This window comes from Schistocerca cancellata, chromosome 8 (genome assembly GCF_023864275.1).
Source record: "Schistocerca cancellata isolate TAMUIC-IGC-003103 chromosome 8, iqSchCanc2.1, whole genome shotgun sequence".
NCBI lineage: Eukaryota > Metazoa > Arthropoda > Insecta > Orthoptera > Acrididae > Schistocerca > Schistocerca cancellata.
Genome location: NC_064633.1, coordinates 371,891,453 through 372,179,810, shown reverse-complemented (window position 1 = coordinate 372,179,810; position 288,358 = coordinate 371,891,453). Strand labels below are relative to the sequence as shown.

The 288,358-nt window shown below is 43.2% G+C and overlaps 1 protein-coding gene and 1 pseudogene across 1 annotated transcript; one reads left to right on the top strand and one right to left on the bottom strand.

Moving 5' to 3' along the window:
- Positions 1-65,623: 65,623 nt before the first annotated feature.
- Positions 65,624-65,741, bottom strand: LOC126095876 (5S ribosomal RNA; annotated as a pseudogene).
- A 14,394-nt stretch (positions 65,742-80,135) lies between these two features.
- Positions 80,136-279,526, top strand: LOC126095586 (leucine-rich repeat-containing protein 24-like). The gene is made up of 7 exons (XM_049910360.1): positions 80,136-80,474; positions 127,002-127,292; positions 138,146-138,352; positions 147,094-147,366; positions 194,950-195,282; positions 239,430-239,627; positions 272,511-279,526. The coding sequence occupies exons 1-7, from the start codon at positions 80,136-80,138 to the stop codon at positions 272,982-272,984; spliced, it is 2,115 nt and encodes a 704-aa protein (XP_049766317.1). The 3' UTR covers positions 272,985-279,526.
- Positions 279,527-288,358: the final 8,832 nt, after the last annotated feature.

The following is a 288,358-nucleotide window of genomic DNA, read 5'->3' as shown; positions in this document are numbered from 1 at the left end:
GCACATAGACACAGGCAACAGAGCATGCACAATGTCGGCACTAGTACAGTGTATATCCACCTTTCGCAGCAATGCAGGCTGCTATTCTCCCATGGAGACGATCGTAGAGATGCTGGATGTAGTCCTGTGGAACGGCTTGCCATGCCATTTCCACCTGGCGCCTCAGTTGGACCAGCGTTCGTGCTGGATGTGCAGACCGCGTGAGACGACGCTTCATCCAGTCCTAAACATGCTCAATGGGGGACAGATCCGGAGATCTTGCTGGCCAGGGTAGTTGACTAACACCTTCTAGAGCACGTTGGGTGGCACGGGATACATGCGGACGTGCATTGTCCTGTTGGAACAGCAAGTTCCCTTGCCGGTCTAGGAATGGTAGAACGATGGGTTCGATGACGGTTTGGATGTACCGTGCACTATTCCGTGTCCCCTCGACGATCACCAGTGGTGTACGGCCAGTGTAGGAGATCGCTCCCCACACCATGATGCCGGGTGTTGGCCCTGTGTGCCTCGGTCGTATGCAGTCCTGATTGTGGCGCTCACCTGCACGGCGCCAAACACGCATACGACCATCATTGGCACCAAGGCAGAAGCGACTCTCATCGCTGAAGACGACACGTCTCCATTCGTCCCTCCATTCACGCCTGTCGCGACACCACTGGAGGCGGGCTGCACGATGTTGGGGCGTGAGCGGAAGACGGCCTAACGGTGTGCGGGACCGTAGCCCAGCTTCATGGAGACGGTTGCGAATGGTCCTCGCCGATACCCCAGGAGCAACAGTGTCCCTAATTTGCTGGGAAGTGGCGGTGCGGTCCCCTACGACACTGCGTAGGATCCTACGGCCTTGGCGTGCATCCGTGCGTCGCTGCGGTCCGGTCCCAGGTCGACGGGCACGTGCACCTTCCGCCGACCACTGGCGACAACATCGATGTACTGTGGAGACCTCACGCCCCACTTGTTGAGCAATTCGGCGGCACGTCCACCCGGCCTCCCGCATGCCCACTATACGCCCTCGCTCAAAGTCCGTCAACTGCACATACGGTTCACGTCCACGCTGTCGCGGCATGCTACCAGTGTTAAAGACTGCGATGTAGCTCCGTATGCCACGGCAAACTGGCTGACACTGACGGCGGCGGTGCACAAATGCTGCGCAGCTAGCGCCATTCGACGGCCAACACCGCGGTTCCTGGTGTGTCCGCTGTGCCGTGCGTGTGATCATTGCTTGTACAGCCCTCTCGCAGTGTCCGGAGCAAGTATGGTGGGTCTGACACACCGGTGTCAATGTGTTCTTTTTTCCATTTCCAGGAGTGTATTATTCTAGTCGGCAAACTGGATGCATGAACTGTTAAGCTGATTCTGGGATGACTTTCGCTATTATCCGCTCTTGGTATCTTCGCATTGCGTGGAAGATATGCTTAGGTAAGTCTAATGGTGTATCGCCAATCTGATACATTCCATTCGCCAACGTCGGTAATCATTTTGTGGCCACTTCTCCCCATGATTTTAGAAACTCTGGTAGAATGTTATCTATCACTTCTGCCTTGTTTGATCTTAAGTTGTCCAGAACGGTTTGATTCTAATATTGGATCTCCTATCTCTTTCCTGACGACTCCTGTTTATCATCTACCACGTCTTCACGGACGAGTCCTCCCTCTCACAGTGTCCTTCAGTGCCCTCTTTCCACTTACCTGCGCTGTCCTCTCCATTTAACAGTGGAATTCCCGTTGCACTCTTAATATTACCGCCCTTGCTTCTCATTTCGCCGAAGGGTTTTTGAGTTTTCTGTATGCTGAATCAGTCCTTCCGACAATCATTTCTTTTTCTCTATGTTCACATTTTTCATGCAGCCATTTTCCTTTAGCTTTCCGGCACTTCCTACTTATTTGATTTGTAAGTTACTTGTATTTCTGCATTTCCCTGAATATTTTTGTACTTCCTTCTTTCGTCGATCAGTTGGAGGATTTCTCCTGTTAAATTCTGCTGTTACCCATGGTTTCTTCGTAGTCATCTTCCTTGTACTACGTTTCTCTATCCAACTTCTCTGACTGCCCTTTTCAGAGATGTCCATTCCTCTTCAGTTGAACTGCCTACTGCGCTTTTCATTATCGTAGTATCTATAGCCTCAGAGAATGTCAAGCGTGTGTCTTTATGCCTTAGTAGTCCCATATCATACTTCGTATCTCATTTACTTGCGCTTTGACTCCTCCTCACTATCCCTTAACCCTTTCAGACCTGAAGACGCAAGATTTAAACACATATATGCACCAGTTTCCAAAATATACTTTGTACACTTGTCTTAGTTTTATGGACTAAAGTAATATATTCTATTGTAATAAATAGTACAATGAGAATTCAACAATTACAATGCAAAATAACCATAACATATTTTCACGGCGTCTCGTAACCTCGGAACTGCGAGGGTGACCTGGAGGGAACTGGAACAGATACTGTACGTCAGCGGTCTGGGTCACGTTTTAGCTCATTGAACCAGTAGCGCGCTTGAAGCACGCCAGAACACAACAGCTGGTTAATTGCACCCCGCAGTGGGAGCAGACAGCCGATGCTAATTAGCGTGGTACCGCCGACGTAGAACGACGCACTTGGAGCGGAATGTCTTTCGTTTGCAGAGAGTCCTCTGTGATTGAAACAGGCCTCTTGAAACAGCTAGCAATAGAAACTATGCCATGACGGGTGAAAACAGAGTACGATTCAAATCATCGTTATATATTTCGTTGCACCGAGTAGCCTACTCTTGAATTTTCGAAACCTTTTTGTCTACAGCTACAAGCATGGTTCCACAGCAATAATTCTAATTTTGTAGGACTTTGATGGAAGAAGTCTTTTTTAAACCTATTGTGTCGGTCGCAGTCTGTAACACCATGTTTGTGTCCAACACCGGATTATTACCAGGATGGCAGTTTCAAAAAAATCAAAATGCGATGTGAAGTCAATGAAAAACGCTGTCGAAGGAGTATTTTCTGGAAAATTCATTGTCAGGGAAGCACCTGGGCGGTTTTCTGTCCCTAAGAACCAATGAGAAACAAAAGTGGCTGCTCTTTAAAAAGAAGGAGGTACAACCATAACTTCTTGGAGCAAATTGAAAAACACTTTAAGACTAATTGAAAGCTGAGATAATGGAACATTTTGAACATTTCTGCAACTGTTTTTGTCCCCAAACAAAACAGAATTTTTAAAATTTGTTTATGATTTTTCGGTACATTTCTAGCTCTCCCAGCATTTCAACAATAACAAGAAAACTGCAGGCAATAAAGTTTTTCAGGGTTTCGTGAAGTGTCAATCCGAGTTTTTCCATATGGTCTGCTCAAGCCTTCAGAGAAAGCAACAATAACAACACTGATTTTACTGTTGTGCTTAACTTAATTTTTTTCAAATGGTTCAAATGGCTCTGAGCACTATGCGACTTAACTTCTGAGGTCATCAGTCACCTAGAACTTAGAACTAATTAAACCTAACTAACCTAAGGACATCACACACATCCATGCCCGAGGCAGGATTAGAACCTGCGACCGTAGTGGTCGCTCGGTTCCAGACTGGAGCGCCTAGAACCGCACGGCCACTCCGGCCGGCTTATTTTTTTTTCACATCTGCAATGTTTTGTCTCTCAAACATTGTATCCGGAATTGGGAACAGTTACTTGAAGCTTGTCGTTAGTAACCATGTATTGATGATGATGATGATGATGATGATGATGATGATGATGATGATGATGAAGTCCCATACCCTTTGACAGAGTCTAGGGGAACGATGCGGGAAACCCGCACTGCCGTACAAGACAAGAGCGTAGTGGAGGTGGTTTGCCATTGCCCTCCTCCGATCGCAATGGTGATGAATGAGAATGATAAAGACGATACAACAAGCTCTAGTCATCCTGAGGCAGGTGAAAATCCTTGACACCACCGGGAATCGAACCCTGGGCTCTGTGCTTGGGAAGCGAGAACGCTACCGTGAGACCACGAGCTGTGGACAACAATGTATTACAATTTACTTAATGTTGTTGGAATCCACATACAGGTTATTTATTTTTTGTGATTTTTTATATTAATGTGGCATATTTTCACCATTAAACAGTTTTGTCTCAGTTCGTTCATACAATTCATATTAATGTGCAAAATGTCTTAATGTCTACTACTGAGACGACTCCTGAAAGTAGGTTTCCCATTCTCAGATCATGGAGCTTTTAATCGACGTTTTAATTGTTTCGTTGAACATACCAGAAGAAGGCCCAATATTTCTATGAAGATTACCTGAGTAGTACTAGCAACAATGGGTCAATGAACAAGGGATTTCTCACAACCGACATGGACAAAACGAAATTAGCATGAGAAACAACATGCAGAGTTATTCCTCTACATCTGTATAACAGTAATATTCTAGTTCCAGCACGCAAATGTGTAAATCAAACCCGTCCGACGATGGGGCAGCCTACCTTACACGCTCCTTACATTATGTCGCACGCTCCTTACATTATGTCGCTGTCGTACACATTTATTATCCATTAAATTCGAGCTAAGATTATCCTTCGTCCATTTATCATTCATTCGACTTGCGACTTGCTAGCCTACCACCTTCCAGTCATTCCATTAAGTTTTCACCGTCATCTAAGTAATACCGACCGCTATAGTGTGTTCCTTCATCTGTTAATTTGTCCCTGTATTTCTCAGCAATTTCCAATCAGCATCTCCCCATCATTGGCAGAGAACTCATCAGTTTAGGAATGGTTTTCACATTAAAACTACATGTCCCACAGCCACAATTAAAACCTGATGATAGACGTTTATTGTAAACTTCCTGTTTGAGATATATCGCAAGCATAGTTCGAAAATTCTCCTTAGTTTGTCAAGAACACTCCAATACATTTGTATATGATTTAGTAATCTGTTTATACATTATTGTGGTCACGGACATGACCTACAATGAGAAATATGTATATTAGGTAAAATTTGTGCAGAGTAGCAATTGGCAATTTCAGAAAAGAATAAAAATTCAAAGGCTTTTGAAGGGAAACAACCTGTGCAGAAAAAAATTTATAATGAATAACACCGGTAGTTGAACAGGTTGAACATTTCAACTATTTAGGATGTGACGTCAGATATGAGTATGACAAAGTCAAAAGAATTACCAATATTTAGAAACACATGTGAAATAATAAAAATATATCTACGACATAAAACGAAGAAAGATTGAAACTTTGTTTAAGTAGGTGAATCGCAGATAGTAAATAAATGCCAAGAAAGTTATGTGCACAAGAGCTGATATTTCGAAATTTTGAAATTAGCGAAGAATTGAATATATTTAACATCCTCTATAGAATAAAAAAAAAAGGAGAAACTATAACGAACATCTCGAAAGTGGAGAAAGACTAAATTTCCAGGAAATTAATCTTAAGCGGCTTCAAAGAAACATCGAAGAAGCGATGGTTACCATAGCAAAAGAAAGATCTTTAACGCTTGAACTGAGGATGGTGATGATGATTATTATTGTAGTCCCATTGTAATTCATTCCTAAGACTACTTTGAAATATACTCTTCTTAAGCTCATGCATTTCCTATTGAAGTTTATTGGTACTAGAAATAAATAGATTCATTTGATTATCGAAACTTTCAGATTAAGATGTTCTAATAACATGAATTAAATCCTCATTTCCTACGTTTAGGTGTCATATTCCATTAGGACCTAAGAAAATAGTGAGGTATTAATAAATTCTTTGCATGTGTTCTCATTCAACTCATTTTCTGCCATGATTAACAGGCATTGTGGCAATCATGCATATATTTCACAGTAGTCACATATGTTTAATCAATGCCCTTTTTTAAAAAAAGAAAAAGAAACATGGTTGAAAAGATTTCGTTGAAACAGAGACGCTTACGGAATGTCATTGGAAAACTTTGGAACAGAGGTGATATCGACCTCGAGAAACCGTTTGATTTAGGGTGTGGATTTTACACGAGACATCTTTTCGTTTTAAGTGAATTCTGATATAGCGGGGCAAGGTCAAATTGCATCTGGTGTCATAGATTGCATTGGAAGTAATAGCCCTGCAGTAATATTCCTGGGAAAACAACCTTCAGAGTGCAAATACAAGTATCACGGCTGGCATCCCCCCATGAAACCTTCTCTAAGAAGCCGTTGAGGCACATCAGTAACAGTATTAAGACTTCACTCGAAGAGATATCGTGGATACGGCGTCGAGCTCACGCCGCTAATCCAATAAAGAACTCGCAGAGCAAGAAGTTCTGCCTGCGTGGCTATCATCACACTCTCCCGGGGTGGCCATTTCACGCTCCGTCACGAATTACTGAAAGTCGCTTCCTCCAGTCGGAAGGCGCCCACATGACGGACGAAAGAAATCGAAGACATTCGTGTAAAAGCCTCATGCCTGGATTTTATTTTGCGGCATATCACTGGAGGTCTTATAAGGCCCCAGTACGTCTGTGAACCTTACGGTATTATCCTGTGTGACATGGTTGACAACAATCTGTACGGAGAGGAAAAATAAACATGTTAGGACCTTTTGGTAATATTCGAGAAGAAGAGCCACATGCCCGTACTGTTTTCAACCTCACGTGTCCTGTCCTTTCACCGTTGGAACATGGCGATACCATCCGGCTGCAATCCCAAAACCTCCTGGAAGCGCCGGCCTGGGTGGCCGAGCGGTTCTAGGCGCTACAGTCTGAAACCGCGCGACCGCTACGGTCGTAGGTTCGATGCTGCTCGGGCTTGGGTGTGTGTGATGTCCTTAGGTTAGTTAGGTTTAAGTAGTTCTAAGTTCTAGGGGACTGATGACCTCAGAAGTTAAGTCCCATAGCGCTCAGAGCCATTTGAACCACTTGAACCTCCTGGAAGCGATGGGCGACTGACTGTATGATGCTGTAGGCACCATAGGCAGAATATGAAAAGTTTCCTGCAGTACTGCCACAGCAAGATTTCGTAAGGACGTCATCACATCCATTGGAAAGATTTCGAGATAAGTAACATAATCGTCTCTGTTTCAACGAAATCTGTTCGAACAGTGCAGGAAGAACCAAAGTACTGTTACAACTTACGTGAGTACTCAAGAAGGTATACACGTTCCAGTCCACAATATGACCACCTTCTATGTTCGAAGTCAACGTGGAATCTCCAAGAACGGACCTCAGGTGACACCACTAGCAGTGTAGGGTAAATAGTGGCACACGGATGTGGTAGATGGTGCAGTCGTCATTGGAACGCGGAAACCGAGCGATTTGTCTGACGTGCATAAGAAGATGATGATCGGCTTTCGGTGCAGAGACTGAAGTATCTCCGGAACGGTTAAGTTTCTAGTCTGGTGGCTTGCCGCCATGATTAAAGTATACCGCGCTTGGCATAATGGCGCTATCCAAAACCGGCACCGAGTCACTGTGGTATACCAAGGGCCAACAATGACGGGGGTGAACGACGGCTGCGAACATGTGTACGGGCGAATAAACGTGCAACTCTTGAGCAATTGACGGCCCAGATGAACGAAGAGGCTACCAACAGCGAGGGGGCCCCGCAGCAGGCGCTTGGTTCATGCACCCCAGTCTGCTATCCATCGGCAGCGAAGGCCTGAATTTGCACACCAATAAAGCAACTGGACGTCTACCGAGTGGCGACAGTTGACCTTCTCAGATGACTCAATTTTTATGCTCAGTCGGACAGATGGCCGTTGGCGTTCATCCAAGAGGAATCATTATGGTCTGCGGAATGTTTTCATGGAATTCCGTAGGCGATCTGCTCGTTATGGAAGGCACATTGGTTTAACACATGAATTCATCAATTCTTGGGAATCGTATGCACCTCTACACTTGGTTTATTTCTCCACGGCACGAGCCGCGCGTAGTGGCCGCGTGGTTTGAGACGCTATGTCACGGATTGCGCGGTCCCTCTCGCCGGAGGTTCGATTCCTCTCTCGAGCATGGGGGTGTGTGTTGTTCTTAGCATAAGTTAGTTTGAGTAGTGTGTAAGTCTAGGGACCGATGACCTCAGTAGTTTGGTCCCGTAGGAATACATATACATTTTTTTCTTTCCTCGGCACGATGGCATCTATCAGCAGAACAGTGCAAAGTGTCACACAACTCTTGATGTGCAAGGGCGGTCTGAAAACGGCATGATGAGTCTACCGTACCCACCTGAGCTCCAAACTCCCCGGATATCAACCCGGTCCAGAGTCTGTGTGACCAGCGCGATTGGACTGCTCGCGCCACGGTTCGTCAATCGAGAAACGAAGAGCAGTTAGCCACGGCAGTGGGGTTGGCACAGCTTCACATCCCTGTCGGTACCTTCCAGACTCTCACTCAGTCTCATCCTGCACTAGGTGGTTATTTAGGCTTTTGACAGGTGGTCACATTAATGCAACTCGACAGTGTACAAGAATGTCACCACACCCTTTAAAAGCGTCACAAAAATTTCAAACTGACTGACAAATAGAGCAACAAGATTCCACAGCAGCAAAACTATTTCCTGGAACCCTAGTGGAACTGAGAAAACGAAGAGGTAATACTTGTTCTTAGCTCATATGCTAATGATGTACTTTTTGTTTATCGAATGATTCTGTTCGCTTCTCTGGCAAAAAAGCTTCAGCAAGAAATATTAAATTCTATATAGTAAATTTCGAAGAAGTCTTAAAAATGAGTTACACCGAGACTAAATTAGAGATAAACAAATTAATAAACATGTAGAAAATCATTGGAACCTTCTTGGTAAACTAAGTAGAGATTGCAAAACAAAGGTTGAAATGTATCTCAGACAGTAAGCCTGAAATAGGTATCTATCACGAGTTGGCTATGGGATAAGAAGGTTTAAAGCGAAAACCAAATTCATTTATAACAAAGAAGCAACAGCGCGGTACTGAAGGCTGACCACCGTCTCTCTTACGAGACAGTCGCGCTCTTGACACACCACAACAAACTGTCCTGGCAAAATTCCGTGCATTTTGAGACAGCTTGTTGGAGACGCAATGACGTAAACTCCTAAAGATAGCTACTGGAATGTTTCGCAAATGAACCAGTTCAGGCGGAAGAAATAATTATTATGATCATCCATCTTCGCACTGATGAGCCTGGACGCTATGACTACAGTCGACAGCAAGCTGATATTATCATCACTTGAAGCGGTGAAGAGACGAATGAGGAATCATTGTAGCTACAGTAGGGGTCGCAAATGGGGACGTACACTGACATAAATGACTTCGGTATGACCCGACGCCTAGGAACCATCATCTCGGAAACGGCATCTGTGGGGTATCCATACAGGGCCCGCACTGGGGACGGGAAGCTCGACATTTTTCCTGGGCGCCAAAAATTAGGGGAGGTGGGGGGGGGGGCATTTGGCTGTAAGTGTGAGAAAAATATTGAAGTGTTAAATATTCAGTAACAGAAAAATACTATTGCCTGCAAACATAACATGTAAGCCGTAATCATATGAGTGGTGAATTTTTGGAAATTTGTGGTAAGGTGTTATGGGACAAAACTGCTGAGATCATCGGTCCCTAAGCTTACACACTACTTAATCTAACTTAAACTAACTTATGCTAAGGACAACACACACACGCATGCCCGAGGGAGCACTTGAACCCCCGACGGGACGAGCCGCGCGGACCGTGACAAGACGCCTGAGACCACGCGGCTACTCCGTGCGGCGTAAGAGTGGTTTCCGTCGAGTCGGTTACCTAACTTTTGATTATGATGATGTGTTCCGCTACGCGGCCTGTTGCTAAGCGATCTAGATCGTGTGTTTGATCGTCGCCCCTCTCTGAGGTGCCGAAAGTTATGTGCCAGATCCGAGACACCGTTGGAACGGTTGTGTGACCTATTGTTACGTCGCTGACGGTATGGCTAGCGGCAGCAGTGCGTCATTCCTTTAAGAATTCGCCGTAAGAATAACAAGGAAGTTCTCACACGAAGCACCAAACCTGAAAGAAAAATACAAAATATTTATTTTCAAATTTTACTTTCAGTCAAGCAATAAATGCAATAGATGTTACATCTGAACAACTCAGTAAACATAGAAACTGTTTTCAGCTTTTATGTAATGTAATTGTATTATTTAAGGATTATACCCAAAGAAATGCTGCTAAAACACTAAAAACATTTAGAACGTACACTATGTGATCAAAAGAATCCGTACACCCCCAAAAACATACGTTTTTCATATTATGCGCATTGTGCTGCCACCGACTGCCAGGTACTCCATATCAGCGACATCAGTAGTCATTAGACATCGTGAGAGAGCAGAATACAGCGCTCCGCGGAACTCACGGACTTCGAACGTGGTAAGTTGGTTGGGTGTTATCTGTGTCATACATCTGAATGTGAGATTTCATCAAACCTAAACATCCCTAGGTCCACTGTTTCCGATGTGATAGTGAAGTGGAATCGTGAAGGGACACGTACAGCACAAAACCGTACAGGCCGACTTCATCTGTTGACCGACAGAGACCGTCGACAGTTGAAGAGGGTCGTAATATGTAATAGGCAGACATCTGTCCAGACTATCACACAGGAATTCCAAACTGCATCAGAATCCACTGCAAGTACTATGACACTAGGCGGGAGCTGAGAATACTTGGACTTCATGGTCGACCGGCTGCTCATAAGCCACACATCACGCGAGTAAATGCCAAAAGACGCGTCACTTGGTGTAAGGAGCGTAAACATTGGACGATTGAACGGTGGAAAACGTTGTGTGGAGTGACGAATCACGGTACACAATATGGCTACCGGATGGGAGGGTGTGGGTATGGCGAATGACCGGTGAACGTCATCTGCCAGCGTGTGTAGTGCCAACAGTAAAATTCGGAGCAGGTGGTGTTACGGTGTGGTCGTGTTTTTCATAAAGGGGGCTCGCAGCCCTTCTTGTTCTTCGAGACACTATCACAGCACAGGGCTACATTGACGTTTTAAGCACCTTCTTGCTTCCCACTGTTGAAGAGCTATTCAGGGATGGCGATTGCATCTTTCAACACGATCAAGCACCTTGTTAACAACGCACGGCCTGTGGCGGAGTGGTTACACGACAATAACATCCCTGTAATGGATTGGCCTGCAGAGAGTCCTGACCTGAATCCTATAGAGCACCTTTGAGATGTTTTGCAACGCCGACTTCGTACCACGCTTCACCGACCGACATCGATACCACTCCTCAGTGCAGCACTCCGTGAAGAATGGGCTGCCATTCCCTAAGAAACCTTCCAGCACCTGATTAAATTTATGCCTGCCAGAGTGCTAACAGTCATAAAGGCTAAGGATGGGGAAACACCATACTGAAATCCAGCATTACCGATGGAGGGCACCACGAACTTGTAAGTAATTTTGAGCAAGATGTCCGGATACTTTTGGTCACATAGTGTATTTTAACTAATGGTGGTTCAGTAGACATAGGTGGGATGACGTAGCGGAGGAAATCAGTGTCAGCGCATTTGCGCTGAAAAGAAAGTTTAAGTAATGCACCGAGTTAAATTACAAAACTATATTTTACCCAATCTTACTAGTGCTTTAAAAACATTGGTAACAACACAAATAACTGTTACAAGTGGCGTTATGTTTTTCTGTAAGTTGAACCTAATAAAAAACCTTTTACTTTGAGTACAGAAATTCGACTTGAGGTTTGACCATTTAGGCAAATTGGGCAATTGAGCATGAAACTGCTGATGAAATAATTTTAAAGTATGTAGTAAGGAGGTTAACAGAACTGAAAGTGTGTCACCGCCAGACACCACACTTGCTAGGTGGTAGCCTTTACATGGCCGCGGTCCGTTAGTATACGTCGGACCCGCGTGTCGCCACTATCAGTGATTGCAGACCGAGTGCCGCCACACGGCAGGTCTAGAGAGACTTCCTAGCACTCGCCCCAGTTGTACAGCCGACTTTGCTAGCGATGGTTCACTGACAAATCGCTCTCATTTGCCGAGACGATAGTTAGCATAGCCTTCAGCTACGTCATTTGCTACGACCTAGCAAGGCGCCATTACGTTACTACTGATGCTGTAAAACATGTCAAGAGCGATGTTCACCAATTATGGATTGAAGTTAAGTATTCCAGCAGCTACGTACGTTTTTTGCTAGTCTCATTTCCAGACCTCACGCCAGCCTGCGTCAGCTAAAACGCGTGCCTTTCGGCTTCCTCTCATAGTGGGTTGGCTGTCTTGCCAATCCACAACAGAAAGTAAGGAAAATACGTCATTTATGAATTTAGTGTAATTGATGTTGCCTTCTTTTATTTTCAAATTAATGGCATTTGAAAATGTAAATATTATATGGTTAACAATTTGCGGGTAGGTGCAGATATTCCTTAACTAATTTCTATTGATACTGATTGATTGTAAGTGTTATCATATTTTATATATTCCTTTCTGAAAACATACTTTTATTAAAATTTTAACGTAAAATTATTTGATTTTAATTGGAAATTGTCTACATAGGAGAGGCAATTTGTCTATTTGTCCGGAGCGAAGTAACCACTACAGCGAGCTCTGCATCTATGCCGAAACCTTCAATAAATGACAAGGAGTTGGACGTCCCGCCCTCATCACAGAAAGTGGACTTCTGTAGCTTTCCTGCTCTGTAATGCTGAATAGACGACAGTCTGAGGCAGTTCTGATGGAAGAGTACAACACTGGTGGATGCCCAAGTGTTCCGGAGCACATTGTCGAGGATGTTGTTGATCATGGGACTCTGCACCGGATGACCTATACCTAGTCCTATGCGGGTCCAATCTCATCGTCACTTACGATTATGTTGGACACGGGATCAACGAAATTGGAGCGTGGAGTAGTGGAAACGTGTCACCTGATCTGATGAATCAAGTATATTGTTACAACAGGTCGATGATGGTGTCCAGGTACGTCGTTCCCCAGGCGAACGGCCTCTCGAAACGTGCACCGCGCCAAGGGCGGAACTGGTCAGGACAGTAGAATGGTATGGACGTCATTCACCTCGGCAACTGTTAGCGCTTTTTTGTCAAGCACGGTGTACTTTAACCACGGCGGCACGCGCACAATGTACAGACTTAACCGTTTCGAAAATGCTTCCAGCCTTGGGTCGAAAACCAGTGACCTTGCCCTTTTGGAAGTTAGATAAAGCGCTCTGTTTCCACATTATGACAACGACTGCACTGTTATCCGTATCCCCCTGGAGAAGCTTTATACTCGTATAACGTCAACTATTAGTAATATCACATTTCAAGATCTTGTGCAGAAACTGATATCTGCTATCTTCAGAGTATGAATAATCCGGACTGTCTCTGAAACTAACAGAGGAAGGATTGTGCGCTCTACTTACTTTTGTTTTACCCACTACGACGTATTTTGAGGCAGCCCTGCGAGCTCATCGAGAAAATTATTGGGTCAGACAAGAGTCGTTGGAACGTTCGATTGATCTGCGGTGTCACTTCTCGAACTTCTTGTGGCCGTTTTCCGGTCTCCTGGAATTTTAGCTCTGCCATCACTGTACATGTTTGTTGTTCAGGAAAACCTAACATTTAATCAGTGAACAATAGACGGAAAAATATTATTTAGTTGGATAACACTTCCTTAAGCGTTGTACAGAAAGATATACCCTGTTTAGCAGCTTTCATTTTCAGTCGGCTTCCAGCTCCACTAAAAAGCTGAGTGATTAACTCGCAAGTATTTAAACCCAGGTTGACAGGTGTCCTCGTGGCACGTCTCTACTCTACAGGATTTCTCAAATCTTTTGCGTCAAATTGAAATACGTGATAATGGCACCACAGTCTGTTATACTGAGATAGGAAGCAATGGTCGGAAATGCGTATATGGCTATCTCTCCCTCCCCCCCCCCCCTCTCTCTCTCTCTCTCTCTCTCTCTCTCTCTCTCTCTCTCTCTTTCTCTCTGTCTCAAGGATCCCTGGTGTCTGCCGTACCAGGAGGCAGGCATTTTGGACTCTAGCAAGCAGGTTCTAGTCCGTTACTATGGGGGTTTGATACGTCAACATCTTGACGTAACCCTAGGCGAAAAAGTCTAGAGATGTCAGACCCGGCGAAGGCGCTGGCCGTAGGACAGGATCTCGCCTTCCAATCCAATGATGAGGCTACGTGTTGTTCAGGTGGTCGCGGACTTTAACATGGAAGCGGGCTGGTGCACCGTCGTGTTGAAACCGAATCGTTTCACGGGCAAATGGGGTACAGTCTTTAGGAAACGTGTCAGTACATCTCGCAGTAACATGGTGTAACGTGGATCATTCGAACGGGGAGGCTGCAAATAAAATCCTACAGGGTGATTTTGGACAAATGCCCGTCCATACGTTGACAGCTCATCGTTGCTGATGGCCACAAATGTCAATATCGTGGGGATTGTTCTCCCTCTAGACATGACTTGCTGCTACTGGAAACACTATTACTGGTAAATAGGCATCATCTGTGAACAATACAAACAGTACGAAGCTCGGCACTACAGCACTGAGGTGGCTAAGCCACAGACAGAAGTGAACGCGGGGCTCAGAATACGTTGACTGCACAAGCCACTTATGATGAGGGTGTAATACCTGTTCCACCAGTACTCTCCACATTGTATCCTTAGAAGTGTGCGTTTCACGGACAGGATGGTGGGTGCTTATTTCTGGGTGGTCGGCCACACGATCCATCTAAAAGTCAAGTATTCGGACGTATCAGGAACAGTGGCCGGCTCTCTGTGGCTTGTACGACTCCGTTTCTAGTAAACTGCTTTTTATGGAGATGAGCTTCTTCCAATTAGGATGAGGCCTGCCGGGAAAGCGGCAACACGTCCTGCCGCACGGTACATTGAATACACATCTGCCAATTTTCGTGGTGAGTAACGTTCGAGCTTTGACTACGCGTTACGCCCTGTACACAGTAATACGTCTCACCATGGACGTATCACAAGCTGTCTGATGCAATGGACAGCTGACACCAGGGATTATGATGTGAGTGCGGTGTAGGAGTGAACCACTGTGATACATAGGGTCGTCACATGACACACGTGACGTCACTATGAGTTAATAAGTTGTGCGTAATGTGTCTGTTTGGTGGTCAGGGGTAATCGCTGTTTATCTCCCGCTGCCTGTTCTGTGTACAACAGACACCTGCGATCTTCGCGAGAGTGCGGCAGAACTGCATGCGCCGTTGCAATACATCCACTGAGACAGACGATGGTCGCGTTGAACAGTTATATGAGTTATGTTGTTACGCAGTGTGCGCTGAGTGTGTCCATAACACAATAAATATGCAATGTGATCATTGGTTTCCTATTTCAATGTAATAAGCTGGGAACCCAAATATCAACTTTTCCAATTTCACCTCAAACGGTTTGAGGTTCCTCGCAGTAGTATACGAGTCGCGTTCTTTCTCGCCATTTCTGTCTTGTTTCATTGATTCCATAATTCTTCTGTTTATAAATATTGTAATCATCATTCTGTACAGTATAAACTGTCTCGTTCTATGACCATGTGCCTTTTTCCCGCATGGTGCTACGGAACCTAGTAAACAAACCAATAAATAGAAGTGCTGTTGTTTTTCATATCTGTGTACTCCTGTCAGTACAGCTACAACTGTTTGTTGCGAGAATGTGTTGGTGGTGTGTATTCCTGTGGCCTTTGATAAAAAGGTCAGAATGAAGATCAAACACTGGCAGCTGTGCTTTGGCCGCGTGCAGCGCCAGCGGCGTCAGAGTACTGAACCGCGGAGCTGTTACTTAATTACCGCGATAGACCTGTTGTTAGCGTTTATAGATTTAAACCCCACTCGTCGGTCACTGATGGGCGAATAGTGTTAGAGGCGACGTGTCACATAAACCGAGCGAGTGGTCTAGAATATCTTATCACGGGTTCGGTAATGTGATTTGCTAACATCACTCCTACTACAATGGAGTTGCGCAGCGCAGCGATGCAGACGCGTTATGCAACAAGCCACGTGGCCCGCATTTGAATCAACAGTTCTGCGAGCGAATAGAGTACCGGCTGGAGAGTGTGTGTAGAGTACACAGCTACAGCTCGTCATTTGTCCCATCTCATACGGCTTTTTTTTATCACAAATTCGTTAAGCATTTTAGTTCCTTTTCTTTTATTAGTTTTGTTTTGCATTAATTTCAAGTGTGGTTATACCGATCCAAGTGTAAAATATTTAGCGACAACCAATAACATGAAAACTGCGTCAGTGAGTGCCTAAGGAGGGAGATGCAGCTAGTCAACATTATCGTTTAACTTGTATGTCGACCGAACAAGATGGGAACAAAGAACTAACGGAAGTTGTGAAAGAATTGTCGTAACTACTAAGTAAAATTATGCAGGGTAACCGAACTAAGGAAGATATCAAATGTCAGTGGTACAGGGGGCAAAGCCATCTTCAATAAAAGGGGTCTACTGGAATCAGATATTGATATGGAAATTATTACATGTCTTTTCTTTCACTCACCAACTCAAATACAAATCAGTTTATCCATCTAGGAAGCTGCGAAGCAGTCGATTCTGTGTCATTAGATCTGTTTCCTGCCTGTAACACTGTAAAGGCTTAAATCTTTAAATGTGAACCACATAGTTCTCAAAAACATAAATATTTTGCATACGCTGCCTTTATTATCCGTAATTTCCTCACAATTAATTGATTATATAGGACTCGCTGTGACAAAGATGGTGATGGTAATTCAAAAAATGCGACTTAACACAGTTCTATACGATAGATCTCCGTCTCCTTGCGATTCCGTTATCTTTATATTTTCCATAGCTTTACGCTTGAAACTGAAATCTGTGACATTGATTGCTACACAAACGAGGTTCCTGAAGTACTGAATAAAAGAAAAAGCGGCTCCTCCAGTCGGAGGTTCGAGTCTTCACTCGGACATGAAAGAGTGTGTGTGTTGTACTTGGTGTAGGGTACTTTAAGTTAAATTTAGTAGTTTGTAAGCTTAGGGACCAATGGTCTCAACATTCAGAAAGAGGAACCAGCGCTAATTCTTGTTAATTAAACAATGCCCTTTTGACAAAATTTAGCGATAGACACGGTTGGGAGACGCGCGAATCTGTTTCAAACTGTGGCTCCATTTAGTAGGAGCCATTTTTAAATCCCGATCGTTTTAATACTATCGGAATTAACTTTTTCTTAAATGAATCAGAAAACAAAATTCAAGGCAAATTCAACATAACCTGCCCAGACCAAATGCTGGGAACAATGAAGAACAAAATGAGTGTGTGTGTGTGTGTGTGTGTGGACGGGAGGGGCGGGGGGGAGGGAGTCGCTAACGCACGGTACTGCGGTGACGCTCCACTCGGCCACTCGGCGGTAGCCCAATTTGAATCCGGAGGGAAGGTATTGGCGTAAGGTTCCTGATCACCAGTCTATGCGCCATTGTCCTGGATTCAATTCCAAACCTATCTGCAGTGTCTCATTAAGTGACGTCATGCGACACTGTTGATGATGATCTGTCCGCCGGATGGGGACGTTAAGGTAGGCGTCCCCCCTTGCTGCCATTCGCGAGGTGTTGGCTATGAGTAGGTTTCGCTAGACAAACCCACCACTACACTGTTCACAATACTGATCACAGTTATGCTCACGACGCAGATACACACTTAACTCTGCATACGAGATCGGAGGAAAGCAAATGCAACCCCTTCCTCCTCCCCCTCCCCACCTCCCCGTCCCGCCGTAGAACGTTCCCATGAGTGGCGTTTTAGGGTTCCTGCATCTGCTCCCCTATGCACATATCCTGAGTATGGGACTTCTAGGTTGCACAGAAAAATATAAGAAATGCCATACTGCATTTATTAGTTTTGTGACTGTCGAGAGAATGAAGATATGATACATTTACTTAATTAAAATATTTATAACATGTAATAATGGAAGAAATAAAAATTTGTAGTGTTCTGTAATTATAGCTGTAGTGCTACGCTATCATGAAATACCTAATTTGTCACGGTCGTATGCATTGTTGTATAATTTCCAGTTATTTTTGTAAGTTCATTGATCTCCTAACTTCTATAGTTCTTGCGGTTATTGTAATGTTAGCAGCTTAATAAACGCACCTAAGTGCCGCAGGTATGTAGATATGATTGGAGTGCTATTGAATTATAAGGTATTTCAAATGATCCATTTCTGCTCTGTTGGGAATGCACTGACGCACCAGACCAAGTATGCTGCCGACCTGCGGTTACCGCAACTCCTACTTTCTCTGGAATTACTGAAACAGGCTATTCCCTTCAAACTCTGAGGAACTTACATATGCCTTACACCACAAATTGAGTTCCAAACGGGATAGCTAAATTTGTTTATCTATGCTAACCGATACGATGATTTGACAGTCGTTTCGACTGTAAAGGTACGAATAATTTTTGAAAAGTTATGTTTCTAATGAAAGGGGTGCAAACCTTTCTTATTAAAGTCCTATTTATTTATGTATTTATTTCACCCTCTGATATTTAGGTATTCAGGCTGTCTCTTACATCCTGAGAGTTGACACTGTGGTTAGTACATGAACTGTTCGTAATTATAATAACTCTAATACTTATAGTAGTGAATATAGATATTACAATAATGTTTGTCCTATTAGCATTGTGATAACTAGTTTTCCCATATTATTAAGCTCCTGTCGAACGGAATAGGCGACATTCGAACAGAAATGTAATTCAGTAGTACTACTGTATAACGTAATTTGTGTAGGGAAGAGCGAGAATTTTGAATTGATCCTTGATTAAGACTTCTAGTTGATGGACGTTTCTAAATGTACTCCGTGCAATGAAAATTCTCTCTATGAGTATGGTGACATAATAAGTGTTTGCCCGGATCATGTTTAGTGTAACAATTGGTGTGAAAACAGATAGTAGTGAAGCGTGTAGAAAACAATGTACACAATCGCAATAGAAAAAGAAAATCCACCAGAGATAGAAAACGGGCGAAACACATGACAAGTTATAAAAAGGATAAAAAGAGATACAAATAAGTCGTTTACGTAAGTAAAGTAATTTTAGAAATAAATCGAGACCCACAGAAGATGACACATAGTTGTCGGAACACTTTTGGGTAACTAGCAGAAGAAATACATCGTGCTCTGCGTAAGGTGGAGTTTAAAACAAACCATAACACGGAGACCACGAACTTGCAACCCGAGCAAAATAATTGACGGATGTAAATGTTTCTGGTGATGTGTGGAGATACCTGCGAAAAGCGTTGAATTGTTGTTTTATGAATAAGAATGCTTTTTCTTGCTGCAAACAAATATTTCTGTACTTGCTGCGGAGGATTGGCACGCAAACAAACTTCTTAAATCATTGATTGGGCATTTTGTGTAGCTGAGGTTTCATTTTAATTTAGAAGTTTTCTAGAGCGAGAAATAATGAAGGTAGCACATGAGGCGGATGAAAATAACGGGAAATAATATGGATGAAAAAAAACAGAAAATTTTGACATTGTGACGAAAGCAGCGGTTTGCATTTGGTCAGAAGAAAGACACGTTGCAATAAACTGAGAGGGAAGCCACACCAGTGGCAACAATTAAAACTACATTATCCTCTTGCAAGAAGCGCGGTTTTAAATAACTCGGAGTTTACTGGCTCCTTTGTTCGTCCGTCGTATGATTGAACGAAGAAGGCTGTGCAGAAAGAGTCAGTGTTACGCTCTGGTACAGTTAACAAAGTGCTAGGCGTATCAGGTGTCATATTGCAGTTATGGAATGATGATAGGTACTTGATGTACGAGAATAGGTACTGAGGGTAATACAAAATAAGAAATCTGTCAAGAAAATAGCGTGAGAAAATCACATCCCCTCCCCCATCGCATCCACCCAGACCTTAAGAAGAACTGATAGGATGAAGTATATATCTTAGTATATCATTCACGTTTAGCTCGAATAATCTAGAGTTTTCCTGTTTGTGCCTTACCCAACAACGTCACAGTACTACAGACTCTTTAGTACCAATGAATGGGCTAGCTTTTGTCTTACTTTAAGCGGAAATATTTTTCTATATTTTTGTAAGAAATGTAGACTACTGAGACGAAACTTCAACTTTGTTTGTAGAATGTACGTTTCAGTTATTTATTGAAATCAAACGTAATATTAAAAGAAGCGGGGAAAGAGATTTTTACCTAAATTTTCAAGCGTGGTGTTATTTATCAGACTGAGGGACCTGAGGTAACAGTTGATGTTCAGTCCGGATGCAACGTTCGTTAACTTCCAGGAACTGTTGCTCTTCTCGAACAGCGCTACGAGATTCGGCGCCTGTGAATTACACTCGGTAAGGGGGCTGCTGTCAGACGCAGGAGCCCTACCGCCGTTTCCAGCGGGGTGGAAGAACAAATACTCGGCCGTCGCAGAATTGAGTCAGGTTCAAAGTTCGAAATTGTGTGAAATGCCTGTTGTGGGCGCCAAGCGCATTTGTGACGACGGCGAATTCGGACTCGCTTCCTGTCTGATTAGCGGTTTCCTGCCACCTACAAAGGACTCCGTTGCCGCATATACTGTTCCCTACCATCTGGCGAATACTCGTATATCTTGTAGCTTATGTTTGGAAGCTGAGTATATTCGCTTTAATTCCTCTCTACCGACAAACTGCAGTCTATTACCCGCATACTGGTTTGTAAACGCATGGAATGGCTTCGTCACCTTATCAGTCTGATGGCTCGTGATGTTGGGAGGCACGATGGAAAACGAGACTGAAAGATAATCGAACTGGTAATCCTTCTGACTTACAAATAATCTTTAATATACAGGGTGAGTCAGGAGGAAAAATACGTGCTTTGAGGGGTTATAGTTTCAGTGATTCTGAACAAAAACTTAATTTGACATACTCCTTATTCCGAATGGTTTCCGAGCAAAAAAAAAAAAATCTTTAATATCACTTTTGCACGTTTTTCATGAATAACTAAACGCCCCAGCGAAAACGTGTCACTAAAAAACTAAACAACATTAAATTTCGTACAAAAGAGATCCTGTCATTTTTTCGCGAAGAGAGCGCGAGAATACAAAAAAATACGCACGACGTGCATGCGCGTTAGTATAGGTACACTACTGGCCATTAAAACTGCTACACCACGAAGACGATGTGCTACAGACGCGAAATTTAACCGACAGGAAGAAGATGCTGTGATATGCATATGATTAGCTTTTCAGAGCATTCACACAAGGTTGAAGCCGGTGGTGACACCTACAACGTGCTGACATGAGGAAAGTTTACAACCGATTTCTCATAAAGAAACAGCAGTTGACCGGCGTTGCCTGGTGAAACGTTGTTGTGATGCCTCGTGTAAGGAGAAGAAATCCGTACCATCACGTTTCCGACTTTGATAAAGGTCGGATTGTAGCCTATCGCGATTGCGGTTTATCGTATCGCGACTTTGCTACTCACGTTGGTCGAGATCCAATGATTGTTAGCAGAATACGGAATCGGTGGGTTCAGGAGCGTAATACGGAACGCCGTACTGGATCCCAACGGCATGGTATCACTAGCACTCGACATGATAGGCATCTTATCCACGTGACTGTAAAGGATCGTGCAGCCATGTCTCGATTCCTGAGTTAACAGATAGAGACGTTTGCAAGACAACAACCATCTGCACGAACAGTTCGACGACGTTTGCAGCAGCATGGACTATCAGCTCGGAGACAATGGCTGCGGTTACCCTTGACGCTGCATCCAAGGCGGAGCGCCTGCGATGGTGTACTCAACGACGAACCTGGGTGCACGAATCACAAAAGGTCATTTTTTCGGATGAATCCAAGTTTTGTTTACAGCATCATGATGGTCGCATCCGTGTTTGGCGACATCGCGGTGAAAGCACATTCGAAGCGTGTATTCGTCATCGCCATACTGGTGTATCACCAACACCGACTCAAAGGAAGGCCTCGGCGCTTGGTCGTGACGTCACGTCAGCTAGGCACGGCCAACGCCAGGTCTGTTGCAGGCATACTCATAATGGTGGTGTCTCCCTCTCTGACACAGGAAAATATGAAACTATTGGCAGTAGCTGACCAACACACATTGTTCTGAGAGATTTCTGCAATCAGTTGAAACGTCCCCTTAGAACAATTTATACACGACTGTGCTTAAACTGACACAATATTTTTAGCGCAACGCAATCTGACTGTCAAAAATCCCTACAAAAGAATGGCCCAGACGAACATTAAACTATACCTTTCACAAATCACTTACCTCACCAACAATCTTCGTTACTCGAACTACTGCAATACAGCGAGCGCCACTACTGCCAGCTAAATAAAAGATTCAAACTACGGAAGTCACTAACTACTGATAGGGATAGTTAGCAAATGAAAGATTTTAATAGAAAACAAACAATGTATTTACCTTAATAGTCATAATATATATAGCAGTTCATAATATCCAGTATAACAAATTTCAAAACTCCGCCATCTCTCTCCCCACATCCACCACTGCTGGCGGCTCACCTCCAACTGCGCGACGCTACGCGCTGTTCACATCCAGCTGCCGCTGCCCAACACTACAATGGCAGACAACAATGCAAACTAGCCACAGACTGCACACAGCAAAGCCAGTGATTTTCATACAGAGCGCTGCGTAACGTTGCCAATAAGAAAACATAAACAGCCTACTTACACAGTTAATTGTGCATTCATTACACTTCTAAACAAATAGTGTAGTCCTGAACTTCAATTTCCACCTGTTTTAAGGAGTGACATACGAAACAACTTCATGGTCCAGCAGCAACAGAATTCGTGCTTCTTTACCTTATTTGTAAATCTGAGGAAGTTACGTTTGTACTGGGTTGCTTTTACAAGAAACTGTGAACATATTAGTGCTCTTCTTTAGGTATCCTGGTTGACTATGGGGTGAAGAGCACTGAATGTTAATGAAATATCTTGCGATTATACAGGTTTGGGGATGGGGTGGGGGACAGAAAGTGAGGCAATAGAGAGATACTTGTTTCAAAAAATAAATTTTTTTTATCGTATAAAGTTTCTCCTTTCAGTTGCAAGAGGGGAATATTTATCTCTTCTAATGTGCATGTTTAAAACAGTTTAAGCTCAGCAGTATTTTCGATGTATGAAGCTATTTTGTTTCCTGTTTAGAATTCCTTTCGTTGAAAACGACTGTAATCTAATAACTGGCAACAGATGGACATTTACACATGAAAATTAGCTCACATTTCCAGTGGCGATGTCAAACGAAAATAAATAAATAAATAAAAGAAACTAGTTCATTGTAAGGGGGTTGCGGTAAGTTTCGATAACAAAATGGATCAAGTAAATATAGTTACTTTAATGTAAAATTTCCGATGCTTGCGATGGGGCAAAGCATCTTCTCATATTGATCTACGTTTGTTTCGACAGTAATACAGAACTATGATCTTCATTTGTAGCTTTACGATAGTAAGAAAATCTTTCATTTTAATAAAACTGCAGTATCCAAAACAATACCAAACATTTTGTCCAAAAATAAGAGATTTATAGTGATAAGCGCGCCCAGGCGTTTCTGCCTGCAACAGACCTGGCGTTGGCCGTGCCTAGCAGACGTGACGACACCAACAAGCGCCGAGGCCTTCCTTTGAGTCGGTGTTGGTATCACCCGGCGTGAAGGTATGGGGTGCCATTGGTTGCACGTCTCGGTCACCTCTAGTTCACATTGACGGCACTTTGAACAGTGGACGTTACATTTCAGATGTGTTACGACCCGTGGCTCTACCCTTCATTCGATCCCTGCGAAACCCTACATTTCAGCAGGATAATGGACGAACGCATGTTGTAGGTCCTCTACGGGCCTTTCTGGATACAGAAAATGTTCGACTGCTGCCCTGGCCAGCACATTCTCCTGATCTCTCACCAACTGAAAACATCTGGTCAATGGTGGCCGAGCAACTGGCTCGTCACAATACGCCAGTCACTACTCTTGATGAACCGTGGCATCGTGTTGAAGCTGCATGGGCAGCTGTACCTGTACACGCCATCCAAGCTCTGTTTGACTCAATGCCCAGGCGTATCAAGGCCGTTATTACGACCAGAGGTGGTTATTGTAGGTACTGATTTCTCAGGATCTATGCACCCAAATTGCGTGAAAATGTAATCACATGTCAGTTCTAGTATAACATATTTGTCCAATGAATACCCGTTTATCATCTGCATTTCTTCTTAGTGTTGCAATTTTAATGGCCAGTAGTGTAGTTTTTGAAACCAATTTGAAGTAATTTCCTGACTTGATAGACGACAAGTGTCCTGTATCAAACACTTCGTCTCATCTTCCTCTACGCTATTGTGGTACGTTGTAAACAATGATAGTGTTTATAATACAGGAAATAAATTACAGTGTACATAAAAAGTTTTCTTTCTTGGAAATCATTCGAAATAGGGCGTATGTCCATAAGTAGCTTTTTGTTCAGAATCACTGATGCTATCGGTTCTCGAAGCATCTACCTTTCCCCCTGAGACACCCTGTTTTCTACGCGCTTTGGGGTTGGTATTGGTAAGCATCGCAAGAAGTCTGCGAAGCAGCATCGTAGCAAAAAGCCAACCACAGTACCTTGCAAATACGACTTAGACATTATACACTGTCCAACGACATTAGTAAGACCACCCGTCAAAACTCCTAACAGCCACCTTTTGCAGTGTTGACCATTGTGAGAAGTGCAGGGAGGAAGTTAGTGAGGTTCTGGGAGGTACCTACAGGGATGTGGAGCCATGGGACACAAGCGCCGTGAAACGTTTCTCGCTTGAGGAGCCATGGCATGTACAGCCCGATGAAGGTGGTCCCACAGAATCTCGATTCGACTTAAATCTGGGAAGTTTGGTGACCAGAGGAGTACTGTAAACTCATTCTGCTGCTCTTCGAACGATGGACATACACTGCGAACTGCGTGACGCGTTGCATTGTCCTCCGGTTAGATGCCATCGTGCCGATGGGAAACTAACTGCTTGTAGTGACGGAAATGGTCCCCAAGGATAGATGCATACTTTCGTTGGTACATTGTGCCTTCCGTATTGACGAGAGCACCCAGGCAGTGCCACGAAAACACTCCTCAGACCATAACGCTCTCTCCTCCAGTCTTCATCCTTCCGATGATTGTCGCAGAGAGTTTCCTTTCAGACAAATCACAGTACACGGCAAAGGCCGTCTGTCCGATGGGGCATAAAACGTGATCCATCTGAAAAGGACACCAGTCGAAACTCAGTGGATGTCTAGCTGCGGTAATGGCGTGCAAATTCCAGCCTTCGTCGCCGAAGAACACCAGTCAGCATATGTGCATGAATCAGACGCCTGCTGCGGAGACCTATAAGAAGCAAGGTTACTGAGCGGTCGTTCAAGAGACACTCTTGGTTGCCACTTGGCTCATCTGGGCTGTCAGTCTCAACAGTTGCACATCTATTCGCTCGTAGACGTCTTCCCAGCTGTCGTTCACCGCTATCGTCTATGGCCCGTGGTGGACTATCGTTGCCCACGGTTTTGGATAGTGCCGTTTTGCTATGCAGGATATATTTAAACCAAGGCGGCACATGAAGTGTTTACAAACGTTGCCGTTTTGGGAATGCTTCCACCCCTGGCCCGAAAGCCAATGGTCGTGCTCTTTCGGGCGTCAGATAATTCGCTCCGTTTCCGCATTACGACAACGGCTCTACTGTTTTTCTCCGTCCACTCGACACGCTTTATACACCCTCTACTACTAGCACTGCCACCTTTAGTCTGTGAGTGCTTATTGCACGTTGACGTCGAACATAGCCGTCCCCACACTAATGTGACTGGACATTGTGCAATGCTAAGAATTAATGCCTTCATAATTCCTGTGGGAAAACACTTAATCCAAGGATCGAAACGCATAAATGCAACGTGGAATAATGAAGCAATTCAACTCTCAGTGCTGTTATACATTTGGTGTCGTTCAGAAGCAAGTGACTAATTTAATAAGTGGCCATAATAGCAGTAATATGAAATGGAAAATGCAGAATAATTGCGAAATATATTTCCTACAAGGGCAATGATGGCAGTCGTCGCTAGTATCAAACAATTTTTAATGAGTAAGAAATTCCTGAGTATGTACACCTGGGGCTCAGATGTGTGCACGGGAGTGGTAAAACCATAGAATAGCGTACATCGCTGACGTCAATTTGTTGTAGAATTTTGAAGTTTTTACATGCTCACATAGTGTGACGTTTTTGAAGAATGAATATCTACTGCTTAAGAGTCAGTATGGGTTCCGCAAATATAGATCTCTCCAAAGCTCGCTTCGTTCATCCATGAGATTCAGAGCGCTGTACGCAAATGCTCTTACATTCAAGTCGTATTTCTTGACCATCGGATCACATTAGATAGAGCTCCGGAATGACATTTAATAAACAAAATTCGAGATTACCGAATATCGGACCAGATTCGTGATTGTGTAGAGGACTTCCCTGCTCACTGAACGTAACTCGTCGTCTTAACGGGATAAAATCGATAATTGTAAAAGTAATTTTGGAAGCATCCCAAATGAGTGATATCGGCCTGCTGCTACTTACGATATTTATATTAATGATCTACTGCAGAGAAACACAGACCGCAGCCCCTGGGTCGCACGCGGCGCGGCATTGATCCAATGGCGCTTCGTCCCTCAATATCTGTTGTAATTTTTTGGTTTTTAGAGTTCCATACCTCAGTCAGCAAAAAAAGGTTCAAATGGCTCTGAGCACTATGGGACTTAACATCTATGGTCATCAGTCCCCTAGAACTTAGAACTACTTAAACCTAACTAACTCAAGGACAGCACACAACACCCAGTCATCACGAGGCAGAGAAAATCCCTGACCCCGCCGGGAATCGAACCCGGGAACCCTGGCGTGGGAAGTGAGAACGCTACCGCACGACCACGAGCTGCGGACAGCAAAAAAGGAACCTTTGTTGTCCGCCTACCTGTCTTTCTGTCGGATTGTGAAAAACCTTTGTCCTCAAGAACAGGCAGACGTATTAGGTTGAAACTTAGGTAACACATAAGGTCTACGGCCCTTTTGCATTGTACAAAAGTGAGGCTATTAAGTCAATACAGTGAAAATATGCCGTCATTTATATCACGTATTTTGATTCTCGGAAATTTGCGACATTAGAATCTACAGAGTACTTCCCGCTGGACTAGAATCATGAAATTTGGGAACAAGTAATGTTTAACTGTACGAGCAAAAAATTTCGAAAATTCTCAATAATATCACAAGGAAAAAAATGTGTTTATTTTATCACCGCCTGTCTGTCCGTCCTTCTATTAAGTCTGCCTTTGTACTCAGGAATGTGAAGACCTATCAAGCTGCAATTTACGTCACGTACTAAAGTCCACGGTCCCTTAGCGGTATAATAAATGTTAGCTTCTGAGTAAATGTTAGATTCTAATTCAGCGCCATCAAAAGATACGGCTATCTATGTCACATATGTTGATACATGCAAACTGACTAATTAAAACCTGTTTGATACTTCCCGCTGCTCTAGGATCAGCAAACTTGACAATAAGAAAGCTTTCACAATAAAAGTAAAGGTGAAAATCGTAAAATTGTTACTCACTAATTAAAATCTGTAGGGCGCTTTCCGCTGGTCTAGGATTAGAAAACTTGACAGTGAGAAATCTTTCACTATAAAAGAAAAGGAGAAAATCAGATAACTGTTAATTTGTAGTTATATCACACGAAAAACGTATTTTTCCTGTCGTTTGTTAGCGACTTCAGACTTCGAACTAAAACTTTCTCGAAAGTCTCCAAATCCGTGGGACCGATATCTCGACAGTATCAATGTCGACAAGAGGCAAAAATCGTCGAGATTCTCGATTTCTGGAGTGGGTGAGCTGTCGATACACGTAATTCAGTTTGTGCGGAACCGTCAGCACCTTAGTCCTATTCCTAGCTGGTCATTTTTTTTAAATTTTTTAACCATCTTAGGGGAAAAGAGTACACTTAAGGGCTGTACGAGGCAGAAAACATGTTTCATAACGTGATAGAAGAAGAATCAGGATTCGACAGGGAAGAGATGGGAACTCCAGTATTAGAATCAGAATTGAAAAGAGCTTTGAGTGACGTAAGATCAAATAAGACAGAAGAGATACATAACATTCCTTTGGAATTTCTAAAATTATTAGGCGAAGTGGCAAAGAAACAACTATTCGCGTTCGTGCATAGAATGTATGAGACTGACGACGTATCATTAGACTTTCGGAATAACAGCATCCACACAATTCTGGAGACAGCAAAAGCCCATAGGTGCGAGAATCGTCCCACAGTCATCATGACAGCTCATTTATCCAAGTTGCTGATAAGAATAATATGTAGAAGAATGGAAAAGAAAATTGAGGTTGTGTTATACGACGATCAGTTTGGCTTCCGGAAAGATAAAGGCACCAGAGGGGCACTTCCGACGTTGCTGTTGATAATGAAAGCAAGACATGTCCATAGGATGCGTTCGACCAAATTAAATGGTGCAACATGCTCGAAGTTCTGAGAAAAATATGGGTAAGCTATAGGAAAAGATAGGTTATCTACAATATGTACAAAAACTAGTAGGGTTCAATAACAGTGGAGGATCAAGAACTAAGAATTCTGACGAAAGAGGGTGGAAAGGAGGTGTGTAGTCATTCGCCCCTACTGTTCAATATATAAATGGTAGAAGCAATGACAGAAATAAAGGAAAGATTCTAGAGTGATTTAAAATTCAAGATGAAAGGATATCAGTGTGAAGATTCGCTGATGATATTGCTATTCTTAGTGAAAGTGAAGAATTACAGAATGTGATGAATTAAAAGTCAGATGAGTACAGACTATGGACGGAGAGTAAATCGAAGAAGAAAAGGAAGTAATGAGAAGTAGCAGAAATGAGAATATTGAGAAACTTCACATCATAATTGGGAATCACGAATTAGAGGAAAATTACCAATGACGGACCGATCAAGGAGGAGATAGAAAGCAGACTAGCACTGACAAAAAGGGAATTCTTGCCAAGAGCAGTCTGCTAGGTCTTAATATGAGAAAGCAAATGTCTGAGAATGTACTTTGGAGCACAGCATTGTATGGTAGCGAAACATGGACTGTGGGAAAACCGGAAAAGAAGAGAATCAAAGCATTTGAGATGTGTTGCTACAGAAGAATGTTGAAAATTAAGAGAACTGATAAGGCAAGGAATTAGGAAGTTATCCGCAGAATCGGTGAGAAAGAGGGATACATGGAAAACACTGATAAGAGGAAGGGACAGGTCGGTTGGATATCTGTCAAGACATCGCGAAATAACTTCCATGGTACTATAGGGAGCTTTAGAGGTTAAAGATTGTAGAGGAAGACAGAGATTCGAATACATCCAGCAAATAATTGAGGACAAGTTGTAAGTGCTACTCTGAGATGAAGATGATGGCACAGGATAGGAATTCGTGGCGGGCCCATCAAACCCAGTCAGAAGGAAAAAGAAAAGAAAAAAAAAAAGAGAGAGAGAAAGTCACCATATAAGCATAGTTTCTGTGTGATTAGAAGTAGCAGGTACTGGTCTCATTGGACAACAAATTCTTCCAAGAAAACTTGATGAAGAGGCTAGTGTTGAGGTCGGTGGTACTAACTAGCACGTATGTTCATCCCTGAGCCAGTGGATATTGTTTGAGGCTCCGTGAGACTATTCATGGACGATGCTATTGTCTGTAAGAGGGCTGTAACGGCTGAAGACTATAACAACACGCAGATTCGATGATTAGTTGCGGAGATTAGACGTTGACCCTGGACGCAAACAATATACCGTACTGCGCATTAACAGGCGGTTTACTGTCGTTAGAATACACTATCGGCAACAAATCCTTGGAAACAGAACACACAAGACTAATAGTGATACAGGGTAGCCTCCACCACGCACCGTACGGTGGTTTGCTTAATATATATGTAGATTTAGGTGTAAAGAACCTTAAGGAAATGTAATGCTTCCACGATTGAAGTGACTGACAAAATCGACAGGTTATTATATACGATTAACAGAGAATATTCTACGAAGGTGGGCGAATTTCGTTATTGGTTTGTTTATTTGGTGCGAGAGTGTTACGGGAATGCTCAACAAATTTTATTGGAAGCCGGTGCTCGGGATCTGTTGTGCGTCACAGATACCTGTATTGTAGAAATTTAGAATGCGCATGGTCGTAGAACAGTCTGACAACATACCGCTTCCTCCCAGATACGCCCCATGAAATGATCACGTCAAGAATATCACAGAAACTAGATGTTATACCGAACCTGGTCGACAGTGCCATTCAGAATGGAACAGTAAATGAAGGACACGGTGTGGTACTGAAAATATCCTACATCACAATCTCCATAAGGTAGCTTGCGGAGGACGTCGATTTAGATATAGGAGCAACTTCAGTTGTACAGGTGACTGGAGCGTCAGACTTTAAATTAAAGAAATGAAATGTGCTCCGAAAGTATTTGAGAAAAGTCTACGTTTTCCAAATATCATAATACTAGTCTTGATATTTCCAAAATTTAATTTTCTTTTGATTAAGATAACAAAAAACGTAAGAAAACGTTTGGTAGACTGCCTTGCAGTACATTAGATAGCCAAAGGCAGGTAGCACAACTAGAACGACCTGTAACTGCAGCTGAAAGAAGACTTAAAGAACTTCATATTTACTTTTATCAGAAGGATTCAGTTTACTTTCCATTGTAGACCTTTATTTTCCATGGTATACCAAAAGCTAAAATGCTGACTTCGTTTTGATGCGGCCCTGATCGTGCCATCGACACGAAGTGTTCACGAGTTCTCCCAAAGAGATAAGTTTAGCGCCACGACAAACGTTCGTGCTTCGTAAGAGGTAGGAAACTGGGCTTATACTGTATCATGACTAGAACTGGTAATTCATTAGTCTGATGATGTAGGATTAGTGTTGGAAATTGCAGCCGCTAGAGAGATTAGTTATGTAGTAGGCTATAAGCGCTAGGAAACCGTTGTAAAGCGAGCCGCTTATGTTCCACATGCTGCTGCACTATATCACAAATATGATGGCCCTGTTTGGAGCACAAAGAACGGCAATTCTGTTCTGATAAAAGTATGTTTATACAAATATATATCAAAAATAATTGTCAGTTTCATTTTTATGTGTATTCCATATAATGCACACGTTCTCCCATTACACAAAATTAGAGATAAACGCAAGAAAATTGAACGGTGCAGAAAAGCATACAGCGATCGGAGCTGCAATATCTTAACAACAGTGCATAGATTCGTAGAGACGATGCTGATACGAAGAAAGTGCAGGAGATCAATTGTTAACATTCAAGTCTGACAAACTGTTATTGAGAGAGTTGAATAAAAAAATTCAAGGCGTACTCGACCCAAGTGTAATTAATAAGCTCATCAAATATGGAGGATTGAAACTAAACCTACGGTTACTACATCTGCAGTAACTTCTTCTGAGAAAAGGAAAAATACTCAGAAAAGTCGTAAGTAGGAATCTTCAATACTTTTCATAAAACGTGAAACACAAAATACGTAACATATTCATCAACAAGAAACTGCAACGAATTTTTGCTAGAATTTATTTCGATGAGCAGTTGCGTGTTTCGAGAGACAGACAGAAAATATACGATGATATCATTCTCCGAACGTTAACTTAAAATAGGTCAGTTTAATTTAGGGACATATTTCACATTTACTCGCTATTAACAAATGCTTCAGATAAAATTATCAGATATTTGTCCTTAAAAATAAAAAGTAAAATAGAATCCAAAATTTTCCACAGAACGAAAAGATTGGGTAGGTCGATTAAAGAATGAAACTGAGGACGTACTGACAATTTTAGAGATTCCTGCATTTATATTTATGCGTACATTTAAAGTAAAGCTAATAAAAATTATAAAACAAAATTATTAAGAAGACATGATATGCAAGTATGGGAATATTGTAACGTTCTTAAAAAGTGAAATAATAAACTTTACGATTACGTTATAGAATGTCTGATCTGTGGAATGAGTACTGAACTCGAATTGTCGTGTTGCGTGTTGTAAGTGCAATTGGTGTGCTCACTCTGTGATATTGTTAGCAAAATTTTACACTAATTTATTGGGCAATGCAACTCCCAATACCAATAAACAAATACAGTCGCTGCAAAATACATTCAGACTCTTAGCACTGAATCATCTGGCCCTGTTGAAAACTGATAACTTTGGTCCCTGTGTACATAACAAATAAATTAAGATGTCTTACCTCTAAAGCAGCAACGGAGTTAGGTGATATATTCTGGTCTCTCATAAAATAGAATATGAATGATACTGGCTGAGCAGTGTGCAATGCTGGCCGTAATACATGAAATTCTTTTGGCTGATAAATGAGAATATTTAAGAAAATCCAACTTCTTTAAACAATACATGAATTGGACAGGGAGGCGTTACTGATTATGGTGAATTACTGACACTGAGTTTTCTTTCAGCAAAATTATATTTCAAGTTAAGTTTGGCTTTCCAGAAACACCTCACAACTGAAGTTACATTACACACAGTTGATTCACAAACAATGAGATTTAAGCAGCAAGTATTATCTAAACTCATTAAACAAGTATAAATGCAAATCATCAAATTACGTATAGCTCTGTTACCAAATCTTGGAAACATTACAAAAGTGAAATATCTAACTAGCCTTTTTACCAAGACAGTTTAAATACATTCTTCGGTTACTTAACAATTACAAATTATCAGCTAACTCATGTATACTAACGTGCTGGCAAAAACAAAAATCATAATTATTTAACAACTTTACCTTGCTTGCATGAAGACTTCTGCTTCCAAGTTCAACAGTATTGACGTACCTAAATTAATCTAACAGTTTGTGGCTTCACACAGCGTACCACAGAAACTGCCTACCACATCGTCTTTCCCACACGGACAGCTACGTACTACTGTGCGCACAGCGCTCTCTTCCTCCAATACTACAGTCTCAGACCGGAAGCAGTACCTTTGGCTCTGCGGTCGCGCACAGTCAGCGATTCGCTTTATCGAGCCTATCAGAGACATTCACCGTTTATAGAACGCTAGTTTCATTTCAGTTTATTAATATTCTTATCTTATTCTGATGCCACATACAAGTGTGCCCAATAGGCTCTTTTCAGTATTGGAAAATTTTAAAATTTCATTTAGTGTAAAAACAGTATATTGTAGTCTGCTTTTGAGCGTTATTTCTTTGCGCATTTTTCCCACCTGAAATACACCGACTGTCTATCACAACCTCTAGAAAATTACGATTTGTAAACCAAATTGAACGTAAGTTCATCACGCGAATAAGTATGACACCCTTTTTAGGTATCTCCTTTCTAAAATTCACGTTCACGCCATTGTGTTCCCATATCGTGGCGGTAACGTAGTGCATATTGTACCCCCTAAATACTCGAAAAAGACTAAAAAAACAAACTAGATTTGCAACGAAGAAGTAGTTCAAGTAAATAAAGGCTAAGCCGAGAACTTCCATCCTCATTTAGTGTAAACACCAGCTTACCATTCTGAAATATGAACAATTATTGATACTGGTAAAAAGATAATTCGAAAAACTAAAATAAAATTGAGCAAGATCAGCAAAAAACGTAGTTTCGCAGATCACATCCCAAACAAGGATATAAGACACACATTTTAAGTGAAACGAGTGCTAAAATGGATCCACGAAAATGAGTCACGGTGACTATAAAGTATCGAAGAAGGCAGTTTAAATTAAGAACAACATACCGAGCCAATACGAAAAGAAATGTGGGGAGATTGCACAAGACCCATGGTGCTGGAATCGACTGCAAGCCGGATGAAATATGATGATAATGGTGGCAGAAAGAGTAACAAATATTGTGTGATATTCGTCTTGAGGCTGGATATTCTTGTTAGACAACGTAAACCCATACATTGACAGATTTATAGTGCTTACCTTGCTGTCTCAGGATTGTATGACTGCTGTTACGATGATGTTTTCGTGAAGAAATATGAGTGACAGAGCAAGAAGATAATGACTAGTTTACGTAGAAAACGCGAACGCCACACACGAGAGCAAAACACTTTTGTGAGAAGATTGATGCACTTGTGCGCTGCGACAGTCGTTCGTTACTACCGTGAAACTAAATAGCACGGAGCTGGCCAGCTAAGCGTGGTATTAGGATCTCATCCATGAAATTGTTCCGACATAGGCGACGTAAAATGGATTGAGAGCTCAATCTAGAGCATTAAATGGCAACAAGTGCCTCCGAAGTTGCTGCTACATTAGGTCTCCTGAGATTAACAGAGGTGAGTGCCTTGGTTTTTGTGGCTAGACATCGTCAGTCGGGAATAGAGTGCATCTGTGCTCTGCCAGCCACCTAACGGTGTGTGGCAGAGAGTGCTTGCGGCACCACTATCGTTTCCCCCGTTGCCTTGTTACATCCGTGAATGGTGTATACGAAGAACGACTGACGATAAAACCTAGGTGCCGACTCTAATTTCTCTGATTTTCTTGTCGTGGTCAACATAAAGAGAGGTGTATGGCAGCAAGTTATAACTTGTCCGATCTCTTTGTATCGTGCGCTCTCGGTGTTTCAACACAGAATATGTCAGTGATTCACAAGGCCTCTGTTGTATGTCTCTCCCAATACAAAATGCGCCGCTCTTCTCGTTTTCTATTATTCCATCTGATAAAGTTCGAAAACTGATGTTCGTCACTCAAGAATTAGCATTAGAAGTTTTCAATTATTTACGGTCAACGGAGTAGTCGAATGATAAAGACTATACAGAGAAGATAAAATAGATACGACAGAGTCTGGCTTTCGCTGTTTAGGGCTTGTAGTGCGACAATGGGTATTACGAATAAGAGAAGTGTCTTATTAGAACTCGTATTGGACATCTACTGCCGTATTCTGACTAGTGACGTGTGTGATTATCCTTATTTAGTAAATATTGGCGTTGGAAGTTTAACAACAAAGATTCAGAGACGTACTGAAGGAGCCGAAACATCGTAACATGGCTGTTAAAGACAAAATATCCTTCTTCGATGTTGGAAAAATAATTAAGAAATTCGTTACCACAGTAAATTATTTTTTGATCATTTAAATAAATCTTTTTCTAAATGTAACTTATAGCGACATGAGTGCAGTGGTTAAAGGAGGAGAAATAGCATTTCGAAGAAAATGTCTTTCATCCTGCTGCTCAATTTACTAGCAAAAAATTCTATAGAAAAGACTTACAAACTGCGTGAGTTGCTATCTGCTGTAAAAAGAGTGGCTGTAATATGGTTTTAACAAAACGCAGTTGCAGTGTCAGATCTCAAAATAATTCATGAACTACTTATTAGACGGAATTCAGCATTTTAAGTGATAGAAATGTTCTCTGTAGGAACTAACATGGGCTCCAGAAATCACGATCGTGTAAATCCCAACCAGCTCTGTTCGTCCTCGAGACCCAGAAAATCGTGGATACAGGAGTCAAGGTATTGGCCGTCTTCCTTGACTGCCGGAAGGCGTTCGATACAGCTCCGCACGTCCGTCTAATGAACTAAGTAGAAACGTACGGAATATCGGAGTAACTGTGTGACTGGATTGCAGAGTGCCTTGCCAACAGAACAGAGCATATCGCTCTCAGTGGAAACGTCTCCACTGTAGACGTAACTTCGGGCAAACCTTGGTGGAGTGTTATAGGCCGATTATTTTTCGTAATACATATAAGTGACACAGTTGACAACACCTTAAGCTCAACAAGTGTTTCGCGGATGATACTGCTGTATACAGAGAAGTAGCAATGCTAGAAAATTGTGGGGAAATGTAGGAATATCCGCAGAAGATCGTGACCATTGATCCTCAGTATAAAGGAATGTGACATATTGGAATACAAAGACAGAAAGACCCAGTAGTGTATGATTGCAAGATTACAGAAAGCCGGCCGGAGTGGCCGTGCGTTTCTAGGCGCTACAGTCTGGAACCGCGTGACCGCTACGGTCGCAGGTTCGAATCCTGCCTCGGGCATGGATGTGTGTGATGTCCTTAGGTTAGTTAGGTTTAAGTAGTTCTAAGTTCTAGGGGACTGATGACCACAGCAGTTAAGTCCCACAGTGCTCAGAGCCATTTGATTACAGAAAAACCGCTGGAGAAAGTTGGTTCCGTAAATATGTAGGAGAATTCGTACGGAGCGATTTAAAGTGGAACGACCACATAAAACTAATCGCAGGAAAGGCAGATGTCAGAATAAGATTTATTAGAGGAATCCTCAGGGAACGTAGTCGGCAAACAATGGAGGTATCTTTCAAAATCCTCGTTCAGCCATACTTTTGTATTTGCCGTCAATATGTAATCTGAATCAGACAGGACTGATAGAGAAAACAGAAAAGACCCAAAGAAGAGCAGTGCATTTCATTCCAGGTCCGTATAGTAGGCGTGAAGGCATTAAGGGACGATAAAATAAATTCAGTTGCAGACACTGCAGAACAGGTGTTCTGCATCGCGGTGTGGTTTATTGTTAAAGTTCCAAGAGCATGTGTTCCTAGAAGGGTCGACAAATATATTGCTTGCTCCCAGCATATCCCGCGAAAAGACCTTGTAGGCCAGAGATATTAGAGTCCACAAGGCGGCTTATCGGCAATCGTTATTCCCGCGAACTGCTCGCGGCTGAAATAGGAAAGGGGGGCGGGGGTGGGAAGTGATACTGGTACACAAGGGGGCCTCCACCACATACAGCAAGGTGGCTTGTGAAATAGACATGCAGATTCAATTGCAGAAACTTTTTGCGTCTGCTTCCAGTGCTTAATATCGCCTGTAACTGCCCTGCTGCTGGAGCACCACCCATGCTAACAGCTCCAAGTATGAAAGATCTCGCAGATTGTTTTGGCATTCTGCGCTCGACAGAAGTGGCTACTCGATCATTTGCAGAGAAAAGCACACTTAAAGGTTTATAGTAATCCCAGTAAATAGTACGTTGACTATCAACATCTACATGATTACTCTGCTATTCACAATAGAGTGCCTGGCAGAGGGTTCAATGAACCACCTTGAAGCTGCCTCTAGCGTTCATTTCTCGATTGGGCGCGCGGGGAAAACGAGCACTTAAATTTTCTGAATTCTCTTTTTTTATTGTGATGTTCATTTCTCCCTATATATCTGGGAGCCAACAGAATGTTTCGCAATTGGAGGAGAAATCTGGTGTTGAAATTGCATGAGAAGATCCCGTCACAACGAAAACCGCCTTTGTTCTAATGATTGCCACCCCAATCCACATATCATGTCTGTGGCAGTATCTCCCCTATTTCGCGATAATACTTCAGGCCGCCATTCTTTGAACTTTTTTGTTGTCATACGACAGTCCCACCTGATGCGGATCCCACACCGCACAGCAATACTCCAGAATATGGCGAACAAGTGTAGTGTAAGCAAATTCCTTAGTAGATCTGTGGCTCCTTCTAAGTGTTCTGAACATGAATCGCAGTCTTTTGTTTGCTCTACCCGCAACAGTATCTATCTGATCGTTCCAGTTTAGGTTATTTGTAATTGTAATCGCTAGTTATATACTTGAAATTACAGTCTTCAGATTTGTGTGACTTATCGCGTAATCGAAATTTAGCGGATTTATTTTAGTACTCATGTGAATAACTCCACACTTTATTCATTCAGTGTCAACTGCCACTGCTCACACCATACAGATATCGAAATAATTTTGCAATCTGTTTTGATCATCTGATGACTTTACAAGACGGTAAATGACAGCATCATCTAAGAGGGCTACTCAGCTTGTCTCCTACATTGTTAATATAGATCACGAATAATAGAGGGCCTGTAACACTTCCTTGGGGAAAGCTGGATATTAATCGTGTTTTACTCGATAACTTCCTGTCTATTACTACGAACTGTGACCTTTCTGACAGAAAATCACGCATCCAGTCGCACAATTGAGGTGGTATTCCATGGGCATGCAGTTTAGTTAGAAGATGCTTGTGACGAACGGTGTCAAAAGCCTTCTGGAAATCTAAAAATATGGAATCAATTTGACATCCCCTTTCGATAGCACTCATTACTTCATGTGTATAATGAGCTGGTTGTATTTCGCAAGAACGATATTTTTTGAATCTGTGCTGACTGTGTCAATAAATCGTTTCCTTCAAGGTACTTTATAATGTTCGAATACAGTGTATGTTCCAAAACCGCACTGAAAATCGACGTTAGTGATATGGGCCTGTAATTCAGCGGATTACTTCTTCTTCAAAAATGGTTGAAATGGCTCTGAGCACTATGGGACTTGACATCTGAGGTCATCAGTCCCCTAGGACTCCGAACTACTTAAACCTAACTAACCTAAGGACATCACACACAACCATGCCCGAGACAGGATTCGAACCTGCGACCGTAGCGGTCACGCGGTTCCAGACTGAAGTGCCTAGAACCGCTCGGCCACAACTGCCGGCCACTTCTTCTTCCTTTTTTTGGTATTGGTGTGGCTTGAGAAATTTTCTAGTCTGTAGGTAAGGATCTTTTTGTGAGTTAGCGGTTGCATATAATTGCTAAATATGGAGCTATTGTATCAGCATACTCTGAGAGGAACCTGACAGGTATACAATCTGGACAGGAGGCCTTGCCTTTATTAAGTGATTTAAGATGCTTTGCTACACTGAGAATACCTACTTCTACGTTTCTCATGTTGGCAGTTATTCCTGATTGGAATTCAGGAATATATACTTCGTCTTCTTTGGTGAAGGAGTTTCGGCAAACCCTGTTCAATGACTCTGCTTTAGTGGCACTGTCATCAGTGACTTCACCGTTGTTATCGCTCAGTGAAAGTTTTGATTGCGTCTTGCCACTGGTGTGCTTTATATATGAGCAGAATCTCTTTGGATTTCCTGCCAGATTCCGAGACAGAGTTCCGTTGTGGAAATTATTTAAAGCAATTCGCATTGAAGCACTCACTATATTTCGAACTTCTGCAACACTTTGTCAAACTTGGGCATTTAGCGTTCTTTTAAATTTGGTATGCTTTTTTCAATGCTTCTGCAACAGCGATCTTACCCGTTTTGTGTACTATGGGGGATCAGTACCAACACTTATTAATTTATGTGGTATATATCTCTCAACTGCCCTCGATACTGTTTTTTTTAAAATCATTCCACATCTTTTCTACGTTTACGTGATCAGATCGGAAGGAGTGGAGACTGTCTCTTAAAAAGGCGTTAAGAGCACTTTTACAAGCTTTTTTTAATTGATGTACTTTGGGTATCTTTTTGATGGTTGTGGGTGTGACTGTATTCAGTCTAGCAGCAACTGCCTTGTAGTCGCTAATCCCTGTATTCGTCATGATACTCCCCATTTGTCCAGGATTATTTATTGCTAAGAGGTCATGTATGCTTTCGCAAACATTTACGCCTCGAGTGGGCTAATGAACTAATTGTTCAAAATAATTTTCTGAGAAAGCATTCAGTACAATCAAAATACCTGAAATGAAAGCGAGGGAAACTTCTGTAGAGAGAATCTGAAAAGTAACATCATACCAGATGTCAATCAGCAAATGCTATGAATTGAACACCTTAACATATTAGCCACATCGATCGTTGATGACTTCGCTGTTTAGCGTCCTACTGCGGTAATGACATCACATAATTACCAAATCAACATTTATTCCCCCAACACATTTATACAGAGAAATCAAATTTAATTATGGAGTGAACGTTATGAAATATCACAAGAAAAGAATAACTGGCCAACTGTAACAGGAACTGCCCTACAATAGGAGTTCGCTTATTATCTAAAAAGGGCTCCCTAGATCTTTAACAATATACATTAGAAATATGGAATCACATCATCGGTATTATGTACCCTAAACTACAAAAAATTGCTCATACATGTTTGAGGTGTTCACCCACATCGGCAACTTCAGAAAGAGTGTTCCGAGAAGCAGTGTATGCTCTCTGTCAACAATGTAACAAACTTGGACGGAATTTTTCGTAAGAAAATGTTATTTTTACAGTCTGTGGACAAAAAGTTGTGGAATTTATAATGTCAATTATTGCTTAGTTTTTGATTTTTAAATATGAGACTAGATGTGTTTACATGTTGCTTTTTACACCTTCCGGTAAATTCACCGTTTAATATCGATGATTTATACATCCATAATTAAGGTCGTTGTTATCAGCCCTCGATGTGTAGACGTCGATGATGAAATCAACGGTAATGATTATTCAGTCCTAATTACGACCAGTCAAGGCTTAAACGGAGCACGAGCACAACCATTCACACACGCGCAAAGTAATACCTACCGAGATAGTTGTCGCTGTGATACGATGTCTGATCACATCGTCATCGGATGAAGGTAAAGACTACTGTTCATTTGACTTTCCTTTCAAAATTATTATGTTTTTGCATTATCTACTGGAATTTCCTTGCAACAGCACCAGAGGTTAACAGTACAACGCTGTTGACAAAGCGAAGATGATATATACACTGACCAGCCAGAACGTTACCACCACTGCCCACCATCACGTTGGATGCTGCCTGGTAGCAAAAGCACGTGAGCGGTGCAGACGCTGACGGGAGATCACCCTAGCGAAGATATTGGCTGCAAATGAGGAAATCCATTGAGATAAGCGATTATAACCAAGGGCAGATTATTTTTACTTAGAGCCTGTGAGCGAGTATCTCGAAAACGGCGAAGCTGGTCGAATGTTGACGTGCTACTGTCGTGATCTGCTAGAGAAAGAGATAGGGCAGTGAAACTACCACTAGGTGCTAAACGTTTGGACGTCCGCAACTCTTCTCAAAACGTGGTACTCCGTAAAATGATGATGATGATGATGATGATGATGATGATGATGATGATGATGATGTTTGGTTGGTGAGGCGATCAACTGCACGGTCATTAGTTCCCGTACAAAATCCCAATTTTGCCACAGCCCAATCTAGACACTGTAACGAATCATTATGATTATGATGATGATGATGAAATTATGAGAACAACACAAACATTCAGTCCCCGGGCAGAGAAAATCACCAACCCGGCAGGAAATCGAACCTGGGACCACGTGATCCAGTGGCAGCAACGCTAGCCACTTTTTTTTGTTGATCTCATTTTGTTCGTTATTGTTCGTTCCGGCCGAACATCCCACGACTCCCGTGTAAGTTCATCGTTGACCATTCCCTCAGTTCTTTTTTCTAATTATAGAGGGCAGTTAACGAACACGCTGAGGTACCGTACCGGAATAGTAGGGGAGGTAGTGATCAGTGGCATCTCTGCTGGAAGAGCACAATGCTGGTGCAAGTAATAGTGTTTTGGAGCACACCGTTCATCGTACATTGTTCAACATGAAGCTCCGCAGCAGACCATCTCTACGTGTTGACATGTTAGCCAAACGGCATAGTCAGTTACTAATGCAGTGATCGGGATTCGACAGTCGATCTTTGGAAACGTGTCGGCTCTTCGGTGAGTCACATTTTTGCTATAGTCGCTGCTCGTCTCTACAAACGCCATCACCGAGGTCAACGGTGGCTCGAAACGTGCAGCGCCAAGGACGCAGGCTGGTGCGGGCAGTAATACGCTGTGGGAGACATTCTCCTGCCCTTGCGTTGGACTTGTGTTAGTAATCGGAGACACGCTGACAGCTGCAAACCACCTGCATCCCTTCACGCTTATCATCTTCCCCAAACAGCGACATCATTCAGCAGTACAATTGTCTATGTATCGGAGCCAGAACTGTGCTGCAGTTATTTGAGGAGCATTATAGTCAACTCAAGTTGTCTCGGCGACCAAATTCGCCTGATGTAAATCCTATGGAACCCATCTGGGTTGCCACATCGCGCCATCGCCGCGTACGCTAATCAGCGGCCCGTTATTTACGCGAATTACATGAGCTGTGCGTAGACTTCTAATGCCGCATACTTCCATAAACCTACCAAGAAACTGTACGACCCCTTATACGCAGAATCAGTGATGTATTTCGTTCAAAAGACGGACAAGCAAGCTATAAAGCAGGTGGTCACAATGTTATGTCTGATCAGTATGGCTAACTATACAATGTTACTGGGGAAGAGAATACAGACGGTTATATACACTCCTGGAAATTGAAATAAGAACACCGTGAATTCATTGTCCCAGGAAGAGGAAACTTTATTGACACATTCCTGGGGTCAGATACATCACATGATCACACTGACAGAACCACAGGCACATAGACACAGGCAACAGAGCATGCACAATGTCGGCACTAGTACAGTGTATATCCACCTTTCGCAGCAATGCAGGCTGCTATTCTCCCATGGAGACGATCGTAGAGATGCTGGATGTAGTCCTGTGGAACGGCTTGTCATGCCATTTCCACCTGGCGCCTCAGTTGGATCAGCGTTCGTGCTGGACGTGCAGACCGCGTGAGACGACGCTTCATCCAGTCCCAAACATGCTCAATAGGGGACAGATCCGGAGATCTTGCTGGCCAGGGTAGTTGACTTACACCTTCTAGAGCACGTTGGGTGGCACGGGATACATGCGGACGTGCATTGTCCTGTTGGAACAGCAAGTTCCCTTGCCGGTCTAGGAATGGTAGAACGATGGGTTCGATGACGGTTTGGATGTACCGTGCACTATTCAGTGTCCCCTCGACGATCACCAGTGGTGTACGGCCAGTGTAGGAGATCGCTCCCCACACCATGATGCCGGGTGTTTGCCCTGTGTGCCTCGGTCGTATGCAGTCCTGATTGTGGCGCTCACCTGCACGGCGCCAAACACGCACACGACCATCATTGGCACCAAGGCAGAAGCGACTCTCATCGCTGAAGACGACACGTCTCCATTCGTCCCTCCATTCACGCCTGTCGCGACACCACTGGAGGCGGGCTGCACGATGTTGGGGCGTGAGCGGAAGACGGCCTAACGGTGTGCGGGACCGTAGCCCAGCTTCATGGAGACGGTTGCGAATGGTCCTCGCCGATACCCCAGGAGCAACAGTGTCCCTAATTTGCTGGGAAGTGGCGGTGCGGTCCCCTACGGCACTGCGTAGGATCCTACGGTCTTGGCGTGCATCCGTGCATCGCTGCGGTCCGGTCCCAGGTCGACGGGCACGTGCACCTTACGCCGACCACTGGCGACAACATCGATGTACTGTGGAGACCTCACGCCCCACGTGTTGAGCAATTCGGCGGTACGTCCACCCGGCCTCCCGCATGCCCACTATACGCCCTCGCTCAAAGTCCGTCAACTGCACATACGGTTCACGTCCACGCTGTCGCGGCATGCTACCAGTGTTAAAGACTGCGATGGAGCTCCGTATGCCACGGCAAACTGGCTGACACTGACGGCGGCGGTGCACAAATGCTGCGCAGCTCGCGCCATTCGACGGCCAACACCGCGGTTCCTGGTGTGTCCGCTGTGCCGTGCGTGTGATCATTGCTTGTACAGCCCTCTCGCAGTGTCCGGAGCAAGTATGGTGGGTCTGACACACCGGTGTCAATGTGTTCTTTTTTCCATTTCCAGGAGTGTATTTTCGGTAACATCGGTATCCAGTATAAGTTTGCGAAGACAGCCTACAGAGTTAACTGGGCGACATCGAATCACTTTCCCTGTCTGAATTTTAAATTTCTTACCATCCATCCTGATGAAGTCTTCGCTGTGACATTCTTCAGCATACTGACACAGATTGAATCAACGCTGATGGTAGGTGGTTTGTGAAAGCTGAGTCAAAAGATTTCTGAAAACCTGTAAATGGCAGAAAATTTGTAATTTAGCTTCATTGCTTCGTGACTTAATTTACTTCCGACTTACGAATGGTTCATCATTCTGTATCCACTTCTACAGATATTTTGTTCACCTGTCTGATAGAAATTTTTTTTTTGTTTTTGACTATTCATGACACGCACCAGATTCTAATCAGCAAAATGAACTAGCTGGCATAAAAACAGATAGGTGTGTGGAGGTGAAGGGAACCAACTACAAGCCGATCAGTGACTCGTACACAAAACAAGTCCTGAAAGTTACTGTCGTTAGTGGTGAAGGCCATATGGCCGTGTTGCCATCGCGTGTCATAACACTGGAATATAGAACACTGCATCATATACATTTTTATCACATTATTATTAGCTTGCTGTCTTGTCTGTTTGTTTGGTACATCTTTTGTAGATGATTTAAAAATAGCATCCCCATGAGCTAGAGCCGAAATTCTTTAACATAGCTCCGAACTGTATCACAATGTAATATTAACTAGCTTCCTTGACTGTCCACTGGGTAGGGGTGAGGATATGGGTTTAAAAGGCTGGTAACACCTGAGATCTTGGATGCTCTTTAATTTTCACAATATTGGGGTACATTGATACACTGTATCAATTTGCACCAGTTACGCGTATCAACTTTCCCCATTGAATAAGTGGCTCTTAAGTCAAACTTAAGTCTCTAAAATATAAAGTCTAGAAAGATGAAACTATCATGAAATTCTTACCAAGAAACAGGCGTTTAACTGTGCCAGCAGTGAACTTCCTGAAGAATATCTTCTTGCTGGTACGCCATCTCAAACACGCTAGCCAACAACTACTTTCTACTCATGAAAACACAGTTTCAACAATAAAAACGCGTAGAGTACTCTGTTGACAGCTGGACGCCGTGTGGTACTGCGTCGCGGTAAACAACAGCCTCTACTCACTCATGTCCGCCCTGCGCATGCGTGTTAGCTCAGAGTCCCATCTGTATCAACTTGCCCCACTCTCCCCTATGTTGTGTGGGTAATATTGGGTTGTGTTCCGGACGGTATGCATGCGGATGGGCACAGCTGTGGTGCGAGAGGTGGGAAGCAGGAATGGATATCGTTTTCTTGTTTGTTTGGTATATATTTTGCAATCTTCCCAACGGGCGAACTAGTAATCTTAGACATGGCTCAGAAGTGCACGAAAATTCAATATTGACTCGCCTTCTTGTCTTACGTGTGCCAGAGGATAATTCTCTCTCTCTCTCTCTCTCTCTTTTTTTTTTTTTTTTTTTTTTTTTCTGTTACCCTTTCCTGATGACCTAGGGACTGGAAATTTTCAACACAGCTTATAACTGGATGACAATGAAATATTAATTCGCTTTATTGTCTGGTGTGTGGCGGAGGGTACTTTTTGTATCACAGCCATTTCCCCCTTTATCTGTTCCAGTTGCAAGTGGTTTGGGAGAAATATGATTGACGACAAGCCTCTGTGAAACGCAGGCACATGTAGAACATAACTGATGCATCAATAGTTCACCTCCTTATTGTTACACTATTTACTAACTGTTGCATTAATAGTTCTTTGCATGTACACCACGGTTAGCATTTTGCTCTTACAACCATTTTCATAGCTTTTAAAAATTGAAAATCACAAATTTTCTGGATAGTTAGGTATCTGTAGGGGCTGGGAGAAATTATTTTATACTTTTTAGTCGAATTTAAAAACATGGTATACTAAAAAATTAATTTTTATGTGAAATAGTTATTAATACTGTAAGCCTTCACCCTTAGTTACGTACTACATTTCATGGATATTATCGGTCAGAAGTTTCGTTCACAGAATCGTAATTTATTTAGCTGTGACAGAACTTGTTTAACGGTATACACGCAAATGTTAAGAGCTGAAGCAACGTGCCATATGCCCGTCACGTTTCGTGTTCGATTTAAATACAATTTGATAGTTATTCATCATCAATCTTAATACACCTAAAGTAAAAGAAAAATGGTGTACATTATATAATAAAGAGTAAGCCATATACAAAACTCGACCAACGTTTTCATCTCAATACTTCAAGTTCGTGTAAGTAAATATTTTTCGGGTACCAGCTCCACTACAGTTAGTATAGTTGAGAGTTCTCCCCTTTCGCAATTCGCAAGAAATTAGTTTAAACATCATATATGCCATTATCGTTTCCTTATGAATCGCAGGAGCTCGGTAAGTTTGACAAATTGAGCCACTTTTAACCAGAATATTACATCTACAACATTTTAGACCAGAAGTCGTTGAGGGGATTTTCGACCTTGTTGGCGCTAATGATTACACACTAATCTTGGTCGCAAAAATTTTCTCTTTATTTAACTGCTCATAACGCGTTTTTGGTCACCACATCACCAGATCTGTGGCATAAGAATACAATGTCAGACCAGACTGAGGTAGTTACGTTACAATAAAGGTGTGAAGCCGAATAAGATACAATTAACATCGATTCGCACCTTTTTAGAGTTCTATCAGGTTTACGAATAATTAGAAAAAGTTTTAACAGTTGGGTGTGGTTCAAACAACAAATGGCTTTTATGTAAGCTGTTCTGCACAATTTTAAGGATACTTTGGGAACATTAGTTTCATAGCTGAAAATAAAATCAGTAACGTGTAATGATGGAAAAGCTATTCCCAGAAGAATAATTTTTTCCTGTCTCTTATCATGGCCATCAGTCTCACATTTTTAATGTACAGGTAAACAAACATAGCTTGCAAATTATTGTTTTATTACTAGTTTTGTCCTTTAGACGATGCGGCTTCAGATAATCACTGCCCCTGATGAGAACTGCAAGATCTGAAGCTCCTTTCGGCACTATCCTCAACCCAAAGAGCTGTCTGATGTGAATCGATAATATTACTGCTCCTTTCGCGGTAGCGGTCTTGGAGACCGCATCTGGGACTTTGCATTACGGATTCAGCAGCCATTTCTTCGTCAACTTTTCGTGTTACATACCCTGACTGTAAAGATACTGTTTTAAAATGGTTTGATGCCATTTTAGGAAGCGATGTTTGTTCAGTTAATGACAACGAAATTGAATGCTAACGTGATTCAGAATCGCAACAGAGCGAAAATAAGGAAGAAATTGTTTTCCTACCTGTAAATTAACACTTAACATTCCAGATGCGGCCTCACAGACTGATAGCGTTTATTGATACTCTGTTGCTAATGCATATGGGGGCGGGGGTTGGACATTACGACGTTGTCTAGTTGTTCTTTCCCAAAGCTGCCGTGGTTTTTCTTTCGTCAGTAGTCACTTGAGCGTCATATGAACCAATAATATTACTGCTTCTTTCGTGGTAGCGGCTGTCGAGTCCTCACCCTGGACTTTGCGTTATGGATTCAGCACCCAGCTCTTCGTCTACCGGTCGTGTTACATACCCTTACTGTAAAGATACTGTTATAAAATGGTTTGAGGTCAGTTTAGGAAGTGAAGTTTGGTCAGACAGTGACAACGAAATTGAAAGTAAACATAATTCAGAATTGGAACAGAGCGAAAATAAAGAAGAAATTGTTTCGATACCTGTAATTTCTTGAAGGAAATAAGTGGTCAAAGTGACGAAGACAGCAGTGTAGATACTGAATATTTAACTAAACTTTCTGTTAGAAGAATATTTGGTCGAAACAAATATCGCTTGTCGTCGAAGCCTCTTCTCAAGCAGTTTGGTGTTCAGCAGCATAACATCATTCGTGCGCCAACAGTGCGACTACCTTGTCAAGTATTACATACTCCGGATCCTGCTACATTTTGTAATCTGCTTGTGACTGACGATATTTTGGGTATCATACTGAAATGGACCAATGGTTCAACTGGCTCTGAGCACTATGGGACTTAACTTCTGTGGTCATCAGTCCCCTATAACTTAGAACTATTTAAACCTAACTAACCTAAGTACATCACACACATCCATGCCCGAGGCAGGATTCGAACCTGCGACCGTAGCGGTCGCGCGGTTCCAGACTGTAGCGCCTAGAACCGCACGGCCACACCGGCCGGCAAAATGGACCAATGTAAAAATAAACAAAGGACAGTATGAGAATGATCGAAATGTTTGGTATAAAGTTGATTTAAGTACATCCATTCGCAGTGCATTGGGTGTGGCAGGAACAAGAGCAGAAGTCGTTATAGAACGATTGTAAAAACGCAAAATATACTCTACCTGTGATCCAAAAAACAAGACGACTAAGCCCTATGTTTTTCATTGTTGCAAGAAGCGAATCTGCCTTGACTACTCTAGCCGCGCGGGATTAGCCGCGCGGTCTGAGGCGTTGCAGTCACGGACTGTGCGGCTGGTCCCGGAGGAGGTTCGAGTCCTCCCTCGGGCATAGGTGTGTGTGTTTGTCCTTACGATAATTTAGGTTAAGTAGTGTGTAGGCTTAGGGACTGATGACCTTAGCAGTTAAGTCCCATAAGATTCCACACACATTTGAATACTCCACAAAAATTTGCAGTGAGTGCAAAGAAATCGCCTGAGAAGGAAAATAAAACCAAATCAATAATAGCGTACTCTTCATTTTTTGAATAATTTATTGGAATTTCTTATGCTTTTATTATTACATGTATAATAAACAATAAGAATATAGCAAAAAGCAAAATGTAGAGCGCAGGTTATTGGAATTATTATCATGTAATGTTAAGTTTGTGAAGTTTTCTGTTTAAATGTAGTTTTTTATGAAAATAATTTCTGAAATTTATTTTAATGTATTTTTTGTGGGGTATCAATGTAATATTTTATATTAAAAACTAAACTGTGAAAGTGAAACTGGTGAATACAATGTTTATGTTTATTTTAGCGGTATGTCAGACCGCACCTAGGACAGTGTGTGACAAAAAAAAGGAAAAAAAAACAGATCTGGGAAGCCAAAGGTTAACTTCCTTCCATATTTTACTCGTATATAGATATTAGCCTTGATTGAAAGGAAAGATCAGCTCCTTTACGAGGTGGGATTATAACTGAAATGGGCAGTATCTTTTGCTCACTGACTTTCCCATTTTGTGACAGTTGTTTGGGGGAACCAATAGATATATCAGACGGCCCACTCCCTGCAATGACTTCCCCTTTCCTTTTGATATCGTCTTTATTTGTGAACGTTGCTCTCGAAACTTATGAGATTTGTTATTTTTCCTCTTTGAGAGCAGTCTGCCGCGTGGCGGGTATAAACGAGTGGGAAATGGAATTGGCCGGCTCCCTGTGTCTTCCGGCCGGCAGGGATTCTCGCGATAAGGACGCCCAAATGAGCTGAGCCTCACCCCCTTCCCACTAACCCCCCCCCCTCTTCATCCTCCCCTGTCCGCATTCCGCCCAGGGACGCCTCATTACGCGATCCGCAGCCACAGCCGAGCGAGCGTTTATTTGCGATTCCCGCCAGCCGGTAACAAACTGCGCCGGCGATCATAGCCGGGGAATCAAACCAATTGCGAGCACATAAAATATCTCTCTGCGGAGAAGCATCTCCTGCACTGAAAAGTCAACTCATTTGTTTCAGCCGATCTGGTGTCAAACCGCAGTGCGATTTGTTACTTGAAGCTAATCAATCAGTGGAGAACGTCTTTATTAAATGATATTGGCCTCTCTTGTTTGAAAATTTCCGATGAAGTCAAATGTGCCTGATCTTTCACCGTAGCCATTCTTTATCGACTCAATTACGCGTAATTCTGTGACTGTAAACGGCTCAAGGATTTTCTTTCAAATCCAATATTACAGTCACAAATTGAGCCACATGTGATTCTCTCTTAATAAAGCCGATCCACCCTGCCAAGTTTACATTCCACGGCGAGTCTTTTAGTTTTACAAGACGTAAATTGCATATTAATGAATACTGATATTTAGCGGACACTTATAATTTTAGAACCCCTTGAATCGAACTATTGAAGAACAACAGGATTAATTCGCTGCGTCATTAGGCGTTCTGTTTGTCTGAATAACAAGGTAGCTACAGACAAAAAATAGAACGAATAAATACAGAAAATCTCTACCTAGAAGGTAGACGAGGTCGCGGAGGCACATGAAGTCATTATTCTTTAACCGTCCATCACATAATAGCAAACCGAATTAATCGTAGGCTTTTAAGTTACAATGAACCTTGTTTCGTAAGTTTTATGTGATTTGATATCTGATAATGATAACAGCTGAAACAACTCAATAATAATTAATAAATTTGTGAATTGATCATGACGTTTTTTTCACAGAATATCCACAGTGATCACGGACTCTCACACCCAGTATGTTTCCTTTATTAATTTTCTGAGGGTATTTGTCTGGAGTGTATTCTTCCAAGGATTTGAAACGTGAATGATAAACGGTTCAGACTAAATATGATTAGATACTTTTGAAGTATGGTGCTATAGAATAACGCTTGAGATTAGATGAGCAAATAGAATATCTTATGAGGAGGCACTGAATCTAATTAGGGAAAAAAGAAATTCGTGTCGCAATCATACTAAACTTCCCCCCATTAACCATGGACCTTGCCATTGGTAGGAAGGCTTGCGTGCCTCAGCGATACAGATAGCCGTACCGTAGGTGCAACCACAACGGAGGGGTATCTGTTGAGAGGCCAGACAAACGTGTGGTTCCTGAAGAGGGGCAGCAGGCTTCTCAGTAGTTGCAGGGGCAACAGTCCGGATGATTGATTGATCTGGCCTTGTAACAATAACCAAAACGGCCTTGCTGTGCTGGTACTGCGAACGTCTGAAAGCAAGGGAAAACTACGGCCGTAATTTTTCCCGAGGGTAAAATATTCTGGAGATAAAATAGTCCCCCATTCGGATCTCCGGGCGGGGACTACTCAAGAGGATGTCGTTATCAGGAGAAAGAAAACTGTCGTTCTACGGATCGGAGCGTGGAATGTCAGATCCCTTAATCGGGCAGGTAGGTTAGAAAATTTAAAAAGGGAAATGGATAGGTTAAAGTTAGATATAGTGGGAATTAGTGAAGTGCGGTGGCAGGAGGAACAAGACTTCTGGTCATGTGACTACAGGGTTATAAACACAAAATCAAATAGGGGTAATGCAGGAGTAGGTTTAATAATGAATAGGAAAATAGGAATGCGGGTAAGCTACTACAAACAGCATAGTGAACGCATTATTGTGGCCAAGATAGATACGAAGCCCACACCTACTACAGTAGTACAAGTTTATATGCCAACTATCTCTGCAGATGAAGAAATTGAAGAAATGTATGATGGAATAAAAGAAATTATTCAGATAGTTAAGGGTGACGAAAATTTAATTGTCATGGGTGACTGGAATTCGGTAGTAGGAAAAGGGAGAGAAGGAAACGTAGTAGGTGAATATGGATTGGGGCTAAGAAATGAAAGAGGTAGCCGCCTGGTAGAATTTTGCACAGAGCACAACTGAATCATAGCTAACACTTGGTTCAAGAATCATAAAAGAAGGCTGTATACATGGAAGAAGCCTGGAGATACTGAAAGGTTTCAGATAGATTATATAATGGTAAGACAGAGATTTAGAAGCCATGTTTTAAATTGTAAGACATTTCCAGGGGCAGATGTGGACTCTGACCACAATCTATTGGTTATAACCTGTAGTTTAAAATTGAATAGACTGCAAAAAGGTGGGAATTTAAGGAGATGGGACCTGGATAAACTGACTAAACCAGAGTTTGTACAGAGTTTCAGGGAGAGCGTAAGGGAACAATTGACAGGAATGGGAGAAAGAAATACAGTAGAAGAAGAATGGGTAGCTTTGAGGGATGAAGTAGTGAAGGCAGCAGAGGATCAAGTAGGTAAAACGACGAGGGCTAGTAGATATCCTTGGATAACAGAAGAAATATTGAATTTAATTGATGAAAGGAGAAAATATAAAAATGCAGTAAATGAAGCAGGCAAAAAGGAATGCAAACGTCTTAAATATGAGATCGACAGGAAGTGCAAAATGTCTAAGCAGGGATGGCTAGATGACAAATGTAAGGATGTAGAGGCTGCTCTCACTAGGGGTAAGATAGATACTGCCTACAGGAAAATTAAAGAGACCTTTGGAGATAAGAGAACCACTTGTATGAACATCAAGAGGTCAGATGGAAACCCAGTTCTAAGCAAAGAAGGGCAAGCAGGAAGGTGGAAGGAGTATATAGAGGGTTTATACAAGGGCGATGTACTTGAGGACAATATTATGGAAATGGAAGAGGATGTAGATGAAGATGAAATGGGAGATACGATACTGCGTGAAGAGTTTGACAGACCACTGAAAGACCCGAGTCGAAACAAGCCCCCCGGAGTAGACAACATGCCACTAGAACTACTGGCGGCCTTGGGAGAGCCAGTCCTGACAAAACACTACCATCTGGTGAGCAAGATGCATGAAACAGGCGAAATACCCTCAGACCTCAAGAAGAATATAATAATTCCAATCCCAAAGAAAGCAGGTGTTGACAGATGTGAAAATTACCGAACTATCAGTTTAATAAGTCACAGCTGCAAAATACCAACGCCAATTCTCTACAGACGAATGGAAAAACTAGTAGAAGCCGACCTCGGGGAAGATCAGTTTTGATTCCGTAGAAATGCTGGAACACGTGACGCAATACTGACCCTATGACTTATCTTAGAAGCTAGATTAAGGAAGGGCAAACCTACATTTCTAGCATTTGTAGACTTAGAGAAAGCTTTTGACAATGTTGACTGGAATACTGTCTTTCAAATTCTGAAGGTGGCAGGGGTAAAATACAGGGAGCGAAAGGCTATTTACAATTTGTACAGAAACCAGATGGCCGTTATAAGAGTCTAGTGGCATGAAAGTGGTTGGGAAGGGAGTGAGACAGGGTTGTAGTCTCTCCCCGATGTTATTCAATCTGTATATTGAGCAAGCAGTGAAGGAAACAAAAGAAAAATTCGGAGTAGGTATTGAAATCCATGGAGAAGAAATAAAATCTTTGAGGTTCACCGATGACATTGTAATTCTGTCAGAGACAGCAAAAGACTTGGAAGAGCAGCTGAACGGAATGGATTGTGTCTTGAAAGGAGGATATAGGATGAACATCAACAAAAGCAAAACGAGAATAATGGAATGTAGTCGAATTAAGTCGAATGATGCTAAGGGAATTAGATTAGGAAATGAGACACTTAAAGTAGTAAAGGAGTTTTGCTATTTGGGGAGCAAAATAACTGATGATGGTCGAAGCAGAGAGGATATAAAATGTAGACTGGCAATGGCAAGGAAAGTGTTTCTGAAGAAGAGAAATTTGTTAACATAGAGTATAGATTTAAGTGTCAGGAAGTCATTTCTGAAAGTATTTGTATGGAGTGTAGCCATGTATGGAAGTGAAACATGGACGGTAAATAGTTTGGACAAGAAGGGAATAGAAGCTTTTGAAATGTGGTGCTACAGAAGAGTGCTAAAGATTAGATGGGTAGATCACATAACTAATGAGGAAGTATTCAATAGAATTGGGGAGAAGAGGAGTTTGTGGCACAACTTGACTAGAAGAAGGGATTGGTTGGTAGGATATGTTCTGAGGCATCAAGGGATCACCAATTTAGTATTGGAGGGCAGCGTGGAGGGTAAAAATCGTAGCGGGAGATCAAGAGATGAGTACACTAAGCAGATTCAGAAGGATGTAGGTTGCAGTAGTTACTGGGAGATGAAGAAGCTTGCACAGGATAGAGTAACATGGAGAGCTGCATCAAACCAGTCTCAGGACTGAAGACCACAACAACAACAACGACACCATACTAAAGGAAGGGATCGGTTGATAGGCTGCATTCTGAGGTATAAAGATACCGTCAGTTTGGTAATGGAGGTAAGTGTGTGTATGATTGTGTGTGGGGGGGGGGGGATTGGGGGAGGGATGAAATTGTAGAGGGAGCCCAAATTGGCGACAGTGAACATGTTGCTAAGAGTTTGATTACCGCATTATTATACCAAAACCAAATATTTCTATGATGGATACGTAACATTTTCTGTCGTAAATTGAGTTTAATAAGACACGGCATCATTATCTGAAAAATTTTAGTCGATCCAACGTATGTCGGTAATTTTAAATGATCTTTTGAGGCCGAGGTTTTGTATACTAGGAGGTGACCGAAAGATTGTGACAAGAAGTTGTCAATAAACCACCATTTCTCCCAAAGTTACATGAAACAATGGAAACTCCGGGGCCGGCCGCTGTGGTCGAGCGGTTCTAGGTCCTTCAGTCCGGAACCATGCGGCTGCTACGATCACAGGTTCGAATCCTGCCTCGGGCATGGATGTGTGAGATGTCCTTAGGTTAGTTAGGTTTAAGTAGTTCTAAGTGTATGGGAATAATGACCTCAGATGTTAAGTCGAATAGTCCTTAGGGCCATTTCTGAAAAGCCGGGAAAATTTTAAATCTGTTGAAAAACTGTGTAAAGTGATCTATCCTAGGAGACCTCAGTTGTCACCTCACATTTTTATTTATAGAAAGATCATTCAAATTCTTTTTATGTACATGAATACCTCAATTTTCCCCTGAATTCAGGGCCACTTTGATGCTGTCGTTTGATTAAAAAAGTGCCATAAAGAAAAGAAATTGTCCATAAGATTATTATTTTCCTCTGACGACCTAATGAAGGATGCACTGTTTTCTTGCTGTTAACCTCTGAGGGGTGTTCACGGTATGCAAGTGACCACTCCCGAGGCAAGCGACGCCAACTCTGCATGCGTCGGACACTATCAGTGAAGGGGCAGGCCTGGAACTGTGCACTAAGAGACTGATGAAATTAACGTTTGGGACAGAATATCGAGGGTATAAGTAAGACGCAAGTATTGGCACCATTATATACGACAAACTACCTGAGATGATTACCCAAAGTGGTGTAAACGGTGCTAACCTTTTGTATTAACAGTTGCTACCGATAAACAAAGTGATATAAAATAATTTGCAACTAAATACGAAGAAGTACCGCCTTTTAATTTAATTTAATTACTACTAAACGTCATCGTGCAACCAGGAATGACGGACTCAACCAAGGCTCGCCGCCATCTTGAATGTAAACCAGAGAACATTACTGTCATGTCACGGAAATATGTGTTCCATCACAAAGCACTTTTAACATAAGGGTATGGGAGACCGTGCTCAAGTATAAACATAGCATGTCACAGATTTTTTTCACTAACGTTTCCTTTTGCAGTCAAATTAGATCTATATGTATACTAACAATACAAACGTAAAACAGTAGTATCAGGCTGTCTGTTTGAACACACCAATCTCCAAAACTACTACAGGAATTTTCATATGGTTTTCACAGGTAACGTGAGGGTAGCTTGGGGCAAATCGGATCCTAAATCGGATCGCAGGAGAAGAAGATACTATAATTTAAATTTTAATCTGTACTAATATTATAACTGCGAAAGTAACTCAACCTGTTACGTCTTCACAACTAAACCGCTGCACAGAGTTTTATGAAATTTTTGTATAGAGATACCTTGAACCCATAATAAGAACGTGGCTATCTTGAAATTTTTAAAAAAGTCGATCGCTAAGAGGGTAAAGTGCGGAATGGAAAGTCTTTTTTTGCGTCAGTCCACATAAATCATGTTAAATATTTAAATTTGTTGCACAATGTACAAGCTGTATGACATATAGCTATGTCAGTAGCACGATGCATAGATGTATGCTCCTGCACCTCTGTAAGCCTCGCATGGCAGTGACGCTGCGCATGTTGCCACATCTTGATTTGGGATAGGCTGAGAGAAGCAAGGCAGGATGCACTTCACCAGGCGTGCTTACCTGAACAGATAGGCACGTGAGGGCAGCTGCCACAAGAATAGCTGGCTAAAAAATGGCTCTGAGCACTATGGGACTCAACATCTTAGGTCATAAGTCCCCTAGAATTTAGAACTACTTAAACCTAACTAACCTAAGGACATCACACACACACCCATGCCCGAGGCAGGATTCGAACCTGCGACCGTATCAGTCCCACGGTTCCGGACTGCAGCGCCAGAACCGCTAGACCACCGCGACCGGCAACAATAGCTGGTTTACACACATTCAGTCATCATAACAAAGCTACTGGTATATGAACACATCCACAGGTAACAGCTAGTCATATGTAGACTTAAACTATTGCATAAATAAAAGTAGAAATTTACATTTGCATGGTAATAAACATTAAAGAACAGTCCTTACACACTAGAAAAAAAAACATTCAAAAGTGGTGCAATTAATTAACTATACAATGACTGCCAAATATGCATGAGATTCATGCAGTAGGAGCATAAACTACATTTCTCCCTCTGCTAGCTAACCACACAACAGCTGTTTTAAAATTTAACAGTGCTACACAGCTACACATCTCACAGTATCTGACAGCATACGATATCAAACCTGTATAACAAAGATATCCAGGGTTCAGTCCAACATTAAAACCAGATAACTTCTGAACTTCATCCCTGACACACATTACGGCAATGTAATTAAGACTATTGTAACAACAATGGTGCAATGTTAAAAGTCAGACATAGGATGCATCAAAACCAAATCCTGTAGTAAGACTAACGAATAATATGATTGTTTTCATATTATGAGTGTAAAACGTTAATGCATCCTAATCCTTAAATTGGATCACTCTTGAGTCATCAACAACAGCAAAAATTTATATGAACTCTGAGAGCAGAATTCATGATCAAAACAAAATATTTATATCACCTAAGAAAGAAGCAATACATGAAGTAGCCTTACTCTCTCTGTAATTAACAGAGGAATTACAACTTACCGTATTCATTTCAAGTTATCCGTGCTAACACAACTAGAAAGAAACTAATTATTGACAAAGCAAACCAAGATACACAAAACATTGTAATCTGAAGTAATGTGTACGAACAACTAGAGGAAAATGTAGTCAGTGTGCGACCGCTCATACGTTTTAAATGTTCAAAAGTGTGTGAATTCCTAAGGGACGAAACTGCTGAGGTCATCGGTCACTAGATTTACACACTACTTTAACTTTAACTTATGCTATGAACAACACACACTCTCATGCCCGAGGGAGGACTCGAACCTCCGGCAGGACGGGCCATGCAATCCGTGACGTGGCGCCTCAAACCACGCGGCCACCTAGCGTTTTCAGGAAGTATTGCAGTTCATAAGAAATACACTCGTGGAAATTGAAATAAGAACACCGTGAATTCATTGTCCCAGGAAGGGGAAACTTTATTGACACATTCCTGGGGTCAGATACATCACATGATCACACTGACAGAACCACAGGCACATAGACACAGGCAACAGAGCATGCACAATGTCGGCACTAGTACAGTGTATATCCACCTTTCGCAGCAATGCAGGCTGCTATTCTCCCATGGAGACGATCGTAGAGATGCTGGATGTAGTCCTGTGGAACGGCTTGCCATGCCATTTCCACCTGGCGCCTCAGTTGGACCAGCGTTCGTGCTGGACGTGCAGACCGCGTGAGACGACGCTTCATCCAGTCCCAAACATGCTCAATGGGGGACAGATCCGGAGATCTTGCTGGCCAGGGTAGTTGACTTACACCTTCTAGAGCACGTTGGGTGGCACGGGATACATGCGGACGTGCATTGTCCTGTTGGAACAGCAAGTTTCCTTGCCGGTCTAGGAATGGTAGAACGATGGGTTCGATGACGGTTTGGATGTACCGTGCACTATTCAGTGTCCCCTCGACGACCACCAGTGGTGTACGGCCAGTGTAGGAGATCGCTCCCCACACCATGATGCCGGGTGTTTGCCCTGTGTGCCTCGGTCGTATGCAGTCCTGATTGTGGCGCTCACCTGCACGGCGCCAAACACGCATACGACCATCATTGGCACCAAGGCAGAAGCGAATCTCATCGCTGAAGACGACACGTCTCCATTCGTCCCTCCATTCACGCCTGTCGCGACACCACTGGAGGCGGGCTGCACGATGTTGGGGCGTGAGCGGAAGACGGCCTAACGGTGTGCGGGACCGTAGCCCAGCTTCATGGAGACGGTTGCGAATGGTCCTCGCCGATACCCCAGGAGCAACAGTGTCCCTAATTTGCTGGGAAGTGGCGGTGCGGTCCCCTACGGCACTGCGTAGGATCCTACGGTCTTGGCGTGCATCCGTGCGTCGCTGCGGTCCGGCCCCAGGTCGATGGGCACGTGCACCTTCCGCCGACCACTGGCGACAACATCGATGTACTGTGGAGACCTCACGCCCCACGTGTTGAGCAATTCGGCGGTACGTCCACCCGGCCTCCCGCATGCCCACTATACGCCCTCGCTCAAAGTCCGTCAACTGCACATACGGTTCACGTCCACGCTGTCGCGTCATGCTACCAGTGTTAAAGACTGCGATGGAGCTCCGTATGTCACGGCAAACTGGCTGAGACTGACGGCGGCGGTGCACAAATGCTGCGCAGCTAGCGCCATTCGACGGCCAACACCGCGGTTCCTGGTGTGTCCGCTGTGCCGTGCGTGTGATCATTGCTTGTACAGCCCTCTCGCAGTGTCCGGAGCAAGTATGGTGGGTCTGACACACCGGTGTCAATGTGTTCTTTTTTCCATTTCCAGGAGCGTACATATGTATTTAACACCAAAAATGTAGTAGGTAATCCAGCTGTCTTAGAGTGCCAGTTCTTTACACAGCTTTAATACATAACTTATGTGTTGAACTCATAAATGAATAGTTTCTTTTTGTGTCTGCAGTACTCAAAAGATTGAGATCTACGGTTTTTAATCGAAACTGGTATCTTTAGACAGTTTTAATATGTATATTATGTATTGAACTCAAAAATGTAAGAATTTTTGTGTCTTCATTTCTCCAAAGGGTAAGAAGTATCGCTTTTCATCGAAACTGGTATCAAAACGAAATTATCTTTACTAAAATTTGTCGTTGTTTCCAGAATTATGTTGCTTTATGGTACCGCTATTGACCTGTATCTCGATGACTGGATGGGCATTCTCTCCATACCATTGACGAAAGAGCACTTCATAACCAATGGAGGTCATCTCTCCCGAATGCTGATGTTTATAGCTTTCATGTGTTTCCGATGGGCAGGAACAGTTGTCGTACGTCGTGGACTGTTGTCCGATCACAAATTTAGATTTAAAATATATCATGTGTGTTGTGAGTCCGTCCAACAACTCCCCCATATGACATCACTGCGCTACCACTCTACCTATATTGCTGAATGACTATAACCCAATTCAAGGTACACGGTGCGCAGTCACATTTGCACGGTTCCTGTATAACGACTTCCACGGTTAACAGAAATTTGATTTTCAGTATTTCATACAACTGTTGACCGAATTAAAAAAATTAAAATGCTGATTAATAGGTAAAAACTCACTTTATTGGCTTAAACCCATACTCAGAAGCGACGTGTTTCTCATTACAAAACATGCCAGGAGTGGTATCTGTTGCGGTTGCAGCACGCGCTGAAACGACCTGCTACATCTAACGGAACGCGCTCCTCATCGCGATTTGCTATCACAGCGCTCTCCAGCCGCATTTCTCGGATGCGTATGCTACGTAAAACACACAGTTTCTCGACGAAAACGGGCGTGCATAAAATGGCTGCCCTAGCTCTATCTACCGATTTTCAAAGTACGCCGGAAGAAACCGCAGAGATTTTAGTTCTTGACTTGTCAAGGGTTTGCACAACGAACTGCTGGTAGAGGAACACTACTGAATGCTGTTCACCGAAATGATGTACAGAACTACCTGCAGATGTTATTCGTTACCTCAGTTGAATCTGATTTAATTTTCGTTTTAATTAGAATGTAGTTAAATTGTCTAAAGTCAGTTTGCGCAGAACATCCACATTCTTGATGTTGTACCGAATGCTATCACTCTGAAGGTACGTACTTCATCGCATAGACTTGAAGATACTACTTTGTTTCGTAATTTAATTTGAACAGAAGTAGATATTTTTTTCAAGCTTCTCACCTTCAATGAAAAAGGTATTTCCCAGCAAGGTACAAGAATGACACAGTCCATAAAACCAAGAGATAGGTAAGTGTATACATTTTACACGAAGTTGCGCAAAAGCAAACACTTTCAGTCTCTAACTTGTGTTTACTTTCTGACATAGAATAGTAGTCAAAAAAATGGTTCAAATGGCTCCGAGCACTATGGGACCTAACATCTGATGTCATTAGTCCCCTAGAACTTAGAACTACTTAAACCTAACTAACCTAAAGACATCACACACATCCATGCCCGAGGCAGGATTCGAACCTGCGACCGTAGCAGTCGCACGGTTCCATGCTGAAGCGCCTGGAAACACTCGGCCACCGTGGCTGGCAGAATCACAGGCACAGTAAGATTTCTGGCCACTGGGAGAACATTCCAGTCACTGGTATATACTGCATGAATTGCTACAAATACATTATTTATAATATACGGGGTGAGTCACTAACTAATGCCACCTAGAATAACTATGAAAGTATGATAGTAGCTGAAAAGTTTGTGGGACAAAAGTTGCATGGGACAGTGAGGGCTATAATATGATTTTGCTTTTTTGTTGCTCGTAGGGGTCGCTTCAGAGATATGAAGGTCAACTTTCTTTTTTTTTAATGGGATGCTTTAGTTTGGTGCTTATTTTCTGATAGTGCCTATTGAGATGAATCCAATGATGTGTAACAGTAAGGTCTTTGAGGGTCAACGAAGGTAAAAAAAAAAAGTGGCATGAACATCCATCTACATCTACATGACTACTCTGCAATTCACATTTAAGTGCTTGGCAGAGGTTTCATCGAACCACACTCATACTATCTCTCTACCATTCCACTCGCGAACAGCGAGCGGGAAAAACGAACACCTAAACCTTTCTGTTCGAGCTCTGATTTCTATTATTTTATTTTGATGATCATTCCTACCTATGTAGGTTGGGCTCAACAAAATATTTTCGCATTCGGAAGAGAAAGTTGGTGACTGAAAGTTCGTAAATAGATCTCGCCGCGACGAAAAACGTCTTTGCTTTAATGACTTCCACCCCGACTCGCGTATCATATCTGCCACACTCTCTCCCCTATTACGTGATAATACAGATTTGCACCCTTTCGATGTCCTCCGTCAATCCCACCTGGTAAGGATCCCACACCGCGCAGCAATATTCTGACAGAGGACGAACGACCGAGTGTAATGTAAGCTGTCTCTTTAGTGGAATTGTTGCATCTTCTAAGTGTCCTGCCAATGAAACGCAACCTTTGGCTCGCCTTCCCCACCATACTATCTATGTGGTCTTTCCAACTGAAATTTTTCGTGATTTAAACATCGAGGTACTTAGTTGAATTGACAGCCTTGAGAATCGTACTATTTATCGAGTAATCGATTTCCAACGGATTTATTTTGGAACTCATGTGGATCACCTCACACTTTTGGTTATTTAGCGTGAACTGCCACCTGCCACACCATATAGCAATCTTTTCTAAATCGCTTTGCAACTGATACTGGTCTTCGGATGACCCTACAAGACGGTAAATTACAGCATCTTCTGCGAACAACCTAAGAGAACTGCTCAGATTGTCACCCAGGTTATTTATATAGATCAGGAACAGCAGAGGTCCCAGGACGCTTCCCTGGGGAACACCTGATATCACTTCAGTTTTACTCGATGATTTGCCGTCTATACTACGAACTGCGACCTTCCTGACAGGAAATCACGAATCAGCTCGCACAACTGAGACGATACCCCATAGGCCCGCAGCTTGATTAGAAGTAGCTTGTGAGGAACGGTGTCAAAAGCCTTCCGAAAATCCAGAAATACTGAATCAACCTGAGATGCCATGTCGATAGCGGCCATTACTTCGTGCGAATAAAGAGCTAGCTGCGTTGCACAAGAACGATTTTTTCTGAAACCCATGCTGATTACGTATCAATAGGTCGTTCCCTTCGAGGTGATTCATAATGTTTGAATACAGTATAAGCTCCAAAACCCTACTGCAAACCGACGTCAATGATATAGGTCTGTAGTTAGATGGATTACTCCTACTTCCCTTCTTAAACAGTGGTGTGACCTGCGCTATTTTCCAATCTTTAGGTACAGATCTATCGGTGAGCAAGCGGTTGTATATGATTCCTAAGGTGTTGCAGTGATGACCATTGGTATCAATGCAGTGTTGCAATCTTCTTATCATGTATTGAGTGGTGTTCTTTATCACTTCGGCACATGATCTGACAGTTCTCTCTCGTATATCGTGCAAATAGTAAATATTCGCCAAATACGGAGTATCTATCTAACGTAACATTGGCATGTAAACACCATTCGACGTTTTCACAATACATCACTAATAGAAACGGTAAGACTAGTATCGTCGAATCAAGCGACTGTGAACGATGTATTCCTTCTGAGAACAAGTCGATATGCTTCTCATTTACGGAGAATGCCAACGAAATTCAGTGAGAGAGAGAGAGATTTATGTGCTGAAAGATGTCCTCATTGTACTCACCCTTCACGACGTACATTTCAATATATGTATGATAAATTAGAAACAATTGGATCTTTAACTCATCAGAAACATATCCGGAAAAGTAAAGTTACTAACGGGGAAACGCAAATTGGTACTCTTGCCACTGTGGTTCGAGATCCTTGTGTGAGTTTGCGTCAAATGGCAAGGGAATCTGGCATGAGCAAGAGCAGTGTTGTTCGCGTTCTGCATCACCTTAAATATCATCCTTAACATATCAGCCTCCACCAAGAAATAACTGGTACGAATTGTATGCGTCGCATTGAATTCTGCCGATGGGTTCAACTTCAGATTTAGATAGATGACACATTTATTAATTTGATTTTATTTTCTTATGAGGCTACATTCACGAACCATGGAAATGTTAATTTGCATAACATGCATTATTGGGCAACTGGAAATTCATGCTGGCTATGGCAAGTTGCACACCAAAAACCGTGTTCAGTTAATGTATGGTGTGGGATTCTGGAGGACAGATTATAGACCCCATTTTCATAGAAGGAAATCTTAATGGAGGGAAGTACATCACATTCCTGCAAGAAACATTAGGTCTGTTATTCTAAGATATATCTTTAGGAACAAGGAACCAAATGTGGTAGCAACACGATGGGTGTCCAGCACATTTTTCGGCGATGGCTATAAATGAGTTGTATAGACAATTCCCAAATCGTTGGATTGGACGCGGAGGAGATGTGTCGTGGCCGGCTCGTACCCCAGGCTTGACGCCTCTGGATTTTTACTGTGGGGTTTCGTAAAAGACACTGTTTATAAAGACGTTCCATGTACATCTAAAGATATGCGAGAGACAATTGTCAGAGCATGTGCTTCGGTAAGTGCCGATTTGATAAGGAATACCATTCAGTCCATGATAAGAAGATTTCAGTACTGTATTGATACCAATTATCATCACTTGGAACACCTTCTGTAAATGGAAATTCATGCAACCTTTTTTACCTTCGTTCATCTTCAAAGACCTTCCTGTTACACATCATTGGATTCATCTCGATAGGCACAAAAAAAAGTACCAAACTACAGCATTCCATTTAAAGAAACAAAGTCGACCTTCATACCTCTGAAGCGATCTCACCTCGCAACAAAAAACCAACTTCATATTATGGCCCCGGTTGTCCCGTGCAACTCTGTCCCACAAACTTTTCAGTTCCTCTCACACTTTCGGAGTTAATCTTGGTGGCAATAGTTAGTGACCCACCCTGTATATTATTGGATATGGTGGATAATACTTCCATTAAATTAATAAGAAAGAGTCAGAAAGACTCACAGAAGGTGAAAAAAATTAGATGAACCTGGTTGTAAACTCGCTTCCTCCTCCTTCTTGCCCTCTCATGACACTATCAAGTACGCTACGGCTTCAACATTGTAGCCACACCTATTTGTAATGGCCGTATCTGCAAATGTCATTATCTGATATTTAATTATAACAAAATGTAACCCAACACGATGTGCGTTTGATATACACTCCTGGAAATTGAAATAACAACACCGTGAATTCATTGTCCCAGGAAGGGGAAACTTTATTGACACATTCCTGGGGTCAGATACATCACATGATCACACTGACAGAACCACAGGCACATAGACACAGGCAACAGAGCATGCACAATGTCGGCACTAGTACAGTGTATATCCACCTTTCGCAGCAATGCAGGCTGCTATTCTCCCATGGAGACGATCGTAGAGATGCTGGATGTAGTCCTGTGGAACGGCTTGCCATGCCATTTCCACCTGGCGCCTCAGTTGGACCAGCGTTCGTGCTGGACGTGCAGACCGCGTGAGACGACGCTTCATCCAGTCCCAAACATGCTCAATGGGGGACAGATCCGGAGATCTTGCTGGCCAGGGTAGTTGACTTACACCTTCTAGAGCACGTTGGGTGGCACGGGATACATGCGGACGTGCATTGTCCTGTTGGAACAGCAAGTTCCCTTGCCGGTCTAGGAATGGTAGAACGATGGGTTCGATGACGGTTTGGATGTACCGTGCACTATTCAGTGTCCCCTCGACGATCACCAGTGGTGTACGGCCAGTGTAGGAGATCGCTCCCCACACCATGATGCCGGGTGTTTGCCCTGTGTGCCTCGGTCGTATGCAGTCCTGATTGTGGCGCTCACCTGCACGGCGCCAAACACGCATACGACCATCATTGGCACTAAGGCAGAAGCGACTCTCATCGCTGAAGACGACACGTCTCCATTCGTCCCTCCATTCACGCCTGCCGCGACACCACTGGAGGCGGGCTGCACGATGTTGGGGCGTGAGCGGAAGACGGCCTAACGGTGTGCGGGACCGTAGCCCAGCTTCATGGAGACGGTTGCGAATGGTCCTCGCCGATACCCCAGGAGCAACAGTGTCCCTAATTTGCTGGGAAGTGGCGGTGCGGTCCCCTACGGCACTGCGTAGGATCCTACGGTCTTGGCGTGTATGCGTGCGTCGCTGCGGTCCGGTCCCAGGTCGACGGGCACGTGCACCTTCCGCCGACCACTGGCGACAACATCGATTTACTGTGGAGACCTCACGCCCCACGTGTTGAGCAATTCGGCGGTACGTCCACCCGGCCTCCCACATGCCCACTATACGCCCTCGCTCCAAGTCCGTCAACTGCACATACGGTTCACGTCCACGCTGTTGCGGCATGCTACCAGTGTTAAAGACTGCGATGGAGCTCCGTATGCCACGGCAAACTGGCTGACACTGACGGCGGCGGTGCACAAATGCTGCGCAGCTAGCGCCATTCGACGGCCAACACCGCGGTTCCTGGTGTGTCCGCTGTGCCGTGCGTGTGATCATTGCTTGTACAGCCCTCTCGCAGTGTCCGGAGCAAGTATGGTGGGTCTGACACACCGGTGTCAATGTGTTCTTTTTTCCATTTCCAGGAGTGTATTATGATTGTGCCATAGCACTGAATTAGTATACTTTCATGGCATACTAGTTACTTCAGAAAAAGCATCAGGTGTGGGAAGCATTTTACTACCGAAATGAGTTTCCTGTCATTTTACTATAACAAATCGCAGCTAAGTGAAGCGATTTCGACACATCTTCAATTTACTCATGCATTGAAACAGCTTATCTTTATATCACGTAGCGCGTAATGAAAAAAGAACTAAATGCGGTGCTTCAATTCATACATTATGGTGGCTCGTAGGTTCCGCTAGTAAAAACGCTGTCGCATCTCATTGGCCACGTTACTCTCTGCGTGGCAAAAATCTGACATACCAGAGTCTTCATTTCAGGCTTTGCAGTGTGGTGGAACGTGAAATTCCGTGCTGTGACGTCACCAGCTCCTTGTCCACGTGCATTTCCACGAGAGGTGAGAGGACGGCTAAACGCAGTAAGACAAATATTGCAGTTACGAACTGTGTCAGTCTCTTGAGGATGTGTAACGCGCGGCGCTTAAATTACCGAGACTATTTTCGTCCAGTATTTGAGAATACTAAACCAAACTCCTCCCGAACAGGCCATGAAGACCCAACGGTGTCAACCGGCAGCCGTGTCATCCTCAGACCAAAGGCGTCACTGGATGCGGATATGAAGGGGCATGTGGTCAACACACTGCAATCCCGAGACCGGAGCCGCTACTTCTCAGTCAAGTAGCTCCTCAGTTTGCCTCACAAGTGCAGAGTGCACCAGGCTTTCCGACAGCGCTCGGCAGACCGGATGGTCACCCATCCAAGTGCTAGCCCAACCCGACAGCGCTTAACTTCGGTGATCTGATGGGAACCGGTATTACCACTGCGGTAAGGCCGTTGGCAGTATTTGAGAATTAGAGGCCTTAGTGCTTCCAAATTTTTCTAACCTTTTTCTCGCTTACAGACTAAACACAAAACATTTAACATATTTATCCACGTGGAAAGTAATCAGACGTTTGAAGCTGTTTTATACATAGTGGTTCAGTTCTGTAAAGAATCGAGGGTTTACTGGTTTCTGTACTATGCGGTGATTGACTCTCTCGATTTCTTTTGTAGTTATTATGAACGTGAACCGAGACAATTAGCACGGTAAGGTACCTTAACACCTTAACAGAAATTTAATATCATATGTAGCAGAGCTTATAGTAAAAAATAACTGCCGTTGTGATGACGGAAGCACTGACTCATCGCTTGTGAGTTTCGTAGTTGTGCGCTAACTGTTCTTTCACGTACAGACGCAGTTATAATTAATTACTTTGCGGATTACGCCAAATAACAAAATTATTCATGAGACATAGAGAATCAACCGGCTGCCGCCGTCTGTTATTGGCAGATGTTGCAACTATAATAAATAACAAAACGTCCGTTCTGCGTGTGATGACTGCCGTTGAACTTTTCAGATAGGTAATTAATTAAAAGGTGAATTAATATTCGAAAAAACCAAATTTTAAATTAAACAAGTTTTATTGCTGTGTTTGTTAAATTTACGGATAGTGCCCATATGGCCTGACCTCACGAGATGCAACAAGTACAAATAACTGCTGTAAAACTAGCATTGAAAACCAGCAGCTCATTTATATTTCAAAACATATTTAATGTTTCATGATTTAATGCATAAAGAAATCGAATTCGAGGTGAATAATTGCAGTTGAAATGACAACTGAGTAATTTCCACTTGTGAAAGACTCATTAATTTGCACCAGTCTGATAGCTGGCGCGGCTGCTGTATAATGCACCCAATGATCATAATGTGAGCCGACTGCTGAAATCCGTATCACTAGCGTTACTGTAATTACCACGGCTGGCACAGTAGCCTACATTACAGGACGCTTACAAAGTTAAAAGAAGAGACGGTGCAATATTCACACAGCTGCCTACAAATAGTACAAAGACTTATAACTCGCTGGCCTCGGTTGTGTAATCCTGCATTCGTGCGTGCAGCTCGGGTTTAGTCGAGGGTCGTTCCGAAAAAAGTGCCTTACGTTTTCCAAATAGTCACCAGGATTCACTATACACGTATGCCAACAATACAACTTGCACGACGCGCTTTTTTTGTTAGACCATTGTATTACATCTAAGAAGGTGCTACTTTCAGGGCAGCTTCTGAGTTGGTTTCTGCGTTGGTTGGTTGGTTGATTAGGGGTGAGGGGGCGGGGGTGGGGGAAGGGGACCCAACAGCGAGGTCATCGGTCCCATCGAAGTAGACAAGCCTGGCGAAGAAAGACGGCCGTGCCCTTTCAAGGGAACCATACCGGCATTTGCCTGAATTGATTTAGGGAAATCACGGAAAACCTAAATCAGGATGGCTGGACGTGAGTTTGAACCGTCGTCCTACCGAATGCGAGTCCATGTGCTAACCACTGCGCCACATCGCTCGGTGTTGGTTTGTGGTCTAAAAAGTCCTAATCTGCACGTACTAATTCTACTAATTCAGGACTGTATCATGGATGTGGCCAGACATTGTGTCCAAATTTCGCAGAGAGTTCCAAGATTGCCAAACTGTTGCGAGGTCAGGTGTTATCGCGTTGCAAGTGGAAATTTTGTTTTCCTTGCTGGCATAACTCTGGAGTTTCAGACTTTCAGTGTAGTCAGTGTCGTCTTGTAGCGTTTCCCAATTGACAGTTGTTTCAGGCTCCAAAACTTCGAAAAGAACTTCACCCTGCGTATCCCAGAACATTGAGCAAATCACTTTGTCTTAAGATGGCTGTAGCTTGGACTTCTCCTTCGTTGGAGAATTTGTAATTGCCCTAGGTTGGCAGAGCGTCAGCAGTGAGAACCTAATACTTTCGCTGTTCGTTAGAATTAAATGTGCTGAATGTACTATAAAATGTCGTGGATGGCCGGCCGGTGTGGCCGTGCGGTTCTAGGCGCTTCAGTTTGGCACCCCGTGACCGCTACGGTCGCAGGTTCGAATCCTGCCTCGGTCATGGATGTGTGTGATTTTCTTAGGTTAGTTAAGTTTAAGTAGTTCTAATTTCTATGGGACTGATGACCTCAGATGTTGAGTCCCATAGTGCTCAGAGCCATTTGAACCATTTTTTTGTCGTGGATGGTCCTCACTTACTTCTTTAGAGATTCACAATGCATTGATTCGAGTGTGATAACCGTTATCCTGTAACTTTTTCTTAAGATCTCCAAGCTACGTGAAAGTATGTTCATCATTTAACACGACGCACAGTTTCATCAACATGGTTAAGATGCACAAATCAACAAATGTCTTGCATCGGTCCTTTATTTCAAAGTTCATGACATAGAAAATGAAAATAGACACCGCGATGTGCGTGTGTAGTCATTCGCAACGAGTCCAGATCACCAAATCAAAGACAAACAATTGTGTACTCGATAAAATCGCGTTTCCCATTGGAGTTTTTCCACAGAATATCTGAGAAACGCCAGTATGTGGTGAAACGTCCCCTCCCTCGGATTCAGGCTCCAATCCGTCGTGGGATACCATTGATGAGGTCGTGGTCGAAGTTTTTCCACTCTTCAACGGCGATACTGCGTAGGTCGCCCAGAGCACGTGGTCGTCTTCGACGTCCAAAAACACTTTGTGCCAATTCAAGTCATCCCACTCATTTTCAAATGGTTCAAATGGCTCTGAGCACTATGGGACTTAACAGCTGAGGTCATCAGTCCCCTAGAACTTAGAACTACTTAAACCTAACTAACCTAAGGACATCGCACACATCCATGCCCGAGGCAGGATTCGAAACTGCAACCGTAGCGGTCGCGCGGCTCCAGACTGAAGTACCTACAACCGCTCGGCCACAGCGACCAGCCCCACACATTTTCGATTCGCTTCCTGTCTTGGAAACAGGAATGACAATCCAGTCAGGTGATCCAAGCATGCTGAGGGAACTTGAATGGAGATTGGCTTCATGCAATCGTCTAACTGTCTGATGCGACACGTGAGGTCCTGTAGCATCTTCAAACGCCGAACTCAGTTCTGGAGTACTCAGCCCACGATTTCTTCGAATCTAAAGCCTTATATATCGAGCATCCTGCGTACCTGTGGAGCATGGACGACCTATGCGGTTCAAGTCATCAACACTAGTTGTCAAATGGAACCGATTTCATATCCGCACCACATCACTTTGGCTCCAGTGCATACATCGAGCAACTTGCGTGGTTGACAAGCCACCAGCACGTAACGTGATATTGTAGACCGGTCATTGGTCACGACTGTCCTTTGTCCACAGACATCTCTAAGGCGTCCCTAGTGGTGCTTGACTTTCAACTGAAATGCTGCAAGCCATTCGAGAGCGGCGTTCTATCTACAGGTAGCGCTCATAGTAACTGTATGTTTACAACTTCATGGGTGACCTTCAAATCAGCATAGGAACAGTTAACAACAGCAATACTTGTGCACGACATATCTGGGTGAAGCAAAACTTTAGTTTTGTGTATTTCGTGCTGTGTAAGTGTATAGCATATATCGGTCAAATCATCGACTTCATTCAGCATATACGTATACATTTCCTAAGCATTCATGCGTCCAATACACAGGTTTTGAACAGGGTTTGCAGGATGTTTCCCTTCGTTATAAAGTAAACAACGGAACTGGTAATCCACTTCCGACTATTCCCAACTGTCACTTTCTTTTCCCCGCTGACAGCCTATTTGGTATCTGGCTGCTAAGTCCCTGAGACTCAATAGGTCGTTATTCGAGCACGGCTGCTATCTTTAGGGTTTGGGAGGGAAATATACGTAGAAAAAGATCAACGTGAAGTCACCATCAAAGCCTTAAGCTATTAGTTACGGCGGTAGGTCTACACACGACATGTGAATCACTCACATGACGTGAAGGTATGCCGTTGTCATCAAAAGTAAACCCATATACCAGAAAAGCTATATGAGGATGTAGAAAATTTGGTGCATTGATAACATATGAAATTCTCTGCGGAATTTATGAGGAAAGGCTCACGTGGTAAACACTGGACAAGAAGGAGATACTAGATAACAGGATGTGTGTCAAGACATTTAGGAATATTTTCCATGGCACTTAAGGTAGCTGTAGAAGTATGAGTTGTAGAGACTGAAATAGTCCGAGAAATAATTGAGGACATTTGTGGCGTTCCGCATCAGATCAGTCAGAACATTATTGATGTTATCAATGTTTACAATAATTCCAGTCGCAAGTATCTAGCACTGTTGTAATGTAAAGGAACGAGGTGGCTACTGGAGGCTCTTTCTGTAGTTTGTTTCCTTTCATTTATAAGGGTAGTAGAAGACCAGTACTCGCGATGGAACAGTGTTGTGGAATGATGCAATGTGTTTGAAAGAAAGGAAAAAGTGTTGGGAAGAATACAATGCGTTTGTATCCTGGTAAAATGTAACAAGGTTTATGATGAAGTTTACACAGGCACCACACAACGAGTTTCGAGCAAGTATCAGCTTCGGCTCTGTCACTGAGGCACTAAATCAGTATCGAACAAGTATATGGTTTTATACTGTCAAACAGCTACGTAACCATCCAAATAACAGCTTGCTATGTTAACAATTTCACTAAATGCTGCAACACAAGGATAAAGTGATTTGTGCTCAACAGAAGCAGTGGAAGAAAACTGATGACAATGCCGAAAATGTGGAAAACTATGGATGGGACTTCAGCTGTATTCCAGTGAGATGCTGGGTACATCATTATGGGGTTGTGAAGTGAATGAAAGTACTCTCACTATTGTTTTTAGAAAAGGGCATTCGTAGCATTATAGTTTGATTTGAGTTATAGAGTTGTTCCATTATTACCATGACAAATGGTCAGAAACTAAATTACCACGCAGAATTACGAGATCCACAGGTGGAATGGATCGGGAGTTGTGATGGTTGTGTCTGTGAAAGTTCCTGATGCTCTAAACTTGTGGAACGTAACGGGACATAAAACCAGTTCGCTGCATTCCGTGGACAAATCAGTCAGATAGAGCTGTGCAACTACCGGAAGCTGCCCCAGACTATTATAAGGGAGAGCAGAGGACGGTAGTTTTCCTCGTAGTTGTGGTCAGTTAAGGTCGTACAAGCATTACTTGTATGTTAAGTGTGTTGCAGTGTTGCATACTTATGGGGCGTTACCTCATAAGTTGGCTTTTCCGACCCCAGGTTCCCTACCTCAATGTTCAGTGGAGCATTTCCTATGTCCTGCTACGTTTTTGCACGTTCTTACGGAGAAACTCTGTATAGAGAGTAATAGCGATACTATCACACTTTCCTGGGACACTTCTGATCATACCCTTGTTTCTGATGAACACTCGTCGTAGACTACAACGTACTGCATCCCATTTCGTAAGAACTCTTCGAGCCACTGACGTATTTAGGAACCTATTCGTGTGACTGTACCTTTGTTAACAGTTTGTTTTACATTCCACTGACACTTCGTAAAGAGTGCATCAGTGCAGTTTGTATTCGTTTAAGTAGTTAGATACATCGCCTTCTCGAGTAAGGAACGAATTTTAGTTTGTGAAGTACTGCCGACGGCGAGAATTATGTAGGGTTTCCAGAGTGGCGACTGCCAAATGATGCATCTCCTGGGGGTGACTTTCATCTACTGTGCTCATGGCATTATGTAGACATTTATTTTACTGTAACACTAATAATCTTTTGCGTAAACTATATGCTAAGTGCTGTTTAATAATCGTTTGAGGATGAGCTACAGCAATAGCGCCTCTTTTATGGTCTATATATAATTTAAATGTTACCGTAACTGGTAGCGCTGTGTTATTTATTGTTGTTTTGACCAACAGTCTACACTCAAGTGTTCTTTGGCAGTATTGTATTAAACACAAATAAATTAGCCGCGGTGATGATCTCACCGTAACACGATCAGTTTCCTCCTTCCAGAGCAGCTGCGTTTATGCTGGAGGATTCAACGCTATTGCTGTAATGCAATTTCGCAAATAGACATGTTTGTGATGACCAGCTTTTCAATATGGGTCTCGGCGTATCATTCGGTAAGGACGTCATTAGTTCACTGGGTTGAATTAAACAAAATCTTTTTAAAGATGAGTCGATTGTTAACGTCCGAAAGCACCGCAGGTGAAGAGTGAAAGGAACTTCAAATTTACCTTCGTCTGGAGCAAACGAGTAAACAGTAAACACGAGGACGCGCAAACAGTCTGAGGTTGTTTGTTCTGGAAAAGCAGGCACGTGAGTAAAACGATGCACTCCTTTCTCTGATTAAAAATGCCCTTCTGGTTGCTGCCGGTAATTTATCGGCATAGAAATGCTGTAATGAACGTCCGTGCTTCTCGCATTTCAGCTCTCCTTTTTCACAGCAGTCGGTGCGTACGTATATGATGACACGAGGCCATACTATACGCATATGCGCGTATGCTGGATAGCTTACACGCAACTCATCCATCTAACAGAGAAAGAGAGAAAAGAGAAAGAGAGAGACGGACAGCGGTATGAATGGTAATGCTGGTGCATTACGCAAATGAATTTTTATGAACATCAGCTTTTACTTCATTAGGTCAGTCTCTATATTTACATTTGCGTGCATTTTACGCGCTCATATTTCAGGCAGGTTCCAGGTTCGCATGTACCTCTCGTCATTTTCAATCCTATAGTTCGTATCTCACATTTACAGCTTTGCTAAATATACTCAATTACTTGCTTCTAATATGCTCTGCTCTGGTCACGAGCAGAGAACTCTATCTGGTGATAGAAACATCTCTTTAGTTTCAGATAAATGTTTAAAATGGGATAAAATTCCGTAATTTCGTCATGTAGCTGCGAAATAACGTGAAATGTTATATGAAACGGTGTAAGCAACAAGCAGTTGTGTTACGTAATACGAGATGTTAATGTATAGTAAAGGAATAAATTTGATGAAATTTCCCGACAAAGTAAAACTATGTCCTAGACTGAGACTCGCACTCGGGACCTTTGCCTTTCGTGGGCTAGACTGAGCTATCCAAGCACGACTCGTCTCCTACCAGGTACTGGCCGAAGTACAACTATGAGCCTGTCTTCAGTCGTGCGTGTGTAGTTCAGTCGGCGCGTGTGTAGTTCAGTCGGCAGAACTCGGTTCGGCACACGCCGCTGCAGAGCGAAAATTCCATTATAATAAATTTAATGCCCACCATACGCTATATCTCATTTCCACATGTCCATAGGAAATGAATTAGGCCCAGAACAAGTTTTGCATTGCAAAAGGCTGTGTTTGACAGTCAGCTTGTTTAGTTGTTAGAATATCTTTACAAAAATAATATCGCCTACATGCGACTCCTGCGGTAATATACTCTTTGTTTGCCGGGTTTCACGTCTTAATATTTTTAAGGCTCTCTGCTTTATCCGATGATGAAGCGACAATTTTTGTAGGCAGATTTAAAATGTGCTATCTACACTGAAGAGCCAGGGAAACTGGTACACCTGCCTAAAATTGTGTAGCACGCAGAAGTGCCGCAACAGAGCGTGGCATGGACTCGACAAATTTTGTGCCGGAGGAACTGACACCATGAATCCTGCAGGACTGGTCATAAATCCCTAAGAGTACGAGGGGGTGTACATCTCATCTGAACAGCACGTTGCAAGGCATACCAGATACGCTCAATAATGTTCATGTCTGGGCAGTTTGGTTGCCAGCGAACGTGTTAAAACTCAGAAGAGTGTTTCTGGAGTCACTCTGTAGCAAATCTGGACGTATGTTATAGCGCATTGTCCTGTTGGAATTGCCCAAGTCCGTCGGAATGCACGATAGACATGAATGGATACAGGTGATCAGACAGGATACTTACGTACGAGTCACCTGTCAGAGTTGTGTCTAGAGGTATCACTGGTCCCGTATTACTCCGACTACACACGCCCCGCACCATTACAGAGCCTCCATCTGCTTGAACAGCCCCTAGCTGACTTGCTGCTTCCACTGACTCATGAGGGTGTCTTCATGTCTTCGAACCTGTGCAGGTCCATCCGCTCGGTACAATTTGAAACGAGACTCGTCCGACCAGGCAACATGTCTCCAGTCATCAACAGCTCAATGTCGGTGTTGACGAGCTCAGGAGAGGGGTACAGCTTTGTGTCGCACAGTCATCAAGGGTACATGAGTGGGTTTTCGGCTCCGAAAGCCCGTTTCGATGATGTTTCGTTGAACGGTTCGCACGCTGACACTTGTTAATGGCCCAGCATTGAAATCTGCAGCAATTTGTGGAAGGGTTGCACTTTAATCACATTGAAGGATTCTCTTCATCGTGGTTGGTCCCATTCATACAGTGTCTCATTCCGGCCACAGCGATGTTGGAAATTTGATGTTTTACCGGATTCTTGATGTTCCCGACACACTCGTGAAATTTTAGTACTGGGAAATCCCCACTCCACGGCTACCTCGGTGTAGCTGTACACCATCGCTCCGGCACCCACTCTAACACCAGTTTTAAACTCACTTAAATCTTGATAACCTGCCATTGTAGCATCAGTAACCGATCTAACAACTGCGCCAGACACTTGTTGTCTGTTCTCTTACATAGGCGTTGCCGACCGTAGCGCCGTATTCTGTCTGTTTTCATATCTCTGTATTTGAATACGCATGCCTATACCAGTTTCTTAGGCGCTTCATTGTATATACAGCGAGCTACGGAAATGTCAATTTTGAATAAAATAGCAAATAATTTCTAACTTAATAGTATTATAAAATGTCATATACCTGCGAACATTGCCCCCTCTACGCCAGAGTCGCATTTGCACTATGGTCATATTACAGCCAAGACGAAAAGTGGAATTGCCTTTTTACAAATTTCTCTAACAGACAACTCTGATATCTATATCTGCAACACCCATACACGGGAAGGCACTTCATGGGTTTTGGTGGAGGGTATTTTGTGTACGGCTGTCACTTCCCGCTTTTCCTGTTCCGGTCGGGAACGGTTCGCGGGAAGAACGATCGCTCATAAACTGCCGACTCAGCTTGTATCTTTCTAATGTTACCTTCATGGTCTTTCCTCTAGATGTTGGTCGGAGGAAACGATACGAGGGCGTGCTGAAAACTAAATCCTCCGAATGTTTTTATGTGAAATAGAATAGTAAGACGTAATAGAAAACAAATACTATATTAAGAACGTCCTAAGTGTCATATCAGGAAACCGACTGGTTCTCAGTAGCAACAAGAAATTTTTCACATGTTGATTCTTGCAAAGAAGAAAATAGCAACCAGCCACTTTCAAAAATGCTATTTACGTGCACAAAGAGTCCCGTATCCGTTTCGAACCGACAGGTCCTTCTTCAGAAGACTGTTTACATTTATATTGCATTTTTCGTTGTCTGCATTAGTTGTTAGTTGTTTTTTCCTAAGAAATAATGTGAATAACAACAAACATAATATATATGTAAAGAATCGTCAGATAATGATCATGTCGGTTTGAAACCGGTAACGATGCTGTTTGTTTAAATAAATAGCGTTATTAACAGTACCTTTGCTGGTGTGCATAGAAAATTTTTGTTACAAGCACCATTAATACCGAGGCACACCGTTTTACCTGTGATCATACAGGCACAGAAATGCAGCATCACCTTTCTAATCAGCAAAGCTACAATCAACAAAACAACTTCTCACATATTTTAAATTTTGAAACACCTGAGGGAAGCACAGCTCGGTAGGAAGACCATGCGCCATCTACTGACGTGCTTTAGGGAGAATTTATCCCTGGTTTGGCACCTGGGTCAAGTTTAGAGACACGCAACGTGTACGGATTACGGAATTGCATTGAAAATACATTTTACGAAAAATGGTTGCGCTTCTATTCTCCGTTTTGCTGTCATACAAGGCAGACCAACTATTGCGCAACCATGTTTACTGGAAAGCTCTTATTTCAGGTTTCGTATACTTCCACCCGTTACAGTTTTAACTTTTAATTTCGATACATCCCGAATGTTTGAAGAACTATGTTTCTTGACTCTTTTGTAAGGTGGGCACTGGGAATATTTTTTTAGTGAGGCTTCTCGTAGTTAACAATAACAGACTAGTCCGATAGAAACAGAGAGCTCTCAAATGAATCAGGTAGAAACTACCGTTCCTACGTTGAGATAAAACCATCTCATCAAAAGTATCCGGAAACCTGCTAGTGGGCGTTAATATGGACTATGCCTCCCCTTCATCTTTAAGGTAGCTTGAACTCCTCTGGAGATACTCGTCTGTGGAGGAATTGCAGCCCAATTTTCCTAAAGAGTGGAAACCGGAGTTTGTAGTGATTTAGGTCGCTGAGTTCTGGATAAGAGTCGACGTTCCAACTCGTTACAAAGATGTTCTATTGGGTTCTGGATGGCCCGTGGCAGGCCATTCCACTTCTGAAATGTTATTTTCTGCAAACCGTGGCCTCACAGATCATGATTTTCGACAGCGGCGTTTTCATGGTTATGAAAAAATATCCTTATAAGTAAGAGTAGGATCTGAGCGCCGATGGTTCCGCATAAAATTAATTGTGTATATACATCGTTCATCCACCTCCCAAATTGACAATTCGATGACTTTGTTATCGATACCGGTACTGGAAAGCTATGAGATTTTGTGACATAAATCAGTCACCTAAGTGACATAAATCAGTGACCTAAGTCGAAACAAGGCCCCGTGAGAAGACGACATTCCATTAGAACTACTGATAGCCTTAGGTGAGCCAGCCCTTACAAAACTCTACCATCTGGGTTAGCAAGATGTATGAGACAGGCGAAATACCCTCAGACTTCAAGAAGAATATAATAATTCCAGGTGTTAACAGATGTGACAATTACCGAACTATCCGTTTAATAAGCCACGGCTGCAAAATACCAACACGAATTCTTTACAGACGAATGGAAAAAACTGGTAGAAGCCGACCTCGGGGAAGATCAGTTTGGCTTCCGTAGAAATGTTGGAACACGTGAGGCAATACTGACCCTACGACTTATCTTAGAAAATAGATTAAGGAAAGGCAAACCTACGTTTCTAGCAATTGTAGACTGAAAGAAGGCTTTTGACAATACTCTCTTTCAAATTCTGAAGGTGGCAGGGGTAAAATACAGGGAACTAAAGGCTATTTGCAATTTGTACAGAAACCAGAAGGCAGTTATAAGAGTCGAGGTGCATGAAAGGGAAACAGTGGTTGGGAAGGGAGTGAGACAGGGTTGTAGCCTATCCCCCATGTTATTCAATCTGTATATTGAACAACTAGTATAAGAAACAAAAGAAAAGTTCGGAGTAGGAATTAAAATCCATACAGAAGAAATAGAAACTTTGAGGTTCGCCGATGGCATTCTTATTCTGTCATAGACAGCAAAGGACCTGGAAGAGTAGCTGAACGGAATGGACAGTCTGTTGAAAGGAGGATATAAGACGAAAATCAACAAAAGCAAAACTAGGGTAATGGAATGTAGTCGAATTAAATCGGGTGATGTTGAGGGAACGATGCTTTCGAACTCATTGATGGGGACATGCTGCGCCGAGTGTGGGAGGAAGTTGATTATCGGCTTGATGTCTGCCGAATCACTAAAGGGGCACATATCGAACATTTGTGAATGCCTAAAAAAACTTTTTGAGTTTTTGTATGTGTGTGCAAAGCTTTGTGAAAAATATCTCAAATAATAAAGTTATTGTAGAGCTGTGAAATCGCTTCAATCATTTGTAATAACCCAGTATTCTTCCGCGATTGATCATAGACAATTCTGTCTATGTAATATTTTATCAGCTTTATAAGGGTTGAAATGTGCCTCCTACATTTGATAGTCAGGTCACATCCACTGCCTAGAGCAGTTGCGAAGCCACAAAGTGTTATAACTGCGACCGGGACGGTCGCGGGGTAGAAATGACGAAACGCGCGGCGGGACCCACGGAGAGACCCGCGAACAACAACACAACGGGAGAGGACGGACACGACCAACGAAGGACAGAACGAATACAACATGATCGAACAACGGAGCCACAAGGAAACCTAACACGTCCACTAGTACACAGAACAAGAAAGTAAGCTGTCTAACGCGAGGCGATGTGTCAACAGACGTACGCGAGATTAGACTGGCTGGCTGTGCAAGAGGTTTTTTTTCCTTTATTGTGAAGTCATTCCCCTGCCCCATATGGGCAGGGGAGGGCTGTCAGCGGCACAATCAGCCGCTCTTCAGCCGAGTGACATGAAAACTGAAATAAGAAGAAAATGCCGTATACATAAGGCGATAAAAAAGGGGAACATAAAACAGAGTAAAGGGAGAAAATGGAGGTAAAAGAGCGAGAGGCAGGCGCTGAAGTACGCTATCGGGGACGCCGCTATTGGCCTCTGGGACCACGTGTTCCACTGTGGCGCCCTCACAGTAAAAGCGGGCCAGGAGGGGCGCGCCGCCACAGCTTACGGTGCAGCGACCTCTAAGGGTCTTCGACGTCCATGACGCCTGGCGCGGATTCAAATTCAGCGGTGCGCGGCACCAGACAAAGCTCTCGTGTCCGATCAATTTTACTATTAGAAGGTGTCAAATTAAACGCCTTCCAGCCGTCAAATTTCTAACATTATTTTATTTGGCAACCTGTTTCTGAGTTTTACTATGGCATCTTCAGGCCTCTGACCGACGTTTTGGAAGAATCTACCTCAGTTGTGATCAAAATAAGCCAGCATTACTGGTATTAGTAGATTTTTGCTATAGTGATCACTTCAACCATGACCTGTCGACTGTTAGTGCCGTTCTATTCAGACGAGAAAGACGGGCCCATCAATGAACTTGTGACATTACAGTTTTCGACTTGTCCGCGAGACTTCACGAACGCTCAGCTCCATGCAGAGAGCATCCGAAACCAATACATAATTGAAAAGATAACCATTAAAGATCTTAACTTTGTCTTATGCATTTAAAGGCGCAATCGAGAATTACTAAACTCATCTGAAACAGTTACCCGTCCTCCGCCGGAGACGGTTGCTGGCGCTCGTAAGACCTGCAGTGTCACAAGCTGTGACTTACGCGACGCGGCTTGTCTTTCTCGTGGGCCTCGCTGCTACTCTACTGAAATCATCCGCCACCTTTTACACTGGTGGGTCTGTCTCTCGTGACATTAGTGGCGAATTCTGCGTTACTTAGGATTGCCCGTATACTTACATAGTTGTCCTCAATGGTGAGTGTTCATCGGAGTTGAGGGTATCATCTGGAGTGCCCCAGGGAAGTGTGGTAGGTCCGCTGTTGTTTTCTATCTACATATATAACCTTTTGGATAGGGTGGATAGCAATGTGCGGCTGTTTGCTGAAGATGCTGTGGTGTACGGTGAGGTGTCGTCGTTGAGTGACTGTAGGAGGATAAAAGATGACTTGGACAGGATTTGTGATTGGTGTAAAGAATGGCAGATAACTCTAAATATAGATAAATGTAAATTAATGCAGATGAATAGGAAAAAGAATCCCGTCATGTTTGAATACTCTATTAGTAGTGTAGTGCGTGACACAGTCACGTCGATTAAATATATCGGGTGTAACATTGCAGAGCGATATGAAGTGGGACAAGCATGTAATGGCAGTTGTGGGGAAGGCGGATAGTCGTCTTCGGTTCATTGGTAGAATTTTGGGAAGATGTGGTTCATCTGTAAAGGAGACCGCTTATAAAACACTAATACGACCTATTCTAGAGTACTGCTCGAGCGATTGGGATCCCTATTAGGTCGGATTGAGGGAGGACATAGAAGCAATTCAGAGGCGTGCTGCTAGGTTTGTTACTGGTAGGTTTGATCATCACGCGAGTGTTACGGAAATGCTTCAGGAACTCGGGTGGGAGTCTGTAGAGGAAAGCAGGCGTTCTTTTCGTGAATCGCTACTGAGGAAATTTAGAGAACCAGCATTTGAGGCTGACTGCAGTACAATTTTACTGCCGCCAACTTACATTTCGCGGAAAGACCACAAAGATAAGATAAGAGAGATTAGGGCTCCTACAGAGGCATATAGGCAGTCATTTTTCCCTCGTTCTGTTTGGAAGTGCGATAGGGAGAGAAGATGCTAGTTGAGGTACGAGGTACCCTCCGCCACGCACCGTATGGTGAATTGCGGAGTATGTATGTAGATGTAGACGTAGGTGTAGATGTATGTCTGTGACTCATTTTGGGACGTGGGTTTCGGAACATTTACAGTTGGCTTTATCGCTTACATAGTTAACGTTATTAAGTAATTCAGTCGAAACAGTATCGGCGTCTGCGCTGAGTAATACGCCGGACGGGCCTTAGAGTGTTGTGTGTTGACGCTGCCAACAGGTCGCGGGTGGGCGGAGCGCGCGCGGGCGCATGCGGGCCGGCCGGCCGGTGCGGGCAAGATGACGCATGGCGGGAGCGCTGCTCGTGGTGCAGCTGCGGCTGCTCGCCGTGCTGGTGCTGGCGGCGGCCGCGCCCGACTGGAGCGACTGCCCGTCCGCCTGCCAGTGCAAGTGGACCGGCGGCAAGAAGTCGGCGCTGTGCCGCGCCGCCGGCCTCTCCGCCGTGCCCAACGCGCTCAGCGCCGAGATGCAGCTGCTCGACCTCTCCGACAACCGCATTCCCTACCTGACGCGCGACGCCTTCCGCTCCGTGGGGCTCATCAACCTGCAGAAGATATTCGCGCGCCAGGCCGGCGTGCGCGAGGTGCACCGCGACGCCTTCCGGGACCTCATCATACTCGTCGAGGTGAGTCCTCGTCAATCTCTTAACTTATTAGGATATACAAACTTTTCGGCTTCTATTTCGAGGCGCCAAGCAAGGAGTGCTGTCAGCGACAGTGGCGTCATATCGTGGGCATCGGCAGAAATTTTGCCAATGGCGGCTAGATTCTGACTTTATCTTTTTTCAATATCTAAACTGATGAGTGTAAAATCCTGTCGTTTCCTAGGGTACATATATTGAAAACCTAAAAAACGGTCTCGATTGCGAAAGAAGCACCTAGTGTTAACACAGGTTTCGGCGTAGATAACTACACCTTCTTCAGAACAACAATAAAACCCACAAGTGCGTAGGAAGACCTTTGTCAATGATTAAAAGAACACCATAGCTATACATTTATAAACGAAAAAGAAAAGGAAAACACAAACAGTACATATGTACAAAATCAAAACCACTACTTAATGGTGTACGCTCCACCTCACACCGGCCTATGTTCGATGGGTCATGACCCGCCATAAACTGCAGCTACAAATCGTCAAAGTTAAGTAGTGGTTTTGACTTTGTACATATGTACCTGAAGGACAAGATTTATCAACAGGACACTAAGACACTTTGCAGGTTGAAGACGAGCATATCGAGGGACGTAGCCTACATACCACCTAAGATAGTTTTGGCAGCAGTAGAGCAATCTCTACCACGGTTCCTGGCCGTCGTTGATGCAGGTGGTCGTTAGATTGAAAACCTCTGTAACCTGTAAAGTAGGCATGGTATGCGTTTAGCAAACATTACCATGTCATATGGAACTCAAAATGTCTGTCTTTCAATAGTTTTTTTTGTTATTTCTCTTCCGTATGTCTTACAAATGATTCCATAAAGTTTAATAGCCCAGACCACTCCTGTTTGATGGGGGCGAAAGTTTAATTATAACCACACCGTAGTTCCACCAGTTCAGACAGTTACAAATGTCCCAACAAATTCCCTTCTTATTTTGAATATTATTGGACTAGAATAGTTAAAAATGTGGAGGTGGCACCCAAAATTACTAACGTAATTTCAGTGGAAGAGCGATACGTAGTCCTACTGGTTCTAATTGAATATTTAGTTAGCTTTTATCCGCAACTGCTTCAGTGCTACAACTTCCCGTTGTGACTTTTGACGCCGATTTTCTGTAAGAAAACAGAAAACAAAATAATTAGATAGACCACAGGAACTAGTTTCCAAAAATTATTACACCTGACGCCACCCACCATGACCGACTTGTAGTGATCCGTATGCCAAGAGTCTCAGGCGGCTTTCCGTTCAAGAAAGGCTGAAATAAATGCCTGTTTAAAATCACAACCTGAAATAATTTCATATGCTTGCAACAAACATTGTCGTCTGGATATAATGGTTTCATTAATAGGATACTGAGAAAATGTAGTCAGTCTGCAAAGGAAATTGCTTCGAAATCACAATTTATACAATTCATGTTTGCAGCACCCGTACGAAACATGACTACCAAACGATATACAAGGAAGAAAATTAGCGCCAGTACAAATTGTCGCATGTTTGGCACATACACGAGAGAGCGCCACAAAAATGAAGGAAAACCTTAGCTGGCAGATGCATCAAGTGATCGCAAAGAAAAGTTAAACCTATTACAGCTTATACAGAGGCATTTAAGAAGTAATTTTTTCCGCATTCCACGCATGAATGGATCTGGAAGTACCCTGTGCCATGAACCCAGTAGTTTGCAGAATAATGATGTAGACGGAGATGTGGAAGTAGATGTACGCAGTGCGAGAAACCGCGCAACGAGCAGCAGCCAAATCCGGTTAAGAATGCTCTTCAAACAGTCAATCACAGCTCAAGTTTCAAGACGTGCGGCCATGATCGCAGCAAGAAATAAAGAGCTTGACAACCTTCCTTAGCCAGGTGTGAGCGATGAGCGCGGTGAGTAGTGATGGTACACGTCAAATGGGCCGGTAAGAGCCAGTGGTCTCCTCTCATCACCACAGAGCCATCCCGGTGAGCAGCGAGCGGCGATGTGGCAGCATAAACACACTGCGAGGGACTAAGTTTGACAAGAGGTAGTTGTTGTATCTCGAACAACAATATTACTTTGATAATTAGTCGGTTTACTCGTTGCTATTGTCAGCATCATCTTTCTTCATTGACTTCTTAATTAACTGAATCTTCGATTAGAAGTCTCCATCCACAGTGATCCCCAGCCCTTCTTAACTCACTGTGAAGAAGCAATAATGTTCTTCTCATGATCCAGTCATCTACTTGCTGCTGTTCGTCATCGTCTTCAGTCCGATTTTGCCTAGCTAGACGATCTTTTTGTAACTGTCCTCTTCTATCTTCAAAATGTGCCTAAGGAACTGGACACAAGTTTGGTTAGGACGGGAACATAAACTTATGAAGATTCCGAGTTTTTCTGTAATGGAAGCATTGGTTCTTCTTTCTGTCCATACGCGTAACATCTCCTGCCAACACACCGTCTTGAAGGTTCCATTTTGACCCGTATCACTGCCTTTCACGGTCGAGAGATAGCAACTGTGCAAGAACGTAGGGAACTCCTACGAAAGGCACCTTTGTTGTTTAGGGTATTGCCTGGTTCTCCTAGACCTTAGCGAGTTCAACTTTTTCGGTGTGGCTAAGGAAGATTTGTCGTTTTGTTTCTTCACTACACATGCCTCTATCACTAATTAGTGGTCCTCGATATACACAATTACTAATTACATTGGGATCCCTTAGGTAACCTGTGAGTTGCATTTTATCTAAAACTTAGCTAATAATGTCCATTAACTTGTTCTATACCACGTTTGTGTCACCCTGGAGAACAGATCACCACTTTTTTTTCCCTCTCTTCTGTCAATGAGGGCAGCGTTATCTCCAAAGTTAAGATTGTTGATTTCGCTACCGCAACACTGAATTTCACCATCACTGCCGTCCAGTATAGGTGTTATACAGCCGACAAGTTAGTATAAAACCTCGTCCTAAACAATAACCATAGTAGTTGGCTACATACAGATGCCACTTTCTTGATTCAATCTGTAGTTGCGCACAGTATCCAACAAGTTACGAAATTAAAAGCAGGAAACCCTGAGATCATGCCATAAGGGTCATGCGACAGCCGAGCGTCCGCCATGTGATCTTAAGTCATTAATCGTGTGTGTTATAGAGGGTCATAGGATTATCACACTGCACTCCTATACTGGTCGTTGTCCACGTTTGTCCCAGCCGTTATCTCTCAGTCGAGATACCCCTCGACTTGGAGAAACAGGCAATACATTTTAAAAAATTGCACTGATTTCATGCCTTGTACCTTTTTCTCTCCTTAAGGTGACTGAAGTCAATGACATACACGTATAATGTTGGCATGTTTATGTTGCGCTCAAATCCGTTCATAAAGGTGCTGAATCGGCCGCTTCCTGCAGCTCGATAAGAGTTTTATGAGGAAGTCTTCTAGAAAATATTGAGAGGACTCTTTCGGTACTCGTCCTAAAGGTTCACATCCATCTTTACTGCAGAATAGCGCCAAAGTTGACGCCTCACGAAAGAATCTCACGTGAACAGCAAGACAACCCGATCAGCAGTTTTTAATGTTCAGTTTAATATTGTCATAGACCATCACTGCTAGACTTTAGGAAGCATTCCGTAATGAATAAAAGTCGTATGCTCAGATCCTAATAGGGAGCAAAAGCCCCTCTTGCCACCCGTTGCGGATGTCTGTCAATGACGGAGTCAATCGTGCCCTTTACGCATCTGTGGTTACCTGTAACTTCGAAACTGAGCGTGCCTTTTCCGGCAAGTGGCAATGCCTTGCACTTTCGCTCAACAATGCCCAAACGCTACCGTTCGTGCGCCTTTATGCCAGGTTAGAGAAATCGTTACTCCCGTTTCACTTGGAATGACCATATGCAGCCGAGCCACACATGTAATTATGGGCAGTTTGCAGAGGTTGATGAAAACAGGAGTATGAAAGCTATCCGTCTAACGGCATAGCAGACACAATGATTAACCACTTTTTTCGCCGAGAATGTACACGAAATCAGAGAACAATTCAGTATCGCCGTTCTTAGCCGTGACTATTTGTTGGCGGACTGTATTACTGCTTCAGCAATTAGTAAGGCGACCGCAAACGTTACGCTTTAATACAGGGTGTTTCACGATTCCTATTGTAGTGTTATAGGCGTTGTAGAGGAGCTTACTATGTAAAGTTCTTGGAATTAACCCATGTCCAGTAATGTACGGTTTTGATGTCAAAAAATCACACTACTTCCATATCTCGTGCTTTACGATAAACACATACACAGACACAACTGCAGCTGCAATGTGCTCTTATCTGTGCGCTTTACAGGAACGCATGGAACGCATAACGTTACGAGTATTTTACATTAGATGGCAATACTTAGGCTTCAGAAATCACTAATAGCTCTATTACCTCCCATATCATTATTCCTCTATCAACCATACTGCAGGAATTGCGTCTGAATGCCATTATCGTGTATTACTTTACTATAGTTGCTAATGTTGTGTTTTTGATGGAATGTGTGGTTGATCGTAGTATTTAGACAACGGAAAATTAAGTTGTCGCATATAAATATGTACAAAATAGTGCCCTGTATAAATATGATAGTAGCTTCAACTTACAAATTCGAGAGTGGGGCGCGTCCGTGGAACACCACAATCAACCCTACTTAGAGTAGCAAACGTAGCAGGTTTCCGCAGTCGTTGTTGCAGTTGTACGAAAATTGTATGCGACGTCATAGTAAGAAAAAGGACCGACGATTGTGCTCTCTTTTCAGTTTGTGTGCATAGCATGAAGCGGGAGACTTGAAAGTGAATTTATTTTGTGTCAAAAGCTTGAATTTCAGGACTAGTGTTCCTTATCAAAGCTTTATGTCTCCTCTGCAGCTACTAGAAGAGTGTAAAGTAATTGCGAAACATCGTATATGGAAAACTAATGCAGCAAGACAAATTTTAGTATAAAGGTAGAAATGAATTTAGCTGCTGTATGACCATTGTTGTGTCTAGCCACTGTTAGGGATTGTGCTACTCACGCACTCAATTCACGAAGTAAATTATATACACTGTTCTCCTCTGAAAGCAATTTTTTAACTTAAATTGATGAACCGATGGCTTTAGTATTCCAAAATATAACACTTATTTGTTTAGGCAACACCGTCAGGTGCCGGCCGCTGGTGGCCGAGCGGTTCTAGGCGCTTCAGTCTGGAACCGCGCGGCCACTACGGTCGCAGGTTCGAATCCTGCCTCGGGCATGGAAGTGTGTGATGTCCTTAGGTCAGTTAGGTTTAAGTAGTTCTAAGTCCTAGGGGACTGATGACCTGAGATGTTAAGTCCCATAGTGCTCAGAGCCATCTGAACCATTTTTGAACACGGTCAAGTTCGCGCGGATCGTGTTCTCACTGTTACCATCCTTTACTCATCACCAACCGCTACAAAAAAAAAAAAAAAAAAAAAAAAAAAAAAAAAAAAAAAAAAGATGTTGTAGGAGGCAGCTTTTTTCTTTCATTTAGTTATCTGAACGAAACGTTGGGACACCACTGCAAGGCATTAAGGGATGTACAACCCAGAACAATTTAAAAAAAAAAATACTAGAGTTCTAAAACCCTCTGGCAGGCTGAAACTGTGTGCCGAACCGGTACTCAATCTTTGACTACATCATACAGCGTCTTTTTTTTTCCAAGAATGCTAGTCGCACAAGGTACGCAGGAGCGAGACTGTGAAGTCTGAAAGTTATGAGAGAGATAATCGCGCAAGTAAAGCTATGAGGGCTCGTCGTGGGTCGAGCTTTGATAGCTCAGCTGTTGTACCATTACCTCGCGAGAAACAAAGGTTTCCAATTCGTGTCCCAGGCTTTCTCTGCCCGACAGGTGAATAAAGGGCTCCCTTGAGGCCTTTTGGGACCCCTGAGCTGAGACTTCATTTGGATACAACGTTTTACGGCAGTGTATCTCCGTTGCAAGAATTAAGTCATAGAGAGAGAATGTGTCCTCGCCTACTGGGTTGGTGGGTTAGGAATAAGGAGTTGTGTTTGAGTGCTCATTCTAGATTGCTATGTATCCCCAGTTTGTTACCATAAGATTTAGAGTTCAGTGAAGGGATAGGTGCTGTTGTAAAGTTACCTATACATTTACTGAGACGTCATTAGTGAGCTGACTCAGGATGTTCCTCGCCCACAGAAATTGTGGAATCGAGTCCTTTGAAAGAGGAAAGTGTCGATCGTAAAAGACATGGATAGAGAGGGAAAAGTTTAGCAAATGTAGCTTTCGTTGTGGGAGGTTGTTATTGTAAATGAATAAATGAATACTCTCACTGATCTACAGCTGTGGTAATGAGCAAAAGTTACTCGATCACCTCACTGAACGAGCTGTAGCTTCCACTCATCATAATTGTCTTGCACGTCGTAGAAAGAAAAATAGATAATACTTTCGTTCAGGTAAAGGCGACTGACAGTGAGAAAGAGCAAAAATAGTGTCTGGCCAACACAGAAGCTTCCCTATGACAGCGTGTAAAACACTATAAGGGTCTCTGTTAAGCACGGGTATTTGGAAGTGTGAAGTCTCTGGCACTGTAATCCGTTGGGTGGACTGTATTCCTCATAGATGAAAACAGTTTCCCTACGGATAAATAATAAGGCACTTGTGTGTGTGTGTGTGTGTGTGTGTGTGTGTGTGTGTGTGTGTGTGTGTGTGTGTGTGTGTGTGTAGTTCTCAGTCTTAGTATAAGTTAGTTTAAGTAGTATGTAAGTCTAGGGACCGATAACCTCAGCAGTTTGGTCCCTTAGGAATTCACACACATTTGAACATTTTTCTTTTTTTATATTTTCAAGCCCTTCAGTACTAGGTAAACAGTGAAAAAATATTTCTACCAAGATCTGAAGTAGCGACGTCTCATGCAGAATCCTCACATCTACATCTACATCTATACTGCGCATGCCACCTTCCGTTGCGTGACAGAGTGTATTTTGTGTATCAGTGTCTGTTTCCCCTCCCCTTTCCTGTTCCAGTCGCTCTCCCGGATGTTGGTGAGTGCTTCCACTGATTGTTTGGAGTTTTGTAATCATACAATAAAGGGCCTTTCTGTCTGTGTGCTTCCAATACGTTACATTTTTTTACGTTGCGGTCAATTTCCACTCCTTGCACCAAGCGTCGATCATCCGCAGTTGTTCCTGCATTTCGCTACAATTTAATAGCAACGCGAATTCTCTGTATACAACAGCATCACCCACGAAAAGCCTCTGAACTTCCAAAGTTATCTTTTAGGTGATTTATACATATTGCGAAGAGGAATGGTCCTTTAACACCCACCTCGAACACCCCTAAAGTGGCTTTTACGTCTGAAGTCTTCTCCCGATTGAGTATGACGTGAAGTTGAGTTTACTGGCAACGCTTCAGTCTACCTACACAGTTCGTCTGACATTCCATACGCTTGTATTTTGTTCATTAGGCGTCTGTGTAGAACTGTATCAAACGTCTTTCGGAAATCAAGGTACGCGGTATCTATCTGGGAGCTTGTATATATTGCTTTCTGTGTCTCGTGGACTAACAGAGAACTGGGGGTTTCACACAATCGTTGCTTTCGGAACATATATTGATTCCTACAAAGCATATCTTTCAGTCTCCATAAATATGATAATACGCGAGCGCATAACATGTTAACAGGATGCATCACAAGGTGAGCTAGAGGTGGAAAAGTTGTAGGAATTCTGAAACGTAACCTCTTGGACTCGAACCCTGGATTAGTGATGTAAGCATGTTTGAAGGGTGGAAAGGTGAACGCAGCACTTAGGAAGTGCGATAATAAAAATAACATTCTTGGTACGCAACCCAGTAACTTCAAGAACTATTCCGTTGGGTAAAAGTAATGAGATGCCTGTGAAAGTGTTGAAAATTCAAAGATATGTAAATGCACTAAATTTATCTCCGTAAGGAGATGAATCCGTGACCTCTGAGGGTTAAATTCCCATGTGAGGCACTATTCGTCATAGCTTAACAACTGTTTCTTCCCGATGTTCCGGCCCCTAATAAAATCTGAAGTTACTTTCATTTGCACAAGGCATTATTTTTTAAATAGTTGTGTGTGACATCTTAATGGTTTGCTATCTAGATACTATGACGACCGTACATTCCATCACTAACACAACTAACAATTTCAGTAACATAAATACACTCCTGGAAATGGAAAAAAGAACACATTGACACCGGTGTGTCAGACCCACCATACTTGCTCCGGACACTGCGAGAGGGCTGTACAAGCAATGATCACACGCACGGCACAGCGGACACACCAGGAACCGCGGTGTTGGTCGTCGAATGGCGCTAGCTGCGCAGCATTTGTGCACCGCCGCCGTCAGTGTCAGCCAGTTTGCCGTGGCATACGGAGCTCCATCGCAGTCTTTAACACTGGTAGCATGCCGCGACAGCGTGGACGTGAACCGTATGTGCAGTTGACGGACTTTGAGCGAGGGCGTATAGTGGGCATGCCGGAGGCCGGGTGGACGTACCGCCGAATTGCTCAACACGTGGGGCGTGAGGTCTCCACAGCACATCGATGTTGTCGCCAGTGGTCGGCGGAAGGTGCACGTGCCCGTCGACCTGGGACCGGACCGCAGCGACGCACGGATGCACGCCAAGACCGTAGGATCCTACGCAGTGCCGTAGGGGACCGCACCGCCACTTCCCAGCAAATTAGGGACACTGTTACTCCTGGGGTATCGGCGAGGAACATTCGCAACCGTCTCCATCAAGCTGGGCTACGGTCCCGCACACCGTTAGGCCGTCTTCCGCTCACGCCCCAACACCGTGCAGCCCGCCTCCAGTGGTGTCGCGACAGGCGTGAATGGAGGGACGAATGGAGACGTGTCGTCTTCAGCGATGAGAGTAGCTTCTGCCGTGGTGCCAATGATGGTCGTATGCGTGTTTGGCGCCGTGCAGGTGAGCGCCACAATCAGGACTGCATACGACCGAGGCACACAGGGCCAACACCCGGCATCATGGTGTGGGGAGCGATCTCCTACACTGGCCGTACACCACTGGTGATCGTCGAGGGGACACTGAATAGTGCACGGTACATCCAAACCGTCATCGAACCCATCGTTCTACCATTCCTAGACCGGCAAGGGAACTTGCTGTTCCAACAGGACAATGCACGTCCGCATGTATCCCGTGCCACCCAACGTGCTCTAGAAGGTGTAAGTCAACTACCCTGGCCAGCAAGATCTCCGGATCTGTCCCCCATTGAGCATGTTTGGGACTGGATGAAGCGTCGTCTCACGCGGTCTGCACGTCCAGCACGAACGCTGGTCCAACTGAGGCGCCAGGTGGAAATGGCATGGCAACCCGTTCTACAGGGCTACATCCAGCATCTCTACGATCGTCTCCATGGGAGAATAGCAGCCTGCATTGCTGCGAAAGGTGGATATACACTGTACTAGTGCCGACATTGTGCCTGCTCTGTTGCCTGTGTCTATGTGCCTGTGGTTCTGTCAGTGTGATCATGTGATGTATCTGACCCCAGGAATGTGTCAATAAAGTTTCCCCTTCCTGGGACAATGAATTCACGGTGTTCTTATTTCAATTTCCAGGAGTGTAAAATAATATACGATTTGACATTCAGACCTCAATTAGTGCAAGGCGGCTTGATATTACAAAAATAGACTGAGAAATGACAGTGCTACTAGTGGTTTGTGAAGCTTAAGTATTACTAATTAATATAAAATTAACACAGGGGCAGTAGGCTACTTTGAATTTGCCACCAAGGGGTATGCAGAGGAAAACTGAGAGCGCTACTCTCAAAGTATGACAAGTTTGCTGAGCCGAGGTTTAATTCATTAATATGTAATTATTTTAATTCTTGTCAGTTCTGCTTTAATTACGTCGATGTGTGCTATCTACTTGACTAATTGACATAAAATATGTAACTCGTCACTTGAAAAATGAATTAATTTTGCGAGTGCGAAATATTTTGGCAACCGGGAATATTACGATGAGTATAACAGGCGCAGTCGGGCCAGATATGCAATTTATTTTGATTCAGATCGCGTAGCGCTTTGTACACCCTTCGCTTGACAGATCGCTGTTGAAATGCATTACATTCCGGGAGACATTTATCATCCAATTTGGGTCACTTAGCGCCGTCATTTAATTCGCGGTAGCGATTGCATTGCGATCCAGTTTGGAGACTTGCCGAAAAGCACTAAAGTCAAAATATATTTTGAAACTACAGCAATGCATCAGATCAATGGCTTCAGTAAACTGTCGCTGCTGTGGTGCAGAGGTAATGCAGAACCCTCGACAGGGGACTTTAGTGAAGTAGCGAAAAGCAGGAAGATCTGCAGCGGATAGGCACTTGGTGCAGGGAGTGGCTACTGACCCTTAACATAGACAAATGTAATGTATTTCGAATACATAGAAAGAAGGATCCTTTATTGTATGATTATATGATAGCGGAACAAACACTGGTAGCAATTACTTCTGTAAAATATCTGGGAGTATGCGTGCGGAACGATTTGAAGTGGAATGATCATATAAAATTAATTGTTGGTAAGGCGGGTACCAGGTTGAGATTCATTGGGAGAGTCCTTAGAAAATGTAGTCCATTAACAAAGGAGGTGGCCTACAAAACACTCGTTCGACCTATACTTGAGTATTGCTCACCAGTGTGGGATCCGTACCAGATCGGGTTGACGGAGGAGATAGGGAAGATCCAAAGAAGAGCGGCGCGTTTCGTCACAGGGTTATTTGGTAACCGTGATAGCGTTACGAAGATGTTTAACAAACGCAAGTGGCAGACTCTGCATGAGAGGCGCTCTGCATCGCGGTGTAGCTTGCTCGCCAGGTTTCGAGAGGGTGCGTTTCTGGATGAGGTATCGAATATATTGCTTCCCCCTACTTATACCTCCCGAGGAGATCACGAATGTAAAATTAGAGAGATTCGAGCGCGCACGGAGGCTTTCAGACAGTCGTTCTTCCCGCGATCCATACGTGACTGGAACAGAAAAGGGAGGTAATGACAGTGGCACGTAAAGTGCTCTCCGCCACACACCGTTGGGTGGCTTACGGAGTATAAATGTAGATGTAGATGTGAAGGTTTATCTTTCATTGATCCACTGTAGCCAAAGGGTTATTAAATAGTGGGATGGGTTAGTGCATGTATTATCTGAGACTTTGTAGCTATGCGTGTTTAGCTGTAACAGATTATTCAACCCCATAGTACTCGTATTAAAACCAGTATAATAGTTTCAAATATGCAGTGACGGAAAAAAGTTGCAACTCCAACTTATCTTCGAAGTTTAAGCCACTAATAAAATCTGCTGTTATTATCATCTATACAAGGCATTATTTTTTCAATATTTATTTTTGGCGTCTGAATGATTCGATGTGTAGACACTATGATGGGCCGTACGTTCCATCAGTAACACAACTAACGGGAGTCCGTAGTCGTGTTTTTAAATTTGAAACAAATGCCTATTAAAATTTCACGCCAGTCGTATATGAGAATGCGAATCAGGTTTGCTTTAAGTAAACGCTGTAGTGGTCGTGAGTGTCAGTTACCTTTTTGAGTAACGTCGTGAGTTGATGCTAGTCAAGAATGTCATTAAGCCGACAAAAACGCTATGATCAGTACCCTTCTGTGTTCTGACGACTGCGTATAATAGCGCTACTGGAAGCTGTATGTTCTTTGTGCGGTATTTCAAAAAGACTTGGAACGAATGTTGCAACTGCACATGATAGCTGGCAGCACAGGTCACGAGAACATACCGTCGCAAAAAGAATGTTCTCTGAACAGCCACATGGCACTACTGACAGGCAAGATCGTTGTTTTCGGTGCGTGGCTCTGTCGCATCGTACTGCATATGTTGCAGCAAATTGAGCAGCTGTTGACACCACAGTGACATAACGAACTGTTACAATCGGTTACTTAAAGGACAGCTATGAGCCGGACGCCCTGAAGCTTGCATTCCACTGATCGCAAACCACCACCATTTGCGACATCAGTGATGTCAATTCAGAGGGCAGCGCGGAGGTATGTTGTGTTTTCCGATGAAAGCTGATTCTGCCTCAGTGCCAGTGATGGCCGCGATTTGGGTAGAAAGATGCCAGTTGAGGGTCTGCAACCATCCTGTGTGCTTGCTAGACATCCTGTTTGTTGGACACACACCAGGAGTCATCGTCTGGGACGCGATTTATTATGACACAGGGGTACTCTCGTAGTTATCCCACGCACCCAAACTGCAAATTTGTACGTCAGTCTGGTAATTCGACCTGTTGTGCTGCCATTCATGAACAGCATTCCTGGGGGTATTTTACAACTGGAAACCCCAGTATTCTCTACACAGTGTCGGCTTTGCCTTCGCCCGTTCGATCACTATAACTGTATCCAATTCATCACATATGGGACATCATTGGACGATAGCTCCAGCTCATCAACAACCAGCGTAAGGCGTCTCTGTGTTGACCGACCAAGTGCACCAGACATCCTACAAACTAACATCCGGCACCTACACAACAAATGCATGCACGTTCGTGTGCTTGCATTCAACATTCTGGAGTTTACACGGCTGTATCAGCATTTCACATTTGCAACAGGTTATCTCGCGCTTACATTAACCTACCATCTTGGAATGTTTATCACTTAAATATGTTACCTAAAAAAGTCTATTTCCGGGATACCAAAAACCTATATTAATTATTTTTGGTGTTACGAACCTTCTTCCGTCAGTTTATGACCACTGACCATCGCGAGGTTTAACGACACTTGATGGGGTTACGGAGACATGACCTATTGAGGGGAGTATGTAAGGGGAGCAGAGACAAACACGGAATTATACTGGAGACCATATAACCCGCAAATGAGGAAATCCGCTGACATAAATGTCAATGACAAAGAGCAGATTGTTTTGGCACGGCGTCTGCGAAAGAGCATCTCCAAACGGTGAAGCTGGTCGGCTGTTAGCATGCACTGTAGTGAGCATCTATGGATAATGACTGACAATTAGTTGGTAAGGTGGTGAAACTACACGCATCACAGAATGTGCAGGTCGGAGACTGGCCCGTTCTTTAATGCGGGGTACCAGATCTGTCGAAAAATACAAAATAGGCGAAAGAACAAGTTTTTCGGAGCACTCTGGACAGCGCGCAATGTTGAGCTCCGAAGCAAGCTACGTACACATGTTCCCATGCTGATCCTATGGCGCGACCGCTACGGTCGCAGGTTCGAATCCTGCCTCGGGCATGGATGTGTGTGATGCCCTTAGATTAGTTAGGTTTAAGTAGTTCTAGGTTCTATGGGACTGATGGCCTCAGAAGTTAAGTCCCATAGAGGTCAGAGCCATTTGAACCATTTTGATCCTACGGTATCGAGACAAATGCCTGCTCGGAATGAGTACCGCGCCACAACCCTAGGGGAAGCGGGGGGCAGTATTGTGCCATGTCAGACATTCACCTAGGCTTTGATGGGATCTGTGTTAGTAATCAAGTGACCTTCGTAGCAGTGGACTATGTGAACATGATCACCTGCAGTCCTTCATGCTTGATGTCTACGCCGATGGCAAGACACCGACAGCTGAATAACTTGCATGTGACAAAGCCAGAATCGTGCTTTGAGGAGTTTGATAGTGAACTCACGTTGATGTCTGAGCCACCATATTTACCTGATCTCTATCCCATGGAACACATTTTGGACGCTATATGGCGGTAGTTCCATTACCCGCAATATATTAGAATTACATGATCTGTATATAAACGTTTGGTTCACCTCTAGAATCCTAATATGGACTTGTCAATCCATGCCACACAGACTTCGTTCCAACGTAGCAACGACAGGCTATTACTCAGATTGTTATAATGTTTCGTCTCATCTGTATGTAAGAGATGTGATTCACATATTGATAACACTATTGAAAACACAAAGTAACTCCTCAAACAATGTCAAATGCTGAGTCAGTTGTTGAACTGGAAGGATATCGGTATGTTTTGCGAATTTTGTCTTTCATATAATCTCTCTTTGTAGGACACTGTTGATACACAATATCTTTCATACGTCACGCGTAAGAAATAATAAAGGGCGAGTCAGATTAGATAACGACCGTGGGTCCTTTTCAATTACCTCGTCACCATGTAAATGTATAATTTAAGAATCGCCTGATCAGCAAGAACATCTATGCTGGAAACTCATCTTGCTACAACCACATTAACAACCGTGCTGTTAGTGAAACATCTTGCAATTTTGTCACTACAACTTGGACACATTCAATGTACTACTACTCTTTTAACTGTTCAAAAACATAGAGTCTGGTAAGTTCATCATGGATGAGCCCACACAGTATATTTGTGGTCCAGGCCAATAGCCTTCTGATCAGTAGTAAGCTATGTGGAAGATTATCACACGAATCATGAGTTTCAAAGTTTTGATTTACATACTAGGTGCAGAAGTCAGTTCATGACTACAGATCATCTTCGCCTAAGGAGAGTTGGAACGCCCCAACCCGATAATGCTAAATTTAGTAACTTGGCTTCCCTGTATTTCAGCAACCACTGTAGCCATTGACATGAAATTCTTACAAGACATAAAACTGTATGTTCAGAGTCTACTGAACTACAATAATTGCATTTCAGCCACTGATTTCGGAAATACATTTTTTTAACTACACGGTTAAGATTATGTGTACTTTTTGTTGTGGACTGACAAGACAGCCAGTCCACAGTGACGGGTAACCGAAATGCACACGTACACACATGCCGGCTGGCGTGAGTTCTGGAACAGGATACGTATTGAATGCTATAAAGAAAAGTACGTAGCTGATGTTATACTTAACTTTAATTCATCCTTGTGGTACATCGCTCTTGGTTATACAAGTGACACTCTTTCCAGATATGGTTAATGGCGCCTTGCTAGGTCGTAGCCATGGACTTAGCTGAAGGCTATTCTCGTAACTGTCTCTCGGCAAATGAGAGAAAGGCTTCGTCAGTGTAGTCGCTAGCAAAGTCGTCGTACAACTGGGGCGAGTGCTAGTACGTCTCTCAAGACCTGCCGTGTGGTGGCGCTCGGTCTGCAATTACTGACAGCGGCGACACGCGGGTCCGACATGTACTAATGGACCGCGGCCGATTTAAAGCTACCACCTAGCAAGTGTGGTGTCTGGCGGTGACACCACATTCCACCCCCGCAAATCGGCGAACGGTTGTGTTATAAGGCTTCCGCCCGCCGTGGGGAGGACCCCATGTTGACGTATGCGACGAGGTGGGGAGCCGAACAACAGGCGAGGCTGTGCCACCCGCACCCGGCCATTCGGTCCGAGGGGAGCTAGGAAACGCCTGAAAACCTAGTCCAGGGTGCACGTCAACATGCGGTGTATGCGCCCGTAAAGAGACAGGAGGGGCCGAAGGGTCGACCTCCATTGCGTCGGAGTATCCGACGCGCGATGACGCCATCTGGTCCGGAGCGGGCAAGAGTTCCATGGCGGAGGACAGCTGGTCACGGGAAGCGATCGGCGGCGCGTGACCCAGGGAGGCGGTTGGCGGCTGCAGCGAAGCGTCCACCGCGGGCGGCGCCGGCGGGAGAACAGGCGGCGGCGGCGGCGGCGGCGGCGGCTCGTCGCCATGGGGCAAAATGGAAGGCGAAAGCAAAGAGAGCTTCACTCCAAGTTTAAACGCAGCCAAAACCTCTCAGACAAACAGAAGCTAAACGATGTCAAAGTTAGCGTAAGGAGGGCTATGCGTGAAGCGTTCAGTGAATTCGAAAGTAAAATACTAGGTACCGACTTGACAGAAAATCCTAGGAAATTCTGGTCTTACGTTAAATCAGTAAGTGGCTCGAAACATCATGTCCAGACACTCTGGGATGATGATGGCATTGAAACAGAGGATGACAAGCGTAAAGCTGAAATACTAAACACCTTTTTCCAAAGCTGTTTCACAGAGGAAGACCGCACTGCAGTTCCTTCTCTAAATCCTCGCACCAACGAAAAAATGGCTGACATTGAAATAAGTGTCCAAGGAATAGAAAAGCAACTGGAATCACTCAACAGAGGAAAGTCCACTGGACCTGACGGGATACCAATTCGATTCTACACAGAGTACGCGAAAGAACTTGCCCCCCTTCTAACAGCCGTGTACCGCAAGTCTCTAGAGGAACAGAAGGTTCCAAATGATTGGAAAAGAGCACAGGTAGTCCCAGTCTTCAAGAAGGGTCGTCGAGCAGATGCGCAAAACTATAGACCTATCTCTCTGACGTCGATCTGTTGTAGAATTTTAGAACATGTCTTTTGCTCGAGTATCATGTCGTTTTTGGAAACTCAGAATCTACTATGTAGGAATCAACATGGATTCCGGAAACAGCGATCGTGTGAAACCCAACTCGCATTATTTGTTCATGAAACCCAGAAAATATTAGATACAGGCTCCCAGGTAGATGCCATTTTCCTTGACTTCCGGAAGGCGTTCGATACAGTTCCGCACTGTCGTCTGATAAACAAAGTAAGAGCCTACGGAATATCAGACCAGCTGTGTGGCTGGATTGAAGAGTTTTTAGCAAACAGAACACAGCATGTTGTTCTCAATGGAGAGACATCTACAGACGTTAAAGTAACCTCTGGCGTGCCACAGGGGAGTGTTATGGGACCATTGCTTTTCACAATATATATAAATGACCTAGTAGATAGTGTCGGAAGTTCCATGCGGCTTTTCGCGGATGATGCTGTAGTATACAGAGAAGTTGCAGCATTAGAAAATTGTAGCGAAATGCAGGAAGATCTGCAGCGGATAGGCACTTGGTGCAGGGAGTGGCAACTGACCCTTAACATAGACAAATGTAATGTATTGCGAATACATAGAAAGAAGGATCCTTTATTGTATGATTATATGATAGCGGAACAAACACTGGTAGCAGTTACTTCTGTAAAATATCTGGGAGTATGCGTGCGGAACGATTTGAAGTGGAATGATCATATAAAATTAATTGTTGGTAAGGCGGGTACCAGGTTGAGATTCATTGGGAGAGTCCTTAGAAAATGTAGTCCATCAACAAAGGAGGTGGCTTACAAAACACTCGTTCGACCTATACTTGAGTATTGCTCATCAGTGTGGGATCCGTACCAGATCGGGTTGACGGAGGAGATAGAGAAGATCCAAAGAAGAGCGGCGCGTTTCGTCACAGGGTTATTTGGTAACCGTGATAGCGTTACGGAGATGTTTAACAAACTCAAGTGGCAGACTCTGCAAGAGAGGCGCTCTGCATCGCGGTGTAGCTTGCTCGCCAGGTTTCGAGAGGGTGCATTTCTGGATGAGGTATCGAATATATTGCTTCCCCCTACTTATACCTCCCGAGGAGATCACGAATGTAAAATTAGAGAGATTAGAGCGCGCACAGAGGCTTTCAGACAGTCGTTCTTCCCGCGAACCATACGCGACTGGAACAGGAAAGGGAGATAATGACAGTGGCACGTAAAGTGCCCTCCGCCACACACCGTTGGGTGGCTTGCGGAGTATAAATGTAGATGTAGAACACCTGGGGATGCGGCGAGCCAGTAGATGGGTCCCCAGAGCGCTGACCGGACGGCACCGTCGCTGAAAGCAGACGGGGAGCGGCAGAACCCGTGCGACGACAGAGGCGCAGCTGATTGAGATGCCGACGCACCTCACCAGAGGCCCCCAAAACCAAATACATCGCGCGGCCGAGGCAGCGAAGTATTCGCCCTGCGAGCCAACGCCGTGAACCGCGATAGTTTCGATAGAATACAACGTCGCCGGGAGCAAAAGCAGGAGTCTGCCGCTGCACAGGAACCTGATGCGGCGGATGCAGCAAAGACATCAAGGTTCGATGAGGACGACCATGAAGCAACTCAGCCGGCGAGCGACCATCGCGGGGCTGAGAGCGATACGAAGACAAAAAAAGCAACAACGCGTCCTCCCGAGAATGCGGCTCTTTCAACTTCAACATCTGTGACTTGAAAGTCCGGACCAAACGTTCAGCGGCACCATGTGACTGAGGCGAAAACGGCGCCGATGTCAGATGGTGAATACCATTGGCCATGCAGAATGACTGAAATTCTGCAGACAGGAATTGTGGGCCATTGTCGGAAACAATAGTCTGTGGAAGACCTTCAGTGCAAAAGATAGCAGACAACGCTTGGATGGTGGCAGATGACGTCGTGGAAGACATCCGGACAACAAAAGGAAAATTACTGAAGGAATCGACAACAACCAAACATCGAGCATTCCAGAATGGACCAGCAAAATCGATATGTAAGCGTTGCCAAGGGGAAATGGCTTTTGGCCAAGCAAAGAATTTCCGCGGTGGTGCGGATTGTTGTTCGGCACACGCCATGCAAGAAGAGCACATAGTCGTAATCGCAGCATCGATTCCGAACCAAGTACAGTGCTGACGAGCAAGTTGTTTCGTACACACTATACCCCAATGTCCTTGGTGGAGAAGCTTTAAGACAGAGGACTGTAACGAACGTGGGACCACGACCCTAGACTGATCATTATCAGAACGCAACAACAAAACACCACGTCGTACAAAAAGTCTCTCCTTGTGAGCAAAAAATCTGCGAACCAACGGATCCTCGATCCGGGACTTGGACAAGGGCCATTGCGTAGCAACAAAACGCAAAACGGTAGCAAGGACAGGGTCAGCAGCTGTGGCTGTGGCTACACGACGAAAATCAATCGGAAACGATTCGACCACGTCATCGGTTTCCACATCAATGAACATGCAAGCAAGTTCGGAAGAATCGAATGCTTTATCCTCAGCAACAGGCAAACGGGACAACGCATCGGCGTTTCCGTGCTTAGCAGTGGACCGATACCAGATATCGTAGCGGTACTGTGAGAGGAAAATAGACCAGCGAATGAATTTCTGCGCTGTACGTGGAGGTACAGGCTTGTTCGGATGAAAAAGCGATGTGAAAGGTTTGTGGTCTGTGATGATGGTAAAGGGACGACCATACAAAAAATCATGGAACTCAGTAACACCAAACACGAGAGCCAAAGCTTCTTTCTCTATCTGGGAATAATTTCTTTGCGCTGACGAGAGCAATTTGGACGCAAAGGCAATAGGGCGATCATGCGAACCATCTTTGTGCGCAAGCACAGCACCGATCCCGAAATCCGATGCATCTATCATCAACAAAAGGGGTTTCTGGGGATCGAATGGCGTAAGGCAAGTATTTGAAAGCAACGCCGATTTCAACTGGCGAAAGGCGCGTTCGCATTCCGTCGACCAGACGAACGGAACACCTTTATGGCGTAAGCGATGAAGCGGAGCTGAAGTGGAAGAGGCATGCGGAATATTTGGATTATAATAGTTCATTTTTCCCAACGCACTCTATACCTGCTTCAAATTCTTCGGCGGAGGCAAGTCCTGTATGGCACGGAGGTGCTCTGGACTCGGATGTATGCCTTGAGCATTGGTTACATGTCCCAGATATGGCAAGTCACGAGCAAAAAAAAAAAAACACATTTGTCCTTCCTCAAGCGAAGACCATTCTGTCGCAAGACCTGAAATAATGTTCGTAGGTGAGCGAAATGTTCTTCTTCCGTCTTTCCAGAGATCACTATATCGTCCAGATAGTTTGCTGCAGTAGGGACCGACGCACAAACAGTTTGTAAATATTGCTGAAACAATACAGGGGCGGATGCACACCCGAATGGCAGTCTTTTGAATCGGTACAATCCAAGACGTGTTAACCACCAATACGCGCTGGGATTCTTCGTCCACCAGTATTTGCAGGTACGCATCTGCTAGGTCCAATTTTGAAAAATAGTTTCCCGGGCACAGTTTGTCAAAAAGATCTTCTGAGCGGGGTAAAGGAAAAGTAGCAGTCACTAGTTGTGGATTCACTGTGGCCTTGAAGTCCACGCAAAGTCTCAATTTTCCGGAAGGTTTGTGCAAAATTACTAAGGGTGATGCCCAGAGAGAAGCCTGCACACGTTCAATGACACCTTGTGGTTCTAAATTGTTTAATGTTCTTGCGACCTCATCACGCAATGCGTGGGGAAAATTGCGCGCTCTGAAAAATTTCGGTTGCGCGTTTACTTTTAGTTCCAAATGTTCTTCATAATTCTTAGCGCAACCAAGGCTGGTGCAAAAATGTCTGCAAATTCTGCACATAGACGAGAAACACTGGCGGAAGGCACAGTCTGGTTCACTGATAGGACCATATTGACGATAGACAAGTTAAACAACTGAAATAAATCTAAACCAAACAAGTTCACTGCAGCAGAAGAACGAAGAACGGAAAATGACACAAGTTTTGTTTGTCCCTTGTACGTTGCAAGAATGCTGCACTGTCCTAACACAGGGATATGCTGTCCTGAATAACTAGTGAGCTGAACATTTGCGGCATGCAACGGAGGGGCGCCCAGTTGTTTGTACGTGGCGTGATTGAGCAAAGAAACTGCAGCTCCGATATCGAGCTGGAACAGTATCACTTGTCTGGCAAAGTCCAAATCTACAAAAAGTTTATTGTCCTGCTGACGACAAGAGCGAGTGTTTTGTGCAACTTGAACAGACACTGGTAGAGAATCACTTGCGACGTGACAGGATTTCCGTCGACGTCGACGCACGCTTTTTGTGGGACGAACACAGTCACTGTCAGAGAGAGTAACACTGGGCGGAGTGGCATTAACGACATGAATGTCCATGGGCGAAGGTTCACGAGCCTGAGTGTCCTTGATTCGATTCCGGCGTGAAGCAAAGGGCCTGGAATGGTTGGTAGTGTCCGATCTAAGCTTTTTCTGGCAAACACATTGAACATGTCCTTTCTGATTACAGAAAAAGCAAATAGCTTGGCGTGACGGGCAATGTTCACGCGAATGTCTAGTTGCACACCGCGGGCATGATTTCAGCACTGCATTTGCTGGCTTGCGCGGCACACGAGGCGGTGTGGACGTGCGCGAAAGCTGTTTACAGTTCCGTGCAGCGCGCCCGGCGGGCCGGTTAATGCGACACACAGCTGGCGAAGTTGCAAATGATTCCTGAGCAAAGTCAAGTGTGTCTTGCCCATCCAATATGTCTATCACTTGTTGAAGGGAGGGACTGACTAGTTTCAAAATCTGTTCCCTTTTGCGAACATCAGAAACGTTCTGTGCAATTGCATCACGCACCATAGTATCTGAATAAGGGAGTCCACAGTCACACTCAAAAGCACAATCCCTTGTTAGGCCTTGCAATGTTGCAACCCACTCCCGATTAGTTTGACCGGCCATACGTTTTGTACGAAAGAACGTATACCTTTTTGCAACGACATTGACTGTTTCTTTGAAATAGGCATCTAAAGCAGACAAAATTTCTTTGTAGGACATAGTTGCTACGTCGCATCGGGGAAACAATTTCACTATCACACGGTAGGTGGACACACCTACACACGAAAGCAAAAACGGCTGCCGCTCATTACCTTGAATTCTGTAGGCGGCGAGATGGAATCCAAATTGGCGTGACCACTCCGTCCAGCTTTCGTCGTCTGGACGAAAATTACGGAACGGGGGTGCAACTGCGTGTTGTGGCTGCTGTAGCGATGAAGCGGCGGCGGCCGCATCGATGTGCAGTGCACGTTGACCCTGGACGAGCTGTCCAAGGGCATCCAATAACGCCTGCGTCTGCTGATTCTGCAAGCGATAAAATTCGGACAGTACATCTGGAGAATGTGGCGAAGCCATGACACAAATAAATCAGAGCAATACGAACGCGAAAGCCTCTTTTAAGACTCGTCGCCAAACTGTTGTGGACTGACAAGACAGCCAGTCCACAGTGACGGGTAACCGAAATGCACACGTACACACACGCCGGCTGGCGTGAGTTCTGGAACAGGATACGTATTGAATGCTATAAAGAAAAGTACGTAGCTGATGTTATACATTAATTCATCCTTGTGGTACATCGCTCTTGATTATACAAGTGAGACTCTTTCCAGATATGGTTAATGGCGCCTTGCTAGGTCGTAGCCATGGACTTAGCTGAAGGCTATTCTGACTGTCTCTCGGCAAATGAGAGAAAGGCTTCGTCAGTGTAGTCGTTAGAAAGTCGTCGTACAACTGGGGCGAGTGCTAGTACGTCTCTCAAGACCTGCCGTGTGGTGGCGCTCGGTCTGCAATTACTGACAGTGGCGACACGTGGGTCCGACATGTACTAATGGACCGCGGCCGATTTAAAGCTACCACCTAGCAAGTGTGGTGTCTGGCGGTGACATCACATTTTTTTGTACGTTAACCTAGATAATTTTAATTATACATAACATTATGTTCTTCTTTTAGTTCTGTAGACTCACGATATGTATATTATTACTCCCTGAATATTTGAATATTCTACCCGAAGTGGATTCCGAGATTTAGGGAAAAATGCAACAGAAAATGTAAATTTTCAGGAATGGCTTCTAAAGTTCCAAAAGACTGTAACTCAATTCATGCTTAATTTTTTTTCTTTAGTCACTCAGAAGCACCCTGCACCATACTGCATATCATCCTCTTGATCTTTTACCAAGTTTTTTTTTTTTTTGACTTATGACCATAGCAGTTGAGTCTCATAGTTCTCAGAGCCATCTTCTTTTATACTTTATGGACTCATTAGTGGCCAACTGTGCTGCATACTCTGATTTATCAATGCGAACCTTGACCATCCGTTTGAGTTCTCTGATGCAGTTTGCTCCCGGATTAATTCCCATATGCTGTAGCAATTTCACCCTACCAATGTTGCCATCATTAAAAGCAATAACTGCATCACTGCCCCGCCCCCTCTTTTGTGTCTTCATTCCAACAAAAATATTTTTTGGCAAGCGAGTCCATATAAGATTATTGAACGACTTATTGGGATTTTGAGTCCGACCATGCAGACACTTCAGTAATTCAGGATTTGCCAGGTCTCTGTAAATAGGTTTTATTATATCCATCACTGCTGCTGGGGTGGAATGTTTAAGGCTGTACTAACTGTTTGAGTACTGGGCATTTCGAATCAGGTCCAGGAGGGCAAAGGTGGTGTACTGGTTTTTCATCAGTTCTGTGGAAGAAGGTAGCCCATAGAGCCTGCTTCATTTTCAGCAAATCCACAGTATTATTTCTAATGGCCTTCCTATAATACTGCTGTAGTTCATCAATAATTGTGTCTGTCAGGCTGCCTCTTATGGTTTTACCATCAGAAAGTTTCGTGGTTTTAATTTCAACTCTTTCTGTAGTGCCTGATGAATCTAGATGTGATATGGACCTAACAATTATCGTATAGAAATCTCCAGAAGTAACTTCTGCTTGCCTTGCAGTCCCAAAACGATGTGAATGGAAATTAACTGCGGCAACTACACATACATTTATAGCCTCTCTGTCACGTTCTCTGACATGTTTGTTGCAATAATTAATGGGTGATTGCAGCGACTTGCCTCGAATCGCCAAAAAACTTTTCGTGACCAACATGGATGATCAGGATCTCTCTCTGCACAGTCCCGATTTACTTCTAGATCATTCTGATGACATCCCGGGAACACCAGAAACGTGTCAAAAGCCTCATTCCTAGAATATGCCTTGTTGAATGTGTAACGTAAGTGTAGCTTAACGTTAAATTAATTTAGCACACAACACACAAATATCACAAATATTCTCCGTAGTGACACGTTGTGGGAGTCAAGCTCCTATCATCTGTCTGTTTGCGGTGAATCCTTCACACATACACATTGAAAATTCGTAAAAATAGTCATAAAATAAATTCTGGAGTAGTTTAAATTTATCTTATGTGCATTTTAGGCGCATGTGTTTGTAGGGTGGAATGCAGACAGACAAATGATGGGCGCTTAACTCCCGAAACTTGTAGCTAGAGACATTTCTCATATTTGTGTGCTGTATGCTAAAAGACTATAGCGATTATTTTCACAATCACTACAACGTTTGTTTAACGTGGATAATATCAGGACATAAACAAAATTAAAGCCACCAAAGACAACCTTGATTATCAACCACGAAACTTCTGTCGTTAGACTCGAACAGTGGCATTATCAGCGATAAGATTTGAGTTACGCTGTATGCCATCGACAGTTCCTATTGGCTGCCGTTGAGTAACTTGGCGGGGCACCAGGAGGAGTTTTTTATGATAATATCAGCGAAACGGTGCTGAGAGTGGAGCTCTTTTCTCCATCCTAATATTTTACCATGTTCTCATTGGAAAATCCTTAGTCGAGTTCGACTTCTCCGTTTTACAGAAGCTTACTGGAAAAGTATGGCTCAAGATTCTATTCACCGTTATCGGTTTGCTGCCGCGCAATTTATCGGGAAATAATCGGAAGCAACATTGCCGAGTCGAACTGTCTGTGATGTGCAGTGCGACTGAAGTAGGAGGAAGTAAGGAAAAACAGGGTACATTAACTTTTAGTTCATACAAAATTATTTTCACTGATGAATAAGTGAGATCTGTTATGTATCCCGCAACATGATACTAGACCACTTTGAGATTAAAGTGCACCGTCTTAGGGTAACGAAATATTAAGCCAGTTGCATTACTTCCGTACTGTGGTGCAACTACTAGCAAGATAAGATTAATGTTGAAGATACATGGACTGAGAGCAGTATTCCAGTCCGCCTCCAAGATAACAAGTACGTTACGCCCCGTTAAAGACAACGTAGATCTCAGAGTTCCTGGCGAGTATGGTGTCCCCTGTGAATGTGGCAGTATTTACATAGGTCAAACCATTCCAGTGTTGCCGAGCGTTGTGCAGAGTATTCACGACTTATCAAACAAAGGGAACTTGAGAAATCGTCCGTGGCTGAACATTACCTACAAAACGGATATAAAATACAGCATGAAAAACTGAGAGTTTTGGCTCAAACAACATCATAGCGTGATTATGTTATCAAAGAATCGGGCTAAATTAGAATAAACAGCATCATTTTTAACAGAGACCTGAGATACACACTTAATATGGCATGGGGTTGTGTTCTAGATATCGAGCGAAAGCATCGAAGTAAAGCCGTAGGTTTGTCGCATATATGGACGTGGGAGTGGCGGTTTCAAACGTGGAGCCAGCCATTCATGCCATGTGACATCACTCGGTACGGCGTGAGGCCCACGAAAAAGGCAGGCCGCGTCGCGTACGTCGCGAAGGTAGCCTGAGCTCGCTCGCTCAGCTCAGCAAAAAAACTGCGTTTCTACACCTGTTAATTCGTAACTGGGTGTATGTTTACAAACGAGAACTGCAGCTTTTGCTGGAATCCACTATTATGGACTTTTATTGTTTAATTGTACCACAACAATAGGAAGTCCATAGGCCTATCAATAATGTTTCCGTTGTAGTGGAATACAATAAAATTAAAATCATGCCAAAATAATTATCAGATGCATAAGGCTCCAGCTCTTGTATGAATGGACTATTAAACAGACGAGACTAAATGCTATGAAGAAAATCGTTACCATTTACATCGAGAATTGATCTTAAATTTTGTTGTACGACTAGTAATCAGTCAGATTCCAGTAGAAGATGCAATTCTCATTAGTACGTACACACTCAGTGACGAGTTTACAGGTTTGGAAATGCATTTTGTCTGTTGAGTTGAGGGAGCGAGCCCAGGCCTACCTTCGTGACGTACGCGCCACGGCGTGTCTTCCTCGTAGGCCTCGTTACAGCGGTGGTATGGAGCCGCTGGGAGCTGCACAACTTGCCTTACGCTCATTCGCCTCTCCAGCTCTCTCTGGTACGTTCCAGCCGCTTCCATTACATCTATATAAGCAGAACAACGTGTCAGCCGCGGCATTCTGTGATTTCAACACTTAATGACGATGGCAGAGACATCTATCAAGAGCTCGAGTGTTTTATTCGAAATGACGCGGCTTGTAGACCGAGAACTTCAATATAAGAACGCATGATTCAATGCACGAACGGACGATTCCGCGGCGTTATGTGGTGACAAAATTATCTCGAGCTTCCAGCCGCTTCAAGTGGCGTAAAATCCACGAGTTTTCGGCTGTGTCTCCTCAGCCATTATCAAGTGGTGACTGTCTTTTGGTTGCTGTTACATTCCATACACAGCCTCACTGCCTTTCGTAACGTCACAGAAGCCAGTGTGGCTATATATGGGCGCTAGGAGCAACCAAAAGACAGTCACCACTTGATAATGGGCGAGGAGTACTCAGTCGAAAGCTCGTGAATTTTAAATCACTTTAAGCGGCTAGAAGTCAAATTTTCAGAATATTAGAGTGATATAGACAAAGTTCGCATTAATTGGTCCTAATAAAAAACGTATACACGTGTTATTAAGAACAGAAGTCACATAAAAATAGTTGGTTTCTTCCATTGGCACATTGTCCATGAACCCAGCTACGACAAGATAGACACTAGATCGATCCCTCCTTCTATAGCCGGCCGGAGTGGTCGAGCGGTTCTACGCGCTGCAGTCTGGAACCGCGCGACCGCTACGGTCGCAGGTTCAAATCCTGCCTCGGGCATGGATGTGTGTGATGTCTTTAAGTTAGTTGGGTTAAAGAAGTTCTAAGTTCTAGGGGACTGATGACCTAAGCAGTTAAGTCCCACAGTGCTCAAAGGCATTTGAACCTCCTTCTATAATGAGTCTTATTAGAAGATATGCATGCATCATGCGATGAACTCAATTTTTTGGGCCTACCTAGTCTTTCCAACTGCCTTTATTTTGCCTTCTTCATAACGTGGGCCATTTGCTACGCCTCATAGAAACTTTTCTTTTTGAGTTTTTCTTTCTTTCTACTTCCTAGCTTTTCCTACAACTTCAAAATAATTTTTCTATGGAGTGAAAATCACTACTCGCGTTTCACCTATTTTCCTACTACTGATTTTCTTCACAATTTCTTCTGAACCAATCTTAGAGAAGACATTGGTAGCATTTGTGACGCAGAGAAATACGTTGGTGTGCCAGAAGTTCCAGGCCCGTTAACAGCTACAAATTCAGCTTCTGGTTCTAGAAAATTTTCGTTTGTAGAAGATGGAGAATCTTTGTGTTGGAGAACATTGGTTTCAATGGCGTCATCTTGAATTGTCTCAGCTTCTAAAACTTCCGCTTGTGGTATTTTGTCTTGTGGTTCTTTATTATTTCTTTTCTTTTCTTTAAAACGCGGCATGGTTTTGCTCCACCTGGTGTACCCGGTTGTGGTTCACAGCGTAAAACTGAACAGAACATGTTGTTGAAAAGTTAGCATTCACATTATATGCAGCAAACTTAAATTGAAATACATTGAAAAACACGAATAACTGAAATAATTGCTTCCCAGGATTTATCAAGCAATGTTCCAATTCAAAAAATTGCTCCAAATAGCGCGAACATCGAAAGGAATATCAGTAGATACTTTAGAAAGTACTAGAAGAAAAAGAATACGTATACGCTGATGACGTTTACCTAAAATCCCCCGACATGGATGCCACTAGCAGTTACAAGAGCTATCAGACCAACTGAGGATGTAGTCTCAGAGATATGGAGGCAGCCGGGTTGATCTTAACACCCGACTTCACCCTATTTTCCAAGACTTTGCATTTGCAAACGTTGTGCTGGAGTAGTGAACGTGCATGTTTGGAGTGTAACCTTGTAAGGATCCGAAATTTGGATATTACTTAGTTCAGATGAGAAGGGAGTAAAGCGTTTGGTAAAGTGTTTGTACAGAAGAATTACAAAGATCACATAGTTATATTACATAATTATTGAAGAAGTAGGGAACAGAACAGAAGAAAAAAGAAATTCATTGTACCACATAAATAAGGGATCATGCAGAAGCATCAAGGAATCGTCAGTTTGGATATGAAGGTAAGTATATATATATTTGTGTGTGTGTGTGTGTGTGTGTGTGTGTGTGTGTGTGTGTGTGTGATGGGGAGGGGGGAAGTAAAAACTGCAATGGGAAAGCTAAGATTGTCTACAGTAAGGAAGTTAAAATGGAGGTAGGTTGGGCGAAGAGACCTGTCCAGGGTAGACAACGTGGAGGACTGCTTCGGACCAGTCATCCGACAGAGGACCACGACAGCAACAGTACGCGTCACTTACTTGATACACTTGCTGTAGTAGAGGGCACAGCAATCAGTCGCAAATATTGTTTGCTGCAAATCCAGATTTCGGTCACTGTGTGGCCCTCTTCAGTCCTAAAAGACATGTAACGTTACAACAACATAGCATACATGCCTTATTACACGTAATTCATAGACCTAAGAAGTAAATGCACGTCAGTGGTAAAATGGATACCAGTAAATTTAAGTTAACGCATTAAAACTACTTTTGTGTAGACATTGTCCCAACTGCACTATTCACGTCAAGGACTAAGTCCACTCAGAGGCCGCTATTTACAATTACAGCCCAGCTGGCTTCAACAATTATATAATGTCTACAATTTTGCTCCACCGTTGTGCAGTAGAAGGCAGTAGCGACAAGTGGTGGTGTAGCTGTTAGGTCGTAAGCGACATACAGTAAGCTTAGGCATTTGTAAACATAACACAAAGTACGAGTATTGATCGATCTGTGATTGCATCATAAAGTCATTCTCGAATAAATACGTCACCTTACGCCCAGTTCTCGTCAATTGCAGGAAGCCTTAATTTTCCGCTTTAATATGAATAAAACTATGGCTAACGTACGTGAAATGAGACGTATGGTGAGTCACTTGTTAGTGATAGAATGAGCAGAGATTGGTTTCAGCGCTTCAAGAACAGTGATTTTGACGCCGAAGACCGGCTTGGCAGTGGAAGAGAGGTGTTTCCGAAGCTGTTGAAACCGACGTAAACAATCACAGAAGATGGTTATTGAAAGGCGTCTGAACAGAGTACTGAAAGATAAACGGCCGCAATACAGTAATAGAGATGATTTAGCAACATGACAGTGCTTGACCCATGTCGCAAAACCCGTAAAATCGTACTTGGAAACATTGAAATGGGAAGTCCTATTTCACCCACTATATTCTCCATACATTTCTCCCTCAACCACATTTTTCGATGAATAGTACACGTCCTGGCTGACGAACACTTCCGGTCATACGAGATGTGATCAAAAAAATAAAAAATAAAATAAAATAAAAAAATTCGAAATTTATGGTTTTCTTAAAGAATTTTTTTTTTGTTCATCAACATCAATTTGTCCCCTTCAAACTAATGCCTCTCAGATATAATACACATGCGGTAGCACATTTTCCCGTCTTAGAAGCTCTTCTGGAACTCACTTTTGGTTGTGGTGTTCAGTTCCTTCAGCGAATCTGTTTTTTTATGTTATCCATGGTGGCCAAACGACATCCTTTCATGGTTATTTTCAGCCTGGGAGGATGCCGCAGGGGCCCGGTACGGCGAATGCAGTGGCTGAGGCAAAATGGCGGTTTTCAGTTTTGTTTTTTGCCTAAAAATCACGAACAAGCATTGAGGTGTGAGCTGTAGCATTATCATGAAACAATTTCATAAGGTTTTGACTGAATTCTGGTTGTTTTCTTCGGATTGCTTCAAGCAAACGGTGCAGATCTTCCATCTAGTATTCCTTGTTGATCGTACAACCATGAGCAGAAACGCATGGTACGCTATTCCATGGTAATCGAAGAAAACTGTGAGATGGACCTTCTTATGCGATCTAATTTGTCGAATTGTTTTCAATCTTGGAGGCTCTGCAGGGTATTTCCATTTCGACCACTTGGCCTTGGTTTCGACGTCATGTCCCTGTACCCATGTTTTTCCACCTGTTATAACATTTTTTAGAAGTTCGAAATACTTGTCGATATAATTCAGCACTTCCTGTTCGATGTCTACGCGACGTCGTTTTTAGTGGAAATAGGACAATTTCGGAACAAACTGTGCTGTCCAAAACACTACAAAGAATTGCTTGTCATGAGCCAAAGAATATGGCGAGATCAGCACCCTGTCTGAAAGTGATTCGGCAATTTTTCAGAACCATTCTCTTTACTTCTTCCACATTGCTAGGGAGTCCAGGGCATTCGTCATTTTCGACGTGTTTTCGACCCTCTTTTAAACGTTTCTACCACTCGCAAACTGTTGCTTTACTCATAGCAGATTCGCCGAAAGCCTGTCAACATTTCGAATGCGGTGCTGCACTTTATCCGATTTTTTAAGCAAAATTTTATGTAAAGTCTTTGATTCATCTTTTTCGAAATAAAACTTCAGCGAGTACTCGATAATACGTATAACCTTTTAGACTGTGAACAATACACGAAATATTCAAGACAGGTGCAACTGGAAAATACATAAGAACGTGGGTACCAACAAGATAAAATAATTGATAATCGGATGCTTAGAGCCCATGAAATTAATTCCCCTTACTTCTTGGTTCAAAATGTGCAAATGTGTGTGTAATCTTATGGGACTTAACTGCTAATGTCATCAGTCACTAAGCTTACACACTACTTAACCTAAATTATCCTAAGTACAAACACACATACCCATGCCCGAGGGAGGATTTGAACCTTCGCCGGGACCAGCCTCACAGTCCATGACTGCAGTGCCTTAGACCGCTCGGTACTTCTTGGTCACACATCGTATGAACAAGTGCAAAGTTCGATCGATTCTTGGGTCTCCTCAAAAGACGCCCAGTCTTCCGCCGCGTGATTCGTATGCTGCCGGTAAGGTGGGAGAAACCGGGTCCAGCGAAGGCCAAAACCTTCAATGGTTAATTTTTTGTACGTTTTTCAGAATTAAGTCTCGAACGTCGAGGATGAGCGGTAGAAGAAAAGTTTTATACGAAATACATACATGGTGGTAATTATGTGAACTAACCAGTAGCATCGGTTATTGATTTTTATTCATATTTACTTTTAATTAATTTTTAGGAAGTACTATTAACCCTCTAAATACCGCGTGACAGCAGAGAGTGCCGCAGCACCAGTGTTCGTGTAAGTACGTGTTAGTGCTTAGGCCCCTCAATTTCTGTTTAGAGGAATTCCCATGTTCGCCCTTCCCCCCGAGTATTGCATTTGCGTATCTCATGTTTCCTAGTACAATCAACGAGAAACTATCCGTGGAACTGACAACATCGCACAGGCGGCTCTCCCTATCGCGCGCGGTTAATCGTGTAGCTATTTACTTTGTCGTGTCTCCCTTTGCTTTTGGCGCTGTTTGTGCTTACAGTTGCTGCATATTGCGATACGTGCAGTGGACGTAATTACTCCTTTGTTCCATTTTGCTTTTCTAGGAATATGCAATATACACGATGAGGTTATAACTCAAATACTTCGTGGGATGCCTGTGGACGAAGATGAATTGGTGGAGCCAGCAAGCAAATTCGCCGATGAAAGTGTACGGGAGGATAAAAGTGTGAACGTGGATTGCCACAGTAGCGACTCAGGACAATCCGGGGATGAACACTCCAATCCCCTGTATGATATTCAAGACAATTATTACCGTTTTTACGTCAGAAAAGATGGAGAAACAGTTTGTACAAGCAATTCATTAGCTCTGTCGAATAAAAGGGAATCGACAAACATTGTAAAAGTATTGTCAGATCCGACCCGTGCGGGCAGAAATCTTTTCTCGGAATTGGATGCGTTTATGAGATTCATTTCTACAAATATGCTTGACAAAATTGTTGGTTACACAAAAAAACCTGTATGTTTCAGAACGGAGATACGATATTCAATATACGAGAGAAAGAATTTCTAGGTTTAACTCTTCTTCGGAATTGAAAGCTCTTTGTGGAGTTCTATTCTTAATCGCTCTCAACAAAAGTAGCCTCACCAATGCCCGAAGAGCTTGGAAATGGTGGCTTGCAGAGCTGCGTTTTCCAATAAAAGATTTATGTTCCTCTGAGAGATAGTAGTTTTGATGAGAGAGTGACCAGGGAATTATGAGAAACGTGTGATAAATTAACAGTCATTAGGGAGGTATACAAGGACTTTGAAAGTATCGGTAAAACGATTGCTCCTTCTCAGAATTTGTGACCATTGATGAAACGCTACTTCGCTTTCGAGGTCGGTGTAGTTTCATCCAATACATGCCTGTCAAACCGGCAAAATACTACCTGAAATTATGTGCCTGGTACGACAGTAGAACGTTTTATGTGCACAGCTTTGAGGTATATTGCGGCAAACAATGGGGAAGGTCCTTACTTTTCATCGAACAAACCGTTCGACATAGTGAAGCGACTGGTTCAGCTCATCTTAGGTTCTCACAGAAATGCGAACACCGACAGCTACTACACTGGCTATCAATTGGCGCAGTCTCTTGTGGAGCACGGTGTAGCGTCTCTTGGCACAGTGAAAAGGAATAAGAACGAAATCCCCTCAGGCTTTATTGATCTGAAATCCCGAGAAAGGGGCTGTTCGCTATTCGGATTCCATGACAATTTTACCCAGGTGTCTTATACGCCAAAGAAGAAAACTGCATCCTCCTGTTCTCTGCAGTTGATTGCGAGGTAAAGAAACAGAAACGGGAAACCCCACCCCAAGAGCGAACCTTGGGAGAGGGGCGGGGGGGGGGGGGGCTAAATACAGCTGACCACAAGCTTTAATCGACTTCAAGAAAAACGAAAAGATGGCCGCTGGCAATATTCTTCAGATTTCCGGATATGGCAGCAATAAATTGACACATATTGTGGATGTGGAATAATAATACCAAGCACGTAGTAGACTCTGAAACGTCCCCTTAGAAAAATTTATGAATTACTGTGCTGATAAACCTCTTACGTTATTTGATTTTCAAACAGCTGAGCAGAAGTGAACGTACTCAGACATTTCGCTCTTTAACTATTCTGATCAACACTAAACTGACAGCCAATATTTTTAGCGCAACGCAATCTGACTTTCAAACACCCCTACAAAAGAATGGCGCTGACTAACATTAACCTATACGTTTCACAAATCACTCACCTCACAAAAAATCTTCGTTACTCGAACTACTGAAATACAGCGAGCGCCACTACTGCCAGCGAAATAAAATATTCAGACTACTGAAGGCTCTAACTACTGATAGGCATAGTTAGCAAATTAAAGATTTTGTTAGAGAACAAATAATGTATTTACCTTAATAGAGTTCAAAAGTCATAATATATATAGCAGTTCATGGCATCCAGTCTTACAAATTTACTGTCTCTGATGGACACACGTCCAGATCATCTGCTCTCAAAACTCCGCCATTTCTCTCCCCACATCCACCACCGCTCGCGGCTCACCTCCAACTGCGCAACGCTACGCGCTGTTAACAGCCAATTGCCCAACACTACAATAGCGAATATTACAACAATGCCAACCAGCCACAGACTGCACACAGCACAGCTAGTGATTTTCGTACAGAGTGCTACGGGGCGTTACCAATATAAAAACCTAAACAGCCTGACCTAAACAGCCTAACCTAAACTGCCTACTTACAACTCGACTGCCTGGAATATATGGCTTTAGAGATTCTTGAAGAACATTACAAAGACCATGAAAAACATAAGAATTTGTCAAAGTATATATATATCAATCGCTCTGCACTACCAATTCCCCATCTACTCTTCGACGACCGCAATCGCAAACTACTTTCCATGTTGAGTGATTCTTACACACAAAATGTTTGCATGTTGAACAACATACATTAGTCTCATTGTTCCTGTGTGGACCATGTTCCTGGCACGGACCTACACTTTTTTCAGTCAATGGTCTCGTAGAATCAGTATTAGTTGGTTCTCGGTAGAGCTTCAGTTAATATGAGAAATACTGTACATATATGTGGTTCATACTGTATTTATTCAGTACTACGCATTATTGAAATCAAAAGTAGAGATGTTATAATATGATAGCATAGTTACGTATTCATTTATCTTTATCTCGTAAATTGGTACCGAAGTTAAACTAAATATTACTTTATTTGTGACCATTACATTATACGTGTAATAACACTCACAAAAATATACGGATGGTACCATTTTGTAAACGCGGCGCCTAGGTCCACGCGCGGTATCTAGTAATACTGATGCGCGTCGTATTTAGAGGGTTAATTTAAGTCTTCTGAACGTTTTCTCTATTTTTAGAACTATATTCATCTGTAAAGCGCACAACAATAGCGGATGCCACTGCCTAGCTCACACAATCACCACCTCATATGTGTAACTGTAAAATATTAACGACTGGATACTGTATCACAGACACAGTACCTTTGACTGTTCAGAGATGTCACTAAACCCACCCAAAGATGTTAACAACAATGCATGAGCAGCGCAATTAGCCGGAGGGCGTCCGACAGCCGATCAGTTCCAGTCATTCCACCAGGAAGTAGGTACACGGCTCATGTTGTCTGTAGTTCAACCATGCCTAGACGGTCAATACCGCGGTTCGATCGCGTCTACATTGTTACTTTGTGCCAGGAAGGGTTCTTAACAAGGGAAGTGCTCAGGCGTATCGGAGTGAACCAAAGCGATGTTGTTCGGACATGGAATTGTGGATGCCATGCCTCGCTCATGCCACCCAAGGGCTACTACTGCAATGGATGACGGCTACCTACGGATTATGGCTCGGAGCAACGCCACCATGTTGAATAATGCTTTTCGTGCAGCAATAGGCTGCATGATGCGCAACTTCACTCCCGACGTCCATGGCAAGGTCCATCTTTGCAACCACGACACCATGCAGTGCGGTACAAATGGGCCCAACAACATGCTGAATGGGCTGCTCGGGAATGGTGTCACGTTCTCTTCACCGATGGGTGCCGCATATGCCTTCAACCAGACAACCGTCGGAGGCGTGTTTGGAGGGAATGCGATCAGGCTGAACGCCTTAGATACACTGTCCAGCGAGTGTAGCAAGGTGGAGGCTCCCTTCTGTTTTGGGGTGGCCTGATGTGGGGCCGACGTATGAAGCTGGTGGTCAAGGATTGCGCTGTAGCAGTTGTACGATACGTGAATGTCATCCTCGGAACGACAGTGCAATCTACTGTGTCTCACTGTTTAGGGGCACAAGATGCGTGGGTGTTTTCAGCTCGTTACTAAATGCAAATAAGTAGGAGGCCGAGTTGATAGGAGTCCGGGTTGCACTAATATGCGGTACGGGACACTGTTAGAGAGAAGGATTATTATTCAAGAAACACATAGTACAATGAAAATTATTTACCATCAGTAGTTTGTAGGACTGCAGCTATGGCTACAACTAACACAACAGTTTCTCAGGGACTAAGCCTGATGGGCCCTCCTCAGAGTGAAACGTCCCCTTTGAAAAATTATACATGAGACTGGGCTTAAACTGACACACAATATTTTTAGCGCAACGCAATCTGACTTTCAAAAATCCCTACAAAAGAATGGCCCTGACTAACATTAACCTATACCTTTCACAAATCACTTACCTCACAAAAATCTTCATTACTCGAACTACTGCAATACAGCGAGCACCACTAGTGCCAGCTAAATAAAAGATTCAAACTACGGAAGGCACTAACTACTGATCGGCATAGTTAGCAAATGAAAGATTTTAATAGAGAACAAACAATGTATTTACCTTAACAGTGTTGAAAAACCATAATATACATGTTCATGACATCCAGTCTTACAAATTTCCAAACTCCGCCATCTCTCTCTCCACATCCACCACTGCTGGCGGCTCACCTCCAACTGCGCAACGCTACGCGCTGTTCACATCCAGCTGCCGCTGCCCAACACTACAATGGCAGACAACAATGCAAACTAGCCACAGACTGCACACAGCACAGCCAGCGATTTTCATACAGAACGCTATGTAACGTTGCCAATAAGAAAACATAAACAGCCTACTTACATAGCCCACATGCTCCCCACAAAAAATTTTACAAATTGTTTTGGGCAGTGGCCAATAATGATTTGATAAAATTTTTCCTAATGACAATAACAAAGACATCAAATGCACACACTTATTGATACAATGTTGGTCAAAAGCTAAAATTTTCTCACAGTCCATAAAGACAGTCCTGATCATTCATCACTCTTGACATGCTGACAGGTAATGGGCCACAACAGAGCAAACCCACAGCAGAGTCATTCGACGTTTTGAAGAATATTGGTAGGTAGGTCATCACTGAGTAGACCCACTGTAGTCCTGGTAGAGATTACGGTATTGGTGGGCCACCAGAGGTGCAGACCACTGCATTCCTTGCAGAAATAATGGTAATGGTGGGTCATCAAAGGTGCAGACCCACTTCAGTCCTTGTAGAGATAGGTAGCAGCCATCTGTTGCGACTGTGCAGGTGCACAATCACCATCGAAGAGTCTTGCAGAGAATATAGCAAGTCCATAAACCACGACTTGTACACTCACAAAGATTTTGGAATTGTTCTTAGAACCAGCAATGCTGTTATCCAGTCCCTTGCTGAATTATTAACACACATGCAAACACTAACAGTCCCTACTTCTCACATATTGTCCATATACTATGACCAACAGAAATGTGTGCAGTGAAATGAAACTTACAAGTTAATAATATGATGAACTGATGCCAATTACAATTTTATAATATAAGAATACAAATATAAAGGTACAAATACATCATTAAAGAACATAACAATACAGATAACATTTGTAGTACAGGCTTTACAAAAGAATCGAAATAACATATACATCAATGTTACAGGAATTATGACATGAGTACATACATAAAAGATCAGAATAACTTTTGAAACATCAACTTTACACACGAGAAACAAAACAGAACAGAATAAATAATGTCTAAACATCTTTACAAAGTGAATAACATATTATTAATGCAAATTATATTTGAGGATAACAGTATTCCTCATCATAGTGAATGTAGCTGAGTATTAGAAAAATTCTACAACATACGTACTATCAGATAAACATATAAAGACAGGAAGAACATAAAAACACAAGGCTACACAAACACATAGTGGGATAACACAAAAGGAAAGGACAGGGTTCGTTTTCAGTGTAACATTTGGTACTGCAGTCCAACCCAAAACTTAATTCCATAGATCTTTCGTCTTATTTCAACCTTTGCTTCCACCAAAAAAATCCTATCGAAGCATGCTTTCTGTATTTTTCTCGTATAACCTCTCAGTGCATTTCTTCAAATTCATCGCAACTCATTCTCTTATAGGCTACCCCTCTTAAGCTAACTTAAATCTACTGAGCTCAGATGCTAAACTAAGGGACGAGGCAATGCAGCAGCCCAAAACAATTAACACGAACAGCAATGACAAAAAAATTCAAATTGGCAAAGTAAGCAACAATATTACAACTAATATAAGGCAATGAGCAGCAAACAAGAAAAATAAATCTGTAGTAAACTGGCTTAGCAGAGTAACACAAAGTCAAATTCTGTAACACTATGCCTGGCAAACAGCAGCAGCAAATGCAATAACTTATATCTAAACATGACATAGCTCAAGCAGAAAAAAACATTACACTAAAGACAACAATGCAGACAAGGGAAATGTATATTCACATCTTAATGTCTATGTAATTAAAGTGGTGCACCACAAGAAGTTATTCTACAAAAAAAATTACCAAGTAGTTGAAAAGAAAATTCCGTATGCAATTCCTGTGAAGGGAAATGTCTTTGTGCTCCCCCATTTTTGGGAAATGTATTTCAAAATTAGTATTTACTGGATCTGTAGACAGAAAATATTTATATTAGTACATCTATAAAATTCTATTTTAACCAATGCTGCAGTGCAGCTAGAAACTAGATATTAAAAAAAAGAAAATATGTACAAAGGAAGGCATGAAACATCATTCATTAGCCATATGGCATTTCATAATGTAGTAAAAAATCTCTCAACTCTCGTAGAAAGATACTTGTCATAATCAGGTGTGCAGATGTAAGAATGTTTCCAAGTAATGAGCGTGTCATATTTGCAGTGCTTTCTATAAAGGAATGTCAATAGCGAGGTTAATGTCCTCCCTTATTTTTTTTTTTTGCCTGTGCCTCTGAAAATGCACACACTAATGGCTTTTTCTCCAGCCGTCTGACACAGCTGGGTGCCCACGACGCATTACGTGCAGGTGGTGACTTAACTTTATTACGGAAATATTTACGACAGAAGTTTCCGCTACAGTGACAGTCTCATATACAAAATTTTACGGGTCGAGAATTTGCGTTGCAAATGTGTAGAAACAAAATCTTATGAATATATCAGTGTCCAAAAAATTTTAACCGGCATTGTGATACATTCACGCATTTACACACATTTCATAACTCTTAAAGTACGATTCTTGGTTTCCAACATCCTTTTTCGCAAACCAGAGTCCCTAACCACTACTCATTATTCCTTACCTTATTCGTCGACACTACTTCAATATTTCATCATAACAGATACGTAGCATAATCAAATAACTCATATAGCATCAGCTTATTGATCATAAACATAATGCAACAGCATAATACACATAGTCATCGTAATAATATCATAACACCTTAGTCAACTCTCAAAATCGTCGTAGCTTCCCCCAATAATTTCAAAACGTAAAAAAAAATTCTCTGCTCTTGTCAAAAGTGTCATCTACCTCAAACGTACTTTAAAAATCGTGATCCCATACCAAATATATCATTCAAAGCTCTCATAATATCATAATGGGTCTAAAAAAATATGAACAGTTCACAAAGTACAGACAAAATACAATTTCGTAAGTGTGAAGTTATACAATGGTGTAATTACGTAAACATGTCACTGATGTAGTAAAAAAATGTTTGTCTCTCTCAGTTAAATGATCAGATAGCTGTGTAATTTATGTATTAGAGAAATATGGTACCGATGTGTAAAGTTGTATAAGCAAATACCATATTAGCTAGGGCTCCTTGTGCTCGCCAAACACATGGTACACAAAGTAGGCGTGTACCCCCTGAGGATTAATGTAATTATAGCCTCAGGTGTTACAGATTACAGTAAAGGAATGAAATGTATTACGGAAAACCTTTGTATCATTGTACTTCAAATATCTTTAAAAATAAATGATTTAAGTACAAAATTAATCACTCAAATACGTGTCCTGTAGCGCTAAATGTGCGTCTTGCTGTAAGATAATCTCTGTGGAAGCGTCGTAGTTATTGTCCTCCGAAAGCTAAGTTCTCAGAAGCCAATGTACTTACCTCATGATACACAAAAGTGAAATGCTTTGCGCATAGATATCTTAGTTATTACACTTATTGCCATGATGAGGAAAGTACTGTGCTGTAACGTATTGTTGTCCTACGGGAAAGGCTGTCTCCTTGTAGCTATACCACAAAAGTTACTAGTAAAACATGTTTTACTTTCCAGAATAATTCAGAAAAACTGTGCAGATATGAAACAGAAACACCGCAAAAGCAACATTGTAAATTGTCACTCATTAGTAGTGTCGTGATAAAATCATGTACCAAAATGTTGCATTAGAATCTCATTAGCAGTACCAGTATATGTTCTATGTATGTGAGCCTTATAGTCGTTACGTAATCGAGCAAATAACAAGCAAGAATGTACACACACAATAACACTGTGTCGTTTGTTCGCAATAACAATGCATTCGTAATTTCTGTTTAAATAAGTTCTCTTGGTTCTTGACTGGATGTTTAACTTGGTAACAGTTTCTAAAGCATACTAGTAACGTGAAGGGAAACGATTTATGGCAAAGACAAAGTTAAAAAGCAGATTATCTTTCAATAAACGGTTTTACATGTGAAATGTGGTTTAAACCTTTACTCTTCCTAGAACACAGAGTTTCAACTTTAATGCAATTATCATGTGATATACGTCGGTAAAGAATACTGGAATTTTTCTCAAGGTTAGCGTCTATGTTATCTTCCTCCGAGCCAGCCGGCGCACGCGGCTGCCTGCGGTGCGAGTAATTGTCTGTTCCTTTGTTGGCGCGTGTCGTTATTGGGATTTGGAGGTCTAACTTCTACAAATTCACGTTGTCGAAAGTGCCCTGCTCTGTTTGAATCCCGCCAGTTCTGATGCAATTCAGGTCTGTCGTTATGATCATATCGTCTGTCGTCATGTCGGTAGATTCCATAGTTTCTTTCTTGTCGGTCACATGGTGGATAATTTCTCCCTGAGTCGTAACTGTGCGCTGGACCGTTGCGTCTAAAGTTATTCTGTCTCCCTTGATAATAATAATTATTGTTCCCATATTGTCTGTTTCTATGGTAATCTCTGTCATATTCATTACTACGGAAATGCGATTTTCCTCTGTAACTATTATTACTCTACCAGTGGTTGTCATACGAGTGGTGTCTGTTTTGGTCACGATTTGCGTTATAAGAATAGCCTTGTTGTGTATTATTTCTGTCATCGCGGAATTGCGACGGATGTGATCTGTAATTGTTGTGCTCCTGTTTTCGCATTCCACGATTGTCAGTGTCAATTTCCAGTTCTTGTAACAGTCCCTGAAAAGCTTCGATGTCGTCTTTGCAACGTCCTGCCAAAGTAATATGTCGTAAATGTTCAGGCAATTTGATTAAGCAAATGCGGATGAGTTCTGAGTGGCTGTATGGGTTTGACAGGTGCTGATTCTTGTGCAACATGTCTTCAAAATATTTCACAAGACTAGAAAATTCAGATTGTTCGAAATGTTTCATCATTATGATGCTATGTTTTACTCGGTCTTGTGTAGTTTGAGACCAATATGCTGAGAGGTAGGCATGGTAAAATTCTCCTTCACTGTGGCAATCGTGAATGACTGATAGCATTCTTACAGCTGGTTCATTCTCCAAGTAGCCACACATAAATTCTAATCTGTGTTCTAATGACCGCTTGGGAGGAAAACAATGAGAGAATTGATGAAGCCATGCTTGTGGATGAAAGTCGTTGCCAGAATTCTTAAACGTTTTGAATTACGTGTAGTAATGAACAGCTTATAGTCAAAATCATCGTGTCGGCGAGTAGCATATCGGTCATTGTTACGTCGTATTGGCGGTTCCATCTCAAAATTCGGTGCCCCTTGCCAATTTGTTTCATAATTTCCGAAATGCCCTGTGTTATTATTTTGTGGTTGTTCCGTATTTCTATGTCTCACTTCCCATACTGGAGTGCGAGTGTCCTCTGAAATATGTAATTCTTGTATTACCTGCGTCAACTGATCTTTTACTTCGCGGATTTCTCTTTTGTACTGTGTATTGATTTGATTTTGATTTTGTTTGAATTTTCTAATTTGTTCATACTCTTCTGTGCCAGTGAAGGCTACGGGTCTTGTGTCATTCAGATCATCATCTAACTTTGTAGATAAGTTAGTGACCTGATCCGAAAGTTCGGCTACTTTCTCCGATAGTGAACACATTTCCTCAGTGTGTTTTTCTGAACCAAGTTTCAGAGTGTCCATTTGTGTTGAAATCGAATCTACTGTGTCCTTTAAGTTTTCCTGAGTTTTTGCAAGTTGTGTAACCGAATCGGTAGATGCAACTGAGTCAATTTTAGCCCACAAGGTCTCATGATTTTCATGAACAATGGTTTGCAGTTCTTTTATGGCTGCTTCGTGATTCTGTAATGCATTTTCATGCCGCGAAAAAATAGGTTGAAAATGCTCACAAATTTGTGTTTTTATGTCATTACAGATTTTTTGACATTTCGATTCAATGTTATGTAACTCAATAGTTAAATCTTCACGTGTTTGTTCAAGTGTGGTGTCTAACTTCCGAAGATTTTGTTCCATTGTGTCTAACTGTTGCTGTGTTTGTCTCTGGTGTTGTTCCATTGTGTCTAACTTTTGTAGCTTTTGCTGTGTTTGTCTCTGATTTTGTTCCATTGTGTCTAACTTTTGAAGATTTTGTCCCATTTGTTGCATTAATTGCAATAATAATGTATTAGTGTCTGGAATCTGTTTCTCTATGCTTTTTGGCAGTGCATTTTCACCGGCAACATTCACATTTTGACAAGCAGAAAATGTGTCTTGACTCATTTGAGAAAACGGTGAGGACCCAAAACCTAAGTCTACAGTATTTGCAATATTGTGTTCTGTCATTTCGGATTCCTGAGGCGAGCTGTTGCCGACCGATCGATCGATAATGCTTCCTTGTTCACTACCTATTTCGCTGTCTACACCATTATTTGCCTCCCGTTCCATTTCCCTATGCACAATTACGAAATTACTACTTCGAATGTCTGTTAATTCACTACCCAGTGGTGCTGATAAGCTACGCTCGTCGTCACTATTATTTCTCAGTTTACTTTGAAGCCTAGTGTTACGTTTTTCACACGCCATTATTGTCACAATATTTCACACGATAACACAGAAAAGCACAATTTGAAGAGCAAAAATAAGAGAACACATTAACATAGCACTGAAAATAATATGTAGTTAATTGCAAGCGCAGCTGCGAAATACTTGGTGCAAATCTACATGCATGCCACAACTGTTTTACTGTACAACAATGAAAGGCTGCAACTACAAAGGAGATTCTCTCTACAATTACGCGCTAGCAAAAAACAAAATCTACACTAATTACACAAACTACAAGAAAAAAATCAGAAGATTCCAGTGAGGTATCCTCGGCTAAGGGTCGACATATGAAACGTCCCCGTATAACAATTTATACATGACTGGGCTTAAACTGACACACAATATTTTTAGCGCAACGCAATCTGACTTTCAAAACACCCTACAAAAGAATGGCCCTGACTAACATTAACCTATACCTTTCACAAATCACTTACCTCACAAAAATCTTCATTACTCAAACTACTGCAATACAGCGAGCGCCACTACTGCCAGCTAAATAAAAGATTCAAACTACGGAAGGCACTAACTACTGATAGGCATAGTTAGCAAATGAAAGATTTAAATAGAGAACAAACAATGTATTTACCTTAATAGTGTTGAAAAACCATAATATACATGTTCATGACATCCAGTCTTACAAATTTCCAAACTCCGCCATCTCTCTCCCCACATCCACCACTGCTGGCGGCTCACCTCCAACTGCGCAACGCTACGCGCTGTTCACATCCAGCTGCCGCTGCCCAACACTACAATGGCAGACAACAATGCAAACTAGCCACAGACTGCACACAGCACAGCCAGCGATTTTCATACAGAACGCCATGTAACGTTGCCAATAAGAAAACATAAACAGCCTACTTACAAGAGAACCAATGCAAACACTACAGAACAGGCTGAGGGCCGATTATGAAAGTGCGTCTTCCTAGGTTGAAAACTAGCTAAGAAGTGAACGAGGCATACTCCAGTTCTGTCGAGCTGCACAGCCAATTTTTTTTAGGCTAGGCGCAAGTTGAGACGCGTATAGCACGTGTCACGTGACGCGACACTGCAGCGCGACACGCACGTGCCGCACGAGTCGCGCGGATGCAGCGCATATTGCGACGCGCACACCTTACTTTGCACGTTCCGACTGGCGACGCTCTGCGCTGACAGAACCGAAGCGCGCACAACCTGTTATCTTTCTCTAAACTATTTTACAGAAACTATTCACTGAAAACATATGATTTTTGCCTTACTTGTAGCGTTATATGTCAGCTTCGTGACGAAGTGCCCATCAACTCGCTAATGACCATTATTATCGTGATGTACACATTTTAGTAAGACACTAGGCAAAACTCAAAAAGTTTGCAACGAAAATTAGGGGTCGCTATGATTTTGCGTTTGGTGCCTATTACACCATAGGTTGCTGAATTTTTGTATAGATTTGGCAGGAGGTCTCTAACTGCCTCCGATCTCGAGAATATGGACCCCATGTAGCGCGCTCACTTCGACCTCACGCCCGCGAGAATGAAATACTCGCAAAATCTCTCATATCTCGTGAACAGCTCGAGACATCGAAACGAAAGTTTGGCGAATGATAGCACACAAGGAGGAGAGTGTTTTGTGAAACCTTAAACACACGGAACTTTCTTATCTATGGCGATATATCAGTACTTATAATTCCCTTTTTATTTATTTCACTCCAGTGACTAATTTTTTAAGAGTTATCGAAAGCTAGCGAAACTAGAGCCTCCTAGTATGAAAATAAACATGAAATTTCTTCTTTTATGTTACTTCAAACCGACGCTATGAGGTTTTTCGTAAGCTATTGAGCTCTGTGAATGCCAATTACTTGTTTAATGAGGCACTCCGTTTCGGAATTCTGTCTCAATAGCTGCTGTGAGATGAGTTTGGCAAATTACATTGTGACAAAGGAAGTACAATTAAACCATTCACCAAGAGAAATGTGGCCGTTACTCACAAACGGTGATGCTTCTTCGCATGCGAAAAGATTAACAACTCTCACAAAAATGGATTGCAAATTCCGTTGGAATTTTGGTGGAATCCACGTAACCCATCGTATTTTTAACACTGAGCGACTGGAATGGAAACTTACCAAAGGATTTTATTCCTTCTCATGATCTGAGCAGTATTAAAATAATGACGAGCGTTCCTTCAGGCGGAATGATAGGCACATGCCAAATACTGGTTACTCCCCTACGGCTTGTCAAACTGACAATGTGTTCTCGCGAATAAAATAGTTGTTACTGAGAAAAATAAACAACTGATCTGTCGCACAACACAATGGTCAGTGTATTGTCAGCAGCAGAGGATAATGCGCGCGACAGGAATGCACAAGCTAGCCATGTGTGCCTTGTGAGTTGGAGTTCGAAAGTAGGTCTGCCTTTGTCTGCAGTACATTTCAACAAATTAAATATATCTAATCATAACACTCTTTTAGGATATTCCTACTTTCGTAATAATACCGACCATTTTCGTCATTTGTGTAGCCTGTTGTATAATTAGTTTATTAGCGCTGATAATGTGCTCGCAACAATTGAAATGCTTTTTATCATCACGGCGAACCAATGAAAACATTGTTATTTGTGACTGCTTTTCGACTGTTTCTAGCTTGCACTGGAAATGTGATGTTCACATGCATTTAGTACAGTGTGCCATATTACATTATTACATCCATTTGAGAGTAATCACGGTGAGGCTTCTATACTTCAGATCTTGGACGCTTTTTACCAGGAGCACAAAGGGATCACACCTGTCGAGATTATCCCTTTCTAAATTTTTGGAACAAGTCGTACAGATACGCCAGCATACTAGGCAGCGAGAAGATAACCTTGTTTTACTATCCTACCTTGATTCTTAATCACATGATTTTATAATATTCCTTGCTTTCTTATTCACTACCCTTTGTCCTTTCTTGCGATCTGGAAACATCGCGGAGGCATATGATACAGTTCCAGCGGCTAGTGGCTCATCAGTTACTGAAGTATGCACTTTTCTTGATAGAAGACAAACAAAACAAAACTATACAGATATAAATAACAGAAAAGTATAATGTACTAACAATAATGATGGAGCGCTTAAATGGCGAAAAACGAAACACTACCCAAAGGTAATGAAATTTAGTACACAGTAAGGCAAAATTTATCGTATGGAGAATACTACCACTGCTCATATGCACCGCTCCGATGTGAGCATATGGCCGGGCTACTTTTCCCCTCCCCGCCTCAAACTTCCCACGGTGCTAACGAGGCACGCGCGACGCGAGAAACTGTGCCTCAGCCACAACGCCGCGCGACCTGGCGCAGGCGCGTGTCGCGTCCCAGTCGCGTCGCGTCGCAATTTGCGCGGTCCCATTTGAACCTGTGATGTTACAAAAACGCGCGCTGCGCTGCGTCGCGCCACACACGCTATACGCGTCTCAATTTGCGCCTAGCCTAGTGTGTGCTGTGCTCGGCAGACGACGGGCTGCCAACCTTGTGTTGGCGCGGCGTTGTAGTTGTATCTATGGCAATGATACTACACAACCATATAGGCAGCACATTGTCGAGGCATTCGTCTTCATGGATGACAGTTCATGCCCACATCGTGCACATCTTGTGAATGACTTCCTTCAGGATAACGACATCGATTGACTAGAGTGGCCAGCATGTTCTCCAGACATGAACCCTATCGAACATGACTGGGATAGAATGAAAAGCGCTGTTTATGGAAAACGTGACCCACCATCCACGCTGAGGGATCTATGCCGAATCGCCGTTGAGGAGTGGGACAATATGGAACAGCAGGGCCATGATGAACTTGTGGATAGTATGCCACGACGAATATATGCATGCATCAATGCAAGAGGTCGTGCTACTGGGTATTAGAAGTACCAGTGTGTACAGCAATCTGGACCACCACCTCTGAAGGTCTCGCTGTGTGGTAGTACAACATGCAATGCATGGTTTTCATGAGCAATGAAAAAGGCAGAAATGATGTTTATGTTGATCTCTATTCCAATTTTCAATACAGGTTCCGGAACTAACGGAACCGTGGTGATGTAAAACTTTTTTATGATGTGTACATTTCAAATGAATAGTCTAGTTGCGACTACGTGCATATACAAGTGGTTTTCATGGTTTAACTTACATTTACTGGTATGTATTTTGTCATTAACTCAGATTTACTGCTTGTACGACTTTACCTTATTATAACTAGTTGCTTATCGCGCTTTTAGCACTGAAGATGGCCCCGTAGTGGCCGAAACCTGCATATTCAATAAACATTATTAGCGACTGATTGCTGTAACTTTTACTAATTGAAACAAATACAGCCACTGGCACATGTTTCCACATGGAATCAAACCTGATGATACTTCTGTATTGCTTCTGCCTCTTTAAAGTATGAACACTACCTCTTACTGCTCTCCTAGTAGTACTGATGAGTGGTGGCTGAGAACGGTCGCAGCTGGTAGTGAACAGCGGCCACCTGTCGGTGTCTGCAGGTGGACCTGTCCGGGAACGCGATAGCGGCGCTGCAGCCGGGCACGTTCTCCGGCAACGACCGGCTGCGCATGCTGTCGCTGAGCCACAACCCGCTGTCGGAGCTGGTTGAGGGCCAGTTCCCCGCGCTGCCGCACCTGCGCACGCTGGACCTCTCGCACTGCCGGCTGGCGCGCGTCCACCCGGCCGCCTTCGCGCGCCTCTCGGCGCTCGAGACGCTGCACCTCAACAACAACCGCCTGCAGCAGCTGGACGCCGCCGCGCTCAACGTCGCCGCCGCCACGCTCAAGGCGGTACGTCCAACAGCCACTTTACTGCTCGATTCTGCGATCCTGAAGCGCATTCTGACCAGACGAAACTACGGTCGTTCGGTCACAGCTGTGAATCCTTTGAGTGTTCTGAGATTGCATTCATCCTTAACTACAACAGATGAAATATTAGTTCACTTTATTACGTAAATGACACAGTTCGTTATTACCGGATAACTGGGTAATTTATTACTATCACTGTCTTTCAAAGCACCTGTCAGTACATACAATCGGAAACTGTTCTCTTGAAGCACAACGTTCAACTTTTATCAAATCCAGCAGAAGAATTAACTGTCACTGTCCTAAATGATTATGTTGACTGCTGCAGCTCAGATATCGAATTACGGGCAGAGCTCGTCCTAGCACACCCATATATTGACCTCGGTACGAGGGCTCTGCAGTACTGAGATGGGAGGCGTGGTCCACAGCCGAACTTCCCATACATAACTACGAATTGCAGCGATCCCTCGCCAGTGTGTGAGATATCAGGTTATCGACTTTGGTGTGGCACCGCGATCTCTGCATAATACCACAAAGGAAACTGTCAGGGATAATAGGAAAGGGCAAATGTTTCATTTGGTCGAGCGTGATTACGCAGTGTTAACACACTGGATTCGGCATCGAAGTGGATGACAGTTCGAATTCACAATCAGTCAGCCAGCCTCATGCCGTCGGCACAGGCATCGTGCATTCGAACGTCATAATGCCGAATTCACATTCTGCTGAACGCTCAGAAACTGCGGCTTGTGGATATGCCACGTGTGTCTCAATGCGGTATACGTGATTGCAGTGCACTCCAGCGGCAGTTGTCGGCTGTAACTTGCTCGCAGATCACACAGTTTGTGTACGAAAGGGACGGGCATAAAATTCCTAAGTCAGCTCTCTTAAAATGCACATTCCTCGTCCATCTGCTAGTCATATCGTTCTCTCTGCAGTATACACAAATACAAACTTCAATATGCATGAACATGTTACAAGGCAAAAAGAAAGTTTCGCCTTAAAAGAACATAAGTTTACAACTATACCATTAAAAATAGTTCAATGCAAATATATGATAGTTTTTCACATAGACAAAAATTATTTCATCATCCTCAGTCACTACTAATACATTAAGGTTATTCTTATTTGATCGCTGCTTCTATTCAGTAGCAGAATCTTTAGAACTTGTGAAATACATGGCTAAATAAAGAAAGTACAAAATATTTTATTGCAAGTAGTGCAACCTCTTAGGTAGATGCAGAAAATCGAGAGAGGGTGCACTTACATTTACTTAACATCGAATTTTATAGAATATACTTTAAAAAAAGGTAGTCATATAACCTATTAGAAAACGTGAAGCTTAGTTAAAAAGAATGTGAGATGCAACACATGTCATATCTCTTCCTGACTCTGCACCTGTCTTTACTACTTCGCACTGATTTCGTGCAACACGCACCTGCAGAAGATTATAAAATATATAATCTTCTGCAGGTTTTAAATGCAGATATGTTGTTAATTGGCATTTTATTATTTAAAATTGTACCAAGAAATTGTGTTTTTATCGATCTTCCATGTAACTTTGCCTTGATACTGCATACTGTTTTAACAAGCAAGTTACAAAGCGAAAATTATTAACCACCAGTTCATCACAACAGATCGTGCCAACAAACAACGTGTTTTCGAGAGACCAATTTCATTTTGATTTGAAATCTCATATAATCAGAGGATATGAGTTATATTATAAAGTAAAAGACAATATGGCGTATCCAGACTCTCTACTGAAGAGAGATGGCGCGCATGTGACGTGGGTGGCGTTCTTCCATGTGATTGGTCTACGTTCAAACGCACGTTCAGAACATCTGTCATGCTTAACATTGCTCTACACGCTTGGAAAGACTCCACAGCGTACTTTTTCCACGCTATGGAGTCAGAAACCCGACACGCTCAACGTTGACGTTTGAATACGCGGTCCCTGTGTCGACGAATTTTGGTTTCCCCAAGCCGATAATGATTAATTCCGAAGTGATTTCCTTGAGAATGACATAACCATTTCTTCCCAAATTCTTTCCCAACCAGAGCGAGCGACACGTCGCTAAAGACTTCTTCGTCGAAGGCAGGTTAAACACTAACCTTTTTCTGTTTGCCTGTGTATCAGCTCCACGACTGAAAAAAATTAATGCAAATTGGCTTTGATTGGGGTGCAGCAGCACTGTGGCTAGAGTGTGCAAGGTCTGCTGGTTGTGGGGGAGGAAATGTGTTCTCGTAGGCAACACAACTCTATTAAGAAAACAAAAATCAACTACAACCACAAACGTCTGGTATTAATATTAATAAAAAATAAAAATAAGAATGTTCAAGGAAAATTTCCAGGCAACGAAAAATTATAAAAAAGCAAGTGGAAGCGACGTGTCATGTCATTAACTTCAACAGAAAATCTTATCCACAAGCAATATAAAATGAAATAATTGAACTAAGATACGTAAACCTTTAACATGAAACACTGCTGGACAGCACCTAGAACAAATTCTATTTAAGCTTCTATAAAGCAGAGGACTGTCAATTAAAGTAAAGTGTTCCGGTTTAGTAATCGTAACGGTAGTGCAGTACCGGCCACCATCTGGTCACGCCGCCGCGTTACGCACAGCCGCATGAGGGCGCTGTCTTCAACTCTCACGACACTGCCAGTGATATGCGAACATTCCCCCTCCAGAGCTGTAGCGACGGGGCTACTGAAATTCATGCATCGATGGAAAGAGCCCATTTTTGTGTGTTTACCATTTCATAACATTTACAGATTTTCGTGGAGGTCAGGACTCGTCATCTACGGAGAGTCATTGTATTGAAGACTGATTACATTGTAAAACTTTGTATCTGTAAATATTTCTGCACCAAAACCCACTCTTAGCAACTGACGCTGCAGATACAGCAGACGATGTGATGTATTACTTTTACTATTTGATATTATATGTAGAATAAGTTAATATCTGAATTCACTGTCCATGAACTGCGTCTGTTCCTCTCTCCTGTATCCCTTAGGGAAGTACAAAGTATGCAAAGGAGATTACAAGAGGAAAAAAGACGAAAGTAATGAGAGGCAGCAGAAACTAGATTGTCGATGATCGTGACGTCAAAATTGAGCACCATGAAGAAGACGTAGCTAAGGAATTCTTAACGCTTAACACAGACCAAGCAAGAAGGACAAAACTAGCAGATCAGCACATGCAGCAAGGGGATTCTTACCAAAGAGAAGTCTGATCCTTGATCTGAGGAAGAAATTTCTGAAATGTATATTTGCAACACTGCATTTAACGATAGTAGATCATGGACTGTGAATCGTCCAGAAAAGGACAGAATCGGCATATTTGAGATGTGCTCTTATAGAAGGAAGTGGAAACTTAGATGGGCTGATAAGATAAGGAATGATTATTTTCTCTGCTGAGTTGGTGAAGAAAGGAAAACGTGGAAAACATTGACAACAAGGAGGGACAGGCTGGCAGGACATCTGTTAAGATATAAGGAAATAACTTTATGGTGCTAGAGGGAGCTGTAGAAGGTAAAAACTGTAGGGGATGACCGAGAGTGGAACACGTCTAGCAGATAAATGATGTCGTAGGATGCAAGTGCTATGCTCAAATGAAGTGATTGGCATAGGAGAGGAATTCGTGGCTGGTTGCATCGAACGAACATAAAGAGGAAACCACGAGAAATTGTCTTGATGGCCCGACGGGACACACAGATCGAAGGTACAGGTACAGCCCATGCACTCCACCCATAAAAATTCTGCAGGCATCGGCAATGGAACCAATCGTAACACAACCGCTTGCACTCTTCTGTGGAGTCGCTGTTGTGTCGGCAGATTAGCCAACACAACGCACACTAATTTAGAGGAGGCCGAAATGCACGCGTCAACTCACGCAGGCTGGCGTTAGGTCTGAAACAGGATACGTAATGAATGCTATAAAGAAAAGTACGTAGCTGCTGGAATACTTAACTTTAATCCATCATTTGTATACAGCGTTCTTGATGATACAAGTGAGACTCTCTCTAGAAATTGTTAATGGCGCCTTGCTAGGTCGTAGCCATGGACTTAGCTGAAGGCTATTCTAACTATCTCTCGGCAAATGAGAGAAAGGCTTCGTCAGTGTAGTCGCTAGCAAAGTCGCCCGTACAACTGGCACGAGTGCTAGTAAGTCTCTCAAGACCTGCCGTGTGGTGGCGCTCGGTCTGCGATCACTGACAGTGACGACACGCGGATCCGACATGTACCAATGGACCGCGGCCGATTTAGTTACCACATAGCAAGTGTGGTGTCTGGCGGTGACACCACAGTCGCCACCGTGTCGCCCAAACTGGACGGCCACCAGGTGGCTCCGTCATTCGCTCGCCCTCACAATACTCTGGCAGCTCCCAAGTGCCTTCCTCGCGCCGCGGCCGCAGCGCAGAAGTGCAGTGCTAATGTGGACGCTGTAGCAACACAGGTAGCACAGTTTACCATGCACCGTTACTGTGGCACTCCTTTGATGTAACCGTTTCTGCTGGCGCGACAGTAGACACCGAAGCGGCGAGCTACTTGACTGCTACGTACAGCAATTACAGAAGTGTTATCGCAAAGGGATGCAACCAGTTTGTTACATTTAAGGAATACTGTTGCACACGTGACTGGTTCGCCACGCGGCTTACAGCCACACCATTGGAATCGCACATTAATTCCGTTCGCTGCTTAGATATCCAGTTAATTCTGGTGCTCCCTGTAAGACTCCGCTCGCTCGCTCCACCGTGTGGTGGACGCTACTGACCCTAGCTGCTGTCCCTTTGATTTCTCCGACGCCATCTGGCCCTCACCCAGATAACTGCCTGCGTGGTTGGACGACTGTTCCGATTATCACGGCAAACCCCTAGTATGTTTTGGGCAGATAACGTAATATCAAGGTGTATAGTAAGTACCGGATTAAAATAAAAAATTTCAGAGTACACGATACTAGAAGCAAAAAGTCACAGTAAACATACTTCCACGAAGGAACTGTGAAACCTGGTAATCAAGGAAGGCAGGATTGGGTTACGATTGTGGACTGGGCCGTAACCGGTTACTATTGGTTACCTTTTGCAACTACACACATTTATTTTAAAACGGTAATTTCAGACTCAGAAATAAATAAAGATCTCACACGTTATTGGTGAAGAAATAAACAACTGTGGAATTAACAGTGCGTTACAGTTTACCAAATGAGCATAAAATACAGTACACCAAATAATGTTTTTTTTTAAAAAAAAGAAAACAAGCCACGCCTTACAGAACTCGTCACAATTGATCCCTGAATCAATTTTGGAATCAGCGTGTTTCATTCGACGTCTGTAAGGTTTCCAGTATTTTCTTACCAAGCTCTTGCTCAGTGACTTTACTTTCGCGTATGAGTGAAATTTTTCCGACGTCTTTTTATAGCCACGACGTTGTACCTCTTCTTTCCTGAATATGTCGCTTACCTTTTAAAATCAGAACTTGTCTTTTCAGCATACCGTAATGAGAAGGACGAATGTTAATTTTCTTTCATTGGCAACCGTATTCTTGCTACAAGTATAGCTGCGATGCATCACAGTTGTGTTTATCACCTCCAAGATACAATAACTTTTTTTGTACTATTCGGAAATGAGTTGCTCTGAAGCAACTTCACGAGCGCTCATGCAAAAAGTTCGAATAATGCAATATAGAGTTCATAACACTTCGCCTAATAACACGTTATTCATAGTCAACAGTCTATAATGTAACGTGATACGTTATTTCAACATACTTATTCCTTCACACGGACGTTTAAGGGTAATTCTCATTTCACAACACTTCCCACAAACGGGACGTCTTTTTGACGTCGTCCGCAATATCGACAAACGTATCTATCACTTGAGACAGTGAAAATTATGAATGTTACTGCTCGTCAATTCACTCGCAGCAATTTAAGCTGACTTCTTAGGTTCTTGCCTGACCAAGCACCCGGAAATATCCAAATATTTGTGGAAAGACAGTATATGAATTTTATTGTTGCTTGTTTCAGTCGCAGCAGTTTATTGTCATCTTTGTTTCCCGCTTAATACCACACTCGGAAATCGCTGAATATTTATTTCATCCTTCGTTCTCAAATCATACGGATTGCAAGTAACACTGAATACTGCAGAATATACTTGCATTACATTCATAAGAAAGTCCCAGACTGGGTTAACAACGCTAACATAAAAAAAAAAAAAATATTTGCATGTGGTAGCGCGCGAACATACGCTAGCATTTAATCATGTAATTCATCATTCCTGTCTTGACTATCATATTTTCTCTTGAAGGCTTACATCATTGATGCATATTAAGTGATATTTAACGGTAATGGTGACGTGTTTGTGATAAATTTTCAATGCTCGGTTATCTCGAAACAGTATACTGCAAATTATAAAACAAGTGTGTGTGATGCTTAATTTATAAATTATTGGCAATAAAACCACTCCTGAGAGAGCACTCTTATACGAAGGCTTTAACCGTCGATAAATTATTTTATTATAGCAATAATTATGATAAATCATTCCAAGAATAACGTGTTTTTTGTAAATCTCCGTTAGTGGTGCAGTAAGATTAGTAAGACGGCCTTAGCGATGCTCACAAAAATCAATAGCCGATAATGCTGTCGTCGATACATCGTGTGATGTCCAGTGCCAACGAGATATGCAATCCCTGCAACGAACTTTTGATGTCACACTAGTCCGCCACACTTCGGGGACGCTCGCCTCAGTGCAAGGGCCAAGGAAAATCAATATTTAACAGGAAGAAACCCTCTAAGGTCTTACTCTTGTCGTGTGCTATCGAGCACTTGCATGCATTTAATCAAGTGTTATTAAGCTCGTCTGGAATAGCTACTCGCTTCCTGCCTGAGACGGCTGCTGGCATTCGCAAGATCTGCAGTATCACGTGTTGTGACCTACGTACATGCCACAGCCTATCTTTCTCTTGGGCCTCGTGTGACGTCAAAATATGTAATGTTTGCGGGAACTGTTGTGAAACGAGCATTACCCAACAATTATGCTGAAGGCAGTTTAGCAAATTTTATATTTTACAAAAGCATAACTCAAAATATTATTATCTGATTTTCTTTCTCATTTCACGGATTTTTTATCATTTGTTAGGACGAATTCCTCTTCCCCCCTCCCCCCATGAGCCATGGATCTTGCCGTTGGTGGGGAGGCTTGCGTGCCTCAGCGATAGAGATGGCCGTACCGTAGGTGCAACCACAACGGAAGGGTATCTGTTGAGAGGCCAGACAAACGTGTGGTTCCTGAAGAGGAGCAGCAGCCTTTTCAGTAGTTGCAGAGGCAACAGTCTCGATGACTGACTGATCTGGCCTTGTAATACTAACCAAAACGGCCTTGCTGTGCTGGCACTGCGAACGGCTGAAAGCAAGAGGAAACTACAGCCGTAATTATTCCCGAGGGCATGCAGCTTTCCTGTATGGTTAAATGATGATGGCGTCTTCTTGGGTAAAATATTCCGAAGGTAAAATGGTCCCCCATTCGGATCTCCGGGCGGGGACTGCTCAAGAGGACGTCGTTATCAGGAGAAAGAAAACTGGCGTTCTACGGATCGGAGTGAGGAATGTCAGATCCCTTAATCGAGCAGGTAGGTTAGAAAATTTAAAAAGAGAAGTGGATAGGTTAAAGATAGATTTAGTGGTAATTAGTGAAGTTCGGTGGCAGGAGGAACAAGACTTCTCGTCAGGTGAATACAGGGTTATAAATACAAAGTGAAATAGGGGTAATGCAGGAGTAGGTTTAATAATGAATAGGAAAATAAGAGTGCAGGTGAGCTACTACAAACAGCATAGTGAACGCATTATTCTGGCCAAGATAGACACGAAGCCCATACCTACTATAGTAGTACAAGTTTATATGTCAATTAGCTCTGCAGATGATGAAGAAATTGATGACATGTATGATGAGATAAAAGAAATTAATCAGGTAGTGAAGAGAGACGAAAGATTAATAATAATGGGTGACTGGAATTCGACAGTAGGAAAAGGGAGTGAAGGAAAAATAGTAGGTGAATATGGATTGGGGGAGACAATTGAAAGAGGAAGCCGTCTGGTAGAGTTTTGCACAGACCATAACTTAATCATAGCTAACACTTGGTTCAAGAATCATAAAAGAAGGTTGTATACATGGAAGAATCCTGGAGATACTAGAAGGTATCAGATAGATTATATAATGGTAAGACAGAGTTTTAGGAACCAGGTTTTAAATTGTAAGACATTTCCAGGGGCAGATGTGGACTCTGACCACAATCTATTGGTTATGAACTGTAGATTAAAACTGAAGAAACTGCAAAAAGGTAGGAATTTAAAGAGATGGGTCATGGATAAACTGACTAAACCAGAGGTTGTTCAGAGATTCAGGGAGAGCATAAGGGAACCTTTGACAGAAATGGGGGAAAGAAATACAGGAGAAGAAGAAAGGTTAGCTCTGAGGCATAAAGTATTGAAGGCAGCAGAAAATCAAGTAGGTAAAAAGACGAGGGGTAGAAATCCTTGGGTAACAGAAGAAGTATTGAATTTAATTGATGAAAGAAGAAAATATAAAAACGCAGTTAATGAAGCAGGCAAAAAGGAATACAAACGTCTCAAAAATGAGATCGACAGGAAGTGCAAAATGGCTATGCAGGGATGGTTAGAGGACAAATGTAAGGATGTAGAGGCTTATCTCACTAGGGGTAAGATAGATACTGAATAGAGGAAAATTAAAGAGACATTTGGAGAAAAGAGAGCCACTTGTATGAATATCAAGAGCTCAGATGGAAACCCAGTTCTAAGCAAAGAAGGGAAAGCAGGAATGCGGAAGGAGTATATAGAGGGGCTATACAAGGGTGATATACTTGAGGACAATATTATGGAAGTGGAAGAGGATATAGATGAAGATGAAATGGGAGATACGATACTGAGTGAAGAGTTTGACAGAGCACTGAGATACCTGAGTCGAAACAAGGCCCCGGGAGTATACAACATTCCATTGGAACTACTGACGGCCTTGGGAGAGCCAGTGCTGATAAAACTCTAACATCTGGTCAGAAAGATGTATGAGACAGGCGAAATACCCTCAGAGTTCAAGAAGAATATAATAATTCCAATCCCAAAGAAAGCAGGTGTTGACAGATGTGAAAATTACTGAACTATCAGTTTAATAAGTCACAGGTGCAAAATAATAATGCGAATTCCTTACAGACGAATGGAAAAATTGGTAGAAGCCGACCTCGGGGAAGATCAGTTTGAAATCCGTAGAAATGCTGGAACACGTGAGGCAATACTGACCCTACGACTTATCTTAGAAAATAGATTAAGGAAAGGCAAACCTACGTTTCTAGCATTTGTAGACTTGGAGAAAGGTTTTGACAATGTTGACTGGAATACTCTCTTTCAAATTCTAAAGGTGGCAGCAGTAAAATACAGGGAGTGAAAGGCTATTTACAATTACTACAGAAACCACAGGGCAGATATAAGAGTCGATGGGCATGAAAGGGAAGCAGCTGTTGGGAAGGGAGTGAGACAATGTTGTAGCCTCTCCCCTATGTTATTCAATCTGTATATTGAGCAAGCAGTAAAGGAAACAAAAGAAAAATTCGGAGTAGATATTAAAATCCATGGAGAGGAAATAAATACTTTGAGGTTCGTCGATGACATTGTAATTCTGTCAGAGACAGCAAAGGACTTGGAAGAGCAGATGAACGAAATGGATAGTGTCTTGAAAGGAGGATATAAGATGAACATCAACAAAAGCAAAACGAGGATACTGAAATGTAGTCGAATTAGGTCGGGTAATGCTGAGGGAATTAGATTAGGAAATGAGACACTTAAAGTAGTAAAGGAGTTTTGCTATTTGGGAAGCAAAATAACTGATAATGGTCGAAGCAGAGAGGATATATAATGTAGACTGGTAATGGCAAGGAAAGCGTTTCTGAAGAAGAGAAATTTGTTAACATCGAGTGTGGATTTAAGTGTCAGGAAGTCGTTTCTGAAAGTATTTGTACGGAGTGTAACTATGTATGGAAGTGAAACATGGACGATAAATAGTTTGGACAAGAAGAGAATAGAAGCTTTCGAAATGTATAGCTACAGAAGAATGCTGAAGATTAGATGGGTAGAGCACATGACTAATGAGGAGGTATTGAATAGAATTGGGGAGAAGAAGAGTTTGTGGCACAACTTGACAAGAAGAAGGGGTAGGTTGGTAGGACATGTTCTGAGGGATCAAGAGGGATCAAGGGATCACAAATTTAGCATTGGAGGGGCAGCGTCGAGGGTAAAAATTGTAGAGGGACACCAAGAGATGAATACAATAAGCAGATTCAGAAGGGTTTAGGTTGCAGTAAATAATGGGAGATGAAGAACTTGCACAGGCTAGATTAGCATGGAGAGCTGCATCAAACCAGTCTGAGGACTGAAGACAACAACAGCAACAGTACGTATTCAGCAAATTTAAACATCAGCCTACAGCAGACATCGTACACTTCAACAATACACAACATTTGCTCGGTTAAAGCGATCGCTCTTGTAATGTTGATAATCCGAGTTTGAGTCCCGGTCATGACAAATTTTCGCTTGTCGCCAATGAATTCATTTCATGCCTAGTTGTGGCCAATGTGAGAATTTAATTTCATCGTGAAACTTTTTTTCTTCCAGTGCTGTTTAGTTTCAGCTGTAGAGAATTACGCCTTTAATTACGATCCACCTTGTATGTGAGAAGAAGCACGGGTAGGGTGCAATGTTGCTTGCCTGTCTGTTCAGCTGGTCTTGGTTGCAGCCACGCTCCCCTCACCCCACTGACTGTCAGTGTAACGGTGGCAGGTGGCGCTGGACAGCAACCCGTGGCGCTGCGACTGCGGGCTGCGCGCGCTGCGCGAGTGGCTGCTGCCGCGCACCGTGCACGGCGCGCTGCCACCCGCCTGCGCCGCCCCCGCCGCCCTCGCTGGCCGCCCCTGGCCCGACGTGCCCGCACACGACTTCGCCTGCGCGCCCGAGGTCAGCCTCGCCGACCACATGATCCAGGCTGAGGTACGGAACCCTACTCTCCACCATCTTCTCTCGACTTTACACAGTATCGACATCAACAATAACAAGTTTCTGACAGACTAAAACTGTCTGTCGAATCGCGAATCGAACCTAGGACCTTTACCTTTCACAGTCAGTACGCTACTGGCTGAGCATGACACATGGTCCGAGCTTCGATGTTCGAGTCTCGATCTGGCACACAGCTTTAATCTGCCGGGAAGTTCCAACGGAGCAAACACTTCGCTGCAGAATCAAAATTTATAGTTCAAGTAACTGTAGACACATTAACAAGTGGCATAAAATATACGGGACGTAGATGAGGACACATTGAAGTGAATATGTGTTTCTTAATTATTTACAAAAACAAGGAAAATCTTCTGATAATTTCACACATTTTATACCTCAATCCATTACACTCACACACACACACACATTTCTTTCTCACTTGGACCGCTGTTATACCTACAGCATTTGACTCAAACAATCCAAACCGACAAGAAACAGCACAAATATTCTTTAGATGAAAGATGTAAACACATCACAAGTATATAGGCCTGTGAAGATGACATCTGTTCTTTCTGACATGTCTGAAAGAACAGATACCATATTAATATATAGTTAAAGCTAAACGGTCATTGACCTTGTTCTTCTGTGCAAATGCACACTCATAGACCGAACTCTTACGGGACTCAGTAAGATTGTCATCCGCGAGTAATGAGTGTAATGGGCAGGGGTACTACGAATGTAGTGTGTGGACATTAAGTTGGGAATGTGGGTCTCACCGGGAGTGTGAAAGGTATAAGTCCTTTCAGTCGCTCTGTCCCCTGTGCCCTCGGTGGCTCACATGGCCCAAAATGGCTCTGAGCACTATGGGACTTAACATCTGAGATCATCAGTCCCTTAGAACTTAGAACTATTTAAACCTAACTAACCTAAGGACAGGCCGGCCGCGGTGGTCTAGCGGTTCTAGGCGCGCAGTCCGGAACCGCGCGACTGCTACGGTCGCAGGTTCGAATCCTGCCTCGGGCATGGATGTGTGTGATGTCCTTAGGTTAGTTAGGTTTAAGTAGTTCTAAGTTCTAGGGGCCTGATGACCACAGATGTTAAGTCCCATAGTGCTCAGAGCCATTTGAACCATTTAACGTAAGGACATCACACACATCCATGCTCGAGGCAGGATTCAAACCTGCGTCGTAGCGGTCGCGCAGTTCCAGACTGTAGCGCTTGGAACCGCTCGCCCACTCAGGCCGGCTGGCTCACATGGATAGAGCGTCTGCCATGTAAGCAGCAGATTCCCGGGTTAGAGTTCCGGTCGGGGCACACGTTTTCAACTCTCCCCGTTGATGTATATCAACGCCTTTCGACAGCTTAAGGTCTTGATATAATTATCACACCACATGTATTGTTGAAAAATCTCGGAGACCCGTGTGGATTTCGTTATGGGATGGCTTTTCGCAAAACCACTCCATACCCTAGTTAGTAAACCAGTAATTTTAATAACACGACTAAATTAAGGCTAATCGCAACTAACATATGAGAATATGCACGTAATTAAATAATAGCTGTTCTTAATTCTTTTCTTCATGTGGCGAGGCGAAATGTGTAATTTTGCAGCCGAGTTCGCTTGTTGATTTTAAGAATACTAAGGGCCGCAGGGGAAGAACGGAAAGTGCGTCTTAAAAAGAGTTGCTGCTGAAAGCCACATCCGCGGCAGGAATGCTCTGCGCTGGTCCAGCGGTTTCGGGGCGGTGTTTCGCGCAACGGTGCATAGCTGGTTTCAGGAAAACAGTCGCATTCCAAAAGATCTGCTAAGGAAAGAGGCCAAACACTAATTTCCGAGGAGATCATTTTTTGCGTCAAGGTCCTTCTAAGCATTTAATTAATGCTTAAAATTTTGTAAGAGGAGACGCAACTGGTTTACCAAAATAAGATTATGGTTGGAGAGTGAGAATCATATGTGCCTAAGTGCAGGATGGTTCAAATGGCTCTGAGCACTATGGGACTTAATATCTGAGGTCATCAGTCCCCTAGAACTTAGAACTACTTAAACCTAACTAATCTAAGGACATCACACACATCCCTGCCCGAGGCAGGATTCGAACCTGCGACCGTAGCAGTCGCGCGGTTCCAGACTGTAGCGCCTAGAGCCACTCGGCCACCCCGGTCGGCCTAAGTTCACGATGCCTCGTTGGCACAGACAGATGATGGGGCAAGGAGAGGGAGTAATTAGCTTGCTGCTTCTCAGATGCCGCAGGCATTTGTGTATGGAAGGAGAAGCTGGTTCGCTAAGAAATATTCAGTTGGTCAGAGGTCGCAAGATCTGGCGCCATTTGATAGTCTAAATGACACTCGGGCAATAAGGGGCAAATGTAGGCAAAAATATATGTTCTAAATAGGGCCCGCAATTTCATGGTACAGATGCTGAGCTGCACTCATATTTTAAAGTAACATTGCAGTCAGTCTCTACTTCTAATTATGCAAAGTGCAGTAAGCATGTGCACCATTGGCGAACTATGTTTCAAGGCGGGCGCAGAGTGCATCGGTTCGAGCTACATTCCGGTATTCTAGATCAGTTCACGCACTCAACACGTTAAGGCGATCCCTCGCGTAAAGCTGGAGATCCGGCTTCGAGTATTACTTATTATATCTTTGTGAGGCATGATGCCAAAATTTCGTTTATGGCTGAGCCATTACCGTTTGGGTCCAGATGTCTTATGACGATGATGATGAGGTCCCATATTCCGAGGAGCGCAGAGGACGATGCGGGAAACCCGCACCGCCGACTAGGCAAGGTCCTAGCGGAGGTGGTTTGCCATTACCTTCCTCCGACCGTAATGGGGATGAATGATGATGCTGAAGACGACTCAACAACACCCAGTCATTTCGAGGCAGGGAAAATCCCTGACCCCGCCGGGACACCGTGCGCGTGAAGCGAGACCGCTACCGCAAGACCACGAACTGCGGACAAAGAAGTGGCCCGTGGGGGGAGCGAACCCACGACCTTCGCGTTATCAGTGTCTCATATAATTATCCAATTCACAACTTTTGTTTTTGTTTTATAATTCACGTGATCTTATGGAGCGCTATCTCTTTATCGCAGAATTACAGGAGTATGCGTAAAGTTCAGAGCTTAAAATACACAAGATTAGAGGCATTTGTCACCTTATGATCGATGAAATAAATTCTAATAACTGAACGAATAGCTGTACAAAAACTTAGATATTTAGATGCCTTAAAATCGGAGAATTCTGTAAGAAAGATCTTCGGAAAGAGATAATATCTCCCAGTGTAATTTATTGACAAAGTCATAAAATGATAGTTTGTGGCGTAACTAAGTTAACCAGCACCAGAGATAAAGTTCCACTTGGTCTCTCCCATCACTCTGCCAAGCTCCCCGTATTTCTTGTTTAATCGTCAACGCAGTCTTCCTCTCATCCGCCATTTTTGTCTGAATGCGTTAGTAATATAAAATCGCAATGAGTATGTTTTTCGTTAACTTTTGAGTATCTTACGCTATATAGTATAGATACAGGAATTCTGAGATTACCTGTTACAACGAGAAGTAAGCACGATCCCAATTACTAAATGAACAGTCTAAACTTGAAAGTTACAAGTAAATGCAAGTGCCATGTTTCTTATATAATTAGAGATAATTAAGTAAAAGTAACATGTTTAAAATAGTTACACAATAATGTTGAAAATATGGTGAACCTCATCATAATACAATTTTTTCATTCATTCGCTGCATATTCGTGTAGAGTCACAATAAGCAGAAATAGAAAAGAAAGAAAAGAATGAAGTAAATATACTATTTACATCTCCGTGTACTGATTTACTTTGTACGACGACATTGTCTCCAGCTTGCAGCCAAAATGAAGAAAAAATATCTCTCTTCCAGGTTGATGTAGGTCTAAGAAACGGGTGCTCAACACAACCCAAATCTGCTCGTGTTTTCCTCTGACACATTTCCGTTCCCTTCCACGGCAATTCTTCCCTTCTTCTTCGTCCGTTCCTCCGGCTCCTTACCGTCCTCCTCTTCCTTCTCCACCTCCTCATCTACTTTTTCCTTCATCTTTCCCTAACACCTTCTCTGTTGCTCTCCCTTGCTGTTTTCATACGTCACAAAACTGTACCTTGCTGCATTCGGTGTCCAGGGAACGTGCTCTGGGTACCACACCACTGCTAGGCAATTTCCTCCTGGTGTCCTGTTTGTAAGTGATTTGTGCCTTTATTTCTGTGGTTGAGATGTCAGTCCGTTGAATAGCGGTATCCCTGCGATTGACATGTCTGCTCACGCAGGATTACTAAATGAGTGAAAATTTGACTTTAAATAGAAATTGAAATTAATCACTGGAAAGAAAACTATTAAAATTAACTGGTGCAGCGGCCATTGTTGGCGGTCGATTCATCTTCGCTAGTGGCCAAATTGACTTCTAGTAAAATGCTACAAAGTTTGTAGAAGATTATACCTTTTATATACTACCATGAGCGGCCATTAGTCTTGCGGGGCAGGTGTCTGTTATTTACGTGCGAAACGGAGTCACAGCTTGAAGATTGCCGTAAGATCACTTAAGGTTTAGCGCTTGCATTCAAGCTTGCAAAACTCTTCGTGATGAGTGGAATCAATCTCAGGGACGCTGAAGGAAGTTTCAAATGGATAAATGGCAGAATACTAATTGTTTTCGGCCATTATGGCTCCACGTCACGATTCGTTAAGCTCGTATAGATCATTGGCTGTAACAACAAAGCATTAAAACATTTCATGTACCACATAGCTGTTAGGATAACTGTTAAAATGAGAAGTCATGAGACTTAACTGATGTATATTAATGTAATTGCAAATGGTTCGAAAGCTAATACATGAAACTTACAGCACCTTTGTGTACCCAAAATAAATATTAATTATTGATACGCAAGGAACGCATCCACAGGTTGACTGCCACTATATCATTGAAGTATTATTTATCAAATAATAATTACATTTCACAAAATTAATTTGCATAACTTATTTATATCTGAAGTTATTTACAGTAAATAAGTAGATAAGTGCTCCCTGTGGCTTCTGTGGTGATTTCTGTGGTATTTGCGACGTAAAGTTTACATGAAATTACTGGGGTTTGGCAATGTAATGCTTCACGCTGTAGTTCACCAATACTCAGCCACACTCGGTAAATGATGATATATGGTGGCTTCTGTATTAGTTATCTTGGAAGATTTTCTCCATCCACATCTACATACACTGTCTGACAAACCACATTGAAGCACGTAGAAGGGAAGGTCAAAACGAAAGAAACTAAACTTCCCGGTTCGGGAAATTATGAATTGTTTTGCAGAGATTACAAAATCGATAAAAATTTACAAATAAGTTGTCAGTATGACGTCGCAGCCCATCTGGCCTCGATGCATGTACTAATTCAATTGTGGAATGTGTCGGAAAGCCGTTGTATCCGCTCTTGAGGAATATTGCCTCACAACTGTTGTATCTGGTCACATGACTTATTGGTTACTAATCTGGGGATCTCACTGGCTAGAGGACCATCTTAACATCAGGCAGGCAGCTCCTAGAGAGACGAGCAATGTGTGGACAAGCATTGCCTTGTTGAAAAAAGGCACCATATTACTGTCGCACGAGGACATGCGGACGCAGAACGGTCATAACGTGCCGCTGTGCAGTCAGAATTCCATCAGTGACTACAAGTTATGACCTGAAGTCATCGCTGATGATTACACATATCGTGATTCCAGTAATGACACTCCTGTGTTGTCCAAAGCATCGGAAGAATTGGACTTCTCCTCAAGTCGCCGCCATACTCTCCGACTTCGGTCATCTGGAATAGTGCAAAAGACTGCGATCCTATTCCTCAGCAGACCATGCTGTCTAGTAGCGGCTACACTCCAAACGATTTGTGTTTCGTGATAACTGTAGTCTACGCATGGGATGGTGGATCACTAGTCCGGCTGATGCTGGATAACCAGAATGTTGCAGGAAGTCCATTACTTGTCCTCTAAGGGCGCGCGAAGATTTGGAGGAGTTACAAATTGCTAGATGCACAAGACGGCGATACCCCTTGTGGTGGTCAGACGTGGTCGACCGGAACATTGACGACGAATATATCTGTCCACACATTCCCGAGCAGTGCGACACCGGCCCACCGTCACATCCGAATGCCCCAAAAATCTGTATATTGCACTATTTGACCTGCCAGAGAATTGGAAACCCACAGAAACACACCTGTCCCACGTTGCCAGGCACTGATAACGATGTCTCACACAAGTACGAGGCATTTATGTGCTGCAAAGTAATCACTCAAATGCTGACGCCGTTCACGCCACATACATTCTCTGTTAGGCCTTGTAATAATAGAGAAAACGAAAAGTACTAACGCATTTTGATGCCCATTCTGCCAATCACAAAGAACACCAACTGTCACTAACATGACAGCTAATGGTGTGTGCGCATTGTAAGGTGCATTAATAGCCGAGCATGTCTTCTGGGTGATTCTCTTTTTTGACAGGCATTGTATACACTCTCCAAGATCGTCATATTATTATGGATATTTCATACCATATTTCGTTATGATCTTTCGTGCTCTAGTCGCAAATATAGTGAGGGAAACATTACTGTGTTAAGTCTCTATATGTGGACAAATTGTCTCCAATTTGTACTTACGTCTCTTGCACCAAATGAACATTGTAGGTAGCAGAATCGTTTTGTAGCTTTTCCAAACTGTGGTTCCATAACTTTCCTCAGTTACTTTTTGCAAAAGGGAGGACTTCGAGTTGCACCTCATCAAAACAACAGTCGTAGTTTTGGTACCATACGTAAATGACGTAGTAACTGGTAGTATTATCGATAATGCTGGTAGCATTGGTAAGAAAAGAATAATGAACGTGCGAGAGAATTCTCTTTGGATTTTGTTTGCTTGTTATGCATATAATTAGAACCACACATCGTTCAGCGTTAGTCCATTGTGTATTTTATATCCTTAAAAATATAAATTGCGTTTTGTAAGTGACAAAAGTCAGTTGACTGCGTAACTTCTGGGATCTTATGTACCCAAAGCAATTAATTTTGGTGCAAGCAGTTTACTTGAACAAACATAAAACAAATCTATGGAATTATTGTTGTTAGTTTGTACTCAATAGAACGAACGTCCTTCATCATGATCAACTGCAACAGTGCCTTGATATTATTTATAAGTGCAGTAGTTGTTTATGAAATACAGAAACATATTTTATATAAACTCCATAAAATACTGAAACGGTATTCGAAATATTTTCCTTTTGCTTATTTTAAATTTTAATTTCTTAGAGGGAACTGCTTTTTTAAGCGATATATAATAAATCCGTATTATCTACATCTTTACTACAACTTCCCTCTGTTTCACGTTAAAAATCAACAATTTTCAATAAAACCCGAATTAAACCTTGACAATTTTGCTGTAAATACTGTTTATTATTGAATAACAGACATGAGTATAACTGTCTAACAAAACTGTTGCCAAAGTTACGCGTTCCTTTATACGGTTTATCCTTACTCGTTTTCTAGACGGTTCACTGCTTGGAATCTAGTAAGATACTGATCACAGATGTGAAAAAAAATCTAAATGAGGTAACGCCCGATAGGTATGCAACACACCTAACATACCTAAACTGACGAAGACTACTAGGAAAACACAGCAGTCTTTAATCAAAATATCCACGGGTGTACTGCCGGTCTACAGTGTCCAACGGGCACAATATTTCGGCGATCATACATGTCGCCATCATCAGGTGAACTGATGGACTGAGCTCCTGTGAACGTGCCGGTACGGAGGTCCGTCCGTACGCTATGGCTGCTCAGGGGGAACTGGCTTCGGTCGCGGCGGCGGCCGATTTCAATACCCTCCGCCCGCGGCGCACTCCTTACGCCGTCCGCGCCCCGCGCCACGGTCACGCGGTGGAACAGATTGCGACGGCGTCTGAGATGACGTCGGTGTGATGGCTCTGTCCGCCGTGGTCGTCAAAACTATACGTTTGCTCGATTTACTCTTGATTAACCCAATCGCTGGTTCCCAAGCCTTGCTCAGATTATAGCCACAGTCACGGTTTATGAGGTCGTCATTGGTGCGGATTTCGATGGCCTCTCTAACAACGCTGTCCCAGTATCTCGACGTCTGTACCAGAATCCTCGTGCGTTCATACTCCATAGCATGATTTTCCGACAAACAATGTTCAGCGACCGCCGACTTGCTCGGATACATCAGTCGAATGTGCCTCTGGTGTTCACGGCATCGATCCTTGACGGTACGCGTCGTCTGACCAATATACGACTTGCCACATTGACACGGGATCTGGTACACGCCGGCCTTCCTCAGACCGAGGTCATCTTTGGCGCTCCCCACCAGTGCACGAGTTTTATTCGGAGGACAAAACACAGTTTCGACCCGTTGTTTCTTCAAAATGCGGTCGATTTTTCCCGAGAGGAGCTCAGTCCGTCAGTTCACCTGATGATTGCGACATGTATGATCGCCGAAATATTGTGCCCGTTGGACACTGTAGACCGGCAGTACACTCGGGGATATTTTGATTATCAAATACGCCGGGAGAAACTCAGGAATCACAACTGTAGTCTTTGATTACTTATGATAGTCTACTGCACATTTATAGCTCTAAGAGGGCTTATCCCGTCGAATGCTAACCCTGTAAGCTCGCAGAATACTCCCAAGGCAGTGTCAGCTGACCGGAGCGCCGTGCCGTTGCAGCTGGGCGGCAACGTGACGTTCCGGTGCCACGTGACGGGCGACCCGGAGCCGACGCTGGTGTGGCTGGTGAACGGGCGAGCGCTGGGGGCGGGCAACGCCTCCGGCCCGGAGGCGGTGCCGCAGCTGGAGGAGGAGGCGGACGCCGACGGCCGCGGCCGCTGGTACAGCCTCAGCCTCTACAACGTGTCCGAGGCCGACGCCGGGGACTACACCTGCGTCGCCACCAACATCCGCGGCCGCGCCTCGGGCAACGCGTCGCTGCTGCTGCCACAGGTAGGGCTGCGGCACGGGAACGGCGGAGCAGACGCTGAAGCTATCGACTCTGGAGATGCAAGCTGCTACAAAGGCCTTTACGCTAATGTTGTAAAATGTGCAACGCCAAGAATGAATCAGACACTGGACGTGGAAACATACCGGGCGGTTATAATTAAACTTCCCCTATTTAACACATTATAGCACGGAAACTAATTACGAGGTACTGTACTATTACCAAACTTGGTAGCATTAATTTCCAGGGTATGGGGTGCACGATGTCTATGTGTCACAGCGCCACCGTGAAATTCCATCTATGACCACCAGGTGGTGCGATCAGTCATCGTAATTTATAGTCTCACACATCTGACCAGTTGCAGGGCACTTGTTGACGTCTCAACATGAGCTTCGGCCTAAGGAGCAGAGAATTAGTGGTGAAGCGCTATTATCAAAACAACAGTAATGCTGCAGCTGCACTTCGAAAATATCGCTCATTGAAAGAGATCCTCTTTCTCCACGTGCCGTGCGCAGCATGATGAAGAACTTGTAATCAACTGGAAAACTGGGCGTCGCTCCGGAAAAGAGGTCGACGACCGGTTGCACCACAGGTGGTTGATGCAATCCCTGTTACTATGTCAGACAACGCTGCTCGCAATTCCTGATCGTAAGGCAGTGCGCGTGCTGCGTCATGACAGCTGATCATCCCGTGCTCCTCTGTACGGAAGGCGCTTCGAATCATTCTCAAATGGTACCCGCACAAGATCCACATCGTGCAGCAGCTTGGACCACAGAACTCGCAACGACTTGTGGCCCTGGATCATCCTACGGACAGACGAAGCTCATTTTTCTCTGTCGGGTGAGGTGAACACGCAGAATTGCCAAGTGTGGGTTCTTCACCTCCAGTCACTGTGCACGAAGTTCCTCTGTATAGTGAACGTATCACCGTATGGTGTGGCTTCACGATTACGTTCATCATTCGCCCATTCATTTTTTAGCGTATTGGCGCTCAAGGACCAAAGACGTGCAGTGTGACTGACTGGCGTTACTGCGATATGCTTCGACAACATGTCATATCCACCCTAGAGCAGAGACATTCATTGAACTCCACAGTTTTCATGGAAGATGGGGCCCCATCGCACACTGCTCGTGAAGTTCAGCTGCTTCTCCGAAAAACATTTGGGAACGATCGAATTATCAGCCGATCGTTTCAAATGCTTGGCCGGCACGATAACATGATCTGACTCTGTGTGATTTCTGGTTGTGGGGCTACTTGAAGGACAGTGTTTACCAGGGGAACATTCACGCATGTGCTGATCTGAAGCGCAGTATATCAGGAGAGGTATCCAGCTGTGTAAAATGCAGAATGCAATCCTGCGCTTTGAGACTGTTCTGGACACTGATGGGCACCATATTGAGCCCCTTTTGTCACAATAACGCTACCGGTATGTAGTGATATGACGTACCGAAGCAGCACATTAAAAGTGTTTGAGTTAAATTGATTCTGTGTTATTTCTCTTCCTCATGTTCTTGACATTAATGCTACCACGTTTGGCACTCATACGGTAATTAGTTTCCATGTTACAACGTGTCAAATAGGGAAAGTTTTATTATAACTACCCGGTTTACGGAAATACCAAAAGTACATCAAGTTACAATATCTAATACAGTAGAGGAAATCCATTATCATTCAAAACAGCTTCCAGCCTTTTCAATGTGGATAAACACGGGCCCTGGATGGTTTCGAAGGGAATCTCATACCATTCCTCCTGCAAAATAGTGAAAATTCAGGTAATAATGACAGACGTAGATAGCGATCACGCACCCTTCACTCCAATGTAGAGCACAAATATTGTATTATTGGGACCTGGTGACTCTGGTGGCCCGTGGAGATAAGAACATTCATCCTTGTGCTCATATAACCAGTTGTGGACGATACGAGCTGTTTAAACAGCATCACTAATGGCGAACAAATATTGTACCATGGGATGGAAATGATTAGCCAACAGAAAACACTAGTGGGAACAAGATACTCAATACTAATGCAGGGTCGTAATACGAATAGTAGAAAGACGTGACTGGAAGTAACTAATGCGATGTACGAAGGGCATTCAGTGTGGGCGGCGTGGGTGCTATTCTGTCATTCTGCGCAACGGATTAATCTGAGATGTACCCTTTACCCTGTGGCTCCTGCGAGGTGAAGTTTCCACCCCAACACTACTACAGAAGTCAGACAGACGCTCCTAACGTTCTAAAGAGAAATGCCTGAAAAACTTTCAGCAATAAATATCTTCTGGAGTCGTCCTCTGTAAGGAAATGATACAAAAATTCACAAAATTTCTAACGTAATTAGTAGGATACTTGGTTACTGGAGTAGTGCTAGCTAGTGTAAGAAAAACATGAAACTAACGTAAATTATTATTTATTTTGCAAAAAATTCTGAGAAATCACAATGGCACTTTTAGTTATGAACTGAACAAGTTATTTACGGGTTCTTCACGGAATGTGAAGTTACCTCTTAAGGATAGGATTCGCTAATGAAATTTCTATACAAAGTTTAAGATTGTTATTGACTTGGCAGAATGGCTGAGAGTCGCGCCTACTCAACTCGAATAATTATCCGTTAGAATGTTGCTAGGTATGGTCGAGGCTGTTGCGTGCGAAATGCAGTTAAGTGTATTGTTGTGGAGGAAATATTGGGCTCGCAAGAGCTGTAGCACACAATACCGTAAGCTGCGATGACTGCTGTCTGCGCCGCCCACTGCTGACAAATAAGATAACTCTCGTTCTGTCTGGATTGCCCTTCGCCAATCAAACTCTCCCTACGCCTTGATGAAGTCAAGGACTCCTATTCGCCCCTAGTTGGCGTGGTACACCGGTCAGATAACCCAGTAGAGCACTGACTTGTTCCTCGCTCTGTGAGTACACGTACGAGCGCGCACCCCCTCGTTACGTGTTCTCGCTCCAAGAGCGACAACGGAACGGGCCCTCTCCACGCCAGACGTGAAGGGGTATATCTTTCGGTCTCTTCCATTACTCCTTCTCCTCAAGGCGTCAGGAATATCGTCTGCCAATCATCATTGCTCTTCTAAAACGGGAGAATGACGTTTCCTTTAAGACGACCAATCCGGAAATCTGTAGCATTCGCGTTTGTCGTTTGCTGTCTCCCGTTGAAAATCTCTGAAACTGCATGCTATATTTGTAAAGAATGCATAGGCTGGGCGCTCCCACACAATGTACCGGAATTTGCTTTTAAGCCGAACACGGGGTCGTTCTTCCTTTCAATTGGGGAAATGCTGTCCGCTCCACTGGCGGTCGAGGTTGACTCATCCTCTGAAGGGACCTGCGTCCCGTCGGGCGGTTTGCGTCTCCTGAACAAAAAGCTCCCATGACCGTCATGTCTTGAATGTGTGTGTGTACGCCAGCCTCGAGTATTTCAACCACAGTGTGCTTACTTGTTATTTGCATATCGTTTGCATGAATTCATACAGCATTGACTTTATCTTATCGAGTTTGAGTTCAAATGAAGCGTCTTGATGTGCGGAATATGATTGTGAGGGTGGAATATGTTAGCAATGAAGGTCAGAAGACCACGACGTCTCACATCACTAAGTAATGCAACACATTTTTTTTCCGCAAGCGGGTTGGGCCTGCTGAATGGAATGAAAAGTCTATTGAACACATACTGGGGGTTGATACTAAATGAACAGTTTGATTATTCCAGAATTTACTACTCGTTTGGCTACAAGACCATAGTTCCAATATAACATCCGTTAAATATGATGGCCCTAAGACACTTTACCGGAAGGATCTGTATGCCCGCATTGTACGTCGGAGGCAACGCTTTCCTACAGCAATGACCTTCACATCATCCACGTATTGGTTTCCGTGAAGTGCATCCTTCATTGGACCAAAAAGATAGATGTCGGCTGCAGGGTGGATGAGGAAGAACAATCCAATGAAGTTTCGTGAGCTCCTGTCGGTTGCGCTGACTTTTGTGAGGCCTTACGTTGTCGTGGAGAAAGGGAAGTTCGTTTGCATTATTGCAGCGACGAACATGCTGAACTCGTTTCTTCAATTTCCTGAGCATTTCGGAATATACTTTAGAGTTGATCGTTGTACCGTGAGGGAGGACATCATACAGAATAATCCTTCCAGTGTCTCAGAAGTCCATCGCCAGGACTACTGGCTGAGGGTGCGACTTAGAATTTTTCCTTCGGGGGAAAGGTGATGTGGCGCTCTCCATGGATTGCCGTTTTGTTTCGGATTCGAAAAGATGAACCCGTGTTTCATCGCCTGTGGTGAGGTTGGACAAAAATTGTCACGATTAGCTTCGTAAATCGCAAGTAATTCCGCACAGATGACCTTTGTTGTTCTCTATGGTCTCCTATTAGGTGGCAAGGAACCCAGTGGGCGCAAACCTGTGTCAGCACTACTAACAGACACGCTCAGTTGTGCAGCGACGTGTTTGATTTTGATCCAACGATCACGTCGAATCAGACCGTCCTCACGTTCCAACAATGCAATAGTGAAAAGTGTGCGCGGCCAGCCGGCACACGGATCGAATAGGATTCCGTGAACTTGTTGTGATGATGTCAGAGACCTTGCCCAACCACTCACCGTGCTTTTTGTCACTCTTATGTCTCCGCATACATTCTGGAAGCACATATGAATATCTGTGGTGCACTGGTTTCCCGCTAAAAGACACTTAATGACAGCTCTCTGTGCGTCTTCCTTATAGTAGATGCCACTCTGGAGGCCATGTATAGCGACGCCACCTATCGGAACTGCTTGAAAATAGGGGGGCCTGAAGCGGGAACATTCCACGGTGTCTCACAACAGAATACCTATTTTTTGAACCGAAATTTCCCGAGAAAAAACTGTGTCGCATTATTTATTGAATGCCTCTCTCACTGTAGAAGACCGCGTTCTTGCGAGAGCGGGTTGTCCCACATCACGTGTGGCGTGGATATGCAGATCCTCTGAGCTGCGATCGATAATCGTTGTTGGCGGAGACATTAAAACATGCCTCGTACTGAAGGATGTCTTAGTAGTTGAGAACTGTAGTGAAGGCAGAGACTGAAGCACATTCAGCCAGAAATATGGGAAAATGGATGCAAGTGCCACTCCGAGGGGGAGAGTTTGGCACAAAAAAGGAATTCGTGGTGTGCCGCACCAAACCATTTAGAAGACTGATGGCTCAGATGTGTAGTGAGTATAAACGTGTTTTGTAGGCAGACGTAAACTACCATACAGCGCAGCCATTAGCTAGAGTCCCGTACGGATGACGTAGCAATAAGCAGCCCTGGCATAGAGGAACCACTGAAAAAGTCGAGAACTAATAAGTCGCTAGGTCTGGATGGAATCCCAGTTCGGTTTCATAAAGAGTACTGTACGTCATTTGCCCCTTACTTAGTTTGCATTTATCGCGAATCTCTCGACAAGCGCCAAGTCTCGAGTGACCGGAAAAAATTGTAGGCGACTCCCGCAAGTAAGAAGGGTAAAAGAATGGACCCGCAGAATTATAGCCCAGCATCCTTAACAACGGTTTGCTGCAGAATTCTAAAGCATAGTATGAGTTCAAACACAGTTCGAAAAGCTCCTGTTCACGAATCAGCACGGATTTGGATAGCGTTGCTCGTGCTAAATCCAGCTTGCCCTTTTCTCACATGATATACTGGGAACTCTGGTGGCCAAGCGGTTCTAAGCGCTTCAGTCCCGAACTGCGTGACTGCTACGGTCGCAGGTTCGAATCCTGCTTCGGCCATGGATGTGTGCGATGTCCTTAGGTTAGTTAGGTTTAAGCAGTTCTAAGTTCTAGGGGACTGATGACCGCAGATGTTAAGTCCCATTGCGCTAGGAGCCATTTGAACCATACTGCGAACTATGGATGAAGGCCATTTCCGAAAAGCATTCGACACGGTACCCACTGCAGGCAATTAACGAAGATACGTGCATTCTGGATAGGCATCAAGATATGTGACTGGCTCAATGGCTCCTTAAGTAATAGAACCCAGTATGTTATCCTCGACGCCAAGTGTTCATCCGAGATAGGGTAACATAAGTAGTGCCCCAGGGAAGTGTGTAAGGACCGTTGCTGTTTTCTGTATATGTAAGTGATCTGAGTGCAGCAATCTGTGGTTGTTCGCTGATGACACTGTTGTGTACAGGAAGGTGTCGAAGATAAGTTACTGGAGGTTGATACAAGATGACCTAGACAGAATTTATATTTGGTGTGATGAACGGAAGCTGGCTCTTAGTGTAGAAAAATGTAAGTGAATGCGGATGAGTTGGAAAAACAAACCTGTAATGTTCTGGTACAGCATTAATAGTGTCCTATTTCACACAGTCACGCCGGTTAAATATCTAGGCTTAACGTTGCGAAGCCGTATGTAATGGAACGAGCATGTGAGGGCTGTGATAACGAAGGCGAATGGTTGATTTCCCTTTATTGGGAAAATTTTAGGAAAGAGTAGTTCATCTGTAAAGAAGATTACATATAGGACACTTCTATTCCTGAGTACTGCTCAAGTGTTTGGGTTCCGCCCCTCGTCACATTGAAGGAAGACATCAAAGCAATACAAAGGGGACCTGCTAGATTTGTTACTGGTAGGTTAAAAAATGGTTCAAATGACTCTAAGCACTAAGGGGCTTGATATCTGATGTCTTCAGTCCCTTAGAACTACGTAAACCTAACTAACCTAAGGACATCACACACATCCATGCCCGAGGCAGGATTCGAACTTGCGACCGTAGCAGCCACGTGGTTCCGGACTGAAGCGCCTAGAACCTTCCGGTAGGTTCAGTGAGCATGCAAGTGTTACAGATATGCTTCAGGAGCTCAAGTAGGAATCCTTGGGGGTGAAAAAACATTTACTTCGAAGAACACTAATGAGAAAGTTGAAGCTGACTGCAGAACGATCCTACTGCCGCCAACATACATTTTGTGTAGGGACCACGAAGCTAAGATACGATAAATAAGGGCTCATGCAGAGGCGTATAGATAGTCGTTTTTCCCACGTACTATGCGAGTGGTACAATAAAGGAAACGTCTAGTTGTGGTACAGGGTACCCTCAGCCACGAACTGTACGGTGGCTTGCGGATGATGTATGTAGATATAGATGTGGATGTAGCTTGGGGTGGTGTTCACTGAAACGGAAGGACTATGCGATGTTTAAATGAAATCATTAAACTAGATTTCTTCCTACTACCAAAAGGGGTGCTTTTTGTGTGTCTTTTCACCAACTGAATTTTAACTACTGATCTGCTTGTGGAGATCATATGGGAAGTTGCTAGGAAACAGCTGAAAATGTTTTGACAGCGCTGTACGATTTCCAGTGCTCCTATCGGATAACGGAACATTTCAGAACTGACTTAGGTAGCTACAGGTATTAATCGTCGGATTTGTAGCACTAACAGGTTTAACTCCATGACGCAGATCAAAGAGAGTCTGGTAGCTCTTATTAAGAATACTTTGTAAGAGTACTGGTGCAGAAAATTGATCCGGCTCTGCCAATAAAAGCTCCGCAGTTCATCTCCGGAACATTAAGTCGCACAATTTGCCTCTCGCGCTAACAACGCTTTAATTTCTACCGCAGTCGTAAATGGCATGTTAGCATGACGTCACGATCTCCCCCAATATGACGCTGAGGAATGTTTCTCTGCGTATTTTGTATTTTCTTAAGTAGTTTTGTACTTCTTGTATGTGCCACTCAGTACGGACTGGCTGCATCGTACATATACCAAACAACAATAAAATAAAATAATATAATGTTCATCAAACTTTGTGCGGTGCTATAATTATGTCACCTAGTATTATTTGGGCTGTCGTGTCATAAAATTGCAGCCTACGGAACGAATTATGTTACTGGGGTTGGATATGTGCAGGATATAGGAACAAGAAACTCAAGTCTGGCCGTGGACTACGAGGTACATCAGCAGATAAGAGTGACAGTTATTTACTTTAGAGATGAAGTGCGACTATGAGCCAAAATGTGGAGTGTAGAAGCAGTCGTCCCACTTTGTGCCCCTACAGTTCTCCAAACCCTGGTACGTCGAGGATTGCGAGGGCATATTCCTTTGTATTGACACTCGACAACAATAAAGACACTGGAACTGTGTGTGACAACTAATTATCTTCGTAGATCGATTTCGCGAATTTATGCGATATAGGTATAGCTGAATATGAGTAAGATGATGAACATTGTCTGACAGTACTATATTTAAGACCGATATATGTTAAAAGTAGCCACTGGAAGCCATCAGTTACCTCTTTTGCACGTAGCTGTAAATACTCTCCACGGTGAGTGGGGGATAATTTCGATTCTTCCTTTAAGAAATATCTTGGTTTCCTCTACATGTCCAAAAGATCATGCACTGCGCATTGATATAACTGATTGACCTCGACAGGCAATGAATCCTCAACCTTTAATGCAGATGCACCTCCGTTTTACCTCATGCAGGAATTAAAAATTAACGAACGCTAAGAACACGGACGGGGCTGCGGATATGTGGTGCTACGTGTGTCGGCTGGGGGGGTGCCCAGGTAGTCCTCGCATTTGCTCTGAACTTTGTGGGCGGGTCGCGCAACTGCCTAGTAAGCAGAAGACCCGGTGATCGAGTCCTGGTCAGGCGCACACTTTAACTCATCGTCGTTGATTCCGCATCATGTCCTGATACGGCTGATAAAATAATTTCATTTCCCTTCTTTTCCTTTCTTCCCCTCCACTTCAATTTACATAAAAACATTGAAGTTAGTTGCGAAGTCATTTGCTACAGACCTTATGCTATAAGGCGTTACCTATAAGTTTCCGAGAAAGCTATTCCAAAGAGAGAAAATAAACCCAGAATGATGTGATTCTGCGACTGAAGAGGCTTTGATCTCAGCGCGCGAAGAATCCACGATATTCTTATTACACGCAATAAACATTTCTTCTTTCATCTGACTGTTCAACCGTTTCTTTCATAAATAAAAACCACATGTACATTAAACCTACCTGGGCTCTGATTTGTAGTGTGGTATTTTTCAAAATCTTAGTCTAGGATCAATGCAGGAAAAATGTTTTGGGCTAAATTTCCCATTGAACATAAGATTACTGGAGCCGGAGCACAACGTCGAACTCGGGAAAGATACAGCCAGAAATTGAGCGTGGCTTTCTTTAAGGTACCATACCGCCATTGCGGCAGATATTATTTAATGAAAGTATGGCAAATCAAAATGTACTATATTACAGATGTGGCTATTATTTGGATTTATGTTGATCTGTTTGGATGAGATAATGTACACCTGATAATGTTTGCTGTACATAGTATTTGTCAGAATTTGATTAAAATACAAGCTTTGCAGTTAATACGAGAATGTCCGGCTCACCACATGTAGAAATGTACACAGGAGACTTTATTTCCGGCAGTTGCGTCATTTCAGCTGAGTTTCTTGTTTGTGCTACCACCACTCTGGCGATTTGGTAATTGTTAAGGCTGGGAAGGAACGGCTCTCTAATGCCTGTCAAACTTACACTTTTAAGAGACTATGAACTTGATTGCTACAGGATCCACAGGCATCAGAAATAGTGTGAATAATAACATTTTACTGCTCTGCATATCATAGGATGAAGTGAAATTTCCCGTTAAGGTACTGTTGAAACTGTGTGAATAAAAATTTCGGGAAGGGAAGAGGGATATCAAAGACATGGGCCTGTAGGTGGCAAGGGCTAGTTACACAAACCATCGTTTTACATCTATAACACATTTCTTTCACACAGCGTTCTTTTTCCTTTATGTACAAAGAAAATTTGGCACAAGGTTAAAGCTTGCATTACACCAACCGTCGTTAGCAATAATCATACCACTAAACAAATGTAGCGACTGCAGTTATTAATACATTTATCGTAAATTTCAAATCAAACGTTTCAGTTAAGGTGACTAATTCAAGGAAAAACTAGCTCCCTTAATGGAAACGGACTGTATTGAACTTTAAAAATTACGATTTACTCTTACATAAAATTTAACTGACCAGATAAAACTAAAAAACTTTGAAGAAAATATCTTTCAATTGAATGTTAAAAAAAACATTTACACTTATACATCTCGTAATTTTAAAGAAAAAACACATTTACTTGTTTTGTAAATAAAACCGCCTTTTCCTGCTGCCACTTAATTTATTTTTTTCCAGACGCGTTTCGCCTTTTTTCGTGTTCTAAGGCATAATCAGTGGGATCTATGACGACACGTTTGCTGTGATCTGCGTTTCCTCTCATCTGCTCTGGTGGTCGCACTACCACTTTATTACCGACATATAAACACAATTTTGAGATCTGATCTTCCTCATACTGTTCACTATATACACACCCCTCAGGTCACTCGCTTTCTCATAAACACACACGATGTATGTGGTGTCACAGCCAGACACCACACTTGCTAGGTGGTAGCTTTAAATCGGCCGCGGTCCATTAGTACATGTCGGACCCGCGTGTCGCCACTGTCAGTAATTGCAGACCGAGCGCCACCACACGGCAGGTCTAGAGAGACGTACTAGCACTCGCCCCAGTTGTACGACGACTTTGCTAGCGACTACACTGACGAAGCCTTTCTCTCATTTGCCGAGAGACAGTTAGAATAGCCTTCAGCTAAGTCCATGGCTACGACCTAGCAAGGCGCCATTAGCCTTACATTGCTTGTATTTAAAGAGTCTCATTTGTATCGTCAAGAGCGATGTACCACAATGATGGATTAAAGTTAAGTATTACAGCAGCTACGTACTTTTCTTTATAGCATTCATTACGTATCCTGTTTCAGACCTCACGCCAGCCGGCGTGTGTAACGCGTGCATTTCGGCTACTTCCGAGTGGCGTGGCTGTCTTGATACGCCACAACAATGTAAACATCATACATAGAAGTTTGTTATGAACATATACTTCGTTACGTTGGCAACAAGCAGACAAACACACCAAAGAGGAGGAAACACGTAATGGAGTCGCAATATTTACGTTGTTAAAAGCACAGTGCCCGAAGAAATACTTATATTGAGTGGCAAAAGAACAATAGTACATCATAGAAAAGAAGGAGAAACATGGTGAACAGTGAAAAAAGGTCAGTACTAAAATTTGTGCTTATATGTCGGTAATAAAGTGGTAGTGCGACCTCCAGACTAGAAGAGAGGAAACCCAGATCACAGCAAATCGTAAGTAATTACTGTTTTGCAGAAAAAATCGTGACGTGAACTGTTTGATAATCCAAAGATAACGAAACTGTATCGTTGTAGATCCCACTGATGATGCCTTAGAACAAGAAAAAGGCAAAACGATTCTTGGAAACATTAATTAAGTGCTGCAGTAAAAGGCGGTTTTATTTGGGAAACAAGCATTTCTATGCATGCTGCGGATGATGGCCACGCAAACAAACTTGAAAATACATTCCTTACATACAGTGAATATTTGACAAAAATAAAAAAGTGTCAAGCAAGGTGGCGAATGAACTGAATTTCCTGCGAGAGACCTGAACGCTCTACCGCTGCTTGCACCTTAGAAGCTCGTCCGACCGGTGTTGGGACCCAATTTAGTGCAGACAACGAGTGACGCGCACAGTTTGCTTTCTGTAAAATGCAAAAACAATGTTATTAATCTCGGAGTCCTGCCACGTAACATCAACATAGTTCCTTCGCTATGCCTCAAGTATATACTAAAGTTCGCTAGGATAGAACACTTTTATCAGAAAATGAGTAATTAGAGTACGGCCAGGGGCATTGCCAGAACACACAGGTTTGAATAGTTATGAAGTTTTTTCTGGAGCAGAAGCTCACCAAGTTCAATTACCGATGCCACAAATTCAATGTCTAACAGCCGAAAGCCCGCTCTTGGCAGCCACCTTGCGTGAACACTTGTGTATCGTACACAACAATCAGGAGCGACTTGGGCAGAAAATATCCATCCGATCTCACAGCTAATAGTTCACTCCACATGGTGGAATGACTCTGCAAACCAGGCGCTGCCGTCCTGCCGTGTGTCGATGTACTCAGAGAGGCCATGCAGTGCTAAACGCGAAGGAGGAAGTGTCTGAGCGCGGGCACTGCCCGACCTAAAAACTTCCTGCCACGCCCGATTCCCTTCTCTCCGGCCAGGAAAAATATTCATACATCGATGATAGCTAGCATCGTCTTCATAATTGAATCGGGCAGCTCCACGGCTTAAATAAACAGCATATTCCAGAATGGTTCAAATGGCTTTGAGCACTATGGGACTTAACAGCTGTGGTCATCAGTCCCCTAGAACGTAGAACTACTTAAACCTAACTAACCTAAGGACATCACACACATCCATTCCCGAGGCAGGACTCGAACCTGCGACCGTAGCAGTCGCGCGGTTCCAAACTGAAGCGCCTAGAACCGCTCGGCCACACAGGCCGGCTCTTCCAGAATGGTGATACGTCAGTCGGAAGCACAGAGCTCATCAATTCAGACATTTAATAGTGTGATCGCAGGAGTCTGGTCACTTTATCAGACTTCACAATCACAGTCTTGGCGCCAAATGTGTTTAAAACAGTAATAACCCGTCTTGCCTTTTAGAGCTATTTGAATGTAAAACACCTCACAGTTGCGTCGAGAACATTAGTTATCCTATGGATGGCTTACAGTAAGATTACCATCACACTTTTACGTATGTGAATTTACGAGTTATAGGTGTCTTACACGAGTAAAGCCTGACTTGTCGACTTGTACTTATTCAAACATATAAAAATGTCTCCACTTCCGAAACTGTACATTAATGACAGCAAGGTAAAGGGAAGATGCACTTAATCGTCTGACAGCTAGAGTGATAAAAGGCGCTGTCTCCTGATCCAGCTACGTAGTTCAGATTTTTCCTTCTCTTTCGTGATGGTTTATGGTTAAAAATAGGCTTATGTCTAGCAAACGGAGTCGTCACCCCTGTGTTGACCAGCCTATCAGCTTGTTCATTACCACTAATTAATGAATGAGTTGGGACCTCCAGCATTTTTACCCATTCGCTTTCTCCTAGCCTTACAATGTATTCACGTCATTCCACGACGATCTTGGATGTTCTCAAAAAAATGGTTCAAATGGCTCTGAGCGCTATGGGACTCAACCGCTGTGGTCATCAGTCCCCTAGAACTTAGAACTACTTAAACCTAACTAACGTAAGGACATCACTCACATCCACGCCCGAGGCAGGATTTGAACCTGCGACCGTAGCGGTCACGCAGTTCCAGACTGTAGCGCCTAGAACCGCACGGCCACTCCGGCCGGCTTGGATGTTGTCGCAAGGGCTGATAGATTTCAGAGCTGCTTGATTGTCTGAATTACTGTAGATGTTACGATCCTTGTAGTGCTTTTGTAGATTCTCCTACGCTCACATTCTGATAGCAAGTATCTCCGAACACTGTGGACGCCTTCCCTAAAGGGAATGCTCTCTCTCGTCTACGCTGTACCCCATATAGCCCGGCCCCAGCACCTTCCTCTGTTTTCGACCCATCAGTAAATAGGACTATGTCCCCCGAGCGGAAACGTGGTTCGTTTCTCCACTACTCCCTGCTTCCATCTGTAACAATGAGAAGTTTACTGAAGCATCGGAAGTTAGTCAACTGGCATTTGTTCTAGGATTAATATATTTACCTCATTCACCATATCAGCGCGGGATACCCGATCTTCTAAAGGTTTCCCGTTTTGTTCCAGTTCTTAATCTGTACGCCCCTGCTCCCTCCCCCATTGCAACGGAAAGATGTAATGGGGACATGTCCAGGATGGTATCTATCGCCGCAGTGGGTGTGCTGCTAATTCCGCCTGTGGTGGCTAGAAAAGCCAATCTCTGCCCTTTCACAAGCTCCTTAGCAGCCACCTTCTGCCTTACTTCACCACACTGTAGCCACACGAAACGTCATTGGTCTTATTACTGAGCTGCGTATCAAGTACATACTTCTGGGACTTAGACCCCAGTTTCTACATCAGGCTTTTCTAGTGCATATGTGAATACTTTCGCCTTGTAACTTTTATCCCTTACTTGAGGGGTCAATGTTAGTTCCGCATCCAGGATTACCCTTGCGGATACCCTCTCGCCGGCCGCAGTGACCGAGCGGTTCTAGGCGCTTCAGACTGGAACCTCACGACCGCTGGATGTGTGTGATGCCCTTAGGTTAGTTAGGTTTAAGTAGTTCTAAGTTATAGGGGACTGATGACCTCAGACGTTAAGTCCCATAGTGCTCAGAGCCATTCTAACCATTCGAATACCCTCTCGTAGGGTTGGTTAGCATTTTCGTATCAGGCAGATGCAGAGAGCAATTTCCTGAGATTGTAGAGCTTGAAACTTCCTGGCAGACTGAAACTGTGTGACAGTCCGGGACTCTAACTCGGGATCTTTGCCTTTCTCGGAGCAGTGCTCTAGCTACTGAGCTACACAGGCACGACGCGCGACCCCTCCTCACACCTTTAATTCCACCATTACCTCGTCTCCTACCTGGCGGAACTGAAGCTGCGAGGATAGGTCGCGAGTTGTGCTTGTGTTGCTCAATCGGTAGAGCACTTTCCTGTAGGAGGCAAACGTCCTGAATTCGAGTGTCGATCAGGCAAACAGTTTGAAAGTGCCAGGAGCTTTCATATTAACGCACATTCCGTTGCAGAATGAACATTTCATTCTAGTGTAGGGCTTTTTCTCCTTCCCTAACAAGCCAGTGAAGTGTTGATGTTCCTTTTTGATATGCGAGTTGGTTTTCATATAGAGAAATTTCATTTAACCTCCTTTTCCTAACATGCACATTAACAAGTTTGTTTGGTACCTTGTAAACAATGGAGGACAGATATATTGACCTTACATTCTTAGCCTTGGTGTAATGTTGTCCCTGTAGTCGGAAAGGAAACAACATTCGCTGCCCTTGAAGCATTATAGATTACTTCTGCTGCTTGACTGATTCCCAACAGTCTGCATAGGAGTCTGGTTAATACCCTTCCTGGTTGTGGCAGTAGGGCCAGGAAAATTCCATCTGGTCCTGGTGACCTGAACTGTTGGAACATTCCTACCATCCACTGGATTTCATTGAAGTCAACACATTTTCTGGCACATTCCCATTTCTCCTATTGACTGCCTGTAAGAGCCGGCCGGAGTGGCTGTGCGGTTCTAGGCGCTACAGTCTGGAACCAAGCGACCCTTACGGTCGCAGGTTCGAATCCTGCCTCGGGCATGGATGTGTGTGATGTCCTTAGGTTAGTTAGGTTTAATTAGTTCTAAGTTCTAGGTGACTGATGACCTCAGAAGTTAAGTCGCATAGTACTCAGAGCCATTTGAACCATTTTTGAACTGCCTGTAAGACAGTGTGCGTGTGGAAACGTACGGTTCCTGGAATGCTTTGTAAGTGTGTGTGTGTGTGTGTGTGTGTGTGTATTGGTATGTGTGTGTGTGTGTGAGAGAGAGAGAGAGAGAGAGAGAGAGAGAGAGAGAGAGAGAGAGGTGGAGACATGGGGGAGGAGGAGAGAGAGGTCACATAGTAGGGCGTGAATCTTGTTCTGTATCACCTGTCACCTGTCAAAGGTCATTTAATGAATTGTCTTAAGAAGCATATCTAGCATCTCTTGCGCTGTCCTTGTACACGTACTATACTTCTTGCTCGGTTCGCCTCCTGTATTTCTCGGTACTGATGTCGAGATTTGGTGAACTCTGGTCACGGCAGCTATGTCTTCCACCTCCTCACAGAATACCTTCCACGATGATTGTTTCGCTTGCTTAATAGTAAGACTGAATTTGGCAAGGACTTTGCTACATATTCCTTATTGTCCTTTCTTCTTGTAAAGTTGATCAATCTTCTTACCTGCATAATCTGCAATTCAAGATTATTGTTACACTAAGGTACATTTTTGTCTGTGCACTGAAAATGTCTCTATACTCACGCCTGATAAAAGGTCACTGATTTATTTATTTCATTGCTGCACAATAATTTGATTTCTGCAGGTGAACGAACTCACCATAAGTTCCTAGACTGAGAAAAAAGGGGGAGGAAATGATATCATAGTAATTTCGATTGCCAGGATGTGCACCAATGCCTTACAGAGTATTTGCTCTACTGTTTTTCAGATAGACTGGAGAGTAAGTTAATATCTGAGGCACCAATGGTGCTATGCTCAAGACCTCAATGATTAAGTTACATTAAATAATCACTCTTCACATGTATACCCACTAATCACTTTATAACGGAAAGGAGGTGGGCAAGGATGAAACTTCTCGATAAAAAAAATCGCTGAGGAAGGAGCATCAGGTTATTACTTTATCCTTGACGACCGCTGACGAAAACATGTTCTACTTTTAATTATGGACTCTATGCGCGCGCACTATTTCTAGGGAGATAAAATGAAAGTACTGCAGGTATTCTACATTCTTCAGCGGAATGGACATGTGAAACTCGAATAACGATCTTTACCAGTTTTGTCATGTTTCATAGTGACAGTTCATACTAATTACGGTGGCACTGTGCTCAAAAGTAACCCCTATCCTGCTCCCATCCGCTCCAGTCACATGACCCACTCCATATCTCTGCTTCAGAGATGCTATTCACGGTGGTGCCAACGTTTGGACTATTCTACACGAAGCTCGTGGGTAAATACGTGTTTACACAACACAAAATATATTATCCCTACGTAAAATACTCCCAAATTGGTGTCAAATTGGAAGAACGCATAAATCGTTATAAAAAAAAAAACGCTGAAGTTATTTACACTACACGTTTCATCATCAGGAGTTAAATAGAGATTTCCTGACGTTTTCCGATTAACTATAATATTCAGCTGAAAACAGAACCACAGTCAGAGCTGGTTCTAAATATACAATAGTCAGACATGTTGTCAACGCAGGTTTCAAAAGTCACTAACTGGAACTGAATCTGTGCAGGCTGAAATAGCACAATGCTACAATTTTCAAGTAGCCGTTATTATAAAATAACGCCGAGCAAGTGTTCTGATCAGAAATAAATACAAACTGCCATGTTACGAGTTGTAACAGTTATTGCATGCGCCTGTGCTGTGTAGTGTATTAAACAAGGTTAATTAGAAGCAATCAACTAAAGCTGCTACTGATATACAGAAAGCTTTGATTGTGCTGTTAACTCTTTTTAGGTTACAAAGAGCAAAGGGAATTGAATGAGTAATGGGAATAAATTATTTATTCTGTATCAAAAGAATTAATAGCTATAGAAAGCTACCATATGCGAAGGTTCACGTTAAATGAAATGAGGGCTGATAATCAAAGATTTGCTAGATGTTTCACAAATGTGCAGCTATGCTGACTTTATGGAACTGGCCCTTCTCTCAAAACGAATTATCTAGCCGTTTGTGTATTAATTGTCCATATCAGATAAAAAGGCCGTAGGTAAGGACGGCTATATACAATACATAGAAGGAGCAATAAAGTAAAATAGAATACGAAGACCAGTAGTCAGCGCGCGGGAAAAGGGCGTAATAAGGCATTCTTTCTCCTCTATTGCGTAACGTGTGCGTAAGAAAGAAATTAGGAGTTAATAAATACTATTGAAATTGAGTATAAAGAATGTTGTTGATAATATTTCCTCACAACATTGCTCTCCTTTGAGGACTCGCCAGGTTAGCCGAGAGCGCTAATGCGCTGCTTCCTGGACTCGGGTAGGCGCGCCGGCCACGTATCGAAACCGCCCGGCGGATTAACGACGAGGGCCAGTGTGCCGGGCAGCCTGGATGTGGTTTTTAGGCGGTTTCCACATCCCCCTAGGTGAATACCGGACTGGTCACCACGTTCCGCCTCATTTACACGACTCGCACACATTTGAAATACGTTCGCACTATTTTCTGCTTTACACTAGACGCGGACAGTTGGGGTACACTGATCTGTCCGGGGGGGGAGGGGTACAGGGGGGGGGGAGGGGTACAGGGTGGCGGCAGGAAGGGCATCCGGCCACCCCTGAACAATAACCATGCCAAATCCGATTGTAACAACGCCGACCCTGCCGAAATTGCGGGACAAAAGTGCTCTCCTTTGAGAAAATAAGGTAGGAACTGTTGATTGTAATAAAAGGTCTACGAGCACAGCTTGTAGTCTGAGAGTAAACAGAATTAAGACAAAAAATGGAGGCGCATCGAAAATGAAACAAAACTTTGCATCTGAACTTGGTCTCATATAGTAAATGAAGGGATGAGAGTCAGCTTCCGTGGTAGCATAATGCATGATGGACGATACAAAGGACCAGATTATCGCAGTCACGGAAACCATCTCGAGAAAAGAAGCTATAACGATCCATACTCTCTCCAACGGCAGTTACTCCGCAGAACTGGATTACCTATGACAGTTATACAAGATTTGTTTAAGTCTGAGAGTCACTGACATTAGCCAGAACTCATCTTGCTATAACTATTATATCTAAGCCCAGGACTCTCACCCCATTGTCGGTAGCACACTAATAACTAATGCTCAAAGCACTGTCGCAAACACTTTGCACATAAGAGTACAGAGTGGTAACAGCTGAACTTCCGAGACAAAGTGCTAGGCCCCTTTTCGCAGATTCAGCTTAACCCAAGATGCTTGAAAGTGTAATAAAATCACCTACAAAATTGTCTTATTGTTAGTTTTCCCCTTATGTAAATCTGGTATGACCTAAACAACACTCTCGCAAACTCCCATGCTCTGTTACAAGTTAATATATATATATATATATATATATATATATATATATATATATATATATATATATATATATATATACTAACACACACATCTGAAGGTCTGTTGTAAGGATAATTACTAAAAGGTTGACTGTTTGCTATTGGAAACGGATGTGTTGTCAAGCATACCGACTGTGTCTGGTGTAGTGCTAAGCAAACAGCAAATAAATAGATGTTCGCTAATGATGTATATTGGCTGTTCGGTATTAATAACGGAATACTAACTATTGAATTATAAGTTGTGTATGCAAGTGAAAAGCTTAACAGCAGTTAGCTATCATAGTACAGACTAAGACTTCAGGCAATGAATGACGGAGACCTGGATAAAATCAATGATTCCTGATGGCTACGAGATTTAGGTCACCTTCTGTCCTATATTGAACCTCGACATTCATAACCTTTCCTGTTACAGCTTTAGTAAGTATTTGGCGCATTTATTTCAGTAATGACAAGGCTATCTTACAGTTACAAGTATGACAGCAATATGACACCTCATAAACAACTTCTGATGCTTACATCATTCCAGCTACATGGTATGATAGTAAATTCTAGATGCGAGAATGGTCCATTCTGTACTTAAATCTCTATCAACATTTGCATAATAGCTTGTGAAGGTTTCCGTTTTTACACATTGTGGAACAAAAGCGGTGATGGTGTGTATAAGTCGCTGGGACATTCATATGTCTCGCCTTGCGTCGTGTTTGCAGTGATAGTTGCTCTTAGATGATATAGTGCGGTTTCTAATTTGAAGATCGTTACACCACAGTAGGATGGAGGCTGCTATCTTGTCAATCGGGAAATTACCCGTCTAAAACCAGATAAATTTCAGCAGTCTCGTGGCTGAAAACGTGACTTTAAGCTATTCCGAATTGGATGTGGGACTGGATTATCTCTAGTTGGTTAATGTGGACGTAGCTTTACGTTTGACAATGGAAGGCTTCCTAGTTAAGTTTTCTAACTGGCAGATCTTCTGTTTATTAATTTTCACTCAAAATATTTTAGGCTAGTTTTTTAGCGTTTTAGCGTCTGAAAGGGTTTCCCGTGACATATGTCAGTCTCCACTCGTAACACAGTTCATTGAAAGAGCAAACTTCACAGGCTCTGTTACGTCCTAAGTAACACAGAAAATAGCGTGATGTATTGCCTGAACAAATTAGAAGAAGTTTAATTCTTTATTTGTGTGGCCATAGTCTCCGTAGTTGCTTTATAATTCTTGAGAGGTTCAAATCAAATGACTCTGAGCACTATGGGACTTAACATCTGAGGTGATCAGTCCCCTAGAACTTAGAACTACTTACACCTAACTAACCTAAGGACACCACACACATCCATGCCCGAGACAGGATTCGAACCTGCGACCGTAGCGGTCGCGCAGTTCCAGACGGAAGCGCCTAGAACCGCTCGGCCACACCGGCCGGCCATCTTGAGAGTGTTTTGTTCTGTCATTGCAACTAGAAAAATGCGTGTTCTTTTTTTTCTTCGCCAGACGCGTTCAGCTTTATTGAAGTAAGGCATCCTCCGTGATGTGTAATTAAGCTATTTACATTGTGATTTGCTTTTAGATCGAAAAACAGTTCGTTAAGAGTAAGTTAATTTTTAGTTACGGTGATTTTCGGTTGATTTCTCTCTTACATCGGGAAATGCCTTCGGCTAGTACACCGTCGTTTTTCTGCGTTAGACGCTGATGATTTTGGGTTAATTCTATTTAATTTCTTAATTATTCCTTCCCTACTCTTACAGAGTATATAAATACATAGAAACATAATTAAATAGGATTACACGTATGCAATAATCTAATTAAAAAGAAGTTGCAGTGGAAAGTTTATGTTGGCAACACTACGAAACATAAACCACAACACACACTTATAAGTACAAAAGACAGTACCGAATACAGTGCTGTGCATAAAAGTGTATTGTGAAAAACATAAGAAAGGCATAGCGCTGTAGAACAACTAAAAATTAGATCAAAAGTATCGGTGTCTAACGCAGGAAAACGACGATCTGCTAGCAGACGGCATTTCCCGATGTAAGCGAGAAATCAACTGAAAATCACCGTAAGTACAAATTAACTTACTCTTAACGAACTGTTTTTCGATATGAAAGCGTATCAAAATGTAAATAACTTAATTGCAGACCACTGACGAACCTTTACTTCAATAAAGCGAAACGTGTCGTGAAGAAAAAAAAAACGCATTTTTGTAGTTGCAACGTCAGAACAAAATACCCTAAAAATAGGGCACGTCTGCTTTCTCTTCGTGAGATACTTGAGGTTTTAAGCTGCTGAGTGTAGTAATAGTTCATGCGCCTTTATATCGTCTGCTTTGGTTCCTCATAAAAAAAGATCTTATCTTTTGAAATTCTTAGCCCTTTGTCTTCTTATCTTCAATACCCTTCAACTCCTGCGGGATCCTCTCTCGTATCTGAATACGAAATTGTTCTCTTCTTTAAATCTCGGCGAGTTATTCCAACAATAGCTGAATATAACGTCCCAGAAAGTTCTGAGTTATTCTCTTCTCTTTACGCAATTACTGTGTTCTCTGTCTCCATATATTGTATGTGCGTACTTTTTAAGCCCCTCCACTTTACACAGCTAGTAAAATTGTTCCGCTTTCTTCAAAATAATTAACTTTCCACTAATTAACTACGTGCTCGTCCGTGTGTGAGAGCACACGTTAGTCCCGATCAAGTCTGACTGCTCTTCTATTCTTAGAATACACCCAAACTACAGCTTCCACTCGTTACCATTAATAAAACACCTCCTCACTACAAGGTACCACTGATTTTCCAACAATAATCAGGCCTACCATCTCTGTCCACGTTAACACTTCTGAGTCCTGTGTTAGACTGATTCTACTTCATTTGTTAATTCCCTGCTGACAAATTTCTACATAGATAAAACGCTCCCTACTCTGCCAAAGCTCCAAAGTAGGCAGAGGTTACATATAACGTCACTGAGAGAAGAATATTACAAAATCGTAGAACATTTCTGTTTCATTCTAATTCGAATTGGACATTACATAAATTTAGAAAATTTGGAAGATTAATAAAATACAAATTTACAATACATTCTTGCTAGACATCAAACTGAGAGGCTGATCTGTAATCAAGGCTGAACGTATGCCAATTAGAAAACGTGCCACTATCAAATAGATTATTTAACTTAAGAAATTTGCGAGAGTGTATGTCTGGAGTATTGCATGGAAGTGAATCATGCACTGTAAGAAGCCCGGAAAAGAAGAGAGTTGGAACGTTTTAGATATGGTGGTAGAGAGGAGAAATATGGGGCGCCTTCACAGAATCGGCGAGAGAAGGAGTATACTGAAAACGCGTGGAGTAGGATGGCAGAGCATACGTTCAGCAATAACAGATTAATTCCCTTGTCGCAAGAAGGAGCCGTCGAGTTTGAACATTGTAGACGATGGCAGAGAATAGAATACAAACAACAAACAATTCATGACCTTGAGCGCATGTGCTGCTCTGAGATATATTACCACAATGGTGCAGATCGTGTCTGGCCATATCAAATCAACCAGAAGAGCGATGACCTACACAAATAAAGCAACTAAAAGAAAGGAAATGCTCCAGTAAAATAGACACCCCATCACTCTTTTAGGCTGATTACACCATAAACCTGGAAGTGCAAGACGCCTGACAGTTTTATGCTGATAGATGATAACCGAGTGAGCAGTACGCTACGTAACTGCATTAATATTGACTTTAAAGCAAGAATAACTACGCCAGAGTATCATCTGTCGCTTCATGGCACAAAAACACCACAATTATAAATGAAAAGCACTAACTGTTGGTATTCTATAGTACGGTAAAACATTCGCAACTTCGTGCTTTTCATTTATACCACTACAGTATCCTGATTGTAGCTCCTAACTAGTTATAGATAATTTGTTTCCAAGGTAATAGTCGTTGAAGATTTCATATAGGAAAATCGAAGATAACCTTTGTTGAACAAATAGGTACAATTTCTTCGTCACAGTTTCATTTGAAGAAGTACCCATTATACATTAGGTGACTGTTTACCCTTGAGCGGTCACATGCGACCCATGCCCAGTTTTAATTTACGAATACTTAAATGAGTGTTTAAGATACAGGTAACACTACTTTTGGCCACTAGTACCTTCGCTAAGGTGCAGGGTATATGCAGAATATATCACCTACTAAATTAGCTTGCATTAGAACAATGATGTCACTTCTGTTCACGTTGACAAGCGTAAATCCCGCAGTTGGAAACCACACTGTATGAATCTCTTTGGAAATTTCGAGAATTTCAGTGACGTAAAATCTATAGCTTTTGGGAGAGCAAATATCTTTTAACGATGACAGAGTGGGTTTGTGGAGCTGCGGCAAGACATCAGTCATTGCGTCACTTAAGAACTGAAGGATATGACTCAGAGATGGATAGAAGCGATAGAGAAATATTGTCCGCAGTTGACGACAAGGCGACAGCTACTGATGAAACTCCATTAGTCTCCTACTGTGACGGCTCCCAGCGCTCCGTCTCGATGACATTTAGAAAGAGATGTCTGGAAATGGCCTCCTGTCAAGATACAGAGACACCACTATAGAAAACTCCCCCCTCCCCCCTCGCCCCTGTCTCTACCTGTCTCTCTCTCTCTTTTTCTATACGTTACTGTCTTTGAAGATGCATATCCACCATTACATGTGGCTATTTCCTCGATCTTTTCGGATTTCTTGGGGTGCAGAAAGGATCTTTCTTGTCTAGTCACGCTGTTGTACGCCAAGGTGCTGCCCACCTCCATACACTCATTTCAGTCGTAATTATGTGCTCCGTTCCAGTCAGGCTCTGATCAGTTTTCATCATGTGTCCCTCAGGTAATACCCAGCCTGCATCTTTTCATTACTCCGCTCATTAAACGCTCAGTTTAGTATGGTTTCCGCATTAAACTCCCATGTTTCACCTATCTGATCTATCAAAATCACCCCATAATATATTCTGTCTCCTATTTACGTCTTTTCGTGTGTATTTAGTCGTTTTTACGTCCGCTATGAACACAAAAAACATTTCAGCTAGCTGTAACTTTCTTCTTAGAGTGTACAGTTTTATTTTCCATATTGTAATTTTATATTATTGTAGTCTCATTACGAGGCAATTCCATTTTTCACATTCGCTGTTGTGGAATCACTGTCGTTCATACCACACGAACATTTGATTTCGGCAATAAGTTATTTTCACTTCTTTTTTCAACTTTTCGTAAGTGTCTTTCATTAGTGAAGTTAACGTGCGTTAGAGTCGGACATAGTAGATTCACAAGCACGAAGCACGACGAGAGTGGGAAACGCGGTCCCTTACAGCCCCTTACCAAAACATTTTTCAATTCCGTTGTGACAAGATGGTAGAACAACTGGTTTTGAATTATTTCAGAATAAACAGTCTTGGTTGCAATGCTGTTTATTATCACTATCGCGTTTCCCCCTTTCGGGTCGTTATCAGTTTGTCTATAAAAACAAGAAAAGAAATCTATTAGAAGCGAAGAGAGGAAGGTTCATGGCCCTATCTTATACGACCATGCAGATTATTTACACTAAAACTATTAGAAGTTTAAGTAAAAATGTAGCTGTATATTCTCTGCCTCGTGATGGCTGGGTGTTGTGTGCTGTCCTTAGGTTAGTTAGGTTTAAGTAGTTCTGAGTTCTAGGGGACTTATGACCACAGCAGTTGAGTCCCATAGTGCTCAGAGCCATTTTTGTAGCTGTAAATGTAAGCTACCAGCCAAAAAAACTATATAAAATGTAAAATGGACTTAAAAGTAACTGCATATGTAACGCATCTGTCATAAAAACATATAAAAGGAAAGTGGACGTTGTTAAAAGTAAAGAAAACCTCTAGCATATCATCGACAACTATCGCTTGGTACCTCAAGCACACCAGCTGACTATGCCATAGCAGCACAGAATAGGAAGTCGCTTACAAAATAAAAGCGGTATGAGCCGGTCGCAGCACAGTGTCTGTTTGGTGCGCACGAAATCATTGCTGTGACGAATCGGGATGCAAACACCGCATATAGCGTGGCAAGAGGTGACCACATGGCACACATGACCGGAGTAAGGCAATGAAATACAAAAACTACTTAAAACAAATAAATTCAGGTGCATATATGCACACCATTGCAATCAACTGAAACGAAAATTACGTTGAGATACCTCCGCGTAAAGCAGAAAAATTAGGCTTCTTGGCTTCTTGTATTTGTATTACCATTTTTATATTATTCTGTGAATTCCATAAACTTGTCCTTATGTATGTTATCATTCTTTTATCTAAAATTCGCCACAAGAGCATATCAGAATTATCATCACTTAGTTATTTCCATTTTAACACTCACCCTTCGGTCTCGCTTTAAATTATAGCGTTTTATTACTGTAATGACTGCTACAGACTTCACCGATCGCATACTTCTCTTTGTTCTACATCGCACAATTATATGATTGTAGAATGTGTGTACACCTACAGTAGGATATCTCGGGAAGTTGCGACACAAAATTTTGTAGCTACTGTACCCAATTTGTTGTGAACAGTAGCGCTCTTAACGAAATGACTCTATCATATGCGATGTCTCATTTATGTGTGACGATACTGAGCTGATTTTGTTTAATCTTTTGACATGTTTTTACAGCAGGTATGCCTCGTCATGTTAAAGCTCGTAATTTTCGAAAATATGCCACTTATACTTGTCATAATGGCCTATTTTATTTGAGATTCCCTGCTTGACCCGCAGGACAGGATAGATAGTTTCATTGTGGAAAGGGGCCAAAATAATGGGCTGTCAGCTACACTCAAACATACAACTTTATTATTTGATCAAACATTACAAGATCCCAATTTTTTTTTAAACACACAGCTTTAATCTTTGGGACATAATTACCGGCTGAAAGCCACCTTAGTTTAAAAATGGCTAAAGGCCAATAACTTAAAACGCAGACATAATCAGAAATTTAAAAGGGAAGCCTTATCTTAAAACAGTTCTTTAGTTAGGTTGAAGTAAGAAGTTAAATTCAAATCGGCTGAAGGCCTAACACTTAAAACTCCATAATATTAATTTTTTTGATATACCAAACGCCTTACTTGGAACAGTTCTTAAATTGAGGCTGAAGGCCTTAAAAACAACTCAAACTCAAAATCGGCTGAAGGCGCAGGACGTAAAATTCAACAACATTAAAATTTTTTAACATGCCAAAGGCCTTACCTTTAACATGCCATAGGTCTTATGTGAAACAGTTCTTTAAAGTAGGCTGAAGACCTTAAAAGCAAAACAACACTAATTAAAAAAAACGGCTGCAAGCCATACAAGCACAGAAAACAATAACAAATTATAAAAAATATGTCTGTACACCTAAGGGCGCTCAGATGTCCGAGGGTAGGCCTGGAATTCAAACACTAACGCTCGCTTAGGTGAGACAGGCAGTCGGGCCATCCATTCACGATCCGACAACAACCCAACCAACAGAGAGCCAACGGACTCACCGACAAGATAACTTCCACTTCATCCGACCAGGGCACAACAGGGAGTTCGACAGAACAACGTAGAAGATATTGGCGCCTATAACCAACCGTACATGGAGCTGTGAATCTACACTCTGCCCTGGACAGCAACAACATGACGAGGAAACTACACTGCCTGAAATTTACGTCAACGGCCAGGGCAGGTAACCGGAAGGTTAACGGCCACAAGGCAGAAGATTCCGCTGGTGCACTTGAATTCAAATAACCAAATACAGTGAAACTCCACCTGAGGGTGGCTAGAATTTTCCAACCTGAAAACGACGTTGTTGCTCGGGGATAATATCCAAACAGCCGACAACGAACTTCAAACGACACAATGTGAACACTCTTGATATGTTGGTAGGTTAAATCAAACTCAACTTTCGTGTCCAGTATCGGTGAGACACGGACCTCGTAGCAATGGGAACAGCGCCACACACTCCGACACCCCGTAGAGACTGCCAGCAGGCCCGGCCAAACTGCGGCCCGCCGTGAATTCCTTGCTGCTCCATGCCAACCGACCGACTGAGAGCCAGTACGCCGACAACATTTAAAATAACTTGTCAGTCTAAATCACACACAGTTTCACGAACACTTGCCCCAAGAATTAGACAATGCTAACGGCAGTGACTGTACAATACCAAGAACGAATCACGAGTCGGCACACACAGCCAACCCATAAGCGATCGCTGACCAAATATACGTCGTCCGACAAGACGACCGACCGACGACTAACCAAAATCGTCCCCACTCAAATCATGTATTTCGGCAACCGTCGGGCGAGTCATGTCAGTCTGGACCTCACTGCTGCCGCGCCCCGACTGAACTTGTGCTGCGTGCCAACTCAAACACTGCCAGATCCCAACTAACTCACCACATACGACGACTGGGAAATAATAGCAGTCTAGCAGGGCAGGCAAGGCAACAACTCAGTGACACCCGTAATTGAAAATTAACATAACGAGGTGGCAGTAGGGTAAAAAAAGAAGAAAAAAAAAACAAAAAAACGAGATGTTAAATAAAAGAAGGCACGAATACGAGCCACGCACACTTCATTATTGTTTTAACTTGAAGACATTGCACGAGCGGTATTTGTGTTCTCTTCCCATGTTTTGCTGCAGATCTGAAGACGGTCATTGCTGACCCAAACCGGTAGTTTGAAGACATAACATTTTCTGATCAAAGACGGATCAAAAGAAATTTATTCTACTACATTCATCGTTGTTGCTACTAGCCATTGTAAATCGCCCAAAGTTGTTCGTATGGGAAGCACGAAAAGGAGTCCTTTATTGCCCTTACACATTAAAGTCACACACAGTGACGTGTGGTCGATTAGGAGGCCAATGGCTCAGTGCCAGATCCGGACTCCATATGCGGCCGTGTTGAAATGCTACATTTTTGGCATTTTTTTTTAACTGTGGAAAAAATCCGGATCTCCTGGATATCCTATTACGTAATACCTCTAGCCATTATGACACTTTGGAGAGTCTTTCTCATGTTTGAATACAGAATATTGCTGATGTGCTCTCCATATTCTTGCATACTGGCGAATCATCTTTCCACGTAAATGGAACGTAGCGTCGTCACTGAACTCTAAACATGAAAGGAAGTTATCTTACATCTCCACATCCAGACTGAATTCTCGGAAGTACGAGACTTCTTTGTTTTTCACTATCATGATGGTTATGTAACAAATGAAACACAAACAGCTGAAACACAAATCTTGCTGCAGATAAGTCAGACAGGCGTGTTTCCGCCGCACATTGACTGGTCCATTAAACTTCTGGAGTGCAACCGCCGAAACCCAATCTATACCAATACTTCGACCGTGTCCTTTCGATAACTTCAGACTGAGCAAACGGACTGAAGTACAGCATTCGCTTCCTCGTTTGAAACCTGTCGAACGTACCACTGCGCATGCGACCACGGATGCACAGGCGCCAGAAACATCATTGGGCTGCAAAGAACTACGCGTATATTTCATATGTTGCTACGCAATCGATCCATGCTGGGAAGTCGACGTATTATAATGACCCGAACTGTAGAGACTTTGCTAGATTACTGAAGAAAGCGCCGATTTCCACAACTTTTCCAGGCTGCCACTGTCATCTCTAATAATTAAATACTTCGCAAAACAAATTTCAGATGCTTCTTTCACCATCGAATCTCAAGAAGATGAAGTCGAAGTTCTACTTTCGACGTTTGAATACTGCATAGAGTGATCGATATCGATGTAGCGGCCTGCCACATCCGATTTATTGGACTATAAGAGCAAGTGTACTTACAATGTTCTGTAAATATTTCATAGACTGTAGAAGTCTGCTTGGAGTGTGTAAGGCCGACTTGCAGAGCATCATATTGTCATTGCCGGAGCTGAAAAGAGCTGCTGGCTTCCGTGGAGAGCGAAAAATCGCATTAATTTTGGTGAGGATCCGACCTATTTTTGACGACAGGCGTTACACGTGTGATAGAAAAACTATTGAATTAAATCTGTGTGTCCTCTTCGCCGCCCCTTAAGCCCACCTTAAGCGCCTGATGTATGTGTTGCGAGGAATATCCACCCCATATTCATCTCCATTCCCATCCTACAGACTACTGTCATCAGCAGTGGTACATGATCTGTGAAGCCACGTTCTGACGGCACTCATCGTCTAGGAAGGGTGGTGACACCTGTATGCGTGTAACTGTAAGTCCTTGCGAATCACCTTCCGATAAACTGCTTGTCCCAAGGTTTCATCTTACTTGCGGTTAATCAATGCATCCTAAAATGGAAGACACCTCCCCCCTTTTAGAATTCCATCGTAAATTGAATTTTCTGTCGATGGAATCTAGACAGTTTCACAATTCTTGTAATTTATCCTTACCATGGGCCAATCCACAAATATCTCATTAACATGTCTGAAAAATACTGTAGGTTCCAACAAGCTGATTCCAGCCACTTTTTCTCCTAATCCCCCATAAAAAAACTGGAGACTATGGCTGGACTATCCTCGAAAAAATCATTAGTTGTTCAAAAATTTGTTTTTAAATAAAAAATCAAATAGAGGTCTCCTTGTGTTTGAACAAAATGGGAACATCAATACCAAAACTTCTGAAAATAATATATAATGATTCAGAAAGACGAACGTTCACAAGTAAGGAAACCATATAAAAGCTACTAATCAGCATATTGCCAGTGACGTCCTTTGTTTTCTGGGTGTGACGAGCCCATTTTCTCTCTATAGGTTTCAATAACGGGGCTGGTAACGAGGCTAGTGTTTGGCGTGGTCACAATTTGGAGACCCATTGTTACTACTGGTCTGATAGAAACACCTTTCACATGAATTTTTGGGAGTCCACGAAGCCTTGGAGGAATCCCATCATTTCGTTTCAGTCTTTGCACAACGTCCAGTCATAAGGGGCAGGCGTTCAGAAGCACCGCTATCTATCTTACCATCTGGTTAGTGGGGCCTTTATCAATGCTCAGGGATGTGCCATCACACAGTGACTACCCATTTCATCATGATAGACGTCACGAGACATTAAAACGCTGGTATTACCTTTATCAGCAGTAGAACCACCGGCTGAGTAACATGGCGAAGTTTACTTAGTGCAAACCTCAGATACGGGATGACAGTTGTTGAACTGTATAAAATAAAATGGTCATAACTTCTGAAAGGTCCCCGCTAGGACGTTGAAATTGCACGCTTGGCCGCAGGGCATGATGGAAATTACTGTGCACATGCAGTTTTGGTTTAATGACCTAGCCCATTTTCATTTGGGTTGATTCGTCAATAAGCAAAATTAGCGCATTTGGGGGACTGAGAATCCACATTTCACAATCGAGAAGTCTCTTCACCTTCAACGGTTGACTGTGTGTGCAACGACCAGTAACGCAAAAATCGGTGCAATGTTCCTTGATGGCATGGTGACTACCGAATGGTACGTGAAGTTTTTGGAAGATGATTTCGTCCCCATTATCCGAAGTGACCTTGATTTCGACAATATGTGGTCCATGCAAGACGGAGCTCGAGCGCTTCAAATCAAGAGAGTGTTTGATGTACTGGGACCGTATTCTGTCTCAGAGGTACCCAGAGACCACTGGCATGGGCTTTGATTGGCCGCCATATTCTCCGGATCTGAACACATGCGACGTTGGGGACCGTATTCTGTCTCAGAGGTACCCAGAGACCACTGGCATGGGCTTTGATTGGCCGCCATATTCTCCGGATCTGAACACATGCGACTCGTTTCCGTGGGCCTATATTAAAGGCAAGGTGTACAGCAATAACCCCAGAACCGTAACTGAGCTGAAAACAGGCATCCAGGATGTCATCGACAACATCGATGTATCGACACTTCAGCGGGTTATGCAGAATTTCGCTATTTGTCTGAGCCACATCACGCCAAGGATGGCAGGCATATCGAACATGCCCTAACCTAGATCCGAATATCTGTAGTAACTTTTACATGTTGAATAAAGTGTGTACACGCCGTAGTTGGTAAGTAATTTACGTTTTTTTTCATATAGTTCAATAATTGTAACCCAGTATATAATCACTGTTTTATAGCACTACACTGCGAGAAGAAAACTGAGCACCAAGAAGGAGCTGTGCGAGGCAACGAAAGTTGGTAGCCGGGTTTCTAAATCTGAAAGACGATGTTTATTTAAATTTCGCTTCATTCGCACAAGGTTGGCTCTAGTAGTACCACTATGACGATGAAGTCAGGATTATCTTAAATATACGCTGTAACGGTCCTGAGTATTAGCTACCTTTGTGACTGGATGTGGTGAGTTCATAGTAGTCAAGAATGCCTTTAAGGCGACTAAAACGCTATTATCCTTACTGAGTTTGAAAGATGTCGTGTAGTAGGGCAACGAGAAGCTGGTTGTACCATCCAAGATACTGCAGACAGGTTTGGTAGGAGTGTGGCTACTGCACATGATTGCTGGCAGAGAATGTAAGGAGACCTAGCTCTGAAGGGCCACGTGGCACTACCGAGAGGGAAGACCCTCGTGTTGGGTGTCTGGGCCAGAAGCATCGCAATGCATCTGCAGCAGCAATTTGAGCTGCACTTGCCACCACAGTAACACCACGAGCTGTTAAAAATCGGTTACTTCAAAGACAGCTCCGAGCCAGACACCCCATGGAATGCGTTCCACTGACGCCTAACCACCGCCGTGTGCGACTTCAGTGGTGTCAAGCGAGAGCTCATTGGAGAAGAGGGTAGAGGTTTCCTGTGTTCTCTGACGAAAGCTGGTTCTACCGCGGTGCTAGAGATGGCCATGTGTTGCTTAGGAGACCAGTTGAGGGGTTGCAACCATCCTGTCTGTGTGCTAGACACGCTGGCCTACACCTGGGATTAAGGTCTGGGGTGCCTTTTCATAGAACAACATTTCTCTCTTGATCATCCCACGCACCCTGACCACAAATTAGTACGTCAGTATGGCGGTTCGATCTTTTGTGCTGACTGCCGTTCATCAAAAGCATCTCAGGAGGTAATGTCCAAGAGGGTAACGCTTGCCCACATACGATCGTTGTAATACAACGTGCTCTAGAGAGGGTCGACATGTTACCATGATATGCTCCATCACGAGATTTGTCTCCAGTGGAGCACAGACAGGACATTATCGCACGACAACTTCGGCCTTATCCACAAACAGCATTAATCGTCTCTGTATTGGCTAGCCAAGTGCAATAGGCATAGAACTCCATCCCATTAACTGACATGCGGGACTTACAACATAAAGTATGCACTTTTGCATGCTTGCATTCAACATTATTAATGTACCAGCCTTTCACATTTGCAACGGCTTATTTCGTGCTTACACTAACCTGCGATTTTGCTTTGTTAATCACTTAAATACGTTATTTAGATAAATGTATTTCCGAAATTTCATTACTCTACATTAATTGTTTTCTGAGGTTACCATTTTTTCCGTCAATGTATGTGAGGAGGGTAATTCATCTTATTCAAAATGTGATGTGATACAGGTATGGTGCCGTATCTATTCGAATTACGTGACATTCATCCATAAGCGAACTGTTTATGCTGGCTGGCCTCTGGCGGTACCTGTCACCTCAATTGTTACCTCGCTGTAGCGAACACGTGCAGCACACCTCTGTGTGGGAAGCCTTGTAACAACAGGGTCAGAGTGCTAAATATCCTGACGAAACAAGCCGCCGGCGCGGCGCGGCGCAGCGCTCGCAGCATACCTGTGACTCTTTAATTAGAATTCATTCCACTAATTAGCGCAAGCCTCGTTTTCCGTGTCAGTGAACGTTAGCTGAACTAGATAATTGGCAGTTATTCAGCGCAGATCCGCAATTATCACGATTCCAGCGACTCTGTCGCCTGTCGCGCAAATCTGTACCCACAGCGGCTGCATCCGCCTCCAGAAAATCACAAGACTCACAGTTCAACAAATGCGGCTACATTTGATGATTAAAGAGACAAACTGGTATAGAAAAGGAACAGTTTGTACGAGTTTAATATTTTTATGATTTCATGTTGGCATAACTGGGTTGAACTGAGAACTGCTCAAAAAATTGTTTGAATCCTCGATGTTGTATTTAAGGACGGCGTGTCCGCTAGAAATTTCCATGTTAACTGAATACCGTTCTGTGATCCAATATATTTTTAAAACAAGAGGTGAAAAAAACCGGCTTAAATCCTTTCTCGGATGATTTTTCAGAATGGTGCAAGTTGTATGCAGGTCGGAAATTTTTATAAGTGAATAGAACAGTACGAAGATTATCGAACCTCACGGACTGAGAGCAGCATCTACGCTGGCGAGTTGATGTGTCAATTCCTTCGCTTGAAACCACCATTGACGACATTATTTTTGAAGACCGCCGTGTTATAATTGAACTTTTAGCCAAAACAGTCCTTGCTGTTGTTGCACTATCAGTAACAAGGTCAGATACAGAAACATAAGTGCAAGGTTGGCCCCCAAAAAGTTAGAGCAACAACATAAGGGGCCATGACTCATTGTGTGCACAAACTTGTAAAAACGCTATGAAAAGGAGGGTGATCCTTTTCTAAAGAAGATTTTAACGTATGATGAAACTTGGGTTCATGGTTTTCCAGCAGAGTCCAAAAGACAAAGCATGGAATAAAAGTACACCAGATCACCTGTTCGAAAAAAATTCATAGCGCAAGCATCAGCGTGAAATAACATGTTAACCTTTTGTCATTATACGGAAGATCAGTGCACAGCAGAGAAAGCCTACTACTCAGACATAGTGACGAACAAAGCAAAGCTAGCAATGAGGGACAAACTTCGTGAATCTCGCCGAAAAGGCGTGATATCCATACACGATAATGCTCGCACTCACACCACCCAGTTGCCCTCGAATTTTCATTTGTTTGGTGCACTCAAAAGGCACTACGTAGAAAAAGGTGAAACTATCTGTGGAAAAGTGTGTCAAATAACAAAACGAACACTTCTTTGCAATGGATTTAAAGAACTAGTTCATCAATGGAACAAATTTGAGGGGATTATGTTGAAAAATGTTAAAAGTCTCACTTTGCAGCAATACAAAGATTTTTTTACATCAGTTTATCTCTTTAAATATACAATGTCCCTCGTATATATGCCACGATCCACTGTACACCGCATTGTGGAGGGTACTTCTTACCAATATTGTTGGTGTTCTGTCCTACTCTATTCGCGGGATGACCGAGAGAAAATTATATAAATCTATAAGTGCCCAAATCTCTCTGATCTCAATGTCTTAGCCTTACAACATGTATACGATGGTGATAGCAGAACGGTTACTGTTGTTCAGACACAGGTCCTCTGGATTATCTATCAGGACTTCGCAAGTACTACGTCCTCTTTAATCCAAGGATGACAATACTATATAACCAGTTAGTTTCCAACGTACTTTTATTACACTTTCTTAAGGGTTATAGTAACGTCTCCCCTATCCCCTTCCCCGCGCCCCAGACACTCGAACTATAGGACTAGTTGCACTAGCGTTTTGAACGCCACTTCCCTTGCAGATGCTCTGCATTTTCCCAGAACCCTTCCAACAAATCTGCCTTTTACTTCCCTTCCCTAATACCCAGATTACGTGGTCGGTTTTCACATCGCTTCTTAATAGTACCCCAATGCATGCACACGGTGTGACGTGCTCAAGAAGTTGAAGAACAATCTTGTGTACTTGCAGTCTTCCTGCACATGTACATCTATATCTGTAATTCGCAGGCAAGCTTTCAGTGTGTCGCGGAGGATACTTTGTATATCAGTGTCACTTCGGCTTTTACTGTTTCCATCGCGAAGGGTTCGCTTGAACAAGATAGCTGGTAAGCCTCCTTGTGAGCTCGAATCTAATTTTCTCTTCAAGTTCTGTACGTGAGATGTTCGTAGAAGGAAGCAACGTATTAGCTGACTATTCTAAGGGCGTATGTTCTCGGAACTTTAACATTAAACCACACTGTGATACAGAATGCCTCTCTTGCAACATCTGTCAGTGGAGTTGGCTGAGCATCTCTGTGACGCTTTCACGATTACTAAATGAACCTATGACGAAACGTGCAGCTCTTCCTTGGATCTCCTCACTTCCTTCTAGCTATCTCACATGCTACGTATCCCAGGCCGACGAGTAATATTGAAGTATTCAAGTATTGGTTGAATTAGTGTCTTATAAGTTACTTCGTTTGTTGATTGACAACATTTCCTGAAGATTCTTCCACTCAAACTCAATCTGCCATCTGCCTTACCAGACATTATTTTTTTGTGAGCGTTCCACTTGATATCGCTCCGCACGTATATTCCTGCACATATTATGGAAGTAACTGATTTCCTCTGTTATATGTGTTATGTTTCATTTTTATCTTACGTCTTGTCTGAATATTTTCTGTGTCTTCGATGAAAAGAAGTACGTGTAAGTTGGTCGTAAAAATGCCGGCCGGGGTGGCCGAGCGCTTCTAGGCGCTACAGTCTAGAACCGCGAGACCGCTACTGTCGCAGGTTCGAATCCTGCCTCGGGCATGGATGTGTGTGACGTCCTTAGGTTAGTTAGGTTTAAGTAGTTATAAGTTCTAGGGGACTGATGGCCTCAGAAGTTAAGTCCCATAGTGCTCAGAGCCATATTTTTGATCGTAAAGAAGGTTAGTTTCTAAGCTTCCCCTTGTGTGAATTAAACTTCCTCTCAATTCTTCCAATTAATCTTAGTCTGTCTTCCGCGCGACTATAGTTATTTGACCATTTGAACTTAAATCACAGCGTAAAAGGAACACTAGCTATTGGGTCGAGTAGTAGAGAGATTTCAAGTTCTGTGGTCTGTTTACGCAATAAAAATGACATGTAGAGCTGCCAGTCTTGGTGCCAAACGCTCCGTCTCCGCTAGTCTCGTTGTATTCCGCAATACGTTTCTGACAATGTCACCTCCATTCACATAACTGTGCTCTCTTGCAGAACCCCAAACAGTAGGCGTACAAATTTATCCACAACATCATTTATAAACAATACACCCGTGTTCAGAAAAAAACAGAACACCTTGACAGATTAGAGATAGGACATTTATATTCAAACGACATGTGCATTGGTATGTTCTGCAGAAATGATTAGCATTTGAACCATGTCGGGCCGCGGGTACAAGGTCAATGTCGGTATCGCGGTGCAAGACCATTTACAGATAAAATGTGCCTACGGCCCTCGTTGTCGCTATAAATCGAAGGTAATGGATCTGTGTGACTTGGGCAGACGTAGAGGATGCCTCGCAGACTTTTGCGGGAATCGTACCGTCAAATCAGTGTGCTTGAAAGAGGACGCATAATTGGCATGAAAGAATGTGATGCATCCATCCGGGAAAATGCTGCTCGTGTAGGATGAAGTGTTTCATCTACATCTACATCCACATGGATACTCTGCAAATCACATTTAAGAGCCTGGCAGAGGGTTCATCGAACCACCTTCACAATTCTCTATTATTCCAACCTCGTATAGCGCGCGGAAAAAATGAACACCTATATCTTTCCGTACGAACTCTGATTTCCCTTATTTTATTTGTGTCAACAAAATATTTTCGCATTTGGAGGAGAAAGTTGGTAACTGGAATTTCGTGAGAAGATTCCGTCGCAACGAAAAACGCCTTTCTTTTAATGAAGTCCAGCCCAAATCCTGTACCATTTCTGCGACACCCCATATTTCGCGATAATGCAAAACGTGCTGCCTTTCTTCGAACATTTTCGATGTACTCCGTCAGTCCTGTCTGGTAGGAGACCACGCCGCGCAGCAGTATTCTAAATGAGGACGGACAAGCGTACTGTAGGCATTCTCCTTAGTAGGTCTGTTACATTTTCTAAATGTCCTCCCAATAAAACGCAGTCTTTGGTTAGCCTTCCCCACAACATTTTCTATGTGTTGCTTCCAATTTAAGTTGTCCGTAATTGTATTACCTAGGTATTTAGTTGAATTTATGACTTTTAGATTAGACTGATTTATCGTGCAACCGAAGTTTAACGAGTTCCTTTTAGCACTGATGTGGATGATCTCCCACTCTTCGTTATTTAGGGTCAACTGCCACTTTTCGCAGCATTAAAATATCTTTTCTAAATCGGTTTTGTGTTTGTTTTGATCTTCTGTAAATCGTTTTGCTGTTTATTTTGATCTTCTGATGACTTTATTAATCGATAAACGACAGCGTCATCTGCAAACAACCTAAGACGGCTGCTCACGTTGTCTCCCAAATCGTTTATATAGATAAGAAACAGCAAAGGAACCTTGGGGAACGCCAGAAATCACTTCTGTTTTATTTGACGACTTTCCATCAATTACTACGAACAGTGACCTCTCTGACAGGAAATCACAAATCCACTCACATAACTGAGACGATATTACATAAGCATGCAATTTCACTACGAGCCGCTTGTGTGTTACAGTGTCAAAAGCCTTCCGGAAATCCAGAAATACGGAATCGATCTGAAATCCCTTGTCAATATCACTCAACACTTAATGTGAATAAAGAGCTAGTTGTGTTTTACAGGAACGATATTTTCTAAACCCATGTTCACTGTGTGTCAATAGACCGTTTTCTTCGAGGTAATTCAAAACGTTCGAACACAATATATGTTCAAAATCCTGCTACATATCGACGTTAACGATATGGGCCTGCAATTTAGTGGATTACTCCTACTACCTGTCTTGAATATTGGTGTGACATGTGCAAGTTTCCAGTATTTGGGTACAGATCTTTCGTCGAGCGAACTGTTGTACACTCCTGGAAATTGAAATAATAACATCGTGAATTCATTGTCCCAGGAAGGGGAAACTTTATTGACACATTCCTGGGGTCAGATACATCACATGATCACACTGACAGAACCACAGGCACATAGACACAGGCAACAGAGCATGCACAATGTCGGCACTAGTACAGTGTATATCCTCCTTTCGCAGCAATGCAGGCTGCTATTCTCCCATGGAGACGATCGTAGAGATGCTGGATGTAGTCCTGTGGAACGGCTTGCCATGCCATTTCCACCTGGCGCCTCAGTTGGACCAGCGTTCGTGCTGGACGTGCAGACCGCGTGAGACGACGCTTCATCCAGTCCCAAACATGCTCAATGGGGGACAGATCCGGAGATCTTGCTGGCCAGGGTAGTTGACTTACACCTTCTAGAGCACGTTGGGTGGCACGGGATACATGCGGACGTGCATTGTCCTGTTGGAACAGCAAGTTCCCTTGCCGGTCTAGGAATGGTAGAACGATGGGTTCGATGACGGTTTGGATGTACCGTGCACTATTCAGTGTCCCCTCGACGATCACCAGTGGTGTACGGCCAGTGTAGGAGATCGCTCCCCACACCATGATGCCGGGTGTTGGCCCTGTGTGCCTCGGTCGTATGCAGTCCTGATTGTGGCACTCACCTGCACGGCGCCAAACACGCATACGACCATCATTGGCATCAAGGCAGAAGCGACTCTCATCGCTGAAGACGACACGTCTCCATTCGTCCCTCCATTCACGCCTGTCGCGATACCACTGGAGGTGGGCTGCACGATGTTGGGGCGTGAGCGGAAGACGGCCTAACGGTGTGCGGGACCGTAGCCCAGCTTCATGGAGACGGTTGCGAATGGTCCTCGCCGATACCCCAGGAGCAACAGTGTCCCTAATTTGCTGGGAAGTGGCGGTGTGGTCCCCTACGGCACTGCGTAGGATCCTACGGTCTTGGCGTGCATCCGTGCGTCACTGCGATCCGGTCCCAGGTCGACGGGCACGTGCACCTTCCGCCGACCACTGGCGACAACATCGATGTACTGTGGAGACCTCACGCCCCACGTGTTGAGCAATTCGGCGGTACGTCCACCCGGCCTCCCGCATGCCCACTATACGCCCTCGCTCAAAGTCCGTCAACTGCACATACGGTTCACGCCCACGCTGTTGCGGCATGCTAACAGTGTTAAAGACTGCGATGGAGCTCCGTATGCCACGGCAAACTGGCTGACACTGACGGTGATACAGAATGCCTCTCTTGCAACATCTGTCAGTGGAGTTGGCTGAGCATCTCTGTGACGCTTTCACGATTACTAAATGAACCTATGACGAAACGTGCAGCTCTTCCTTGGATCTCCTCACTTCCTTCTAGCTATCTCACATGCTACGTATCCCAGGCCGACGAGTAATATTGAAGTATTCAAGTATTGGTTGAATTAGTGTCTTATAAGTTACTTCGTTTGTTGATTGACAACATTTCCTGAAGATTCTTCCACTCAAACTCAATCTGGCATCTGCCTTACCAGACATTATTTTTTTGTGAGCGTTCCACTTGATATCGCTCCGCACGTATATTCCTGCACATATTATGGAAGTAACTGATTTCCTCTGTTATATGTGTTATGTTTCATTTTTATCTTACGTCTTGTCTGAATATTTTCTGTGTCTTCGATGAAAAGAAGTACGTGTAAGTTGGTCGTAAAAATGCCGGCCGGGGTGGCCGAGCGCTTCTAGGCGCTACAGTCTAGAACCGCGAGACCGCTACTGTCGCAGGATCGAATCCTGCCTCGGGCATGGATGTGTGTGACGTCCTTAGGTTGGTTAGGTTTAAGTAGTTATAAGTTCTAGGGGACTGATGGCCTCAGAAGTTAAGTCCCATAGTGCTCAGAGCCATATTTTTGATCGTAAAGAAGGTTAGTTTCTAAGCTTCCCCTTGTGTGAATTAAACTTCCTCTCAATTCTTCCAATTAATCTTAGTCTGTCTTCCGCGCGACTATAGTTATTTGACCATTTGAACTTAAATCACAGCGTAAAAGGAACACTAGCTATTGGGTCGAGTAGTAGAGAGATTTCAAGTTCTGTGGTCTGTTTACGCAATAAAAATGACATGTAGAGCTGCCAGTCTTGGTGCCAAACGCTCCGTCTCCGCTAGTCTCGTTGTATTCCGCAATACGTTTCTGACAATGTCACCTCCATTCACATAACTGTGCTCTCTTGCAGAACCCCAAACAGTAGGCGTACAAATTTATCCACAACATCATTTATAAACAATACACCCGTGTTCAGAAAAAAAACAGAACACCTTGACAGATTAGAGATAGGACATTTATATTCAAACGACATGTGCATTGGTATGTTCTGCAGAAATGATTAGCATTTGAACCATGTCGGGCCGCGGGTACAAGGTCAATGTCGGTATCGCGGTGCAAGACCATTTACAGATAAAATGTGCCTACGGCCCTCGTTGTCGCTATAAATCGAAGGTAATGGATCTGTGTGACTTGGGCAGACGTAGAGGATGCCTCGCAGACTTTTGCGGGAATCGTACCGTCAAATCAGTGTGCTTGAAAGAGGACGCATAATTGGCATGAAAGAATGTGATGCATCCATCCGGGAAAATGCTGCTCGTGTAGGATGAAGTGTTTCATCTACATCTACATCCACATGGATACTCTGCAAATCACATTTAAGAGCCTGGCAGAGGGTTCATCGAACCACCTTCACAATTCTCTATTATTCCAACCTCGTATAGCGCGCGGAAAAAATGAACACCTATATCTTTCCGTACGAACTCTGATTTCCCTTATTTTATTTGTGTCAACAAAATATTTTCGCATTTGGAGGAGAAAGTTGGTAACTGGAATTTCGTGAGAAGATTCCGTCGCAACGAAAAACGCCTTTCTTTTAATGAAGTCCAGCCCAAATCCTGTACCATTTCTGCGACACCCCATATTTCGCGATAATGCAAAACGTGCTGCCTTTCTTCGAACATTTTCGATGTACTCCGTCAGTCCTGTCTGGTAGGAGACCACGCCGCGCAGCAGTATTCTAAATGAGGACGGACAAGCGTACTGTAGGCATTCTCCTTAGTAGGTCTGTTACATTTTCTAAATGTCCTCCCAATAAAACGCAGTCTTTGGTTAGCCTTCCCCACAACATTTTCTATGTGTTGCTTCCAATTTAAGTTGTCCGTAATTGTATTACCTAGGTATTTAGTTGAATTTATGACTTTTAGATTAGACTGATTTATCGTGCAACCGAAGTTTAACGAGTTCCTTTTAGCACTGATGTGGATGATCTCCCACTCTTCGTTATTTAGGGTCAACTGCCACTTTTCGCAGCATTAAAATATCTTTTCTAAATCGGTTTTGTGTTTGTTTTGATCTTCTGTAAATCGTTTTGCTGTTTATTTTGATCTTCTGATGACTTTATTAATCGATAAACGACAGCGTCATCTGCAAACAACCTAAGACGGCTGCTCACATTGTCTCCCAAATCGTTTATATAGATAAGAAACAGCAAAGGAACCTTGGGGAACGCCAGAAATCACTTCTGTTTTATTTGACGACTTTCCATCAATTACTACGAACAGTGACCTCTCTGACAGGAAATCACAAATCCACTCACATAACTGAGACGATATTACATAAGCATGCAATTTCACTACGAGCCGCTTGTGTGTTACAGTGTCAAAAGCCTTCCGGAAATCCAGAAATACGGAATCGATCTGAAATCCCTTGTCAATATCACTCAACACTTAATGTGAATAAAGAGCTAGTTGTGTTTTACAGGAACGATATTTTCTAAACCCATGTTCACTGTGTGTCAATAGACCGTTTTCTTCGAGGTAATTCAAAACGTTCGAACACAATATATGTTCAAAATCCTGCTACATATCGACGTTAACGATATGGGCCTGCAATTTAGTGGATTACTCCTACTACCTGTCTTGAATATTGGTGTGACATGTGCAAGTTTCCAGTATTTGGGTACAGCTCTTTCGTCGAGCGAACTGTTGTACACTCCTGGAAATTGAAATAATAACACCGTGAATTCATTGTCCCAGGAAGGGGAAACTTTATTGACACATTCCTGGGGTCAGATACATCACATGATCACACTGACAGAACCACAGGCACATAGACACAGGCAACAGAGCATGCACAATGTCGGCACTAGTACAGTGTATATCCTCCTTTCGCAGCAATGCAGGCTGCTATTCTCCCATGGAGACGATCGTAGAGATGCTGGATGTAGTCCTGTGGAACGGCTTGCCATGCCATTTCCACCTGGCGCCTCAGTTGGACCAGCGTTCGTGCTGGACGTGCAGACCGCGTGAGACGACGCTTCATCCAGTCCCAAACATGCTCAATGGGGGACAGATCCGGAGATCTTGCTGGCCAGGGTAGTTGACTTACACCTTCTAGAGCACGTTGGGTGGCACGGGATACATGCGGACGTGCATTGTCCTGTTGGAACAGCAAGTTCCCTTGCCGGTCTAGGAATGGTAGAACGATGGGTTCGATGACGGTTTGGATGTACCGTGCACTATTCAGTGTCCCCTCGACGATCACCAGTGGTGTACGGCCAGTGTAGGAGATCGCTCCCCACACCATGATGCCGGGTGTTGGCCCTGTGTGCCTCGGTCGTATGCAGTCCTGATTGTGGCACTCACCTGCACGGCGCCAAACACGCATACGACCATCATTGGCATCAAGGCAGAAGCGACTCTCATCGCTGAAGACGACACGTCTCCATTCGTCCCTCCATTCACGCCTGTCGCGATACCACTGGAGGTGGGCTGCACGATGTTGGGGCGTGAGCGGAAGACGGCCTAACGGTGTGCGGGACCGTAGCCCAGCTTCATGGAGACGGTTGCGAATGGTCCTCGCCGATACCCCAGGAGCAACAGTGTCCCTAATTTGCTGGGAAGTGGCGGTGTGGTCCCCTACGGCACTGCGTAGGATCCTACGGTCTTGGCGTGCATCCGTGCGTCACTGCGATCCGGTCCCAGGTCGACGGGCACGTGCACCTTCCGCCGACCACTGGCGACAACATCGATGTACTGTGGAGACCTCACGCCCCACGTGTCGAGCAATTCGGCGGTACGTCCACCCGGCCTCCCGCATGCCCACTATACGCCCTCGCTCAAAGTCCGTCAACTGCACATACGGTTCACGCCCACGCTGTTGCGGCATGCTAACAGTGTTAAAGACTGCGATGGAGCTCCGTATGCCACGGCAAACTGGCTGACACTGACGGCGGCGGTGCACAATTGCTGCGCAGCTAGCGCCATTCGACGGCCAACACCGCGGTTCCTGGCGTGTCCGCTGTGCCGTGCGTGTGATCATTGCTTGTACAGCCCTCTCGCAGTGTCCGGAGCAAGTATGGTGGGTCTGACACACCGGTGTCAATGTGTTCTATTTTCCATTTCCAGGAGTGTATATGATTCTTAAGGATGAAGCTAATGCATCAGCATACTCCGAAATGAACCTAATTAGTATACAGTCTGGACCAGAAGACTTGCTTTTATTAGGTGATTCAAGTTGCTTCACTACTCCGAGGTTGTTTAATTGTATCTAATTTTGGATTATTTACTTCGTCTTCTTTTGCGAAGGCATTTCGGAAGACTGTGTTTAGTAACTCTGCTTTAGCAGCACTGTCTTCGATAGTATCTCCATTGCTGTCGCGCAGAGAAGGCATTGATCGTTTCTTGCCGCTAACATACGTCACATACGACCAGAATCCCTTTGGATTTCCTAGCAGGTCTCGAGACACAGTTTCGTTATGGAAACTGTTATAAACATCTCGCATTGAAGTCCGCTCTAAATTTCGAGCTTCTGTAAAAGATCGCCAATCCTAGGGATTTAGCGTCTGTTTAAATTTGGCATGTTTGTTTCGTTGTTTCTGCAACAGTGTTCTAACCCGTTTTGTGTACCAAGGAGAATCAGCTCCGTCGTTTTTTAATTTATTGATTATAAATCTCTCAATTTCTGCCGATACTATTTCTTTGAATTTAAGCCACATCTGGTCTACATTTGTATTATTAATTTGGAATGAGTGGAGATTGTCTCTAAGGAAGGCGTCAAGTAAATTTTTATCTGCTTCTTTGAGTAGGTATATTTTTCGCTTATTTTTGGAGGATTTGGGGATTACAATATTCAGTCTAGCTACGACCACCCTGTGTTCACTAATCCCTGAATCGGTTTTGATGCTTGTTATTAACTCAGAATTATTTGTTGCTAAGAGGTCAAGTGTGTTTTCACAACCGTTTACTATTCGCGTCGTCTCATCAACTAACTGCTCGGAATAATTTTCACAGAATGCATTTAGCACAACTTCTGATGTTATTTTATGCGTACCTCCGGAATTAAACATGTATTTTCGCTAACATATCGAGGGTAAATTAAAGTCACCACCAAAAGTGCAAAAAACGGGTGTGTGCAAAATGGTTCACGTAAGACCGTAGAACACTACGAGACGAGTCTGGTTGCACCTCCCAGATCATCTCCCCCACGAGTACATCGACACCTCATCCGAATGGCACTGCAGGACAGATTTGCTTCCTATTCAGCTCTAGCTCAACAGTGGAACAGTGTAAGATATCATACTCTATCAGAGGTGACAGTCCGTTCCCGTTTATTTCGGCATGGGTTACGTAAGCGTCGTCTACTTCTCTGCCTTCCTTTGACAAATTTGCAGTTACGTGCTACACGGCAGTGGTGTCTGTAACGACGTCACTGGGGCAGAAATGGCATCAGATAGAGTTATCGATCGCATCAGGTTTCTGTTTTTTTTTTTAAATGATGGCCTCATTTTGGTTCGCTGCAGACCTGTGGAGGGGGCAGGGGGGGGGGGGGAGATCACAGTGACTGTGTTCCCACAAGGCCTTATGGTGTGGGCTGCTATTGGGTACAACCACAAGTCACATTTGGTGCGCGTCCAGGATACTGTGACCAGCATGACCTGCGTGAATGACATCCTGCCACCTGTAGCCATACCCCTACTGCACAGCACCCCAGATGCTATTTTTCAGCAACACAATGCACAGTGACATGTTGCTGCACGAACACGTGCCTTGTTGATGTCACAGGGTGTTAGCCTTTTGCCCTGGTCCGCCAGGTCACCAGCCTTGTCAAGAATCGAAAATGTATAGGATATAGTGAAACTATGGGTTCAGTGCTGTGACCCAATCCCAACCACCATAGATGAACTTTGTAACCAAGTGATTGAAGCATGGGTTATTATACCACAGGACACCCGCCGCGCTTTATACGCGTCGATGCCGTCACACATGGAACAACTTATCAGGGCCCGTGGCGGGCACTATACCTACTTGTCAACAGGACACGTCCTAAACCGAGGTGACTGAAATGCTAATCATTTCTGCAGAACATATTAACGTACATATCCTGTGAATATGAACGTCCTATCTCTAGTCGTTCATGGTGTCCTGCTTTTTAAAGAGCGTACATAATATTTTAGCGACCTGATTTTCTACAACCGTCAGATACTTAAGGAACTGCATTTTTAGTCGTGAACTGTAGAAATAACGTTTATTCTTTCGGTCTCTCAGACCGTGTTATGAGAGTCTGATGGTTAGAACTGCAGCCCCTTACACGAGAGCGAGCTGAAATGTAATGCCTACGAAAATTCTATATGAAAAATCTTAAAGCCTTTTACATAAAACAATTTTATTAGCGTTGCACAAATTTATTCTTCACATGTACAAACTTATTTCTCAACATAGTCACCTTGGCAACGAACACATTTGTCCCAGCGAGAGACCAGTATGTTGATTACGTCAGTGTAGAACGTTTTTGTTGATGGAACCACAACACCATCTCTGCTTACTCCGCTGCATCACAATGAAAGTGAAGTCATCGAGCCGGCCGGAGTGGCCGAGCGATTCTAGGCGCTTCAATCCGGAACCGTGCGGTCGCTACGGTCGCAGGTTCGAATCCTGCCTTGGGCATGGATGTGTGTGATGTCCTTAGGTTAGTTAGGTTTAATTAGTTCAGAAGTTGAGTCCTATAGTGCTCAGAGCCATTTGAACATTTTTTTTAGGTCCTCCAAGGGGGTGGAAACATATGAAAATCGTATGGGGTCAAGTTGGGACCGTAAGGATGGTGATCGACGATAGCGGATCAAAGACAGCGGATTATTGGCCGATATCACAGAGCTCTTGTGTGGTCTGCCATTGTCTTGCTGAAGGAAAGGTTGCTCGTTGTGTGGACGAACTGTTCGAATTCGGAACTCAATTACAACAAGCTGTTTTTCACGCACCGACATAGTTACCTCACAAACCGCCATGTTACACGCTACAGTTCGGAGCCCTCTAGCAACAGAGATTTGCAGCTTGGGTCAACGAAGCGCTAAAGTCGACCGAGTGATATGCATGAAATATAATATCTCAACCGATATTGAGAACAGAATAAAAAATTCGGAGGTGTTACTCCTCAGAACGCCCACGTATATAATGATTTCTGAACTCTTAGTTGAAGCATCAGCAATTTTGTATCGTGATGTAACAAGAACAGTCAGTCGCTGTGGCAAATGGTTTTCGTTTTTATGTCATGGTTAGAGGTTTCAGCAGCATACAAACCATCATCAGACCAATAATGTAACATATTTCCTGACCTAAACGTAATCTATATGTATGTATTTCAGGAAAACACCACTGCAGGTGCCACTACTGTGGTGAAACATGTTTGTGTGTTAAAGTAAAACTATAATTTGCCTACTTGCGAAAAGGCAACCAATGCTAAATTTATTATTATGTTTTGCAGGTACTGGAATTGATTTCAGAATTCCAGTATGATTATATTGTCTCCATTGATAAAACCTTGGAGACGATGGGTGGAGCTTTTGTAAGCGCAAGAACCGCGTGTTGTCAGTTTCTGCAGTAGAAGTTTCATCTCGTTTCCTTTCGTACACCCATTCTACGTGCTTTAGTTCTTTTGTCATGCGGTGCACATTAGTATCAACTATAATCATGTTTCACAGAGAAGTCAGAGTGTCTCCTAAACGATTTCTTTGCTGAGACATGTTTACTGGAACGTTTTGTTTCTATTTACACCAGTAGAGAAATGCTCGTATCGAAGAACAAAAACTGAGAATATGTTCCTGTTTGTTTAAAACACAGTGACTGAAAAGTGAGGTACCAGCTGCATCATTCTACCTTCCTCAGCACCTTTAAAAATATCCACAAAAAATTGACATGCGAAGATATGCGAGTTTTTTTTAACATGCAGTTACCTCATATTCCAACAAGCTTCCATAAATGTCACTCATTCACAAACATAAGGCGTCAGTGTAAGACGCTCATACCCATCCATTTCCAACTGCTCTTACTCACTCACTCATTCAGTCCAACTTGCCGTTATCTCTTGGTGTTCCTCTTTCATTGTCTTCTGTGGCACTTTGAACAGTGGACGTTACATTTCAGATGTGTTACGACCCGTGGCTCTACCATTCATTCGATCCCGGCGAAACCGTACATTTCAGAAGGATTATGCACGACCCCACGTTGCGGGTCCTGTACGGGCCTTTCTGGATACAGAAAATGTTCGACTGCTGCCCTGGCCAGCACATTCTCGAAATCTCTCAGCAATTGGAAACGTCAATGGTGGCCGAGCAACTGGCTCGTCACAATACGCCAGTCACGTACACGCCATCCAAGCTCTGTTTCACTCAATGCCCAGGCGTATCAAGTCCGTTATTACGGCTAGAGGTGGCTGTTCTGGGTACTCATTTCTCAGGATCTATGCACCCAAATTACTTGAAAATGTAATCACGTGTCAGTTCTAGTAATATATTTGGCCAATGAATACCCGTTTATCATCTGCATTTCTTCTTGGTGTAGCAATTTTAATGGCCAGTAGTGTATTTAGCCTCCCAGATCGCGTAACATGAATCCAATCGAAGATTTGTTGCACGTAATGGAGAGGTCAGTCCGTGCACAAAATCGTGTACCGGCAATACTTTCGCAACACAGCTTTAGAGGTTGCATGGTTCAATACTTCTGCAGGGGACTTTCAACGACTTGTTGAGTCAAAGCCACGTCGAGTGGCTACACTACGTGAGGCGAAATGATGTTCGACTCGAAGTTAGGAGGTATCCCGTGACCTCTGTTACTTCAGTGTAATCTGGACGAGACGAGAGCGGGTCAGTGAGCGCCGGTGGGGCGCGGTGTCTTTTGCAGCAGGTGGTGACGGCGACGACGCTGAGCAAGGCGGACGGCTGGCTGGTGTGGGCGGGCGTGGCGGCGGGCGGGGGCGTGGCGCTGGGCGGCGCGCTGCTCGCCGTCGCGTGCAGCGTGTGCGCCGCCTGCCGCCCGGGCCGCGGCCGCCGCCACCGCCACCGCGGCCGCCACAAGCGCCGCAAGCCGGGCTCCGCCGGCCTCAAGGGCAGCGTCAGCTTCACCGACCAGGAGAAGAAGCTGCTCGACGCCAGCATCACAACCACCGAGCGGCCCTCCTGCAGCGAGGGGCTCGCCGGCTCCCAGCCCGACATGGAGCTGCTCGAGCAGCAGGTGAGCGCGCCTTCATTACAGCACCTAGTGCAGCCGGCGGCACCTCTCCTCCACCAATCCCGTAACAAAGTCGGCCATTACCAGGTGTACCGGTATGAAATGAGCGTTAAGATACAAATGTGTCGTAGGGAACATTTGTTGCGAACGAACCTTAATTTTTTTTTTGTTCGGTTGGTATAACATCTGTCAAAGATATTTAGTATACATCAAGTCATGGAACAAACAACAACATATGTTCTCATCGTGTTAGCTATGTCAAATTTTGTACCAGAAAGTGATGATTTGTATACTGTCCCGGATTAACCCATAATTTTTCCCGTTTAGGATTCTTAAAATAAATCAATTTTTCATCGCCAGTAACAATTCTATGCAAGATTGATTTTATTTCATGTCTTTGAAGAAATATTTGACAAATGGTTTTTCAGTTTTCCATCTGTCTTTCATTCAATTCTTGTGGCACCCATTTTCCACACTTCTGGATCTTTCCCATAGCTTTCAAACGGTCAGAAATAGTTTGTTGTGCAACATTTAGCATTGCTGCCATTTGCTTCTGACTCAAAGTATCATCTTCATTCAATTTTGCTTGCAATTCGGCGTCTTCGAACTTTTTTGGTGGTCTTCCACGTTCTTCATTTCTTACATCAAAATCATTATTAGTGAACCGTTGAAACCATCTTTTGCACGTTGCCTCTGATAGAGCACGATCACCTTATGCCTCGACAAGCATTCGATGCGACTCTGCAGCACTTTTTTTTCAAATGAAAACAAAAGGTGCAAAATTCGACATTGTTTACACGATGAAAACATATGATGTTGTTTGTTCCATGACTTGATGTATACTGAATACCTTTGACGGATGTCATACAAACCAAATAAAAAAAAATTAAGCCTCGTTCACAACAAATGTTCCCTATTGACACATTTATATCTTAACGCTCATTTCATACCGGTACACCTGGTATATAATTAATTTTTGAATGTGGGGCTCCGTAAGGTTGTCTTTCTGTGCAGTGACCGTGGAATATACAGTTATAAAGAATGCAGCAAAACCAGTCGCGGATTTATTTATCCTTTTGGAAATCGATTTCGACTGATATCAGTCATCATCGGTGCTAAAACAAATACAAGTAACAGGGCTTAACAACACCTGCTTTAACAAACGAAAAAACTGACAGTAAAACATTATTACATCAATTACAGCATATACAGATGTCTCAAATTAAAATTCAAAGTCATAACGTACCATTTTTCTAACCGATATATGCCGTAAGTAGAAGTACGTCCTTGGCAAATTTCTATCATGAAGTGACACCTCATAGGTTAACATTATATCAAGACAACATGAGGTGGCGCCACGTTGCAGTAAGCGCCCTCTGTGTAAAGTACAAAAGTAATGTAAAATAAGAACAATACGAAATTTATCATATTACAAAAAAAGATACAGAGATGGTAATTGATAATACCTATTTCAGTAATTCCAACAAGTCATATGTCTGAAACATTGTTTGTCAGTTGATAATAACAAATTTAAAAAAAAAATTCTAAGAAGAGAGAAACTCGCTAATAATATGATTCCATTGACACAAATTTAGGAAATGAAACTTATATGTCATAATGACCAAACCTCATAGTGGTGTCACTGCACAAATCCAAAGTGGCAGTGTTCAGGTAAAAATTACAGAACGAGATAAACAATCGTATTTCTTAAATAATGCGATTAAAAAAGTGTTGCCCGTATAAAGAACCATACATGTTGATAACGACTTTTGATCTACAATGCGAGCTATAATCTCATGAACAAATGTACCATGAGCCCTTACATTTCTCATGAGTATGGTGGTAACCGAAACAAGGATAGCCATGTCACTGACAACCACCGGTGGTAAAATAGGTGCTCAACAATCACAAAATCACAAGAGCAGCACGCTCAAAATATGTATAACCAACTCTGAACACCGAATACCATTTACCATCTGTATATAATTAATTTAGAGAGATCCATTTCAGTTGTACTAATAATTTCTTGAGACTGCACTGAAAAGCCAAAGAAACTGGTACACCTGCCTAATATCGTGTAGGGTCCCCGCGAACAAGCAAAAGCCCCGCAGCATGTTGTGGCGAGGACTCGACATATTTTTGAAGTAATTATGGAGAGAACTGACGCCATTAATTCTGCAGGGCCGCGTGGGATTAGCTATCGCTGCAATCATGGACTGTGCGGCTAGTCACGGTGGAAGTTCGAGTCCTCCCTCGGGCATGTGTGTGTGTGTGTGTGTGTGTGTGTGTGTGTGTGTGTGTGTTTGCCCATAGGATAATTTAGGTTATTGATGACCTTAGCAGTTAAGTCCCATAAGACTTCACACACATTTGAACATTTGAACAATTCTGCAGGACTGTACATAATTCCGTAAGAGTACGAGTGGGTGGAGATCTCTTCTCAACAGCACGTTGGGAGGCATCCGAGATATGCTCAATAATGTTCATGTCTGAGGAGTTTGCTGGCCAGTAGAAGTGTTTAAACACAGAGGAGCGTTCCTGGAGCCACTCTGCAGCAATTTTGGACGCATCGGATTTCTCATTGTCCCGCTGGAATTGCCCAGTTCCTTCGGAATGCACAATGGTCATGAAAGGATGCAAGTGATCAGACAGGATGCTTACGTACGTGCCACCTTATCTAGACGTATCAGGGGTCCCATATCAATCCAAATGCACACGCCCCACTCAGTTACAGAGCCTCCACCAGCTTGAACAGGCCCGTGCTGACATGGAGTGTCCGTGGATTCATGAGGTTGCCTTCATACCCGTACACGTCCATCCGCTCGATACAAGTTGAAACGAGACTCATCCGACCAGGCAACACGTTTCCAGACATCAACATTCCAATGTCGGTGTTGTCGGGCCCAGGCGAGGCGTAAATCTTTGTGACGTGCAATCATCAAGGGAACACAAGTAGGCCCTCGGCTGGATGATGCTTCGTTGAACGGTTCACACGTTGGCGCTTGCGGATGGCCCAGTGTTGAAATCTGCAGTAATTTGCGAAAGGGTTGCATTTCTGTCGTGTTGAATGACTCTCTTCAGTTGTTCTTGGTCCCACTCTTGCAATATCTTCTTCCGGCTGCAGCGAAATCGAGGGTTTGATGTTTTACTGGATTCCTGATATTCATAGTACTCTAGTGAAATGGTGGTACGGGAAAATCCCTACTTCATCGCTGCCTCGGAGATGCTGTGTCCCATCGCACGTGCGCCGTTTATAACACCACTTTCAAAGTCACTTGATAACCGGCCATTGTAGCAACAGTAACTGATCTAACAACTGCGGCAGAAAATTGTTGTCTTACATAGGCGTTGCCAACCGTAGCGCCGTATGCTGCCTGTTTTCATATCTCTGTATTTGAATACCAGTTTATTTGGCACTTCAGTACACGACCGTTTTGGGGGATTTTAAAATCCCATCTGGTGTATGAAATTGTAACATACAGAAGAGAGGAGGAACAAATATAATTCAACATATCTGTAAAAATTAGAACAGCAGATTACCAAAACAAGGCGACTTACAATTTGTATTTGGTAATACATAATATGCGATCGGGCTAGTCAGTGCAGGAGCTCCAAACCACTGCTCCAAATCACTGCTTGTTGACAGAACTAGGAAAAAGGGGAGGGCCTAATAATCAAACTGATCTAAAAATGTAACGTCCGGGCGGATGGGACGGAGGAAACAGAAGCCGAGAACCAACACTGTAGTCAGACTGTCTGCCGCCGTGCCGCCACACGGTAGGAATGCCGAGCACAACCGAATGGAGGGCCACGCCGGAGGTCTGCAGGGGCAGCAATGCGCAGCCGCGAAGTTAGTACAGGCGAAAAAAAAAGTGTGTGAAATCTTATGGGACTTAATTGCTAAGGTCATCAGTCCCTAAGCTTACACACTACTTAACCTAAATTATCGTAAGGACAAACACACACACACACACACACACACACACACACACACACACACATGCCCGAGGGAGGACTCGAACCTCCGCCGGGACCAGCCGCACAGTGCATGACACAGGCAAGCAAGCTGATCTTATCAGTGAAGGTATAGTAAATGTGAAATGACTGGTCCGAGCGCTTAGAATCTTCATTTAAGAATGTAATACAATATGAGTGAGTTCTTGTATGCCGATAGACTAAATAACTATCAGACATGTGACAACATGTGACCTTTTTGGAAAGAAGTCAATGTCACATAGGTAGCATGAATGAACGAGAGGCAAAAACAGTAACACTACTGACAAAAATTAATTGTAGTCCATACCACGTTAAATGGTTCAAATGGCTCTGAGCACTATGGGACTCAACTTCTGAGGTCATCAGTCCCCTAGAACTTAGAACTACGTAAACCTAACTAACCTAAGTACATCACACACACCCATTCCCGAGGCAGGATTCGAACCTACGACCGTAGCGGTCAGGCGGTTCCACACTGTAGTGGCTAGAACTGTTCGGCCACCCCAGCCGGCCATACCACGTTAAGTAAATCGTTACTTGTAAGATGCATTATGGGCTAGAGTGACGAAAGCTGAAATATATAAACACAATCACAAATCTAAAATGTGTGTGTAATAACGTGAGCAGTGAAATAATGAACATACTTGATCAGGCAGGGTGCCGTAAATTATGCAAACCAAATAATGATATGGGAATATGGCTAACACACGAGGAACTAAGCGAATGGGAGGAAAATAAGCCTGAACCGGACGGACTTGTAAAAATGTGTGCCATAACAGGCAACTAGACAATGGTACGTAGAGAAAATGATAAAAAGTAATGGTTAGATAATCTATACCGACAGACTCATCATGTATGTAGGATACATTATGGCTTCAAGTAATAGTGCAATTTCCGTAGCATACTGTATCCAATTTATTATGAAAAGAGTACATACATACAAGATATGAAGAATCATGTCGGAATTATGTAATTTCTTTCATAACTCGCATAAAAAAACGAAACATTTGCGAAATTAGTATACAGCCACTCATTGTCCTATTGTGTTATTGCATTATTAGTACTTTGTCCAAACGTCGTTCGCCCTAATTACCTCAAATATTATCTTCGGCTTTGATTTCGTTCGGGTTTCTACACTCACGCTCATAAATTAAGCATAATTTCAGAATGTGGTGCCACACAACGTGGCACTACACAAAACTGGCGCCAGTAGCATAGGCACATAGGGAACACACCCGACACAGATCTGTAAGCCCACGGTATTGGTGATAAGTTGAGAAAATCTTTCCGAAACACATGTGCTACAAAATGCCACTGTTTCCTGCGCATGTACCCCGATATCAATAAGGGATATGATCACCATGCACACATACACAGGCCGCACAACGGGTTGGCAACTCAGGATCACGTCGTCGAGCAGCTGCTGGGATATAGCCTCCCATTCTTGCATCAGTGCCTGTCGGAGCTTCTGAAGTGTCGTAGGGGTTTGAAGACGTGCAGCGATACGTGGACTGAGAGCATCCCAGACGTGCTAGATGCGGTTTAGGTCTGGAGAACGGCAGGCCACTCCCATCGCCTGGTGTCTTCTCTTCCAAGTTACTCCTCCACGATGGCAGTTCACTGGGGCCGTGCGTTATCTTCCATCAGGAGGAAGGTGTGTCCCACTGCACCCCTGAAAAGGCCGACATACTGTTGCAAAATGACGTCCCTATACACCTGACCTGTTACAGTTCCCCTGTGAAAGACACGTAGGGGTGTACGTGCACCAATCGTATTCCCACCCCACACCATCAAACCACGACCTCCATACAGGTCCCTTTCAAAGACATTAAGGGGTTAGTATCTGGTTCCTCGTTCATGCCAGATGAAAACCTGGCGAGAATCACTGTTCTGACTTTACCTGGACTCGTCTGTGAACATAACCTGGGACCACTGTTCCAATGATCATGAACTGTGTTCTTGACACCAGGCTTCAAGGGCTCTCCTGTGACCTGGGGTCAGTGGAATGCACTTTGCAGGTCTCCGGGCGAATATACCATGTCTGTTCAGTCGTCTGTAGATTGTGTGTATGGAAACAACTGTTCCAGTGGCTGCGGTAAGGTACCCAGCAAGGATACCTGTAGTACTCCGTGGCCGCCTGCGGCCACTGATGGTGAGATATCGGTCTTCTTGTGGTATTGTACACTGTGGACGTCCCATACTGTAGCGCCTGGACACGTTTTCTGTCAGCTGGAATCGTTGCTGTAATCTTGAGATCACACTTTGTGGCACACGGAGGGGCCGTGTTTCGACCTGCTGTGTTTGACCAGCCTCCAATCGACCTAGTATTGTACCCCTCATAACGTCATCAATATGTGTTCTTTAAGCCATTTTCAATACACAGTCTCCATTAGCATGTCTGGAAACGTCTGCACACCTACTCGCTGCACCGTACTCTGAGATGCACCAACACACCTCCGCGTATGTGGACTGCCGCCAGGGCCACCGTGCGACGACTGCAGGTCAAATGCACCGCATGGTCATACCCCGAGGTGATTTAAACCCGCAAACCACCCACCAGAGCGTTGTTTCACCATGTATCGGCATTATCCTTAATTTATGAGCGTGAGTGTAATTCTTGCATTGAAACTATCAACCGATCTTCTGGTGTCGCACTTTTCAGTTCACGTACGACCTCAAGCTGCCTTCCATTGCGATAAAAGGGCCTTGCAGACATTCTCCAACGGCGTTCCACATGGTTGGTATCCGGGCTACGTGCAGGCCAGGGTACGATATCGACGTCTTAATGTTAAAACTAGTTTCGGCTGTAGCAGAAACATGAACACATGCATTATGTTGCTCAAACACTGGACTTTCGTTCCCTCGGTCCCCATATCCTCGCGTAGTTATGTCAAGAGTGGCACATGTGCCAACCACTTCATTCCAAGGCAGCACTTGTCCCCACGTCATGAATAACTTCTGGATGTATTCCAATCTCTGTCAGTTTGGCTTTAGGAAAGACAGAGGCATCAGAAAGGCATTACTGACGTTGCGGTTGATACTGGAAGCAGGACTAAAGACAAAAAAATGGCTCGGAGCACTATGGGACTTAACATCTGAGGTCATCAGTCCCCTAGGACTTAGACGTACTTAAACCTAACTAACCTAAGGACATCACACACATCCATGCCCGAGGCAAGATTCGAACCTGCGACCGTAGCGGTCGGGTGGTTCCAGACTAAAGCGCCTAGAACCGCTCGGCAACAGCGGCCGGCTATTGTCTTCAATGAAAAGTAGTACTTTAGCCGTGTATTGTATAATCCAAATAAGTAATTATCGCATCTTGAGATTGAAATAAATCATAGTTCAAAGTTGACTTACTGCGACATTGGCAGTGACGATGTACAAAACAGAGATTCATGTCCATGGTGTTGAGAACGTCTCCAAATGCTGTGTAAGTATAAGCGAACATGGTGCCTCATAGAGAGAGCTGGTGCAGCAGTCGAGTCACTTCACTCGTTCTCGTTCTCGGAAGCAGGGGCTGCAAATATACCTTCTGTAATCCTGATACATATTTTTCGTGACTTCCCAAAATCAAATAAGGCTACTGGTTTCCTTTGCAAATACTACGATCTATTTCCTTCTTCACACTTGGCTTTCTGCGTTTCTTCTCTGTCCCTCATGCCTCAAAGGGCCACGAACTTCACCATTTCTTATTTCGGCGTGTTATTGGCACTACTACTATGTGGTTCTAGTTACTGGGGACCAGCTGGGTGGTATTCGCTGAGAGTCTGTTACCGAATGAAAACCTTGGTTCACTTATCGAGTGTAACAAACTATCTCACAATTGAGATTTCCACTTAATATAACTTCGCCACATAACATTCTTGCCAACACCGGACGTTCAGTTATTTCTTATTTCTTTTTTTATTGGTGTTCCGTTGGAGCTCTCAGAAGAACCGGACAGTCCCTTTGAATTTCATTAATGATGAATATGTGCTTTGAGTGGCCATTTCTCTTAGTATCAAAGTTTCTTTGACTTGGTCTGTGTTGAAGCTTGTTGTTTTTAAATTCTTTTTCTTTTACATAACTTTCAATAATATTCTTCTGTATGACCTGTTCCAGCTCACATCATTCCCATCTCTCTTTAAGTATTCCAATACTCCTTCCAAGAACTGTATTTTGGTGCACACTTTTTTGACTGTCATCTGCCCCTCACCCTATTTAAATGCTTCTTCCACTTCTTCCTGCTACCTTTGGTGTTGTCACTGACACTTATAATTTTAATCTGTTCTCTGATTATTCTTATCAAATAATGTATATCCTTTGATTGATCCAAAGATATCTCTCCTGTATTTTTCATCCTTTTGGGTAATTATCGATGTTTCACTTTAATAAAATAGTACTGGTAGAGCCATAATTGTATAAAATTAGAATTTTGTGTCTGTCTTCTTTTCTTTGTAGAATACGTCTAATTGTTCTGGTAAGAGCTTAGGTTAGCTCGTTGTCGTTCTTATCACTGACTTTTACTTCCCGAACAGTTGCAGTGATGAACTTTTCGACTGGCTTATTATCAGAAGCTACTTTTTATCTATTTGAACAATGGAAAATCCGGATGGAATGTAACAATACCAGATAAGGAATGTTGCTACTCACCATATAGTGGAGATGCTGAGTCGCAATAGGCACAATAAAAAGATTCACACAATTAAAGCTTTCGGCCAATAAGGCCTTTGTCAGCATTAGACACACATACCTACACACGCACACACACACACACTCACACACACATACACACACACACACACACACACACACTCACACACACACACACACACACACACATATATATATATATATATAAACGCAGCTTGCACACACATAGGCAGTCTCAGAGAGCTGAGACCACACTGCAAACGGCAGCATCAGTGCATGATGGGAGTGGCAACTGGGTGGGGGTAAGAAGGAGGCTGGGGCGGGGATGGGGAGGGATTGTATTGTGGGAGTGGTGGACAGTCAAGTGTTGCATTTTAGACGGAGGGCAGGAGAGAAAGTGCGGAGGGGGTAGGGGGTAAGTAGCGGAAATAAGAGAAATAAAAGAAATTAAACGACTGGGTGTGGTAGTGAAATGACGGTTGTGTAGTCCTGAAATGGGAACAGGGAGGAGGGGCTGGATGGGAGAGGACAGTGACCAACGAAGGTTGAGGCCAGGAGGGTTACAGGAACGTAGGATGTACTGCAAGGAAAGTCTTGCGCAATTCAGAAAAGCTGGTGTTGGTGGGAAGGGTCCATATGGCACAGGCTGTGAAGCAGTCATTAAGATGAGGGATATCATGTTTGGCCGGCCGGTGTGGCCGAGCGGTTCTAGGCGCTTCAGTCTGGAACCGAGTGACTGCTGCGGTCGCAGGTTCGAATCCTGCCTCAGGCATGGATGTGTGTGACGTCTTTAGGTTAGTTATGTTTAAGTAGTTCTAAGTTCTAGGGGACTGATGACCACAGCTGTTAAGTCCCATAGTGCTCAGAGCCATTTGAACCATTTGATATCATGTTTGGCAGCGTTTTCCGCAACAGGGTGGTCCACTTGTTTGTTGGCCACAGTTTGTCGGTGGCCATTCACGCAGACAGACAGCTTGTTGGTTGTCATGCCTACATGAATGCAGCACAGAGGTTGCAGCTTAGCTTGTAAATCACATGTCTGGTTTCACAGGTAGCCCTGCCTTTGATGGGATAGGTGATGTTAGTAACCAGACTGGAGTAGGTTGTGGTAGGAGGATGTATGGGACAGGTCTTGCATCTAGGTCTATTACAGGGGTATGAGCCATGAGGTAAGGGATTGGAAGCAGGATGGACGAGTATATTGTGTAGGTTCAGTGGACGGTGGAATACCACAGTAGGAGGGGTGTGATGGATAGTGGGCAGGACACGGCAAGAGCTAATCGAAACCCTGGCGGAGAATGTAATTCAGTTGCTCCAGTCCCAGATGGTACTGAGTTACGAGGGGAATGCTCCTCCTAGGCTGTACTGTGGTACTTTGGGAGGTGGTGAGAGACTGGAAAGAAAAGGCACAGGAGATTTGTTTTTGTACAAGGATGGGAGGACAATTACAGTCAGTGAAGGCTTCAGTGGTACCCTCAGTGTATTTTGAGAGGGACTGCTCGTCACTGCAGATGCGATGACCATGGGTGGCTAGTCTGTACAGAAGGGACTTCTTGATATGGAATGGGTGGCAGCTGTCGAAGTGGAGGTATTTGTGGTGGTTAGTACGTTTTATATGGATGGAGGTACTGATGTAGCCTTCTCTGAGGTGAAGGTCGACATCTAAGAAGGTAGCTTGTTGGATTGAGTAGGGCCAGGTGAAGGAAATGGGAGAGATGTTGTTGAGGTTCTGGAGGAATCTGAATAAGGTGTCCTCACCTTCAATCCAGACAGCAACAATGTCATCAATGAATCTAAACTAGGTGAGGGGTTTAGGATTCTGGGTTTTTAGGAAGGATTCCTGTAGATGGCCCATGAATAGGTTAGCATAGGATGGTGCCATGTAGGTGCCCAATAGCCGTACCATGGATTTATTTGTAGGTAATGCCTTCAAAGGAGAAGTAATTATGGGTGATGATATAGTTGTTCATGGAGACTACGAAGGAGGTTGTTGGTTTGGAATCCATAGGGTGTCTGGAAAGGTAATGTTCAACAGCGGTAAGGCCATGGGCATTAGGAATGTTAGTGTACAGGGAGGTGGCATCAATAGTGAAGAGCAGAGCACCGTGTGGTAAAGTGACAGGAACTGTGGAGAGTCACTCGGGAAATGGTTGGTATCTTTCATATAGGAGGATAGGTTCTGGGTAATAATTTGAAAGTGTTGGTCTACTAGAGCAGAGGTTCTCTCAGTGGGGGCACAATAACTGGCCACAATGGGACGACCTTGATGGTTGGGTTTATGGACTTTAGGAAGCATGTAGAAAGTGGGAGTACAGGGAGTGGTAGAGGTAAGTATAGAGATGGACTCTGGGAAGAGGTTCGGGGATGGGCCTAAGGATTTGAGTAGTGACTGGAGATCCTACTGGATTAGTGGAATGGGATCAATGTGGCATGGTTTGTAGGTGGAAATATCTGACAGCTGATGGAGTCCTTCTGCCATGTAATCATTGCAGTTCAAAACAAAGGTGGTGGAGCCTTTGTCAGCAGGTAGGATTACAAGGACGGTGTCAGTTTTTAGATTGTGGACTGCGGTTGTTTCTGCGGATGTAAGGTTAGTTTGCATGTTGAGGGATTTGGGGGATGATGACAGCCAACCTTCTTAGAGGAGACGGCACATGAAGAAGAAGTTGAGGCAAGGTTCAAGGTTTAGAAATTCTGGTAAGTTAACAGGGGGTGGTTTGGAGGCATTGGGGGTGGATCACAGTAGGATGGAGGAGTGAACAGAGTTAGGCAAGGTTGAATATTGGTCTTTGGTTGAGTCTGATTGGTCGGTTTGGTGACGATATAGTTCGTCATGGAGACTAGGACGGAGGTTGTTGTTTTGGATTCGATAGGGTGTCTTTAACTAGTCCTTTATGCTAATTACCCCCTCCCCCCTCCGCACCTTCTCTCCTGCCCTCCATCTAAACTGCAACACTGGACTGTCCGCCACTCCCACCATACTATCCCTCCCCATCCCCGCCCCAGCCTCCTTCTTACCCCCATCCAGTCGCCACTCCCATCATGCACTGATGCTGCCGTTTGCAGTGTGGTCTCAGCTTTCTGAGACTGCCTACGTGTGTGCAAGTTGCGTATATATATATATATATATATATATATATATATATATGTGTGTGTGTGTGTGTGTGTGTGTGTGTGTGTGTGTGTGTGAGTGTGTGTGTGTGTGTATATGTGTGTCTAATGCTGACAAAGCCCTTAATGGCCGAAAGCTTTAATTGTGTGAATCTTTTTATTGTGCCTATTGCGACTCAGCATCTCCGCTATATAATGAGTAGCAACTTTCTTTCTCTGGTATTTTCATCCATTTCGGCATATGTGAATTCAATACCAGAAAACTGAACTGTGTGTCCTGACTCAGTTGAGCCAATCGGGACCGACCGACCGCCGTGTCATCCTCTTCCAAGGGCGGCACTTGCATGCAGTATCGAGGGGTGTGGGGTCAGCAAACCGCTCTCACAGCCATTGTCAACTTTTGACACCTTTGAGCCATTACTTCCCAATCAAGCAGTTCCCCAGTTGCCAACACGAGTCAGAATGCTTCCCATTCCAGCCTCCCACCAAAGAAAATCCCCTGACAGTAACTAGAATCGAACCCAGATCTTCCGCATAGCAGCCAGAAACACTGACCAGAAGCTTTGGAGACCGACTTCTTTTTAGTCCAGTGATTCATAGTCAGAGCAAATCTGAATTAGTTATGGATAGCGAATTCCTGCCTGTGTTGTTTGTCATCTACAACTAAAAAATCGTCACCAATAACAAACATATGACATGTCGTGCTGTCGCCACTTTTTACTCTCTTACGTTTGACCATTTCTTTCCATTACAAGGGATCGTCTAGATATATGAGGTGTGTGAGAAAGGGAATGAGAATGACAACACGGCGAATGACCTGGCAGCGCTGTGTTGTTATACTTGTGTAGACCGGTGTGCTCATCCCTTCCAAATGCTGAGTGCGAGTATCATCACCGTACAGGCATCAGGCGGTTTTTGAGAGGATCATCAGTGAAGTTGTGTTTTTGTTGTGTGTTACGAAAATGGAGACACAGAATTCAGAGGAATGCGATCAAGATTTGTGCTAAACTTGGGGAATCAACAAGTGTGACTTTTGAAAAGTTAAAACATGACAACGGGGAACATTTCTCACCGGGAGCACGTTTTTCGCTGGCACAAATTACTTTTGGAAGGCCGAGAACAAGTTGGAGATGAACGTCGTTCGAGTGAGCAAATCAAAGATCGAAACATTGCTGATTTCCTTTTTTTTATTTGCCAGCACGAGTATCGTGCGTAGAGAATTTGTTCCTTCAGCACAAACTGTCAACCAAGTGTCCCTCTTACGGGTACTTAAGTAAAGAGTTAAAAGAAAATATCAGCGAGTCATATTGGAGGCGAATGATGAGCTGTAACAAATTATGCATCTCATAGCTATAATAATCCGAATTTGATAGATTCGGATAGTAGATTTTACGATGTGCTCGAAAGGCACAGGAAAAGGATGAATCAAGTGAGACCGGACGTTGAGGAGAAGTGAATGATGCATCATGACAACGCTCTGTGTCAAACGGCCACTTCCATAACGGAATTTTTGACCTCAAACGGCATTCCTGTTATTCCAGAGCCCCCATATTCACCTGATGTGAGTCTCTGAGACTTTTATCTTGTCCAGTAACTGAAAAAGTCTTAAAAGGACGACATTTAGGGATTCTGGAGAAGATTCGAAAGAATGTGACCAACATATTAAAGACCCTTCCCGCTGAAGGCTTTCAGCGCTTCTACTTAGACTTGAAACAACGACTCCGCCGCTGTATAGTTGTCGAAGGGAACTACTCTGAAGGGGAATAATATTGTTGTATGAAAAACAAAAAAACTTCGGTAGATAAAAAAAAACAGTCTTTTTAGTTTTTTCGTATATATCGTATCTACAAGAATGAAAAAAGATTCGAAATTCGATCACCTCGAGAGAGTTCATGCATATGCCTATATAGCAGCCAGTTTTCATTTCTGGAGGCTCACTGTCATCAGACTGGAGTTTCCATCTCCCGGACAGCTCCTCGGAGTGTCTCTTTATAAACAGCTGCGAGCCACTTCGCCGTAAATCCTCTCCGTGCGTGTTCCCGTCTGGGGCGTTCTTAAGTGTCCGTAGCCCGCTCTCAGAGTTAGCGTGTTGACTGGGCTGGACCGCCGCGCTGCCGTCCGAGTGGTGCTCCAGTAGTCCTCCACTTTCACTTTCACTGGCTGCTCGGCTGCTGCTCTCTTCTGTTTGCCGAAGACTTTACTTCCTCCGGCTTCTTTCTCCTCGTAAAGACCCGCTTCGACTACGTCCTCTCCATTACCTCTCTCCTCAATCGCCATCGCCCCTCTTACCTCTACTACCTCTCTCTCTGTCTCTGCCCTCCCTCCCCTCTCTCCCTCCCTCCCTCCCTCACTCCCTCCCTTCCTTTCGTCTATCTCTCTCAGTATACCTCCCACCCCCTCTCTCTTACCTCCTTCCCTCCCTCCCACATTCCGTGTCTCTCTCTCTCTCTCTCTCTCTCTCACTCTCTCGGTCTCCCTCCCTCACCGCCCCCCCCTCTCTCTCTCTCTCTTTCTCCCTCTCCCTCCCCCTCCCCCTCCCCCCCTCTCACTCTCTACACATTTTGATTTTTTTGATTTGCAAAGGTACTTTTTACACCTAAAAAAATAGTGTGTAATGTTTACACTGAAGAATAAACATATATATACCTCAAGAAGAAAAATTGGCGCACTCGGACTTCCTCCCATACCAGCAATACAACAATGTCTGTCACAAAATTTGGTCCTGCGCATATTTACGCCAGTAAATGGATGTTAAAGACTGGCAGTCTGGCAACACTCTAATCAAATGTGGGTTAGCATACAAGAGGTCAGGGTTCGATTCTGGGTCTAGGCGTATTTGTTTTTATTTGATAAATGAACTGGTACGGTATCTCGTGACTCAATCGTCATACAGCGATTGCAGTGGGTCTTCCAAAAAATATTTGCACTTACACACTACGAACAAAAAAAATGAAAGTACAATCGTTTGCACTGGTCAGCATTTAAAGTAGCCTTTTGCACGTCGTGGACGCGAATTGTTTCACATCACTGCATGTACTAGACTACAGTCGTCCCAACGATTGGTACAAATTATTATTCTTGACACGTTCAGGCCTAAACGTTTCGTTATGGCCTTAAGTCACCAGTAGGGCTAGCAACGTGCTTCGCAAATAATTTTCAAACATGTACTAAGTAAACGTCTTGTAATTTAGGCTTAAGAAACGGTGTGTGCAATAGCATTAAGGGCAGAATGAGACGCAAATAAACAGAAATACGCCTCGACCCAGAATCGAACCTTCGACCTCCTGCATGCTAACCCAAAACGCTACCCACTGCACCTGCTGCACAACAGTACTCCTATAGTCTGAAAAAGGCAGTAACCGTACAGGTGATGCCAGTGTTGTCAGATTTCCTACCTTTAACGTCCATTCACTGTCGAAAAGATAAACAGGACGAGATTTTGTGAAAGACTTTTTTGCTTTGCTAGTATGCGAGGAATCGCACTGCGAAATGCGAGTGCGTGAATTTTTCTTCACCCTGTATATATGACATAAATTCTTCATTATGTACATTAGACACTAATTTTGTCTGATATAGCCGGCCGCGGTGGTCTCGCGGTTCTAGGTACTCAGTCCGGAACCGCGCGACTGTTACGGTCGCAGGTTCGAATCCTGCCTCGGGCATGGATGTGTGTGATGTCCTTAGGTTAGTTAGGTTTCAGTAGTTCTAAGTTCTAGTGGACTGATGACCACAGATGTTAAGTCCCATAGTGCTCAGAGCCATTTGAACCATTTGTCTGATATATATCCCTACTACGAGCGATATCTGTGGACACATCTAGACCAGCAGACACGATCTTTGTTTATTTGCAAGTTCAATGTCGTCTAACGGATGTCGTTGAAGTTGGCTTCTCGTTTGTTTTTCTAGCACTGAACATAAAGTTTTAAGTAAACATAGGTTACAAAAATGACTACTTAAAAGATGAACGAAACAGAAGATCAGTATTTTTTTTGGCAAATAAGTTACAGCCGAAATGAGCGGTCTCTCTTCCGGGTATTTACATAAAAAATTAAAAGAAAATTTCAACAAGTCGTATTGGAGACGAATGATGAGCTGTTACCAAATCATTCTTTTCATAGCTATCGTAATCCAAATTCGATGGATTCCGATAGTAGATTTTACGAATCTCCAAGAAGTTCTGAACAATATACGAGTGATTATCGGAATGTGAGGTCCAGTCAGTCGCAAAATGGAAACTACAGTAAAAATAATTTTTTTTGTATTTGCAACAGTTAGCTACACCTTCCAGCTACTTCTCTAGATAGTCTCCGCTCCGACTGAGACAATTGCCGTAGCATTGTATTAAATTTCCCATACTTTCGCCACAGAATGCAGCCGCTTTTGCTTTCTACCAAATCCCTACGCTGATCTGAAGCTTGTCGTCTGTGCCAAAACGTTGTCTTCATAACCAGCGATTCACGTGAGCAGAGATGAAGTCCGGAGGGGTCACAGACTGGGCTGTTTGGTGGGTGATCGAACGTTTTCCATTGAAAATGCTGCAGGAACTTCCTCATTGCCCCTGCAATGTCCGGCCGAAAATTGTCATGAAGAAGGAAATGCGTGACCGTTACGTTTTGTGGGATGCATGAAATCGGGCTAAATCTCCCACATCACTCACGCTTGAAGGGAGACACTATTTTCTTGTTATCTCTACATGATCTCTTTGCACTTAGAACTGAAAAGAGTAACGTGATTTGATAGTACGGCATACTAGAGACATTTTCTAACAAATCAATGCAAACCTTCATCGGATTTTCACTGTGGTTCCATTTCACTACCGGTCAGACCTCAATTCCGAATAGCCTTCGCGTAAATCTACAACCACCAAAAGCCTTAGTATCTTCCATTTTGACTGAAAGTGAAAGTACTTTGTCAACTATTCAACAACAATTACTTTATTGTAACCCTTCTTAATGCTGACAAAACTGCTGTCCATTTCTCAAGAGCAGTGAGCATTATCGTACAGTTCGCTATTCTGAATTAATAACTCGGCTTCCGTTTGAATCACCCGCAAACATATAATGTCCAGTTTCAGATAATATACTTCAAACAATGCTATTCCATCAAGTGGTTTAAGTACCTGCTTATTTCCTAAAGCTAAAAATCTCGAAGCTACAGCAAGTCGTTCTCCTTGGATATGAGTGGATCGGTTTTACAAGCAAGCTTTTCGAAATTAGCTGGCTTTATTATTGAAAATTGAAAACCGCTTTGGATCCCCAGTACGGAGGTCACACACTGATTGCAGGTACCGAAATTTTCACGTCTCAAAATTCACTCTCGAACCCGGACAGAACGTTTCTTCTTCTTTTCTAATATATGTGGAATAATTACGTAGCCGGCGATTTTGCGTTTCGATCGTTTCAACATGGCAAGCAGAATGAAACAGATGTACTACACAGGACACAGTTGTATGTCTCATGCAATTTTTGTTAGACATAACGTAAATAGGCGGGCTCGACGTTTATTACAAATTACAGCATCTCAGAAACTGTCAGTTGCATATCCACGACATTAATTTATATTGATTTCTCTCAAGGTGTAAACAGTCAAAGCGATTTTCTGTCCGACGCTCGAGACATAAGTATTTTCGGATGAAAGTGTCAGATGTAAACCTACCTTAAGAAATGTATATTAACCTCAGGTCAAGGACGCCTCATTTCTGTGTTTCTTCCGCCCCAACCCCCAACGTTCTGCTTACTGTTGAAATCTCTGCAAGCAGTATATAATTATGTGTCTTAGCGCTGAATATACGACGAAGATGAGCAGCTAATCTGTGGTATAATGAACGAATTCGTCGTATAATTTTCTTTCAGACTTCATCGCTGGGTGCGATTCCTCAATCCCAAAAAGTTTTACGGTAGAACTGAAAGAGTAGAACAAATCTCCTTAATAGTATATTTATATATCACAATGATTATAAAAATAGGCTTTGGTATAGCGTTTTTGCTCTTATCTGCACTATAACAGGAATGAATTAAGGTTTATCTCTACATGGATAAAAAATGCAATTCTGTGAACTGCACTTTTCACACAAAGGCTACCTGTAGTGCGTGTTTTATAGCCCGAATAAATACCGCAACCTACAGAAGCATTCCAGTTAGTCAGTACAAAAGACCAACATAACTCTCGTTATAAATAACAGGCTGGAACGTACAATACACACATATTGTCTGTACTGTTGCATTTGCGGGACTGATGACTTTCAACGGATACATCAGTTCAGGTCAGTCAAAAAGGTTTCCTCAAAATCCCTTGCGACTTCATAGTGTAATGGCTGGAATAATTAAATACAGCGGTATTAAACTATAAATGTGCCTTTTGGATGCCATTTAGACAGAAAATTTAAAAATTAACATTTCAGTGTCGCTCACAATTCTATACAAACCGCTGCCTACAACACACCTAATACAAGGTAATGGACTTACCAAAACTCTAAATATTCATGAGAGACTTGTACGTAAAGTTTCCATTAAACGCATACTGACAAATTCTGCATTAACACCAGTTTATTGTACTACTGATGTCTTCTGAAGGTGACGTGATAAACATCTACCAGAAAAATGTAATACTGTGGAAACCCATACTTCCATTCAGATACAGCCGTTCTTTCCCCAATATGGTGTAAATATTTGTACTTGCTGTTCTGCTGATACAGAAGCCTGACATATCCCATATTTACTTTGTACATCAATATAGCTCGGGAGTTTGTTTATTCTCAAATTGGAGCTATTCGCATTGCATTTACGCATAACTTTCACTGATACGGCGAATTCTGTGTAAACTCTGATACGCTTAAGCTAACATTTTTATACACTCCTCACTCGAAAATTCCTTCATCGTACCGGCCTTTGCGATACCATTTTCATTAACAGTCTTTCCAGTTTCTTCACGATACCCACCCGCAGCCGGCGCGGTAGTTCAGCGCGTTCAATCAAGGTGTTGGACATAATGAGTTTTATCGACAGGCTCTAAGAGGCGTCATGCGACGTCCTGAGAGAACCGGTGTTTCCGAAGAATAAAGACGACGAGGAAACAAACAGAAATAGAGCAGAGCGCGGTGAAAGGTCTGCTTCTGGGACACGGAACGAAGCGGCGGCTCCGGGTCCAACTCGCCTGGTAGATTAACGGAGGGGGTCGATGTGCTCGCCAGCCTGGATATGGTTTTTAGGCGGTTTTCCCACGTCCCGTTCGGTGAATACAGAGCTGGTATCCACGTTCCGCCCACACACATGATACGCAAACATATAGGCAACCATCTCACACTGTACTCTAGACTTTCTTTTTTTTCAATCTGTTGGTTGGTTGTAGGTTGATTTGGGGGAAGAGACCAAACCGCGAGGTCATCGGTCTCTTCGGATTATGGAAGGATGGGGAAGGATATCGGCCGTGCTCTGTCAAAGGAACCATCCCGGCATTCGCCTGAAGCGATTTAGGGAAACCATGGAAAACCTTACTTAATCAGGATGGTCGTACGCAGGATTGGACATTTAATCTGTGGATAAAAATAAATGGTCCAAATGGCTCTGAGCACTATGGGACTTAACATCTGTGGTCATCAGACCCCTAGAACTTAGAACTACTTAAACCTAACTAACCTAAGGACATCACACACAGCCATGCCCGAGGCAGGATTCGAACCTGCGACCGCAGCAGTCACGCGGTTCCGGACTGAGCGCCTAGAAACGCACGGCCACCGCGGCCGGCTAATCTGTGGATCGCGACAATTCTTCCTCGGGGGATTGTGGTTACAGAAGTGACTTCAATTTAATGACTTTCAGAAGTGCAAGCAGGTTTTACAGCGTGGCCGATAACATATGTTTCATAAGGATCACCTGCTCTGGTAGAAATGTCGCACGGAAGTGACAAGGTTTCGTGAAATCACCTTGTAAAATCGCTCACGTTCAGATGTGGTACTTATTTGTAGTAATGAATATGAATTTAATTTAAACATGTTGAAAGCATCAAATACGCAAAGACGTCCAACATTGGGAAGTGACACGATCTCTATCGAATTCTTCCAACATCTGCGGAACGGAAAAAGAGCGGCGAGGGTCGCTAAGTCCTGTACAGACTATATTCACAATTCTACTCTAGAGGTTTGTGGGAGGAAGGGAAGGACAACATTAACTTGCAGGAATAACGGCTGTGCGAGGGCAGAGTGTTGTGCAGTACTGACAACTTACTTTTCGTGACGATCATCTGCTGTGGTAAAAAATATCACTCGGAACTAGAAAAATTCGTGAAAATGCATTTAAAATATGCTCACGTTGAAGTGTGGTACAAAATGACAGCAACAACAACAACAACAACAACACACACACACACACACACACACACACACACACACATACACACCCACACACACACACACACACACGCACACACATAGTTAACTTGAAGAGTTCGCACCATTTGCATTTCAGTAACGCGCTTCGAACCAAAAACCAGATCGCTAGGAATGACAGCAGCAACAGAAAGCATGCAGCAAAGCATTTTCTAGCGAGTGGACCTGGGACTCTTGAGCTCACCTCAGATTGTAGCTGATACACTTTCTATTTTCGTATCTCTATGGCTTGTTCGGTATTCCGACATCATCGTTGACTGTCGCCTGGTTCATTTCTCATTTCCTTCCGGTTGTTAGTTGTCTTCGCCATGGGGTGAATCATCGTTATTGTGATGAGTTATTTAAAAAAATCTCATAAAAACTAGTTCAATAATTTGTAATGACATACCAAATATTCTCGCTAGTAATTAAATGTACATGTTGTCTTCTTATGAACTGGGTGGAAGTAAATTAAACGACCAGTCCGGCGCATGCCTGAATACTTGGAGTTTCGTAATAAAAAACATAGGCCTAAGAAAAGTGAATTTGATGTTTTATTAAAATTACGTAATTCCTTGTTTAACATTAATTCTGAACAGAAGAGAATGTAGACTGTTTTATAATAAATACACCGTGTTAACTACGATTAATGGTAAACCTGACCACTGTTTTCAGGAATCGATCGATAACTAACTGAACAAGATCCAGTAATTAACTCTGAGAAATTAAAAAAAAATCAACTTACTTACGAATTGACTATGCAATGCGACGTCATAACAGAACATAATTTGCGTCTTAGTCTGCGAAACATTCATTTTGCGAAACGTATTTTTCTGTGGAGATTCACGTAAAAATACGATAATGTGTTCAGTTCCGAAAAATATTAAAACAAGTTATAAAGTACTAGTATAATATACAATACTGCACAGCCTTTTTTCACAACAAAGTTTTCGAAAGATATTTGTCCGTGTCCACTCTTCAAAATGAGTGCTAAAACAGGGATAGTTCAATTAAATAACTCTCTGTGTATTGAGTAATCGGCAGCTTTATTGAGTTTGTGGTAGTTAACGACGACAGATCTAAAGTGGAATTATTAAATAGGTATTTGAGTGCCATAAATTAGTACGAGTCTTCGAAGTTAGGAGAGTTTGTAACGTAGTCACGGAAAATTAGCTACATCATCGGGTAAACCGGAGTGGAGGTACCGGAGTCAACAACTGCAACGCGAGAATTATCGCTGATGCTATAACTGAATTCTGTATTGTCGGCGGCGTTGTCATTGGACGCAGCTTCTACTGTACAAGGCGGAAAGTCATGGAACAGCGGGTGCCTTATTGCCCAATTACGACAGCTGAAGAGATCTGTCTAGGTCAGAAGGTAGTTTTTAAATGGTTAATTGAGGCTAAATGTAAGATACTGAACAGGCTCATACGCGAAACACTGATCGTTCAGCGCTTCAATGTATTACAAAATTACATTGTGCATTGCTCATTGTGCGAATCACTCTTTATAGAATGTGCTCGTTAAGCAAGGTTTGCCCATACTTTGTTCATCGTAATAATAAGACATATGTAAAAACACGCTATTCATTGTCCCACGGGTTGTGTTATCCTATTGTCATTTATTTTCCACGGAGTACAGGCGATACAATCAAGGGTAGAGTCAATAAAAGTAATGGTAAGATTCAGTGGTTATACGCAAATATACGGCGCTTTATCGACACAATAGCAATTGGATGATTAACTACTAATGTCTCTCATTTTTGTTGTTTACAATCACAATTGAATCTTATCAGCATTTTATTGTTTTTAACAGTTTTTGTTCGTAGGGTGACACCATCGATATCTGTGAAGGGTTCGACCTAGTCAGATAAAAGTAAGCAAGGGTTGTAGGTCCACAATAAATAACAAAAATGTGAATGAGAATACTGTGCTTCTTTATTCAATAGCAATTTGTCAAATCGTGGATCTGTTTTTGAGACACAAACACCCAAATCATTTTCTGATGGAAGCATCTTTCTCTTCTTAGATTTTATGTTCAAGACAACACTAACCCACAGAGGTACGATGTGGCGAAAGGCACTAAATATTTCAAAACTTCTCTTGCTAGCTGTGAATATTCTGTAAGTGTTTTCATCGAGAAGGTGTTAGTCTTTTGCGAATTAAATTCCATTTTAAACAGCAAAATCTACAGAGTGAATCACCTAAAATTCGCACCATAAATATTCCTGAAATGGAAAGTGCTATTGATGTCTAGTTTTCACTGAATGAATTGTACTTTGTTGGTCTGTAGACTTTTTTTGTGGGGAAAGCTGAAAGACGCCGTCTACAAGGACAATCAACTACAAGTGATGATATGCAACGGCGTATTACTGCAGCCTGCTCGGACATCTCCGTTGAAATGCTAGCAAGTGCGCAGCAGTCGTTTCAAGCCGACTGGAAGCACGTACTGCCACGGCCGGTGATCATTTTGCACACAATTTGGGATGATCAGCTGCCTCGATACTGGCCAGACTCCACATAACTAGTGTACGCACTTGTGCTGTTCTTTAGTGTACGCTACGATAGGTATTGTACAAGTTTCGGGGTGGAAACTTCTCAAAATACAACATGTCGCAAACGACTTTCCATTCTGTAATGCACACCACTAACATTCTACTTTACTCTACTTTTAGTTTGTTGATTCAATAGGCATTGTTCCATCTTAAAAAGTGCATGTTTGCACAAACAATACAGTTTGTAAGTATTATTACATTTTGTGTAACGGCTAACAATACGAGTCCCTGACAACCAGTCCATTCTGTGAAAACTGCGTGTCAATAACACTTTCTGTTTCCGAAATATTTGCCGCGCAAGTTTTAAGTGATTCACCCTGTGTGTTTCTTTCATCCTTGTGTTCAGATCTCCTAGTTATACCGACACATCCGAAAAACGATTTAGCGCCTATCTATGGCTGTTGTCAGCTTCCAAGTTCAGTTACGGCAAGTAATCTCATAGTTTCACTTCAATATTATGCAAACTCTGTATCAGACGAGGAATCTGAGAGCTTATTACCACAGACTGGACCGAGCGAGGTGGTGCAGTGGTTAGCACACTGGACTCGCGTTGGGGAGGACGACGGTTCAATCTCGCATCCGGCCATCCTGATGTAGGTTTACCGTGATCTCCCTAATTCGGTTCAGGCAAATGCCGGGATGGTTCTTTTTGAACGTCCGTCTTCCTTCCCTAAACCGATAAGACCAATGACCTCGTTTTACTGTCTCTTCCACCAAATTAACCAACCAACCACAGACTGGTCCATCACAATTTCTTCGAAAATCTCTTGAATATGAGGGAAAGATTCAAGCATCACCTTTTGTAGAGACGTTGACAGTAAGTAAAGTTGAACGAGGAATCCTTTGAGTTCACCCTTAGCCGTTATAATGTCTTCTTTTCTTCCTTGGAGGCTGTTGTTTAAGGTATCTAGGTGGTTAAAAAGATAAACGAGAAATGCTATTTTTAATATCCAAACAGGGTGACAAAAATAATACGCATATCAAGGTTTAGAAACTTGTAAGAACAGCTTTTAGTTCCCGAACTCGTGTGACCTAACCTCCACACGATAAAAAGGATTTTGATGGAGCGAACCCATGTCTTCACAAATAATTCTAAACAGCCGATTTTGCAACGCTTTACCTATAAAGAGTTCAGAACTTTGATCGTCTGTTTACGTAATTAAAATCAGAATATAAAACCGTGGCTCCCAGGCTTGTCGTTAAAAAAAAGCAGGGTGTCCTTGAAACATTGGCCGTTATTGATTTTCATTTCGCAAAGAGTACTTTTTTATTGCCAGTCATAACCCTAGCACGATCAATACAAATGACGATACGTTTTGTCGACTCAGCCCCGTAGTTGCGAGTGTTTTTAAAAACAAGCCGTGCAAACACTGGGCAGTAGTGTTCGTAGGAAGTGCTTTCACCGGCTTCATAGCGCACAAATACCATCACTTGCGCATGGTATGAAACATCAGTACATTCACAAACTCCAAACGCTGCCACATTGTTTATTCTGCATTCTGTGGAATTATCAGCGTGGTATGCATTTTAGCTCGTTTTCCTTCTGCTTACCTAACATAACTTCGACCATATCCAGGGCTTTTGACAAAATGAGGTTCTCGGGGTCCGTATGCGACTCGGTCTGCTTCACGGTAGCTAGTTAATAACGCTTTCTCGTTGACACTGGATACCTAGAGCGAGATAAAAATTTTGTTAAAATCGGAAAAATAAATAAATAATGAATAACATAATATTACTTTTAATCAATGAATAACAGTATTATTACCCGAATCATTTGCTGCTGGTTAGCGGTTTTAGTTTCTTCTACTAGAAATCCACCAGTTTTTCAACTTCATTTGAATGTGTAATTGAGAGGTGACGCATAAGCTTTGATGATTTTATACTTTCAAGCAGTAGTACTTCGCCGCAAATAACGAGTTGAGGTTTATTATTCATGACAGTAAAATCATACTCCAGTAACTGTCGTTATAATGTGTAGTTTTTTCTATTTCGATTAGCTTCCGACACTGTTACTTTTACCAAACGTGGAAAGCTGCACAGATCTTTTGAGACACTTCTCCATTTTATGCTCGCTCCGAGCGAAGGACAGATACAGTAATCACGTTCGCACCCGGTGGCGTACTCGGGCGAGTGACTGAAGCAAGCGAGCCTGCAGAGGACAGCGATTTCCTTGTACAGTGCGCTCGATTTCTCGACCACTGTAGTATCAATAAAAAGAAAATAGAATATGTTGCCTATTAAATCACTGGCATTTTTTTATTGTGGTTCTGCGAGTTCGTCAGAATTTCTTTACTTGGAAAGGGATCATATACTTAAAACTGTTGAAAAGCGCCGCTCTAAATATATGTGGGATCACCCCCACAACCCTTTCAACAATGGCGACGTCATAAGGACTTTCGAAAAAGCAAAGAAGAAGGTAATAATTCACAGTGAGAACATGGCAGGCGGACACTACTGCCCAGTGTTTGTGCGGCTTGTTTTTAAAAACACTCGCAACTACCAGACTGATTGGACAAAATGTATCGCCATTTGTATTGATCGTGCTAGGGTTACGACTGGCAATAAAAAAGGGCTCGTTGGGAAACGAAAATCAATAACACTGTACATCGTTATTCTATTCTTCTGTTTAATCGGGTTGACATTTTTGATACAAACAATAGCCGAATTGTATCCACTCACACCAGACGGTGCCCCTGCTACATCGTTTCTAGTCATCAGGCTGTCACAAAGTACAGTAGTTCTGTTTCCAGTCCTGGTTTCGGACAGTGAATTCAACAAAAAATTTAAGTTTCAGCATTCGCCGCTTTGTACTATCTTACGAGCCAACACTTTCATCAAAGCTTAATCACTTCCCAATATTGTCCAGTTAGTGAAGTACACAAAGTATAAAATAATACGAAATTTGTTAAGTGCTGAAGAACAGCTTCTATTAGAAGGGCAATAATGAAAATATTCAAAATATTTGAGTCGAAATGTTTACCAACATTGTATGACGATGCTGTCGCATAACTGGAATTTGGAAACTATCTGCGTGTTTGCTGTCGTGGGACCCTCAACTGATATTCCAGTTAGAGGACACAATCATATCCAAATCACATCCAAGTGGGTTTACATTGAATATGCACAAGGTTTGTGACGCAATCTTACAATGGCGCTGATATAAACCCTACGTGGGACAACTATCCTCTCATATAATTTATTCATTAAACAATTGGTGATCATGGAGAAGAATTCTTTTGTGTGATTGTTAACAGGTAAATTTTATCCTACAAATTTAAAATAATTTCGTCTGTTTTCTTTAAATGGAAAACAGAACTGATCAAGAATTTGTACGAGTAACAATCATGTATGTTAGCGTTAACCTGTAAATAGTCTTCACTTGATAGATGTGTTGGCGAGAACCTAGTACAAACGATGCTGCAAGAAATCTAGTGTGCTTCTCTACAACGAGAAGAAGGAGCAAAGAGAAAACGTAAATGTAAAGGTCGTGTGACTAGGGCCTCCCGTCGGATAGACCGTTCGCCGGGTGCAAGTTTTTCGATTTGACGCCAGTTCGGCGACTTGTGCGTCGATGGGGATGAAATGATGATAATTAGGACAACACAACACCATTACCTGAGAGGAGAAAATCTCCGACCCAGCCGGGAATCGAACCCGGGGTATTAGGATTGACAATCTGTCGCGCTGACCACTCACCTACCAAGAGCGGACTAAGAGAGCAGGTGAAAGGTATAATCCGATATACATGGGGGTAATCGGGTGCAGTACCACGATATCGCCTAAGGAGACAAAGTGGCCCTACAGAGGCTGTTGCTGATATATCAACTGAAACCATATACGCCGGAGCACTGTAAATTATCGACAGTACGGCGAAAGGCCGCTTGCTGCTGACGGCTGATACTCGTGATCAGCCGTTGCATGGAGATGGGACTCGGCCCTGATGACCGATCCAGGCGTGAGAGCGAAAAAACTGTTTCTCCGGATGGTCGCACAAGTGAAACTGCGAATGAAATTATTCTGCAGCGACGGCGGCAGAGTACGCGGCCGAATCTTCCAGCGGCCAGGAACTACGTCTCCTTATCTCCTGCCTCGCGCCCAGAAAACGACTCCTCCTCTTGTGCAAGAACTCGGCCAGTCGTCGCCGAGATGTGAAGCTTTCGCAATTATGACACATAACAATAAATTCGTCTAGACTCCCACTACCTATACTCCATGAACCTAGGCGCCAGTATCATTAATTCCCTGTAATTCCCGATGTTGATTGCAGACGTGTGGTGATGTAACAGTCGAACAACCTATAATAGCCTTTGCCAGGACTTTTCAGGGGAATCTTCCTGGCGATGGGTGCCACTGGAATATGACAATTGGGGTGCGATGTGTGGTGCAGTTCTGTCGGTTATCCCGTGGAGCTCGGCAACCATTTCCCCGTAACGTCGCAGACAATAGCAAGCTTTGGCGCCGACCTGGTGCGTTCCTGCGCAAAACAGAAGGCTTTAGCGAAAAAACTGCTCCCAGCCACTGTAAAAATAGCGAGTGTTCATCGCTGTGGCCCATGAAGCCCGACATCAAAAGAGAAAGCGGTCAGCCAGGGATCGGGACTCTGCATCCGCAGCTCCGAGTGGCCGTATGTCCCCTCACCTGCTGCTGTTGTGAGCGGTTGGGTTCCTCACAGCCAAAAATTCCAGTTCGTCTCCTATGAGAAATGAACAGAATTAAGATATACATGCATCCTACTCGCGATCATTTACACGAAGGTACACACAGTCCGAGTATCTACTTTGCATGACAGTGTAATACGTTAGCCTATGACATAAATTTGCGTATACGCAAATACAGATTTTACAAATGAAGATAGGCTCTTTTAATGGCCGTTAATAAGTGTATGAAGAGGCCAGAGGATTAGCGATCTTGTAAATTTTTATAGTGAATTTAACAACGTTAGCCAAAACCTACTCTCGCACAGGAAAAGGAGGCTCTGCTGACAAAAATACCGTAAAATTTCTAGAATAAATCCTTAACTCACGGAAAGCTGTTAGTTGTAACGAACCATTCGTAAATTCAATGAAACCTGTACCAGTGCACGAATCTTAGATTCTGGCTTTTCCTGGAAAATGTTCCGATTACTCCGTAGCAGCCCCACGTGTCTACAGTGTCGGTAGGGCACAATCTTTCACTGTGTTTCTAGTGTTAACTTTCCACATGCTTCCATATGCAGTTTCGGAATGGAAAGAAATAATTTATTCGTTCAACAAAAGTTCTCGACGCGCGAGGAAGTGTCTTAAGAAACAGATTAAATAAAGTCGATATATTAACTTGCTTAATTATCCACTCAGTCTAATCTTGGCTAAGATTCCTCTACTTTTCTCTGTCTCATGCTATGACTACTTCGGCTTTCAGCGCTACATGTTCTTCCTCAACCTGTCATCGTAAGGATATTTAGGTTTTTCCTAGTGATCCCTTTCCCATTAGAAATATTTTCAATGGATTCTGCCTCCTTATTTAAGTGTGTTGTATCCTAGCATCTATGTCCACCTGGCCGTAATTGCTACTAGATCTGCTTTATTTTATAACTTCCGTATCTCTTTCTCCTACCTCGTCCTATTCTAACAATCTCCATCTCTTCCAGACTGTATGAATTACATCGTTTTCCTCTCCATTTCCTTACTTATTGTCCAAATCTTTGACTCGTGTTAGATGTCTTTGACTCGTGTCGTATTATCGGTTTCCTTAGTAATACACGAATTCTCAATTTTCGTTTTGTAAACAGCACTGTATTACTGTAAATGATATGTAATGCAAACATTTAAAATCTGCAGACTTTCCTCGCGCTACCTGTTCCGCCTCCACATTATTAATTCAAATTTCTATTTCGTCGAGTAACGTGAATGTTCTTGACATTATCAATTTCATATCCTCCACTGTCAAAGTGAGACCTTCTAGCCTCCGCTTTCTTCTATGCCGATTTTCACTTAATTAAATACTAGTCCAACATGCCTTGCATCACCTGCTTCCCCCTGTATGCAATTAATCACATTAAACTCCTGGATGGTGTCATCTGCATAGAAATATACTTAGACTGTGGGTTGGGACGCTGTAAAGTATGTAAAGATTCAAAGCTCATGTTATATCAGTAGCAGAGAAAAGACGATTTTTTTAGAAAGTTGTATGGTGTTGATGTATAGTTGGTCAGCCCGTCAACAAGATTTTCTGGGAAAAGGAGAAGTTAATGAAATTTGCACGCCTCATCTACAAAATTCCCTAGAAATTCTAACTTTTGGTACAAAAATCTAAGCAGCAGTATACAGTATCGCAAATTACTAAAATTTTTAAAAGTACTCCATGTCAATAGGCCGGGGTGAACAAGAAATGTTTCGTACTCTACATTTTGTTTGCTAAATTGCTGAGATCTGGAAGTATTTTGAATTGAAATGAGTCAAATACACTCATCGGGTACAGTGCTTACGTTTCATGACAAAATTATCACATAATTTCAAATTGTAGCTGAAAACTGTCAATTGCTTTGAATCCAGAAATGCTGCACAAGCTACCACATCAACATCGGAAGAATTTACACCACTTGAAGTTGTTACCAAATCTATTGGGAAATGTCATTCAGTTTCAGACTAGCTGATACGTAAAATGTTGTAATAGACTGGCAATCGGAGAACTGTTCATTATAATACCAGATATGTAAGTGTTAGCGAAAAGTATCAATCACCAAAGGCAATCATTACAGTTATTCAAAGAACGCTTATGCCATGAGAAATACACAGAAGGAAGGAGCCAAATTTGGTGTTAGTAAGGATTAAGCGCTGTCTCTTAAGAGGATTATTATGATTTTCAAAATCTTGACTTACTGTGTGACTTTCGTAAAGTTGTATAACAACAAATCCATACGTTTGAGACCACTTTAGTAGATGCTGTCATCAACACATATGAAACAAATCGACCCCTTTGTGTTTTTGGACTGCTGACGTATCGTCAGGACACAATCGGGCCAATTACGAGTCCCTGTTCTACGTCTGCTTCTGGCCGTGTGACGCCGCTAGTCGCCCAGTCTACCAATACAATAATTTATGCAGTTCAAGTATAGACTGAATGATCCTGGCTTTCAATGTGGAATGAGTGCTGCGTTTTATACACGCGTAAATCATGCAGAGACGATAGATATCCCAGTGGTACGGCGGTATGCGACGCACACGGAAACGAAGTTCAGCTATACCTTACTGATTGGCGTTCACATTTTACCGTTACCTAAGTATCTGCCCCTGTTTATTTTGTGTTTTCAGACATCCTGTTGCAACAGAATATAAGAAGTTGTGCCACAGTAATAGTTATGATTAATCACACATTACGGTTATTGATTAAGCAGTGCTTGTCTTTCGCGAGTTATAGCGAAAAAACAGCAAAATCTATGATTTTCCTTCAAAACCTTTAAGAGATTTCTACCTGACTTTACCCTATCTGTCAACAAGTTACTATTTGCACCTCGCAAGGCAGTTATTGTGAGGCTTCGTTGCGGAGTAACTTGGCAGGTTATGTCAAATATATTCAATGAAGAGGTAGCTACTAAAAGAGCGAATTCCGCCTGCCACGTTCCCACTATGAATCAATTCTCTTTGTCTTCTTCTTCGCCTTTTTCCTTTTCTTCATTGCTACAGAGCTAAAAAATATGCACGGTATGGCTGTTCTAACGTTAATTAGAGTATCGTGTAAAAACTTGAATAAAAATTGGTGAAGAATTTTCAAGACTTTTGCTAAAAACGAGACCCAAACGAATCGCGCTCTTCCCGTCTCTCTTACGACGCCCCGTGTCTATCAGTCAGCCTATAACACGAACGAATTTAATCTAAACCGGTGTCAATTATGTAACCAGATTTCGATCACGGGCTTCTTTTCAGCCAACACCTCACCTACATATTCAGCTACACAGAAGATAAGCTCCATTTTTTTTTTAGTTCTCCAAGAAAACTTCTAAGAAAACTTACTCCGAAATCAGTACTGAAAATAAGGTATTCTACATCTGCATCTACATACACACTCCGCAAGCCATCGTAAGGCGCGTGGCGGAGGGTACCCTGTACCACTACTGGTAATTTCCTTTCCTGTTCCACTCGGAAACAGCCTCCGTACGAGACGTAGTTTCTCTTGTCTTCCTGATCTTTACACGAAATGTATGTTGGAGGCTACAGAATCGTTCTGCAGTCAGCTTCAAATGCAGGTTCTCTAAATAGTGTATCACGAAAATGTGTCGCCTTCCATTGAGGGATTCACTTTTGAGTTCCTGGAGCATTTCTGTAATACTTACGTGGTGTTCGGACCTACAGGTAACAATACTAACAGCCTGCTTTAGAATTTCTCCGATGTCTTTCTTTAATTGTACCTGGTGTGATTCCAAAATACAAAAGCTATACTCAAGAAAGGGTCTTACTAATGTCCTAAGAGCGGTATTGTTTACAAAAAAATGGTTCAATGGCTCTGAGCACTATGAGACTTAATATCTCACGTCATCAGTCCCCTAGAATTTACAACTACTTAAACCTAACTAACCTAAGGACATCACACACATCCACGCCCGAGGCAGGATTCGAACCTGCGACCGTAGCGCTCGCACGGTTCCGGACTGAAGCGCCTAGAACCGCTCGGCCACCGCAGCTGCAACTACTGCAACTGCAACTACTGAAAAGGCTACTGCCCCTCTTCAGGAACGACACGTTTGTCTGGCCTCTGAACAGATACCCCTCCGTTGTGGTTGTACCTACGGTACGGCTACCCGTATCGCTGAGGCACGCAAGCCTCCCCACCTACGGCAAGGTCCATAGTTCATGGAACATACTTTCCCATAATGCTCCCAATAAATCGAAGTCGAACATTCGCCTTCTCTACTACACTCCTTACATGTTCGTTCCATTTCATATCACTTTGCAGTGCTAGACCCAGATATTTAAAGGACGTTATTCTGTCAAGCAGTACGTTACTAATGTTCTAATGTTATTACGGATTCGTTTTTCCTTCTCATCTACATTACCTTACTTTTTTCTACATTTAAAGGTAGCTGTCATTCGTTACACCATGAAGAAACGTTCTCTAAATCATCTTGTATCCTCCAACTGCCCCTCATTGATGACACTTTCCCGTACACCATAGCACCATCAGGGAATAGCTGCACATTGGTATTCACCATGTCTACCAGAACACTTATATATATAGTAAATAACAGCGGACCTATCATCCCTCCCCGGGGAACATGTGACAATACTCTTGACTCTGATGAATACTCGACGTCGAGGAAAACGTTCTGGTTTCTGTTACTCAAGAAGTCTTCGAGTCACTCACGTATCCGGGAATCTAGTCCATATGCCCCTACCCTCATTAACTGTCTACCGTGGAGCACCGTGTAAATTGTTTTTCTGAAATCTAGAAAAATGGGATCTGCCTCTTGCTCTTCATCTATAGTTCGCAGGATATCATATGACAAAAGGACAAGCTGAGTTTCACACTGGCGATGCTTTCTAAAACAGTGCTGATTCGTGGATAAAAGCTTTCCCGTCTCAAGGAAATTTTTATGTTCGAAATAAGAATATGTTCATAGATTATGCAGCAAATCAGTGTTAGGGATATTCGTCTGCAAATTTGCCTTTCATGTACGCAGGAGTCACCTGCGCTTTTTTCGAGTTTCTCTGGGGCTTTCGCTGAGCGAGAGATTCAGGATGAATCCAAGCCAAGTAAGGGGTCAGTGCCTTAGACTACTCTTTGTAAAATTGGAAATTCCATCCGGATCTTGTGAAGTATTTGTTTCTAACTCCTTCCTTTGTTCCTCTGTGCCAGAGATGCTTATTACTACGTCGCCCATACGGGAGTCTGCAAGACGGTGAAACAACAGATGCTCGTAAGATTCTCCTGTGTGACAGGTTACTTAAAGGCGAAATTTAAAACTTCAGATTACCTTTTGCTATCTTATACTGCCACACCAGACTGTTTAACGACTTGTCATTTTCGCGTTTCGTTTTGAACTGAGTGTGTAACTGCCTTTACTTCCTCAACATCTTGTACCACGGTGGGTATTTTCCGTGATTAATCCAGTTACCTGGTAAATACTTCTCTTACATTAATAAATTAATAGGTTACTGAAGCTGTCCTCGAGAATTGAAAATCCGAAAATAATTTTTACATACCACGACGGAAGGCATTCTGTCTTCTAGGTAGTCTCAGTGGATAAGAGCATTTGCCCTCAAAAGGCTAAGATTCTGGTTTCGAGTCGCAGTCTGGAAAACCGTTTCAGTCTGCCGAGAAGTACCAATCAATACACTCTGCACTGTAGAAAGTAATTTCATTCTAAAATAACTTGATGTGCATTAAGAAAATCGTGAAGTCCCCTATGTTTGAGTACTTCATAGATGTAACCAAGTTATATAGGGAAAACAAGAGCTTTCCTTAAAAGATGGTAATCATCACACGTTTCAATACGGATAAATGAAATTTTAGTTAAAAAGTATTGTTTTCGATATTCAGTTAGCACTGTAAAAAACTGTTGCCTTGTCTTGAGGGTGGAATCATTTGAGCACAAAATTCTCAACTTTAATTGCTTTATTTCCCCATATGCGCCAGTCTTTCTTGCCATTTTATATGAAAAATTTTCAGAACACACACAATAAAACGCATGTTTAAAATATCCCTCTTTTGACAGTGTATTAAAATTTTAATTTAGTCACAGCACCTCATTTTACGCTAGATTGCCTATCTAAACGTTATTATAAAACAAATTCAATATTAAATTGGTTTTTCGCATGCGGTACTGTGCTTGGATACATTCTCATTAGTTTCCAGTGTGTAGCGTAAATGTGCATTTTTGAAGAGTTCTGTTACATTTGTGTCTGTATGCGTTGATGATTTTAAGAAACGGCACCGTTCCTGGAGATTGAGTACGCTTGACAACTGCTCGCCTGCTCAACAGCTTGATTCATGCTCATCTGATGCTTCTACCCTGGTCTTCATACCTGTGCACGATTTTCAACACACCTGTTCTACGGTACGGAATGCATTTTTCCAGAATCTGGTCAAAATCATTTCCCAAAACTGTACTTTCCTGTAGTGCGACTGAGCAAGTAAGAATCCCAAGAACCTTTAAATATATTTATATTTTTTCCAAAACCCGCACTAAACGGCGGTTTCATAGCATGGTAGACACGTTGGTTGGTTTATTTATTTGTTCTTTATTTGGAGGTGTTATTCGCGTGTTCGGTGTTTGAACATCTAATAACTTATCTATTCACCCTGGGATCAATGTTTTGGTATTTGAGAGTTAATGATCCTTCATATTCCCACATGGATTCCGGAAAGAAATTTTCAGTCTGCAGCTGAGTGTGCGCTAATGTGAAACATTCTGGAAAGCCGAAACTCGAACTCGGAACCTTTGCCTTCCGCGGGCAAATGCTCTACGTCCTGAGCTACCCAAGTACGAGTGACGTCTCGTCCTCACAGTTTCAGTTCCGGCAATACCTCGTCTCCTACCTGGCGTAAGTAAAGGTGGAGGACGGGTCATTGCTCGTGCATGGTTAGCTGAGGAGGTAGATCATTTGCCCGCAAAAGGCAGAAATCCCAATTTGGAGTCTCGGTCCGGTACACAGTTTTAATCTTCCAAGAAGTTTCGTACAGTAATTGCTTGATATCTGTTAGTTACAAGGTCGTCCAAGCAATTACTGTGTTTATCAACTTCAGATACTTCCACAGTATACAATTGAAGTGGTAATGACAAATTGGCTAGTCATTTTCCACGACGGATGAAAAATGCCATAGAAACTATACTGCACCGTACATGTATGAAAGAAATACCCGTTAAGTGAACGTAAGGTATTCAGTCCCTTGTAGGAGAACAGAAATCTGAAAGCGGACATGTCTATTGCGAAATTTTGATTTAGTTAACATCTCTTCTTGGAATCAAACACCTAAGGACTACGCTAAATAATTCACTCTGTGCTCGTTTTTAAGTTCCCGAAACAGTTGAACTCCGAGCTAGGCCGGAGTTCGAACTGGGAACGTTATCTTTTGTGAGCAATGTTCTTACCGAATGAGCTGTTCAGGCCCAAGAAAGACTGACATTTCACAGTTTCAGTTCCTCCAGTACCTCTCCCTCTCTTTTTGACGGGCTTACTGTTTTAATGTTCCAGAAGATTTTAAAACACCACATACTTCATTGAAGAGACGAAGATTCATTCTGTGAGACATACCTGAACTACGATTAAACCATTTCCCCATTATTACAAAGTGCAGACATTTCACAGAGCTGTCTTCTGTACGTCGTCGCTTGATAGAAGAATATTCCCTCTCTGTTTCCAACACGCTATGCCCAAGTACACCACATCATAAGAAACTATGGTTTACGTGCGCTGCATTACCGGTTGTTCTGTGGATTAAAATTGGACTGTCCGCTAAAGCAAGCCGCTTACGATCTCTGTAAATAATAATGTACTGACATACAATGCAACTGACATTCCTTCGACTTGCGATGACGCAACCGTTGTAATGTTGAATTACTATAAGCTTTTTCATTGCACTGCCTGTTCAGTGTGTAGGTTTATTAAAATCGAATTAGATTATCCTGAGTTAATTTAGTATTTTAGTTGTTGCTCTAATAGTTTGTCATTTGTTATTCCATCTATATTAGCATTTATTTTTGGGAATTATAATTATTGTATGTACATATAATATGCAATATTGCATATAAGGCGTTGGATTCACTTCTCAAGTACTAAATTAACTCTTCAGCTGAAGATCGTTAACTGAATGACAATTATGTATTTTCATTGTGTTTCCATTTGTTTATCATCAACTCCAGCAAGAGGACGAGTTGCGTTTCCCGTGGTACCTGAGTTGTGTGCTATTACGTAACAGACAAAGTCAATTCTGTTTTACAGTTTTCAATAAATTCATGTTTATGTGAATGGTACCCTATTGTATGTCCTGAAACGGTCTTAAAAACTGGAAATGTTTTACGGAATAAAAAATACAGGACGCTATCCTAGTAATATATATGTTCTTAAAGTTACAAGGAATGCAACCACGTCGCTTCCCGCGCCCTGGTTCCCGGGTTCGATTCCCGGCGGGGTCAGGGATTTTCCCTGCCTCGTGTTGACTGGGTGTTGTGTGATGTCCCTAGGTTAGTTAGGTTTAAGTAGTTCTAAGTTCTAGGGGACTGATGACCATAGATATTAAGTCCCATAGTGCTCAGAGCCATTTGAACCATTTTTGCAATCACGCTGGTTACTGTCACCATTGTGACTAATCAATATTTAACTTATACATTTTTGCGTTGCTTCTGGACAAAAATTTTCTAACGTAGTTGACACATGTGGGACACTCTGTGTTACAAAATGATAGGTATTAAAATTATTGTAGCAATAGTAACAGAAAAATGATGTCAGAAGTGTTACTGCCTGTGTGCACGCTGTAGGTGTCAAACGTTTTGTTAGAGTTATGTGAATGCACTTTGATTCTTAAAAATTTAGAATTCCTAATTTGTGTTAGGTTACTTCTTGATTAAAAGGATTGATTTATCAAGCAGGTTACAACAAACCAATTAAAACATGCGACGGTGAGTACGCAATTCTGAAAGAAAAATGACAGAAACGTTACACAGAATGAGGTTATGAAATACAAGTATTATCATCGACAGTATGTATTTAAGTTTAAAATAAGCCTAAACAGTATGACAAAATCTTAAGGTTCAACAAAAATATATTTAACGGTTCCTCATAGAGGAAGATTTTCTCAGGGTGTCTCTTAAAGGCCAGTGTAGGTGTAGCGTATGTGAGAGTCAGAGTGCCTGGGGCTCTGGTAACGGTAGAGTATGGACAGGATGCTGGTGGCAAACAGTAGAAGGCTACGATCGAGAAGTAGGAGCATCTAATCATGCATCTCTTCTCGACACCTCTATGACTCCAGAAAGAGCACTCAGCAGTCTTTCATCCAAGGCTCCAGCTGACCCGTACTTTTATCGTTTGTAGTTGAGTGAGTTATTCGAATGAGTGTCTGAGGTTGAGAAAGTTTTGCATTTGATTTGCTATTTTGATTTAAATTCCTTCCAGATTCTACTTGTTCCAGCTACATAAACTGTCTTTGCTACTTGCAGTCAATGACTACATATACCATACGTAAGATTGTCGTCGGGACCTTGGTTACAAGGAATCTCCCCGTCACCAAGAAATGTGCGGGCAGCGTTTATATTACAACGGACAAACGATTGTCACCAATCCACGGTATAAGGGTGCATTGTATGCATAAGTATGAAGAATATCTCGTTTTCCTTTGGAAGGTAGGAGACGAGATACTGGCAGAAGTAAAGCTGTGAGGCCGCGGAGTGAGTCGAGCTTGGGTACCTCAGTTGAAGACCGAGTTACGGGAGCATGGAGGTGACTCGGAGAATGTCCCTAGACCTACGTCACTTCAGATGAGGGAGGAACCCTCCGAAATTTCACATGTAGCACGCGGCGTGGAAGTAGAGGTCGAGACAGTGGCGCCAGCAACGGACCAACGAACGAACGCCGAACACAGTGAGGCAAGAGAGGGCAGGGCACGCAAACAGCGATCGCCGAAGCGTCGTAAGAAGCGTCGCCATAGTTCGGGTGGCACTCCCCCCCCCCCCCCTCCCCTTAGCCTAGGGGACACGGAAGTTATCCTCGCCGAAGAACTGTCTGACACGGAACACGTGCCTTTAGAGGTCGCTAACAGGATTCCGTCAGATGGTGACCAGATGTCCTGCCTTTCAGACGGTCCCTCTTCATTGACACTGACTGACCCAGCGCTGCCGACGAAGGAGTCAGGGACGCCAATGTCCAGGCAGCCACATCGAAATACATCAGAGGGCGTTTCTCGGATTGATGACCACTGGGACTGGGCGGAACCAGTCGAAGACATACAAGAATTGCCACCCCCAAATGATGACAGCTCACTTACAGGATGCACACCACGGAACGACAACAACGGAGGGCAACCCGTTGGCGGGCACCCCTCTGAGCACGAATAGTGGACTAAAGCCATTGGAGTTCTCAATGACATGAAACGAACATGACAACGACAACGAACCAAGCATATAAGGTGGGCACAGTGAACATTAACACCGCACGTTCGCTTGCAAAGATGCAACTTCTCCGGGACATGATTTACGCCACAGACGTTGATATTCTGCTGATGCAGGAAACCTGCAATGCTGCTGTTCCCGACGTGCATGGATACAACACTTACCTAGCGCCGACTCGAGATGGAGTACGTGGCATAGCGATACTAGTCCGCGAAGGGATACCGATGTGTGACCTCGATTACCTTCCTTTGTCTCGGGGTTTGGCTATGACCGTGAACGGCAGTCGTATCGTCAACATCTATGCACCCTCCGGATCTGACAATCGACAGGCGCGTGCACGATTCTACTCGGAGGAGATTGCCCCCCTATTCCATGGGAGGTATGACCACATCTTGGCAGGGGGAGATTTTAACTGTGTACTCGCACCGAAGGATCAAACTCCTAATTTCAGCTCCTGCCACGCTTTGAACACGATCTGCCGGGACATGGCCCTAATGGACACGTGGGAAATGATCCATGGGGAGCGAGAGGGCTACACGTATTTTACTAGCCACTCGGCGAGCAGGCTGGATCGGATTTATGAATCTGACAGATTACGGGATCACGTGCTGGCTGATGAACGTTGGCCCACAGCTTTTACGGATCACCTTGCATATTTATGCACGTTAACCCTCCCACGGCAGCGGGTCTGGCGGAGTCATAGTTCCTGGAAACTTAATTCCTCCTTATTAGTGGATCTCGAATGTCGCCAGCGGATCGAAGAAACATGGCAGACATGCAGTCGCCGTCTGCCGCTGCACTGTACGGTTCTTTCATGGTGGCTACAATGTGCAAAACCGGCGATACGAAGAGCTCTCATAACGTATGGCAAGGAAAAATCGAAGCCGGCCGCTGTGGACGAGCGGTTCTAGGCGCTTCAGTCTGGAACCGCGCGACCGGTACGGTCGCAGGTTCGAATCCTGCCTCGGGCATGGATGTGTGTGATGTCCTTAGGTTAGTAAGTTTTACGTAGTTCTAAGTTCTAGGAGACTGATGACCTCAGATGTTGACTCCCATAGTGCTCAGAACCATTTGAACCATTTGAATTTGGAAAAGCGAAATGGCTCCGAGATACACTTGATTATTTCTACATGGTGCTCCGCGACCTGTCCCCAAAGGCCCCATCGTCCGAGCGTCAAGCGGAAGTCCATCGCATTCAGGCCTGCATTTTATCGGTCACGAGACGTCGACTGGAGGGACTTTCGATCCGTGCTCGCTGCTTCGACAACGTCGATGGAGAACGTATTGGCATGCATCATGTGTCCAAGGGACATGCGCGTAATCGCCTATCACTGATCACAGCGCTCCATGATGACGATGGTCGGCCCTTGACGTCACAACAGGACATTGCTGCTGAGTTTCTGGAGCATTACCACCTCCTTTTCACTGGGACGCCGACGGACAATCGGACAGGAGAAGAAATTTTACGACAGATGCAAACGGAGGTGGATGGTCCGGATGCAGAGGCGCTATTGGAACCCCTAACGGAAGATGACATCCAGGACGCACTCACGAAGGGTGCGGTGCATAAATCCCCCGGGCCAGATGGGTTGACACTCGAATTTTATCGCGCATTTGCGGATTTAATGACGTCCTACTTGGTATTGATGTATAATGAGTTATTGAGCCCTGACACGGACGTTCCGTCGCAGTTCACGGAAGGACTGCTTATACCAATACCGAAATCGACAGCAAGTGTCAGCGCCCATCAATTTAGACCACTCACGATGCTCAATACTGACTATAAGATCCTTGCGCGAATGTTGGCGGCAAGGCTCAAGACTGTAATACCCAAGACAATACCACCAGACCAGGCTTGTCTAGGGGTTCGGAGCAACATACATTCTATCCTAGGCGAATACCGTGACGTAATTTCCCTGACGGAAGCTTGTCGCATGCGAGCGGCGTTCGTATCGGTGGATTTGGATCGTGCCTTTGACAGGATCAATCATGATTTCCTTGACTCGACCAGGTGACGCACGGCGATACTACAGGATTTTATTACCGTCCTCATGCGCCTCCTCCGCGGCGCTCCTTCCACGGTGAGAGTCAATGGCAGGGAGGTAGGTACGATTCCTATTTGCAACTCAGTTAGGCAAGGATGTCCCTTGCCCATGATACTGTTTACAATAGCGCTCGAACCATTGATGCAGACTCTTAGACGGACTCTAACAGGCGTGCGACTCCGTGCGAGCTCCTTCACGTGTCTTGCATATTCTGACGACTTAATGAGACTCGTCCTGTCGGAGAACGAAGTAAGTAAGGTGGTTACCGTTCTTACTACGTACGAAGTAGCTGCGGGAAGCAGGGTCAACATGAGTAAAACCAGGATCGTGCGTATCGGTCGAGGGCTGGACGCTCTGTACAGTCCGTTTACGACGGTGGACATCTTGAGATGCTTAGGTGTATTATTCACCCGATCGCTACGGCAATCAGCGGCGGCGAGCTATCGACGTCTCCTCCAGCACGTCTGACTGCACATACGCAACAATTCACTCCGGACGCACGACCTGCTCCAAAGGGTGGACTACACTAATGTTCACCTGGCCTCGCGACTGCCGCACCTGGCACAGGTACTACCAATGCCACATGGTATTGCTGACGGATTAATGGCGGCCTTTGGATACTATGTCAGCCAAGGAATATTGTTTAAGATCAAATACGAGACTTTAACTCTCCCACACCATTCTGGAGGACTTGACCTCACGGATGTGCGGAAAAAGGCTCTAACTCTATATCTACGGGCGACGCTACGAACTTGGAACAAACGGCAACACGCCATCACATCGGCCATCCGGGATGTGCTTCTTCCCACGTCCTTTGAACCGCCGGTGGCAGTAGGCACAATTTCGCCCTCTTTTCCTCACGTCGCGCGATTCTTTGTTGATTTTAGTTATGTTCAGTTACAGATACCTTATACAAGAATCCCCACTACCCGTGAGATATATCGATACTTGCGGCGTCATCATGGCAGCAATGTTGTCGAACTTAAATACCCAACGCGAGACTGGCGACAGTTTTGGCGAGCTGTCCATACGCCTCTCCTCACCACGGCAGCGAGATCGTCATGGTATACATTCATCAACCGCAAGACAGTCAACCGCCAACGATTGTACAACATTCGCATGGTAGATTCCCCACTCTGCCTTATATGTGGCATGCAGGGCACCGACAAACATTCTCTGCAGTGCGGTGAGGCAAAGGATGTTTGGCAACTGACGCAACGCATCATGGCCCTCCTCCGACGCACCGACGAATCCACGATCACGACGGACGCTTTATTTTTCCCCGACGCTGTCTTTTACCCCTCACAAAAAACATCGGTAATCCGATGGATTGGAGGACACGCATCGCCCTACGTGCTCTCGCGGATCTTGATATCGGGCATGGACTATTGCCATTATCTACTAGAACAAAACGAAATCATTGGACGCCACTCTAAATATAAAACGCATTTTGCGAACTTTCTAGGCAGCGTGCTTCATAACCCCCCGAAGCGGTGGGGAGTACCAGGTTTACGTTGTTTCGAGGGATAGGATTTACTCCCAGTAAAGTGTCGAGGATGTCACTTCGTCCCTATATTTCTTTCCCTTCTTTTCCATATATGATTTTTCGTTTGGGACATTAAAATTAAATGAATAAATAAAGTATTATTGTTACTAATAAAAAAATTACATACATGTACAATGTTTCCTTCCCGCTGCCTCTCCCTTATCCTGTCAGGAGACGAGGACACCGTGGCCAGGCCTCCAAGTAAGACCCCTGCCCAGTCTGCTCCCTGACCTACTAAACATTTTAAAAAACAAAAAGTTGTTAGAGCACTTGCCCGCGAAAGGCAAAGGTCCCGAGTTCGACTCTCGAACCGGCACATAGTTTTAATCTGCCAGGAAGTTTCATATCAGTAAAGTTGTTATTCTGCAACGAAATAATGTAAGCCGCGCGGTGCAAGACGAAACCTGGAAAAAATTAATGAAAGGGTGGGAAGTATTGCGTCGCCCACCGTATTTTCCCGTTATTGCACAAAGGGGTTACCATTTATTTCGGTCACTATAACATTTTTTAAGTGCCAAAAAATTTCACAATTTTGTACGGTGTTCAAAATGTCATGTTCAGACATTTTGGTAAAAAACTTGTTGATTTTTATTGATACGGCATTGAAAGTTTCGATACTAGATACCAAAGGTTGTTGATAACGAGGATGATCAAAAATAAAATCTTGTTGAAAAGTTTCACCAAGATCACACGAATTCTTCATCAAAAAAATTTTGAAAATTCAGGAGGTGACGCATCTGTCGAAAGAAATGGAGCACATTACACAAGAGTGCTACATTTTATCGGCCATAGTGACAACAAAATATGTCGTTCTAACCCACAATGAAAACGTTTTGTTACAAGAAATTCTTTTGAAGACCGGAAACTACTGTTATACCTGTCGGATGGGGTTGTCAAAAATAAATAAGAGTTTACGCTAAAAAGTTTTTTCCAAGTACGTAGATTGCTTTATCTGAGTACTTAACTTGAGAAAATTCAGTCAAAAACATGCTAACAATTTATCTGTCTACATTAATTGTAAAAAGGAGACATTACTTTCTGGCCTACTAAGATTTTGTGGCGGGAGGAGGAGATTAGTGTTAAACATCCCAAGCCCAACAGGATCATTAAAGACGGAACACAAGCTCGGATTAGGGAAGGATGGAGAAGGGAAGCGACTGTGCCCCTTCGAAGGAACCATTGCAGCATTTGCCTTAATCAACTTAGGAAAATCGCTGAGATTTTGTGAGTAAGATTGTGATGAATACCTGTAGAAGTTTGTACTGTGTCACTATGAATAAGGATGGGAATGAAAGGGATAGGGAAAATATTCCTTAAGGAAGCGGCCATTAATTAGGAACAGCACTGAGGCGCCACCTCACCTGACGAATCGATCACTATCAACAGTGTCAGATGTTATTCCTAAATGGGATTTTATGGAGATTTTTCTCACCTAATCCAAACTACTGAATGGTTCAAATGGCTCTAAGCACTATGGGACTTAACTACTGAGGTCATCAGTCCCCTAGAACTTAGAACTACTTAAACCTAAATAACCTAAGGACATCACACACATCCATGCCCGAGGCAGGACTCGAACCTGCGACCGTAGCGGTCACGCGGTTCCAAACTGACGCGCTTAGAACCGCACGGCCACAACGACCGGCTCCAAACTACTGATTCAGTGTTTATGACGAGTTACTTTTTTCACTTCCTGTCCGTGAACCAAGCGCCGAGATGCAGTGGTAAAGAGACTGGGTAGGTATTAGAATGATGGCGGTTCAGATCCAAGTCAGTTACCCTTAAGGTGTAACGTTGTTAACGATAATCGCTAAGCCGATTGCGGGATGGTTCCTCTGAAAAGGACATGGTTTAATTTATAGTTGCTGTCGGTGGGCAGTCGCCGAAGATGGGCCGGCTCGATTTCTCTGCGGATGCTGACAATAGGCGCATGTAAGCGGACATAAAGCGTACCTCGTGCTGCCGAAGATTCGTCATCTTAGGCGTGAGATGTCCAAGAGGACACAAAGCAACAGTGAAAAAAAATTGCGCTATATTCTTGTCAGTAACTAGTATTAATAACTGAAATATCTTATCGATATGGTAATACAGTGATAAAATTTCTGCATCCATCGTAGGAGAGTACGAGCAGTTCACACTGTTTACTCATATTCACAATATAAAGTTACGTTCTGTGCTCGGAGATTAGGTGCCGTTAAGCGAAGCAGTGCGATTTATCTTTAATTAGCTACCTCGAATTTGGACTAAGTAGGCTACAATGAAAGAATTTAAGTAATGGTTTTTATTAAATGTTTTCTAACAGTTTGTAAGTGTTTCTATAATCAGTCAAATGGTTTGCTTTCAATTTTTGTATTTTCCCAGACTATATTTCTACTTTTAGCCTCCATGATCCGAAATACAATTTTTTCGGCTTCCGATGCCAAAAAATTCTTAAAAATAAAAAAGACATTAACTACTTTGTCACTTATTTAAATGTGTTTAATATTTACCAGCTACTGCCCATTCATGGGAACTGCCCGTGGCATAACGAAGGAAACTATTACCCTTGATTGGGCCGATACCACATGTCATTATTTTTCTAATATTTCGTTAAAAGAGAATGTGTATGACTTATGTGCTTATAATAATAAACATATATTGAAAATAATTTTTTTACAATATCTGAGTATGGTACTAGAAATATTCCTTAGGTGACCCATCCATAATAACGTTCAATGGTCCGTCGACAACGGTGATACGGTGCAACAATGAACACATCGTTAGTGGGTTGCATGAGTGTGAGCTACATGTGCGGTGCCCGATGACAGCAGGTGGCGTGCGGCGGCATGGAGGCTGTGCCGCCGCCGGTGCACATCACCATCGAGAGCCACCCCAGCCTGCCGGGGGCAGGCGAGCCGGGGGCGTGCGCGGGGGCGGCCGGGGGCGGCGCCTACCCGGGGGCGCTCTCCGTCTTCCCGCCGCCGCCCGCAGAGTTTTCCACCAGCGTGCTGCCCGCCGGCGCCTTCGGCAACATCTTCATCTCCGTCTCGGTAAGCCACGCTCCCCATCGCTTTAAGCCCCTATTTTACCGAATTTTACTTTCTCACTATTGAAGTAATAAAACATTCCACTCAAGTGACAAAAATGACGGGATATCTCTCTAAATATCGTGTTGAGCCTCCTTTTACCAGGCATAATGCAGAGGCTTAACGTGGCATGGACTCAATAACTCGCTGCAAGTCCCCTGCAGACATATAGAGCAATGCTGTCTCTGTAGCCGTCCGTAGTTGCGAAAGTGTAGCCAGTGCAGGATTTTGCGCACAAACTGACCTCTCGATTATGTCCCATGAACGTTCGATGCGATTCGTGTCACGCGGTCTGGGTGATCAGATCATTTTCTCGAATTGTCCAGAATGTTCTTCAAACCAGTAGCCAAAGTTGTGGCCCGGTGACTTGTCGAATCGTTATTTGAGAATACGAAGTCCATGAAAGGCTGAAAACGTTCTCAAAGCAGCTGAACTTAACCAGAACCTACTTCATTTCATAAACACAGCACTCGTCATTATGGAGGCACCACCAGATTGCACAGAGTCTTGCTGACGACTTGGATCCATGGCTTCCTGTGGTTTGTGTCACGCTCGAACCCTGTCATCAGCTCTTACCGACTGAACTAAGGAGTCATCCGACCAGGCTACGGTTCTCCAGTCGCCTAGGGTCCAACCGATTTGGTCACGAGCCCAGGAGCGGCGTTGCAGGCGATGTCGTGATGTTAACAGATGTTATAGTATTGGGCAAGGTAAAGGAAGAGTCATGGCTGAAGCCTATGAGCATGTTAAAGTGATTGCGTCATAAAGTCCATTTCTTTCTGTGCTGCGCAGCTTCAACAACTTAGTAGTGACTAATGTCGATTGCATTCAGTGTACCACTACATCTGAACTCTGTATTATTTTACTCAGTCATGTGCAGAGATGCAAGAGGTACTTGGCAACAGATTGCCAATAACCGTTATTGGCGATTACCACAATATCAGTAACGTGATGACCATCATCATCACTGCTCTTCATAGTAGAGATTCTTCTGAGATCGAAACAACAATACATAGTCTTTTATGTTGAAGTATGAAGACCATGAACAAAGGTAGGACACTGGATAATGGAAAGTACAAAGAAGTAGCAAAGGTAAGGTAGTGGAACAATAGCATTTCTACCTATGTCAACATTAATTTATCTGATGAGAGAAGGTAAAGTATCCTAATGAAATTACAAACTGGATGAAGCAACAGTGCTTTACACCAGAGTGAATAGGCAAAAGGTATATTGAAACCTGAATAAGAGAACATTAATAAGTGTGGTATGAGACTGCCAATTCGACATAAGATAACCAAACATTACAGAGAACATCACTGGTTCATAATATTACACAGTGTCTCTCAATGGCCTTGTATATGCATTATTGTGCTATAATTACATAAGAAACGTAACAGGACAATCAGGAATTGAATGGCTCCAGGTGGCCTTGTACTCAGAATACGTGCAAATCTTAATAACTAAAACAAGTGAATAGGAAGAAGTCAGTCAGAGGCGCCAAGAGGCATTTCTACATACATAAATGCTGATCTTAGTAGCTATAAAAATGATCTGGGCTCCTAGTGCCCCAGTTTTACATGAAGTAATAGCTGGCCTTAATAACTAAAAAGTGACAAAATTCTTCTCTGAGCCTGACAGTGGCATCTTTTTACATGAAATAAATGCTGACCTTAATAACTAAAGGTGACAGGAAAAAACAGTTTGTAGCTCAAGGTGGCGTAGTTTTACGTAGCATTAACATCAAAGCTGAGGAAGTATCATAAAACATCATTTACCTATAACTTTATATGGCACTCACAGGCCTATGAATAGTTCGTAATAAGAATACGTAAAACGAGTGAAATAAAGTGCATAAATAGCAATATTATATAAAAGTACAGCACTGTAGGGCCTATATGAATACTTATTAGACAAATAGAATCATAGAATCAAAGTATGGTACCATGTGAGTAAAGACACAACATTTATAGGTCATATAGCCCTCAGGGATTCATAAAACTATCTATTAATTGACCTATATCACTAACAGTGCGCATACCTTCAGGGAAGGATATGGGAATGATCGACAAGGGCAGTGCACTTGATCTGTAAAGAAAATAATTAACAGTCAATCGTTATTCGTCTGAGTCAAGAACTGCTATGGCCAATGCAAAGAAAAAATGTTATTGTAGTATATGCAAGCATAAAGACAGGAGTGCTAAGATCAATATACCTCATTTACTTGATAAAGGTAACATATTCCAAGAAATCACGAGGTAAATATACAAAGATGAGGGTGAACAGCAGAAATAATGGAACCTGTAAATTTGATTACTAACCTGGAAACAAAAAAAAAGGTAGTCATGCATGCTAACATAAGAAGGCAGTATCTTAAGCAATCTTAAAGGAATGGTGGAAAAAAATGTTTTTCGGTGTAAAGCTTCTATGACAGTCTCCCACGAAAACATCCCATAATGTTTCACAAGGCTTTATAGATTTTCCTAGAAAGGACACAGTATACACAAAATATATATTAACGTCATAGAATACCTTTATAGAATAATCATCAATAGCAATACAGTCCTCATTATTGGAGTGTAGCTTATGTCGTAACACTCATTAAACATCAACATGCCATCATTACTCAAAAAATTGGTACAGCTCAGGGCGTGAACACTAAATAAATAATTTAACAATACTCTTACATCCGACACAAAATTAAAAAAATATCTTTAATCCTAAATTTTTATAGGCAATCTGCCTAATTTACCTAGTACACTAACATGAAAATGTTTATAAAAGGTATGCCAGTAAACAGTGTGATTAGGGCCAATGCTGTTTCGTATTCCATATAAGTTGTTTATGTCATGCTCTATGTACTGCATTTCCTGCACTTTCACGTGCTTGTATTTATGAGCATAATGTCTCGTTTGAATACAATGGGACGTTGGTGCATTGATTCTGTAAAATGTAGTACATGTTATGGACATGAGTTACAGGGTACATTGATTTCGTAAATCCATGTAGGTGAAAGCAAGTAAACTAGTGACATCATCAAGTACAAGAGAAATATAGCAAAACAGAGAACAAGACTGGGCACAAATCGTACAGTATAAAATTATAAAGTGCAAAGAGTGACTAACCTTACAAACAAAAGTACTGATAATTGATCAGACATTAGCATGAGTCTCAGTAGTAATACTATCTTGCCTAAGTTGTGTATTACTGGTAAAGTGGAGTAGCATAGCATCAAAAAATGGCACATTACATCGTACCAGTAAAGACAAAATAGCATCAGAAATAAATGAACGATAGATATACGAAAGTACACAGATTCTTACTATGAAAACGGTTTGAGTTACAGTTTGCAGCTGTCAGACCACCCAAGGCATGTGATCCGCTGGATGCATGACAAAATAAATGGTGTCTCTTTCAGTTGTTTTCACGCAGATGCGTATGAAAACAGAAAAATGTAAAAGGTCAAAGCTTATGGTAAGACAAGGGATCTGCAAGATTCTCCCTACAGGACACGTCGCCCCCCAATGAGATGCTGAATAATCAAGAAAATGTGAGAACCAGGTACTAACAGAATTTTAATAAGCGTAGGAAATGTGTCAGGTAAAAAGATCTGGGTTGCGTCATGTTATTACATACAGTCATATGTAAATCAGAATAGGCATATATAAAAGCTGGCAATATAAATACGCACATCTGTAAAAAATTTGGCTAATGTACTGAAAAACAGCAAAAAAATGTATACAATACTGAACGGCGAAAAGATAAAGAGTTATGGTACCGGTATGTAGTCATCAAAAATTCTATCTATCTACGTGAAATGAACCAAAGTAAAATTTATTCTATAAAATACTTCACGTTGCTGATGTGATGATTGGCTCGCGATTTTCTCGTTCGTAAATTTTCAGTGTGAACCACACTTTGATGAGGAACATTACATATTCTAAAAGGTCCAGAATATAAAAGTTCAAATTTACGGCAACGACGCTCTCCTCTATTGGATTGGTAGTGAGTACGTATCAATACTTTTTGTCCTATGCGAAGTTCCTGGAGGTTACTCACCTGTTGTTGTTGCTGTTTGCCGAGCTATGCTGCACGCTTTATATTGTCAAGTGCCATGTTTATAACTTCATGGTGACGTAATCTTCTTGTAGTAGGAAATGGATCAATTTCACGAATTTTATTAAGTGGATCTATATTTTTCGACACAAGGTGCGGGGGCCGGCCGGTGTGGCCGTGCGGTTTTAGGCGCTTCAGTCTAGAACCGCGTGACCGCTACGGTCGCAGGTTCGAATCCTGCCTCGGTCATGGATGTGTGTGATGTCCTTAGGTTAGTTATGTTTAAGTAGTTCTAAGTTCTAGGGGACTGATGAACACAGATGTTAAGTATTACAGTGCTCAGAGCCATTTTGAACCAAGATGCGGGGAAGGCTTGGTGGAGTCGTTTTGTATTTAATTGATGACCTCCTGAAAATCTGAAATGTGCTTGTCCCAAACATTACGTTTTTTTGTGACAGTAGATACGACTAAGTTTTCAAATCTCTTTCATGAAGCGCTTTGATGGGTTGAAAGAAGCATGCTATCTGGAAATAAAAATGGGTGTAATATTTCTAGCTTGCAATGTGCGTTTCCATCTTACTGGTCGAAATTGCGGTCGATTGTTGGAGATTACTCTCTGAATATGTGCAACATGAGGCAAAAAATATTTAGTAAAAGTATTAGAAACAGTTGTAGCAGTGGCTTTTCGTAACGGAGTGAGGTTAGTTCCACAGCAACAAAAATATAACAGAAACCTTCATTAGTTCATGGAATGGGTCCAAATAAATCAAAAGCTGCCATATGTCTTAATTTCATAGGTATAATGGGGAACAGAGGGGCAATGTGAGATATTGTAGAAGATTCAGCTTGTTCACAAATTCAGCAAGTCGCCAAGACACGTCGAATCCGCTTTTCCGTGTTGTAACAGTTCTGTCGTAGTATCAAAAAGCATTTTCGAGCACCATATGCAGAGAGAGCAATTATCGGCGTCAGGTCGAGCGCGGCGAAAGAGAATATGTCTTTTTCTCAAAACCATTTACGTACATTCTGAGGTTACTCAACAATTACAAATTATCAACCAACTCATCTATACTCACGCGCTGGCTAAAACAGAAGTCATAAGTATTTGAATCATCACCTTTCTTACATGAAGACTTCTGCTCCATGTTCAACAATATTGACGTACCTAAATTAAACTAAGTATTGGTGACTTCAAACAGCACACCACAAAAACTGCCAACTCCATCGTCTTTTCCTCACACACAGTTACCTACAACTGTGCGCCAAGCCCTCTCTTACTCCAATAAAGCAGTATCTTTGGCTCTGCGGTCGCGCAGTCAGCGATCCATATTGTCGAGCCTATCAGAGACATTGATCGTTTATAGTATACTAGTTTCAATGTCATTTATCAATATTCTAATCTTACTGTTGTGCCACATACAAGTGTGTCCCAGTAGCGCCTTACAGTTCTACCAAAATCGATGTCGGTTTTACAGTAGGTATAGTTAGTGACTCCTCTCTTCAGAGTTGTAGTGAAGGTTCAAAGACGTACCTTCATGCTGTGTGTGTGTGTGTGTGTGTGTGTGTGTGTGTGTGTGTGTGTGTGTGTGTGTGTGTTAGGAGTCACGACTCCGTTCTATGCCCCGGACTATAAAAGATGGCAGCCGACCACAATGACGAATCTCTTCTCGTTATTCTGTGATTAATGACGAATGGAATTCTAGTTTTAATGTTCTACACAATAAGGACGTCTACTGTGTTCTTCCAGTGATGCTTCAGATTTTGTAGCAAAAGGAAGTTATGGGGTAGAAATTTATGTTCGAAATACAGACGACACCATATGTATGTACACAAGGTGTACGTGTCCACTCTCGGTTTACATCTGCACGATGTCCACGGCTATTCAGTCCTCCGTTGCAAGTAAAACCTGAGGATGGCCCTCACAATTTTGTTCGTAGTATCACTCTACTGCTTCCGGGGTCGTAATAATTAATCGTTTCTCTTCTGTTGTCCACAACAGAACTGAATGTAACGGTTTGTCTAGGAACTCCCACTTTAACAAAGTCCTATGGATGTTATTAATGTGCCCTACTGGGCGATCCCGTTACATTAAATACACGTTTGATCAGTTTGCAGCTTACATTACGTATCCTACAGTCAGTAATTTTCTCGAATACAGACAATGTACAGAATAAAATTTCTGCTGTTTCTTGTCAGTTTTATACCAATATAGAAAGTACTCCCTATAATAAAATGATAGTTTCATGAAGTTCCGATATGTGGTGGGCCATGCATAGCCTTCAAAACGGAGGGCAGTATCCAGGAGAGAGCTGGCGGAAAACCAGAGTATCATAGATATTCACAGGCGCTTGCAGAATGACTGCGGAGACATGGCAGTCAACAAAAGCACTGAGAGTCGTCGGGCGAGGCGACTGTCATCGTTGCAACAACGTCTCGCGTACCTGTCCGATGACCGGCGTGCCGATAACAGCACACAGCTGTAACTCCTGCAAAATTGGAAAGTGTGGACACTATCATTCGCGGTGATCGACGAATAACAATCAGACAACTAGCTGCTCAACTGGACGGCTCTGTTCGTAGTGCTGACACACTCGTGCACCAGTTGGGGTACTGAAACTTGTGTGCTCGTTGGTTTCCTCACCGCCTAAACATGAAGAGCAACGGGGGACCATCTGTGCGGAATTTCCTCCGCGCTACGTGGCAGATCGTGACGATTTTTTGTCAACATCGTCAGAGATGGTGAATCATGGGCTCACCGGTTCGGACCGGAAACAAAACCGCAATCCATATGTGGCGCCGTACCACCTCTCCTCCCAATAAAAATTTCAAAGCCACACCGTCAGTTGCTAAAGTCGTGGCTACGGTCTTTGGGGACACTGAAGTGGCTATTCTGTTTGATATACCCCCTAATTGTGCAACGATCAACTCAGAAATGTATTGTGCTTCCGTCAGAAAATTGAAGAAATGACTTCAGCGTGTTCGATGCCACAAAAATGCAAACGAATTTCTTCTCCTCCATGACAACGCAAGGCTTCACACAAGTCTGCGCGACCGAGAGGAACTCAGAAAACTTCACTGGACAGTTCCTCCTCATCCACCCTACAGCCCGGATCTCGCACCTTCCGACCACCATTGATCCAATGAAGGAGCACTCCGTGAGAAACAGTACGTGGGTGGTGTGGAGGTTATTGATGGAGCAAGACGTTCGCCCCGACGACGGCCAATAGAGTGGTACCACGCGGGCGTACAGGACCTCCCGGGTCAAAAGAGTGGGAAATGTTATAGTGTACTGGAATCTTGAGTAAAACCAATCTGCTCTCAGAAAAAAAAAAGTGTTGCATTACTTACTGAACGCTGCTCGTTCATATGTAAACAACACGCTAAGTAAACGCAAACGGACATAAATTTCTTATGTTACACAGTATTCAAATGTACGGTAGTACATTAATTTTTAAGACAAAATTTTTTATTTATTCAAAATGAGCTCCATTTGATTTAATTAATTATATGCTAAAAGCTGTGTCATCCAAGTGGCGTCATTTCTGGAATACAGCTTTCAACTCTCTATCTGAGGTTACTCATAAGTCCCACCAATAGGCATTATTGTTCAATCAACCGAATTTGTCTCTAATGGCAGCTTTCAACTCTATTAAACTTTGACGATTGTTAATGTAGATATGCTTTTCGAAACACCCCTACAGTTAGTTATTACAGGCGGATAAATCTCGTGATCTTGGTGGCCGGGGCACTTCACCGGAACACGATATTAATCGTCCAAAGAAAATGTTCCCCACAACGGGAATGCATCTGACTTGTGCAATGTTACTTCATCCAATCGGAAAAAAATGCTGCTCGTGTTTACCGGTCGTCTCCAAAGCTGTGAACCCGTAGTACGTGTTCATCATGTGTAATTAACGTTCGAGCTTTGCTGTCACTGGTTACGTTGACCTCCTCGAAACATTAACGCCTCCTTATTCCAGCAGCAGTTAGCAGCAAACCTCACAGTCACACTTGGCGTTTGAAGGTGGTGAACTACGCAGTGATCTTCAGGGTCCCAGAGCCGATCTTTTTAACAGATCAATTTAAGTGAAAATGTGCCCAATAGCTCATAAACACTCTTGCACTCGAATCCTGTGCACACATCAACTGAATACGCACAGCGAAGTCTGCTTGTAGTTGGAAGTCCCTATCTTTAATCTGCTGAATCACCAGTATTTTATACGGAAGGAATTTTAAATCCAAACATCTGAAAACGGCATAATTCTTGAGCATATTTTTAGTTCGTATATAATATATTTCCTTGAAGAAGTTGGAAGGAAAGAAGGAAAGAAGGAAATAAGGAAGGAAGGAATGAAGACAGGAAGGGAGATTACGGTTTACAGACCCACAGAAAATTCACTGAGACAGAATAGCTTCTGTGTACAAATAGGCACGTACGTAGGACGCAACATTCGTGCAATGCTCAGTTTGCACTTATCTCACACGATATCCTGCGTACCCTGAACGAAAGGCAAGAGGCTGAGTCCATAGTCCTAGATATCCGGAATGCATTTGACAAAGCACCACGCTGCAGTCTGTTGCGGAATAAGTCCTCAGATATATGAGCGGCTGGAAGACTTTTTAAGTAACAGAACACAGCACGTTTCCTGGACGTCGGGTGTACATCACAGGCAAGGGTATCGATGTAAAGGCCCGGGCTGTGTGGCAGGACCGTTCTTCTTCTGTATTTACACAAAACATCACACGGATAGGGGAGCAGCAGTCTGTAAATGTTCGCTGATGATGATGTGTTGCATGGGAAAGAGTTGTCGTTGAATGACTGCATGATAATTGAAGACTTGGACAGAATTCACATTTCGTGCAAGGAATAGAAGCTTGCTGTAAGAATGGGAAAATGGGAGTTGTTGGAGATGCGCAGAGAAGTAATATTGTAATATTCGCTCACAGTATTAATGCTGAGATGCTTGACACAGTAACGTAGATTAAATATCTTAATGTAACGTTGCAAAGAGACATGAAATGTACATTAAGTTTGATTTTCAGGAGGTCGATTGGTCGACTTCGGTTTAATGGGAGAATTGTAGATAGGTGTAGCTATCTATAAATCACACCTCAGTAGAGGAAAGTTTGCGACTCATTTCTTGAGTATTGCTGTAACATTTGTGATCGCCACCAGTTTAAAGGAAGACGTGGAAGAAAATTAGAGGTGTGCCGCTATTTTGGTCACGGGTAGGTTCTATCAGCACGCGAATAATATATAAATACTCATTGATATCAAGTGTGATTCCCTGGAATGAAGAGAACGTCCTTTCTGCGAAACAATAATGGGATATTTCACTGGAATTTCTGGCAAAATAAATCTCACGTAAGGACCGCGAAGGCAAGATGAAATAAATCAGGACTGGTACGAAAGCATGCAGACGTGCCCGAAAGAACAGAAACCAAACAGTCATCTACAGTCAGTTGCTTTTCCTTCTCTCCATTTGCGAGTGTAACACGAAAGGAAATGACTAGTTGCGGCAAAACGTACCCTCTGCTGAGCGCTTCATGGTGGCTTGCGAAGTATGATGTTATGTAGATGTATATGAAATTTTTTCTCGCGGTTTCACTGCTCATCCTTAGGCGATGTTCGTGTTTACGTGTGAATGGTCTCGGACGCCTACACATTGCATCTCTCACAAGGGCGATATTTTCCGTTGTCCTAGCCTTTTTATCAAAACCTAGCGGCTTATTTTTAGTAAAGGTTTCTTTTCCTGTGAAAGCTGAATACACGCCAAGATCGTATATGACTCGGAGATGTGCGATTAAAACGGCGACGATGTATCCCGGGTTGCAACCACAAACCCAGGAGAAAGGTTTCGTACTCGATCACGGGGAACGGTCAATGGTCTTTTATTACCACTCTAATGGCAGACGGTCCTAAAGTGAATGCCTGATGTCTCTTCTGTCTCTCTCACCACTGACAGCAGTGCATTATCCAATATAAAATCGTCAGTTTCCCATATGTCATACTGTATTTGCAAATCTTGAATGAAGATATAGAAGAGAGCAATGAATATGAACTACCCTGTGTGACTAAAATTCATACCTTTCAACAAATTTTTTGACTCAGTTTGAGTGAAGAATGAACTGTCCCGCAATCAGGAAGAGGGATCAACAAATCTTAGGATACTATGCTGAAGAATATTATTGTCATTATTACAACTTCCACTAAATTTCATCAGGACAGTGAAAAATTGAAAACTTGAATGTGGAATCGAACAAGGAGGTTCCATAACGTCAAAATTATTCTCAGCGAAAATGAGGGAAGTTATGAGATACTTAATCGAGGCCGACAACTCATGGATTTTTAAAAATGTAACTTACCTCAACCACTTTGATTTTGATGAATACTTTGTTGCTTACCCCTAAAGCAAACAAACTTTAGCAGTGTACAGAAGAGCTTTTTGTACAGTACATGAAATCTGGCGAAAAGTCAACGATATAAGATTAATAATAACAAATGTAAAATATTCTCTGCAAGAAGGGACAGGATGCTATCACGTGTGTTACGGCGTCAAGGAATAGCTTGCATTGTACTCGAGGGAGCTATAGCCGGTAGAAACTGTAGGGGAAGACAGAGATTAGAGATTCAACAAATAACTGAGGACGTTTGTTTACACAGGAGAGAAGTTCGTAGCAGGTTCATCAAACCAGTCGGAAATCACGCGAAAACAAAAATTAGAATGACGCTCGTACACTGTTGAAGCGTAAACAAGATTGCTACAGCAGGCTTGTTTTGCAGTTTGTTTCGTTACAATTACAGGAAATTGAGCGAGCAAAACTCCTGATGAAATTGCGTTCGAACGAATACAATGCGTTCGACAGAGTAGAAAAGTGTAACAGATTTTGTAAAGAAATCCACATCGAACTAAAGCTGACAGGCGTAACAGGCGTAATAGAGGCATGAAATAACGACCTTAGAGCAAGTACAAGATTTTCTACTTTCGAATAATTGCATAATCATGCAAATAAATGGTTGTGATATGCTAACATTTGTACTAGTGCTGCAACAGAAGCTAAGCCTGATAAAAATAATTTAAGCTGAAAACGAACAGCAAAAAAAGCTACTGCTCTGAAACGTGGGGGAGGGCAGTATTCAGCCAGACTTACAAAAGAATAAAAAAGAAGAGTAAATCTGCACTCACTGTTGTCGGAATTATTTATACGTGCATCGTATATGTGACATCTTTGCCAGTAAATGATAACCTTCCATTCCCTGCTTTTATGTTGAGTCTTATTCCAAAGTTATATCCGGGTTTTTATTTGTTGGAACTTGGTGGGACTCTAGGAGGCAGGACAACTGAGGTCATATGCACCCGCTCTTAATATCATTTCGAAATACTTGTTGTTGTCTTCAGTCGGACACTGGTTTGATGCAGCTCTCCATGCAGCTCTCCACGCTACTCTATCCTGTGCCAGCCACATCATCTCCGAATTACCACTGTAACTTACATCCTTCCGTATCGTCTTACTGTACTCATCTATTGGCCTCCCTCTACAATTCCTGAGCCCTCCCTCCCACGCTTTCCTAAATTGGTGATGCCCTCTCTCTCAATGTGGCCTATCAACCGAACCCTTCTTCTAGTCAGATTGTGCCATAACTTTCTTTTTCTTTGGTCCCCTTACTGCTTTTACTGATCCTCTGTTAGTAACACAGTATTTCCCGTCTCCTTCTACATAGGCAGGTCCCGTATCTAATGACATGTACTGTTCAGTTCCGCATTATATACGGTTTATGGACATATTGGTCAGATAGCTTATATACACAAATTTTCAGATTAGCCATGAATATTAGTGTAGTTCACCATATCTGAAATAATGCGGAGAGGGGGAAGCAACCATTTCCGACGGTTGTATGACTTACTCGCAACCTGTGATTAGGGCATTATGACAGGTAACTCTTGCTCCAACTTTAGCGGTTGTTTTTAATACACGATACTTCTAAATTTTGTTGTTTAAGTTTATTGACTGAGTTCAAGCGCATAATGTTTCTCCAGTTCTAAGATACCGCTCCATTACCGGAAAAAAAAAAATTGAGCCTTGAGAGACGGCACGTGCGCGTTTCGGTTATTGTTCAGGAAAGTGGAGCCATTGTTGTCACCGATATCTTACGCTCTGTGGAAAGCGGCATCTAACGTGTAATAGTGGCAGAGCCATAGCTGCTAAAGTGACTTCCTAATAGCCACTTCACAATTTGTCACACAGGAAGGCTACAAAACCCCTCTATTGTTATTGTTTTACATACATTCATCAGTATTTGTCGTTTTATATTTTCTCTACATTCGTTTTCCTCATGGCTGTAAGAGATATTGATTGTAATTTCTGCACTACGATCTTTCTCTCACGGGAGGAGTTCCCTACCTTGCCTTTTACCGAATTAAGTGCGTCGATGAGAGCACTCGATAAGCAAACAAATATTCATATATCCTGTATCTATCATTCGTGTTCACCCGACCTCTCTGTGCTTAGGTAATAGTCTGAGCTTCAATAATTCTGATATTATTTAGATTTTTAGACTAGTTCTCATAAATCTAATGCTGAATAAACGAATTTTGAATTTGAGCCGTTATATTCATAAGTTGTATTTGTTTATTTTCTGAGTCTTTTTTTCCATATGTTAGCGGTATCTGCGTTTAATACACCCTTTAGTCATTGTGTCATAATTTCTACCGCGAATTTTACTGCTCTAATATCTAAATAGTCAAGGCAGCGTAGTTTATGCATATGTATGGGTCGATTTTGCGTACGATACTGTTGTGTGTTTTCGTTACATATTTTCCTGTGTTTCTCATAGAAATAATTTGGTTGCCGTAGTTTGTTTACGTTATTACGTCCGCTTGGGTTAGTCTGCATTCGTCCGGTTGACAGGAGGTTGTTTACTCGCATGTGTTTTGTGATCTAAAAAGCATGCTATGTATTTCACTGTAAGTCTTTGTGTATATGAGAGCGTTTTGGATCGTTGAGTTAAATACCTGTTTGCAACGATAAAATATTATTTTCGAAGGCCGTAAATTAACGCTTTGTCACGGCTGGTAACAGTGACATAGCTTTGACTGCCTTTGTTGTTAATATTTCGTGATTATTTATGTATTTCAGTGCGGAAGGTTTAATTTTAAAACTTTATTAAGCACGGAGCATTAAATTATCACGTATCAAAGGATTTTTGCCTGCTGAGGTCATCAGTCCCCTAGAACTTAGAACTACTTAAACATAACTAACCTGAAGACATCACACACATTCACCCCCGAGGCAGCATTCTAACATGCTACTTTAGCTGTCGCACGGTTCCAGAATGAAGCGCCTAGAGCCGCTCGGCCACTCCGGCCGGCCGCCTAACATGTCTACCCTTTAATTGGGAATGCTCACAGGCTGGAGGCTTAGTGTGATACAAACGTGTGAAGTAAGCAGGGAACCATGCCACGGAGACACATTCCTGCTCCCTACAGTCAACTGATTCGGTTTGACAGGGGTCTGATTACGTCCTTGCGAGTGGCGGGATGGTCCTTTCGGACAATGCCACCCAAGTTGGACCTGATGTGTCAGTTGTGCCACGATGCTGGTATCAGTGAAGTACGGGCACGCACACCTCTCGCCTGTCTTCCACTCACACCACAGTATCGACATGCACAGCTCGACTGATGCCGTCGGAGGGTCATTGGAAGGTGGAATGACGCGCCGTGATCTTCAGCGATGAAAGCAGACTCTGCCTGAACGCAAATGATGGTCGTTTGCGCGTACGACACATGCCTCGTGAGCGCTGTCGCTGCATTCGTGCAAGACACACTAGTACCATCCCAGGCTTAATGGTCTGGGGTCCGATAAGCTATAACCCTAGTTCACCTTTAATGTTCCTGGAGGGGACGCTAACCAGCAATTGGTACGTGCAGAATATTGTTAGATCCATTCTGCTGCCGTTCTTGCAGCAGGAGGGTGATGTGTTGTCCCAACAGGATAATGGTTGCCCACAACACAGCCCGAGAAATTCAATGTGCTCTGAAGACGTATAGCAACTTCCCCGACCAGCATGATCTCCAGTCTTGTATCCATTAGAGCATATGATGGGAAGAGAAGTGACTCGTATGACTGGTCAGCCAACGTCCTTTACTGAGCTACGTGAACAGTTCGACAGGCATGCCATAACGTATCCCTGCGCAGTATTCGACATTTGTACGATAGACTGGATGCCAGAGTCAGCACCAGCATTGCCGCCCGTGGAGGCTACACCACGTACTAACATGGGTGTCTCAACATAGGTCGATACCTGGTATTTGTATTGTATTGTATCTTAACCGGGGACCTAGAAATGGCGGAGAGGCTCCGTCCCCGCCGCAGCCGCAGTGGTCCACAACCCCACGACGACTACCGCTGTCCACTTCACCCCTCCGCCGCCCCACGCCGGACCCAGGGTTATTGTGCGGTTCGGCCCCGGGTGGACCCCCCAGGAAACGTCTCACACCAGACGAGTGCAACCCTTATGTTTGCGTGGTAGAGTAATGGTGGTGTACGCGTACGTGGAGAACTTGTTTGCGCAGCAATCGCCAACATAGTGTAACTGAGGAGGAATGAGGGGAACCAGGCCGCATTCGCCGAGGCAGATGGAAAACCGCCTAAAAACCATCCACAGACTGGCCGGTTCACCGTACCTCGACACAAATCCGTCGGGCGGATTCGTGCCGGGGACCAGGCGCTCCTTCCTGCCCGGAAAGCCGTGCGTTACACCGCACGACCAACCGGGCGGGCTTGATACCTAGTAACTCAGAACTGCCTGAGCTATTGATCTGTAAATGTAATCAATCATGTACGCTATACACACTGTTGCAACAATAAATCTTGAGTGAATTGGAAACCTCTAAAAGGCGTACTAATTTTTGTTCCGGTAATGAATTTCACGAGATGTGATAACGACCAGTGATTTGCAGAGACACTAAGCTAAATGTTATGTTCCTATTAAGATTAAACTTTAGCTGGTAGCTAGGACATAACAGGGCGTTCACAGGCACTTGGACAAGAAACACTTCAGTATCATTGACCTCCGTACACTTCGCTTTTTGCTGAATCACGTCTAAAAATGGGGATAGCACTTTTCTGTGTTTCGTGAGATCATACTCCATCGGTCCACGAGAAACCTTCCTCTATATGCAGATGGATGTGTAATCATTCAATCGATACAGAGAACAAATATCAGTCAAGAGACTTGCTTCTTAGATCTACGTCTGGGCATTTGCAAAACCGCAGGATAATTCCTTCTCTTTATGGTGAGCGCTATTTTCCTTGATCCGATGAAGGAAGGAAGGTTAAGTATGTAACATCCCATCGATAGCGCGATCATTAGAGTTGGAACACAATCTCGGAATACGAAACGATGGGGAAGGTAATCGATCGCGCACGATTTAAGGAAATCATGGAAAAACTAAATATGTATCGTTGGATGGGGGTTTGAACCGTCGTTCTCCCGAATGCCAGTTCACTATTCTAAACACTGCACCGCGTCATTCGCTATGATTTATCGAAATTTATGCTATTCTTTACCGTTAATCATTAAGCACTGAAGAGGCAAATAAACTGGTACACCTGCCTAATATCGTGCAGGGCCCTTGCGACCACGCAGAAGTGCCGCAACACGACGTGGCATGGACTCAACTAATGTTTGAAGTAGTGCTGGAGTTAACTGACTCCATGAATCCTATAAGGCTGACCATAAATCAGTAAGAGTACGAGAGGGTGGAGATCTCTTCTGAACAGCACTTCGCAAGGCATCCCACTTATACTCAACAATGTATTTGGGTGGGACATTTGCTGGCCAGAGGAAATATTTAAACTCAGAAGAGTGTTCCTGGAGCCACTCTGTAGCAATTCTGGACGTGTGGCGTGTCGCATTGCCCTCCTGTAATTACCCGAGTCCGTCGGATTGCACAATGAACATGAATGGCAGCAGGTTATCAGATAGGATGCTTACGTACGTTTCACTTGTCAGAGTCGTATCTATACGTATAAGGGGTCCCATATCACTCCAGCTGCACATGACCCACATCATTATAGAGCGTCCATCAGCTTGGACAGCCCCCTGTTGACATGCAGGATCCATATATTCGTGAGGTGGTCTCCATACCCGTACACGTCCATCCACTCGATACAATTTGAAAGGTGACTCGTCCGACCAGACAGAATATTCCCAGGCTTTCCCGGCGAGATCTTGACATGTGGAATAATTGGGTCTACTGCCGGATGTTTGTGTCGCTCTGGCACAATAAATACTGGACAAGATCCTCCAATGCGGCAGTCTCAGGTTGCACCTGAAGAAGGCAACGAGTTACGTGGCCGAAATATTGTGCCAGAGCGACACAAACATCCGGCAGCAGACCCGATTATTCCATATGTCAAGATCTCGGTGGGAAAGCCTGAAGAGTTATATCAGAAGACCCTACAGGGAGGAGATGTACCTTAATATCAAGAAACTGGATAAGCTTCGACAGAGGAAGGGGGGGATACTGAGTTATCTCAGTTTCCTTCTGAGATGCCGAGAGGGGGATGTAGTTCCTGTCTTCGCCAGGTTCAAGCATCATGTTAACACCAGAACGGCGAATAGAATCAAACACCGAGCTACCCTAGCACTGGTAAAAGAAAGAGTGCATGACTTGTGCCACCGCCTAGATATCACGTCGAGGGATTTGCTGTATCTCCACCTTTCCACAGCAGCTGCCCTGACCCGAGAAGACTCGGACCAGGTTGATGGTGCCTTCTGGTCCTTGGCTGAATGCACCATGAGGGAATCAACAGTATGTCAACAGGCCAAGTTTGAGCGCCTTAACAAGATGGTACAACAGGATGGGGACACACGGACAGTGGTCAACCTGAGTGACAATCAGCTCAATGAGGCCACCTCAAAAGCACTGAGCAACGTCCTCAATTTTGTAGTGACTCCCAGAAGCATACCTGTTGCAGCCTTCATCAGTTCAGTTGCACAAGTCGTCAACACACTACCTTCCAATGTGTCTGAAAAGATCCGCAGGGTTACCTGCAGAGCACTCACCAGGACGAAGCCCCCAAAATCCAACATATCGAATGAGGAGAGGGTGCCACTAATGCAGCTATGGGAGGATGACAGCGTTGTAGCTCTGCCAGCTGATAAGGGTAACTCCACGGTCATCTTAAATAAGTTGGAGTATGATAGGAAGGTGCAACAACTTCTGGAAGACACTGGTTACAAACCACTAGATGGCGACCCCACTGACAAGGCGGACAAGAAGACCCGGAAGATGCTGAAGGAGACAGGTCTACCTGAACAGGTCATCAAGAAGCTTCATCCCAAAGCACCTGTACCACCCAGACACTATGGACTCCCCAAGGTCCACAAGGAGGTGGTCCCTCTTCAACCTATTGTCAGTAACATTGGGTTAGCGACATACCTCACTGCACAATACCTGAAGAAGATATTGGCACCATATGTGGGCTAATGTGCACACCACATTTGGAACTCGGAGGACTTCCTACAACGGCTAAGGCAGCTACACACCGTGGACTCTGATATCATGGTCAGTTTCGATGTGGTGTCGCTCTTCACACGAGTGCCACTCACCGATTCACTCAATATCATTGGAGAGAAGTTCGATGGTACCCTGCTTGACCTGTTCAAGCATGTACTGACCTCAACAATTTTTCTTTATGGGGGTCAATTTTATGAGCAAACAGAAGGAGTGGCAACGGGGAGCCCTTTATCACCAGTGGTAGCCAACCTTTTCATGGAAAGGTATGAAGAGGAGGCACTTGCATCAGCAACTTACCAACCCAAGTGCTCTCTTAGGTACGTCGATGAAACTTTTCTCATTTGGCCCTGTGGCAGGGAGAAGCTAGAAGACTTTTTGGAACATCTAAATTCACACCACCAAAGTATAAAATTTACTATGGAGCTAGAGAAGGATGGACAGCTCCCATTCTTGGATGTCCAGGTCAAGAGGAAGGCAGATGGCACTCTGGCGCACAGTGTGTATCGTAAGCCCACCCACACTGACTTATACCTTCAAGCCAGTAGCTGTCACCACACGGCACAGAAGATTGGAGTCATGAAATCATTAGTTCACAGGGCTTGGGTTATGTCACATACAGAATGTCAGGCCACAGAGATAGAACATCTACAGCTGGTGTTCAGCAGAAATGGATACTCCTCCACAGACATCCAAAGGGCACTTTGTGCTACCAGCCAACCACAGGGTATAGAACTGAGCCAGAGGAAGCAAAGAAGGTGGCATACCTGCCATATGCTGGACCTATTTCTGCAAAGATCAGCAGAATTCTTTCACAATATGATATAAAGAGTATCATCTGCCCACCCTCCAAAATTGGGACAATGTTAGGGAGTGTGAAGGACGACATGGGGCTACATAAACCAAGGATTTACAACAACCTGTGCCAGTGTGGAAATTCATACATTGATCAGACAAACATGACGGTGGACATCAGGTGCAAACACCAGAGGCACACCAGACTCAGACAGGCAACCAAATCTGCCACAGCAGAGCATTGTCTGGAGCTCGGTCACTCAATGGACTACAACAACACCAAAATTGTGACACAGACTCCAAGATTTTGGGACAGTGTCATAAAGGAGGCCATCGACATCAAGGTCACCTAATAAACCGAGACAGCGGTTACCAGCTCAACTCGACGTGGAGTCTGGCTCTGGAGCTTATCAGGGCCCAACGAAAGGAACCAAGAAACTCCTCAAGAAGTAGTAACACCGCAGGAGCAGCGCCAGGCGGGCGCGGACCGCGAACGCAACTCCCGACACGGGACGGGCCTCTGACAGCCGCCACGACCGCAGATGATGGACGAGCCGGGCGCGGACGCCCATCGGAGCACCAGGGAAGTGCCAAAACCTCAGGAGCAGCGAAAGATGGGCGCGGACCGCGAACGGAGCGCCCGACGCGAGACGAGCCTCAGACAGCTGCCACAACTGCAGATGGTGGACGAGGCAGGCGCACCATGGAAGGGCCAAACCCTCAGGAGGCGGGCGCGGACCACGAACGGAGCGCCGGACAAACGACAGGCCTCATAGAGCTGCCACAGATGGAGACCCAGTCGGGCGCGGACGTCCAAGGGAGCACTGGGGGAAGAGACAACATTACAAGCAGCGCCAGGCGGACGCGGACGGCAGAGAGAGCACCCAGCGCCCTCTGGGCATAAATACTGGACAAGATCCTCCAATACGGCAGTCTCAGGTAGCACCTGAAGAACGCAACGAGTTACGTGGCCGCAATATTGTGCCAGAGCGACACAAACATCCGGCAGTAGACCCAATTATTCAACATGTCAACATATTTCCAGTCATCAACAGTCCAGTGTCAGTGTGGACGGGCCCAAGCGAGGAATAATATTGTGTGTCGTGCACTGATCAAAGGTACACGAGTAGACCTTCGCCTCTGAATGCTTATTTCGATGATGTTTCGTTGAATGGTTCACACGCTGGCACTTGGTGGTAGCCCAGCATTGAAATCGGCAGCAATATGCAGAGGGACTGCACTTCTGTAACGTTGAACGATTAACTTCAGTCGTCATTGGTCCCGTACCTGCAGAATCTTGTTCCGGCCGCAGTGATGTCGGAGATTTGATATTTTACCGGATTTCTGATATTCACGGTACACTCGTGATATGGTCATACAGGAAATTCCCCACTTCATCTCTACCTCGGAGACGCTATGTCCGTCGCTCTTGCCCCAACTGTAATACCACGTTCAAACTCACTTGAATCTTGATAACCTGCCATTGTAGCAGCAGCAAGCGATCAAACAATTACACCAGACACTTGTTGTCGTATATAGGCGTTGCCGACAGCAGTGTCGTATTCTGGCAGTTTACATATCTCAGCATTTTAATACACATGCGTATACCAGTTTCTTTAGCGCTTCAGTGTACTTTCACAATTGATTCACGATGTACAAAACCTAACATCTAACGTTTTGATAACAGAAACATACCTTCCTCACTGAAGACCAGAAGTAAATCATCTAATAAGACAATTTGCATCTGATGATGGACCAATAGGGTCCGAAATGTAAAGTGTTATTTAATAAACACGAAAAAAAATTCACTGAAGAAATCCTTGTTATTTTTAATTTTTCATAACGAAGCCTACTGATAGCAAAAGTTATTCTATTCAACTTGATAGTGGCCATGGAAAGTACATATGTGAAAGTGCCTTTGATATTGCAGAATGCTGCTCTATACGTGTGTGGAGTGACATTTCTCTTAACAATTGGGTCAGTTGAGGATAAGGTAGTGGTTCTTGACTGGTCCGACTTGTTTCTTATGTAAATCTCGTGCGATACTGGTACTATAATGGTGACGGGTATTCTCTGAGAGTCAATTAATTTGGCTCGTGAAGCCCTGATCATATATGCAAGTTGCAGACGTGCACAGGAAATCTTGAATAATCTTGCCTGGCGTCTTCTGGACAAGTACGTTCCTTTGAAAAAAGTTTCTCCATACCAATTCAGAAACGAGCTGCAGTACCATTTGATTGCTGAGAAGTAGAATTGACTAAGAGAGATAGTGGTCTGAATGTGATGGGTCCTATTAGAGCAATTTTCGCAGTAAACTACATGTTACGTTTTCTCTCTTACTATGTGATCTTATTTTCAAGAAAAGAATAAAACTTTTGTTTTCCTCATGTTTAAAAATTATAATCTTTTGCTCCATGAAGTAAAATGACTTTTATTCCATTGGGTTCAGGTACAAAATTCAGTTTCTCTTAAGATGTATATTTTTTAGTTTTGTTATAAGTTATCTGCCATTCGACTGTTCTCTTCATGTGCTATCTTAATATTTTCGTATACATATACTCGCTATACAGAAGGTCCTCACAATATGTAATACATAAATTAATGTACTCTTCGCGTAAAATTTTTTCTTGGACTGCCAAATTAACTAATCGTAGATGCTTTAATAAACCTTGGCGATTAGTCTGGCAATGGCTTTCCAGTAGACGTTGTACCTCATTCTATCACTCTGTCATCTCGAATTACACTATGTGATCAAAAGTATACGGACACCCCACCAAAACATACGTTTTTATATTAGGTACATTGGGCTGCCTCCTACAGCCAGGTATTACATATCAGCGACCGCAGTAGTCATCAGATATCTTAAGAGAGCAAGATGGGGCGCTCCGCGGAGCTCGCAGACTTCGAACGTGGTCAGGTGATTGGGTGTCACATGTATCATGCATTTATACGCGAGATTTGCACACTCCTAAAAATCCCTAGGTCCACTTCTTCCGATGTGATACTGAAGTGGGAACGTGAAGGGACACGTACAGCACAAAAGCGTACAGGCCGACCTCGTCTGTTCACTGACAGAGACCGCCGACAGTTGAAGAGGGCCGTAACGTGTAATAGGCAGACGTCTGTCCAGACCATCACACAGGAATTCCTAACTGCATCAGTATCCGCTGCAAGTACTACGACAGTTAGGCGGAAGATGAGAAAACTTGGGTTTCATGGTGGAGTGGCTGCTCATAAGCCACACATCACGCTGGTAAATGCCAAATGACGCCTCGCTTGGTGTAAGGAGTGTAAACATTGGACTACTGAACAGTGGAAAAATCTAGTGTGGAGTGACGAATCACGGTACACAATGTAGCAGGTTATGGGTATGGCGAATGCCCGGTGAACGTCACCTGCCAGCGTGTGTAGTGCCAACAGTAAGTTTCGGAGGCGGTGATGTTATGGTGTGGTCATGTTTTTCGTGGAGGGGCTTGGCACCCCTTGTTGTTTTGCATGGCACTATCATAGCACAGGTCCACATTGATGTTTTAAGCACCTTCTAGCTTCCCACGGTTGAAAAGCAATTAGGGGATGGTGATTGCATCTTTCAACACGATCGAGCACCTGTTCATAATGCACGGATTATGGCGGAGAGATTACACGACAGTAACATCCCTGTAATGGACTGACCTGCACACATTCTTGACCTGAATCGTATAGGAACTCTTTGGGATGTTTTGGAATGCCGACTTCGTGTCAAGTCTCACCGACCAACGTCGATACCTCTCTCCACTGCTACACTCCGTGAAGAATGGGCTGCCATTCCCCAAGGAACCTTCCAGCACCTGACTGAACGTATGCCTGCGAGAGTAGAGGCTGACATCAAGGCTGAGGGTGGGCTTACACCATACTGAATTTCAGCATTACCGATGGAGGCCGCCACGAACTTGCAAGTCATTTTCAGCCAGGTGTCTATATACTTTTGATGACATAGTATAGATTTGGACATTCCACCTACTTCTACTTTTTCTTTCTTCAATTTCTTTACACTGCACAAGTCACTGTCCGAAAATACTCCTCTCCACCAATAAAGGTGTTCGATTCTATTTATTTTTCTTTCCATGAAGAATGCGGAGCCCAGAATTATTCCCAACTATCTTATGTTTGCATTCTAGTAAATTTTGTCGCAATAATCATTCTAGTACCGTTAAATTCTGGAGTGAATGGCCTATATATTTCACAATTTTCCGTCTCCTTCTTCCTATTGACCCAAGAAAATAATCATCCTGACATTATGCTAGTAACTCTGAGATTATCTCGTCCACTGAGAGTTAGAGACCAGTAGCACTACATTGCCTATCTGTTTCACGTAATCACCTTTTGAGTTTTATTTTGTTTTTCCCAAATACATGTCACGATTCAAAGACAAATATCACAACGTGTAAGGGGTGAAGTGGGTTGAGTAGGAGAGCACATTCTAGGAGATAAACTTTAGTTACTATCACACTTTTATGGGAAACGTTGCTACGGCACAATGCACTCAGACTGCATATGGAGAGCCACTTGGCTGCTTCGCATTTTCCCACCAGGGTACGGTGCTGTCGAAAAGATACCTGGCTGACTCGCAGCCGGTGACCGTTTGCACTGTTTTGGCGGTTAACTGACCGTATCCACGCTGCCATGTAGAGTAGTAGGAGCTCCATTAACACTGGCGGCTTCGCATATTCAGGTAGGGCACGACAGTCTTTGGGAATGGCTCAGTATGGAGTTCACTTCATTCGACCCATTTTTATTGGTCTTTTTTTCTGCAAGCGTACACATTGCCTTTGAAATAGAGTCTGGATCACTAATTTACTTAGTATACGAACGGCCAGTTTTGTGTGATAAGACTACGGAAAACTGCTTGGATCAGATTCATGAAGAACATGCATGGATCTACAATCATCAAGCATTACAGTGAACTGATGTTCCACGGCCTTTGTTCCTCAGACAGAACGTCTGTGGTGTAATTTAAATCTTTTATCTTCTCTCTGAACTAAAAATCCTCTTCTCAATTCCACTTCGATTTCCTGTACCACTTGCTCTATGCATAGACTTAATGGAAGGGGCCTATAGGCCACAGCCAAGTCTCATTTCCTTTTCAGTTGTTGCCTGCCTGCCGTGCATTTCGACTTTCACAACTGCTGTCAAGTTTTTGTACAGCATGTAGCCTATCTATCGCTGTGTTTTGTCCTGCTAAGTTCAAAATTTCTTAAAATACAGAATGTATTCATATGAAAACGAGACAATTAGCAAAAAATTTAATCGTCTTCGTTTATCCCACTGTGAGACAAGACGATTAACGTCTTCATGAGAAAATATTTACGCTTGTCTAGAGAATCACGGCTTTGCCCTGGCGTGCATTTCTTCGGGGAAAGCAAATCGATGCCCACGACTGTCTTTCTTAATGGCTCCAAAATTGTAGATACCGCGTAGGGAGAGATCGGAACTATATGGAGGATGTGTAAGGGCTTCCCAGCGAAACTTCTGCAGCACAGGTTTGGCAACATGTGGCGCGCTTTCATCTCCTCCACACAGCCCCGGTCTCTCCCCATACGATTTCCGTATTTTTGGAGCCCTGAAGGGACACTGGTGGCCGTCGATTTACTTCGAACGAAGTGGTACGTGGCTGGGTACAATCATGGTTATGTAGGCAATGGCAAACATTTTTGCCATGAAGGCATTGACCATCTTGTCTAAAAGTGGGGTAAATGTATTAACAGTTAGGGCAATTACTTTTGAAATGATAAACAGTTTACTTTTTTTATCAGCCTCGTTTACATTTGACTGCCGTTTATGTTTTATAGTCGTAACACGGAATCGTTTATTCTAAATTTACAAATACGATAGATGTGGGTTTGCCTACATTCCACTTACATTATGTCCTTAAGTCTTTATTTCCTAGTCAGCTCATTGGAAACTACTAGAAGAATTTCTCAGCATCGCCATAGTGCTCTTAAAAGCGTGAAACTGTTCAAGATTATCGTATGGTTTCACTGTAACCAATTTCCCCGCCTTTTAAACAACAATAAACCGAAATCCCGACTAGCACAGGATTATTTAAATGTACAACGGGCGATCAAAAAGTTTCCGTTTGAGGACGTTGCTGGATACGGAACATAGTGCGACTCCTATTTGGGTATAAAAACACCGACACGTACGTAAGAAACCACTGATGCATTCCTGTCTTTCCGACGTGGTTGCGGTAAATACGGGAACGTGAACTACTGCAACGTTGTTACGAAATGCACCCGAAGAGGGCCAACGTGCTGTTATCCCCTCTGCCGAAGGACAAACACCAGTAGACATCCATCAGAGGATGAAGAATGTGTGTAGATCAGCATGTCTGTCGAAAACCATCGTTGCGGAATAACACGCTAAATTCCGTTCTGGTCGCGATTCGACGTCCCCATATCGCACATATCATAACGCAGAAGGTACACCGGCTCGAGTGGGTGACACTCGAGTACCCGCCCTGTAGTCCTGACCTATCCCGAACCGTCCCTTAAAACTGGTCTTGAAGGGTTGACGACTCCTATCGGATGAGAATGTGTTGCAGGCAGTTACTGACTTCTTCCTGCAGCTACACGCAATGTTTTACTACACAGTTATCTTCAACTTGCTACGCTGGTGGCACGATTATCCAAAGTTCACGGTGATTTTCTCTGATCGGCATACCGATTTTAGACTGTACGGCTTACGAAAGCCTTTTATCACCCCTTATCGCTCTGGGGTTTTAGAAGAAGACTGTACGAAAAACTACAAGACGAAGAGAAAAAATAACATATCAGCGCAGAGATAATACCTCCAAGCATCGAATCAGTCAGCTTCACTGAAGACCGTCTCCAACAGTTTAACGGCTGAGGCTGCGGCTTTGAACTTTTTCTTTGGAAGAGAGGTAAAATGGAAATATGCGTTTGGCTTCATTGGTCGGGAGGCCCCTTGTGGGGCAGGTCCGGCCGCCTTGGTGCATGTCTTATTACATTCGACGCCACATTGGGCGACTTGCGCGTCGGATGGGGATCAAATGATGATGAAGAAAACACAACACTCTGTCCGTGAGCGGAGAAAAATCTCCGACCCAGCCGCGAATCGAACCCGGGCCCGTAGGATGGCAATCCGTCACGCTGACCACTTTTTTAATTTTTTTGGTATTTTTTACTATTTTTTTGATAATAAAAATAAAAACTCAGTTCCTCCGCTTTATGGACCAACAACGCGACCACTAATTCCTTTTTTCTTTTTGTTTTTTTGGAACAGGAAGGCAAGATAAACAAACAATCTTTATTCGTACAATTGTGCTGTCCTAGGGATAAGAAAAGTATCGAGACAGCAAAAACAATTTGGAAACCATAAAATGAACGAAAAGGCCGCCCTCTTTTTTTTTAACATGAATGAAGTAAATAACAATCCTAGTCACGGGCGGAAGTGAAAATGAAGTTATCATCTGCATCACAATCCCTGCAGCACGCGGTGTCCCATCATAAATCTGGCAGAAAGCAATATAATCTTGACCGTTTCTGCCATTGTGCGTGGCATGTATTTCTTCTGCGGCGACCATTAGGAGGACTATTATCTGAGGCGGCTTAGGTGTTTAGTATCGTTGTCTGTTTTTCTTTTTCATGTAAACATAATCCAGTCATGACTGGCGCCAACCGGTAGGGGCCAGTTTTCTTCTCAGTGTGCAATCTGCCAATATAATTGAACCGCGCAGTATTGTCTCTAGTCGTTCTGCTGCAGGAGTCTTCTCATTTCTGGGACACCCCAGCTGTCGGGCGGATTGTGAAAAACACTTCTTAAAAAATGGGAAAAGTAAGTCCTGTATTTCGTATGACTCCGTATGAGCTCGTGTTGTTCTTGTAAATACATCCAATAATCCATCAGGGACTTATTATCATACGAATACTAATATTTCGTCGCATGTCCAGCGATCCACAGTTTGTGCAAAGAGGAGAATCGACCAAATGAATAGAATGTAATCGACTCCTGGTCACAAGTTTGCGGTTTATAAGAATATACCACATCGATCTCGCTGCTGTTGACAGTAATGGAGTATGCACTGCACACCAAATGTGGTTCCACGTTCTCGACGGGTATTTTAATTCCATTTGTTGCGGCCATGGTGATCCATAAGGCACCTATAGATCTCCCGAGTCGTGGGTACTCTCGACGAAGGTACTTTCAGACGAACACAATTATAATCAAAACCACTGAGCTGGACTGGAAGAGAGGTGGCGTCACACCATTCCATAGATGGGCGTTTTGTTTCCGGTCCGAAGTGATGAGTTTAAGTTTCTTCGGCTGTGTCGATGTTTGACAAAAAACTGTAACGATCAGCCTCGTGACGCGTAAGCAGTTCCGCACAGGTGGTCCTTTATGATCTTCTGTTAGGCGGCGAGGAACCCAGACGACATACACATTTGAGTGTCTAAGTACTACCTACAGAGACGTCCGGCTGAGCAGCGAGGTGTTTGACATTCATGCCTCTATCACATCGTACGAGACTGTCCGAACGTTCCAACAATACAGGAGATGCAGCTGCGAGTGGCTGGCCTATACGCGGGAAATCGCCTAACGGTTCACCGTCATTTTAATCACTACCACGTTTCCATAGACATTATGCAAGCCGTTGTGAATATCTGTGATGCTCTGGTTTGACGCCAAAGAAACTGAACGACTGCTCTCTGTTTGGAACCCAACTTTGATACAGACGCCATTTTGAAGGCTACCCCTCCATACATGGGAACTTTGTGAAACTATAGGCCTGAAGCGGGAATATTCCACTTGTTGCGCAACGAAGTGTCGCATTCAGTATGTTCGCACCTGCAGAGCTCAATGAACAGATTTCAAAATGGTTCAAATGGCTCTGAGCAGTATGGGACTTAACTTCTAATGTCATCAGTCTCCTAGAACTTGGAACTACTTAAACCCAACTAGCCTAAGGACATCACACACATCCATGCTCGAGGCAGGATTCGAACCTGCGACCGTAGCGGTCGCGCGGTTCCAGACTGTAGCACCTAGAACCGCTCGGTCATCCCGGCCGGCAGATTTCAAAAGGCGGCTGCTGTCGTGGTGCCGTCCTGGACAGCAGAAGCAGCTTCAGTCAACTACAGGCATTTACTGATGTTTTCTGCGTCATAGACGGTACCCGTCTTGAGCACGTATCATGTGAGTTTAGAACTTGGAAAGATTGTCTATCTACCGGTATGCGTATATTCACTGTATGACCAGCACTTTTGGCGCAGTCATCTTCTGAAACTCTGAAGGTACTTATGAATAGATTGTTAAAAAATCTGGGTTGCACGTAGCTGTACAGGGTGTTTCAATAAGCATATACGTATTTCGAACGCTTGCATTTATTAAATTGGGAGACACACATCTATGAAACTTGAGAAACGTATTTACGAGTCTTCAAGTTTAGATTATAAATGTTCGATACGTTCTGCACCAGCGACACGAACACTCTCACATCGATACTCGGATTCCCCCAACACTGGCGTAACCATGTCCATCGCCAATGATGTCATGGCAGTACGATTCTTCTTCTTTTCCAGTTAGTGTTGTAGTTATGTGCATAACCGTTGTCCTTAATGAAACCCCACGAGAACAAGTCACAGGGCGTCATATCCCATGACTGTGGAGGCCAGCTAAGAAGAGCTTAGTCGCCAGCTGTTTAACGATCAATCCAAGGGCTCAGTAGTTTTATTCATATATTCGCACACGTAGCGACTCTTGTTGAAGAATGAAGTCGTTCTTGTTCAGCTTCGGAAGCAACCAGATTTGTAAGACCGTAAGATACTGTTGACTGTTGTTGTGTTCTATCAAAAAAAAAAAAAATGCGCCGCAAACAGGTGAAAGGGATATCGCACTAACCACGTCGACCTTCTGTGAACCTCGTACATATTCAGTGTCTGCAAGTGGATTCTGTAGGCCCCAAATTTGAACACTGTGTTCGTTTATTTTCCCACTAAGGCGGAAAACTGCTTCATCACTGAACACGATGTGTTGTGCGAAAGTGTTACCATTGTCAACAGCATTCTGAAGCTCCTCAGAAAATGCCACACTTTTGCGTTTGGCGTTACGACGTAGAGCCTGTAACAGCTATACCTCGTACGGCTTCATAACCAACCGACATCTCAAAAGACAGAAAATTATTGTTGTGGACAGTTGGAAATCCTGACTCGCACGACTAACTGATTTTGTAGGACTGCTTTGGAAAACGGTTTGAATTCGTGCGACATTTTCGTCGGAAACACAAGGGCGGCGTCGTCACTTTAATTTGTATACACATCCTGTGTCTACAAACTGTCGATACCGTCTGCGTAAGTTCCATCTATTCGGAGGATCAGTTTAGTGCCTCAACCTGACGCGCCTCTGCTATGCAATTATGGAATTGTCTTCGCAAACTCGAGAACACAAAATCATTTCTGATGCGGAGTGTTCATTTTGCAACATGTGATGGTAACCAAGCGAACAGAATGCGACTGACATATAGCGGCAATGGATACAAACTAGACAATGTATTCATTCCTCTAGTAACCGAGTCATGACGCAGCGATCGGCAGTTTTGACAGCATCATACTGACATACTTTTTGAAACAATTTGTATTAATAATTTTTTACACAAATCATGAATATACCATCTTCAGCTGTACTGTGACACCATAATCAGATGTGTGCCAACCCATGACCACTACCAAACAAAATGTGAATAGCCAAAATGAATAACACTTTATACTAAGACCCTCCTTGATCCGAGTGTACTCAGAGAATGAGAAGAAAGGAAGGGAGATGCAGCCGAACGTGATGTGTCTTGCCGTGCACAACAACAGCTTGAGAAATGTGCGATCACCGCAGCGATTTGGTACACTGCTTGACAAACGCTAAGGAAGAACTAATACTTACTGGGGTGCAACTACCAACTGCTGCGGAACTAGCAATTGCAACGGAACGCCCGACCGATGTGGGTAAAAGGAAATGTGTAGAGCGGGAAAAGTGAGCTACAGTGAAGCCTGTCCACAAATGTTCTGCATGCATCGGACAGTTCATGCCCCTTAGTGCCTGGGAAGAATTGTTGTGGAACCTGTCGGTGCGACATTCCGTGTGCTACGCCAAGATGTCCGCAAGGCATCATTTGAGTGCTTACGATCGTGGACGAGCAGTTCGACAGCTCCAAGTCGATCAAACTGTCACCATTGTGGTCACAGTTAAGGCTGTGTCCAAAAATGTCGTCTCGCGATTAAAAAAGGCCGCCGAAGTTGTAAATACTGTGCGAAAACATACTGGTGGTGGCAGACGGCTTCTCACTCCTAGGTACATCGCTGACACTACCGGTACACGTGTCTGCCAGAACAATTTCGCGACATTTGAATAAGGCTGCTTTATGAGTTAGGAAGCCTGTTAAATGCAGCCCACTTCCACCACGCTAACGTTGAGAAAGGGGTCGTTGATGGGAGCATGTTCGTTTGAGTCAGCAGCAGTGGTCCAGAGGGATGTTCTCCAACGAATCCTGCATCACCGTGGCAGATGAGTCTGGCCACCAGTGAGTGTGTAGAGACAGAGTAATGAGTTACACACCACAGAATGTTCCTGAACGTCATCAGTATGGTGTACGAGTTATGATGTGGGCTGGCATTATGCACAATGGCCGAAGACCGCTGCTTAGCTTTGCGTCAGGTGTCGTTAGAGCACAGCGGTGTAGCAGGGAGATCATTCAGGTTCATGTGTGTCTGTTTAGGGGTGCGGTAAAATCCGACTTTCTGTTTGTGAAAGAAAATTACCGCTCACAGAGTACCGATCATCTGTCGGAAAAACTGAAAAATACAGGTATTGAATCTATGGAATGGCCTTCGTACTCTCCTGATCTAAACGCTATACAAAGTGCGTTGGACGCTCTTGGCAGACAGGTTTCTCTATGAACACCTCCTCCGTGGTTCGTAGAACAACTGAAAACCACTTTCAGAGAGGAGTGCGAAAATATCCCCCAAAGACACCTCAACTGTTTGGTAGCCAGCATGAATAACAGGTCCAAAATGTCCCACATCGACCTTGATTTTGGGAGCCTGAGCTGCGTCAAATATGAGTGTTTTCTATATCTGTTATCCTGCTTTCTCATTTGGTAAAAACTGCACCATTTTTCGTTATAAATACGCAACACCTACATAAACGAAAGTTGGTAGGCGTGTTTCTACAGCTGAAAGATAACGTGTGTTCAAATTTCGCGCCTTCGCATAGTAATGGCGCTAGTAGCGCCACTACGAATATTCAAATCAGGTTTGCTTTAAATACAGACTTTAACAGTCGTGTATGTTAGTTACCTTTGAAATTGCAGGGGGTGAGTTGATGTTAGTCAAGCATGTTTTTGAGACTACAAAGACGCCACTGTCAACATCTCACTAAGTTTGAATGATGTCGTGTAATAGTGCTACGAGAAACTGGATATTCCTTCTGCAATACTGCAGGTAGACTTGTCAGGAATGTACCCATAGTAAACGACTGCTGGCACTCGTGGTCATGAGAATGTGCGAACACAAGAAGACTGGGCTCCGTACGGCTGCTTGGCACTACCGAGAGGGAAAACCATCGTACTCCGTGTTTCGCTCTGGCGTATCGTACTGCATCTGCAGCAGCAATTTAAGCAGCAGGTGGCACGACAGTGATACAAAAGACTGTTACAAATCGATTACTTCAAGAGCAGCTCCGAACCAGACGCCTTGTATCCTGCATTCCACTGCACCGTCGTTTGCGACTTCAGTCGGGTCGCGCGAGAACCCATTGGAGGGCAGGATGGAGGTCTGTTGTGTTTTATGATGAAAGGTGGTTCTGCCTCAACGCCAGTGATGACCGTGTATTAGTTAGACTAAAGCACTGCAGTCATGGACTGTGCGGCTGGTCCCGGCGGAGGTTCGAGTCCTCCCTCGGGCATGGGTGTGTGTGTGTGTTTGTCCTTAGGATAATTTAGGTTAAGTAGTGTGTAAGTGTAGGGACTGATGACCTTAGCAGTTAAGTCCCATAAGATTTCACACACATCTGAACACATTTTGTTAGTTAGAAGGTCAGTTGAGGACCTGCAACGAACCTACCTGCGTACTAGACACTATGGACCTACACCTGCAGTTATGGTATGGGGTGCGATTTTCTATGACTGCAGAAGCACTCTCGTTATCCCACGCAACGCAACTGAAATTTGTAGGTCAGTTTGGCGATTCGACTTCTTGTGTTGTCATTCATGAACAGCATTCTAAGTGATGTTTTCCAGCAGGATAATGCCCATATACGGCTTTTGTAACCCAATATGCTCTACAGTGTGTCGAGTGCTGCCTTCGTCTGCTTGATCAGCAGATCTGTGTCCAATCAAGTGCATATGGGGAATCGTCCGACGACAACTCCAGCGTCATCCACAACTAGCATTAATCATTTCTGTATCGATCAGTCGGCTGCAACAGGCATGGGGCTCCATGCCACAAGCTGAGATCCGGCACTTTTACAGCTCAATGCATTTAATATTCTGACGGTTATGCTCGTTATTAATGTACCATTATTTCACATTTGCAATGGTTTATCTCGCGCTACCATTACCCTGTGATCATGTGATATTAATCACCCAAGTATGTCACCTACACAAATATATTCGCAAAATACCAGAGATGTCACTGTTCTTAAGGGGGGGGGGGGGGGTAATACGTCAAACGGGCCGACTTGGAGCAGGAGAGGCACCAGAGGACATTTTATTTTCTACTGTCTATACTTTTACAAAGAAATTCATAAAACTTTGTCAGCATGACCAGGAAGGATTCAGGATTCACACTCATAGCAGTGGAAGTGCAGTAACATAAGAATATAATTTTTTTTTAGATATGAAATTTCATCATTTTTTCTCTTACTGTTGGTTGCACTTGTTGCTATAGGTACATTTTTCTTCACAAATAAGAGACATTTTTTAATGAATTTTGCGCAGCATACAAAACACACTTACAGGTGTATGAAACTAGAATTTTCCAGATCTATTAAAAAACTGTGGTAAAAATTGACAGCTAATTCATTTTTTCATAAATTAAATAGGTTCTAGAGTTTAAGACACATATAGGTATGGTTTGTATGCTGTGCAAAATTCATCAAACAGTCTCTCTTACTTATGAAGAAAAGTACACCTATAGCAGCAAATGGAGCCAATAGTAAGTGAAAAAATGATGAATTTTCACATGAAAAAAATATTTTGTTATGTTTTTGAACTTCCGCTGCTACGAGTGTGAATCCTGAATCCTTTCTGGTCATTCTGACAAAGTTTTATGAATTTCCTTGTAAAAGTATAGACAGTGGAAATTAAAATGTCCTGTGGCGCCTCTCCTGCTCCAAGTCGGCCCGTTTGACGTCCTACCCCCTTAAGCCACAGTCGAGCAGTGTGTTTTTTACACGGCTACCACACAAGTGTGACACGGGCTCTCGATTGCAGGTGAGTCAGCCCGTGGAACCCGAGCAGCGCTACCCGGACCTGCTGGACATCCCGCACCGCGCGGGCCCGCTGCCACCGCAACCGCCGCCGGGCCACGCCGCCCCCGCTGCCCCCGGAAGCGGCAAGGCGGCCAGCGTGAGCGTGGCGGCGGGGCCCGACGCGCCCTTCTACGTTCCGCGCGTGCTGGCCACCCACGCGTACGCGACGCTACCCAGGGCGCGGCCGGGCGCCACCCAGCGCAAGGAGGAGGTGGTGGCGCCGCCGCTGGCGCAGCCGCCGCCGCCGCACGGGCAGCCGCACTACGACAACATGGGCCCGCGCGTCACCGCCGGCGGCAGCTCCACGCTGTCGCTGCCCGACGCGCTGCCCCCGGACAGCGAGGCCGACGCCGACGCCGACGCCCCCGACGACATCCCGCCACCCCCGCTGCCCCCCATGTGCTCCCCTCTGCCGGCCGAGTATGTCGCCCTCTGAGGCGACGTCGATTTGAAGCTCTACCTCGCGCGCAGGACTACGCCAGAGGATGATCGTGTCTTTGCTACTCCTCTGCGTGTGGCAGTTTCACACAGTGGCGTAGGTAACTCCTCTGAGCCTTGTCACTATTAATTGGACTTCATTGTTGTGCTATGGTATCCTCCTTTACACCAGGACAAACCACCACAAGGACATATAGAGGCCATATCATATAACGCATGACACTCCTGTTGCCCGTCACACGTGGGAAAACTAAATTGCAGATGAGGCCTCATTCTAGGACACCTACAATCGGTGGGCAATTACCATCAGCAACACCCGAGTTCGCTTCATAAATCGTCAGAAAGTTTCAACTTATTTTGGTTGATTTCTAATATACCCAGTTGAAATTAGTAGTGTTCGTAACGGAATTTCAGTTCAGACCTGTGGGTCATACTACACCATTTGGAACACTTGGAATTGCCTCATTATTCGCCTCAAAGCTTCAACTTGATGGTAGCAACCTTCAAATATTATATACAGTGTGCCCCAAAAAAACATCGATAAACCTTAGGGACAGGTTCTTTATACCAAAATAAAAAAAAACTAGTAAACAAGGGCTCTAAAGCTCATATCTTAAGAGATATGAGCACTTGTTCATCTTCGATAGTAAGAAACACCTCTTCTACTGTGGATGAAAACAAGAAAAATGTGTCTGGTTAACATGGGATCTAAAATACATACCTTAAGATCTTTGAGCACTCGTTCAGCAGAAGAAATATGTTCACACTAGTGAAGATGAACGAGTGATCATAGCTTTCAAAGTATGTAATCTTGAGCCTTTGTTCACTAGACATTTTTCTTATTGGGATCAATACTTTCTCCACCCGAAATTTGGAAAGCAAAAACCTTGCAGTAGAAGAGATCTGTTCCATAGTATCGAAGATGAACAGGTGCTCATACCTCTTAAGGTATGCGTTTTAGAGCCCATGTCTACTAGGCATATAATGGGTATAGGTGTAGATATTTTTATTTGTGACTCAGGGCGATGTACTGAGTAACATTACGTCAGTATTGACTGATTTTTCGTACTAATAATTATAGCTGTTACAAGTCGTATGTTTTTAGGTTGTGTAGTACCTCCAAGTGCCAAAGGCCTTGTCGCAGTGTTAACACCGGTTCTCGTCAGATCGCAGAAGTTAAGAGCTGTCGGGCTGGGCTAGTATTCGGATGGGTGATGTACGGTCTGCCGAGCGCTGTTGGCAAGCGTCGTGCACTGATACATTGTCAGGCAGACTGAGGAGCTACTTGACTAAGAAGTAGCGGCTGCCGGGAGAGCGGTGTGCTGACCACATACCCCTCCGTATCAACATCCAGTGACACACTTGGGCTGAGAGAATGACACGGCGGCTAGTCGGCAACAATTGGGCCTTCCGAGGCCTGTTCGGACTGGGTTTAGTTTAATTTAGTTCCTGCAAGTACACATGGCCCAAGGCAACCACTAATGTTCATTTTCCTCATTTCAGCAGGTTCAACTTTGTAGTGTAAATGTATAGACGCATAAAAGGTGGTCTAAATCTATACTATCAGGCATCGTTCAATTCGTGCTGCAGAAACATAAGAGCGTAAAATTTGTGTCTTGTCTGTGGGAAGTGTGTTCGACGCAGTGGGAAAACAGCCGACATACTAATGTATGTACATGTTAAGATACCCATATAAAAATATTTGCAATTATAGCAGTTACTTCCAGCATAAACCTGGAAGTTTTCTACAGAATTTCATTTTGGATTCGTGGGTAGCACTCTACCACTAGAGACACCCGAGCTTACCTCATCTATAACTTCAGATCTTTACCTTGCTCTTGGCTAACTTCCGATACTTCTGACTGATATTCTACTTGGGACGGATTTGGTAGATAAAAGTATGGCTTTCCCAGCTCCGTTTGTGGGAGGTAGATACAAGTGGAAAAACATGGTGACTATTCCATGGGCAAGTATCTACCATTAGAAATTCTCGATTGTATCTCTCAGATAACCCAAAAGTTTCCGTTTGCGTGTTGCTCTTCTCCGACAGACACAAATGAAATTCAATTTAGGAAGTGATACTGACGGGAAGAACAGTGGCGCTCCCGTCTCCGTTGCATGAGAGCGAGACATGGATGATAAATACGCAGAGATGAATCCACTGGCAGAACTCAAGTATTAAATAAGCTCAAGGTTGCCTTTGTTCGCTAGACATTTTGTCTTATTGGGGTCAATACTTTCTCCACCCAAAATTTGGAAAGCAAAAACTGAACTTCTCTCGTGGCTCGTTTCTAAAACCCCTAATTAAAAGTCTACATTTGAAAGAAATTTCAGAGGCAAAGCAACAGGTCTACGAGAACTACAACTACAGAAACTTGAATGAATAAACGCTAAGATCAATGACAGATCCAAGCTGCAGAAATGAGATTCCTTCGTACAGTTAAGGGTTGCTCCGAATGATGTAACAAAGGAAACCATAGAATTGTAAAATTTCTAGACCCGCTGTAGCAGACAAAATTAACGAATACGGATAAAACGTATGGTGAGCATGGTTGTAAATCAAATCCCAACATTGCATATACGTTACACCCCTCAGAAAGACGCAGTATGGGAAGTGTCAGAAAAAAATGGTCTGTTAAACCTGGGAAGCTAACGGAAAGTTAACGTTTTGGGTCGACACATGAAGCCTGCTCTGGTGTTGCAAAAGGTTCAGAATAATATGAAAAAAAACTTAACTGGACTGCATAGACACACAGTTCGAACTCATAACATACATGGTGCTTTAGCTGCCCCTACTACTGGGTTTCATACAACCCACAACACCTTGAAATACCAAGCACAAGATTTTCATATTCTCTAGCTCGCTACATGTAAATCAGTAGTTCAACAGAAAAACTGAACAGGACCTCTTTGTAGGAAATTTGATGTAGTTAAATTTTGTACTGGGATACGTTTCCGCTAGAGGCTGTAGTTCTCGATTTGATCAAGGAAAATGTACAGAACTCGGCTTCAAACGACTTTTCCTGGAATGCTCGAAAACCGTGGCCTCCAGCGAACACGTTTCTTAATACAAGGTTTAACTGCATTAAATTTTGTACGAAATGCTCCTTCCATTTTTTTCTGTATAACGAATGATTTGCGTGTAACAAGTGAGAGAATATGAGAATCTTGTGCACGGTATTTGAAATTGTTGTAGGTTGAATAAAATCCAGTGGTAAAGCAGCTGAATCACGCAGTATACACCACGCTGTATGTTCTTTCCAAACTACAAAATTATTCATATACCTGTTCATCTGCCACCTTGAAGCATAAGGAGACTTCCTTTGCATTTTAGATGCTAGTTGCAACGAATTTAATACTTTCACAGCTCTTTGTTGGTATATACACTCAATTTCAAATACCAAGTGGCTTTCGTTTAAGATATATGGTAATTGAAGGTAATTGTCTACTGCAAAGGTACCGGGTACCGTGGCATCACAGATTTTACTTGTCCACAAGCGTCTTCCTTATAACAACAGACTATCTGATAATATCTCAGCTGTCTCGAAAATCAAAATTTACTTGTATACTAATTAATTTACATCTATGAACTCTTTTTCTTTTGATAGTTATGAGTCTCCAAAAAGTTGCACACAGTCCCATTATAAGTCAAAGTCGACCTTGCGCTTACCTGGTAGTAAGCTGAGAAAAGAAAATACTTCCTTTCTTCGTAGACCTGTCCTTTGCAATGGATGTAGAATCCTAATATTCATACCTGTAATGGTTACTACAAGTGGTAGTTTGCACATTACAACAATTAATGAACTGATTCCGTACTGTTTTTAACTGAAGCAACTAAAGTGGTTGCAATTTCCAATTCTATTCTCTCTCAACAATCTATGCAGAAATAGCTTATTGAACAAACCACCACAAATAAATCAAAGTCTTCTGCTTGCCACTAATGGGTGTGATTTAAAACATACTACAAATTTCATTTTCAGATCGGGTTTTAATTCAGCTTCCATAGCTTGTTATTTTTTATTTCTTCATGCCTAACACTCAGCACACACTGGTGAAAATTAAACGGATTATTGCAGTCGGTATGAACTGTAAGAAATCTTGCTTTGTTCTATTTTTTTAGCTGCTCCACATTTGGAGCATACTATCACACTCATTCTGATGGGTATCTGCGTTATTCTTCGAGTGAACAGTTCACACACACACACACACACACACACACACACATACACACGCGCGCGCGCGTGCGCGCACACACACACAGCAAATACGGCGTATTTGAGTGACACCACACCACAAGATAAAGACTTCCCTTTTTTAAAAAAAGAAAGGTCCTTTTTATCCTTCAGTGTCCATTACGAAACTTGATTATTAAAGCTCAGAACTGAATCGTTTACAGATTTGTAGGACTGGTGACTTTAAAAGCGCAGTCTGCATGAAGATCGGCACTGCAGAACAGACATTGCAAAGGCCGTCGACTCTGTTTATGACTCTAATGACTCAGGACCTCTTTTGCGTCCTATCATGAACTATGAGCATAGATGCATATTCGGTTGAGTTGAGGCACTTGAGAATAAGTGCATAGTGTTCTATTTCAGTGACTTACGGTGACGTTTTCAGACAGTGAATGTGTGGGTATCTTTTTGTTGCAATCACAGAAGTGTGCAATTCATATCTCAGGAAGTGGACTTAGCGATGTGACACTTCTCTGCTCCAGTGTGATTGTTAAAACGGCTGCCAAGGTTTTGAGATATAGAGCGATGAGGTACTCCACCTGGAACGAGTTAGCGCCGAAATGAAACTAACTGTAATATTATGTGTATCTTGTATTCTTAGGTGTATATACGACGGAGGTGTCAGAAAACCAATGCTTTTTTATGGTGTTAGTAATTTGTGAACCAGTGCTGAAAGGAGGCCTATTAACAGGTGAGTGTCCAAGTAAGACAAAAACAAGAATCCCTTTCCAATGAGTAGTCTGTTGATCGTCTAGTTTTAAATGTAAAAGAGTGGAGACTGACAAAATAAATTAAGAGAATTTATTATCGTAACGGTTAACTTGATTATTTTACTAATCACTAACGAAAAGAAAATTTTATATTCCACTACTTTCGACTACTAGTCTATATGCAACTAACTCAGACTCCTGTCAATATTATTCCACGTAAGTACTGTAATAACCTCCTGTCTCCTTAGAGCACTCGTGTTTTCATCAAACAAGACAATTTTCTCCCTAAATGCTTAAACAGTAACAATTTATTTCCGAGACCGTTGGCTCTAGGACGGAAAAAATTGTGTTAAATCCTGTACTGTTGTATTCTTCTATGACCACTTACCACCTTTAAAAGTTCTCACCTGAGCAGCTGATAGCTGAATGCTTTGTAAATATCGATTCATTGTTTCTGTTACAGTAACCTTGTATAAAATGTGTTTCTGCGTGTTTGCTTTATGGCGAAGTGCAGACAATGTGTAAATATATGACGTTTTTTTGAAAACCACGTAAAAAAAAAGATTTTACTGCAACAGTCATTTTTTTCCTACGTAAGCTCATTTAATACACAGAAGACAGTTATTCTTCCTGCAAATTTTCCCATGTTTGCCTTATATGAAGTGGTATGATACAATTACTCTACTTCACCCATATATTAAACAGCACAGAATCATTCAGCACTTATTGTATTGTTTGGAGAAAACTGTACAACATTTTTCATTTCAACAGGGAATGTTGATTGGCTATCTTCATAAATGTTTGCGAACATCACTGTAGTCGCATGGAAATGACTTTCAAATGCTGTCTTATAGGTTTTCTTATTTTCTAAGTCCAAGGACATTTTAATACGTCGTTCTCCTTCTTCACTTAATGAGCTCCCTGTATAATGTATTTTGACAAAACGTCAGACAGAATCCAGATAAAAAACTTCAAAAGTAGCGTTTTAGTTTAAACATTATCCATTCCTTTTTAACACCAACAGAATGTAAGAATTAAGAAACACATTTTACTTGTTAGAAACTTCGGAATAATGAAGAAAGTATAGATATAATTCAACGGATAAATGACTTTTTTGACGTATCTCGAGAGTTCTTTTAAAGGTGTAAAAGGTCATATTACAAATAATGTTTATATTACTTTATACAATAGAGTAGAATTGATGCAATATAGAACACTGTCAATTACATGTCACTGTATTCCTTAATTATGTATGTAATCTAGTTTCAGTTGTACTAATTTCATGTAACGAAGAAAAATAACCATATACAAATAATTTAACGCTGCATGTACATCCGCAGCAGTTGTCTATTATGTTAACGTGCTCTTAAAACTGGTCAAATTTCAGTACTAAAATTAAGCGGAATGTAATCATTATTATATGTTTGTAAAAACAGTATTTGATTCTCCTGTGCATACAGAGAGAAGACTCTCAATAGTTACTGCATTGAATTCTATTTTGAATTTGTAAGTTTAGAAACAAATCAGAATAAATTGAATAATTACATAATTCAGAAAGTACAATATTACCAGTGAAAACGTAAGAAAAAATAAATACCAACCCAATTCATTTCTCGCCAATTCAGCTGTGCTACCCACAATAGGTGCCAATGCACAACCATATTTCATCGAATTAGTGAAGTGAATATTCGTTTACCCATGTGACAACAGTTTCTGTTGTACATCAGTGTCAAATTCAATGAAGTCATATCTCCAGGTATGATCACGAGTAATGTAAGTTCTACTATCCAACATAAATTATTTTGCAGTTCTCTCCGGAATTTAAAAGAGGCAAAGGAACAGAGTTATTAAACTTGGACAACTGCTTGATGACAAAGATAAACAAATCAGACGGATTTAACTAACATACTATAACACTTTTGCCACTGCATTATAACCCGTAAGGATAAAAATAGATTACACAGTATTAATTGATGTACCACAGAAACAATATCGCAAATACACTAATATAAATAATTGTCGGCCAACTGTAAAGTATAAGTTACTCTCAATGTACTTGCCGTGCCAAAATGATATAAAATCCCAACCTTTCGATGGTGTCCTTCGTTTCCTTTGCTCTGAAGAAATTGGTTTTGAAGAGATGAGGGCATTTCATTGGTGGAAGATTCGTCATGGTGACACCAGCGACTTCTACATAAACTAGGTACTGAATTGCAGTCAGCTGCCCCAAAGTGTTGGCCAAACGTCCTCGAACACTGTGACCGCAATGATGTAATTGGGCAACAAGCTAAGTGTGTCTGGAAATTTATGCTGTCACTGAACAGAAAGCGCAGTAAGCACGCTGGTACACAGAGTTAGCCACCCGAGGGAGCCGTCATGTAAATACTGTGTAATACCATCTTTTCTCTTGATAATAGCTCCACTTCGGTGAGACCTAGGGTCCGCAAGCTTCTGCTCGTGTGCTATATTCAGCTGAAAGTCTCTTATACAGCGTGTTTCACGATTCATGTTACACGCTTCTACAGGCTATAGAGGCGACTTAGTAGATTAAGTTTTACGTGGGAATCCACGTCCGGATACGTCATACAACGACGCTAGAGAGAGTAAAAGTTATAGGCGCCGGTGCCTGTAAATGTATACAGGGTGATTTCGTGATGCTAAAAACGTTCTAGGATGATGGAAGAGGATAAATGCATCAATTTGGGGCAAGGATCCCTTTATGGAAAACAAATGATTCGAAAGTTATAAGCGAAAAGCGTTATGAACCTCAGACATATCTACAAGGAAGGTTAGTACAGTAAATAGTTATTTCAGTTTACTGACGAAAGATGGAAGTACAAAAATGTTCAGGGAAATTCTGGAATATACAAATACAAGTCACTTAAGAACGAAATAAATCAGAAGTGCGGCCAATCTAAGAGGAAATAGTAGCATGAAAAATGTGAAGAAACCAAAAAAAGGTATGATTGTAAGAAGGATTGACTCACATTATAGAAAAGCCAAAACAACTTTCCGCGAAATTAAAAGCAAGGGCAGTAAAATTAAGAGTACAATGGGAATTTCACTGCCAAATGCAGAGGAGAGAGCGGATAGAGGAAATAGTCCATTGATGGCTTGTATGTGAGGGAGGGCTTGTCTGGTAATGCGATGAAGAACAAACAGTGGTAGAAAGAGAGGATAAGGGGTATCCAGTATTAGAATCGAAATTTAAAAGGCCTTTGGACGATTTAAGATGAAATAAGGCAGAAGGAGTTGGTACCATCCCTCCAGAGTTCGTGAAATCATTGGGCGAAGTGGCCACAAAACGACCATCCACTCTGGCGTGTGTAATACACAACAGTTCGTGAATCCAAATTGCTGGCACGAATAATATAAAGAAGAATTGAAAAGAAAATTGAGGATGCGTTGGAAGACGATCAGTTTGGCTTAATGAAAGGTAAAAGCAAAAAAGAGGCAGTTCTGAAGTTGCAGTTGATAATGGAAGCATGACCGAAGACAAAGCAAGACACGTTCGTAGGATTTGTTGGCCAGAGAAAAGGGCTCGACATAGTTAAATAATGCAAATGCTCGAAATTTTGAAAAAAATAGGCAAAAGCTACAGGGAAAGTGGGATTATATATGCACGAGAACCAAGAAGGAACATTAAGAGAGGAAGACCAAGATCGAAGTACTCGGATTAAAAAGAGTGTAAATCAGGGCTGTAGTCTTTTACTCATACTGTTAAAATCAATATACCGAGAAAGCAATGGCGGAACTAAGAGTGAGGTTAATGTTCTAGATGAACATTCCGCTGATAACACTGATGTCATCGGTGAAAGTGAAGAACAATTATAAGATATGTTGAATGGAACTGAACAGTCTAATGTATACAGAATATGGATTGAGAGTAAATCGATGAAAGAAGAAACTAATGAGAGGTAGCAGAAAGAGAACAGCGAGAAACTTAAGATCAGAATTGGGGATTATGAAGTAGACGAAGTAAAGGAACTCTGCTGCCTGGGCAGCAAAATAACCGATGACGCACGGAGCGAAAGGAAGGAGGACATATAAAGCAGTCTAGCGCTAGCTAAAAGTGCATTCCTGGCAAAGAAGAGTCTACTAGATCAAACATAGACCTTAATTGAAGAAGAAATTTCTGGATATGTACGTTTGGAGCATAGCATGCATTCATGACACTTGCTTTCCGCAAAATCTTGGCAGGCATCCTGAGTTTTAAAACGGCACATGTGTCTATTGGGAAAGACGCCTACCACCGTTTGCATCAGCAAACATCACCACACAAAATTTCTGCTTGTTGGTTAACTTCAAGTTGAAAGTTGGAATAACTTAATTGGAATGGTAACGGAAATACAGCGTTGCTTTGGGAAACAAAGTTAAGAATTTTATATAACAACAACATTTATTTAATAAAAATAATGAAATTACTCCTTAATCACTCACTTTACTTAATAGTGCGATAATATGGAATGCTGGCCCACCATCAGTAATACAAAATAAAAATAGCAGTTTTATCCAACCTTACTATCTCTCCTAGCTAAGATCACTATAGGAACCATCACGCAGTGCATCTGTACTCACCAGAGTCTCAGCAGGGAATGCCTGATCGTCTCCCATCGTCCGGGGTCCACACATGGTGGCCGGAAGGGCTCAGAGTGTCTGCACAGTGGCTATTTCCCTACCTAACGGGACCTGCTAACGCGTGGGGAACTTATGTCTCCCTAGTCCAGTACAGCTGCACTCTACTTAATACAATGGTTGGCTAAACTGCATCTCCACATTCACAAAACTCATAGCAGACAGCCCATGCATATATCAGCAGACGACTTGCTTTCACACTTGCAGACAATATTAAGAGTGACAATATTAAACTAACTACCTATACTAAACATAATTTCGAATAAGAAATCTTAAATTGATCTTCCCTGAGTGTTCGAGGGTACCCAGGTGTGTTTTGAGTATATGACTGTTGTGTCAGGCCAGGTAGCGGCTCACATGTAACTGTTACAAGCATTGTATGGTAATGAAACATGTACTTCGAGAAAACTGAGATGTGTTGCTACACACGAATGTTGAAAATGAGGTGCACTTACAGTGTGAACAATGAGGAGCTCTTCCGCAGAATCGGCGAATTAAGGAATGTATGGAAAACACTGACAACAAAAAGGCGCAGGATGGTAGAACATGTGTTAGACATTAGGTAATAACTTCCGTCATACTAGAAGAAGCTGTGGAGGCAAAAAACTCGAAAGGAATACCTATGGATGAAGGTTGAAATTGCTATTCTGAGGTGAAATGTCGGGCACAGGAAAGGTATTCGTGGCGGTCAATATCACACTAGTCAGAACTGTAGTGACCAAAAGTAAAAGTTAAAGTATTTCCATTTTTATAGAGCAAAGTGGTTTCAAAACTGGTGCAATAATGGGGAATATTTGAGATCCTTTTCTTCTCCCTAACGTTTGGGTGCTATCCATAAACTGACAAAAATAAATTCTTTGATTTCAGCTCGTTAATTACACTTGCATGCAAAACGACGCCATGAGATGCAGCAGAAATCGCTTATTAAGACATTGTCTTACCTGAAAACATAATGCACGTTTATTGCTAAAACCAAGTGAGTCGAACATTGTCTGGTGCCCCTTCAATAAAATTCTGTCCCCCTGCAAGCAGCGTCTATTCCTTATAATAAAGCGTCGATACAAAGAAACCGTAAAAGTGCTCCAGAAGCCGAAATAGGACTAGTATTAGCTCAGGACTGATATTAATCAGAGTACAACAATAATAATTTTCTTCCATAGATGGACTCTAAAATGATTCCATAAGTGAGGACGAGTTTAAAAATTTTAAACTTATTTTCATGTAACAAAGAAGGTATTCTTGAATGTAGGCGGTTAGTGGGTGTGTGGTGGTAGTGGTGGTGGTAGGGAAGTTGGGGGTTGAAGGCGATTGGTATATGCTAATTTTATATTTCAACAGTTTAGATTATTTTGCAATCATTAACTAAGATAATAAGAAATGAGTAGATAGCGCTATCAATATCCTCATGCCAAGGCGTAAATGTTTGTAGTTCCTGTCCTGTTGCAGCACAGTTGTCTGGGGGTACCACGAAAATCAGCCCTACAGTAGCACTCAGTACAGACATAACAAATCATCTTGGAAGTATTCCTTCACTTTAGATTCAGATTTTCCACTTACACTGAAAAGATCTGCTTGATGGCATTATAGTATAATAGCTTTAAAAAGTGATATATGAACTGAACCATGCACAACTGCAATTTTGGAGAATACGTGTTCACGCAAACGCTGTATTTTCAAGTACATTTTGTTATTTCATCGATTAGAACAGCTGAGAGAAAAAAGGAACTCAGGTAATCGTCAGTCACTTAATATACAGCCATTACATGATTCTTGTCTGATTGCAATATTGCAGATGAAGAAAACGATAGAATTCTATAGACATGCTGAAGATCTATGCTGCAAAACTGGAATTTTTCATCCATGTAGTGTAAGTGATAACTTCCACGTAATATGCATGCTGAACTTCAGCAGCCTGAGTGAATAGCCCAATGGTAGACGTATTATACACAGGCAAGAAACAGAGTGTCACTGGGAAGGGTAACGAATTTTTTTTTCAAGGCTATGGCTATGTGACTACGTCATCGGATGTTGTAGATTTATGTTGGAGAACTAAATGAACTGTTTCAAACCTAGTGCATTAAATGGTGACGTTTATGCAGCATATTGTCGTAACTCGATTGTGACTCTGTTCACATTGTGGGCATGCATCCACATTGAACGTGGTTGTACCTGTCTGGAGAGCAGCACGACAGAAATTTTTGCTCTCGTATAGAGGTTGGAAACACTAGGGCCACTCAAAACCATTGGATGACATTTGAACTTGAACCAAAGCAGCAAAGGGTACTTACCCGTTTAGAGTGCCGATTTTTCACTCCATCCTGTGACCTTGTCATGGAGGGGTGTGACGTTGACACATGCAACAACAGATGGCAAAGGGTCCCTCTAAGACCACCCCAGGTTGGGAAAATCCTCAGTGGCCCCCACCCACATGTATTTAGAATTTTAAAAATGTATCTCTACAGAGCAAATACACAAAGTAGCCAAAGACGCCTGCAAACAGGCAACCACTTGGCACACCTCCGAGGCCAGTTTCCTGCCTGCAGGTGCGTATGAATTTTTTGGCAGGTTTTCTCTGTAAAGGTATATTTTTAAAATAGTGAATGTAGGTGGGTGCCACCATGCGTTTTGAGTAACTGTGAGGTGTTAGAGGGACTTTTTACCGTTTTATTCACACATGTGTCAATGTTACCCCCCTCCATGAATTCGCCACAGAAGGACGTGAAACTGGAGGTCTGAAAAAGCGTAACAAACCTTTTTTGCTTCATGTCAATTTCAGATTCGGTCCAGTGTTATTGAACGTTCTGCAATGATTCCACCCTCTACAACAGAGAGAAAATTGCGGTCGCACTGCTCTCCAAACGGGTGAGATCACGTCCATTGGGGTTTCAGCCACGTGAGGGTCGTCTAGAACGATCGAATCGCCAAAAATTGCCATCGACACCATTTATGCCATCCACTGAGACCTTCTCATTTCGATTCTGAGCGGTGGTGTGCCTCAAAAATTTTCCTCGGCCACTCTTAAGGGGAGATTTACTATCGTTTGGCTCGAAAAATCGATTTACTTAAAATTGTAGTTTTGAATCCATAAAAGTGTTTAGAATCCACCCCTGATACGGTTATTCCTAATACGGAACGTAAATGTTTTGTTATTCACGGTTGAACAAAGAAATGCACCTTTCTGAAATCGGCCTATTTCACCCACCAGTTTTTCTCTCTCGGAGGAGGAATTATTGTACCGGTGCTTGGGAGGAAACACACACAATTCAAATGTAAATTTGAAAGCGTGTGTTTGGAAGTTAGGTCCCAAGCATTTGCATTCTGGTGCGAAGACTTTCCTGGCAGTGAGCTGCTTCAACGAAGGGTATTCAGCAATTCTGAAGACCATGACAACGTTGGACGTCACCCTGGAACTCTATTCGACGCAGTTCTCTAAGCATTCGGACGACCACCGGATTCAAGCGACAGAAAACCGCTTGTCACCGGCCGTACGAGCGGCTCTGGAGCAGCGCAGGTAGGCCCAGATCGAGCAGAGCGCCTTCTGTGAGGAAGAGAAAGGACTAGTTTATGGACCCGGAATAGCAGATTGAAAATAAATTGCATAATATTGCATTTATATATAGTCAAAACTTCAAATGCGTTTTTCTCTAAATGACTTTCTTTCTATCGCGCGGTGTGGTAACTTCAAATCTACTGAAGCGATTGACATGATTCTTTGTTTCCGACCAAGCTAACTAAATTTTCTAGGAGTTGTACCACTTTTATTCCCATCCATCAACTGTAAATATTTTTACTTGGCCGACGAAGTCGAAAAATCGATGAAAAAAACCCTTTTTTTTCAAATGGCCACCCTTTTGTTTCCCATGGTCCAAATAACTTAAGCGAGGTACAGCTCCTAAAGAATCTTACATACTTCGCGAGCGTCAACTTAGTTTTGATTTCAGACGAGCCGGCTAACCTGTGACATACCGCGCGTGGAGGTCTACACCGAAATTTTGTTTCGTTCCGACGGCACTTTCGCCTTTGCTCTTCGACATATCCGGTCGAAAATATTCCAGGTTGTAGAGGAAATATCAATAAACATTTTGAAAAAAATTTACATTGATATCTGTAACACATACCGAGAAAAATTCTCAATGAACATACTTTTTCCGGCCAAAGATAGTAAACCTACCCTTAAGAAACCTTGGTGATTTCAACTCTGGACAGCGCGGTTCTGACCTCCATCGTAGAGACCTCAAAGTAATAGATCAAATGTGGGCAAGACGAATTGTGACGACCTTCCTACCGTGTGCAACCTCCAAGGTGGAATTGGGCATATTTGTGATGAAATTTGGTGCAAATATGACATCATTAATCCACTTTATACGCAACATGAACTTATGAGTTCTAGCCTTTTTTCCACATGTATTGGAATGGGTAATAATAAGTAGTCTTCGAAAAAGTGCTACTACAGTTTTGTTGGGTGTTGAAGAGTATATTAGATAAACGCTTGAGTACGTGTAATATATAAAAATCAAATTTTACAATTCTTGTTGAGGTATCTTGAACAAATTTTACGCCCTTTGCTCAGTATACTGTTATAGGAACTACCTCTTTCCTAGCGTTCGCCCATCCTATAGAGTCACACGAATGTCACGATTCGGATAATTTATTTTATATTTAACTTTGTAGCCAGTTACCATTGCTGTCGCCAAAGTCGTCAGTTAACCTAAGGGTAGCAAGTTATGTGCGTCATCAATGAACTGTGTGTGCGCCTTCTGCGTTATGTCTTATTTTAATTATTTGTGTACCCTAACTTGTCAGATGGCCATTGCGAACCAGACCAGTATTTGGCTAAAGATGTCCGGGAAACCTTTTAGAGAAGAAACTGAGGCTGGAAGATACACTGGACCAAAGGTCGTTGATCTGCCAACACCCAAGCTTGTCACTACTGGTGATAAGATACGTTGTGGCAAAGCGGTTCTAGACGCTTCAATCCGGAACCGCGCTGCCACTACGGTCGCAGGTTCGCATTCTGCCTCGGGCATGGATGTGTGTGATGTCCTTAGGTTAGTTAGGTTTAAGTTGTTCTAAGTCTACATCTACATCTACATCTACATCTACATGGATACTCTGCAAATCCCATTTATGTGTTAAGAGGGTTCATCGAACCACCTTCACAATTCTCTATTATTCAAATCTCGTAGAGAGCGTAGAAAGAATGAACACCTAAATCTTTCCGTATGAGCTCTGATTTCCCTTATTTATCTTGATGATCGTTCCTCCCTATTTAAGTCGGTGTCAACAAAATATTTTCGCATTCGGAGGAGAACGGAGAAGAACACTCCCTTCCATATTACGTGATAGTACAAAACGTGCTGCCTTTCTTTGAACTTTTTCGATGTACTCCGTCAGTCCTATCTCGTAAGGATCCCACACAGCGCAGCAGTATTCTAAAAGAGGGCGGATCAGCTAAGTGTAGGCAGTCTCCTTAGTAGGTCTGTTACATTTTCTAAGTGTCCTGCCAATAAAGCGCAGTCTTTGGTTAGCCTTCCTCACAACATTTTCTATGTGGTCCTTCCAATTTAAGTTGTTCGTAATTGTAATACCATGGTATTTAGTTGGATTTACGGCTTTTTGATTAGACTGATTTAGCTTGTAACCGACGTTTAACGAGTTCCTTTTAGCACTCATGTGCATGACCTCATATTTTCGTTATTTAACGTCACTTTTCGCACCATTCCGATATTTCTTCTACATCGTTTTGCTGTTTGTTTTGATCTTCTGATGACTTTATTAGTCGATAAACGACAGCG

What these genes read in the sequence shown, in the direction of transcription:
- LOC126095586 (XM_049910360.1), top strand. Translation starts at nt 80,136, where the DNA reads ATGGCGGGAGCGCTGCTCGTGGTGCAGCTGCGGCTGCTCGCCGTGCTG. An exon ending in ACCTCATCATACTCGTCGAG is followed by an intron (nt 80,475 to 127,001) that starts GTGAGTCCTCGT and finishes CGGTGTCTGCAG; the next exon opens with GTGGACCTGTCCGGGAACGC. An exon ending in TGCTCGAGCAGCAGGTGAGC is followed by an intron (nt 195,283 to 239,429) that starts GCGCCTTCATTA and finishes GGCGGCATGGAG; the next exon opens with GCTGTGCCGCCGCCGGTGCA.